Source organism: Notolepis coatsorum (genome assembly GCF_963971535.1).
Source record: "Notolepis coatsorum genome assembly, chromosome: 14".
In the NCBI taxonomy this organism is placed as follows: Eukaryota; Metazoa; Chordata; class Actinopteri; order Aulopiformes; family Paralepididae; genus Notolepis; species Notolepis coatsorum.
The window spans coordinates 64,032,411-64,252,594 of NC_140178.1; the positions used below are offsets into that span (position 1 = coordinate 64,032,411).

Genomic DNA, 220,184 nt, shown 5'->3' on the forward strand with positions numbered 1-220,184 from the left:
TTCTGAGTACAATCCAAGTAAAGATATTGATACAAGCCTGTGTATAACGTTCGCCGATTACAGTATACCGAATACGGATACAGTAACAACCATGCAAAATAGGAAACTTTTCCCCAACCAACGGCCTTGGTTACATTAAATGCTATCATGTATCACGCAGTGTGACTGTGAACAATGGTAAACAGCGCTGCTCGAAAGTCACATGTTGTTTGCTGTCTCTGATAGCAGCACCAATCTTGTCTACTGATTGGCTGTGTGTGTGAGTAAACGAATATTTGCCACTTTGATTGGCCTTCGAGCGATGTCAGTCATCATCGTCCATACCCTCTCATAATGCAGCATGGGCGAAAGAGCAAGATGAAGGAGCTAAGGGCTGTTATTTTCGCCAACAGACAGTGATTTCGGATGATTGGACGAAAGGTGATCATCTCTATTATTTTATTTGTTATTTGTACACATGTCTAAAGATGTGATATAATGCTTTTTCCTATATATGTTGTTCGTTGAACACAATCGACCAGATGGAGATGCTGCTGGTAATTTCAAGCTAACTCTTAGTTAGCATGCTAAACCACATTGCAGCATTGGGGGAAGGCTTTCGCCACGTTAGCTCTAGCTAACGTTACTAGTTGCTTTGCCTGCTGCTAACCTAAAAAATGGACGTTGCGACAGGTCGTGAACATGATTGACACCACTGTTGTCACACATTGAGTAGGGTTTGTATTTATCTTCTAATCAATGGTACTGTTACTTGACGTTTTCCCTATTTGCTTTGGTATTTGTCAACGTTAACGTGTGGAGGCTAGTGATAACTGGCCTGCGTGAGTCGAGTCCACACTCGTGCAAATACCGCATGGGGTTAACGTTACGTTAGACAGGGAGAACTTTCTTGACCAAGAGATCGAGCTTCCATTGTGCAACGGTAGCTAGTTAACGTTACATCGACGTTACAGTAACGTTAGAGTTTGTATGGCAAGAAGGAGATGAATGTTGCTGAATGATCACGATGCTATCACTGGTGCCTGACGTAAGATGTTTGATATTTACACACCTGGTGGGCTTTTGAGTTTCCCAATATGATTAAGTGGTATACTTTACATAATTACATTGAGTAGGCTATACACCTTAGTTATCTGTAACATGTAACGTTAGCTACCTAGATAGCCAAGGACACAGGCTGTACATGGGCTAAAAGGCATCACAACACATTTGCCACGTGGCTTCGTTCTGTGGTTATGTTGCTTGTGAAGTATTGTTTCTTTATTTCATTCGCATGAATGTAAAACGAGAGCCAGAGACAGAGTCCATGCCGATGCTCACTCGCAAAAGTCAAACCCAACCTCTATAGTCCAAACCCTAAAGTAATCCAATAGCTGTAATCCAAAAATACAGTTGAGTTCATTTGGAATTTATCTGAATAATTCAAATTAAGAAATGTAACTTGAAAGAGAAACGTGTTAAAATGTAACTAGTAATATTGATGACACATTCCTGAACTCTGTTATGAAGATGTTTTATGTCTAAATAGGTGGAAATAGTTTAGGTGTGGGTCATCAGCAGTTAATCTTACACTTATTTGGAATTCAAATCATTTACACATTTATTGTCTGAATGTCTATGTGATTGTAGCCTCAGCAGGTTTGTTCAACTAATTAGTGTGTGTGTACAGTGTGTGAGTAATGAAAGAAAGCTGCGGAAGCTTTTATTCAAGCCCAAGCCAAACGCCAACATGTAAATTCTTTACATCTAATTGTGGTTTTGTTTGTGGCTGCATGATGGCATTGCCTATTCAAACGTCTCTGACTACCTGTCATGTGTGCTGGCTTTTAATTTGTTGAGCTGCTGCTGGCCTTTTTAAGAGAGGCACTGGTGACTAATATATAGAGATGTTCCGATACCATTTTTTTCCTTTCCGATCCGATTCCGATACCTAAGCTTTGGGTATCGGCTGATACCGATACTGATCCGATAACAGTGCATACATAAAAAAAAAATAAAAATATATATATTTATATATATACTGTTTTTTTTAGTAATAACTAGAAAGTAATGGTATTTATTCAACAACAGGTGATTGTATAGATTCGTATTGGTATCATTAATCAATTAGTATGGGGCTGCAGCACTGCAGATATACCCTACTCCAATGATCCGCACGGACGTTAGACTGTGTTGCACTCGCTACCCAGTCTGTAAGTTAGTAGCAGATAGAACGTTCATGTTGTGATTTTCGATGCAAAATAAATATTCAACATTCTCTTTTGAGACTCCGCCTCAGAGACTCTTATCCTTTGGCACTTGGAACTTGCTGTACTTTGCTTGCAGGTCTGCAGCCATTATTGCTGGGTTATGAATAGCACCAACTTTAGCCACGGGACCGTTGTCAAGCTAAGCTAGCTGACCTAGCTTGTCTTCCCCGCAAGGTTTTCACATTGACATTTGATAACGTTAGTCAGCTAACGCTAGTCAGTAGCTACTTGACTTAAATACGATTCACCGTGGGTGCATTATTGTTGATAGACGGACAGAGTGTCAGGTCCTGGAGAAAGGACAGGCCATCATCTGATTTGATGTAACGTAGCTAACGCTAGCTTTTCAGCTAATGCTATAATAACACCAAGCAAAACACATCCCGTCCGAGCTCCCCGTCACACGCTCTGTCGGGGACAATGGAATTTAAGAAAGTGTATCTGCTGTTAAAATGACAAACAGCATCACACTTTAAAACACGTTCATTTTATAATCCTCACTCCGCAGGAGATAAATTACGTCATGGGATCGGAGGCTAGAATTGATGTGTATTGATTGATTGATTGATTGAAAACTGTATTAACAGATTGCAGAATGGGTACAATACAGTACAGCTCAATACACACAATTGTTAAGGGGATGCAGACCAGAGAAAGACTTTCGTCTTGTTTACATCAGGGTCCCCCATTTTCAATTCATCAGGACATATATGACATACAGATACCAAGTCCTCACTCAGTGGCAAGAAGCCATTATCTCTCTCTGATGCATACATAATAAAATAATGTATGACTGAAGTGATGGAGGCCATGTTTGAAGGCAAACAAAAGCAAATCCCCCTCAGATCGCACAGCAACCAGAATAAACAGCTTTGTGATAGAATAAAAAAAATGCACAGTGCATTTCCATAGCTGTGGATGAGTCCACTGACACCACTGAGAAGCCTATGTTCTGAAGAACCGTTCATGTTCTGAAGAACTGTTCATGTTCTGAATTGTTATTGCTAAAGATTGAGACGATTGGATCAGTTGTACTTTTTTTTGGAATACTTGAAACCCTTTTTTTGTGGAATATTTGATGCGGCCCAGCCTCACCCAGACTCTACCTCCAGCGGCCCCCAGGTAAATTGAGTTTGAGACCCCTGATCTAGCCTAATCTCAAACCCGGCCATCTTTTATTGATCCTCCAATTATTACAACTCTTGCTTTCCTTGGACTGTTTCTCTGAGATATGCATAGAGCCATATGAAATCCGTTTTATTATTTTCCAAATTCCATTTTATTTTTTCCCAAATTCCATTTTTTCCGTTTTAATATTTCAGAATTCTGTATTTTGCTTTTTATGCTCATTTTACCATCAGAAATAGTGTCTAATAAGTGGGAATGAATAAATGTCCACAATTGAATAAGATATAACAGTCCATTTAATGTTTTTAAGTGCTGCAACTCAGAAATACAGTTCAATTTTACACAATATTTTTCAATTAATATTGTGACAAAATAAAAATACATATTTCAAGTGTAAACAATAGATACAGCTAGCTACTACTGACATTATCACAATGACAATGTCAGTAACCTAGCTATATCTATTATATTGTGATGAAATATAGTAATGCATAATTTAGGCACCTTTAGTTTATTTCGTTTATAAAGGACAGTGTATAATGACAATCGTTTGCATTAAACAAATGGATGGGTGCACTAGATTTAGCAAGAAGCTATCATTTCCATCTATAGTCCTATGTACTGTAACGTTTCATAGCTATTTAAGTTTATTTAGATTATAAAGGGCAGTGTATAATGACAATCGTTTGCATTAAACAAATTGATGGGTGCACCAGATTTAGCTAGAACTTCTAGAAGCTATCATTTCCATCTATAGTCCTATAACGTTACATAGCTATTTAAGTGTATTTAGTTTATAAAGGGCAGTGTATAATGACAATCGTTTGCATTAAACAAATGGATGGGTGCACTAGATTTAGCTAGAAGCTATCATGACCTAACGTTATAGCTATTTCACAATAGTGTCGCAAGTGTTTTTGCGGGTCCAGTCCACGGAACGTTGACAGAATTAGCAAAACACCTTATCACCGGAGGCATAAAAGTCATTAGGATACTGCTCTGCTCTGAATTTAGGGTTTAGTGTGGTATTTCGTAGCTTTTTGGATGCTGTTAATACCGGAGCAGCTACACGCTTGGACATTGCTGTGTTGTTGTGAAGCAGTGTGGAAGTGACGCGCGCGGTGTAACACGCTTTAGCGTCCCGGTCATGTTTGCTTTGCACCAAACGTTCCACCGTTATCCCGAAAACGGAATTACAGTCCAAATTATGGCAAATTCTGCAATATTCCACGTTTTACAGGTAATTCCATTTTTATTGCTCAATTCCGCGATTCCGTCCGCGATTCCGTGATCGCGGATTTCATATGGCTCTAGATATGCACACAATAAATGAGGCCATGCACACGTGTTTCCAATCCCATCCACACAAATGTGTGTTTTATTAAACATAAACGTGTCTGTCCTCACAACAATACAACGGCACTAAAATGAAATTACCTGATTATCTCAAACTCAGTTTTACACGATTGTTGTGTGGATGGAGGTGCAAAAACGTAGAGAAAATATTAGGTTTTCAAAAATATCAGTATACGCATGGCCATTAGTTATGATGTTGGTGTTTTCCATACGCTCCGGTTTAAAAAAGGTATATTTTCAGTGACCTAAGATGTGATTTGCATTTGGACAAAAGGCATTTTTCTTGTGGAAAGTATTAAAGCTAGACAAAGGTACCAATTTACTGTCAACAGTCCTAAGATATTATATGGTTATTATAATTTTCATCTTTACCTATAAAATGTGCATTTTCCTCACTCGAGGAGTGTGGCTTTTACAAACGTAGCTAAGCCTTTGTTGGTCTGATGCTGAACAGTGTTCACCTAAAGGCCCCAACACACCAAGCCAGTTGTCACGTCAAAACTGTCGGCCACCGATATACACAGTTTTTGCTGTGTCTCGCACCAACTGCGGTAGTCTGTGCCAGTGTAACCGGTGTCGTATTGCTCTGCGTTGTGTTTCGATTCGACCCCTGTTAACACTTTGGCGTCCGCACTCTTGCGGCGATTTATGCCTCAAAGGACAGGTTTGTTTACAAACCGATGTACTTTCTAAGAGCTATATATATCATTTATAGTATTGCTATCTGTCAATTCTCATTGTCACTTGAGTGCATAAACCGTGCCTTCATAATGGCTTAAATAAAATAAAAATCCATCGGTTGGTTGTCATTTTATAGCGTCGTGAATATAAGGTTTATCGCGCTTTTTGTCTCCTTTTTTTCAGGAAGCTAGATAATAGGCTAAACGTTGGCGCTGTTATATCAAACGCCATTTCTGCTGTATATATACGAATGAAATAAAACAAACTGCGTAGCATCCGGACTATTACAGAGCATCTATGGATGAAATGGGGGGGGGGGGGGGGCGGGGAACGCCGATTAGTATTATTGATTAGCAATAGAGTGTGCGTTCAGGTAGCCAATGTCAGTGATCTATCACGTTGGGTTTTAAAACAATGTCCAATCCAGCTGTAATTTGGGGGAATAGTATCCTACCGTCAGGCCATGTGATCGCCGGCAGCATTTCTTCATTAGTCATCGGATTCTGGTAGATCGATATGTCCATTGGCTAATCATAAATCCCATTATTCCAGGCTGAAAAATGCGTTCGGTAACGTGATCAAAGATGGAGGGTCAATCGAGGCTCATATGATCCGCCCACAGACTGTAAAAGATTTTTTTTTTTTAAATCCCCTCAATGATACTGCAGTGGAGCGATGGCGCCCCTAAGCGCATCTGGCCGGTATTGCATGTTTAGAAAATCAAATATGTGGGTAGGTCATGGATCTCGATCACGGACGTTAATGGCGTTATAAATATGGAATAAAACAATTACAACTTGCCACGAGTATATACGTGGCTCTGGTCCACAACGCATGGCACCGAAACACGTATATACTCGTGGACGGACGGCATAGTGTTGGGATCGCCCTGAGTGGGAGTTGAACCCCTGTCTCCCGCGCCACGGGCGGTGTAACGGCAATTTCTCCTTTCCAATGTCCTGCTTTCTCTTGCCCGTTACTTCACAGGATTGATAGGGAGTGATCTTACGCAGTAGACACAGCAATGATGGATGTCCAGTCGTGATTCCAGGTTTAGGGGTGTTTATTGTGCTGAAGTTGCAGTTGTACATTAAATGTATTGCCAGAGTGGGTTCTGTAGGAATTATATGGTATTCTATATTTATTTGGTATTTCTTGGCTTCTGGCTGCTGAGCTTCTGTTAGGGCGCGGATCCACCTGCCTCATATTTATGACCGCACACGTCTTTTTTCAATGTATCCCAATGGGGAGAGAGCATATGCGGCCGCATGCGCCGCCTATAGGAAATGCGCTGCAGTCGGCTTCTTTTTTCAGCTTTTTTGTGCGGCCGAAAGTTGAAACTTTCTGAACTTTCAGAGCGATGCGCTGAGCTCATTTTCAGACAATCAATCACAGCCAGTCATATCTACCACTCTGTTTGTAACCTGACACCGGAGCTGCCTGCCTGTCTTGGCTGTCTCCCACAAGAGACGGGCCATTGAGATTCGCGACAAAACACAAATACACTAATAATAATAACTACACGAATACACTACTAAAAAGCAAAGGGCGAACTGTGGTGTCAGGCAATAACTATTAGGGATGTCCCGATCACCTTTTTTTGCTCCCGATCCGATCCCGATCATGTGATTTTGAGTATCTACCGATCCCGATCATTCCCGATCCGATCAAAAAAAATAAAAAAAAAATAAAAAAAAAATAATTTTTTTTTTTTTTTTTTTTTTTTTTTTTTTTTTATCTTAATTTCTCACATTACATTCACCCTGAATGTTGACGTTATCCAGGTAAGTTAACTTCATTCAAGCGAGGCATTTGCATTTGCAATCCTTGACATAAATCATTTGATGTATAATTAAATCAAAGGAAATGCGTTTGGGTCTGAGTGTGGCTGGTCTGCCGTTCTACAGCTGGATACTATTAGTTTGTTTTGGCAAAATTCTTCTGCTCTGTGACTGTGAGTCTGTGACAATAAATAAATGAATGGTGATATGCAATTTAAAACCAAAACTAAGGCCTCAGTATGAGTTTACCTACCTCCCAGCACAATGTGCTCCAGCCTGTTGCTTCATGAGATGGCAATAACATACATAGAGCAATGGCGCCATCGTCTGTAAAAACCAGGTGACTGCACGTCAGCTAAAGAAAATGGAATCAATGTTTTTGTTATTTTTTTATTTAACAGTATCCAACAGGATTCACTTATTGCAGCACAAACAAAATAAATATAAAGCGTATAGTTATATATCAGTGGTGCACCACAAAATAAAATAACCATGTAAAACAAATAGTGCAGAATTAAGAATAGTGCAGCAATAACAAATGTACTGGTCTGGTAGTGCAAGTAACAGAGGTAGCTTGACTTTACATTCAGTCATACTCAATGACTCATAAATAATAAAATAAAATATAAAAATTGTCTTAGTGCAGAATAATTCTAGTCTAGACTATGAACTAGTCTAGTTTTAAAATTAAATTAACAGCAGCAGCTCAATGAAACGTGACAAACAACATGTATATATTCAAATATAAATTGTAAACAATGGGATATAAAATTGCAACACACTTTTAAATTAACCCTTGAAATTTGAATGTACTCTAGACTATGACCTAGTCTAGTTTAAGCAGCAGCTCAATGCAATGTGAAAAACAACGTATTTCACAATTCAAATATAAAATGTAAACATGAGATTTTTTTTAAGGGAAGCCTAACCCCTTGAAATTTGAATGTACTCTAGACTATGACCTAGTCTAGTTTAAGCAGCAGCTCAATGCAATGTGAAAAACAACATGTATATATTCAAATATAAATGGTAAACAATGGGATATAAAATTGCAACACACTTTTAAATTTTTTTAAGGGAAGCCTAACCCCTTGAAATGTGAATGTACTCTAGACTATGACCTAGTCTAGTTTAAGCAGCAGCTCAATGCAATGTGAAAAACAACGTATTTCACAATTCAAATATAAAATGTAAACATGAGATTTTTTTTAAGGGAAGCCTAACCCCTTGAAATTTGAATGTACTCTAGACTATGACCTAGTCTAGTTTAAGCAGCAGCTCAATGCAATGTGAAAAACAACATGTATATATTCAAATATAAATTGTAAACAATGGGATATAAAATTGCAACACACTTTTAAATTTTTTTAAGGGAAGCCTAACCCCTTGAAATGTGAATGTACTCTAGACTATGACCTAGTCTAGTTTAAGCAGCAGCTCAATGCAATGTGAAAAACTACGTATTTCACAATTCAAATATAAAATGTAAACATGGGATATAAAATATTAATTTAAACATGGGATATAAAATTGCAACCAACACGCTTTTTTTTTCTTTTTTTCTGCACTCTATTCTTACTCACTGTCTGGCATCACAATTAAGTGGAGATTTTTTTTTAAGAAAACCAGCATCTCTACCCTCTCAGCTGAGAGCCGATTCCTTTTCTCATCCAGGACGTTGGACACTGCACTAAAGAGTCTCTCACTGTCCACAGAGGTGCAGGGGGCACCGAGAAACTTGGTTGCAACAGCAGCCAGTGAGGGGAAACGTGAGACATTAAGTTTCCAGTAGTGCAGAGGATTGCTTTTCCTAGGGTGGGTTTGCTCTGAGAGATAGGTCTGTACCTGGACTTCAGCTGATGTACTGCTCACAGACCGGGCCTCGAGCGGATTCTCTCCCAAAATCTCATCCATGACCCTGCCCAGGCAGCTGCTTGTGCTTGCTTCTTCTTCTAGACGTGGTGTCTTGCTTCTAGGCTCTGCGCTGGCGTCTGCGGCCTCTGGCTCTCTGGCAGCCCTCTCGTCCTCCATCTTCACCACCTCCTGGATGAGCTTCTCCTTGGCAAGCCTCAGGTTGTCTGACTTTGTGAAGAATCTGAAAGTAGATAAATGTATCAATTACCCACAAGTTCACAACTAAGTCAGTCAAACATATGGCAAGACAACACACAGCATTTTATTTAGATAAGATTATTTAGCATTAATTTTTTTTTTAGATTATTCTTGCCTGTCTTTGTATCTTGGATCCAAGATAGTGGCGATGGTGTATAGTGGCTCCACCTCTATCTCAGCAAAGCGGGTCTCCACTGCAGCTAGGAGCATGCTCTTCATGGTTTTGACCCCCTGGTCAGTGGTCATCTCTCGAGAGAGTACACGTCTGAGGGCTGTTTGGATGAATGAAATGGATGAATGGTTTATTATTTAGAATATAAAATACATTTATTTTATAGTAAAATTAAATTATTAAAATATAGCAAATTATGAATTAATTTAATTATATAATAATAACCTGTTATTGCAGGGATTACATCAGCTGCAGATGCAGTGGGGTTGCTCACATCCCTTGTGAGTTCCTCAAATGGAACCAACACCTCAGCTGTCTTCTCCATCAGGGTCCACTGGCTGGCTGTCAGGGTGGTTGGGAGGGTGTAGTCGGCTGCATACACACAGAGAGCCCGCTTCTGCTCCAAGATGCTCTGCAACATGTAGAGGCTGCTGTTCCACCTCACAGCAACGTCCTGCTGTAGACGCTTGATGTCCATATTCAGGTCGTTCTGGATATCTTCCAGACGCGAATAGGCCAACGGCGAATGTTTGAAATGGCCAATGATTTTCCTTGCGGTGGCCAGTGTGTCTGTGACGCTGCGCTGAGACAGTAGACCCTCATGCACGGCAAGTTGGAGCGTGTGCGCGAGACAGCCCACACTTGTTACTTCCATGTCATCCATGGCCTTCTTCATGTTTCGCGCGTTGTCCCGCAAAATAACATGGACCCGTGACTTCTCAATTCCCCAACTGTTAAGCATGCCCAGGAGCGCCTCTCTAACACGATCTGCCGTGTGAGATCCTCGGAAGTTCTGCGTATGCAATGTAGCATGATGCAACTCAAACTCGGAGTCAATCCACTGAACGGTGAAACTAATGAGTGACATTGGACTCACTGAAGAACTCCATATGTCTGTGGTAAATGATAAAGCAGGCACACCTCTTAACATGGCTTGCAGGTGGTCACGGAGCTTGGTGTGAAGCGCAGGCAGAGCTTTGTCGGTGAAGTAGTGCCGAGAAGGCAGCTGATAACGTGGCTCCAAGTGCTCTATGAGACGGCGAAACCCCACGTTCTCCATCACAGATAACGGCTGGTCATCCAACGCGATGAATTCAGCTATCTTGGCTGTTATTTTCTTCGCCCTGTCACCCTGCTCTGGCAGTTTATCTTTCCGTTTAAAAGTCTCTGAAAGTGTCGGTTGTACAACGTGTCGGAGTGTAGTTGCAGCGATGTACTCGCCATGTTGTTGTTTGTGGCTTTTTTTCAGGTGACGAATTAGATTCGTGGTGTTGAACGCGGCTCTGTTTTTTCCTCCACGCGGAATCTCCTCCTTGCAAACATTGCAAGTTGCAAATGGATTGGCTTGACTTTGTACTTTAAAGTGCTTCCAAACCTCTGACATTTTTCTACTCCGTGGATAACGTGTTTCGGGAGCGACGTGTTGTTGTTGTGAGCGTGTAGGTATCTTGAGGGATTCGGCATACGTCACTCTTGCAACGGTGTAAATTAAAGGGAAGGTGTTTGTGGACATTTCTTCTGCTGTGTGTGACAATAAATAAATGAATGATGATATATTATGTAATTTAAAACCTAAACTAAGGCCTCAGTATGAGTTTAAGACGTGAACATGGTCATGTTTGTTGAATAATAATAATAAAAAAAAAAAAAAATTATAATACCCCCTTTTTTTTTGACGGCCGATTTTTTTTATTTTTCCCCTCCGATCCCCGATCCTCTGAAAAGCACGTGATCGGCGCCGATCCCGATCACGTGATCGGATCGGGACATCCCTAATAACTATATATATATAATTAATATACAATAAAGTGTATTAAAATATGCTATAATATGTGCAAAACCGCGGCAGGAAAAAATGATAAAAAGATGGCTGTAGATTTCTTTCTGTCATCTACAAGATGCGCTTCATGCCAGCACTACCGGCGCACTGCCAGCGTTTTTGTGAGATAGGTGGACGCGGGCCCTTACTGAGCTACTGTTAAGAACGGTGTGCCCCTCACTACCTGTGTCCTAGTTGATTCCTGCACCTGTGTGACCATAAATACCTAACCAGTGCTGTCGAATCTAAAACCCGCCACCAGGTGTCCAATAATAATATTACTAATAATAAAATAATATGCCACCATCATAAGGGCTCCTACTACTAAAATCATATTCAGGGAGCCATATTCAAAATTTACAATTTTCACATATTTTTCTTTTACTTTTTTTTTTCAATTTCATTGACAATTTCTGAAGAAAATACATAAAATAAAAAATCTTCTTCAAACTTAGGTACTAAAAGCCTGTTCCTGTAGGCATGTTGTACGTACTGAAAGCCTGTTCCTGTAGGCATGTTGTACGTGCTGAAAGCCTGTTCCTATAGGCATGTTGAAAGCCTGTTCCTGTAGGCATACTGTACATGCCGAAAGCCTGTTCCTATAGGCATGTTGAAAGCCTGTTCCTGTAGGCGTATTGTACATGTTGAAAGCCTGTTCCTGTAGGCCTTACTCCACTTCTTTACACTTCAGTCCAGGGTTAGAAATTAACTTTTTTTCAAGGGCTTTTTTTGCCCCCCTTAATTGATTTTCGGGGGCTTTTTTTTGTATTTCGGGGGCACTGCATTTTTATGATAAACGGTAGGGGTGGGACGGTTCACAAAATGGACGGTTTGGTTCGTATCACGATTTTGGGGTCACGGTTTTCAGTTCGATATACGTTAATTTTTATTAAAAAAAATGTAACACTCAAATCTAAACATGCTTCTCATTTATTAAAAATAGAATAAAAGGTTTACAGTGTTTACAGCCTTAAATAATGTTTGGCACACAAAGACCGAACTGACTGAAAAATATAGGCTACATTTGTCAAAGTATTAACTTAGTGCAAACAAACAATATGCTCAGCCAGCACTAGACTTTCCTTTCTTTAATATAAACACACAAAAACAATGTCAACCATGTTTAAATTCCCTGATTGTCAGTTCTTAATGGAAAGATTCGTTTTCTGCTTGAAATTATTATGTTTCTGTCTACATTTATTTAGACTAACATTATTTAAATATTGAGTGCAACTGTGGTGGATTACGTAATTCGGTGAGTTGGAACTATCTATGGGTTGGCGCGGGTCCCCACGGACATTTTAGCGTGTGGCACCTTCAGCTCCGGTAACGTTAGGAGGAGTTCATAACATCAACATGCAGTGGGACAGCGGTAATAGTCCCGGTTGGAGTTAGTAAAACACAGTTGTATGTTAGCCTTCTTGGATGTTGAATAAACGCCTATCATTGTCTTTAAACACCCCGCCTCTCAGACTCCCATTTCCTCCTCTGCTACAGTAGCTAGTAGTAGCTACGGTGACATTTCATTGACTGTACAGTATTAGCTTGCGGGCTGCGTCGGGCTACCATAGTTAAAACGTGCGTTGTTTTGTACAAACTGCTAACGCTATGGCAAGATGTGTGTATGCCTATGTAATGTTAATGGCTATGTTTTTAAAGTCGTAATGAAGATTGATTTATATTGTGCGTGCCATTTTTACACAAACTGACTAGCACCTGGACCCTATTGGGCTGCAGTGCTGCTGCTGCTGCTGCCTGCAGCCAGTGCAGAACACCGGCTCCGCCAAATGATTTTTTTTTATTTGCGCGTCATCTGAACCGTACGATACACAGACGCTCCATTACCGGATAAATGTATATAATTAGTAAACTGTCGGGGGCATTAAGTGCCCCCCTTAACTGATTTTCGAGGGCATTTTGTCCATTTTCAAGGGCATTATGCCCCAAGCCCCCGTTAATTTCGAACCCTGGTTCCAGTGCTGTCTTCCTGATGATTTTAATCCAAACATCCATTCAAAACTTGTATTATGAAATAATTCTGGGATGTCTGACTATTTCCCTATGCATTGGTGCGAGTTCAGCTGACAGTCCATAGAGTCCATGACATAATAAGTTCATGAGATGCTCTGTTCTTTTGTTGTGTTTGAGGTGGATGTTGTTGCGTGTGTGGGGTTTTTCATGTATCAATTTGAAACAAGCCTCTTGACTGTTGGAATTAGGGATGTTAAAAATAAAATAGCTAATATTATTCAATATTAGACATTCATTGATCCAGAGGCAACCGGCTATTCGTCTGCTATTTGTAGATATATCAAGACAACAACACAACTTGCCCTCAGGGACAATCATATTTAATCTATTTAGATAAGAGTATGTATGTATTATTTACAGATAATTGAAGGTACCTCAAAACATGAAACCAAGCCATGTCTCACACTGTGTGTGTGTTACTTGAACAATTGTCACTGTGCTCCTAAATTTCTTTGTGTGCTCCTAAATTTGTATTTAGATTTTATTTATTAACATTTTATTTAGGAGCACATGTGCTCCTTGGGAAAAAGGTTAGCGTAGAGCCCTATATATGGAGACATTAACACTTTGACTGCCATGAAACGTGTTTTGACGTCATTGCTGGCCATGCTCAAGTTGCCGGGGGACGCTGTACAGCGTCCTTATATCAATATTTCAAAAATCTGCGATCGGATTCATATGTCCCCTCCGCTGGCCTGAGATCCACCAGCAGGACCCACTGAGCTCTCTGGCGGTTCAGGAGCGCCATCTGGTGGCCGATCGGCGCAATCGCTTTAACAGGAAGTGGCATAGAGGTTGTGCTACGTCCGTAGTACTTCCGGGCGCTCGCTATAGGTCCCGCGACTCTGGCTCGTCACGCTACACAGTGATCGATTGCCAATAACTCGATAAACAACATGATTTGGACGTATATACCATTATACAAGCTGGAGATGGACCGGGTAAATTTACATCCCATAATGATAAGATTTCAACTCTACGATGATCGGCCAACGGCGCGCGGAGACTGGGGTGAGTTTCAGCGTGTAACGTTACCGTCTTCGATACTAACTGCTATTATCAACATTTGACCCACATTAGATGATTGGTATAACGCTGCCCACGGAATTATAAACGGCCCCTAGCCCATCCGGTCAACATCAGATGACGTGTAGTAACTTCTAGAAGTACGTCTAGTTGTAATTTTTTATATCGCGCTGATTGCCATAAAACTGTATTGCATCATCAATATAATGTATTTGGGGCTATAGATCACGTTCTGGAGAAAGCTGCAGAAAGAGATGAAAACATACTTATACATTAGACCATACTTTACTATGAATATGTGAATGAAAAAGTTTAACGTTGCTACACAATGAACAATACATATAGGACTTTGAATGGGCCCTAATAATGGCAATGTAGCAATAGAATTTAAAAAGTTATAGCCCTGCAAAGAAGGGGACTTTCTCCATAGACAAATAGCGCTGGCAATCTATGGTATATCATGAATTTAACCTTAGGCAACCAAAGTGTTAACATTATGTTATCAAACATAGGGACGAAGACTGTAAAAAAAAAAGTGTCAACAATGTTTTATAATCTTTATGTTAATTTTCATTATAAAAATGTTGTGCCCCCGAAATACAAAAAAAAGCCCCCGAAAATCAATTAAGGGGGGGTAAAAAAAAGCCCTCTACCCCATATCTCGGTATGGCTTAAGAGCGGGACGCGATGCAAGTACGAAATATAATGACAGGTTATGTATATAACCTAGTTATATGAGTACTGGCTAAGCGTCCCGCTCTTAGCGTGCCCCGAGTTCCCTTGGGGAAACTTTTCTTGGAAACGATTTTTTCCGAGGAAGAGTGAGTGGTGGCCATGCCCAGTACTATGTAGCACGCCACTAGGGGCGGGGCCTGGCAGGTGAGGGGTGTATTTTGGTTTTATTCGTTGATGGAGTACAATAGGTACATGAGATGAGGTATATCTCGGTATGGCTTAATATAACTCGTCGTTACCTGTGTTGAACTGGTTTATTTTTTAGAAAATAAAAAAAATATAGTGGATTACTATTACGACTACTACCACTGCCAATACTACTGATACATCCCTATTGGCAAACTTTATATAAAAAATTATTGTAAAAAAAAAAAAAAATAATTTATTTTGTAGTTTTTTTAAAACATGTTTATTATACAACTGTGGCCACAGTCTAGGAGGTAATTAATGGGAAACCCTGCTATTTTTTTATTTTAATTATCCATTCTATTAAAAAGAATAACTGAATTTAAACTGAAACAGAAAGTAACAATATATTTTTAATATAATTTAAAGAAAATAAAAAATGTGGGGGGTGGTTGGATATTCGAATATTCGGTCTTAACACATTCAGAGCCACGCCCGTTTGACCATAATAGGGCTACCGTGCCAATAAGGAAGTCAATGGGAGGTCGGGGAAATTTGCGAAGGCTTAAACTATATCTTAATTTATGGCTATGGGTAGGGGTGGACGGTATGGTCTAAAATTTATATCACGGTATAATTTGAAGCATAGACGGTAACGGTATATATCACGGTATCATCGTTTTTGATTAAATTTTTTTTTTAATTTTATATAATTTTTTTTTTTTTATATATAAAATATATATATTATATAATTAGACTTGTACTTGTATTATCTGCGAGACATCGCCACCACGCAACAAGCTCCACTGTCTGTGTGTACATTAGTAGCCTCTAGCTACGGCCAGGATTCTCCGGAGCTGCAGCTGGACCTATACTCGAGTAGCCTCGAGCTACGGCCAGGATTCACCGGCGCTGCAGCTGGGCCCTAGTATTGGTATAACGTTAAATCACATTCACAAGCCCTCAGCTCGAATACGCATCGAATCAGTGTTATAAGACATTGATATCAGGAGCTATCTGTAGCTACTGCTAGCCGGATATATAACGTTAATACAACGCCTCAGTGAATTATTTAGTTCAATGGGACATTTCGTTTTGAACGGTGAACTAACTTGTGTTAACGTGAGCTAACGGCTAACGGAGCTATCATACACGTCTACTCTCTACTAGACTTGATGGAGCGTTTGTTGATGTCAGGAGCTATCGGTAGCTGGCCGACTAGATACCGTTCGGTTAGACAATGCCTCATCATGTATTAAACTAAAAGTGAATAGTTGACTGGGTCATTTTGTAACGGTAGCTAAGCTAACGTTAGCTCAGGGAGACGTCCCGTCCCACTAGTAGACCCGTGTTTACATGCGTGCGGGAGGGGCTGGCACGCCCACTGCGCGAAGCCTCCTAAATAACTTTTTCCAGTTCGCACATATCTATTATCTATGACTAATTCTATCTATTTTTAGGGGCAAATGCGAGTGAAATAGTCGCGCTGTGGTTACATGACGTCATTGCTATTTTAGAGCTGCACTACCGGTTACACGGTATAGGCAAAATCCATACCGTAGAGCAAATTCATACCGTTTATACCGTATACCGTTTATACCGTCCACCCCTAGCTATGGGTCTAAAACACCCCTCGCTTATCAATGACTTGCTTGCAGTCAACATGTACGAAACGGATAGTTTTTATATTGGTACATTTCCGTTTGATACCGTTTTGAATAAGAGTATAGTTTTGGAGAGTTCTAGTAATTCCAGAGAAATTCCACGATAATGGCTCTAGTGCAATACACAAAACACGTTGTAATTTTTCGGCTAATTTATGAATAGTTTTCAAATAAACGCTAGATTATCGATAGTATGTGTACTTATGCACGCTAGAGAAGCGGGCTGAAAAATCGATTATCCATTCCGTGCTTAGCGCTGTGAAAAAAAACATCTGATTAACATAAAACTGGTAAAATGGAGATCTTACCTCACATCAGATGTTCTGCAAAAAGATTAATCCAATTCCTGATCGCCATTCCAAATATTGATCGCGTTTATTGATCGAACGTTATGGTCCAAAACACATAATCGAAAGCTGCTCCCAGCCTCCCCAGTGAATGTGGTAACAGATACTGCTTGCCAGAGAAGGGAAAACCCCGGACCGGAAATCTTTTCTGATGCACATGCCCACCCAATCCAATCCAATGATGTGCAATACCATCCGGGAGGCGATAGGTGGCGGTATTTGCCCTTTTCGAGCTCAGACCCATTCCCAATGATAACGTCAGGCTGGATGGATGAAAAATTCATGGATATTGCTAATAAAAGAAATTTAATTAAAAAAAACGAGTTTTCTCGGGCCTTGGCACTAGGGATGCCCCCCGGACCCCGGTTTTAAACGGGAACCGGTACTATATTAGAAAATACCGGAGTATTTATAAGCTCCGACGTCCTCGGTACTGCTATCGATACTCTAGAGAAATTATTATTATTATTATTATTATTATTATTATTTAAAAGTTGCGAACGATCTCTCCTCTCTCTGTCTCTGCACGAGAAGCAGCGAGTCATTATTACACACACTCCTCGCGAGTCGCGCTACACATACATACGGGTACTCCTTAATGAAAGCGCTGTCAATAGTATGCAGCTGCAGCACGTCAGACAGCAGCGCTTACAAGCCCCGCACATACAAGCCCCGCACACCTGATGTGCTGCAGCTGGAAGCATCTCAGCGCTGTCTCCGTGCCGACGCGCGCTGCACACAGACACAGACAGCTCTGCATGGACTGAGTCGTGATGGCGGATAGAGCGAAGCGTTCACAAGTGCAACAAAACATTTGCCAGTAAGGGTGGCAATACGAGCAATCTATCAAAACATTTGTTTGCAAAACACTATATTAGTGTGCAGAAATGCGCCGTATTCGACTGCCTTGCGCGCAGTGGTCCATCTGCATCCACGTCCACTGCAGCCGGTAAGCCAAGATACGGAGTTTCCTAGGCTAATAACGAATTATTACAAATAGGCTAATAAACAAAATAATTGTTTAGCTACAAATACTACAATCTAAAAACTTTTTATAGATAGTCAAGCTGAGGTCAGCCACCAATGTGTCCCAGGCCAGTGAGCCCACCACACATCCTCCCTCTACCTCCCTCCACCACCCAAAGTCCTTTCTCCCTAGCAGCTAGAGGAAAGATGACAGAGGATAGGGTGAACGAGTGTCACAGGGCTGTGACAAAGTTTGTTGTCAAAGGCCTGCACCCGTTCTCTACAGTGGAGTCCAAGGACTTTAGGTAACAACTAATCATTCAGTGTATATCGTTTTTTTTGTATACATAGTTGTCTAACTTGTCTGTTGTTGTTATAAGTTATTATTGAAGCAGCTATTCCCACCACTCCACACATATTTACAATAATTCAATCATTTCTAATCTTTACTGTAGGGAGATGACCAATGCTCTCAACTGCAAATATAAAAATCATAAAAAAATTATCAAAAAGAACCGATAAGAGTATCGATAAAGTACCGAACCGTTAAGCAGTATCGATAGGAGTAGTAGTATCGATAAAATCCTAACGATACCCATCCCTACTTGGCACTCAACGCATGGCGAGTTAAGCCGACTAATCTCGTCGTTGGCACTAGGGCTGTCTTAAATGCTTCGAAGCTTCGTTCAATGGCACAAGCTTCGAACATTTAAAAAAAAAAAACTGAAGTTCTTAAAAAAATAAATAAAATCCAAAATCTTCCGCCTCCATTTCATGAAACGAAAGTAAGCGGTGCCTCGACTCCACCTCTCTACAACAAGCATGTGGAGATTATCTGTGTTGAAAACAACAAGTACATGTGCGGCAGACATGTCGACGAAGAAGTAATCAGACGTGTGGTTACACTTTAAAATATGCAAAGACAATGCCCAAAAAGCAGAGTGCCAGATATGCCAGAAGAAATTGGCATATCGCACCTCTACAACAACTTTGTCAAATCACCTAAAAAACATAAATATCCTTGTTAATTAATTAATAAGGCTATGCCTATGCTGCTATGACTAATGTGTTACCAAGTTGGCTAATTTAATTGTAATCTGCTTTTGTAGGTGCATTGTCTGAAAAAAAAAAACGGTTGCTTCGACGTCAGGCTCAGCCGACACCTCACGACAAACAACAATTGGTGATATGCTGATTAAGAATCTTACAGAAAGCAGAAAGCAAGCCATAAGCAATGCTTTAGTTTAGTTTATTGCAGAAAACATGAGACTTATAAATATCGTGGCAGGGAAAGGGTTTAAACGCCTAATTTACATGCTATACTATGTTATTTGATACTTATCTTGTCTAGCACAGTCTCTGGAGCGTAACAGTAAGAAGCATTTTGTATAAAAGTATTCTGTACTTCTGTATGACCACTATTGAAGAAACTTGAAACTAATCAAAATACTGGAGCCAGCATATACTTTGCCGACACGAGAGGCTATCTCCTATGCGCTTACAGACCAGCACAGACTCATACGGGATGCAGTGCGCAGCGACATTGAGAAGTGCTCTGCCATTAGTTTCACAACGGATATATGGACCAGTCTACAGATGGAAGCGTACATGACGGTGACGGCTCATATGATAAACAATGACTGGGGAATGCAGAACTGTGTGTTAGAGACCAAGTCAATGGAGGAGAGTCACACAGCTCGAAATATTGCACAGAGACTGGGAGAGGCGGTCGATGCATATGCTATACCTGCAGAGAAAAGAGTTGCGGTTGTGCACGACAATGCTGCTAATATGATTCTGTGCACTGATATGCTGGAGGAGGATGAGGCGTGGGGGACTGTCAGCGGAGTGTGCTGTGCTGGACACACAATTCAGCTTTGCATTAATGCAGCGCTAAAACACGACCCAGTACACCGTGCCGTGGCTGCTGGAAGGCGACTTGTGGGGCACTTTAAGAAAAGTGTGAAAGCAACTGCAGCGTTAAAAGAAAAACAGAACATACAACAAGTCCCAGGCCACAAACTCATTCAAGACGTCGCAACACGCTGGAACTCGACGTGTTTTATGCTGGAGCGTCTACTTGAACAACGGTGGCCCATTTCAGCTGTCCTGTCTGACCCAATCGTCACCAAAAGAGCTGACCGAACACTGGACCTGACAACAGCCCAGTGGGTCATCGCAGAGGAAACTGTTGCCATGCTTAAGCCCTTCATCACTTTGACTGAACTATTGTCAAAAGAAGAAAATGTGTCCTTGTCTGCAGTAGCGCCCAATGCTGACAAATTTGAAAAGACACCTGCAAGATGACGACCGTGACAGTCCCACCACAAAAGCTCTGAAAGGCAGTCTGGTGTACGAAATTGATAGGAGGTGGAAACTTTCAGCCGCGACTGAAGCTACTGTCCTCAGCGCAGTCACTGACCCCCGCTTCAAGCAACTAAGCTGGCTATCCGACGAGGAAAAGGAACATGTGTACGCGGAGGTGATTACGTTGGCTGAGCGCCTGGCACCGCCACCACCACCACCAACTGACGATGACTGGGATGAAGGAGGCAGTGAGTCGCCTCCAGCGGAAAAGAGGCATAGAACGGACAGAGAGAGAGAATGCGACCTCCTTCTGTCTATGGATGAAGATGCAGCACCCCGTGGAGAAGTGATCACTGCAAAGAGTGAACCGGATGACTTTTTAAAAAACAGAACCAAAACGGATAAAGGTGGACCGCTGGGCTGGTGGAGAATCAAAATCAAATCAAATCAAATTTATTTATAGGGCCCGACAACACACGTTAATGTCCCCATGGGCCGTACAGGTCTTCTTTAAACAAGTCAAGAAGACAACATAACAATAAGTCAAGAAAAGAACACCATAGGGTCCAAACATTTTTTAGATGAATGCAAATAAATGAAAGAATGCAAGCACTCCCAGACATACCCCACGCGAAGGTAAGGAAAAACTCACTAAAACCTAACAATAGGGAAAAAAAGCTCCACAGGCAATGTGGAGAAGAGAAACCTTAGAAGGGCCGTTCAAGGGGGGATCTCCCTTCTTAGATGTCGGTGATAGTAGTGTTGCAGACGGACAGTTGGTAAGCATGCACTCATGTGTGTGGTGAAACACAGATGAGTGCATGCAATAGCAACTGTACATTTTGAAAAATTAAAGATAGAGCTAATAGCGATAGCAACTGAACATTTTGAAAGATTAAAGAGAGTTGATAGCGGATCTATTTGAGGCACAGGGGCGGCGCAAGAGGGTCACGTCCTCCCCGTCTTAGTCACGGGACATTCAACACTCCGGTCGTTGCTCAGGGACAGCCGGAGACAGGGGGAAGGGGGGTGGCGCAGAGAGGGTCGCGAACTCCCCGACATCATCGCGGGACATCCGGCACTCCGGTCACCACTACGAGACCTCCGAAGACAGGGGGGCACGCAGAGGGGGTCGCAATCTCCCGGCCTTCGTCACGGGACGTCCAACACTCCGGTCAACACTCCAGGACAGCAAGTCATAGGAAGACAGGGAGACGGGACAGGCGTTAGACAGCTCATGAGATTGTAGTAGGCGGACATAGCAATAGATACAAGTGGTAGGCATATATGTGAATGGAGTAGATATATGAAGTAAGCGTATTATGTGAATAGAATAGAAGTACTTAACCCAGCAATGAAACCGCGTTGACTGTTAATCAGTTGACAGGACCACGGACAGACGGCGGTGAATAACTGATCCAATGCCTCGGAGGTGCATGTAGAGCAGTCACTACAAGCTTGGCCAAGACCCCGAGGCATCCAACACCTTGGTCAGCGCCAGGAGACGGGTACTCAGAGAGAAGGGGGAGGGAGGGGGGGGGGGGGGGAGAGCGGGGGGGGGGGGGGGGAAGAGTTAGAGAGTTCCCATGTTTGTGGTGCTGCAAAGGAGCAGACATGTAGTACCCTGTAGTGCCATGTAGTACCCCGTAGTGCCATGTAGTACCCTATAGTACCCCATAGTGCCATGTAGTACCCCGTAGTATCCTGTAGTACCCTGTAGTGCCATGTAGTACCCTGTGGTGCCTTGTAGTTCCATGTAGTGCCATGTAGAGCTATGTAAGCCGTGTAGTACCCTGTAATGCCATGCAGTACCAAGTAGTACTCTGTGGTACCATGTAGTACCCTGTACCATAACTAAACTACCCTATAGTAAACTACCCAGTGGTACCATGTAGTACCCTGTACCATAACTAAACTACACAGATATCTATCTAGAATAAATGCGCACTGTAACTGAGGGGTACAATTCCCTGACTGTATTACTAGATATGATACTTACTACCACTACCTTTGTACTTAATATTCGGCCACCCAGTACTCGGCATAAATATATTATGATGAACACTGTCACGTAGATGAAACGGATCCAACACAAATGTACGAATTAGAAATAGGTCTTTATTTCTACACAGCGATGGTGTGTAGAGCAAGCACTTAATCAAATCAATCACATTTATGAATGGGAATTAGTATGCACTTTTATGGCAAGAGTATTCGTCGGTATATCAATAGAGAATGTCCAATCTCTGAAGGCGCAGGTGGTACATATACGACCTGGAATAATTAAGGAATAAAAGCAATGATACTTTAATGATTATATACTGGATACACTAGGGGGGGTTAATCCGGTCGCTTGTAAGCCGACAGGAGTAGGAAGGGGGGGGGGGGTAGAATCCGGCTGCCTCATCCGGCCAAGGGTATCCCAGGTGAACCCACTGTAGTGCCGTTCAATGCGCCGGCGATCCTTGGACCACAGATGAAAGCAGATGGACTCTTTGTGGGCCGGCGTCCTCCGGTCCACGGAGGAGAGACGTGAAGCGACCTCGTCTTGCAGAGCGTCTCCTCACCTTGCGTCCTCTCCAGGGGGGGGGGGGTTCCAACACACGGCAGTGTCGGGGGTCTTTATCCATGGAATAATCAACGTATACAAAGCATAATCCGTGCCTGGGAAGGCGGGCTGTCGTCGGTAGAATAATCCGGTATACAGGTCCACTCGCTCGTCGGCTCTGGGGCTCCTCGGGTGCAGCTTCACGTGGGGTCAACCACCCTGGATAAGCAGCCAGTTTTCTGCCCGAAACGATGGGGTGCTGACTACGGTAGTATTCTCACCGCACGAAGCACTATATATTAACAGACTATTATTAGCTTAATAGACTACGTCCAACTCGACGATATAGTGCCAAATATGACTATTCAAATATTAATATACACGATGTCTCAATACCGATGGTAGGCGAACTTGGCCTTACTCCCACACGTGGCGTCGCGGGGAGGCTTTACGTCTGTGACTCTATTGGAGGGTAAGAAACTGGACTGAAAAGGAAGTCCTACTTTAGTAGCGCAGTATATATACGCACTATGAACAAATAGTCCCATTAGTGGTGCGGTAGCTAGATTCCTACGCGGAACTAGGACTTGTTCGTACATGTTGAGCGGTACGTTTGAACTGGGTCTGGGGGTATGGCAGCCTGGCACCAAGGTCTCGACCAATAGTAGAATGGAGACTATTATGGGATGTTCAGTAGGCTAGAATGGATATTCAATGCATATTGTACAAGGAATATACAAGGGATATCAAGGAATATTAGAGAATATACAAATACAATTAAATATATATATATAAATAAATATATATATTCGGTTTAATCTGGCCCTTCACAACACGCACTGTTATCCTAAGTTGGCAACTGTAGCCAAGCGTTTTCTTTCCATCCCTGCCACTTCAACCCCTTCAGAGCGCATCTTTTCGAAAGCTGGATTTATTGTAAACAAATCAAGAAGTTCTCTGTTGCCAAAGAATGTGGACACATTGGTATTTTTGGCACACAACCTAAATTTTCAGGTTGAGGATAAACCGTGAGTAGCAGCACTATCCTTTATAGGCCAATCAAAGCTCAGGTATTGTAGGCTTCAATTCATTGTTTGTTTTTGTTAAACCTCAAATGACGGCTTAGAATTTATTTTTGTTCAATTTAACTAAGTTGCTGTTCGTTTAAGATATTTTCATATTCGTCTACACTGACAGATTGTGTGTAGTAGCCTAATTGTGTGTGTAATAATTTTTCTTCGCCAGGCTTATGTACATCATTATACCCCTCTCTGCCAGCTCTATTTGTCTATGGAGAAGTTCCCCTTTGCAGGGCTATAACTTTTTTAATTGTATTGCTAAATTGACATTACTATGGCCCATTCAACGTCAATTATCTATCGTTCAGGACGTAGGAACGTTATACTTTTCATTCACATATTCATAAAAAAATACGGTCTAAAGTATAAATATGTTTTTATCGTTTTCTGCAGCTTTCTCCAGAACGTGATTTATAGCCCTAAATGCATTATATTGATGATCAAATACAGTTTGATAGCGATCTGCGCAAGATAAAAAATTTCAAATGGACGTGCTTCTAGACGTTACTACTTATCATCTGATGTTGACCGGATGGGGGGGGGGGGTCGTTTATAATTCCGTGGCCAACGTTAGATGATTCATCTAGTGTGGGTGATATGATCATTAGAGCAGTTTATATCGAACACGGTAAAAAAACCGCTGAAACTCACCATAGCTTCCTCGTAGCGTTGGGCGATGAGCGTGGAGCAAAAATATTCCTATTATGGGATGTTGAAATATGCGACCCATCTCCAGGTTGTATAATAGTATATACGTCCAAATCATGTTTATCGAGTTATTGGTAACGGATTGCTATCCATTGTGTCTAGCTCGAGTCCCGGGACTATTAGCGAGTGACCGGACCGAATTGGGATGAGCACCAGCTTCCGTTTCCGGTTTGGGCGATCCGCCGATCGGCCACCAGATGCCGCTATTGAACCGTTGGAGAGTTGAGAGGGAATCAACAGTAGATCTCAAGTCTCCGGGGGAGAAATATGATTGCGATCACAGATTTTTGAAATATTGATCTCAATGACGTGTTACGGCGTCATTGGCAGAATTAGCATGGCGGGGAATGAAGAGTTTAGGCGTCTCTGGCAGAGAAAGTGTTAAGCCTCAAATGAAGGCATAGGCCTACAATTTAATTTATTTTAAGGAAAGCGAAGCAATGCCATTTTGTTTAAGACGAGGTCGGACTCGGCCGTGTAGTAGCCTAATTGTGTGTAATACTTTGTTTTTATTCAGCCTCAAATAATAATAATAATAATAATAACTTCGTTTTATATATCGCCTTTCAGAGGACCCACGGTCGCTTTACATAGGGGGGGGGGGGAGATGACAAATTAACAAACATAGTGGACAGACTAGGGCTGGGCGATATATCAAGTATACTCTATGTATCGCGGATTGTTCTACCCGAGATGTAGTACTGTACTATATCGCGAACATCGAGTATTTAGTTTATATGGTGCCGCCCGCGGCCGAGAGACACTCTCAGTGCTTTCCTCGAGAAGGGACGGCGGAGCTATAGGCTAACGTTAGTGTAGTCAGGGCTGTACAGTGCGATATAATGTTGCGGTTGTAATTTCATTAGACAGACCAGCGCGGACCTTTAATAACATGTAATTTAATTGCACAAGCAATGAGCTAACGGTAGCTGCTAACCAAGGTATCCATTAGGATTATGCTAAGCTAACTAGCGATAGCTGCTGCTAACCCTGGACAACGGTCAAAGCGGACTCCACAAGACTAGTTCCATTCGTGAGGAAAGGGGGTGGGTTATATTGACAACGCTTGACAACAGAAGCATAACTTCATATTTATTGGTTATTCGTTTCTGTATATCATTCAATTTCCATCTCTGTGTCTCCATCTCTTCCTGTTTACATTCGAGTGTGACGTCATCACCTACGGAAGCTTAGACGATCAAAAACGCGAACCTAGAACAAAACCCGAGGGGGGGGGGGCGGGGCTGGCTCTCTTGTTCATTCTCGCCCCCTCTCTCTCTCTCTCTCGCTCTCTCTACATTCAATGATTTAAAGTAGCCAAACGTTACAGACTGGATAGTTGATGATATAAACATTTAATTTCATTATCTGAAATATTCTAAAATCATTAAGTCTGCTATAAGCCATTATACCTTTGTGTGTGATTATTATTTTCTCACAGTAGGGTGTGTATATATATACATATATATATGTGTGTGTGTGTTTGGCTAAAGTGGATAGAAAACACAGTACTGTGTAAAAGTCTTAGGCACCCAAGAGTTTTTATATAAATTGTCTTAAATTGACTTTTTTTATTAGTGTGTCAGTAGACTACTCTTAGTACATTTTCATTAAATTATTTTTTAAAGCATCTTCATGGTTTAATAATGCAAACATATGTTGCAGGGACTTATTATAATCATCATATTGGTGTGACTGTATGCATCAAAGGGTTAAATCAAGCATTTTTAAGTGATTTAGAGGAAATGTCAAAATATCGCGATATATATCGCGATATGGCCAAAAAAGTTAGAGCGTTCCCATGTTTGTGGTGCTGCAAAAAAGCAGACATGGGGGAAAATAAACTTCCTAACTAAACTAGACAGATTAATCTAGTGATGCACCGATGTGAAAATTGTGGCCGATACCGATAACCGATATTAATATTGCTGTTCTGGCCGATACCGATATTTACCGATGTCGATATCTCTGTATAGAAAACACTTTTTTATGATAATCAAATAAAGAGCTATTTTCCAAAACGCATAATTTCTTTACTTTTGTAACTTATTTTCAGAAATGACTGATATTTTGAAACTATTTAAGGCCAAAACATGTAAAAAAAAAAAAAAAAAAAAGTTTTTTTTTTTTTTTTTTTTTTATTATATATATCGGCCCTATCTTGATATCGGACCGATACCGATGTGTAAAAAAACGGCCATATCGGCCGATATTATATCGGCGGCCGATATATCGTGCATCACTAGATTAATCTAAAGGTCAGTCCCCGACCAGGTGAGATCAGGGTAGGTTGAAGGAGAGCGAGAAAAGATGGGTCTTAAGTAGGGATTTAAAAGCTTCGACAGAGCAGGCGCCCCTGATGACGGCAGGTAATTTGTTCCACAGGTAGGCAGCGCGGTAGACAAAGGCTCTGTGGCCGGCGGATTTCTTTTTAACCCTAGGAATCGATAGAAGCCCCGCATTTTGTGAGCGCAGAGCACGAGCGGGCAAGTATCGGGAGATGAGATCGGATAGATAGAGCGGTGCAAGCCCATTAAACATTTTGTAGGTGAGGAGTAGCACTTTAAAGTCAGATCGGGCTTGAATAGGAAGCCAGTGTAGGGCGGACAAAACTGGTGTGATGTGATCAAATTTTCTAGTTCTAGTTAGTATTCGTGCAGCCGCATTTTGCACGAGTTGAAGATTTTTGATGCTTGAATTAGGTAGGCCTGAAAAAAGTGCATTACAGTAGTCCAGACGTGATGAGACAAAAGCATGAATCAGGGTTTCAGCATCAGCCAGAGTTAAAATGGGGCGAATTTTTGCGATATTACGAAGATGGAAGAATGCAATTTTGGTGAATTTTTTTATATAGTAGCCTATAGTATATATAGTAGCCTAATTGTGTGTGTAATACTTTTTATTAAGCCTCAAATGCAGGCATAGGCCTACAATTTAATTTATTTTATTTTATTTGTTTATGTTAAGGAAAGCGAAGCAATGCCGTTTGTTATTTAAGACTATGTCGGACAGATGTGTGTTCATTGTGCTTTTAAAGTGTCCCGACCCATATAAAAATATGTCTTAATAAAACGTGCTTAATTAAGTCGAATTCTGTCTTTGTCTCTATCAACTACATATAAATATTTATATAATTATTTGCTTGATAGACGAAGGTTGCAACATAATTATGTTTATATATAAAAAAAATATATATATATATTATAATGAATTTTTTTATTTTTATTTTTATTTTTCTGTCGAAGCTTCGAATTAAAATCGAAGCTCGGCCCCGAAGCTTCGATTGCCAAAAAAAGCTTCGAAGGTCAGCCCTAGTTGGCACTGAATGTGTTAAGAACAGTAGACTGTTCGAAAATGATTAGTCAGTCATGCACATCCCTACTACTAAGTATTGAAACAACTTCAGCTGCTCTGATGCCTGTCCAATCTTCTCCGCAGTGATGCTTTAACAATGCCGATAGTAGATAAACTCAAGGAGGCCTTGAAACCAGGTCGGAAGGACACAGGCGATGAGGGTGACCTCAACAAACTGTTGGCCTCCTCTGCTAAGAAGGTCCTCTTGCAGAAGATTGAGTTTGAGCCTGCAAGCAAGAGCTTCTCCTACCAGCTAGACAGCCTCAAGACCAAGTATGTGATCCTCAACCCCAGGAACGAGGGAGCCTCAGGCCAGAAGACCACAGAGCCTGCCCAGATAAAGAGGCAAGGTAGGGTCTTTTATTTTTATTTCTTTTCTCACTGAAAAGCTTTGTGGAGAGACTAGAGGGAGTGGAATGTTGACATTTTGCCTGCGTTTTATCTTTTGGGTTGATGACAATATTGTTGCTACTTTTGCTTTGTCTTGGTCATATTCTTCAGTGAATATACAGGTATATTCTAGGGCTGGGAGATATACCGAATATGAAGGTATACCATCATGGATCCATGCAAGGGTATGGATTTTTACTATACTGTCATACATGATATATACATAGGGGTGTAACGGTTAGGGATGCACCAATCTGATATCGGCCCCGATATCACTAAAATAGCTGGATCGGGTATCGGTAAAAAAAATATATCGGATTTTTATTTTAATTTTTATATATATATATATATATATATATATATAATAAGAAATAAAATAAGAAATAACAATTCAGTACATTTATATCTGTTAATTTGTTATGTTTAGTTTCACTAAGTTAGCAAAGTAATGTTTAACCTGCAATGGCCATTTTAGTTTTCGTTTTTGAGGACTGCATACTTTTTTTGCAAACCAAAACATCATACTTTATACTTATAGCACATGCATGAGTCTGGTGTCTTTTGAAAGATGACATTCTGAAGTTTCTGAGTTCAGAAAGAAAATTCACTTTTAGTGCTAATGTAATAGAGTAACATAGGTCTGAACTTTTTGAGTCGTAGAAAAACTTGTTACTCAAGTCTTTCTGTAGTAGTTAGTAGTCCAGAGGCTTACAAATCCAGACGGAGCCATAGCCTGAAGCCTTATGTAGTACATATCCAAATTTCATAAATATCTATTCAGAAATTAGTGATTGGGAGTGATTTTGGTAAACTGTACAAAGAAAAACTCAGTTTTCTCATAGACTTTAATTAATTTGGCTTCCTGTTAAAGAATTTCGTTTTTCACCTCGATCCCTGATTCACACATCCCCAACATGGGGTATCATTGGAAGCCACACTCATTGGCTACAACGATCCACATCATTTTCAAGATTGGATCTAGATTGACGGAACTACTGCAGCCTGAGTCGGGAGTGGTATTTTGTGCAATACCGTGTACTTTGCACAAGCCTCAAATACCGGCATGTAACTCGAGAACCGCTCAATAGATTTTGTCACCTGAAAGGGCTATCTAGAGCCATATGAAATCCGTTGAATTTTTTTCCAAATTCCATTTGATTTTTTTCCAAATTCCGTTTTTTCCGTTTTAATATTTCAGAATTCTGTATTTTGCTTTGTACGCTCATTTTACCATCAGAAATAGTGGCTAATAAGTGGGAATGAATAAATGTCCACAATTTTATAAGATATAACAGTCCATTTAATAGGGCTGTCTTAAATACTTCGAAGCTTCGTTCGATGGGCATGGGATTCGAATATGAAAATAAAATGTGATTATTAAAAAAAAATATATATAAATGATATATTTTTATTTTATTTTGCTAAATCAACTCTGCCTCTCTTTGTTAACTACAACAAGCAATGCTGTTTGTTATTTAAAATGAGGTTGGACTCGGCACTGACAGATTTGTGTTCATTGTGCTGCTTTTATAAAGCCTCAAATGACGGCTTACAATATTTCATGAAAGCAAAGTGTTTTGTTTGTCTAAGATTTAAACTTTACAGCACTGACAAAGTTGAACAAAGTGCTGTACAAGTCCCACAACATAAAAAAAAAATATATATATATACTTTTTTTTAATTTATTTTTATTCCATTTTTATTGCTCAATTCCGCGATTCCGTCCGCGATTCCGTGAACGTGGATTTCATATGGCTCTAGGGCTATCCACAGGCAACAAATGGGGCTTTAATTCGATATAATACAATATATATATATGTATTATATATTACTATACTATTACTATATTATATTATGTATTATATTATATTGTATATGCACACCCGAGCCACTAGGGGTCGCCAAAGTGCCAGTGGGCAAATCGTCCTAAAAAGGTCCCGGATATGGGCTGTCGCAGGCTAAGAGGATAAGTCAAGCCTGATGTTGCCTTGCACAAAAGAATTATCCCAGTCTCTTCCACACAGTGAGGCATACAGTTTATTAATTGAACAATGGCGATTTACATTTAGTCATTTAGCTGACTCTTTTATCCAAAGCGACAAGTTCTGTACGACAAGTCATCAGAAAGGGCACAACTCTTATCAGCTGAGTAACAATGTTCATCAAAGTGTTGAGTGCTACAGTGTAGGTTAGTATGTTAGTATGTGTGTATACATATATATATATATATATAAGTGCATGACAGTAAGGTTAGTTAGGGTTAGATTTTTTTTCCTTTTTCAGATAATGGTATGGGTATCAGATTGGTACTCTGTATCGGCCGATATCGGTATCGGGACAGAAAAAGTTGGATCGGTGCATCCCTAGTAACGGTACACATATTCATACCGAACGGTTTCGGTACGGGACCTTCGGTTCGGTTTCTTTTGCGTGCAGAACTTAATTCAAAACTCTCAAGTTCACCCCCAAAATATCTTGTTGGTTCAGCCCACACACCACTGAGAGATTACCTGTAATTTAGCATATCCTCATAGTATGGCGAACGCAAATGACAAGCCAGAGCTAGAAGACCTACCTACCACATCACCTCCCCACCCACCACACGCTTCTTCTTCAAAGAACAAGCTGGCTTTTGAAGTGGTAGGTCTACGGCAGACCAGGTGACCCTCTTGTGCCAAGACATAGAGGACAGCTTCCAAGGCCGGCGCTGTATTCCTGGATCTCACAGCTGCATATGACACTGTATGGCTGCGTGGTCTCCACATGAAGCTTCTGGAAACCATCCCAGACAAGCACATGGTGAGCTTCATCATGGAGATGCTGAGCAACCGCAGTTTCCGGCTACACACCAGCAACGGCCAATGTAGCAGATTGAGGAAACTTAGGAATGGCGTCCCACAGGGCTCAGTGCTGGCACCGATGCTGTTTAACATCTACATATACGACCTGCCTGCAACTCAATCAAAGCAGTATGGCTATGCAGACGACCTAGCCATCCTACTCAGCAAGCCAACTTGGGAAGCAGCCGAAGAGTGCCTCACTGAAGATATGAACATCCTGTCTTCATACCTGAGGAACTGGTGTCTCAAGCTCAGCATGGGAAAGACGATGTCTACAATGTTCCACCTCAACAACAGGGAAGCGACCCATGAGATGAGCGTCATGGTGGATAACGTCCGGCTACAGTACCAACATACCCCCACATACCTCGGTGTGAAGCTTGACGGAACACTGTCATTCAAACAACACCTGGAAGGTGCCAGGGGAAAAACGACTGGCCGTGCCGTGCTGATACGACGACTAGCCGGCACCACATGGGGCGCCTCAACAACAGCCTCAAGACACTGCGCATCTCCTCACTGGCCCTGGTGTTCTCTGCCGCCGAGTACTGCGCCCCGGTCTGGTGCCGTAGCACCCACGTGAAGAAGCTGGATGTTGTTCTCAACAGCGATCTGCGGACAGTCTCTGGTTGCCTACAAGCCACACCGGTAAACCAACTGCCCGTACTCGCTGGTATTGCCCCGGCTACCATCAGACGAGAAGCAGCCACACTGGCCCTTTCCCGCAAGGCACAGATCAGTGCATCCCACCTCCTTCACAATACCACCACAGAGACACCACGACGTGTGCGCCTAAAGTCACGGCGCCCCTTTTCCACGCAAGCCTACAGGCTACTCCACACAACACCATCTGACACTTCCAAGGCCTCCTGGGTGCGTCCATGCTTTCTACAACGGAGTTCGGCGATTTGCTAATCTGACTTGCCCATTTCCGCGTCGAACATCCTGCAAAGCACCTGGCGTTCTATTGCCATGCTCTAAGACAAACTCTAACCTTAACCAACTTCGAAAGAGCGCCTAAGCTTAACCAGTGTAGACACTTGCGGTCCCACGATTGGGCGTACATGTCACATGACCAGAAATGAATCGCCGAACTCCGTTGTAGAAAGCATACAAGCCTCCTGGGTCAGGACGAGATGGAGGGACCAGTGGAGGTCAGCAGAACCATCCAGGCTGCACCTCTTCATCAATGACCCTCTGGGTCAGGACGAGATGGAGGGACCAGTGGAGGTCAGCAGAACCATCCAGGCTGCACCTCTTCATCAATGACCCTCTGGACGTCCCTGGTCAGGACTTGCCCCAGAAGCAGTGGACAACCCTCAACCGCCTAAGGAATGGCGTCGGACGCTACGGCGCCTCAATGAAGAGGTGGGGCCTCAAGGACAGTGCCTCATGAGAGTGTGGAGCCCCTGCACAGACTGTAACATATCATCACCAGTGGCCCCAAACACCGGCCACCGTATGGAGAACGTGGTCTGATGGAACTGGACGATGAAACGTTGGCCTGGCTTGCCTCAACGGAGCTGCAGGTCTAAAGACACACGCCAGAAGAAGGTGCTAGATTGAGAAGAAGGGGCTGTCTCTCTGAGATCAAATTAATGAAAGTGTACAGCATATTGAATAGGGGTGCACCGATATATCGGTCGGGTATCGGTATCGGCCGATAAGCTCAAATGTGCCGATGGCAGTAGCCGATAAATATCAATTTGTGTTGCATCGATCTGGTCCACACGTTCAAACTTTGAAAAGTTTCAGTCAAGCGACCTGCCCACACAAGCTACTGCATCAAAGTTACTACTTATGATTAACAAAGGCATTCGTTTTGTGGCATTAACGTTATATAGTTACACGTTCAATAACATCAGTGTATTTACCCGACCATAGCAAGCATTACTCATTCATATCTCTCACTTCCTTCCTTTGCTCAGAGAGCCCGTACTGAATTGTACCCATTCTGCAATCTGTTAATAAAGTTTTCAATCAGACAAATTTATAGAAAAGCTTTTATTATAACATTCGTTGCAGTAAAATCATTATGCCTCGTTTAGTACTCCTGCGGAGCGCTGGTAGTATACTCATGGGCCGCGGGGAGCTAACGTTATTAGCTTTGGTGTTGATCTAAAATTAATGGCGGACTTCCCGGAAGTAAAGAACGAATAAGCGCTTGCTGATTGGTGGTAAGAACAGCAGAGGCGGGTGCAAGCGGTGTGACGTAATTGGCAGAATCGACTGTCAATCAAAATTGTTCTGTTGCCATCTACATGCATTGCTTTGGTTGAGAGAGATAGTGCTCTCTTATTAAAACTAATAAACAAGTCTTGAGCAAGACAAGTTAGTCTGTTATGAAAGTCAGTGAGTATTGTATGACTCAGACTTCAGCAATAATCATGACTCATGAGTATTATAAAATAAAAACACGCATGGCATGGTGGAATTAATACCATAAACATATTTCTTGATGTTTCCTTTCCTTTTTTTTTTTTTTTTCTTTTTTGATCTCTTTCCCCCCTCCTTTTTTCCGATTTTTCTCCCATCCCACTGTTAGTCGTTATGCCAATTCCCAACCCCCTTCCTGGTTGTTGCACGCACCCCCCTACTGTTGGTCCGGGAGGCCGGAGACTGTCGCATGCTTTCCTCCGACACATGTGCAGCCAGCCTGGCAGCGCAGGCTCTCACTGGGAGAGTAACGTGTGGAAGGTCACACTACCTCCCTCCAGATCCTTCCCTCGCTGACCGAGCTGTAGGAGTCGCTGTCCACAACGCCCAGGACCCACCCACCAGTTTTCTACCCCTAACACTGCCAATTGTGTTAGTATGAGCGACCAGCCAAGCTGGTAGCGACGCCGAGAGCTGGGCTCGAACCCAGCGTTTCCAGCGTTGGTGGCGAGCGCCTTGCCCACTACACCACCTAGCCGCCCATGTTTCCTTTTTTTAAGTAAGTAAAGAGGTCTATGTTCATATCGGTGAGCACAATTTGTAACACAAAAAGAGAGACCTGTAGCCTATTTATTTAATATTTTATTTATTCATTTTATTATTATTATTTTATTTGTTGCCATGCCTAAAATAATCAAGCATAGGGCTAAAACATTTTCATAAACAATAATATAATTTTTTGTTATATGGTTATAATAAAAGCTTTTCTATACATTTGTCTGATTGATTGATTGAAAACTTTATTAACAGATTGCAGAATGGGTACAGTACAGCTCAGTGGACTGGAGGATGAAGACCAGAAAAAGACTTTCGGGTCCTCTATTTTCAATTCATCAAAACATTTAGAGACATACAAATATACAGTAGTTTCATAAACAAATTTAAATAAATGTATCTAAGAAATGTTGCCACAAATATCGGTATCGGCCGATTGTGTTAGTTGAACAATCGCTATCGGTGGCCAATTTTCATATCGGTGCATCCCTAATATTGAATGTTTACGGCATATAATGGAACGTAACACATTCTTACACAGCAACTCACCTTCGGACAAGGTGTGATAAACATGAAACGATATCCTATTTCCTTGGCATGAAACGGGAAATGGTAATAAAAGGGCAAGTAAAGGGACCTGCATGACTCTTCTTTCTCTATTGTAAATCACCCATCAGGGTAAAACTTTATTGAATAAAGTGCTAAAAACTGAAAAGTAGGCTACTTAGCATAAAAGAAGGTAGGCCAGCTGTAGCTTCCATACAACTTTGTCTTGAGGTTCCACACAAAGTATTTCCAATTGGGGCTTGGAATATGCTCAGTGTCTTCGCCACCTATGGTCGAGGTGGTTGTTGTCCATTTGTTACTACTGGCAGCTCAATGAAAGTGGCGTTGCGTGTCTCCTATCCGTCATAGCGCATTCAGGCCCACGCCCATAAAATCTTTTTATTTTACAAGTCTAAAGTCTATTATTAATTTGAATATAGAATACTTGTTGACAGCCCTACTTAACACATTGACCGCCACAGCAGGGGGTGCTAATACCCCATTTATTGCCAAGTCTTTTTTCAATGGATATAGTTTTAGACTGTGGCATTTGCGAGTGCTTAAATTATATCTTATATTATATCTATGGGTATAATAACGCCGTCGGGTCTCAGTGAGCTGCTTCTAGTCAACATTGCCGAGACAGATTGTTTTTTCATTCGTACATTTCCGTTTTATACCGTTTTGAATAGAGTATGGTTTGGGTGTTTTTCAGTAATTCCAGGAAAAGGTGAGCGAAATGCATTTTACTGTAATCCAGTCATCACTAGGGATGGGTACCGTTCACATTTGAACCGATACGGTACCGGTACCTGTGAATCGATACCGGTACCCAACGGTACCTTTTTTCGGTACTTTAGTCTCTAAAAGTTTTATCTACTTACCCCTGCCATTGCCCCGACTGCTTTGTTGTTGAATCAAGTCAAATCCTAGGTCTTGCGTATATTGTGCGTATGAATGTTGACATATATTTATTAGTGCTGTCAAACGATTAAAATATTTAACTCTATTAATCGCATGATTGTCCATAGTTAACTTGCGATTAATCGCAAATTAATCGCATTTTTATTTTAAATTTTTTTTTACCTTAAACAGATCTTTTTCAAGTTCCAAGTTTTAATACTCTTATCAACATGCGAGTCAACAAATGCTTGCTTTGTGCAGCCATTTAACACAAAAGGATGACCCTCATGCATTGCAAATTTGCATCAAATTCAAAACAGAGTGATGCACAAAATAACTTAAAAGAAAATAATAATTTAAAACAATGAATAAAGTGTGCATGAAATAATAGGGGAAAGAAAATGTTAGGAACTTGTTACATTCACACACACAAGGGCTGATTAATCACACACCCCCACTCTCATCTCTCTCACCCCCCTCTCTCTCTATATCTCACACACACACACACACACACACACACACACACACACACACACACACACACACACACACACACACACACACACACACACACACACACACACACTTCAGAAACAAACATAGTATCAATGAGAGCATCAATAATACACCTGAGTGAAGTCTAGTAAAAAAAAAAAAAAAAAAATTTGTAGTTAATCTTGAGTTAAAAAAATTAGTGGCATTAATATAATCGGGAGTTAACGCGATATTAACGCGATATATTTGACAGCCTTAATATTTATATATTTTTTTCAGTACCGACAACGGTATCTCACGTGAATCGATACTCGGTAGTACCGACGTGTTTCGGTAAGTACCGAATTCGGTACCCATCCCTAGTCATCACGTTGTAATTTTTCGGCTGATTATCTAATCATCCTGAAATCAACGCTAGATTATCACTGTCTCCTCGTCCATACATGAAATGACCGTCGTAGCGGGGCGCCCCCCCCCCCCCCCCCCACCGCAGCCAACGGTAATAAGCACATATACCTACACACAGATCGCTTTGATCGCGGTAGAAATAAATGTCAGATCAACGATCAAATTCATATATGATGTTCTTACCTTGTATCCAGTAGGGATGCCCCGATCACGTTTTTTGCCACTGATACCGATCACCGATCGTCGTGAGCCATATCGGCCGATACCGATCCGATACCGATTGTTTTTGATTAAAAAGAAATTAAAAATTATTTTATATAATTTTTTTTTTTTTTTATATAAAATATATATATTATATAATTAGACTTGTACTTGTATTATCTGCGAGACATCGCCACCACGCAACAAGTCAAAATGCTCGCTATCTGCAAACAGCTCCACTGTCTGTGTGTACTCTAGTAGCCTCCAGCTCCAAAAAGGATTCTCCGGCACTGCAGCGGGACCCTATTGGTAACGTTATGCTTTGGTCATTTCACATTCAGCAAGCCCTCAGCTCGAATACGCATTAAATCAATGTTATAAGACATTGATATCAAGAGCTATCTGTAGCTACTGCTAGCCGGCTAGATGACGTTAAGACAGAACTTTAGTTCAATGGGACATTTCGTTTTGAACAGTAAACTAACGCAAGCTAACGGAGGTATGAACATGGACTACTAGACTTTCTGGATCATTTGTTGATATCAGGAGCTATCGGTAGCTAGCCGGCTAAATACCGTTAGACAATGCCTACTAAACGTGAATAGTTGACTGGGTAATTTTGTTTAAACAGTAACGATAGCTAGGTAGCTAATGTTAGCGCAGGTCGAATGCACTACAGACTCGAGCAGAGGAGCCGCACCTCTTTGTTTACAAACTCTACACAGGGGCGGGCGGAGCTAGGGAGGAGGAGCAGCGGCAGTTTGCAGGTCGTGTGTGTCTGAGACAGACAGCGAGTGAGAGCTTCGCTTGATCGGTTTCCGCGATCTGCGAATATGACTCATTATCGGAATTCACAGATTGCATATTTATACTGAGTATCGGCCGATAACGATCGGTGGCCGATCGATCGGGGCATCCCTAGTATCCAGGGTTTGACGTTAACTTTTTGGCTCACTAGCCACTGTGTCTAGTGGTTTTCCAGTCACTAGCCAGCCACTCAGCATTTTCACCAGCCTAAAATCCCAGCACTCGCGCCCCCACCCAAAAAGTAATAAATATAGGTCATTGGACAATGTAACTGCAAGCATTTGTTTGGACATATGATTTTATTTGAACAGAAACATCTAAAATAACATCTAATCCAAAATGTCAGTAGTGTGGTGTGTGCTAAAATAATATCTAATCCAAAGTGTCGGTAGTGTGGTGTGATAAAATAAGAGGGGCATTTGGCTACCTTAAGAGTCATAGTTACTCCCGCCGTTTACCCGCGCTTCATTGAATTTCTTCACTTTGACATTCAGAGCACTGGGCAGAAATCACATTGCGTCAACACCCACCTCGGGCCTTCGCGATGCTTTGTTTTAATTAAACAGTCGGATTCCCCTGGTAGATTAGCAGAGAGATCTTGTCATATCCTAGCCACTCGCGACCTGAGCGCCACTTTTCAATGAACACCGCTTTCTTTTATTCGCCTCCTCTACTTTGTTCGTATTTTCGGACTCTGTCTCATTATCTTTTCTATTTTTTGTTTGTTGGTGGTTTGGTTCACCAGGCCTTTTCACACCCACAAAGCCACAATATGCCGCCACATTGTAACGTTAGCTAACTGTCTGTATTGTAACCAGTTGAGCTATTAATGTTAACAGCGTTCGTTCAGCTGCCAGACACAACACGGAAGCAACACGACGCGCGCGATAGGGGCCGGGCGAAGTGGATGGGCCAATGAATGAGCACACTGTGCGCACCCAGTCCTGTGGGAGTTGTAGTATTTATATAGTATGAGCTGGATTGACTTCATTATTCCAGATGCCTACAATATATTTTTTTCATAGAAAAAAAAACCACCCGCCCGCATCTACCCGCCAATGATGAATTCTACCCGCAGTGGGCAGGTGTCAACGTCAAGCCCTGCTTGTATCTGATGTAATGCAAAAGATTATCCAAATATCTTATCGCAATTCCAAATAATGCTTCTGGAGGTCCGCACCACACTACCAACCGTTTCACAATGACGGGCGGGCGGGCAGAGTTACTGATGCCATCGTTGTATAGAAGAGGCTCGCCTGAATATTTAAACCCTGCCCGCCCGGCTCAGATCGCCTCCTAAAAGACACAAGCTCATTTTCAATGAGATGCAATAGCTCCGCCTGGCAGTAGAGGGCGGTGTTGACAGTCTGCCAGCTCAGACAGGGTCTGAAGACTATACCAGAGGCTGCGGCTATGAATTATGAATAGATATAACGAGTAAACTCGTTGTTGGCGCTATTCGATTGGCGGCCAATAATGAGTTGACTCGTTTATGCCGCAGAATGTGTTAACAGTAACTACACTATACATCACCCCCTGAGTGGAACATGGAAAGCCAAACTTTCTCCCACTGTACCGAAAACCTGTACTCGACCGTGATTTCAAAACCGAGGTACGTACCGAACAGTGGTTTTTGGGTATCGTTACACCCCTAATATATATAAAAAAGTATACATGCTGTATATCTTTCAGGTCATCAAAAAAAAAGGTTATTTGCAGCTGTATTAAAAATAAATAAAGTACTAAAATGGACCATTTTGAATTCAACTACACCATGACTATTGTATCGCTACGCTAGATACAAATAAAAATATACAGTATATCCCATTGTAATTTTGACTGGAGAATGAAATACTGTTATACCGTCAAACTATGAGAAATATAAGATATTTTGGCCATATCACCCAGCCCTATTATATTCTACACATTACTGCACGGAGGCAATAGCTTTAAATCGTCTGCGATCCTTCCGCAGTCTCGGAGAATGTGGTTGGGGGCCAGATCGATGGGATCCCCGGCCCGCAGAAGATGCTCTTTCCCATGAACAAGCTCACCCTGAAATGGGAGCGTGTGTACAGGGTGGGAGCCGGCCTCCACAACTTGGGCAACACCTGCTTCCTCAACTCAACCGTGCAGTGTCTCACCTACACCCCGCCGCTTGCCAACTACCTACTCTCCAAGGAGCACAGTCGTGCATGTGAGTACCTCGCCCAACCCCGATTGTTTTTTTTAATGCTGCTGAACTCTGGATTGAACAGCATATTTTAATTGATCGGTATTGGTCAGTATTGGGTATATTAACCCATCAAATTCAGATCCTTTTTTGTTAAATTATTTTTATGAAAACCATTTTCTTACTTCAATTGCCTATATTGAAATGCTTTTACTAACTTAAATATACTTGAAGTGTGTACTGCGCTGCTATACTGTGTGTAATGTGAGCGTTAAGATGATGAAGGAATTCCACATACTGGCTACAAAAACAGAAGCATGTGGAGTAGAGGCTTACTGATGGGAACACGGAAGAAATATATCTATACAAGGTGCTGCAATTCAGAATAATGTCCTAAAAGAAAAGTGCACATACACCTGTAACATATTGAGTAATATGTAGGCTGTACTGACCAGGTAGGGGTCGAATGTTGCAGACAATTAGATCCAATTGACTACACAACAAAATGAGTACACTTAATAAAGTGTATCAAATACTGGTTTCTGACATGGTGCCAACATCCGGCTAAACTAGGCTAATGGAGAATCTTCCTGTAATGACAATCCAATACAAAGAGCTATATCAATTGGGTCAGATATGAACCTGTTAAGCCCTAGCCATATTTTCAGAAAATTCGCATATTATTATCCTCGCCTAGTTTTATTTTTTTACTGTGAATAACACCCTGCTATCAATGATCAAAAGCTAAACGATGCCACTGAGCTCATCCAGCAACTTCTTGAGAACACGTATAGTAAATATCTAAACAAATGAACAAATGGAAGATAATTTACATGGGTTTTTGTAGATACAGTACAGAATTTTGCCATCCGGACACATGCAATATGAATATAGAATATTAGGCCTATAAATGGCTTCATAATTTATAAGGCCAAGATCTCTGTTGGATTCCAGTGTTAAATCTGGATGTAGTACCACCAGGTGCCCGATAGAGGGCAGCACACGCAGTGAATGAAATCTACTGTAAGTACAGTTACTTTTGTATAATGGCGACAGCTGCGTCAAATCACCGGAATTTAAACACTTTTTTCCCCTACGTTCACAGAAAGTTAAAGAAATGATATACGTTGTATTTTATGGCAATAATGTTGAGGTTTGTTCAACCCGTGATGAACATTCCAGTCTATTTGTAAGGGAAAAAATGGTTGGCCTTCCTTTGTCTGGCTGTTGTGAGCTGGGTAGCGTAGTTTTATGAAATATAGACGTCCATCAAAAGTCCTAGGTCTCCTTCTTAGGACTACAACGATTTCATGACTGCTTCCTGTCCTCACGTCTAAATCATCCGATGCAATGTGCAGAGATTTCTATAAGCTCATATTTGGCTAATAACACTTAAAATCATTGCTAAACAAACATAGTGCTGAAAATATACACTTTGACTGCTGTTTTGATAGGGTTAGGGTCTTTACTCATGGCTGCATTTGAAAAAGAAACGCATCACTTAACACATTGGGCGCCAGACCCGAGATTTCTCGGGTTATCTCGTCAGCGGTTGACTGCCAAAACCCGCAATTTCTCGGGTTTTCATTGTGTTTTTCTTTTCGATTTTTTTATTCTATGCAGTGTCACGGACCACTGTTAACCATAGGAACACCCTTTGAAACCTTATTTCACACTGTGTCACATCTAATTTCGTCAGAGTGGAGAATTTAGACCAAGCCAAGTAAATCGCTTCATCCGATCACTTAGAAAAGCGTTGAGCACACTTGAGGCATATCTTGTGCCACTTCATGTCAGGGACCCGATCGACATCAATACTGGAAATCGCGATCAGACAATTGGAATATTCTTTTTGGAATAACCCCGATCAAAGGTAAGGACTATCTTACGTCAATTCCACCTTGATCCTACAATGATTTCATATAGATCCGGCCAATCAACGTATGTAGTATTCAAAACGAATGCCTTTACTGGCGATCAAAGCATCAAAAATGCACCATTTGCATTCGCATTCAACGCATCATGCATTCATGATGAAACATAATACCTATTATATACCTTTTGATTTGGAAATAGTAGCGTGTCCAGGCGAGCAACGCGAACGCTTTTAGCAAAATTCACACATCGCTCCGTAACACGGTTACCAGGAATTAGCCAGGATCACTCTGAAACTATACAATATTCACCTCGGTATAACACGCGAACGTATACATGAAAAGATTTATTCTTTTTCACATGTTGAACGAGGAATAGTTACTGTAGCTATAATATAGATATAGCCCTGCAAACACTGCAACGCACAGTGAAAATCCCTACTTTACAGCGGTGGCACAATGAGTACAAGGATGGCTGGCGCTGAAAGTGTTAATATGGACTGTATTGATCTCTTTGTGACGTGAAATAAATCTTGGCGATCGGGCTGAAGAGGTTAAAGTGACTTGCTTTTTGGTATTTTTAGACTCATTTTAGATCTCTAATAGAAGAAAATTGATAAGGCAGTGTCAACCATTTTTGGTCCAAATTAATGGTCCAAGTCTACAACTGAAGTAAACGTAGAATCAGATCTGTACTCGTTATCGGTATCTGCTCTGAAAAGGCATTATTGGTGGGTTGCTACTAAATATGCTTTACCTGATCATTCGGTCTGACCTGTCTCCTAACTGCATTGTGATTAACCGTTTTTCAGGTCACCAGTCGGGCTTCTGTATGATCTGTGTGATGCAGAACCATATAATCCAAGCCTTTGCCAACACAGGCAACGCTATCAAGCCCGTCTCCTTCATCAGAGACCTGAAAAGTAAGACCACCAACTTAACCTGATGATGACCATCCATATATTTACTTTAATTACTGCAGAGTGCCAGGAATAATTTTCAAGGTTTTTGTTGCTTCTACTCTATAGATACTTTATTCATCCCGTTGTGGAAATTCAGTAGCTCTCACAGTACAGTTGAAACACAAATGTTAAAATACAGACATAAAATGGACATACAATAACAGAGTTAGGGGCAGGGCTCAGTCCGCAAGCGCAGAAATATGAGCCGTCTGCTGCGGCTGCTCCTCTGTCCTCCTTGTGTGTCTCTCCACCACAACCCCTAGTGAGACCAAGCACTGAACCAGCCTTTGACCAGCTTGTCCAGCCACCTAGTGTTCTTGTCTGCCATGTTGCCTCCACAGCAGACTGCAGCATACAAAAGGACACTTGCCACTGGTAGAACACGTACAGCATTTCACTGCAGACGTCTTGAGTTTCCTGAGAAATAATAGCCAGCTCTGTCCTTTGCCATAGAGGGCATCTGTTCAGGGACCAGTCCAGTTTGTTGTCCAGATGCACACCTAGGTATTTATAGGTTTCTACCACCTCTATGTCCTTCCCACGGATGTTACCTGGGTGAAGGGGGGGCTTGGATCGTCGGAAGTCCACAACCATCTCCTTGGTCTTTGTGGTTCCTCTCACTCTTGTCACCGTAGGCTCTCACCAGGTCCCTGTTCTCCCCTTCCTGTCCACTCCACACACATGCCCTATCATCAGAGCATTTATGGGTGTGGCAGGACTCAGTGTTGTAATTGAAGTCTGATGTGTACTACAGAGTGAACATGAACGGAACAGGAACAGTCCCCTGTGCTGCTCACCACCATCCTAGAGACTAACCTCCCCAGCTTGACTAACTGTGGTCAGAAAGCATGCGTTTGTTTACGTTGAGGTTTACATTGCACTACTTGCATGTTTTTATATTTTGACGTATCTTTTTCCACAAACTAGTTTATTATATTTTAATGCTTGCACATTAGTAGTGATGCTAGTAGTTAGGGCTGTCTTAAATACTCTGAAGCTTTGTTCGATGGGCATGGGATTCAAATATGAAAATAAAATTCGATTATTAAAAAAAAATATATATATATATGAATTTATTTTGTGCAAAATCAACTCTGCCTCTCTTTGTTAACTACAACAAGCAATGCTGTTTGTTATTTAAGATGAGGTCGGACTCGGCACTGACAGATTTGTGTTCATTATGCTGCTTTTATAAAGCCTCAAATGACGGCTTACAATATTCATGAAGGCAAAGTGTTTTGTTTGTCTAAGATTTAAAAAGGTTTAAACTTTACAGCACTGACAAAGTTGAACAAAGTGCTGTACAAGTCCCACAACATAAAAAAAAAATAATAATAATAATATATATTTTTTTATCTCGAAGCTTCGAATTAAAATCGAATCTCTGCCCCCGAAGCTTCGAATTCCAAAACAAAATTCGAAGGTCAGCCCTACTAGTAGTAGCCTTCTACCGGTACATCCGGTAGAGTAAAATCTGTATCTTGGCACAGATATTTACTGGGATAACTGTTCAACCGTTAACTAGCTTTATGCTCCAGTGACGCTAGAGATGGGGATCAGGGCTCCAGACTAACTTTTTTCACCACCGTCCCAGAACCGTCCCGAAATACAATTTTAACCGTCCCAAAGTGAATGTAACCGTCCCAAAAATGCTGTTTCTTTACTTTGGTTTTGTCGTCTATAGTTGTTATTGCCATAAGAAACACCATTCAGAGAAGGGGAGAATAAATTGATTTAGTCAAAAGGCTCCCAGGTGGAAAGATTTCACAAGAATAATTATGATTAAAAATAAATATATATATATATATGTGTTTAACAAGGTGCTAGTATAGGGATATTTGGTCACGGTGCTGTTATAGTCAACCAATTGGAGCCATGTTGATTATTCCTTCCATAGGAAAATATATTTAAATGTATTTGTATTTTATTTCGTTTTCGTTTTTTTTGTTATTACAAATGTGTGTTTATGGTTGAAAATGTTAGAGATAAATAAAGATCAAATCAAATCTAACTGAATAAGTTATCCCTCTTCTAACAAGAAAGAAAAACGTAGTTTAGCTTTAAACTATATAATGTCATTTCGTCCAGAGATTCCACCTTTGATAACTAAAGTAATGACACTTGACTAGTAATGAAACATGTCCCTTAGATCGCGCTGTCCTCCTGGTCGATATTGATAACTGCTGCTAAAATAAAATAAAATAAGTCCAGAGTCGAAACTCTGTGCTGCTCCCAACGAATCCCAATAGTATGCAACTGCAGAGCCACAGAGCAGGGGTCCGGTCACAGGTCACAGGCTTTCAGGTCCGGTCACAGGCCCGCTCAACAGCGCCCCCCACCCAACGGCTGAATTGCCAATGGCTGAATTGGAGTATTGCACTGTGCAGGCACAGCGGACCCGCTCTGCGGCTCTGCAGCTGCATGCTTATCGCAAAATCCAGCATCCAGCTCCCGCTGCCCAGCCGTCGTTATCGGAACACTACACATATCATAATGTTCACAGCAAACTGTAGTTGATCACCAGGTATGTTTTATTAACGTAGAATAATTCATATATATATATGCGCTCACTGACAGTCGGCGAATTGACATTTCCTGTGAAAAAAATAAAATCCTCTCCGTCCCGTTTGCGTCCCAAAAAAGATTTCTGTTCGTCCCAAATCAATATTTGATTGTCCCCGGGACGACGGGACATCGTTAGTCTCGAGCCCTGATGGGGATGGGCAAGAAACTCTAGCCGAGTTGACACTGTCTGTAACACAACAGCACTGATGGGAGGTGTCCCAAGTGATGGCAGCTAGTGACTGCAGTGCATTAGTGGACCTGTGAGACTGCAGCCATTTGAAGTAACACTATAAAGAGAGCCGAGGAAGTATGTGTGTGTGAGAGCTGCTGACTCTGAGAGGGGTACAGTAATATGCGCTTGTCTCATGGGAACAGCTGCCTCTCCCCTCGCTTACCTGCTTCCTACCTCTGCTTATGAACTGCTGCAGTCGTCTCTCCCACTCTCTCTCTCTTGGTCTTTTTTCCCCCACCCCTCCCCCCTAGTGCCCTCTCGGTCTCCTTGTGACTGCGGGCTGAGAGTAGCAGCATTAGCACAAAACCAGCTAAACATTAATAATGTACAGTCTACCTCCAAAGTCATTTTATTTTACTAGCTACTAGGACCTACATCTATAGGTACACACTTTCCTCTACACTTTATACAGTAGTTTCCATCTGTTCGTGTGATCTCTTTCCTAGAGTGGAACTACAACAAATTTAAGGGTGATGTCTATAAAGTCTGGAGTGCTCCATAGACTATTGGGAAAGATGGTAAAGGTGACACTGAGAGTATAACAATACATTTTCTGTGTCTCATTCATTGTCTATGGATCAGCTCCAGACTTTATTCCTGATGACATCACAAGTTTGATTCTTATTTTTCTGGCTTTGGGAGAGAGTAGCTCATGTTCACAAATGTTGATTGAACTTTCCTAGGCCATGGAAATAGCATATCGTTAGCCTCATACGATAATTACCGAAGTAATTTTTTGGCCAAATTGAGATTTCTGCCTAACTGTAATCTCCTCACACTGCTGCATCGCCAAAAATTCCCATCTGCCTAACTCACTCGTGTGACTTGTGCATATTAACGTTACATACACAGATGGCGATCGCATGACTTAGGCAAGTATAACAACTGCCTTAGTGTATGACATGTATGTACAAGGAAAAAATACCTACATATTTAGTTTAAAAGTCACCTTATTTTATTACGCAATGGTTGTTGTGTTTTTGTATTTTTGCAAACTTGTTGATGCACCTTGTGGAACTTATTTTCAAAATATTAATTAAAAACGTGTACACATTTGCTGGAATATTTTTTTTCTTTTCCAAAAATCTTGAAAAATTACTTAGACAATTATCGTATGAGGCTAATGATATTTTAATTCTTAATTCGGGTGATGTTCCTCTTTAAGCAGGGCATCAGTGTGATGTGGTGCCTAATCTTCTTTCCTGCTCAGGCCTGGTGAATCATCTGATTAATATTCTACCCATCACAGGAGTGTTGTGCAGTGGATGATAATGGTGATCACATAACATTTCTGCCAGCTCACAGTTTTCCATTAGGAGATGGGAGTCGAGGGTTTTAAGGCCACTTGAGGTCTAATGTGGGACCTATTTTTCTCTCTCAGAAATCGCCAGACATTTTCGCTTCGGGAGCCAAGAGGATGCCCACGAGTTTTTGCGATACACCATTGACGCCATGCAGAAAGCCTGTCTGAATGGTTACCCCAAGTAAGATGCAAATTAGCACAAGACCACATTATAACTGCTCCATGGCTGCTCTGATGGCTGCCTTTCTGATCGCTCCGACGAGACTGTGCTTTATTTTGTTAATTTTTATAGTATTAGGAGTTTTATTTGCACCTGTTGGTGCATTATATGTGTATGACCGTCAGTCAATCATTGACATTGGATTAAGAAAAACTTACCGTTTGGATTGCTCTCTGGATCGGATCGCTGAACAGCAGAAATGGCCCGCCGAGATCCTTTGTTATGCCGGCCATGGCCAAGACCAGAAACCGCCGCGAAGACGAGGAAAGAGAGCCGGGGTCCGGAACAGACTGAGGTCCAAACGACACAGAACCACATTGCCCAGCATATTGTTGGCCAATGTGCAATCGATAGGAAACAAATTGGACGACATCAGAGCACGGATCCAATTCCAGAGGGACATTCGGGATTGTAACGTCCTCTGTTTCACAGAAACTTGGCTGAGTCCAGATGTCCCGAATCACGCAATAGAACCGGCAGACCACTTCTTCGTTCTCCGCAAAGACCGGACGGCAGAAGAGTCACTAAAGACGAGAGGAGGCGGCATTGCCTTCATGATAAACAAGGAGTGGTGCGATTTAGGCAACACAAAGGAACTGTCTAACCACTGCTCCCCAGACCTGGAGTTTATCACGATAAAATGTCGACCCTTCTTCCTCCCAAGAGAGTTAACGTCCATCATCCTCATCGGAGTGTACATTCCACCACACGCGAACACTGGGGTCGCACTTTCAAAACTTCACGACGAGGTAAACAAACTCCAGGCAGCTAATGTTGACGCTGCCATTTTGGTCTTGGGGGATTTCAACAGCGCGCGTCTTAAAAAGGTGCTGCCGAATTTCTATCAGCATGTGACCTGTCCCACCAGAGGCGAGAACATATTAGACCATGTATACTCGCAATTTAAGAATGGGTAAAAGTCACAGGCTCTTAGTCCATTCGGTAAAAGCGATCACGCCGCCATATTCCTTTTGCCAAAGTACAAACAGAGTCTCAAGCGAACGCCGGTGGTCTCGCGAGAGGTTAAGCGTTGGGCCGTGACGTCAGTGGAGTCACTCCAAGCAGTGCTGGGAAGCACAGAATGGAGTGTATTCCGTGATAACACAGCCAATATTAACGAATACACCGAAACGGTGATTGACTATGTCTGTACTCAGGTAGAAGTAATAATCCCCTCCACCAAAATTAATATCTACCCAAATCAAAAGCCCTGGGTAGACAAATCCGTCCGTGAGGCTCTGAAAGTGCGCACATCAGCATACAACACCGGGCTGGTGACAGGCAACATGGAAGAACACAAGATGGCAAGATACAACGTCAGGAGAGCAGTAATAGAGGCAAAACGGCGTTACAGGGATAAAGTTGAACTTCAGTTTGAACAGGCTGACTCTAGAGGCATGTGGCAGGGCCTCAGAACAATGACAGACTACAAAGGAACCCCCCTCAAACTGAACAGTGACATCTCCTTAGCAAATGATCTCAACTCCTTCTATGCGAGGTTTGAGGCTGTGAATAACAACACCAGCCTACAAACCACGGCAATGGGGGGGGGGGGGTCTGCTGATGGAGACTCAGTGTTCAGGGTAACAGAGCATGAGGTGAGACGGATCTTTAAAAAAGTGGATATCAGGAAGGCAGCAGGACCGGACGGCATCCCCGGCCGCGTCCTAAAAGTCTGTGCCGACCAACTGGCCCCGGTATTCACTGACATCTTCAACCTGTCCTTGGAACAGGCTGTCATCCCCACCTGTCTGAAGAAGTCCACCATCATCCCTGTACCCAAAAAATCTACGCCCGCTTGCCTCAACGACTACCGCCCTGTAGCCCTCACCTCCATAGCCATGAAGTGCTTTGAGAAGCTAGTGAAGGGCTAGATCTGTTCCTCCCTCCCCATCAACCTGGACCCTCTGCAATTTGCATATCGCCCCAACAGGTCCACGGAGGACGCCATAGCCCATGTGCTGCACACAGCAGCATCACATCTGGACAAGAGGCAGGGGAACTATGTGAGAATGCTGTTCATCGACTACAGCTCAGCATTCAATACCATAGTCCCCTCCAAACTCATAGCCAAGCTCAGGGACCTGGGCTTGAACTATGACCTGTGCCAGTGGGTCTTGGACTTCCTGACGGGCAGACCCCAGGTGGTAAGAGCCGGCAACTGCACCTCCTCATCCATCACGCTCAACATAGGGGCCCCCCAGGGCTGTGTTCTGAGCCCCCTCCTCTACTCCCTGTACACACATGACTGCGTAGCACAGCGGAACAACAACACCATCATCAAATTTGCTGATGACACAGTAGTGGTGGGCCTGATCTCTGCCAACGACGAAAGGGCCTACCTGGAAGAGGTAGAGAACCTGTCACAGTGGTGCCAGGAGAACTGCCTCTCCCTGAACGTCAGCAAAACAAAAGAGATGATTGTGGACTTCAGGAGGTCGGGGGTCAAGGACTACAGCCCCCTCAGCATCGACGGGGCACCGGTTGAGAGAGTGAACAGTTTCAAGTACCTCGGAGCCCACATATCCGAGGACTTGACATGGACCACACACATTGACAGTGTTGTGAAGAAGGCACGACAACGCCTCTACTTCCTCAGGCGCCTAAGGAAGTTCCAAGTCAGTCAGAAGATCCTTAGGAACTTCTACTCATGTACAATAGAGAGCATCCTGACCGGCAACATCACCTCCTGGTTTGGGAATAGCACTGCACAAGACCGTAGCAGACTACAAAGAGTGACACGTTCAGCCGAACGCACAATTGAAGGGGGGCTTCCCACCCTCCAGAACATTTACAACAAGCGGTGCAAGGGGAAGGCTAAGAGAATTATTAAGGACTCGAGCCACCCGAACAACTGCCTCTTTGAACTGCTGCCGTCAGGCAAGCGATACCGAAGTCTTAAGGCGAGCACAGAAAGACTCAGAAGGAGCTTCTATCCCCAGGCCATCAGGCTGCTAAACGAACAACGAACAATAATCGCTAAACGAACAATAATCACTATGCAACAACCATCAAATGCACACAGCACACACACCCACACGCACACACTCACTCAAACAAACAACACACTGCAGCACCCACTCTCCACACTTTAGATCACACAAACACACTTACACTTTATATTTATTGATAAAGGATTTGCACTACAACTCGTACACCTACTGTGAATTGTACCTAAACTGCACCTCGTCCATTTATGCCTTGCACTATATAGTATTGTATATTAGTACACTGCACAGTATTGTATATTGTATGGTAACTACGTCTACGAACATTGTACATATGTCTAAACTGAACACTGTGACCTCTTTTTTTACTTCTAATCTTTACTATGTTTTTATTTCATACTTATCTTGTCATGCACAGTCTCTGGAGCGCAACAGTAAGAAGCATTTTGTACAAAAGTATTCTGTACCTCTGTATGACAACTATTAAAGAAACTTGAAACTTGAAACTTGAACCCCCCCCCCTTTCTTTCAAAGTAGGTGATGACCCAATTGTCCTTCCTGTTTTGTAGACTCGACAGGCAGACTCAGGCCACCACACTGGTTCATCAGATCTTTGGAGGTTACCTCAGGTCACGAGGTACAGACGTTTTTCGTTCACACATAAAATAATTGGTTCTAGATCTGTATACACTGATAACAATACATCAGTTACATGAGATAGTTCTGTTGTTTCTGTAGGTGGTTTCAAGTCCTTTTAGTAATCACTCCTTACACTCAGTTGATTATGTCTCTTGAAAATAAATGTTAACCTCTTAACACATTGTGCGCCAAAAACGAGTATACTCGTTATTAAGGTTGCCCCGATCGATCGGCCAGCGATCGGTATCGGCCGATATTCAGTATAAATGAGATCGGTGAATTCCGATAATGCTTTATTTTCGCCGATCGTGAAAACCGATCGAAAAACATGATCCAATTCTTAGCGGAGATCTCACTCGCTCTCAGACACACAGAGCTGCAAACTGCCGCTCCTCCTCCTCCTGTACCTCCCGCACCCGTGTAAACACAGAGGAGGCTCCTCTGCTCTAGTCTATTGTGCATGGGACCGTGAGCTAACGTTAGCTACCTAGCTATCGTTACTGTTTAAACAAAATAACCCAGTCAACTATTCACTTTTAGTGTAATACATGAGGCATTGTCTAACGGTATCTAGCCGGCTAGCTACTGATAGCTCCTGATATCAACAAATGCTCCAGCAATAGTCTAGTAGTGCATGTTGATACCTCCGTTAGCTCACGTTAGCTCACTGTTCAAAACGAAATGTCCCATTAAACTAAATAGTTCACTGAGGCGTTGTCTTAACGTTATCTAGCCGGCTAGCAGTAGCTACAGATAGCTCCTGATATCAATGTCTTATAACATTGATTCGATGCATATTCGAGCCCCTGGCTTCCATCGCATGAGGGCAGAGTATAGGGCCCAGCTGCAGCGCCGGAGAATCCTTGCTGGAGCTGGAGGCTACTCGAGAATATACAAAGCAGAGTATACACGCAGACAGTGGAGATAGCGAGCATTTTGACTTGTTGCATGGTGGCTATGTCTCGCAGATAATACAACTACAAGTGTAATTATATAATATATATATTTTATATAATAAAAAAAAAAAAAAAAGTATATATATTTTTTTTTTATTTTTTTTTTATATAAAACCAAAAACGATCGGTATCGGCCGATATGGCTCAAGACGATCAGTGATCGGTATCGGTGGCAAAAAACGTGATCGGGGCATCCCTACTCGTTATTGCCCGCCATGCGTTGTGCGCCAGAAATGAGTTAACTCGTTTTTGGGATCAATATTAATTTTTTTTGCCATGGCATTCATAATTCATCCAGCCTCCCTCTGCTGCTGCAGCTGGACCCTGTTCTGATATTGCAACGCCTCAATACCGCCGCCAGGTGGATGTCGGGCGAGTTACACTCCAAGCCAAACCGGAAGTGGCGCTCGGTGCATCTGGGAGAATCCTCCGGCAGTAATATCTTGTAGCGTGGATCTAGATACACACTTGAGTGCATTGGGATCGCTTTCGAAACGCAATAATCAATATGATTTCGGCGTTTATTGCGTCATACAAACGGGAAATGGATCTAGCAGATCGATGTCAAATAATTGGAATATTTTTCCTCCAGTCTCATCGGCGAACGGTAAGAGGAATCTAACGTTATTTTCAGCCCGATTGTTTATTCATTTCACGGCAATCCATCTGATCAATGTATCAACCCATAGTAAAAAAAGACGCTACTGACCATCAAGGAATTATAAACGACCCCCCCCCCCCTTTCCTTCACGCATGATGAAGCATAATGTATACCGATCATATACATTTGAATTTTTTTATATAGCGTGTATAGGAAAGAAACGCCAATCTATCATATGCGTCGGGCCTATAACTCGCGTTTTAGGAATTACTGCAGAAAACCTTAAAAACGTACTTATATTCACGACGGTATTGACACGACAATGTATGAATGAAAAAATATAACGTTCCCACATCCGGAACGATAAGTTACCCGATGTTGAATGGGCCATAGTAATGTCGATATAGCTATAATATTTAAAAAGTTATAGCCCTGCAAAGAAGGTAAACATCTCCATAGGGTTACAGCACTGGCAGACTGGGCCCAAGGATGGGTACAATGCATGGCGGACAATGTGTTAACGGGTGCCCCCAAAAGTGGCCATTTGTTTTACTTGAACTTGAGGACTGCATACTTTTTCTTCAAACCAAAATACTATACTTTATACTTATAGCACATGCATGAGCCTGGTCTCTTTTGAAAGATAACATTCTGAAGTTTCTGATGCAATCAAATTCACTTTTAGTGCTAATGAAATAGAGTAACATAGGTCTGAACATTGAGTTGTAGAAAAACTTGTTACTCACGTTTTTCTGTAGTAGTTGCAATATCCAGAAGTAGTATATCCAAAAATGGTATTAGCTGGAAAACACCCTGGGTCCATAGCCTGAAGTATTGTATAGTAGATGTCCAAATTTGATTAGAATCCGTTCAGAAATGAGTGATTAGGAGCGATTTTGGTAAACTGTGAAGAAGAAAAAAAAGGTCTGCAGGCTTCCATTTTCAGCTAACACTGATCAGAGCCATCTACACATGGTAGTCTTTTTTCAAAGTAGACTACTTTTTATTTTATAAATGTTCCACAAATAAGGGAAGGACTCAAATATACCGGAATAGTTCAGGGTTTTATTTCAAAGTCGGTCTACAGACACCAGTGTTTTGTCTCCTCTTCTGTGTTTTATTTAAAAATAGGTCTACACAGCCAGTATTTTTTTTCTCCTTTTCATAAGAGTTTGAGGTTTTCCTTTTGTTATAACAGGTAAAAACAGCAATAAAAAGTGATTTTTTTTCTTTTTGTTGCTTTATAATTCCATTAATGCAACAAACTGCTATAAGTATAAAGTATAATAAATCGCAAATTACTTTGGGTATGCAATTGTCAGGAGTTTTATGCTAAATGTGGGGTATGCTTGGTGATATATAAAACGTTATACACTGTTATCTTCATTTTAAGGAAATGGGTTGTGCGGCTCCCTGAGCATTTTATTTTGTGGAGGGGGGAAAAGTGGCTCTTTTGATAGTAAAGGTTGCTGACCCCTGGTCTAGACTCACGGTAGCGGCAAAATGGGTGTATCATATGGAACTAGAGATGGCACGGAATGCATAGATACCAACGGTTTCCAGCTAGTTTTTGTGGGGGGAAAGGCTAAATATTGGTCCAAGTGGAAAAAGTCATATTTTATATCCAAACAATAGCAACAGTTTAAGACTAGAGCGCAAGTATAGGTTCATATGACATTTACATGTCATATGAGACTAGAGATGGCAAGCAATTTGTACATGTCAATCATGTCATGCTAACTGGAAAAAGGGCTCAATATTGCGCCAATATTTAGCAAAATGAATGAATGAATGAATGAATTAATGAATTTATTCACACTCACACACACGATACATTTACATGCGAGTATCCTCATGTGATATCAATGTCGCAAATTGTGTGCATGTGCCAGGTCTCCCAAGAAGCTATTTAAAGCTTTTGGAGGGAGCCTGATCACAGATACAAACAGAATATAAACAACAAAACAAAACAATACAACGTGGGTAGGTTTACACACCTACCTACTAACTGACATATAACAGAGATACATAATACAGACAATTTTATTCCTAAGTTATAATTTTAATTAGAGATATGATTTTAGCAGTTCCTCTTTCAGTGATTTTTTTAAAGGTTTTAAAGGTATTAGTCATTTTTAGATTTTCGTCAAGCTTGTTCCAGATCTGTGGACCCCTGCATGCTATGTTTAGGCTAGCACAATTGAGCCTTCTCCTCTTGCCAGATATAAGATGCTTATTTCTTGTGTTGTGACGGAAGACACATTGGTAACACTTTAGAATAACTATCCTTCTATTTCACAAACTGACTTTTATAAATAGTTAATAGATCATTTCCTGCCTTTCCTCTTTCTTCCCAATTTTTTATCTTGTATATATATATATCACTTCACACCTTTTTTTCTCCTATTTTTCTCCCATCCCAATTTAGTCGTTATGCCAATTCCCCCCTCCCCTTCCTGGTTGTTGCGCGCATTTGCCCCCCACTTGCCGGTCTAGGGAGCCCTGAAGTCTATCACATGCATTAGTGCTCCAAAAATAACTTGAGGAAACTCATTTAATTTTGTCTCATTTTTCTTTCAGTCAAGTGTGCCATTTGTAAAAGTGTGTCAGACACGTATGACCCTTACCTGGACATTGCCGTTGAGATTCGGGTATGTTTCATGAGATCGAATATACTGGTAGTAATAGTTATTTCTGCCAATCAAATAAATCTTGACTGAGGTTACTTTCGGTCTGTCCCTCTCCCTCAGCAAGCAGCAAATATTGTCCGAGCCCTGGACCTATTTGTCAAGCCAGACCTTTTAAGCGGAGAGAACGCTTACATGTGTGCCAAGTAAGTACAACCTACATTGTCCGACTTAAGATTTTCAAGAAAATCAATGGGCCTTGAATAATTGTTTCTACAGTAAGGGTTATTAATCTCCTGACTAAACACAAATTGTAATGACTATGCATTCGGGAGAGAAATTATTAATGTGGCACACCTCTATTCCGGTAACCGTTTCTTAGGTGTAAAAAGAAAGTACCAGCAACCAAACGCTTCACGATCCATCGAACATCTAATGTACTGACTGTGTCGCTGAAGAGATTTGCCAACTTCAGTGGAGGGAAAATAACAAAGGTAAATAAAAACATCACGCCATTGGCTGTTCAATAGGCTCATCGTCTCATCTGTCAGTGTGTCTCATAGTCTAACTTCTTTTGTCTTCCAGGATGTTGGCTATCCAGAAATCCTTAACATTCGCCCCTACATGTCTCAGAGCTCAGGTGATCCTATTATGTACGGCCTCTACGCGGTCCTAGTGCACTCTGGCTACAGTTGTCATGCTGGCCACTACTACTGCTATGTCAAGGTAAGGAGAAACGCACATGCAGTACTCTGGGGTTGTTTTGAAATGATTGTCGGGATCTTTAACCTCTTAGGCCCGAGCCTTTCTGAAAATCCGCCTAAAATACATACCTAAGTAAATGGAAGATTGCTCCACTTCTACAAGGTCCATTTGCATGTTCTTGGTATCTAGGGACATCTATGGATCTCATGGAATGTATTCCCAGTGTCAGAAATATTGTGTCTATTACTAGGCTTGCTTAAATTGTGATGAAACATAGGAGAATATGAATTATGATTTTTCTTTGCATCTTTGACAGTGAATATCACCATGCTAAAAATGACCAGACATGACGAACTGCCACTGAGCTTGTTCAGTACCTTCTTGAGATCATGTGTACAAAAAATCTCAGGAAATGAATAAAGGGAAGATGATTAAACAGAAGGTTTTGTAGATACAGTACTGAATTCTGCCATCCGGACCCATGCAATTTGAAATATTATTATAGAATATGAATTACCTATAAATTACCTTATTATAGCCATGTTGCACATCTATGGATCAGGCCAAATCTATTCGTTCCAATGACAGAGTTCAATTTGGATTTAGTATCACCAGGCATGCATGAACAACCGAGAATGAAATCTACTGTATGTACAGTCGGCTTTTTATTCTTGCGACAGGTCCGCCATTATTTAAACTGATTTCAACACGGATGGTTGCTAAATGTTCACAGAAGGTAGACACACTAACTGCGCTCCAATCTATGCCAATAACGTTCAGTTTTGTGGTATATAATCCAGAGAAATAAAAAATAATGATCAGGAAGTCATTTGCTTGCAAAAAGCTGGAGATCTCTGAGATGTAGTTTTTCGAAATTTCAACGCTCATTGAAAGCCCTGTCTTTCTGTCATCATAATGACTACAGCAAAATGGCCGCTCGGATTTATTTCCGGTCGAAATTCGCTAGCTATTGAATACAATTCCTAAACTGATATGTCATTAATAACACTTTAACCTATTGGTAAACAAACGTATTGCTGAAAATATACACTATGACTGCTGTTGTGACATGTACTATTAGATACATTTGGAAAAAAATTCAACATTATGTCATACAGTCTAGAGAGAATGATTTATGACGTGATGTCATTTGCGGTCTGCCGATGGACGGAAGAGGTTAAAAAATAAATAAATAAAATTTTATTTATTTTTACAAAGCACTATTTTCATGGTTATAAAAAGACCACCCTAAAAGAAAATACTAGGGATAACTTTTTTTGCCACCGATACGATCACAGATTGTCTATGAGCCATATTGGCCGATACACTGTCGATACCGATCGTTTTTGGTTTTGTTATACTGTAAAAACTGGGATTTGTATGCATTAATATTTATTAAATAATTATTAGTAACCTATACATAGGGCTGGGCGATTAATGATTTAGGACGATTTTCACTTTTTTTTTTTTTTTTTTAAGAGTCACCTTTTTATTTTTACAAAAAGTGGTGTTTGGTGAAAGTTCGATTTGCACTTTATTAATCCCAATATGGAAATTCATTCTTGTTTGATGATCAAGAGGCACCTTTTATTTGATGATCAAGAGGCACCTTTTATTTGTTTTAAGTGAAGTATGGTGAAAAAGCTAGTTATTGCACTATTAATCCCAATAGGGACATTCATCTTGGTTTGATACTTTTTTTGTCAAATAAAAACAACGTTTTTTTTATTTTTTTATTTTTTGCTCAAGAGAAAGAAAATCGATGTAAATCGGATTTAAAAAAAAATTATCGGATTTTATTTTTAGGCCATATCGCCCAGCCCTACCTATACATAATAAAAAAGACTTCCGTTTGAAATTGAATTGAGCTGAATTCCCCTATCGTCTATCCCTGTGTAACTGCAGGTCAATCGATTAGACTGACCTGGGATCTGTAGATCTGTAGAGGTGGAGCCAACTGGCTCCATTGTGCTGGCGAGCCGTCTGATGATGAGGGATCTGATCGCGAGTTGGAATGCATCCTGGAATATATATTTACAGCAGCCAATAATCAATCAATAAGCGTGATCGATATTTGGAATGGCGATCAGGAATTGGAATAATCTTTTTGGAGAACATCTGATCTAAGGTAAGGAGTCTATGTTACCAGTCTTGGGGTAATCGGAGCTGTATTCACTGAGATAACAGCGTGTCCCTAATATATGTGTGTGTGATCTTGAGGAAATGGATAATAGATTTTTCAGCCTGCCTCTATAGCGTGCATAAGTACACATATACTATCGATAATCTAGCGTTTATTTGAAAACGATTCATAAATAGGCAGACAAATGACAACGTGTCTAGTGTATTCGAGAATATTCCAATAAATGCCGTTTATGGGGGAATCTTTATATTTTCCCGAAAATTTTAGAGAGAACGATAGCTTTTCGCAATGCTATAAAAATGTTACGAACCGCTTATATATTAAAAAAAAATCCGTTTCGACAATGTTGACTGCAAACAAGTCATTGATAAGCGACGGGCGTTTTTAACGCTAACATTGAAGTGGATGATGGCATTCAACCGGGTAAAAAGGTAAACGAGGTCGGCACTGATGGTGTTAATGTAAAATACTGACCTGAGGAAAAGGCTGCAGGGAGAAAGCACTGCAGTCTAGTCGATTTTGTGTTTTGAGCACAAAGTTCATCATAGATCTAGCATCTTTATTTTGCTCTCAAAGTGCACCAGATTGATGCATTTAACTTTAAAATGTAAAAAAAAAAAAAAACACTGCAATGGGAGGACGGGGATATTTGCGAGTGCTTAAAATATATCTTAAATTATGGCTATGGGTCTAATACACCCGTCGCTTATCAATGACTTGCTTGCAGTAAACATGTAAGAAACGGATTGTTTTTTCATCTGTACATTTCCGTTTTATACCGTTTTGAATAAGAGTATAGTTTTGGAGATTTCTAGTAATTCCAGAGAAAGACGCGATAATAGCCCTTTAGTGGAATACACAAAACACGTTGTAATTTTTCGGCTGATTTATCAATCGTTTTCAAATAAATGCTAGATTATCGATAGTATACTGTATGTGTCCTTATGCACGATACAAAAGCGGGCTGAAAAATTGCTTATCCGTGCTTTGCTCAGCGCCAACACACACACACACACACACACGTTGTGATCGCTGTGAAAAAATATCTGATTAACCCAAGACTGGTAACATAGATTCCTTACCTCACATCTGATGTTCTGCAAAAAGATTAATCCAATTCCTGATCGCCATTCCAAATATTGATCGCGTTTATTGATCCAATGTTATATCTCCAAAACACATAATCCATGCTGCTCTGAGTGTCCCCAGTCCATCTGTTATCTGATACTGCATGTCCGAGAAGGAAAACCTGGACCGGAGTTATTTTTTTTTATGCACATCCCCAGCCAATCCAATCCAATGATGTGCAATACCACCCGGGAGACGATAGGCGGCCGTATTTGCCCTTTTGCGAGCTCAGACCCATTCCCAACGATAACATCAGGTTGGATGGATGAAAATGAATGGATATCGCTAATAAAAGAAATGACGATTAAAACCCCACTATACTCGTGATTGTCGCTCAAGCGATGGCGAGTTAACCCGACTATCATCGTGATTGGCGTTCAATGAGTTAATGGCTGGTCCTCCAGCCTTCTGCATTTCATGACTTTTCTTGTGATCGCCTAGCCTTCTGACTATCACGGTTATACGCACGGATGCTCTCTAAAGTGGTTTGCTTAAACTCTTAACCTGTTCCACCGTGGAATATTTTCGCCTAAAATATATACCTAGGTAAATGGAATATTGCTCCACTTCTACAAGTCCCATTTGCATATTCTTGGTATCTAGGGACATCTATGGACCTCAGGGAATGTATTCAGTGTCAGAAATATTGTGTCTATTACTAGGCTTGCTTAACCTGTTCCACCTGACGGGACCGCATCCGGTCCCAAAACGGCATCTGGTCATAAATCAATATTGTGTTGCAAAAAAAAATAAAATCGATTTTAAAATCAAACATATTCAAGTATTAACATCACTAACATGTCATAAAAGCATGTAGAATGTATATTATCATCAATACGTTAGTTTAGCAATAGGTTAAAAGTGCCATTAGATCGTTTGACCTTCTCGATTTGCTGAAGTCTATTGCAAGACGGTGACCATTTAGAACATTTTGAACCATGGGAATTGTAGTTTTTTGCTGCCATTTTGTCGAGGGCATGCATAGCTGTCAGATTTTGTGGGGGTTCAAAGTTCAGCGTTCTGAATGAATTATGTCAATAACTGTTATTATTCGGGATAATAAGCCACAAAAGGTAACGTTTTTGACTAATATTGAAACGCAGTTAGTTCCTCCTCCCTATTGTTAGCATGTAGCAACAATTATATCTGAAATTTGTTTCAAAATGGTTGCACTGTGGTGAAAATAAAAAAATGCAGTAAATTACAGTAGATATCATTATCTGTTCTTATGCACGCCTGGTGATACTAAATCCAAATTGAACTTGGGCATTTGAAAGATAATATATGTATATATATATATATATATAAATGTGCGAATTGGCTATAATAAGGTAATTTATAAGCATCATACTATATTCTATAATAATATTTCAAATTGCATTGGTCCGGATGGGAGAATTCAGTACTGTATCTACAGAACCTTCGGTTTAATCATCTTGCCTTTATTAATTTCCTTCGATTTTTTTCAAGAGGGTACTGAATGAGATCAGTGGCAGTTTTTTAAGTTTGGTCATTATTATCATGGTGTTATTCACTGTCAAAGATGCAAAGAAAAATCATAATTCATATTCTCCTTTGTTTCATAACAATTTAACCTGTTCCACCTGTGGAATATTTTATAAAAAAAAATTATATAAAAAAATATTGATTTATGACCAGATGCCATCCCGTCGGGTGGAACAGGTTAATGCTCCTCTGGGGGACTTCAAGTGTCTTATTCAATTTGTTGTGTTGAAACATTTTACATTGCTTCCCCCACGAGGTATTTTATCCTGGCATACATTGCAGATCTGTCTGAGACACTTTGTAATAGTTCCACACCGCCGACATCATCTTTTAGGTTACTTAACATGCGACAATAACACAAACTCCTCTGAGAATTGGTCGAGTCATCGATCGGTTTTCGCAATCGACGAAAAGAAAGCATTATCGCAATTCCCCAATCTCATATTTATACTGAATATCGGCCGATACCGATAGCTGGCCGATCGATCGGGGCATCCCTAGAAAATATGACTGTAATATGACCTATTTTTTATACATTTTTTTTGATCTACTTTTTCTCCCATTTTCAATTTTTCTCCCATCCCAATTTCGTATCGTCCAATTCTACCCTCCCCTGTCTCAAACGCTGTTAGGCCATGCCTCCCACAAGCCGGCTGCAATGTGGACTAAGCCTTACATCACGTGTCCCCTCCGGTACTCGAGGAAGCAGCCGTCGCATCTTTTCACCTGCATAGCACGATCTCTCAGCGTCGGGGGTCTGCGTGGGAGGGACACGCCGCCCCCGTCGCTTCCTGATTCTGCTGCGCAGGCGCACCAACCGACCTGTAGGAGTCGCTGTCCACAACGTCTGATCCCCACCCATCAGCTTCCCACCCCCTAATACTGCCAATTGTATTAGTATGAACGACCAGCCAAGCTGATAGCAATGCGGAGAGCTGGGCTCGAACCCAGCGTCTCCTGCATTGGTGGCGAGCGCCTTGCCCACTACACCACCTAGCCGCCAACCTATTTTTTATTTAATAAAAAAATTAAATACAATGTCTTAATCCTTCTATCTTCAAAGGCAAGCAATGGCCAGTGGTACCAGATGAATGACTCCATGGTGCATGCTAGTAACATCAAAGTGGTGCTCAATCAGCAGGCCTATGTCCTTTTCTACCTGAGGTAAGACATGACCGTACTATTGGAAGGTCAAAAGAGGCTCTGTGGGTCTGAAGGTTACTATATTCTTCCTGGGTAGTTAATTGAATAAACAATTATTTGCCTTCTAAAGGATCCCTGATAGCAAGAAGAATGTAGACGGGCAGATCACCAAGCAGGGAATGGTGCATCCTGGGAAGAACAGCATGTCATCTGAGCAGATAAAGAAGACCAACCTGATCGGGCCTCTCTCCTCCCCACAAGTCACAAAGGTAAACATACCAGGGCTGTCTTCTGCGGTTCCTTAACACTTTGAGTGCCACGCCGGGTTTTCCTTTTTACCCCCTTGATGCCACCATCCACTTCAATGTTAACGTTAATATCGCCTAATCTATGTTTTAAATTATGGTTATGTGTCTAATCTGCCCGTCACTTATCAAAGACTATTTTCCAGTCAGTGCTGTCAAGGCATATTGGTTTTTTATCGCTTCATTTCCGTTTTAGAGCATTTAGAAAAGCACCCGTTTTGAGATAAAAAACAGTTCATTCTGGACCATTCTATGAAAATCGTCTTTTACTGGAATATTCCACAACGTTGATATTCGTCGGCCTATTTATGAATCGTTTTCAAATAAACGCTAGATGATCAATATTATACGTGCACGCAAGCACATTCTGGCCGCGCACGGATAATCGCTGCGTTGATTTCCTCTTGGACTTTTACAGTGAAACCGAAAGAGCCCATTTCACAAAACAGCTTATAACTTCATCAAAATTAGTCTGATTATCCTAACACTGATAACATAGATTCCTTACCTGACATCAGATGGTATCCAACTGGTATATTCCAATTCCTGATCACCATTCGAAAAAATCGATAAGTGTATAGATCCACCGTGTGTACAGTGCAGTACATGATTCCTCGGGGCTCAGAGGCTCCAGAATGAACTGTGATAACCCCGGCTGGATCAGTGGACTGGAAAATGTGGAGTACTGGCTTTTTTCCCCCATCCATTTTCATTGAGTCCATTCCAAAATCCCTTATGTCATCTGGGAGACGATAGGGGGCGCTTTTTTCCACATATGATCGCCGGCGGTGCTCGGGTATACTCGGGTTGGCTCGCGTGATGCAATATGATTTCAGATCGCTAAAAAAATAAAAAAAAATCAGAGAAATCTCGTGAATGGCTTTCAACCACATATTAATAAACCCGAGATAGCTCGTGTGTGGCAGTTAAAGTGTTAAAAGGTCTTTAAAATCATGAAAATTAAGGTCATAATTAGTCTTAGATTTGCTATAGGTATTACAGTTTAAGGCTGATGATCACACACAGTAGCCTACCGTAAAATAGGACTTTAGTGTGTATTTGTTTGAATAAGTTGTTATTGGACAATGAGAGACTCCGCCATTAACACATTGAGGACCGGCCGTCGCCGTCTAATATTATGTGGCTGGAGGACAAAGCTTTGTAAACAAACCAATGTACTTTTGGAGAGCTATATCTATACTTTATAGTATTGCTATCTGTCCATTCTCATTGTCACTTGAGTGCATAAACCGTGCCTTCATAATGGCTTAAAGAAAAAGAAATACATTGGTTGGTTGTCATTTTATAGCGTCGTGAATATAAGGTTTATCGCACTTTTCGTCTCAAATATTTTCTGGGAAGCTAGATATAGGGCTAAAGGCTACTAACGTTATATCGAACGGCATTTCTGTTGTACATGTATATATTCGAATGAAATAAAACAAACTGCTCATCATCCGGACTATTACAGAGCATCTATGGATGAAATGGGGGCGGCGGGGGACGCCGATTAGTATTATTGATTAGCAATAGAGTGTCCGTGCAAGTAGCCACATTCACTGATCGATTGCTTGCGTTTTACAACAATGTCTGATCCGGCTGTAATTTGGGTGAAGAGGGTCCTACCGTCAGCCCATGTGATCGCTGGCAGCATTTCCCCATTATTCATCGGCATCTGGTAGATCGATATGTCCATTGGCTGATCATAAATGCCATTATTCCAGACTGAAATCTGCGCTTCGAAACGTGATCAACGGTGCATGCTGTTCGCTTGGGATCAGGCTAAAATGAAACGCCCATAGACTGTAAAAATTAATTATCCACTCGCCCACAATGATACTGCAGTGGAGCGATGGCGCCCCTAAGAGGATCTGGCCGGTATTGCATGTCGCCGATTTGACAGAGGCGGGTAAATCTGCAGAGTCGATCGGGGATCTTGATCCGTTTATTAATATGGAATAAAACAATAACAACTTGCCACGAGTTAACTCAACGCATGGCACCGAAACCCGAGTTAACTCGTGGTTGCGCGGCAAAGTGTTAAGATAAGATATTCCTTTATTGATCCCCTTGGGGAAATTCAGGCGCCATAGCAGCATGGGGGAGCGGGGGAGGTATGGGCATGGTACAGTAGAATACATAAATATAGGCAATAAAATGATCGTAAAGATAAAAACAAGCAGTGTAAACAGTAAAATTAACTCTGAATTAGGGCTGCAACCATTAGTCGACATAATCGACGACGTTGATCATAAAAACTCGTCGATGCAGATTTCTTTGCGTCGATTAGTCATAAAAAAATTATTATTATTTATATATATATATATATATATATATATATATATATATATATATATATATAAAATAATAATAATAATTTTTTTATGACTAATCGACGTACCTATCTTTGAAAGTGGCTTCTCAGCTCTGGTCCAGCTGAAGACAAAGCAGAGGAACAGATTGGACATTGAGCATGACCTCAGAGTTGCTTTGTCTACCATCACCCCAGACTTTGAGACTCTTGTCAGGAGCAAACAACATCCCCAGTTATCCCATTAGTTCCCTGGGATGTTAAGCTAAGAAGTCTGCTATATATTTTTTTTAGTTATTTAAACACTTCCACTTTAATTTGTATTATTTAATTTATTTATCTTGTTATGAGTGATTGTTGTATTGTTCAAATACATTTTGATTTAAAGTTGCTTAAGATCCAAATTCCAATGTTTCATGAGTCATTATTTTAATTTGCTATGAGATCATCATGTTATGTTAAGTTAACTGTTAAGGCAGAGGGACTGGACAACAGGGTGACATTCACAGGTGTGCAGACTTGAGCATGTGAGGTAAAACATGCATTGGAGAAGGAGCCATGCCCACAGGAAGCAGAGATTGAGGGTGTGACAAAAATAATCGTTAGATTAGTCGACTAATTGAATGACAAAAATAATCGTTAGATTAGTCGACTAATCGAAAAAATAATCGACAGATTAGTAGATTACCAAAATAATCGTTAGTTGCAGCCCTACTCTGAATATAAGCATATGAGCAAGTAAGCAGTGTAATCAAAGGTGCAGATGAGAGTCTGTATGCCCTATCGGTTATATTATACGTTACAATAAATATGGTCAATAACACTTAATATAAGAATAGCACCGCACACGACCGCAGCAGACTACAGAGAGTAGCCCGATCAGCCGAACGCACAATTGGAGGTGGGCTTCCCACGCTCCAGGACATCTATACCAAGCGTTGCAGGGCCAAGGCTAAGGGAATAACTAAAGACTAGTCACCCAAACAACTGCCTCTTTGCACTGCTGTGGTCAAGCAAGCGCTACCAGAGTCTCATGGCCAGTACAGAGAGACTCAGAAGGAGATTCTATCCCCAGGCCATCAGGATGCTCAATGACTCTATGTAACATCATCAACCCATCCATCTACACTCATTGCACACACATCCACATGCACACACTCACTTTAGACACTTTAACACTACATTATATTTATCTATTATTAAAAGATTTGCAGTACTACATTCATTCCTCATTTGCATTGGCACCTTGCCTTAAAGGTTTTGTACCTCATTAAGTCTGCATTTGTCTTTCACTGTACTTAAGATTGTACTTAGGTTGTACTTTAGTTTGTATATTGTATAGTGTTATTCCTCCTTAACTTTTTTTATTGTATGAAGCACATTCTCATGGGCTCATACTAGGGCTGGGCAATATATATCGAGTATACTCGATCTATCGTGGCTTGTTTTACATGAGATGTATAAATTACTATATCGTGAACATCGAGTATATGTTGTCACGTCAGTTAGCCGCCGCCGCTGAGATGAGACTTGCTTTAGCGCAGCGCTTTCCTCTCATTTCATTATAGACCCAGACCTGCACTGGACCTTCAATGACGAGCAATTGTCATTTCATTAGACACGGACCAGCTCGGACCTTCAATGACATGCAATTGAATTGACGCGACCAACTGGCTAACGTTAGCCGCTAACAAAGATAACTTCACATTTATTGGCAATTCGTTTCTTTATCGCTTTATGCAGCTTCCTCCAGGTTCCAACTGTGTTGACAATGCCATCCTCGTGTGACATCATCAACTACGGCAACTTGGGACGCTCAAACTCAAACCCAATACATCACACTCTCTATGTTCAATGATTTAAAGTGGCCAAACGTTACAATATAAATACTAACTGGATAGTTGATGATAAACATTTAATTTCATTATCTGAAATATTATAAAATCATTAAGTCTGCTATAATCCATTATCCCTTTGTGTGTGATTATTATTGTCTCACAGTAGTGTGTATATATAGTGTGTTTTTAGCTACTGTAAAGTGGATAGTGGATATACCGGTATATATACCGGTATATATCTTTTTCCCCCTCAAATTTTATTTATCTTTTTCAACTGCAAAGTAAAACGTTGTCAACATGTTTTATCTAATAAAATAAAGTTCAGTCTGTTCATCTCACTTCAATAATTTTTATTGCAGAACATGGTATTTTCTCAGATGTAAACACTGTAATCTGTGTTGCATGTACCTGACAAACTGAACTGTTTGTATTAGTCATATTCCAACTTAACTGAATGCACATGTGTGTGTGGACTACTGTACTATTACAGGTATTGAAATGAACAATGCAACTTCCTTATATTTTTTTTGTATTTTTTTTATGAATAATTAAATATCGATACTTGGCGTCCCTGTATCGATACAGTATCGCCACGCAAAGTATCGCGATACTACTAATCGATTTCCCCCCCCACCCCTAATGTTTACGTAGGGCTGGGCGATAAAACGATAATGATAATTATCGCGATCTATTTTAATAATCGATGTCGATCATTTTTAACATTATCATATCGTTATCGTGATAACATTTTTGGCCATATCGCCCAGCCCTACGTTTACGTTGTTGGTGTCAGGCTGTGTGTCATCAAAGAGGGTCAAGGTTGCTAGCTAGCTAACAAGCTAAGGGATAAGGCAAGATGGGGAAATGCAAGTTTGCTAATGCCTGCATTGTTTACACGTTATAACCAGAAGGTTGTTGAAGAAAGCCTGATATCCAATGCCAATGGGTCCAATACGTCTTAACATGCTTTGCATCCTTGCCATCCCTGTATTCCCAAGTCACGGTAAAAACCTAAACTAACATTAGCTGCTAACATAAACTATGCTGGCCCCAAAACGGTAAACTAACTGGAGGCTCTCACAGTAGTCCTACACTTACAATAATTTGATTAATTTGTTTGAGGAGTCAGGCGAGCCTCTTTGGAATAGTTTGCTCTCCAGCTCTAACAGTGAGGAATGAGAGGGGCTGAGCCTGAGACATCCCCCCCCTCTATTTTCATAGTAATTTCCTTAACACTTTGAGTGCCACGCCGGGTTTTCCTTTTTACCCCCTTGATGCCACCATCCACTCCCAATGTTAACGTTAATATCGCCTAATCTATGTTTTAAATTATGGCTATGTGTCTAATCTGCCCGTCGCTTATCAAAGACTCATTTTCCAGTCAACATTGGCAAGGCAGATTGTATTTTTATCGCTTCATTTCCGTTTGATAGCATTTTGAAAATCACCCGTTTTCCGGGGAAAAACAACACATTCTATGATAATCGCCTTTTACTGGAATATTCCAGAACGTTGTCATTTGTCGGCCTATTTATGAATCGTTTTCAAATAAACGCTAGATGATCGATAGTATGTGTGCGCACGCACGCTCGTGCCGTGCGCTGATAATTGCTGCTGTTATTTCCTCATGGCTTTTACAGTCAAAACAGCTATATCACATATAGTGGAAACGCTTATATCTCCGTGAAAACGAGTCTGATTATCCTAACACTGATAACATGGCTTCCTTACCTGAGGTCAGATGGTATCCAAATGGTTTATTCCAATTTCCGATCGCCATTCGAAAAAAATCGATAAATGTATATTGATCAACCGTGTATACAGTAGAACACATGATCCGCTCGGCTCAGAGGCTCCAGAATGAACTCTGGAGAACTCCGTTGAACTCCGTTCTCCCATTCACTTTCATTGAGTCCATTCCAAAAGGGTGATTTACCATCTGGGAGACGATAGGGGGCGCTTTTTTCAGATCTGAGCGCCGGCGGTCCCTGGATCTCCAACGGTAGGCTTGCGTGATGCAATATGATTTCAGATCACTAAAAAATAAAAATAAAAAAATAACCCGAATATTCTCGGGCGTGGCATTCAAAGTGTTAATACTTTTTTGCCAGTATGGCCCTGACATACAGTAGATATAAAATTATATTCAAAGTAGTCTTAAAACGTCTTAAATTGAATGACTTAACCTGCAGGAACCCTGTTGACTAATAGTCAAGAGTTTTGTTGGCTAGCCCAATAATACATTTAATCAACAAATGTACGTCTATGCCTACAATATTTTTGTCCCTCGGCAAACGGAATACAATAATGCAGAAATATCCCATTTAATGTTCCCATTAGTGCCATCTAGTGCCAAAGCATATTGTGGTTATTGTTTGGGATGCCAAATATGTAAGTCTAATTTTTCAGTAGTGAATAATGACAACAATATTTATGTATATACAGTATATATATATATATATATATATAATTGACAAATGTCTTTTTAAATCCCTACAAATAATTTACTAACTAAAGTGGGGCGCCCCTACTACGACGTGCCCGTCAGTGTACCCAATGGACAGCTGGTAAATATTTTGATTGCCACGATCTTTAATATAGGCTCATCTCCCCTTCACAGAGACTCGAGCCAGCTCAGCTGCGAAAGATCCAATCCATGGATGGCGGTTTGGGCATGCCTGTCTCCAGGAATGGCGTGAGCTCTCAGCCACAGCCCAAACTATTGAACGGGACCTCCCATTGCCCTTCCAAGTTGCCGGGGGGGCCCACGCTTATTGAGGAACCTTTCAAGAAGCTGAAGAAGCCCTCTCCCCAAGGCCAGTGGCGCAGCGGCACTCCAGCGCCCTCCAACGGCACCGGCCGCTCGGAAGGAGACGAGAGGCCCGGCGGTGAGGGCCGGGGCATGGCAGCATCTACCTCAATCAAGTCTCTGTCCGACTCGTCCTCGGCCGACACCACCGACTCAAAGGTATTGTCTGGATGGACGTGTGCTCCCTCCAAGTCATGTGAGATACAGTATATTGTAATTATGAGTTGAGTGCATGTGACAAAAGTGGGAAAAGACGGAATTTTCTATAGTGCCAGTCAGATAGGGATGGGTATCGTTAGGATTTTATCGATACTACTTGTAACTGAGGGGTACAATTCCCTGACTGTATTGAGAGTATGGTATCATTAAACCACTACTGAGTTATGTACTTTAATTACTGGCCATACAGTACACAGGTATATGTGATGAACACCCACACAATAACACGGCTTAACAAAGAAAGTCCTGTTTGGAATATTTATTAGAAGAGCAGCAATATTAGATTACAGTATTGAGAATTAGGGTCGCGCTTGTATGGCGAAGAATGTGCATGAATAGGTCAAGAGCGTAAGTCCATGAGCATATTACGATGGGGATAATTAATACCACCTGTAGCATAAGAATTATATAAGGCACACTTGTAGGTCAGCTGGAGATACTAAGGGGGTTCCCTCCGGTTGTAAGCCAGCAGGGGGAGAGGAATGTTCGGATGCAAAAGTCTGGATCAACGAGGAATCAATAAGCTCCAGCTACGGGAGTCGGTACATATACTCCCCTCGATCGGCAGACAAAAGCAGCAGCTATAATCCAAGTATGCGGGACAGCATGGATGAAAGCCAGCCAGCCTCTTCCTAGAGACAGGCTCAAGTGATGCTCCTCACGGGTAGATCCCACACAGCAGCGGGGTAGACGGTTCTCTGCTCCAGCCGCCATAGTACCAAAAGCAGTATAATCCAGCCGGAAAAGGCTCTGCATTTGCCGGTGTAGATTCTCCTGTGCACGGTACTTCACATTTAATTAGGTCGAACTTGACGTTATTTCACTAAGCTCTGACACTTTTACTATCCTATTCGCACGCGGTTCTAAGTGCTCTATTTAGACGCAAAGTTGCTCACTTCACTTGGTCGTTGACTCGTGGTGAAGGCTTCAACTTGTTGGGTTAACTAACTGCTGTATCCACCTGTGCCGTATTTATACGTAAGGTGAATAATCTAGTGCCAACCTTATTTCTGTCTCGTATTACTGCGCAAACCTGGGCATGTTGAGACATGTCTTAGCGGTGGCTTTGAACTAGACATTGGGGGTATGGCCGTTGGCGCCTAGGGGGTCGCTGTCCAATAGGAGAACGAATATTATGGTCTGGCCTGTACCTAGGTAAAGGGATATTCCGTGTATATGTACAAAGAATATACAAGGGATATCAGACGATATACAAATATTATACAATATATCTCAAGTAATAAATATATATATTCGGTTTAATCTGACCCTTTGTAACAGCCGCCTCCTAATTAGTCCGCACCTAATTAGATAAGCAGAGACAGATTAACCGTCTTGTCCACTACTCAATGTCCGTTGTGAGGAGTAGGGCAATTCACAAAGTCAGTGGGTCATGGTCGTCATTAAGGGAGTCGGGTAGCCTTGGCAACTCTATCAGCCTCGCCACGGGTCGGGTGTGTGTCCGTCCCTGGACGAGCACTTCTGCCGCTCTGACCTTTCCGTCGGCCCCAGTGATCACTTTGCTTACACGGCCGGCCGGCCACGCAGCTCGGGGTAGTGACTGGTCTATGATCACGACGACTGTGTCCACTTTTAAGTTGTCCCCGTCCTTGACCCGCTTCTGACGGGATGGTAGGGGGGTTAGGAGGAAGCGGGCCTGAGACTGCTTTGATCTGTGCTTGGCTGCGCCTCCACATCCTCCGTCTGTTCCTCTTGTTTGGTCTGTACCCCGTCTGAGGAGGGGCCGGTTCCCGCCGCCCCATCAAGGAGTCGCTTGGGGTGCTGGGTTCGAGGTCAGCTACGTCTGGAGCGCAGCTGAGGGGGGTGGAGTTCGGAACTCCCTCTTGTGCCCACGGTTCTCTCACAGGCCTCTCGCCTAATGTCAATAGCCTCAACGGGCTGTACGAGAGAGTGGCCGGTGTCGCTCACCTTTGTGTGCAGGCAGCGTGTAGGCGTGGGTGGACTGTCAAGTCCGTAGAGGGGGCCCTGGAGCGTCCCGCTATGCTGGTCTATATGGAGTACTCCTGTTGGTGGGTTGCCTTGGATCTTCTGGGGTGGTGCCGACTCGCGGTCGTCCGAGTAGCACCGTGACTCCCAGTGTCTGCTGTAGCAGTCGGGACACCAGGGGGCGGTCTGGTGGATCTTCGGTACTGGTGCCACCGCCTCGGCCTGGTACATTACCGTGACGGGCCCACTTTGTTGTCCTGGCGGACGCCTGTTGATGTCATGCAGGACCTCCAAGTGGGCGCCGCCGCACCTGCTGCACTTCTTCTTCAAGCGGCACTCAGCTGCCATATGGCTGCGCGCGCAGCGGAAGCAGCAGCGGTGGTCTTTGATCCACTGACTCACCTCGTCCGTGGTCAGCTTCTTGAAATCGTCACATTGATACAGCCGATGTTCCCCTTCACAGTACTGGCATTCAATCTTCCACTCCTCTTTCGTCGAGGGGGTGTTGTGGTTCTTGTGCTGCGGTACTGATTCGGCTTGGTGCATAACGGTCACCGACCGGCGGTTATCATTTGATCCCCGAGGTCCTGGTCTTGGGCTTGGTCCACTCCACACGAACGTGTCCAGTCGTAGGCTGCTGACCTCCCTGGCGAGGAACTCAGATAGGTCTAGTAGGGATGCCTCTGGGCCGTTGGGGTCGCGGTGGTCTCTCTGCCGCCTGAAGCGCTCTTGTCGGGCGGGAGGGAGCTTCTCTAATATCCTTTCTACATTAGAGTTAGCGTACAGTTCATATATCCCTTTTTCCTTTTGGGACCCCAGCATCCCTACCAGGGACTGTACCTTGATAGAGAGGTCATCCAATGCTCTGTTGTCTCTGGCTGGGGGGAGGCGGTCGATATCTCTTATTTCCTGTATCACGTAGTCCCATATGCGTCCATAACGCTGGTCGAGGGCTACTAGAGCCGCGGTGTATGGGGTACTTGAGTTGGAATATGCCAGCGCTATATTGTGCGCTCTGGGCACCTTCAGGTGCTTGAGGAGGATAGCATATTTGTACGTCTCATCGGGGACGTCGGACATAATAGTCTCTAAGCACATCCGTAGTTCCGTGTACTAGGGATGCCCCCCGGACCCCGGTTTTGAACGGGAACCGGTACTATATTAGAAAATACCGGAGTATTTATAAGCTCCGACGTCCTCGGTACTGCTATCGATACTCTAGAGAAATTATTATTATTATTTAAAAGTTGCGAACGATCCTCTCTCTGTCTCTGCACGAGAAGCGAGCCGCAGCAAGCCATTACACACACTTGTCGCGAGCCACTCACACATACACGGGTAGGGACTGGAGGTGCCTGTCCGTGGCTAGCTACGTTAGCTACGGAGCTAGTAGTCAGTTTCAGTGTTGCTGGATGGTACACTCTAACGTTAACGTTATGCCGAGTTCATACTACACTACACTTATGAACTCGACATAGCGATAACGTTAATCCGTTTCCATGAAGTGTTTAATTAGCAGCAATCTGTTCTGTTGTTGAACATTTAACGTTAACGTGGCTAGCTACGTTAGCTACGGAGCTAATAGAGTATACCATCCAGCAACACTGAAACTGACTAACGTTAACGTTATGCCGACTCGCCGAGTTCATACTACACTACACATATGAACTCGACATAGCGTTAACGTTACTCCGTTTCCATGAAGTGTTTAATTAGCAACAATCTGTTCCGTTGTTGAAAATGTAACGTTAAGGTAGGTATCCGATGCACTTCCGGCGTGGACAGGAAAACGTCGTGAAATCGTTGTAGTCATTTTGTAGTCTTATTAACTAAAAGATTTTAACAAAATAAAAAGCAGCAGCACTATTGCATAACTGAGTCATGTTTGCTATGTATTTCTTTCTTTAGGGGAGTAGGACATTTGTTTCACAGTTTTAGCATGATGTTTTATAGATGGCCAGGTTAAACACAGGTTTTTGTTTTTTAAGAGGGGGCCGGGGGTTTGATTTGATTGAAGTTTATTTCAAATATGCAACACAACAAACAAATATCAAGTACAGATATAGCCTTAAGCCGTTCAAATAATAATTTATAATTTTTTTTAAAAATTTAAATATATTTAAATAATAATCTAAAAGAACCGATAAGAGTATCGATAAACTACCGAACCGTTAAGCAGTATCGATAAGAGTAGTAGTATCGATAAAATCCTAACGATACCCATCCCTACCGTGTACTGTGCTCTGTCCTCGTGTGTAAAATCCGGGAACGTCGGTGTGCCAAGGTACGATGCCATGGATGGCTGGCACATCGGTGAGCGTTGGGGGAGAGGCCTCCTGGGCGAGTCTCCCCGTACGTGTCGTCGTGGGCTGGTACTTGGTGGGTCCCAAAGCCCGAGTACCCAGGTGCTGTTCCTCGGGGCTGGCGGTGCGTCAAACTCACCCTTGAGTTGAGTCGGGGGTCTGTAGCGCAGTGACTCGGGGCTGACGTCTGGGCTGTACTGGGCCTCCTGGTCCAGAGTACGTTGCTGCTGGTCGGCTTGACATTCCTCCTCTTCCTCTTCCTCTTCCTCTGCTAGGTCCTGGAGTCTTCTAGTCAGTCTCTCGGCGACGTGGGCCGGTTCTTCCCGGTTGCTGGGTCTCGTATGGACCGGCCGGGGAGGGGGTTCGGGGACGTGGACAGGATCCTCCTGTTGGCGGGGTCGCTTGGTCGGGTAGGGGAATGTGCCCTAGACCCTTGTCGTGATGATCTCCGGGAGCTCCGTGCGGAGAGAGGGGGTGTCGCCATGGCGATCAATTGTTCTACCATCTGCAGCCGGTCGCGCTCTGCTTCGCGCTGGGCATGGGCGGCGTCGCGCTGTGCTTCGCGGTGGGCATTGGCGGCGTCACGCTGTGCATTGGCGCTGGCATGGGCGGCGTGGAGCTGTGCATTGGCGGCGTCGCGCTGTGCATTGGCGGCGGCGTGCTGCGCTTCAGCGCGGCCTCTTTCAATGTTCTCTTCCGTCTGAAGGCCTCTGGTCTCCAGTCTTATGCGGTCGTCTTCACTCCTTTGTTGCGCCTGGAAGCGCTCTCGCTCGGTTGCAGAATGTTCGCCTTCACTGAGGGCTTGCGCTTGGAGTTGCGCGTGAAGGCGCTCTCGTTGGTCTGCAGCTTGTTCGCGCTCGCTCGTCTGTTGCGCTTGAAGTCGATCGCGTTCACCCTGAAGTCGATCGCGTTCGGTGGAGGCTGCCAGGGTGGCGATGAATGCCTGCGCCAGCATCTTGTCCGCTTCGCTGGGGGAAGACACCGACGGAGGTGATCGGCTTCTGGCAGTGCTCGTTGGAGATCTGTTCTCTGGGCGCGCCTCGAGGTCCGTCTCCTGGGCGCGCTTCTCTTCTGGTAGTGGGTCGGGTTCTGTCCCTGGAGCGCTTTCTTTATCCTGGAGCTCTCCGGGGACCGTCCCGTTGACGTTGTCTGGGGGTATAGTCATGTCATGTCCCTCCTGGTCCCCCCCGTGAGCTTGGTCAGTTACGTTAGAACCCACTAGGGTCTCTACTGGCAGGGTCGCCTGGTCGGTAGGGTTTGACATGCTTTTACTATCCGCTTTTTCCGCATTTAACGTCTGTATAAAGCTAGGTAGTAGACTGGCAGCGTAGTCCTCTAAGTAAGGAGGTGGCTGCCGTCTACGCTGCAGGCGTTCTAGCTTAGGAGAGCCGTTTGTGGAGTGTTCACCGCTGGCCATGGTTAATATCTATTATATTTAGATATTACACTGATTACCCTCCGGCTCGAAGGACCAATTGTAACTGAGGGGTACAATTCCCTGACTGTATTGAGAGTATGGTATCATTAAACCACTACTGAGTTATGTACTTTAATTACTGGCCATACAGTACACAGGTATATGTGATGAACACCCACACAATAACACGGCTTAACAAAAAGTCCTGTTTGGAATATTTATTAGAAGAGCAGCAATATTAGATTACAGTATTGAGAATTAGGGTCGCGCTTGTATGGCGAAGAATGTGCATGAATAGGTCAAGAGCGTAAGTCCATGAGCATATTACGATGGGGATAATTAATACCACCTGTAGCATAAGAATTATATAAGGCACACTCGTAGGTCAGCTGGAGATACTAAGGGGGTTCCCTCCGGTTGTAAGCCAGCAGGGGGAGAGGAATGTTCGGATGCAAAAGTCTGGATCAACGAGGAATCAATAAGCTCCAGCTACGGGAGTCGGTACATATACTCCCCTCGATCGGCAGACAAAAGCAGCAGCTATAATCCAAGTATGCGGGACAGCATGGATGAAAGCCAGCCAGCCTCTTCCTAGAGACGGGCTCGAGTGATGCTCCTCACGGGTAGATCCCACACAGCAGCGGGGTAGACGGTTCTCTGCTCCAGCCGCCATAGTACCAAAAGCAGTATAATCCAGCCGGAAAAGGCTCTGCATTTGCCGGTGTAGATTCTCCTGTGCACGGTACTTCACATTTAATTAGGTCGAACTTGACGTTATTTCACTAAACTCTGACACTTTTACTATCCTATTCGCACGCGGTTCTAAGTGCTCTATTTAGACGCAAAGTTGCTCACTTCACTTGGTCGTTGACTCGTGGTGAAGGCTTCAACTTGTTGGGTTAACTAACTGCTGTATCCACCTGCGCCGTATTTATACGTAAGGTGAATAATCTAGTGCCAACCTTATTTCTGTCTCGTATTACTGCGCAAACCTGGGCATGTCGAGACATGTCTTAGCGGTGGCTTTGAACTAGACATTGGGGGTATGGCCGTTGGCGCCTAGGGGGTCGCTGTCCAATAGGAGAACGAATATTATGGTCTGGCCTGTACCTAGGTAAAGGGATATTCCGTGTATATGTACAAAGAATATACAAGGGATATCAGACGATATACAAATATTATACAATATATCTCAAGTAATAAATATATATATTCGGTTTAATCTGACCCTTTGTAACACTACTACTCTTATCGATACTGCTTAACGGTTCGGTACTTTATCGGTTCTTTTAGATTATTATTATTTAAAATAAAATTGTATACGGTACATTTATTATTTGAACGGCTTAAGGCCATATCTGTACTTTATGTTTGTTTGTTGTGTTGCATATTTGAAATAAACTGCAATCAAATCAAACCCCCCCCCTCTTTTTTTTTTTTTATCCACTTTTTCTCCCATTTTTTCTATATTTTTCTCCCATCCCAATTTCGTATCATCCAATTCAACCCTCCCCTGTCACGGACGCTGTTTCTTGCCTCCCACAAGCCGGCTGCAATGTGGACTAAGTCATACATAGCACAAGTCCCCTCCGGTACTTGAGGTAACAGCAGTCGCATCTTTTCACCTGCGCAGCTCGATCTCTCAGTGGCGAGGAGTAACGCGTGGGAGGCTCACGCTGCCCCCGACACTTCCTGATTCTATTGAGCAGGCGCACCAACTGACCTGTAGGAGTCGCTGTCCACAACGCCCAATCCCCACCCATCAGTTTCCCACCCCCTAATACGGCCAATGTGTATGTACGGACAACCAGCTAAACTGAAAGCAAATGTGGAGAGCTGGGCTCGAACTGACGAGCCCAGCGTCTCCAGCATTTCGTGGCGAGCACCTTGACCACTACGCCACGTAGCCGCCCCATCAACCCCCCCCCTCTTAAAAACAAAAACCTGTGTTTAACCTAGCCATCTATAAAACATCATGCTAAAACTGTGAAACAAATGTCCTACTCCCCTAAAGAAAGAAATGCATAGCAAACATGACTCAGTTATTAATAGTGCTGCTGCTTTTTATTTTGTTAAAATCTTTTAGTTAATAAGACTACAATATGACTACAATGATTTCATGACGGCTTCCTGTCCTCGCGTTTCCGGTTTCCGGTGCTACGCACGGAGATTTTAACATCACATTTTCAACAACAGATTGCTGCTAATTAAACACTTCATCGAAACGGAGTAACGCTAACGTTATGTCGAGTTCATACTAGGGCTGGGCGATATATCGAGTATACTCGATGTATCGCGGGCGGCTTGTTCTACATGAGATGTAGTAAATTACTATATCGTGAACATCGAGTATATGTTGTCACATTGCGGCTGAGATGAGACTTGCTATTGCGCAGAGCTGTCCTCATTTCATTATAGACACATGGCCAACGCTGACCTTAAAGTGCCACTTGCAGGTTAAACCCTACTCTTCAATTATGGGTAGTTTACATCATTGGTATCTAATTTCATTATTTATTTTTTCCCATTTGATGCCGGAAATGCCACTCAGAAAGGGTTAAAAAGGTCCATGCACGAATAACATGTACGGAGCAAATGAAAAAGCTTATCAGACGCTAGCAGGGCCGTGACGTCACTTCCAGCAACTTATGCCTTATGCCCGTCCGGGTCATAGTACTACTGGCTATATGGCTCTGGCTAACGTTACCCCGCTAACGTTAGCATTATGTCTACTGTCGTGAACCATTTTAAATCGGGGCATGTAAAAGTTTTGGGAACGCGTAAAATGTGCAGGTCCTCTTCTCAGACCTGTGGGGCAAAGCACTGCACGCATCATGCCGGCTAGCAAGCTACACGTCACGGCATGTTGATACGATAGTAGCCCCCTAGTAGCCCCACTCGGTGCATCACAGTCACGAAACGGGCTACCACGATAGCTATTAGCTAACTAACGTTAACGTTACAAGCTCAAACACCTTATAACTACTACTATTGTCGTGTCCATAAGTTCCCTGGCAGAATACTTGTGAGGACAAAGGTATACAAAGAGGAGAGAACCATTTTAAATCGGGGCATGTTAGGAGTTTAGAGAATGCTGGCTACCAAGCTAGCTAACTTAGCTACTAACGTTATATACACACAATATGTACAACGACACAATGATTTACATTATTACAAATATGGTAACGTGGTTGTGGCTTTTACAAATAGTGGTTAGCTTTAGAGATGAATGGCTATGATCAATGTTCCCCCTAAGGTGCGCCCGTGCGCGCGCGCGCACATGGCAAAACGCTCCCGCGCACATCTGAAACCGGTCGCACAAAATCTTTTATTTTTTTCCCCTTATAAACAATTTTTTTACTATTTTTTTTTATTCAACAAACATGACCATGTTCACGTCTTAAACTCATACTGAGGCCTTAGTTTTGGTTTTAAATTGCATATCATTCATTTATTTATTGTCACACAGAGCAGAATAATTTTGCCAAAACAAACCAATTCTCCACTTGCACAACCTAAAAGTAGGCACTTCCGGCTGACTTCCGGTTGCCAATGGTACTTCCTGTCCCATCCAAATACATTGGTTTTAGCTACTTCTCTCCCCTTATTTAAACAACTTTGTCGTCACAGAGAGGCAATGAAACGTTTGTATTATTATAGTATAGAATGTATTTAATAAGCAAACGTTTGTCAGCAGGGTTTTTGGGCTGTATTTCATGTAAAAACGTTCACTGTTAGTTTACTTGCTCACGCTAATTAAGGCTAATACTGGCTAACAGAAGCTAGCGCAAGAAACGACGCCGCAAAGTATTGTTTATAGTGCATTTCTTGCCACCTTATAGCATTTGTACATTTGTATGACCGTCTATAATGCTCCTGTGAGGTTTTTCCGGACGTTTTGGTAATGATTTTCACTATAAAATCATATTTCTAAATGACAGGAAGTTGATAAACTGTCCGGAATAGCTTTGAGCTAACTATCTTTGCCGATGCATTGCAAGAAACGACGCCTCAAAGTATTGTTTATAGTGCATTTCTTGCCACCTTATAGCATTTGTACATTTGTATGACAGTCTATAATGCTCCCGTGAGGTTTTTCCGGACGTTTTGGTAATGATTTTCACTATAAAATCATATTTCTAAATGACAGGAAGTTGATAAACTGTCCGGAATAGCTTTGAGCTAACTATCTTTGCCGATGCATTGTAAGAAACGACGCAACGTTAGTTGTTCAAAACATTACCCGTCTATATAATTTGTTCCTCAACATTAGCTTCTAACTGTAGCAGGCTGCAGCTTGCTGCCTAACGTTAGCTTCTAACTGTAGCAGGCTGCAGCTTGCTGGCTAACGTTAGCTTCTAACTGTAGCAGGCTGCAGCTTGCTGGCTAACGTTAGCTTCTAACTGTAGCAAGCTGCAGCTTGCTGGCTAACGTTAGCTTCTAACTGTAGCAGGCTGCAGTTAGTTTACAAAACATTACCCGTCTATATAACGTTGAGGAACAAATTATATAGACTGGTAATGTTTTGAACAACTAACGTTACGTTTAGAATGGAATGTATCGGCAAAGATCGTTAGCTCAAAGCTATTCCGGACAGTTTTCATCAACTTCCTGTCATTTAGAAATATGATTTTATAGTGAAAATCATTACCAAAACGTCCGGAAAAACCTCACGGGAGCATTATAGACTGTCATACAAATGTACAAATGCTATAAGGTGGCAAGAAATGCACTATAAACAATACTTTGCGGCGTCGTTTCTTGCAATGCATCGGCAAAGATAGTTAGCTCAAAGCTATTCCGGACAGTTTATCAACTTCCTGTCATTTAGAAATATGATTTTATAGTGAAAATCATTACCAAAACGTCCGGAAAAACCTCACGGGAGCATTATAGACTGTCATACAAATGTACAAATGCTATAAGGTGGCAAGAAATGCACTATAAACAATACTTTGCGGCGTCGTTTCTTGCGCTAGCTTCTGTTAGCCAGTATTAGCCTTAATTAGCGTGAGCAAGTAAACTAACAGTGAACGTTTTTACATGAAATACAGCCCAAAAACCCTGCTGACAAACGTTTGCTTATTAAATACATTCTATACTATAATAATACAAACGTTTCATTGCCTCTCTGTGACGACAAAGTTGCTTAAATAAGGGGAGAAAAGTAGCTAAAACCAATGTATTTGGATGGGACAGGAAGTACCATTGGCAACCGGAAGTCAGCCGGAAGTGCCGACTTTCAGGTTGTGCAAGTGGAGAATAGTATCCAGCTGCAGAACGGCAGACCAGCCACACTCTCAGACCCAAACGCATTTCCTTTGATTTAATTATACATCAAATGATTTATGTCAAGGATTGCAATGCCTCGCTTGAATGAAGTTAACTTTTCACCTGGATAACATTAAAGGGGAACTATCTTATAAATGGCCTTTTTGAGTGTTTAGCATTGTTTCCTAGCTATGTGAACTTATATTAATATGATCTATGTCTCAAAATTCTCATATTGGCGCATTCTTCCAATTCTCCTCTCACAATATTCACCCTCACTGAACTGAGTCATTTGAAAATGTGATGATTTGTGATGTCAGAAAGACACCGCTGCATGTTAATGTTGAGATACAAGATGAGCTGCACACAGTTCTGCTGCCCAGGCTCAAAACGGCTCGAGATCTTGAGGTAGAAAAATGCTGTTTTTGAGGACTTGATTAGAAATACAAAACAATGAATAAAAAAAAATATATATATTACAGAGGTGTTCCATAGACTCACAGGAATTGTGTAAAAGTGCCCAAATAGTGAAAGAAATAGTAAAATAGTTCCCCTTTAACATTCAGGGTGAATGTAATGTGAGAAATTGGGATAAAAAAGAAATATATATATATATATGGTCGGACAGATCCGACCAGCATTGCTGGCTCCTCACAATGCAAACGCGAAAATGTACATTACAGATGAACTGCAGAGAAAATTTCCAATTTATCATCCCGGTCGAGACTAATTGGAAGCGGAGTGCAACGCATGCAAAGCTTGACCATATGTTTATGTGTCTAATAAAGGTGCTGGCGATCTCAAAGCTCACATGGACACAGCAAAACATTACAAACAAAGCAGTGCGAGGCGAGAGTTTGATGGCAAAGTTGACCAAATTGATTGAAGAATGCAGCTATACAGAGAGAGAAAGAAAATAATTGAAAACCATTTTGATGCCTCAAAATGATGTTTTGGTTTGATAAGATGCTTATGATACAATCATAAGGATTATGTGTGTAATAAATTAGTTTAGTACACTAATTGCAACAAATCTGAAACTGCATAGTGCACTTTTAAATTAGTATCTTTGTGAGGTTACTGTTTTATAATTTACATTACATTGAAAAGATAAAGATATATTTTTTAAAGCTGGATTTTCTAATACAGAAGAGGTATTATTTAGAACATTACATCATATTTTTCTTGTTATTTATTTTGTCCAGTAAGACTTGAAAATATATATTATTTTGTCATAGGTTGATTTAGTTATTTTCTTGAGATTTGTCAGATAGATTACTTTAGGCATAATACAGCATGTTGAGTAACTTTGGTTATAGAGAGATATTATTTTGTTATATAAAACAATATAAACAATAATTTTATATCCATACAGAGGAGGTATACTTTAAATATATTATAATGATAAGGCATCTTTGAGTAAACTTTGATTAAGTATCTTGAGGCTGAAGGCAGAGTGTCCTCTTTAAAAAAAATCACTATGGTCACCCTTGAAGTCGCATTATAATTCACTTAATAAAATAATGACTAGAGTCAGCCTCCTAAAAAGACAAAAGTTAGTGACACGACTCACACCGCCGCCACCAAAGTAAGGACTATGCTCTGTATCGTCAATCAATGGTCAAATAAATATTTGATTAAGGAATATAATATGCCTTTTTGTATTATTTCTCTGTGTATCAGTAAAATGTATATATTTTTATGTTAGACATTAAGGGAAATTAAGATTCTCAGATTTTTTACAAACCACTGCTTATCAACTAACCGGTTAATCGGCAGGTGACGTATGTTGCTCAGTAGTTGCTGATGTCTGCTCAGGAGGTTTGAGTGTTTGCTCAGACCGAAAAATAATTAGAGGGAACATTGGCTATGATCACGGAGCAATAGTGTTAGGTGAAACGGATACATTTTCATTCATTCACTCCTCGGCTAGTAGTAGCAAGGCGGCTCTCTGCTTCCTGCCACTACCTGCCTGTGACTCTCAGCCCCTCGCTGCCCTGCACCTGATGTGACGTCATCATTAACACATTGCCCGCCGGGCATTGTACCCATCATTGTACCCAGTCTGCCAGTGCTATAAGTCTATGGAGTGGCTCACCTTCTTTGCAGGGCTATAACTTTTTAAATTGTATTGCTATATTGACATTACTATTACCCATTCAACATCAATTATCTATCGTTCAGGATGTGGGAACGTTATACTTTTTCATTCATACATTCATACAAAAATACCTTCTAGAATATAAGTATGTTATCGTTTTCTGCAGTAATTCCTAGAACGTGAGTTATAGTCCTAAACGCATATATAGATTATCGATTGCCGTTTTCCCCCTATAAACGCTATATTAAAGAATTAAACTATATGATCGGTATACGTTATGCTTCATCATGCTTGGAGGAAAGGGGGTTGGGGGGGTCATTTATAATTCCCCGATCATCAGTAACAGGGTGTCCGTGGATCCTTAAATTTGTTTATCAATAATTAAGGCCTTAGTTTGTCTTAAAATGTCTTAAATCCATTTTCAGAGGTCTTAAAAATGCCATAGAAAGGAAAGATAAAATGCTAAATGTTTTATTATGAAATCTGGGGAAAAACGGTTAACGGGAGATAAAGTCGGGACTTTTTATTGACCGTGTTGTAGCATCACGCAGACCGGAAAGGGGCGGAACCAACACGGGTCCTTATGTTGGCCGGGAACTATTTCAGCAACGGAGTCTAGTTAACGTTAGCAAGGCGAAGCGGAAGCGATAACGTTACGTTTAGTTTAGTTTAGCATTTGCACTTGTTAATATGGGAAAGTGCCAATTTAACGAGAACTGGCTCGACAATCCACTGTTTGCGCCATGGTTGGTCCCAGTCAAAGACCATTACGATGCCCGCTGCAACAACAAAAAAAGCAGTCGAGTCGCACATGCTGAGCGCTAAGCGTACCTCTGCAAAAACCCGCCTGCAAACTACTATTTCGCATTTCTTTTCTGCCCCTGCCTCCACACCAGCTGCGCCATCTCAGGTAGGACTATAACATCTGCACCAACAGAAGTCTGGATAACATTCGGCTCCACGCCAACGCTTGAAGCTGAGGTCTTGACTTGAAAATAATCTATTCATGGATGTAAACAAGGACACGTTTGTGTTTATGTTCGATGAGAGCTTCACCCACTATGTATTTTTTCCTCCCACCCACCCCCTCCTAATGTACAGTATCCTCCCATCATATGTATATATATATATATGTTAGGATCTATGGGTAACAGTACTGTATATTTGCACATCGTATATGTCACAAATGTAACAGTACAGTACTATATACCTGTATGTCATGTATGTCCCTATGCCATAAATGTCATGTATGTTGTGTATGTCATAAATGTCACTATGAATTGAAAATGGGGGACCCATTTTCCCAGGTCTGCATCCCCTTAACAATTGTGTGTATTGAGCCGTACTGTATTGTACCCATTCTGCAATCTGTTAAACAAAGTTTTCATTCATTCATTCAACCAAACCACAAAAACAAAACAACTGGATGAATGAATGAAAAACTTTATTTAACAGATTGCAGAATGGGTACAATACAGTACGGCTCAATACACACAATTGTTAAGGGGATGCAGACCAGAGAAATACTTTCGTCTTGTTTACATCAGGGTCCCCGATTTTCAATTCATAGTGACATTTATGACATACACAACATACATGACATCATGACATTTATGGCATAGAGACATACATGACATACAGGTATATAGTACTGTTACATTTGTGACATATATGATATGCAAATATACAGTACTGTTACCCAGAGATCCTAACAGAAAATATATACATATGACGGGGAGGAGACTGTACATTAGGGGGGGGGGGGTTTGGACATTTACAGTGCCGTTTCTAATTGCAGCCTCCCGTAGGTGCTCTTTAAGAGCGGTTTTGAATGTGGGCAGGGGTAAAGTGGGTTTTAGGAATGAGGTTAAGCAGTAGTCTGACCAGTTTGTTTTGTGATGTTTGTAATCTTGTTTTTAGTGCCTTTGAGGTGCTTTGGTACCATGAGGTGCAAGCATAGTCGTAGTACCCTTGAATGAGTCCTCCTGCCAGAGTCTTCAGGGTATTCTTGTTTACCAGAGAGGAGATCCGGTACAAGAATCTTGTTTGTTGGTTGACTTTTTTGATACCCTGGGGAGGGTGGTAATAGTTATGTGTTCTGACGGGTATCAGTCCTATGGTAATAGTCATGTGTTCTGACAGGTATCAGTCCTATGGTAATAGTTATGTGTTCCGACAGGTATCAGCAGTGATGGGCAAGCTACTTGGAAAATGTAGTAAGCTACACTACAAGTTACTCTCGATTAAATATAGCTCGACTACAATGGAAGCTATCCCCAGAGAAATGTAGCAAGCTACACTACAAGAACATGGCAAAAATAGCTAACTACATCGGCACTACTTTTTTTTTTTTTTTTTTTTATATTATAATAAACTTCATGATCAGGTTTCCACCAAACAAATAGGCAGGCAAAAAAAATTTCAGTTTCATTGTTTATTATAAAACTGAAACAAGCCCTCCAACTATGCTAATATGTCTATACTACTACAGTATACATGTACTCAGAGTATAACACTCAAGCTTGACACTGCTAGACAAACAATACTTACTTATCCTTGGCTGCTAGATATGTACCACGCCTGCTTACTTGTTGTACACAATTTGTAAGTTGCTTTGAATGAAAGCTTCAGCTAAATGACCAAATGTATTTAAATATGTAACTCACAAAACATTCCATGGCCCCAAAATCATGTGGGGACCCCCCCTGGAAACATGATAGCAGCTATCTATTAGTTAAAGCTGTTGACAGAAAGTGCACTGACTTGTGTGCTGTTTGGGAACAGTTGACAATGTTTAATGTAAAGATTTTCATCAGCTCACCTGAATATGTGTTCTCAAGTTAGTGCTGGACGTGTGGGAAGTTGAGATCAGCTTCGTTTTTGGCTGACACAATAAACACCTAAACATTATGTTTTAGGCGTTTTTTCAGTCAAACTCATAAATGTTTCCAGATAGGGCCATGGAGAGGCATTGTTGTTATTGACATCATCATCTTCATCAATGCCATCAGCCCTGGAAACATCGAATCCCTCTGCCATTTCGCGCGGACTGGTTCATGTAATATGTTAAGTTGCATTCATTCATGCAGCGGTCTGTTTTGATTTGCACTTCCTGGTTTGCGGAGCTGGAGTCCCGCCCTATCCTGCCTCTGATTGGCCTACCCGTAATGTTTTGGCCTAACCTTACCCAATCGTGAGTCATCATACTCGTATCTAAACCAACCAATCATAGTGTGTTTTCTGCTGGGAGTTTTTTTTTTTCACAAATCTTTGTCTGTTTCTCCGGATAGTAGCGTGTAGCGTTTCCACACGCTACGTCACTACTTCGTAGGGCTGGGCGATATGGCCTAAATATGATATCACGATATTTTCTGACCTTTCGGCGATACACGATACACATCACGATGTTTTTCTTTTTTTCCCCAAACAATTCATTATGAGGCTTACCAAGACAGTATTTGAGTTTGCAAGCTAACATTAAAGACTAAATAAAATACCCATGCATTTAGCATTTTTATATTATATATTAGATTTAGATTATTGGATTATTAGATTATATATTGCATATATTTAGCAATGAGATATTATATGATTTAGATATGAAATATGATTAATTGAAAATGGGGGACCCTGATGTAAACAAGACGAAAGACTTTCTCTGGTCTGCATCCCCTTAACAATTGTATGTATTGAGCTGTACTGTACCCATTCTGCAATATGTTAATAAAGTTTTAAATCAATCAATCAATCAATAAATAGCATTTTAGCATTTTTATGAAACTACTGTATATTTGTATGTCTCTAAATGTTTTGATGAATTGAAAATGGAGGACCCTTATGTAAAAAAGCCGAAAGTCTTTTTCTGGTCTTCATCCCCCAGTCCACTGTTGTTGTATTGAGCTGTACTGTATTGTACCCATTCTGCAATCGTTAATAACGTTTTCATTCATTCGATCATTCAGCCGGCAACAGAATATTTTTGATTGACAGTCGAGTCTGCCAATTACGTCACACCGATTGAACCCACCCTGCTGTTCTTAGCACCAATCGGCAAGCTCTATGCGTTTTTTACTTCCGCAATTGATTTTGACGAGAGCTGAGCTCAGCTCAACGACAACAACAGCTCCCTGCGGCAGACGAGTGATTACCAGCGCACCGCAGCATGACTAAACAAGCCATAATGATTTTATTGCAACGAATGTTATAATAAAAGCCTTTCCATACATCTGTCTGATTGAAAACTTTATTAACAGACCGCAGAATGGGCATGCACAACTCCGCACGGGCTGAGATATGAACAGTAACGCTTGCTATCTATGTCGTCATCGGACATTGCTATGTTTGGGTAAATACGCTAATGTTATTGAACGTGTAACTATATAACGTTAATGCCACAAAACGAATGCCTTTGTTAATAATAATTAGTAACTTTGATGCAGTAGTGTGTGTGGGGGCGGCGTTGTTTGAACGGGTGTGGACCAGATTGACGCGACACAATCCTCTTGGGCAAAACATCACGATATCCACAATACGTTAAAAAAGTGTATCGTTAATGAACTGTACCCGATATTTATATAATATCGTCATATCGCCCAGCCCTACTACTTCGTTCTAAAAATAGCTGCACTACAGAGAACGCTACTTGGTTCAAAAGTAGCGACGCTACCATCACGCTACTGAGAATTGTAGTTAAGCTATGTAGCGTCGCTACTTATAGCTAGCTACTGCCCATCACTGGGTATCAGTCCTATGGTGATAGTCATGTGTTCTGACAGGTATGTGTTCTGACAGGTATCAGTCCTATGGTGATAGTCATGTGTTCTGACAGGTATCAGTCCTATGGTGATAGTCATGTGTTCTTACAGGTATAAGTCCTATGGTAGGTAGGTAGTATGTGTTCTGACGGAAATGTGGCTGTTGCACTTGCTGCTTGGCCCCTGGTATATTAGTCACCCCTTTGTTGAAATTCATCCAATCCAGTTACTCCTTTAAGTTCACGATTTTTAAGTTTCCAAGTTATGTTTTAATAAACATCTTTGGACCAATGTGTCCCTAAACTTAATTGGTGTCGTTGCATGATTTTTGTTATTGTGAAATTGGTATTAAATTTAATTCTGAGTGGCATTAAAAAGTCTTAAAAAGCCTTAAATCTGACTCCTGCAGATACCCTGAGTAAATGCTTTATGTAGGTTGGGTGGATATATTGATCAGATGGTTTGCAAACAAGGAAACTCACAATTGGGTTGAAAATAACGTTGGTGTCCTCTTACCGTGCGCCAATGAGACTGGCGGTGAAAGATCCCAGGTATACGACGCAGATCGCCTAGGTCCATTTCCGGTTTGTATGTCGCAATAAACGCCGAAATCATATCGATTATTAAGTTTAGAAAGCGATCCATTATGTACATTGTGTCTGTCGGGAGTCATGCAACTATATCTGACGGCCGGATGAATTTAATCGACGCACAGCCCCCATATCCTGTTGGCGAGTGTAACTCGCCCGACCATCCACCAGGCGGCGGTATTGAGCCGTCATTGCCGTCACCTATAGGGTCCAGCTAGAGCGTCGCGGCTGTATGTATGAATTATGAATGCCATGGCTAAAAAATGAAATATTGATCTCAATAACGCTGTACAGCGAGGTCTGGCGGTCAACGCATGGCGGGCAATAACGCTCTAAAGCGTTTCCGGTGGTGGATGTGTTAAGATGACACACGCATGTTATGAACCATGGATTAAAATTAGGGATGCTCGATATTGGCTTTTTTACCGATACCGATATACCGATATTGTCCAACTCTTAATTTCCGATACCGATATCAACCGATACCGATATATGCAGGGTCCCCCCCCCCCCCCCCCCCCAAAAATGGAACATTTCAGGTAATTAACATTACATATCTCTTGTTGTGGAATTAACACACTATGCATACTTTTGACAATAAATAAAATCTGAATTTTTTCTTACTTGCTTGCCTGGGTAAATAAAGGTTATAGAAATGTAAATTTTTTTTTTTTATTTTTTTTTGAAAACCGATACCGATATTTTCCGATATCACATTTTAATGCCGATACCGGCCGATAATATCGGTATGCAGATAATGTCGACAAAATGTTTGATAAAAACGCTAAAACTGGGTCAATTTCGAAAAAATGTCCCCCCTCTTCATGAAAGTCACCGTTGGCCTAGTCACATTGTTTATTGAACAAAAATACAACCTGCAAGTTGGCCTTTAAATGACATGCAATTGTAATTTCATTAGACGGACCAGCGCGGACCTTTAATGACATGCAATTTAATTTAAGCTATGGGCTAACGTTAGCTGCTAACCAAGTTATCCATGATGACTAGGCTAAGCTAACTAGCGTTAGATGCTAACCCTGGAAAACACTCAAAGCGGACTCCACAACACTAGTTCCATTCGTGAGGAAAGGGGGTGGGTTATATTGACCACGCTTGACAACAGAAGTTTAAACATAACTTCATATTTATTGGTTATTAGTTTCTTTATATCCAGTTTCCATCTGGGAAGGGAGGGGGTGGGTTATATTGACGACGCTTGACAACAGAAGTTTAAACATAACTTAATATTTATTGGTTATTCGTTTCTTTATATCATCCAGTTTCCATCTCCGTGTGTTAAACTCTTCCTGTTTACATTCGAGTGTGACATCATCACCTACGGCAGCTTAGACGATCAAAACGCAAACCTAGAACAAAACCCGAGGGGGGGGGGGGTGGGGGCTGGCTCTCTTGTGCGTTCTCGCCCTCTCTCGCTCTCTCTCTCTCTCTCGCTCTCTCTACATTCAATGATTTAAAGTAGCCAAACGTTACAGTATAAATACTAACTGGATAGTTGATGATATAAACATTTAATTTCATTATCTGAAATATTCTAATCATTAAGTCTGCTTTAAGCCATTATCCCTTTGTGTGTGATTATTATTTTCTCACAGTAGTGTCTATATATATATATATGTGTGTATATATATGTGTGTGTGTTTGGCTAAAGTGGATAGAAAACACAGTACCGTGCAAAAGTCTTAGGCACCCAAGAGTTTTTATATAAATTGGTGTCAGTAGACTACTCTTAGTACATTTTCATTTAATAATTTTTTAAAGCATCTTCATGGTTTAATAATGCAAACATATGTTGCAGGGACTTATTATAATCATCATATTGGCGTGACTGTATGCATCAAAGGGTTGAATCAAGCATTTTTAAGTGATTTAGAGGAAATGTCAAAATATTGCGATATGTATCGTGATATGGCCAAAAAATATCACGATATCATTTAGAGGCCATATCGCCCAGCCCTAGTTCATACGTGTAGTGTAGTATGAACTCGGCATAACGTTAACATTAGTCCGTTTCCAGTGTTGCTGCCACCGTTGCATCGCAGATGGATGGTACACTGTTAGCTCCGTAGCTAATCCGCTCCTAGACTACCGATAGCAGTACCGATAACGTCGGAGCTTATCAATACTCAGTTTTTTTCTAATTTAGTACCCGTTCCCATTTAGAACCGGGTTTCGGGGGGCATCCATAGTGCCAGAGTCGTTACACACACACGTCATGCAGACACGAAGTTGGGCAGAGATAATTTAGTGTAGATATTATTATTACTATTGTTATTGGCAAAAAAAACTTGTTTAACCTCTTAACACATTCGGGGCCATGCGATTTCCCTATCTAGCTATAGCACGGCCAGATTTTCATTACATAGTTTCATTGCGAGTCATGTTGTTTGTAGAGCTAAATCTATATTTTATATTATAGCTATGGATACAATACCATGGTCATTTGACAGTAACTATCTTCTGTTCAAGATGCAAAAAAGAAGAAAAAATCATGAATACGTTCAGGCATTATCCCGTGGTGAATATGAGTATAATTTCGGAATGATCCGGGCTAATTCCTGGGAGGCTGGCTATAGGGCGCAACATGAATTCTACTAAAACCATTGGCGTTTCGTCCCTGGACACGCTATTATTTTCACATCAAATGCATATGATGGGTATTATGTTTAATCATGAATGCATGAAAGGGGGGGCGGGGGGTCGTTTCTGATTAACCCTTTAATCGCCAATGACGTGTTAAGACGTCATTCCTCGCCATGCGTAATCTGCCAATGACGTTTTACAGCGTCTTTGAGATCAATATTTCAAAAATCTGTCATGGTAATCATATTTCACCGACGGATCCTTGACTGGTGCTGGGGATCTCCACTCAACTCTCCAACGGTTCAATATCCGATATTCAATATTCAGTGGCCGATCGCCAAACCGCAAGTGGGTACGTGGGGCCGGAAGTGCTTGGTGTCCCCCCCCCCCTATTCCGTCCGCCACTCGCGATCGCTCCCGGGACTCCATCTTGACACACTGGATAATCGATCGGTTGCCATAATTCAATAAACAACGTTATTTGGACGTATATATTATTATACAACCCGGAAATGGTTCATCTAGATCAGTGGTGCCCTACCAGTCGATCGCGATCGACGGGTAGATCGCGGGCTGATTTCAAGTAGATCTTGATTAATAAAATTTGATTCTAATTTTTTTTTTTTTTTTTTTTTGCTAAATCAACTCTTCCTCTCGTTGTTAACTACAACAAGCAATGCTGTTTGTTATTTAAGATGAGGTCGGACTCGGCACTGACAGATTTGTGTTCATTATGCTGCTTTTATAAAGCCTCAAATGACGGCTTACAATATAAAATTTTGGCTGGTAGCTCTCGGGCTAGGTGGTAAATAAAAAAATAGATCTTGGTTCAAAAAAGGTTGGCCACCCCTGATCTATATCAACATCCCATAATAGCGAACTTTTTGCTCCACGCTCATCACCCAACGGTAAGAGGAGACTGGGGTGAGTTTCAGCGTTTTTGATTATTATTATCCATACAAACTGCTATGATCAATATATCACCCATACTACATGATTCATTTAACGTCGGTCATTGCATTATGAACGACCCCCCCCCTCCGGTCAACATCAGATGATGAGTCATGACGTTTAGGACCTTGTACAATTGAAATTTTAAATCTGACGTCAATCGCTACCAAACTGCATTTGATGATGTAATATATGCATAAATGGCTATATCTCATGTTCTAGGAATTACTGCAGAAAACGATAAAAACATATTTATACTCTAGACAGTATTTTCGTATAAATATATGAATAAAAAAGTAAAACGTTCCTACACCCTGAACAATAGCTAATCGATGTTGAATGGGCCATAGTAATGTCAATTTAGCAATACAATTTAAAAAGTTATAGCCCTGCAAAGTAGGTGAACATCTCCATAGACAAATAGAGCTGGCAGTGATCAAACATTGATGGATATAAGCGTGGCAGAGAAAGGGTTAATTGATTGCCAATAACGCCATTCGTTATTACGACAACACACGCCGATCAGGGGGGTAGGTATGAGATGGGCTGGCGTGAGCTGGGAAGTGTAGTTTTATGAAATTCGAAAGGCCTGGGTCTCAAAAGACTACACTCAAGTTAGGTTGCGCCAATGTCCTTGCGTCAATGTTCACCTTTTTCGATGTGCTGAGATGTCTATAAACTCGTATTTCACTATAGTAATAACGCATCAAATCATTGGTAAACAAACGTAGTGCTGAAAATATACACTTTGACTGCTGTTTTGACAGGGTTAGGGGTCTTTACTCTTGGCAATTTTTTTTAAAGAAACTCAACATTAATTATTCTGTATTCAATTATACTGTATTGATCGATTTATGGCGTGATATCACTCGCACCGCTCTGGCTTAAGGTGTTAAACCATCAATTGCATACCATATGTGTACAATAGTTTTGTGCTGCTGGATATCTGAGATAAAACAAGAACCATAAATGTTATTTTAAAACGTCCATATTGTTATTTCTGACCCAAAACACTTTGGGTCACAAGTTATATGTACGACTTATAAACTAGGAAGTATGTACTTCTTCATCTTGCAGACGACCATAACGCCTACTTACTGAGTCAACTTTCCTTTCATGGAAAACTCTTTGCTGTACCTTTTACACTTGTTCACATTTTATGATCCAAGTTGTTGACATTGAAAATAACAAATTTCATCGCCGTCGTATCCCCTCCAGGATTCTGTGGGCCCTAAAAGTGCTCCAGTAGGCGAGACTCCCTCCACCCCTCAGAAAGGCTCTTGTAGCCTGGCCTCACCGGCCAAGAGCATGGAGCGCCTCCAAGGCACGGAGGATCAGAAGACGGTCAAACTAAAACCACCGGCCCTCAACAACATTTTATCTGAGCCCACCAGCACCACGTCACCCCCGCCCGCCAAGAAACTGGCCCTGTCTGCCAAGAAGGTGAAGCCTTATTCCCATACAGAGCACTGCACTTCCTCCTTGTCTCCCTGCTCATACTGTCCTGGTTGCCTGTTGCCCCCCCCTTCCTCCACCCCCACTCTACCACAGTATGACCATTGAATTCTGTATACATGATATCACGACGGCAGACAATTCACTCATTAATAGTCGAGTCTGCTAAGTAGAACTGTAATGCCATTTCTCCTGTCCTCCTACCTAATCAACCACACGATCGCTCGCTGTTTAGAATTTCTTTGTCTTTCGTTTCAGTTTGTCTTTCTTTCTAACCATTTCTAATTCTTCTCTGCCATACCCTCCCCTCTTTTTTGTTCTCCTCCCTCCATCTTCTCCTGACATCTTTTGAACGACCCCCCCCATCCCATCCTTATTTGATTCCTTTCCTTATTTTTGTCACGTTCATGGCTATTTTCTTTTTTAGACCACCAAGTTTTTATTTATGTCAATAACTACAGGACAATCGCAGCCGGAGTCCGAGCAGCACTGATGCTCCGCCCCCCCTACCACGTCAGCCGTCCTGTGACCCCACACATCAAAGTCACCTTCACCTTCACCCCTCTGCCTCCACCCCAACCACTCATGTTCACAGGTAGGATGTTATGCCTTGGAATTAATGGCCTTTCAATTTGCTTCGGGCACTTCATAAGGATTTAATAAAACTGATTTATTATATCTATAATCTCACCAAAAAAGAATAAATAATATACATTATATTTAGTGCTGTCAATTAGGGCTGCAACGATTAGTCGACATAATCGACGACATCGATCATAAAACTCGTCGACGCAGACTTCCTGTGTCGATTAGTCGTTAAAAAAAATATTTTTATTTTTATTTTTTTGCACTACCTATCTTTGTGAAAGTGGCTTCTCGGCTCTGGTCCAGCTGAAGACTTTTTAGCTTAACATAACAGACCGACAGTAAGTTTGGGGGAACTAATGGGATAACTGGGGATGTTGTTTGGTCCTGACAAGAGTCTCAAAGTCTGGGGTGATGGTAGACAAAGCAACTCTGAGATCATGCTCAATGTCCAATCTGTTCCTCTGCTCTGTCTTCAGCTGGACCAGAGCTGAGAAGCCACTTTCACAAAGATAGGTAGTGCAAAAAAAAATAACCATTTAAAAAAAATATATATATATACCGTACTTTTCGGACTATAAGCCGCGGCTTTTCCCCCCATTTTTCGACCCTGCGGCTTATATAACGGTGCGGCTAATCTATGGATTTTTACAGCTAACTGGGCGCCCTCCCTCAGCTCTGTGACCGTCAGATCAGACTCCTAAATCTGCTGCAGCAGTGCACGCCTTGCCCCTCCTCCTCCCCCCTCACGTCCCAAACCATTACGGCAAGAGTCTAGTGTATGAGCAGCTCAGGGCTCCTCTTTCAACATGCTGCCTACCTACTGTACCCCGGCGCTGCTAACTGGCTAACGTTATGAGAGCTAACGTTGCTACCTACTGTACCCGGAGCTGCAAACTGGGAGTTGCTAACTGGCTAACATTATGAGAGCTAACGTTGCTACCTACTGTACCCGGAGCTGCTAACTGGGAGCTGCTAACTGGCTAACGTTATGAGAGCTAACGTTGCTACCTACTGTACCCGGAGCTGCAAACTGGCTATCGTTCCTGTTAATAAAAATGTTAATAAATGGGAGTTTCCTCAAACAGCCATCTCTTTCCCGACAATCCCCTCTGTGCACGAACCCTTACATATGGTAATTAAACATTAAAACACCTGCAGCTTATAGTCCAGTGCGGCTTATATATGTACACATCATTCAATTTAGCTGCTGCGTCTTATATTCAGGTGCGGCTTATAGTGCGAAAAGTACGGTAGCTAGCTTTTCAGCTAATGCTATAATAACACCAGCAAGCAAAACGCATCCCGTCCGAGCTCCCTGTCACACCGCTCTGTCGGGGACAATGGGATTTAAGAAAGTATCTGCTGTTAAAATGACAAACAGAATCACACTTTAAAACACATTCATTTAGGGCGGCTACGTGGTGTAGTGGGCAAGGCGCTCACCACGAATACTGGAGACGCTCCACATTGCTTTCAGTTTAGCTGGTCGTCCATACTAATACACATTGGCAGTATTAGGGGGTGGGAAACTGATGGGTGGGGATCGGGCGTTGTGGACAGCGACTCCTACAGGTCAGTTGGTGCGCCTGCGCAGTAGAATCAGGAAGCGATGGGGGCGGCGCCCCTCCAAGATTGCGCAGGTGAAAAGATGCGACTGCTGTTTTGGTAAACCAAAAAAGTTCCAAAATCCACTTCTGCCATCCACCTGCCATCGTTGTGATGTCTCGAGTTACAACTCATGTTCGCTCGTCAACTTTCACATACTTCCTATATTCGCGCCCCCCCCCCCCCCACGCGGGGTATCGTTGGAAGCGGAAACTCGTTGGCTAAAATTAAGATATTTTTTTTTAATATAAATATCTGGTACAGTTCATTAACAATACACTTTTTAAACGTATCGAGAGCTAAACTAACTAACATTAGCCGTTAGCATCTAACCCTGGAAACGCTCACAGCCGAGCTGTCTCACTAACCATTCGGGGTCGAATCACAGCCCGATCGCACCCAAATAGGGTGTGATCGTCCTACTGAGACCGCTCCCCCCCCCCCCCCCCCCCCCTGTCACCGGGGACGCTGATTCGCTCCAAACCTGGACCGCTGGAATAGGTGGTTCCGGGTGCGTGCCAGTGGGAGCGGGGGGCGTGGTGTACAAGCTTGTACCAAAACACGGAAGAGGCTTGCTGCATCAACTTGCTGACACACACAACGTCATTACTGTAATGCTTTCATGCTTGCTTGAATTTTGGGCAGATAAAAACATACAGCAACAACTGGACAATACCCACAAAAACTATATTTATGGGCAATTTGGCGAGTTCAGAGAACTTCAGACCTCAAACAAACAAGCATGTTGAGCCTCACGGCTCAGTGGATGAAAACATGAAGCCACGTTACAAGCACAAGACTTCCCTGGCTCGCATTAGGCCTGGCAATTTTTTTGCCATTGCTATGTCTACTATACATTGGTTTCTTGTTTGAATGCATTTATTTATATAGACCAGTGGTGCCCAACCAGTCGGCCGTGATCGACCGGTAGATCAATGACATGCAATATAATTGACGCGAGCAATGAGCTAATGTTAGCTGCTAACTAGTAATACCGTAATTCCTCTAATAGTAACCGGGTCTCAAATACAAGCCGGGTCTCTATTAATGGCCGGGTGCGCTCTTGAGCTAAGCAATTATAAGCCGGCCTCCTAATACAAGCCGGGTTACTAATATACTGAGCTGCATACTGAGCTAGTTACTTGATTTCACTTTGAAAACGTTGAAATGACCAGTGACCACCTGTAATTGCACTGTTTACTATTTCATACAGTACTTGGTTTCAATAAATGAACCCAGTACATTTTACTGGGTTCAAACTGACACAAAATGTTGATTTATTCATTATGATCCGTTTGAAAATTTGAAATATAGGCCTCCCTCTTATACAGGCCTCCTCCTAATACAAGCCTGGTACCCGCTACAGTTGAAACAAATGCAAGCCGGGGTTACTATTAGAGGAATTACGGTAAATAGGCTAAGCTAACTAGCGTTAGCTTAGCGTTAACCCTGGAAAACGCTCAAAGCGGACTCCACAACACCAGTTCCATTTGAGAAAAGGGGGTGGGTTATATTGACAAGGCTTGACAACAGAGGTTCAAATATAACTTCATATTTATTGGTTATTTGTTTCTTTATATCAGCATCCAGTTTCCACCACCGTATGTTAAACTCTTCCTGTGTTGACGTTAGAGCGTGACATCAACGCTACGGCAGCTTACACGCTCAAAACGCAAACTGTAAACAAAACCCAGAGCGCACCAATACTGCAGTGTGTACGCAAACTAGAGGGGGAGAGGGAGGGGGGAAGTGCGCACCCAAGGACGGAGCAGAGCTGATTCGACCCCGAATGGCTAGTGAGAAAGCACCCTCCGTGACACCAGTTCCATAAGGGGGGGGTTAGATGGTTAAGGTTAGAGTTTGTCTTAGAGCGTGACGGCAAGTTCTTTCGACGGTTAAGCTTAGGCACTCTTTCGAAGTTGGTTAAGGTTAGAGTTTGTCTTAGAGCATGGCGATAGAACGGCAGGTAGTTTGCAGGCTGTTTGACGTGGAAATGGGCAAAGACACAGCTCGTCACGCGATTGGGCAAACGCGTCAGTGGCCAATCAGAGAGCGTCAGTCAGTGCCAATCAGAGAGCGTCTGCCAGAAATGCGGCTAGGTTTAGAAATAACGCGGCTTATCCAGGTTCCAACTCTGTGTTGACTGTTGACTTCCTCATGTGACGTCACTTCAACTACGGCTACCAAGACGCTCAAACTGAAACCTAATGCATCACAGGGGGGAGGCGGGGGCTGTATCTCTCTTTACTACATGCAGTGGAAAACTAACAAAAGCGGCATAGTAGGTACCATGCAGTGGAAAAGCGGCATAAGAGAATACTTCATAATGTTTCATGCAATTAAAAAGTTAATATATATATATTTAGTACACATGATGCACACACACCTTTACAGTGTTATGTTTACCAGTAGGATGTTATAACATTGCTGATAATAAAAAATATAATTTTCTCACAGTAGTGTGTATTTTTGGCTAAAGTGGATAGAAAACACAGTACTGTGCAAAAGTCTTAGGCACCCAAGAGTTTTTATATAAATTGTCTTGGATGTCAATCTTTTTTTTCTGTATTAGTGTGTCAGTAGACTACTTTGATTTTTAGAAACTTTTCATTTAATAATTTTTGAAAGCATCTTCATGGTTTAATGTAGGGCTGACCTTCGAATTTTCTTTGGAATTCGAAGCTTCTGGGCCAAGATTAGATTTTAATTCGAAGCTTCGAGATTAAAAAAGAAAAAAGAAAAGAAAATATTAAATTTATTTTGTATTTATTTTATATATATATATTTTTTTTTATGTTGTGGGACTTGTACAGCACTTTGTTCAACTTTGTCAGTGCTGTAAAGTTTAAACCTTTTTAAATCTTAGACAAACAAAACACTTTGCTTTGATGAAATATTGTAAGCCGCAGGCATTAAAGCGTTCCGTCTTGAGACGGATATCCGTCCATTTGATTTGGAGTTCAGTCATTTGATTCGGAGTCGTGACAGATTTTAACCTGAGCCAATCGCAGGCGTCAAATATCATGAAAAAGGGAATTTTTTTTCCCCTACCGCGGCCGCGCCAAGCAGTCATTGGCGAGCAATCGGCAGGATGCAGCGACGTGAGAGACCGGATTGCGCTAATAGTTTGTCGTCGGAAATGTATAATAATCGCAAGATACATTCAGACAGTGTTGGATGAGATCGTAAGGTTATGTCTATAACCAAGTTCTATGAATTATGGTGACGCTCAGCATCATTCTGCACGCACTTCACTTCGTGCACGAGCACTGAATAAAAATTCCACAATGTACCTTTACATCCCAACATTCGTCTGGCCACACCCCTATCCGCTTACCTTCATAAACAGGTGTGTGGTCACCTACTCGCCTCCTTCCCAAACTTTCACCACAAGGCGAGATCAAGGGCCGCAGCGGCGTCCTGATGCTGAGCGTCACCATAATTCATAGAACTTGGTTATATACATAACCTTGCGTTCTATTTCATTATGGCTTCCGCTCAGCATCATTCTGCACAAGAGGAGCTGAGCGGGAGCCAAAGCTCGACAAATGTACCCCGCTGAGGCCCCCCACAACCATCAGACCGGGGAGGACCGAGCCCCCCGACCCTCCCTAATGGAGGATACCCTCCCTATTGGAGGCTTAGGGGAGGGAGACGGATCCGACCGTGCGAAGAGGAACTCAAGCAACTCAACGCACAGGGTGAGCAGACCGTGGCTTGACCCCACGACTACGCACACGCACAACCCGCATGCCACCAGGGAACGAACGGAAGGAACAACCCTAGTTACTGCCCCCAAAATCACGGGGTCAAGAGCAAACCCAACCCCGTGGCAAGGCCGTAGCAGCGGAGCGCGAAGGAAGACTCAGACCCACTGAAGGGACTGGATCCCCTGGAAAAAGGGGGTCCCGGAGAGGTCAATGATGCCAGGCATCAAGACCCCACCAGGCGGTCACTTAGTGACACGCCCCCCACATCGCCAGCGTATTCGGATAGGGCCCCTCCAAGAGCGGGCCCTTTCCCCCCAATAGTACACCGCCTGGCACACTGACCCTGTAACACAGGCAGTCAGCATGGCCGTAAGCACTCAAAAAAGGTTAACAAACGGAAGCAGGCAGCGCACCGGGGAAACCAGGCAGCAGGCTGTAGACCTGAGCCTGGAGCACTGCGGACGAGACAGGCGCCAAAAGGAGTCAACTGAAAACAGCCCCCTCGGCGGAAGGGGCGTATGCTGGCGTTGTTGAGCACCATGACAAAGCCTCCATCAAAAAAAACCCACCCAGAGGGGTCGAGGCAGAGAAGGCTGACACGATTGGCAGATGTCATGAACGTGCAGGGGCACACTCAACCGGGTAACCCGGGAGTTGACTCTGCTCCAACACACCAGGGAATCAACCACCCTCTCGGTACACAGACGGTGGTCGTTCCTATAACCCCTCAAGAAAAACTCCAAAACACACCTGCGGGTATACACCAGCTATACCGCAGTACAAGTGTTTCAGTTTCCAAAAAAGGGTTATTCCAGGCCTACGGTTACAACGAAACATTACTTCGGACTGGGCCCGGCGGCTCGAGAAGCACACAGGGTTACCAGAGGAGGTCCAGAAGACCACCCCAACAGCCCCCTCTTCGCCATGCGTGAGAGAGGAGCGAAAGAAAGGAGAACCAGTCCCTTAGGATAGTGCCAGGTACAACGTGTACCCAACAAAGGGTCTCCATAACGCCTAACCCTGTGACACCCGGGCCGACCCGGCATTTTTCCCCCTGAAAAAAGCACAAGTCCCTCAGGGTACCAGAACAGCAGATCCGCATCCCCGGCGGACAACGGGTTAACTGACCTGGACCAGCGTGACCAGAACCAGTCCCGTGCCCTAACCACGCCGACATGCCCACTCCAGAATACCAAGGCGCACTTAGCCCTTGCGTGATTCTTAACAGAACACCCCGAGCCAGCACTATGTACGCATCGAGACCCAAACACATCAATGGAAAGTCTAGCAAGACACCAGACATTGTTCCTCCAAGTCGTCTGGGAGAACGACACGGAGCCATCGTGCTTTATGTTCCTTCCTCTTTTTATTTAAAAAAGAAAGAAACTCAGACTGACATGAATCCCACGTGACGCAGCTGAGGGTAATTTTTTTTTACATTTTTACATCCCGCCACCCTCGCCACAGGGAGGAGACGGAAATCCCCAGAGAGACTTCCCACGCGAGCTGTACAGATTGAAAAGAATATATTGCAACATTGAGCTATGTAACACTTGGGTTAGGGCTCTCCGAGGAGGAGGCACTGAACCAATACACACTCAATAATCGAATTGAATCGAATACACACACAATAGAGCAGAACTATCTACTCACCTTGACAATCTGAGGAGGAGGCTCTGAACTCTGAGGAGGCTCCCTCACTGGGAAGGAGAGTCCAAACTCACAGAAGGCACTTCTCTCTGAGGAGGAGCTTCGTGAGGAGGAGCTCTGACAACTCCCTGAAACAGATCCATAACATGGACCTGAACAACCCACGGAAGCCTTACCACTAGAGACGCGCTCAGTGACATACTCTATGGCGGGGGAATTTCCGCGGTGCACACGCCCAATCTTCCAGGGCGTGGGACCAGGAAACTCCCCCCCCCCCCCCCCCCTTACCCTGTAACGTGCCGAACAGCAACGTGACAGGAACCTTGAAGGACAGGTGGTTTTAACCCCTGACCAACAGAAAAAGGGGAGGAAAGGATTACCAGTTCACCCCTTTACGACCCCTCACCCATGATACGATGTAATGACAAATAGAGCATGACACAGTCATAGCCTGCTACATGAAGCATCTAACAGCCTCACATAGCTCATGCGCTAACCTGCTACCTGAGGAAAAAACACAGAACAGAGAGGGCCCCTTTAAGAGCCCCGGTCCAGACTTACACATGTGCTTCTGTGGGCCAAACCTAACCCAGTTGTAGATCACAAAGACACACACAACCCTTCATCACAACAAAAAATGGCACAGTACACTCCTACTACAGAGGAACGCCGTTTTTCATAACGAGAGAAGACAGAAGTCCTCTTATGTATTGGCCACAGGCCTTGCTAAGCACGCATGATAAGTGACCAAACAATCTTTTCTTTAGGAAAAAATAGTTTCTCAAGCGGAAAACACAACCCCAGCAATTAAGCTGAGGGTTACATCGTATCCCCACAAACACAGTGAGGAGACCGGGGGGGTCACCCCTCCTATCTTTACCCTTGATACGACCAAGGCGAACAGGCACCTCTGTTAATGTGTGAACATACTGTTCATTGTCATCACAGGCTGAGAAAAAGATTCATTCCTCAATCGCATGTCACTAAGCATAGCTTTACAGGTTTAATTAGCCCTCTTAGTTGTGAGTTCACCCACGGTACAAGTACAACGTTACATGAACACACATGTTCTCATCACAACCAACCAGTTCATTTTTACACACGTAAAAAAACAACGCCGATTTACTACAGAGAGGAGCTATACCAGTGACGAGACAATTCACACACAACACGCGTCGTATCCTCAATGTATTGCAACACATGTTTTGGAAACATCGTTATTACAAAACATTTAGAAGGGAAGAAAAGAAGAAGTGTTTAAAGTCCGAAGGACTCCTACCTTCACCCAGAACGCAGGCCGAAAGAACCGCAACACTGGTTAACGGGACACCGAGTTGAACCCAGCGTCTCCTGCGCCGGTGACGAGGGTATGTCCGCAACGCCACCCAGCCGCCGTTCTCCATGTTGACAAAGTCCTCGCTGGCACTGGCAACCGGGTGTAGGGTCGACTAACATCCTCTGTCAAAGATGACGTCATAGTCAGAGTGTTTTAAGGCATGTTATAGTCACAGTATCGTTTCAACAGTGTAGCATTAAGCTAACAGCCGTCCGTCTGATAGCAACAAGCTAACGTTTACTAGCCTGGTAAACACAGCGAGCTAGCGCCGCAGCTAACAGCTGACTGGCTAACACAGTAGGCCACAAACTAGCACGCCAGCTAAGCAGCTAACACCTGAACTGTACACAACGACATAACAAGCCACACTTCAGACAGGCCGCTGTCCAAGTCCCTCCCCATCCTAAGAGGGAAGAGAAAAAGAATGTCAAACAGTTTTCAACAGTGATTTACCAGACATACAGCGGAGCCAGCACAATTCCCATCCAGGCTGCAGCCGACTTTGAGCATGGAACTCCCGATAAAGAAGATCCTATGCCCACATTTCCTCGTTAGTGTGTACTTTCACTTTTATGTGAAAGATGGGGCCTGCACGGGACAGAAGCATCCGCTCGTCCAGAGAATCCTGGGTTCACCAGGTCCTGGTCGCGGCCCACTAGGTTGATCATCATGGGCGTCAGACCAAGAACCTCCGACCGCCGTTTAAGAAGCCGAGCAGAGGACCCCAGTCTGGAGTCAGCGTTTCGTAAAATTGTCAGCTAACCCCCACAGCATCAACAACAACCAGAGCTTGCAAGCAAAACAGTACTTACCCCACCCTGGAAGCCACCGCTTTCTCACAACAGTCGGTGCTTCCCACAGTCCAGCTGTATGGCCGGAGGGCCAAACCCATCCAGCCGCAGCAAGGAGGACTGTAGTTGGGGAGCATGTCAGCGGCGTGAGCTCCTAATACGAAAAAGCTGTTGAAGGTCAGAATGATCATCATCTTCCAGACACTCCAGTGACGAAGACAATATCGCCGTATTTTCTCGAAAATAGTGAGAGAAAATAAAGATATGATGTCAACGTATCTTCCTGTTCTTTTGTTTTCCAACTTTCTTCTACTAACAACCTCGTCAAGTGGGGATCTACCGAAGGCACTTCCTTGTGGTGAAAGTGAAGAAGGAGGCGAGTAGGTGACCACACACCTGCTTATGAAGGTAAGCGGATAGGGGTGTGGCCAGACGAATGTTGGGATGTAAAGGTACATTGTGGAATTTTTATTCAGTGCTCGTGCACGAAGTGAAGTGCGTGCAGAATGATGCTGAGCGGAAGCCATAATGAAATAGAACTAACTAAATGGATTTATGGACACAAAGCTTATCGAAGGGTTAGCGGCGGCACGACGGCTCTACCGGTGAGTCTCAGCCTGTTGTTATGATATGAAAATGTAATTGTAGTGCTGTCAGACCCTGATATGGGTTGTCTTTTCCTTTTAGCTAACGCTATTAAATAAAAATATACAGTGGAGGTTAAAATAAGAATGACTTTGCCTGAAAAAAAAGTCAGGAGATGTTTTGACGGAGATGACTCATCCCCGCGGGAATAGACTTTACCATAAATCATAGGCTGATATACGCTACATTCTCTTTAAACATATAAATGCTACATGACACAAGTAATAGATTTAATGACTTTTATTCTTTTAAACTTGGTCTGACCGACCTTCAGCATACATAGACCATGAACAGGCAGTAGATCCAGTAGAAACGCATGTCAGAAAACACGAGTCTTATGCCTTGCGCGTCAAATCTCTCCTTGTTTACCGACGTCACATCCACCACCTGCTTATGTACCTGCTTGCACTTAACGTTACGCACGCCTGCTATACCGATTAGCTAACGTTGGCATAATAACGTTAATGGAAGGAGTAAGCCGGCCACTAAAAAGAGAACCCACGCGGTGTTCTCAGACGAAAAGGATAAGCGGCACCACCTAATAAAAGAGAGTTTCGAGAGGACGTTTGAAGAGACTGGCTAGGGCCTAGGCTACTGGGGGCTGTCTGTAGTGGTGAGTTGTTAACTTGTTCCGTGTGCCGCAACTATGTCAAAAAGAAAAACAGAAACAACACATTTGTCATTGTCGTGTTACTTCACAGTACCCCCTCCTAATGTACAGTCTCCTCCCCATATGTATATAATCTCTGTTAGGATCTATGGGTAACAGTATTGTATTTTCTCCCACCCGCCCACCCCCTCCTAATGTACAGTCTCCTCCCCATCATATGTATAATCTCTGTTAGGATCTATGGGTAACAGTACTGTATATTTGCATATCGTATATGTCACAAATGTAACATTACTATATACCTGTAGTATATCATGTATGTCCCTATATCATAAATGTCACTATGAATTGAAAATGGGGGACCCTGATGTAAACAAGACGAACGTATTTCTCTGGTCTGCATCCCCTTAACAATTGTGTGTATTGAGCTGTACTGTATTGTACCCATTCTGCAATCTGTTAAAGATTGATTGATTGATTGTTATTAACAGATTGCAGAATGGGTACAATACAGTACAGCTCAATACACACAATTGTCAAGGGGATGCAGACCAGAGAGAGACTTTCGTCTTGTTTACATCAGGGTCCCCCATTTTCAATTCATCATAACATATGACATACAGATAGACAATACTGCTACTAGGGATGCCCCGATCGATCGGCCAGCGATCGGTATCGGCCGATATTCAGTATAAATATGAGATTGGTGAATTCCGATAATGCTTTATTTTCACAGATCGTGAAAACCGATCGAAAAACATGATCCAATTCTTAGCGGAGATCTCACTCGCTGACTCTCTCAGGCACACAGAGCTACACACAGAGCTGCGGTGTCTCTCCTCCGCCAGCCCCTCCCGCACCCGTGTAAACATGGGTCTAGTCTAGTGGGACCTCCTTGAGCTAACGTTAGCTACCGTTACAAAATGACCCAGTCAACTATTAACTTTTAGTTTAATACATGATGAGGCATTGTCTAACGGTATCTAGCCGGCTAGCTACTGATAGCTCCTGATATCAACAAATGCTCCAGCAATAGTCTAGTACTAGTGTATGATACCTCCGTTAGCTCACGTTGGCTCACGTTAGCTCATGTTAGCTCACTACGAAATGTCCCAGTAAAGTAACTAAATAGTTCACTGAGGCGTTGTCTCTTTTTTTTTTAAACTTCATTTTTTAGCGTTTATCGCTTTTTCTGGTCAAGCAGTGACCGACAGAAACAGGTTGAATAGGATGTAGAGTAGGGGAAGACACTCTGAGAAAATACGGCGAGTCCGGGAGTCGAACTCGTGTACCCCAGATCCGTGACGAGCACGGTTGTCCCCGACGCCTAAATAGCGCCGAGATACGCGGTGAGCTACGGGAGCTCGCCACTGAGGCGTTGTCTTAACGTTATCTAGCCGGCTAGCAGTAGCTACAGATAGCTCCTGATATCAATGTCTTATAACATTGATTCGATGCATATTCGAGCCCCTGGCTTCCATCGCATGAGGGCATGCTGAATATGATTTGACCAGAGTATAGGGTCCAGCTGCAGCGCCGGAGAATCCTGGCTGGAGCTGGAGGCTACTCGAGTATACACACAGACAGTGGAGCTGTTTGCAGATAGCGAGCATTTTGACTTGTTGTGTGGTGGCGATGTCTCGCAGATAATACAACTACAAGTATGATTATATAATATATATATTTTATATATAAAAAAATAAATATATAAATGTATTTTTTATCAAAAACAATCGATCGGATCGGTATCGGCCGATATGGCTCAAGGCGATTGGTGGCAAAAAACGTGATCGGGGCATCCCTAACTGCTACATCTATACATCTATACATTTATGACATACCAGATTTACAAATACAGTATTGTTTGCGATTACTGCTGTCAATCGATTAAAATATTTAACTCGATTAATCGCATGATTGTCCATAGTTAACTCGCGATTAATCGCAATTTAATCGCATTTTCTTTTCTTTTTTTTACCATAAACTGATATTGTTCAAGTTTTAATACTCTTATCAACATGAGAGTCAACAAATGCTTGCTTTATGCAGCCATTTAACACAAAAGGATGACCCTCATGCATTGCAAATTTGCATCAAATTCAAAACAGAGTGATGCACAAAATAACTTGAAAGAAAATAATAATTTAAAACAATGAATAAAGTGCATGAAATAATAGGGGAAAGAAAACGTTAGGAACTTGTTACATTAACCCACAAGGGCTGAGAACTCTCCCAGCTCTCTTTCTCTCTTGCCACTTTCCTCATCTCTCTCACCCCCCCTCTCTCTCTCTCGCTCTCGCTCTCGCTCTCGCTCTCGCTCGCTCTCTCTCTCGCTCTCTCTCTCTCTCTCTCTCTCACACACACACACTTTGAGTCAGAAACAAACATAGTATCAATGAGAGTTTCATACACCTGAGTGTTGAAAAAGTTAATCTTGAGTTAAAAAAAAAATAGTGGCGTTAATAGAATCGGACGATAATGCGTTAATACCGCGTTAACTTTGACAGCCTTATTTGTGATACAATAAGAGTCTAAAAAAGAGTATATACATTTGACGAAGAAACTGTACATTGGAGGAGGTTGGGTGGAGGGGGGGGGACTGTACATTGGAGGTGGTTGGGTGGGGGGGGGGGCGGTGTTGGGTGGGAGGGGGGGTTAACTGTACATTGGATTATCGACAAAACCGAAACAAGTAGGCTCCCTTAAAACGCTAACACTATAAAAAAAAAAAACAGTGGAGGTTAAAATAAGAATGACTTGGCCTGAAAAAAAGTTCAGTCAGGAGATTTTTTTTTGCTTTAATCCCTGAAGCAGTCATTTGAGGCTTTATAAAAGCAGCACAATGAACACATCTGTCAGTGCCGAGTCCGACCTCGTCTTAAATAACAAACGGCATTGCTTGTTGTAGTTAACAAAGAGGCAGAGTTGATTTTGCACCCAAAAACTATATAAAAAATAAATCTAAAAAATTTAAATTAAATTCGAATCTAATTTTATTTTCATATTCTAATCCCATGCCCATCGAACGAAACTTCGAAGTATTTAAGACAGCCCTAGTTTAATGCAGACATATGTTGCAGGGACTATTATAATCATCATATTGGCGTGACTGTATCCATCAAAGGGTTAAATAACGCATTTTTAAGTGCTTTAGAGGAAATATATCGCGATATGTATCGTGATAGAGACTAAACATTTTGTGATATCATTTAGAAGCCATATCGCCCAGCCCTAGTTTATGAATGTGTTCTCAATAATTGGTATTTTAGAACAATAAGTATGAAGCCTTTACTTACATTTTGCGAGCGCACCAAGATATTGCTAACAACTTACATTTGCGAGCTTTCGCTGCAGCTGCCCCCAGACTGGAACTCCCTCTCCCCCCTCATCCGAGGCTCTGACACCATCAACCTCTTCAAAACCAAGCTAAAAACCCACCTGTTCACACTTGCCTTCACGCAACACGGCCCCGCTCCCAAGTAGCCCACCCCTGACTTTTTTTGTTTGTTTGTTTGTTAATTTCAACCACTTCATCCAATTGGACAGAACTTTCCTCCTTTTTTATTTTTATTTTTTTATCTCTTATCTTATTTGTTTTTTCTTGTTGTTACTATACACAGATCTTTTATGTATTTTATTATATTTTTTTCAATTTTATTTCTTATTTTTTCCATCCTTTCCTTGTACAGTGTCCTTGAGTCTGAGAAAGGCGCTTCTCTCTTAAAATCCAATCTATTATTATTATTATTATTATTAACTTGGCAGTGCAATTAAGTATTGCATCTTGAAATACACCAGCCCTGTGGGGCAAGAAATGCACTGGATGTTCTGATTTAGTAGGGTTGCCACAACTAATCCATTATAAAAATAGTTGGCAATTGATTAGTTGGGTCTGTGTTATGCTGCACCTCCATCGCCTGTTGTTGAAGCCATTTGATGTATAGCAAAGCCTGTTAACCTGTTCCACCCCAGGTGAAAATCTGCATAAAATGTATACCTAGGTAAATGGAATATTGCTCCACTTCTACAAGGGCTATTTGCATATTCTTGGTATCTAGGAACATCTATGGACCTCAATGAATGTATTCTCAGTGTCAGAAATATTGTGTCTATTACTAGGCTTGCTTAAATTGTGATGAAACAAAGGAAAATATGAATTATGATTTTTCTTTTCATCTTTGACAGTGAATAAAACCATGATAATAATGACCAAACTTAAAAAATCATTCAGTACCCTCTTGAGATCATGTGTACAAAAGATCTAAGGAAATTAATAAAGGGAAGATGATCAAATTGAAGGTTTTGTATTCTCCCATCCGGACCAATGCAATTTGAAATATTATTATAGAATATAGAATATATGCTTATACATTACCTTATTATAGCCAATTTGCACATTTATATATATATATACATATAGTATCTTTCAAATGGCCGAGTTCAATTTGGATATAGTATCACCAGGCTTGCATAATAACAGATACTGATATTTACTGTAAACGACTGTACTATTTTATTTCCCCCACAGTATAACCATTTTGTAACTAATTTCAGATCTAATTCTTCCTACATGATTACAATAGTGTGGAGAAACTGACTGCGTTTCAATATTTGTCAAAAACGTTACCTTTTGTAGTTTATTATCGCGAATCATAACAATTATTGATATGATTCATTCAGAACGCTGAACTTTGAACCACCATAGTGGACCACAGGAAGTGTAGAACGGAGAAATTCCAACACTGAACGATAGCTAGCGATGTCCTCTTCAAAATGGCCGCAAAAAGATTCCAATTCCCATGGTTCAACATTTCCATTTCCGTTTCCGGGTCAAAAAACGATTGGAACATCTATGGACCTCAATGAATGTATTCTCAGTGTCAGAAATATTGTGTCTATTACTAGGCTTGCTTAAATTGTGATGAAACAAAGGAAAATATGAATTATGATTTTTCTTTTCATCTTTGACAGTGAATAAAACCATGATAATAATGACCAAACTTAAAAAATCATTCAGTACCCTCTTGAGATCATGTGTACAAAAGATCTAAGGAAATTAATAAAGGGAAGATGATCAAATTGAAGGTTTTGTATATACAGTACTGAATTCTCCCATCCGGACCAATGCAATTTGAAATATTATTATAGAATATAGAATATATGCTTATACATTACCTTATTATAGCCAATTTGCACATTTATATATATATATACATATAGTATCTTTCAAATGGCCGAGTTCAATTTGGATATAGTATCACCAGGCTTGCATAATAACAGATACTGATATTTACTGTAAACGACTGTACTATTTTATTTCCCCCACAGTATAACCATTTTGTAACTAATTTCAGATCTAATTCTTCCTACATGATTACAATAGTGTGGAGAAACTGACTGCGTTTCAATATTTGTCAAAAACGTTACCTTTTGTAGCTTATTATCGCGAATCATAACAATTATTGATATTATTCATTCAGAACGCTGAACTTTGAACCACCATAGTGGACCACAGGAAGTGTAGAACGGAGAAATTCCAACACTGAACGATAGCTAGCGATGTCCTCTTCAAAATGGCCACAAAAAGATTCCAATTCCCATGGTTCAACATTTCCATTTCCGTTTCCGGGTCAAAAAACGATTGGAAAATAAAAACTTAAAATGATATAAATACACTTTTAACCTATTGCTAAACTATTGCCAACCTAACGTTTTACATTCTACATGTATTTGTGACATAGTAGTGATAATAATACTTGAAAACGGTTGATTTTAAAATCACAAATTATTTTGCATCTTTATAAAAATATTAATATATGATAATAATGTCAAAAGGGGTCGGTACCGTCCCCGTGGGGTGGAACAGGTTTTTATGTTAATCTTGTACAAGACGAGGAATTGTTTTTTCTATAAAATGTAGGTTCTTTAAAAAAAGAAATTTGATTAATCGCGTTAATCTACCGGTACTATCAAAATAGCCATTTTGCAGCCCCGTTTAGCCACTGTTTAGCTAAGAATTAATACTGAAAGGGTCTTACTCTTGTTTGGCAGACAATTCGACACATTCTTATGTTTTGCTGTTGTATTCTCTTGATCTTTTCCCCCAGAGCTGGTCCATTCCATTCGCAATATACACCTGCAGCCCATGTCCACCTAGGCCGACCCTTCAAACAGCAGAGTCCTCAGAAGCCAAACTTGAGCCCCTCTCTCAAAACCAACGGACTGCACAGTCCTTCTCCAAAGAACCCCAGGTCTTCCAGCGATCCCAGTCTCCCAGAGCTGGGTCCCAACAGCCCTCGAACGCACATACCAGACAACCAAAATAAGAAGAAGAAGAAGAAGAACAAAAAGCGCCGTTATTCTGACATGGAAGGTGACACGGAGCCCGTCGCAATCCCTGTTACTCCCACACAGCTGGTCAACGTGGTTGAATCGGCCAGTGAGAAGAAGCGGAAGAGGAGGAAGAAGAAGAGGAAGAGGGATGATAAGGAGTTGACAAAGGAAAGGGAATGTGTCCAATCTCATCTGGAGGCCCCACCCCAGGAAGAGGACTGGTGTCAGGGCGGGCTCTGGAATCTGACGTCCCCCTCTAAACCGGCTCCGGAGCAGTCTCAACCAAGGTCCCAACAACAGCCCCAGCTGGTCCAGTCCAAACCCCAGGCTGTGCAGCCACAGGTGCCCAAGCCCGTTCCGATGCAGAACGATTCAAATGGGAAGAAGCGGGGAGTAGAATCTGTTTTGCTGCCGTTAAAAAAGAAGAAGAGGAAAAAGATGAAGCTGGGGACGAGTCTGGACGATGTACCTTCAGTATCTGCAAGGTGGGTTGAGTCCATTAACCGGTTTCACTATTGACCATGCTTAGCCTTTTAAAGGAACACACCAACTTTTTGGGAAATTAGCTTATTTGCCATCTTATCTACCCTGGAGTTAGACAATCAGATGTATACCCTTTTCTTCTGTGCATGCATTAGGCTTAAGGAACCGCCACGCCGTTAGCCTAGCTTAGCGTCATTCACTGGAAGTAGGTGTGCCAGTGTAGCCTACGGTCAAGGAATACACTCCAAATACAACTCAAACTTTCCTGTAAATATGTTGTGACCTGTGTATTTACCATGTGGAGAATACAAAAATTTACATTTTCGTTTTCTAAGCAGATATATACTCTGAATTTTCTTCTTGCCAAACCACTGCTGCCTGGGCGCAGTGATTTCATCATCTCAAAAGCCCTGTTTTTCAAAAAGCAACAGGGCTTTTGTGGTGACGAAAACACGGTCATTTCATGTATGCACGACGAGATATAATAATGATAATCTAGCGTTGATTTCAGGATGATTCGATAATCAGCCGAAAAATTACAAGGTGATGACTGGATTAAAGTCAAATGCCTTTTTCTCGTCTTTTTCCTGGAATTACTCAAAAGCACCCAAACCATACTCTATTCAAAACGGTATAAAATGGAAATGTACGGAATAAAAAACAATCTGTTTTGGGCATGTTGACTGGAAGCAACTCACTGACAGTCGATGGCGTTATTAGACCCATAGATATAATATAAGATATATTTTAAGCACTCGCAAATGTTGCAGTCTAAAACTATATCCATTGAATAAAGACCTGGCGCTGAAGGCGGATCAGCGCCCCCTCCTGCTGACACATTAATTGCCAAAAACGAGAATTCTCGTTTCTGTGCACCCCACCGGTCAGTGCCAAAAAACGAAGATGCTTGATCCGTATGTTATGGTCATTTATAACATTGAGCAAATGGGGATTGGATCTACCAGATGGCGATCAAGAAATTGGAATATTCTTTTTGGATTACTTTCGGCCAAAGCTAAGAGCGATTTGACGTCAATTCTAGCTTGATCCTGCAATGCTTTCATAGCGATCGGGCTGGTAACCGTTATTAGTGTTCAATGCGAATGTCGTTACTGACACTTGAATAATCAGAAACGACCCCCCCCCCCCCCCCACCTTTCATCAGGGAGCGAAATTAACTTTTTGACTCACCTGCCAGTGTCGGGTAGATGGGAAGAGTCTACCCGCCAAGCATATTTCTTACCTGCCAAAAAAAATTTGATTAAAAAAAATATATATATATATTTTATATAAATTTTTTTTTTAAATAAAATATATATTATATAATCATACTTGTAGTTGTATTATCTGCGAGACATCGCCACCACGCAATAAGTCAAAATGCTTGCTATCTGCAAACAGCTCCACTGTCTGTGTGTATACTTGAGTAGCCTCCAGCTCCAGCAAGGATTCTCCGGCCCTGCAGCTAGACCCTATATTCAGCTAGACCCTACATTCAGCATGCAAGGATTCTCCGGCGATGCAGCTGGACCCTATTTATAACGTTACGGTTCATTTGTCAAATCACATTCAACATGCCCTCAGCTAGAATACGCATTCAATCAATGTTATAAGACATTGATATCAGGAGCTATCTGTAGCTACTGCTAGCCCGGTAGATAACGTTAAGACAATTTAGTTTACTGGGACAGATCGATCTAACGTGAGCTAGCTAACGCGAGCTAGCTAACGAGGGAACGGAGGTATTATGCACTCGAGTAGACTATTGCTGGAGCATTTGTTGATATCAGTAGCTAGCCAGCTAGATACCGTTAGACAATGCCTCGTCATGTATTAAACTAAAAGTGAATAGTTGACTGGGTCATTGTTTAAACAGTAACGGTAGCTCATGGAGGTCCGGTCTAGACTAGAGCAGACTGCCTGTGTTGACATGAGCACTGCGAGCAGAAGCCCTTAGCCAATAGTATCCCGCTGCAGGGCTGGGCGGATATGACTCGTTGCCACGTTTTTTTTTCAAAATAAGAGTATCATACGAACCTAATTGTTGCTAACTGACGGAGCCATCGATATTATGACTGGAGATGCGCTTGGGGCGGAAATGAGACCCGCACAGATTTTCAAAATAAGAGTATCGTTATGAACTTGATTGATTACACGCCACACGGCGGGCAGCCCTCTAAGTGTCAAGCGCCAAATGTAAAAACTGATCGCCCCTGGCGGGCGGCGGGCTTTAGTTTCGGTCCCTGCCTTTCATGCATTCATGATGGAACATAATACCGATAATGTGGATTTGAATCCGGAACAATAGCGGGTTCAGGCGAGGAACGCTAGCGTTTACAATGTAATCGACGTGTAGGACTATAACTCAGCATTTCATGGATTACGATAGACCGCTCTAAAACCATACTTATATTCACCACGGTATAACACGGGAACGTATGGATGGACATTTTTAATTTTTTTTGCATTTTGACTGGAAGAAACTCAAATGACTATACTACTGTATCCATAGCTATAATATAGAATATGGTTATAGCCAGGGAACAAACTTAACTTTTTGACTTACCAGCCATTTGGCTGGTAGATTTTAAAAACTACCAGCCAGGCAGAATTTTTACCAGCCAAAAATTATAAATAGCTTTTTAGTATATCGCTGTAACTGAGGGGTACAATTCCCTGACTGTATTAAAGATTGTGATATATTAAACCACTACTAGTTATGTACTTTAATTACTGGCCATACAGTACATGAATATATATGGTGAACACCCACACAAGAATACGGCAATGACACATAAAGTACTATTTAGAGGGTATTTATTATTATCAAGCAACATTAGGTTACAGATTGAGAATTATGCTCGCGCTTGTATGGCGAAGAACACACGTAAAGTAAGTCAAGAGCGTAAGTCAATGAGAATAGTATGAATACTAGGATGGGTCTAAACTGACGCCACCTGTGGTATAGCAATTACATAGGGCACACTAGTACCAGCTGGAGACACTGGGGGGTTCCCTCCGGGTGTAAGGCCGGCAGGGGTAGAGGAATGTTCGGGTACAAAGTCTGGGTCAACGAGGAACAACGAGGTTCCAGATACAGTAGCCAGTGCATGTACTCCCTTGATCAGTAGACAAAGCAACAGCTATAATCCAGTATGCTCGACAGCATGGAAGACAGCTAGCCAGCCTCTTCCTAGAGGCGGGCTCGAGTGATGATCCTCACGGGGGGTAGATCCCAAACGACAGTGGGGTCGACGGTTCTCTGCTCCAGCAGTCACGGTACCAAAGCAATATAATCCAACCAGAAATGGTTCTGCAGTCGCCGGTGTAGGTTCTCCGGTGTACATATCCAACGGTTCTCGTCTAGGACTCCTCGGGTGGGGGCACGAGTTTAGGCCGCCCAGCCTGGATAAGTGCACTAGCTATATACACGACGAACCAGTGGTAATGCTGGTCACTGAAGAACGGTAGCCGCACGATACACTATAAATGATAGACTATTACTTCACATTAGAATAAGTCGAACTCAACGGTACTGCGTTAAACTCTGACACTTTAGCAATCTATTCGCACGCGGTTCTCAAGGCTCTATTTAGAGGCAAAGTTGCTCACTTCACTGCACGTTGACTCGTGGTGAAGGCTTGGACACTGAACTTGAACTAAGTGAACTACTGCTGTTTACACCTGCGCCGTATTTATACGTAAGTGACAATCTAGTTCCAACCTGGTCACTCTGGTCCTGAATCACTACACTGCCAAAGGCATGTTGTAACATGCCCCAAACTCGCCCACTGCACCTGTCTGAGTACGAGACTGCCTGGAGCCTGGGGGGGGGGGTGTCCAATAGGAGAGCGCATATTACTCTGGTTTGTACGCAGGTAAAGGGATATTCCGTGTATATATACAAATAATATACAAGGGATATCAAACGATAAATATATATATTCGGTTTAATCTGACCCTTTGTAACAATCGCAATGTGTTATTATTATTACTATAATACTCTCATATGCTATTTTCAATTACTATCATAAACAACATAAGGAATATTAGCATAATTTTGAGTGGACTGAAGGAATGAGTCAGTGTTAATAGTTTTAAATGCAAATAATTTATTGAAACATAGAAGTGGGGTCGGGACACATCATATTATGTTATGATGAATTGAAAATGGGGGACCCTGATGTAAACAAGACAAGTCTTTCTCTGGTCTGCATCCCCTTAACAATTGTATGTATTGAGCTGTACTGTACCCATTCTGCAATCTGTTAATAAACTTTTCAATCAATCACACACACTGTTTCAACTCACCACCCCCGCATCATATTGTAGTCTAGTCTGTCTTCAAACTTCCACTCCTCTCGAAACTTTTTTATATTTGAATAAATTATCAACATTATCTGTCCATCCTCAGTAATCCTCAGTTTACTATACTCCTGACTGACTTCATCGTCTTTCCAAACGCACGCACCCCCCCCCCCCCCCCCCCCATTTCCCTTTCCTCAGTCCACACTGTTCTCTATGGCTCTGCTCTGCCTCTGATAACGTAACCTTCATTTCGGGCGATGTGGGCATAAAGGAATGGCGACGGTGCAAAGCATGTTAGATGCACTTGACCCGTTGTGAGAAAAAAGTTGAAGTCTGTTGAAGTCCGAACATTTAAATGTCTCCGGTCATAATGTCCGGTGAAAATAATTCCCTCTAAGCACAATTTGATTATTTGAATTGTATTAAAATAGGCTAAAATTAAATAGCCTATGCGATGAACGAAACAATCATTACATTTGTTTCATCGTTGCTTCACCAAGCAGGAATGACAACGATGTTGTCAGCGGGAGCTTGGTGCTGGATTCTGCGAGAAGCATCCAGCTGCAGAGCCACAGAACCCACCAGCGGTGCCCGCACGGTGCAGTACTCTAATTCAGCCATTGGCAATTCAGCTGTTGGGTGGGGGGCGCTGCTGAGCGGTCCCCAGACCGGAGCTGAAAACACTGCTGCTCTGTGGCTCTGCAGCTGCATGCTTCTCGCACAATCCAGCACCAAGCTCCCGCTGATGCAGTGGATTTTGTTAGCCGCCAGGTGGCGGGCAGATCTTAATTTCTAGTCGCCAAACATTAAATCTACAAGCCAATGGCGTGTGCTTATTTTGTTCCCTGGTTATAGCTCTACAAACAAGGTGATCGATTACATGGGTCTTGTGATGTATGTGGCTGTTGGTGTGTTACGACCTCACCATTCCTATTCCTGCCCTCTAGGGGGAGGGCGAGCACTTCTTAAGGTGACAGCTCAGCCCGCTTCCGGGTTCGTTGTTATGGCAATAAAGACAGCTACAGCCATAGTCTGTAGTCCCTGTAAACAGCGTATCCAGTGTGATTAATATGCTACCATTGTACCGGGTCACATATATAATTGGTCTAATGGTTGGCATGAGGCGATAACTTCTCGGAAGAGGCGTGGCACAGGGTTTCCGTTGTCCGGTAATTACCGGTTTTTGACCGGCAAAATCTGTTGAAGTCCGACATATTTAATCTCTCCGTCTCCGGTCATAATGTCCAAATAATTCCCTCTTAAGCACAATTAGATAATTTGAATTGTATTAAAATAGGCTAAAATTAAATAGCCTATGAGATGAACGAAACAATCATTACATTTGTTTCATCGTTGCTTCACCAAGCAGGTCTGATAATGACAACGATGTGTCAGCGGGAGCTTGGTGCTGGTTTTGCGAGAGCATGCAGCTGCAGAGCCGCAGAGCCCACAGAGCTATGCCCGCACAGTGCAATACTCCAATTCAGCCATTGGCAATTCAGCTGTTGGGTGGGGGGCGCTGCTGAGAGGTCCCCAGACCGGACCTGAAAACACCGCTGGCTCTGCGGCTCTGCAGCTGCATGCTCTCGCGAATCCAGCACCAAGTCGTTGGGAGGTGGAGATAGTCATCACGCAAACCCACGATAATGTTGCCGTCTCTCTCTGCCAAATTTCTCAGTTCTTCGCTTGATATAATTAATACAAATGTCCAATATAACGGAATTTGTTAGCTCATAAAAATGTGATTATAACAGACTGCTGTTTATTAATGTCGGGCAGACTGCCCACCGACACCTCAAGTCGGCAGCAGCACGGAGTCTTGAGGGATTTATTTTATTTGGAATATATTAATGACTGTATATACGCAAAAGTAGCCTAGTTTTAAGTTAAAATATTATAAATCTACATGCCTTGAGGATGTCATTCTTTATATAGCCTGCCTATCAATTGTTTTTAAGCTCAATAAACTCTGACCGGAATTGATCCCATTTGTCCGGTAGATTGAAATCTACCGGACACTGAGACCGGCAACAATTTTTTCTAACGGAAACCTTGGCGTGGCACCCAAAGTGTTAACACATTGACTGCCAGCTATTGGCCTCATCCTGTTCTAGCTAGGCCACGCTTTAAAAGATAGGAGTGCGTCACCTTGTTTGTAGAGCTATATCTATATTATAGCTATGGATACAATACTATGGTCATTTGACAGTAACTATCTTCTGTCCAAGATGCAAAAAAGAATGAATTTTTTCATGAATACGTTTGCGTGTTATCCCGTGGTGAATATAAGTATAGTTTCAGAATGATCTGTGCTAATTCCTGGGAGGCTGAGATAAAGGGCGCAACGTGAATTCTACTAAAAGCATTGGCGTTTCATCCCTGGACACGCTACTATTTCCAAATCAACTGTATATAATAGGTATTATGTTTCATCATGAATGCATGAAAGGGACGGGGGGGGTCGTTTCTGATACTTTGATTGCCAGTAACGGCATTCGTTATGAACACCACACACGCCGATCAGCTGGATCGGAATGAAAACTTTGCAGGATCAAGCTGGAATTGACGTCAGATAGTCCTTACCTGAGGTCGGGGGTAATCCAAAAAGAATATTCCAATTGTTTGATCGCCATCTGGTCCATCTGATATTCATCTGGTCCATGACATAATACGGCACAACACATGCATCGAGGGGCCCGGACCCGTTTTCAATGCGACCAAGTGAATCTCTATGCTTCCCTGTACTAAAAAACTGCGCCCGGAGCAGTTTAAACGTAACACCCGGTCTGTAACAGGGTTTACTGCACTCTCGATACTGCCACCTGGCAGGATCTGGCCGGTACTGCACCCTCGGCGTCCCAGTATGCCTTTTAACGGCAACATACAGGTCTGTGACATTAATATTATTATTAAAATCAGGGGAAAAGGAAAACGGACCAAATAACGTATATATATGTGGTTGGCGTTCAATGGTTGTCAGCCAATCACGTATATAAATGTTGTTGTCGGGGAATGAGTTAAGTGGTTAACACACACGCATGCGAGATGGGCGACACACAGGAACACATGCACTGGGTCACAGATGAAATGTCTCTGCACTTGACCCATTCCGTCGTCCTTCACCCCCAAGGGCAGCTGGGATCAGACACGGGCTGCGGCGTGTCTCCTGTCCGTCTTCGTCAGGGGGGGCGTTAGCGATCTGTTCTGCATGTTTTTCCATTTATCTTATTGGGAGGGAAAACCCTTGCAAGCACGGGGAGAACATTCAAACTCTACACAGAAAGGCCCGGGAGATACCTCACCTTGGTACCTGGCAAAGCGGCAACCTGGTCCTCAAGCGGGAATAAAACCTAGGACCTTCTAGCTGTGAGGCAACAGTGTTAACCACTACACCACTGTGCCATATCTATTCTATGTCTATGTAACGGAGGTACCGCAGTATATCCACAGTCACGGGTACAAGTAGTGGCGTGGCTGTGGATGGTAAGCGGTACTGCAAGTAAACTCACTCCCCAGAGGCATCCAGACCCGGAAGCAAGAAGTGAATTCACTTCTTGCTTAGTGGTCTGTGATGCCGCCCGCGACGCCAGCGTCCGGGGTTCAACTCCCACTCAGGGCGATCCCTTAACAGGGGTCGAATCGACTTTAAACACAACGCAGACAAGATCACACCGGCCACATGTGGTGCCGTTAGACCCGGATGCCCTGGGTGGAGTGAGTTTAGGGGGGTGAGTGTAACGGAGGTACCGCAGTATATCCACAGTCACGGGTACAAGTAGTGACGTGGCTGTGGATGGTAAGCGGTACTGCAAGTAAACTCACTCCCCAGAGGCATCCAGACCCGGAAGCAAGAAGTGAATTCACTTCTTGCTTAGTGGTCTGTGATGCCGCCCGCGACGCCGGCGTCCGGGGTTCAACTCCCACTCAGGGCGATCCCTTAACAGGGGTCGAATCGACTTTAAACACAACATCACACCGGCCACATCTACAACTGTATCCTGCTTTTAGCCAAACTCTACTTTTGAATTTAGCCTTTATGTTCTCATTGGCATTGCGCCCATCAACACCTATCAACACAGCATTTTCTGGTTATGATGGTTAAAAACACATTAGCTGGTTATGATTATATAGTTTAGATAATCAGTTCATTAGCTACCATCGGAATGCTATAAAACTATTTAAACTGCTATACTTGGTGTCAAAAGTTCATTTTGACAAAGTCAGTGTTCTCACGGGGAGACTTATCGGATAAATCAGAATTTTAGGCTACTTCTATGTTGCAATAACTTCTGTATTACGTTTAACCTCTTAAGCCCAAGCGATATGGTACCGGACCGACAATGACATCACGCCATAAATCCATCTCTACAGAATGTATGAAATCTAGTCGATAAAGGCGAGGATTGACGTGAGGAAATGGTGCCGCCATTTTGTTTGTAGTCCTATGAGGAGAGGAGAACCAGGACTTTCGATGGGCTTTCAAATAAATAGAAAAAAACGACACTTCCTAGCTCACACCAGCCCCCGTCAATCATCTTACTTCTAGATTGACTTTTTTATTTTTCGGGATCATATCCCACAAACCTGAACGTTATTGCCATAAAACAACACAGTTCGTGTATCTACCTTTCTGTGAACGTCTAGCAAAAACAGCATTGCAATCTGATGAAAATGGCGGAGAAATTTACATTATAAAAAAGTAACTGTACTTTAAGTAGATTTCATTCACGCCTGGTGATACTAAATCCAGATTTAAAATTGCATGTGTCCAGATGGCAGAATTCAGTACTGTATCTACAACATCTCCTGTTTAATTATCTGCCCGTTATTAATTTGCTTAAATTTTTGTACATGTGATCTCAAGAAGGTGCTGAATGAGCTCAGTGGCAATTTTTCATGTCCGGTCATTTTTAGCATGGTGTTATTCACCGTCAAAGATGAGAAAATTTTATTGATATTCTTCTTTGGTTCATCACAATTTCATGGCTGTACACTGCGATGATATGGTCGCAAATTGCCCCTTAATTTGGCCGTTGCGAGTTGGAAATATTATTTGGGAGCAACGTTGTGCGAGTTGTGATTTCAACCCTTCATTCGCATTTCACTCCTAAATTAATCCATACAAATTGGATACATAAAAAAAAAAAAAAAAAAAAACATTAGCCTACAACCAAGGCTGTACAGTGCGACACAATGTCGTGGTGCTATGAAAGAATCTGTCGGCAATGAATGAACTTACTGCGATCACCGATAGCCTGAGTGAAAAAAAAAGATTTGCATGTGGAGTGAATCTGGGTCACGCTATATACTTGGTACTTGTAGTCTATCGTGCGATTAAAGACCATGTCCCTATCTGCGTAGTCTATACATCCAACACCAAATCCCATAATTCCTAGCAAAACTAAACTGAATGTGGCCTCTCTTCCTTTCAATATGGGCTATTGCATCGCCAAAGAAGCACCTCCTTTCAATACATTTAATACGCTAATTTTGCTCTGCAAGAACAACGGAGTGGATATCAGTCCATCTTATGACAACCACGTCCGATGTGGAGAGATGATAAGATGATGATGATTGACGTGATGATGTGATGATTGATTGACGGGGACACGGACACTTCTAACGTTCAGGTTCATTAGGTGAGTAGTAGTAGCCCACTATTAAGACGTGAAATACTGTCTACTTAAATTTATAAAATATCAACCTATCTATCTATCTAATAATGAGACAATATGTAAATAAGATAATACTAATAATTGTCACGGTTCACCGTATATGAAATGAAAGTGGCTTGCAACTTTACTGCTGGTAAAATCACTGTTTATTTCTCGTTTAGCATAGTATTACATTCCACTTCTATAAACAATCAAAGTCCTACCGTAAGAGCTTCATACGGGTCAATTAAACCTTTTTGATTAGTCTTTCCTTCGAGCTAAGTTGGACTGAACATTTCACTGTCAAAAGCGCAAATGTAAATAAGGTTGCGTCGCAACATGGTTTTCAAAATAAAGGTCACATATACAAATACCTCTCAATTCTTATTAAAAAAAGTCCCGGATATACATAAACATTAATTGGCATAGATCTCTATAAACGGCCCAACACATTGATCACTTTAGGCACACACTGAAACCAGTAACATCACAAATATGAAGCAGGTAATTACCCATACAAATAATAAACCTTTCATGGGGTTATTTACAATAATAATTCATTTGATTTCTAAAGCACTTTTCATTGTGAAACAAATGAATGCAGAGTTTCTTGTCCTCCTGATTAATGCAATGGTGTGTGTGTTGTGGTGATCTCATTCAAGGAGCACTACACAAGCGCGCGCACACACACACACACACTAGTGCGCTGCAACCTTGCCCAAGCCCGACGGGGCCCTACCCGACCCGACGGGTTCGGGCTGGGTAGGGCTTTGTTTTTAAATAAATAATTCGGGCTCGGCCGGGCCGGGCAGTGCCCTCTTTTAAATTTTTTTTTTTTTATTGCGTCTTTTTTTTTTTTTTTTTTTTTGCTCGCTATACTCATATAACTAGGGTTATAGGATAACCTTAAGTTTCTGTTTCATTTTCGCGTAACGTAGTGCTGTCATCAGAGCGTGAAAGCCTCGTGTCTGAGGAGTCAAGATGTATAGGTTAACAGATAAAATAGTCAAGGGAAAGTTGCATTTTTGGAAACATTTGGATGTCTCCCTCCGCAGCCTGCAGGGATAACTCGAGGGGAGCGCGCGGCTCAGGTGGATGATGAACAAATTAACCAGACCGAAGCGGCATAGGTTGAAGTTGGAATATAGCCAGTTGGCGAATGTTTTAATTTGTTCTTGGGTGTTAACGTTGTTAACGTTGTTCAACGCCTTGCTGACATCAACACAGCGAAGTGGTGAGTTTGATTATTATTATTTGCTGGTGTGTGGGGTGACGTCGCTGCTGCCCTGTTCTGTTGCGCTTTCATTATATAAATGTTGCTCTGCTCGAAATCTGATTTATGTTTTCTGTTTGTTTGTACAGTGACTGAGTAGGCTATTGCCTCGTGTGTGTGTGTGTGTGTGTGTGTGTGTGTGTGTGTGTGTGTCAAAGAAGATTCCATATAGCCTTCAAATTACGAGTTTTACGAGGCTGACTCGCTGGGAAATAGAATTTGCGAAAAAAGGCTATATAATGGTTGTTAGTTTTCAGCATATGTGTTATTTAGTTAGACCTATTGAACATTTTCGTGTTTGTTTATTTATTAAGTTAATATATAAACAGTGTTTAGAATATTTAAAACAAAAAAATTAAATAATTTTTGGCTATATGTTATAATATATATATTAATGTTTCTTTCGTTTTCACTATCTGTTATTTAGGTAGACCTATTGAACATTTTTGTTTTTGTTTATTTATTAAGTTCATATAAAACCGTGTTTCGAATATTTAAAAAAAAAAAAAAATAATAATAATAAAAATAAAAATCTGGTTTTCACGCGGGCTAGGGCCTAAAATATTATTTACAGTCGGGCTTATTTTCGGGCAGGGCCTGAAGTTCACGGGCTCGGGCTGGGTACGGGCTTCATTTCAAGGCCCTTGCAGACCACTAACACACACACACAGTTTGTTGTTTTTGTTCTATTAGTGATTTACACACTCAGTTGGTTCATTATAAAAGATACAAACCTGAAAACAAACTCACTTAAATGTTAAATAAAAGGACCACAGTAATGAGGCAGGAGGAACATATTTTTTTAATAATGGTAAAATAGTTATTTAAAAATGTGCCCCTAAAAAATATTTTTTGTGTGCCCCTAGTGAAAAAGCTTAGCGTACAGCCCTGAATTTACTCAAGCCCTAGTAACTGACACAATATTTATGACACTGGGAATACATTCCCTGAGATCCATGGATGTCCCTAGATGCCAAGAACATGCAAATGGGCCTTGTAGAAGTGGAGCAATCTTCCATTTACTTAGGTATGTATTTTTAGGCGGATTCTCAGAAAATAGGGCTAGGGCTTAAGAGGTTAAATGTGTTTGGGGGGTAATGTCCAGGCTAGAAATGAAGAGGTACCGTAATAGCTAGGGGTGGAACGGTACGCATTCGAACCGTGTACCGAACAATACACACATGCCCCGAACCGTGGAGGTCGTACCGAACGGTACGCATTCAGGGCATGTGTGTATTGTTCGGTTATATAACGTTACGTTAGCTACGAGCTAACTAACTTTAGCTGCAAGCTTACTAATGTTAGCCGCAAGCTAACCGTGGAAACGCTCAGAGAAGTGACTCCACGACACCAGTTCGATTAGTGGGGAAGGCGGGCGTATATTGACGAGTTAATACTTTGACCAATGTTGCCTATATTTCGGTGTTTGTTCGGTGTTTGTGTGCCAAACATTATTAAAGGTAAACCTTTTTTTTTACCAAATAAATGAGAAGCATGTTTAAATCAGCAATGCCTCCCCTCTTGCTGTACCAAAATCTCTCCTAGCTCTAACAGTCACTGTCAAAATAATGTCCCTGATGTCAAATGGCCCACAACATAAGATAAAATAAAAAATTATAATTTTTTTATTTATTTATTTTTTCTCGAAGCTTCGAATTATAACCGAATCTCGGCTCCGAAGCTTTTACGGCCAAAAAAAGCTTCGAACGTCAGCCCTAGACACCAGTTCCATTAGTGGGGGGGGGGGGGGTATATTGACGAGGCTTGACAACAGAGGTTCAAACATAACTTCACATTTATTTGCTGTTCATTTATATTATATCAGGGCTTCTCCAGGTTCCAACGCTGTGTTACTGTTGACTATTTACTTCCTCGTGTGACGTCACTTCAAATACGGCTACCAAGACGCTCAAAAACAGGGTGTCCGCGGATCCTTAAAAAGTCTTAAAAAGTCTTAAATTGGTTTATCAATAATTAAGGCCTTAGTTTGTCTTAAAATGTCTTAAATCCGGGCGGCTAGGTGGTGTAGTGGGCAAGGCACTCGCCACCAGTGTGGAGACGCTAGGATTCGCGTGTTCGAATCCAGCTCTCCACATTGTTTTCAGTTTAGCTGGTCGTCCGCAGTAATACACATTGGCCGTATTACGGGGAGGGAAAACTGAAGGGTGGGGATCGAACGTTGTGAACAAGCGACTCCTACAAGTCGGTTGGTGCGCCTGCGCAGTAGAATCAGGAAGTGTCGGGGGCAGCGTGAGCCTCCCACGCGTTACTCCTCGACACTGAGAGATCGAGCTGCGCAGGTGAAAAGATGCGACTGCTGTTACCTCAAGTACCGGAGGGGACTTGTGCTATGTATGACTTAGTCCACATTGCAGCCGGCTTGTGGGAGGCAAGAAACAGCGTTCGTGACAGGGGAGGGTTGAATTGGATGATACGAAATTGGGATGGGAGAAAATATAGAAAAATGGGAGAAAAAGTGGATAAAAAAAAAAATTTCTTAAATCCATTTTCAAAGGTCTTAAAAATGCCATAGAAAGGAAAGATAAAATGCCATGTCATGTTTTATTATGAAATCTGGGGAAGAACGGTTAACGGGAGATAAAGTCGGGAGTTTTTATTGGCCGCGTTGTAGCATCACGCAGACCGGAATGGGGCGGAACCAACACGGGTCCTTATGTTGGCCGGGAACAATTTCAGTGGAGTCTAGCTAACGTTAGCAAGGCGAAGCGGAAGCGATAATGTTACGTTTAGTTTAGCATTTGCACTCGTTAATATGGGAAAGTGCCAATTTAACGAGAACTGGCTCGACAATCCACTGTTTGCGCCATGGTTGGTCCCAGTCAAAGACCATTACGAGGCCCGCTGCAACAACAAAAAAAGAGCAGTCGAGTCGCACATGCTGAGCAGCGCTAAGCGTACCTCTGCTCTGCAAAAACGGCGCCTGCAAACTATTTCGAATTTCTTTTCGGCCCCGCCATCTCAGGTAGGACTATAACATCTGCACCAACAGAAGTCTGGATAACATGCGGCTCCACGCCAACACTTGAAGCTGAGGTCTTAACTTGAAAATAATCTATTCACAGATGTAAACAAGGACACGTTTGTGTTTATGTTCGATGTCACCCACTATGTATTTTTTGTATTTTTTCCTCCCACCCACCCCCTCCTAATGTACAGTATCCTCCCATCATATGTATGTTAGGATCTATGGGTAACAGTACTGTATATTTGCATATCGTATATGTCACAAATGTAACAGTACTATATACCTGTATGTCCCTATGCCATAAATGTCACTATGAATTGAAAATGGGGGACCCTGATGTAAACAAGACAAACGTCTTTCTCTGGTCTGCATCCCCTTAACAATTGTGTGTATTGAGCCGTACTGTATTGTACCCATTCTGCAATCTGTTAAACAAAGTTTTCATTCATTCAACCAAACCACAAAAACAAAACGACTGGATGAATAAATGAAAAACTTTATTAACAGATTGCAGAATGGGTACAATACAGTACGGCTCAATACACACAATTGTTAAGGGGATGCAGACCAGAGAGACTTTCGTCTTGTTTACATCAGGGTCCCCCATTTTCAATTCATAGTAACTGTACTGTTACATTTGTGACATATTCAAATATACAGTACTGTTACCCAGAGATCCTAACAGAAAATATATACATATGATGGGGAGGAGACTGTACATTAGGAGGGGGGGGGGGGGGGGTTGGACATTTACGGTGCCCAGTTTCTAATTGCAGCCTCCCGTAGGTGCTCTTTAAGAGCGGTTTTGAATGTGGGCAGGGGTAAAGTGGGTTTTAGGAGTGAGGTTAAGCAGTAGTCTGACCAGTTTGTTTTGTGATGTTTGTAATCTTGTTTTTAGGGCCTTTGAGGTGCTTAGGTACCATGAGGTGCAAGCATAGTTGTAGTACCCTTGAATGAGTGCTCCTGCCAGAGTCTTCAGGGTATTCTTGTTTACCAGAGAGGAGATCCGGCACAAGAATCTTGTTTGTTGGTTGACTTTTTTGATACCCTGGGGAGGGTGGTAATAGTTATGTGTTCTGACAGGTATCAGTCCTATGGTGATAATCATGTGTTCGTACAGGTATCAGTCCTATGGTAGTATGTGTTCTGACGGAAATGTGGCTGTTGCACTTGCTGCTTGGCCCCTGGTATATTTTGTATAGCTATATTTGCTATTTATGTTTGGTCACCCCTTTGTTGAAATTCATCCAATCCAGTTACTCCTTTAAGTTCAAGATTTTTAAGTTTCCAAGTTATGTTTTAATAAACATCTTTGGACCAACGTGTCCCTAAACTTAAACTAATTGGTGTCGTTGCATGATTTTTGCCATTTTGTTATTGTGAAATTGGTATTAAATTTAATTCTGAGTGGCATTAAAAAGTCTTAAAAAGCCTTAAATCTGACTGGGCTAAACCTGCAGATACCCTGAAAAAGCAAAAGTGAGTAGTCTATTAGGTACCATGCAGTGAAAAGCGGCATAAGAGAATACTTCATAATGTTTCACTGCAATTAAAAAGTTAATATATATTTACAGTACACATGATTTATTTATTTTAAATAACAGTGACTTTTCCTTTTTGATAACGTCTAGTGCTGGTTGAGCATATGCATACTTTATGTTGATGGCCTTTGTCTATAATGTGGCCACAAAAATAGAAAGGTTTAATTATTTTGTTTGTTTGCACTAAGTTAATACTTTGACAAATGTTGCCTATATTTTTCAGTCAGTTCGGTCTTTGTGTGTCAAACATTATTTAAGGCAAACTGCTGTACACTTTTCTTTTTAACAAATAAATGAGAAACATGTTTAAATGCCTCCCCTCTTGCTGTACCAAAATCTCTCCTAGCTCTAACCGGTCACTGTCAAAATAATGTGCCTGATGTAAAACTGCCTCATTCTTTCAGTTTTTTCATGACTACGTCCTTGAGAATAACTGAAAAGTTGGATTATTTTTAGACTATATATCTTATGCTGATGTATGGTATTTTTGGAGTGTACATTTAAAAAAAAATAAAAAACAAACATATACCGAAGCGAAAACCGTGACCCCAAAACCTTGATACGAACGGAACCGTGGATTTTGTGAACCGTTCCACCCCTAGTAATAGCCCATCAGTTTCCAACCAACAATTTGTATGGAAATAAATCCACATGGAACCAATAATCGTTTTGCAGCCCCCGGAGAACATATCAGAACACCCAGCTAGAAACTGCACCTAGCAACCAAGTCAGTCAGAGCCTGAGGTAAAGCTTGAGCTAGTGTCAGTCAGAGCCTGAGGTGAAGCTTGAGCTAGTGTCAGTCAGAGGCTGAGGTGAAGCTTGAGCTAGTGTCAGTCAGAGCCTGAGGTAAAGAGACATTCTGTTGGCGTGTCATAACCATACCTCTAGCTTTGATGGGGAAGTAATATTTATAATTCTGGGACTTCTTCTTTTCAAACAGTTTGTAGGGATGCACGATATGAAAATGTGCCACCGATACCGATTGTTCAACTAACACAATCGGCCAATACCGATTCCGATATTTGTGGCAACATTTTTTTTTTTTTAATATTTTTTTTTGTTGTTTTTTTTTTGTAATAATTTGTTTTTTATGAAACTACTGTATATTTGTGTTACAAATTGTGCTCACCGATATGAACATAGGCCTCTTTACTTACTTAAAAAAAGGAAACATCAAGAAATAGCACTATCTCTCTCCCAGTATGTTCTGCAGGGCTGCAGCTAGATACTAGTTCTCCCAGCATGGTCTACCTGCTGGGCTGCAGCTAGATACTATTGTCTCAACCAATTCAATTTTGATTGACAGTCGATTCTGCCAATTACGTCACACACCGCTTGCACCCGCCTCTGCTGTTACCACCAATCGGCAAGCGCGTATACATTTTTTACTTCGGCTTTTGTCCGCCATTGATTTTGAGTTGACGAGAGCTTTTCTACAACAACAACAATGGCGGCGCGGCTGACGTTTAGCTTTTAGCTCCGCAGGATGACTTAAATGAGGCATAATGATTTTACTGCAACTAATGTTATAATAAAACGTCACTCGCCACTTAAAGAAATCAAAAGCGTGTATTTAACAACCTCAAAAACGTTTAGTTTAACGAAAATGTCCAGTAGGCCTAACTAAATAACATCTCTGTTACACGCAAGCAACGTCTGATGGCCGAATCTGTCAGATGGCACTGGAGTAGATATATACAGTACTGTTACATCCAGACATTTATGATACAAGATATACAAATATACAGTACTGCTTAACACATTCCCGCCCGGCCACGGACATGTCCGTGTTTCGAATCCAGCGGTAGAGGGCCAACCACGGACATGTCCGTGGCAAGGTTGTTTTGGCTTTTATTCCATTTTAATAACCTACTCAATGTCACCGAGCGGCACTGCAGATTTACCCCACTCTTGGAATTCTGAAAAGTGCATTACCGGCCAGATCCTCGTAGGGGCGCTGTCTCGATAATGCAGTGTTCCCTGTGGCAGAACGGTGCCTTCTTTTTTTCTTTTTACTTTGAATGGAGTTTACTGTTAGCTGGAATCTATACATGTAGCTTGGAATACCTTTTGCGACGCCGAATTCACTATGCAGTAAAGGAATATATCATCAGCCAATGGACATATCGATCTACCAGATGGCGATCGATAACTGGGAAATTTTTTTTGTGATCCAACCGGCCCACGGTAAAATCTTTTTCACGTAAATTACATGTTGATCGGGCCTTGCTTTGATAGCCAACCTGGCGATCAGCGAATGTGGCTACTGAGGCTAACGCAGTTATTGATAATCAGAAATGACGTCCCCCGCCCCCCCCCCTTTCATGCATTCATGGTGGACCATGAATACCGACAATGTGCATTTTTAGCTCTAGCTTCTGTAGTGCCGAAACGCCGTTCGATTTAATGTTATTAGCTTAGCGCCCTGTATCTCGCCTTCCAGGAAATATACTAGTCCAAATCCCATATAACGCTTATATTCACGAGGCTATAAAATGAGAACGTATTGATGAGAAAATTATTTCTTTAAGCCATTTTGAAGGGACGGTTTATGGTCTCAATTGACAATGAGAATGGACAGATAGCAAAAACAGCCTCACGCACAATGCAAGTCTGTTTTGAAATGCTGGCCGTTTAGCGTGAGATTAGACGGCCCCCAATGGCCGGTAGGGGTGTAACGGTACGTGTATTCGTCCCGCGAATTTACGGTACAGCCGTCACGGTGCGGTACGCGCACCCATACGACGAATACGCTCCACAGCGCGCACACACCCACAATCAGGCACTCGCGAGGTCCGTGTGAGAACCGCAAGTGGCCGGGCACACCGAGCTCAGACTTGAATGAATGAATGAATTATTTTATTTCGAATGTTTACAAACAAACAAACAAACAAACAAATAATCTTTCAAACATTTTCACAAATAAACAAACGAAAAGGATAGATTTGAAGCCGAAGGCTTATAGAGCAACCTACCCCTAATTCAAAACAAATAAAAAAAAAGTTCGTTTTCAAAATATAACAAAAAATTTATAAAAAATCAAAAATCACCAAAAAACTATCTAGAAAAGAACAAAAAGTTTGCAAGATAAAACAAACAAACAAACAAACAATCAACAACAAAAAACGTTCCTGAAAAAAACATAAGCCAACATAGGAAAAATTAAAAATTCATCTGCAATACCAGAGTTTCATGGTAGAAAAAAAAGAAAAGAAAAAAAGATTGTAGGTTAAATTTTACTATAAGATTCTAGAACCCTTTTTTTAAACATCTTTTTAAACTTAAAAATACTCCTGCTGTTTTTTATTTCATCCGGTATATTGTTCCAGACAGGGTTCGAAATTAACGGGGGCTCGGGGCAAAATGCCCTTGAAAATGGACAAAATGCCCTCAAATCAGTTAAGGGGGGCAGAAAATGCCCCTGACAGTTTACTAATTATATATATAATTATATATATGATCTACAGTGCGAGCATTTCCCTTGTATTTGCCCATAATAATGTGTGTGTGCGACCCGAAAAAATCATTTACTCGAGACGAGTAACGATTACAAAACAGCTGCGCTGTTAATAGTCCCACATTACATAAGGCGCTAGTGTTGTCAAAAATATCGAAGTATCGATACATATCGATACTGAATATTTAAAACTGCTTCGATGCTCATTTCCCGAAATACCGATACTTTCTGCAGTATCGGTACCAGCTGGCGAGTGTTCTACAGCAAGTTGTTGACGCGCTGTTCCGCCTGCTCCGAGTCCAGCCCTCCCCCTCACAGAGCAGTCTTCAGTTTGTATTTGTAAACAAGAGCTTTTAGCTGAAAATGATGGCAAATGCAGAGCCTCCGCAACTTGTGCTTGTGGATAAAGAAAACAGCAGAAGTGCTGTTTGGAGGTACTTCGGGTTTGAAGTAAACAACGAAGGACAAGCTAAAGCTTCCCCAATGCTATTTACAAGCGGTGTTACAGAGCAGTGCCAGCGCGGATCTCCATAAAGAAATTAAAGAGGTTCGTGACAGCTGCTCTTTCAACGTCACTGTGACTGAAGCATTAAACCATTAACTCTAGTTTAATACATGATACGTTGTCTACTGATGGCGCATAATATCAACAGCTGATTCGTTGTAACGTTACAGCTACCAGCTAACGTTAGCTACTGCTAGCAGTTAGCTCCCTTAGCTTAGCTGGCCACCGTTATAAATACTGCATGGAAACGGAGTAACGTTAACGTGTAAACGTTATGTCGAGGTCATACAATACTACAGTCGGCATAAGGTTAACGTTACCCCGTTTCCACCAAGTGTTTAAATAGCAGCAATCTTGTTGAAAATGTAACATTACTAAAATGCTCCGAGCATAGCCTCTCTCTCTCTCTCTCTCTCTCTCTCTCCATCTACCGCTACCTCTCTCTCTCTCTCTCTCTCTCTCTCTATCTATCTACCGCTACCTCTCTCTCTCTCTCTATCTACCGATACCTCTCTCTCTCTCTCGCTTGCTCTCGTTATCTTTAAATAAAAACTGTTACTAACTGTTCAGTTTGTGAGGTACATGCAACACAGATTACAGTGTTTACATCTGTCTGCTTGAGAAAATACCATGTTCTGCATTTGCAATAAAAATTATTGAAGTGAGATGAACAGTTATTTTTAAATGTGTGATCTAAAGATAAACAAAGGGTTTTAAAAGTGTTATATTTATCTTCTCTTATAGTACCAGACTCGAAGCTGAGGAGAATCAACCAGCAACAAAAGCTAAATTTGTTAAAAAAAAATATATATATATATATATATATATTTATTTATTTTTGTATCGAAATATCGATACTTTTCAAGGTATCGTATCGAAGTCGAAATTCCAGTATCGTGACAACACTATAAGGCGCATAAACGTCCAATCACAGTAGCGCCCGAAAACAAAGTCACGGTACCGGCTTAGGCAAGTTATACATTCAGAATCAGACAACGCAAAAAAATCAGCCAGCCATGAAGCCCATTCATTTTTATTTTGAGCAAAAGAGAGAGAGGAATCCGGCTGACATGGTTTTTTGAAGTGATATTCGCACGTGTTTTTGCGGGTCCAGTCCCCACGGTATGTTGACAGAATTCGCAAAACACCTTATCGACTGAAGCATAAAAGTCATTAGGATACTGCTCTGCTCTGAATTTAGGGCTTAGTGGGGAATTTCTTCCGACGTTAACGACGCACCGAAGCAGCTAGACGCTTGGACATTTCTCCGTGTTGTGTGTAACACGCAGCGGTCCCCGCCTCCCTAGCTCCTTGCAACAAACGTTCCACCCAAAAACGCAATTTCTATTTCATAATGAATTAAATAATTGTATAAAGAATTTTCAATGTTCTGTCATCTAATAATATATTCCATTACCTTTCCTATCTGTATCAAAGTCAAAATGTTGGTATCATAACAACACTACAACATACAAAAGCAGCTTGACAACCGATATCCTTTGCGTTTGATTGATTGAAAACTTTATTAACAGATTGCAGAATGGGTACAATACAGTACAGCTCAATACACACAATTGTTAAGGGGATGCAGACCAGAGAATGACTTTCGTCTTGTTTACATCAGGGTCCCCCATTTTCAATTCATAGTGTGCACACGCACAGTATAATATGCATGTGATAAATAGTTAATAAACTCTGTTACTTGAACAATTTTCACTGTGCTCCTAAATTTCTTTGTGCTCCTAAATTTTTATTTAGATTTTATTTATTAACATTTTATTTATGAGCACATGTGCTCCTTGGGAAAAAGGTTAGCGTAGAGCCCTATATATGGAGACATTAACATTACATTATCAAACAGGGATGAAGACTGTAAAAAAAAGTGTCAACAATGTTTTATAATCCTTATGTTAATTTTCATCATAAAAATTCAGTGCCCCCGAAATACAAAAAAAAGCCCCCGAAAATCAATTAAGGGGGGCAAAAAAAGCCCTTGATTTTTTTTTTTTTATTTCTAACCCTGGTTCCAGAGTTTCACTCCTTTAAAGGAAAACTCCAACATTGTGGGAAATTAGCTTATTTGACATCTTCCCTGGAGTTAGACAAGAAGATACATACCTTTTTTGTCTCTGTGCGTGCATTTAGCTTTGGGAACAGTCGCTCCGTTAGCGTAGCTTAGCTTCATCACTGGAAGTGGGGGTGGACAATAGCCTGACGTTCCCTTACAGTGTATACAGCAGCGTTTCCGTTAGCCGGTAATTACCGGTATTTGACCGGCAAAATCTGTTGAAGTCCGACATATTTAATCTCTCCGGTCTTAATGTCCGGTGAAAATAATTCCCTGAGTCTAAGCACAATTTGATTATTTGAATTGTATTAAAATAGGCTAAAATTAAATAGCCTATGCGATGAACGAAACGATCATTACATTTGTTTCCTCGTTGCTTCTAATAATGACAACGACGTTGTCAGCGAGAGCTTAGTGCTGGGTGTGCGAACTTTTGTGAAGCTGCAGAGCCGGAGCAGCAGCAGCACAATGCAGTATTCCAGCAGTACTCCAATTCAGCCATTTTCAATTCAATGTTGGGTGGGGGGCGCTGCTGTGCGGTTCCCAGAAAAGAGCCAATAACAGCTGAATCAGCTGCTCTGCAGCGCCATACTCTTTGCAAATAAGTCGTTGCGAGGTGGAGAGAGTCGTCACGCAAACCACGATAATGTTGCCGTCTCTCTGCTTTCTCAGTTCTTCGCTTGATATAATTAATACAAGTTTAGTGTCGGACCGACTGCCCACATACGCGGTCTATTTTATTTCAAGTCAGCAGCAGCACGGAGTATCGAGGGACTTATTTTATTTGGAATATATTAATGACTGTATACGCAAAAGTAGCCTAGTTTTAAGTAATACTATTATAAATCTACATGCCTTGAGGATGACATTCTTTATATAGCCTGCCTATCAATTGTTTTAAAGCTCAATAAACTATGACCGGAATTAATCTCATTTGTCCGGTAGATTGAAATCTTGCAGGTCACGGAGACCGGCAACAATTTTTTCTAACGGAAACCCTGGTATACAGTCACCAAATACACTCCAAATACAACTCCAAAACGTTCATGTAAACATGTTGTGACCTGTGTATTTACCACATGGAGAAATAAAAAATAATTGAATTAGACAATTACGTTTTCTAAGCAAATATACTCTGAACTATTTTTTGCCTAAGCACTCGTCTCTGCGCGCAGTCTTGTGATTTCTACGTGAAGCCGTGTTTGTGGACATTCTCATTAATTCAAAGGATCCGAACCGATTGAAGTTTATGGATACCATGACTTAAAATCATCTTGCCTTGACGATTAAAAGCCTCCCCAATTTAGAAAACAGTAATCCAATGGCTGGTATTGATAATATAATACTAACTACTGCACGTAGCTAACCGGAGCTAACACAGAACCGGATGGTCACTAAAGCAGATATAATGACTTCCTTTCTGGGGTTTTCAAAATAAAAGTGCGACATTTATAGCAGCGGAAAATGTTTATTTTGTACATTATCTAACGTTAACACGAACCTAAACTAACGTTACAACTAACCTTTACTGTTTTCTAAATTGGGGAGGCTTTTAATCGTCAAGGTAAGAGGATTTTAAGTCATGGTATCCATAAACTTCAATCGGTTCGGATCCTTTGAATTAATGAGAATGTCCACAAACACGGCTTCACGTAGAAATCACAAGACTGCGCGCAGAGACGAGTGCTTAGGCAAAAAATTGTTCTGAGTATATTTGCTTAGAAAACGTAATTGTCTAATTCAATTATTTTTTATTTCTCCACGTGGGAAATACACAGGTCACAACATGTTTACATGAACGTTTTGGAGTTGTATTTGGAGTGTATTTGGTGACTGTATGCACTGTAAGGGAACGTCAGGCTATTGTCCCCCCCCACTTCCAGTGATGAAGCTAAGCTACGCTAACGGAGCGACTGTTCCCAAAGCTAAATGCACGCACAGAGATAAAAAAGGTATGTATCTTCTTGTCTAACTCCAGGGAAGATATTAAATAAGCTAATTTCCCAAAATGTTGGAGTTTTCCTTTAACTGACACAGACATACTTTTAAGTGTGGTTCGAGCTCTAGGCTGTTTCAAATAGAGTGTTCTTCTTAAATTATACGTCACCTCTCGTTCTTTAAACAAAATTTGTAAGTTACATGGCAGTTGATGACTTCTAGCTTTAAAAACTGTCTCTGCTGTTTTAAGGTCAACTAAGTCGAGGAACTGTAATGCCCTTAGTTCAAAAAACAGTGTTTGTAGGATGGAGATAACTAACATTGTTCACAACCCTTATTGCCTTTTTCTGTAAGATAATAGGATTCAGATTAGTTTTGTATGTGTTTTCCCAAGTTTCTATACAGTAAGTTAGATATGGTAATAAAAGAGTACAATAAATTGTGTATAATGATCTCAAATTTAATGTGTCTGGTTTTTCTTAAGATACCTAAGCTACGCCCTGTTTCTTTTCTTTACATAGTTAATGAGTTTTCCAGCTGAGGTTTTGGTCTATCACGACCCCCAAAAAAGTATATTAATTTACTCTTTCAAGATGAACATTATCTATGCATATCTCTACTTGAGTGTCCGGATGTATTTTTTTATTACCAAACAAAATCAGACTTACTTATATTTAACTCTTTCAGTGCCACTCACGAGATTTCTCTTGTTTTTTTATAGGTGGTTGCGTGCCACTCACGAGATTTCTCGGAATTATTATTATTTTATTTTATTTTGCGATCTGAAAAATTATTGCATCACCCGAGCCTACCCGAGTATAGCCGAGCTGCGCCGGTGATCACTGTGGAAAAAAGCACCCCCTGTCGTCTCCCAGATGACATAAGTGATTTTGGAATGGACTCAATGAAAATGAATGGGGAAAAAAATCCGGTACTCCACATTTTCCAGTTCACTGATCCAGCCGGGGTTACCACAGTTCATTCTGGAGCCTCAGATACCCACGGATCATGGAGATCTACAGTGTCGCGTTGGATCCATACACGTATCGATTTTTTCGAATGGTGATCAGGAATTGGAATATACCAGTTGGATACCATCTGATGTCAGGTAAGGACTCTATGTTATCAGTGGTAGGATAATCGGAGTAAGTTTGATGAAGTTATAAGCTGTTTTGTGAAATGTCTTCTTTCGGTTTCACTGTAAAAGTCTGTGGAAATCAACGGAGCGATTATCAGTGCGCGGCCGTAATGTGCTTGCGTGCACGTATAATATTGATCATCTAGCGTTTATTTGAAAACGATTCATAAAAAGGCCGACGAATATCAACGTTGTGGAATATTCCACTAAAAGACGATTTTCATAGAATGCTCCAGAATGAGCTGTTTTTTATATCAAAACGGGGGCTTTTCTAACTGCTCTGAAACGGAAACGACGCGATAAAAAAACAATCTGCCTTCACAGCACTGACTGGAAAATAGTCTTTGATAATGCGATGGGCAGATTAGACACATAGCCATAATTTAAAACATAGATTAGGCGATATTAACGTTAACATTGGCGCCGATGGTGGCATTCAAGCGGTAAAACGGAAAACCAGGCGTGGCACTGAAAGAGTTAAGGAGAGTTTGTTATTATCAAGCCAACATTTCAGCTTCCCCAGTTCACCTGTAATATTTTTTAGCAACTGTTGTAGGTCTGCACCTGAACAAAAAAATTACAAATTTCGGTCCTAAAATGGATCCTTGCGGTACCCCACATGTTATCACTTTGCAGGATGATCTGGTCTCCCCCATCTGCACACATTGTTTCCTATTTTCTATGTAACTTTTTATCCAACTGAGCCCTATCCCTCTAATTCCATACTTTTCAAGTTTTCTGAGTAAAATATCATGGTCAATGGTATCGAAATCTTTTTTCAGATCAATAAAAACTCCAACTGCATACTGTTTATTATCGATTGAATTTGTTAACTCTTCTGCTACCTGCATGAGAGCCATTGATGTGGATCTGTTAGTTCTGAATCCATACTGGCTATCAATCAATATCTCATTCTTATCAATAAAACTGTCCAGACGTGCAACAAAAAGTTTTTCCAGAATTTTAGAAAATTGAGGAAGTAAAGAAACAGGCCTATAATTTGTAAAAACACAGACTCCAGAGCGGCGAAAGTGCACGGAGGAGAAGCCAGGCACATTTACATTGGAACAGCTGCAGGGTCATCATTACAGTTTTCTTTCGTTTTCTTGTGCGCCCAATAACGTTAACCAAATGAAACCAATGAAAAGAAACACACACACGCGTCGCCGACACACACATCAACATTCTCCCCCGCCGGACAGCCACAGGCACAGCTCATCAAATAAAAAGAAGAACCTACTTTTCCCGACAGATCATCTGAGCTCCACTGTGTTTAAATCCAAATAATCCTCTGCCATTGTTGTAATATGTCATCTGTTCTCTAGTATTCAGTCTCGTGAAGTTAAATTATCTCTGGAAGTGAAACTGAAACTTAGCAAGGATAAGTTTAAAGGGGCAGTAAGCAAGTGGAGGCCTGAACACAGAATGACACCAGTATCACTAATTACCACGGCAAGCCTATAGAAAATTATTGTATTTAATAATAATAATTATCATAAATATAATATATACATTTAAATATATATATTTTTTAAATAAAAAAAATTATATTAATAATTATTATAAATATTTTTTTCCTGTTGTACCGAACCGTGACCCCAATACCGAGGTACGCACCGAACCGTGGCTTCTGTGTACCGTTACACCCCTGAATGTGTTAAGAGGCAGAGATCAATAAAAGAAAATATATACATTCGACGGGTAAGAAACTGTATACTTCTGTCTGCCATTTCAGCACCAGGCGCTGTCTATTGTTATTACCTTCATGCGCTTCAAGGCTACCGGCGCCTATTGCCATAGAACAACAGTCTGAGCATGCGTAGTGAGCTGTGACGTCATCGTTTATCTAGACTATGCGTTTACAGTTGCTACACGGATCCACTGAACCGATATTTTGGAAAATCTTCACTTTAAAATGCGTTTTTGAAAATCTCCGTTTATGTTTCTGAAAACACCGTTTACGTGTGGGTGAAAGGCCCAAACGTGGAAGAAAATGTGCGTTTTGCAAAAGATCTGGATTCGTGAGGACATGGCCTTAGTGCTCCAACATACACAATACTCTGCACCTGTGTCAATTAACCCTCCCCTACCTCCATTTTGGTTGAGACTCTCCTGACTAGGGATGACCCCCGGACCCCGGTTCTAAACGGGAACCGGTACTATATTAGAAAAGACCGGAGTATTTATAAGCTCTGACGTCATCGGTACTGCTATCGGTACTCGAGAAATTATAGTTATTTTTTTTTAGGAATTTAAACGTCTCAAACTAATCTTGTTGGCCGTTTTCTATATCTCTCCTGCCTCGGTCTCTCTGCCTGCGCGAGGAGCGGGCTGTGCTGTGCTCACACACACACTCACTCACACACACACACACACACACACGGGTGCTGTTGTAGGCTACAGAGTACAGACAGCTCTGCTCTCATCATGGCGGACAGAACGAAACATTCAAAAGTCTGGGTCTATTTTACTAAAGTCGATGCTGACAACGCTCGTTGCCACAAGTGCAACAAGATTTGCCAGTAATGTATAAGCGCTGGTACTTGTCAATGTGGCTGGCGGGGAGCTAACGTTATTAGCCTGATCTCCGAGTAGAATAATGGCTGACAATCCGGAAGTAAATAAACGTATGAGAGCTTCCGATTGGTGGTAAGAAGAAGAGGTGGGTGAAAGCGGTGTGACGTAATTGGCAGATCGACTGTCAATCAAAATAGTATTGTATGACTCCAACTTTTTTTTATCTTACATTTGTTGTTAATTATAAAAAGTCTATAATTCAGACACATTTAAAACATTGCTGTTGCTGCTGAAGAAATAATATTTATTTATATTTATATAGTTATATAAAAGAATAATAAAGCAATGTCGATTCTGTTCTTAATTAATTGTTTTGTTTTCTTGCAAAATAAGCAAAAAGAACCGATAAGAGTATCGATAAAGTACCAAACCATTAACGATACCCATCCCTACTCCTGACTCTCCATCTGAGGCGACACCAAAGTCACTCTCCTCCCACACATTACTTTTTCTGAACAGTATTGACGCAGACCAATCGTTGGGGGTCACTGGGCAAAAGTTATTGACAGATCATTTTACATTCTTCTCCATTTAGAGAGTGTTATGTGGGGTCTGTGTGTGCCTTGATCAGGCGTTCCCAGTGTGATGTGTTATGTCTAGCTGTAGTTCCCTGTCCTGATCTTGTAGTCCTTATCGTTTCCCTCCCAGGTGTACCCATTTGTAATCAACCCAGGTGTGTCTCGTCTTGTCACTCCCTCATGTATTGTTCCGTCTTTCCCTGTGTCTGATGCTGATCCTGTCTGTGCAGTTCTGTGTTTTTGTTTATTATTTTATATTCCTTTGTTCACAAACCATGGTAATTATCAATTAAATATCTTTTGTTGGTTACTTTGGCTACCGTCTCCTTATTATATTACATTGACCAGACAACGAGCCTTCTTTCAGTCAATGGTAACGTAATGGAGAGATTCTTTATTTTCCACAAACTTTGCTTATATTTTGTCATACTACACATTGCACTTGGTATCGATATTGGTGCATCCCTAGTTACCCCCATAGAAATGTGTCATAGCTGTATTTCACTTCTCTCCAATAGCAACTCTCGGACGAAGGACACAGTCGTTCAAAAAGACACTGGAGATGTGAAGATGTTGCAAAAGAAATCGAAGAAGAAAAAGAAGAGGCTAAAAGGAGAGGCTAGACGGAAGGAGAACGGACGCCGTGGCGACACAGAACAGAATGACCCTGAACAACCTGAGCCCCTTCCTGAGATAAACACTGTGGAGAAAGACGAGAGCAGCAGACATGATACAGGTTGGTGAGCATCCACAAGAACACACACACGCACTAGTCTTGCCGCGGTGAATTTCCCATGAATAATAAACTCATGTTGACACCGGTATTACTTTTTACAAAATGACGCTCAATATCTGTAGAGCACTTACTTTGATCTCTAACGTTATGTGACTACTAGGGATGGGTACCTTTCACATTTGAACCGATGCCGGTACCGGTACCTGTGAATCGATACCGGTACCCAACGGTACCTTTTTTCGGTACTTTAGTCTCAAGAAATTTTATTTACCTACCTCAGTCGTAAAAAAAAAATCCAAACTTCAAATAACTACAATTTCGACAGTTTTCGGCTTGTCATTGCTCCGACTGCTTTGTTGTTGAATCAAGTCAAATCCTAGGTAAGCATATATTGTGCGTGTGAACGTTGACATGAAAAGAAAAAAGTTAAAAAAAAAATAATAATAATAATAATAAAAAAACTTTTTTTTAAATTTTTTTATTTTTTTTTTCGGTTTCTCACTTGATTCGATACTCTGTAGTACCGACGTGTTTCGGTTCGGTACCTCAAAAGTACCGAATTCGGTACCCATCCCTAGTGGCTACATTGATCCCCAGTGTCTGTCCATCTGCATCCATTTTGAATACATTTTCAATGACTAGTATACTATGTAGTATCCATTTGTTGGACAGACGTTACGTTCAAATTTTTTAATAAACCAGCGGACAATAATACCTTCCGTCGCTTTTCTATCTGTCATTAACACTTTCCCCGCCAATCACGTTGTATGACGTGTTTCAAGTTCATGCGAATTCTGCCAATCCACGGCGTACAACGTTATTTTGATCACATTTCATTTTTTTTTTTGGATATCTGTGCTTCTCCTAAATTCGTCCGGCCACTCTCATATCGTTGCAGGACTCTAGCCACACGCCGTGGATATGGATCGCTGCCATAACTCAATAATCGACATGATTTGGGCTGTTATTATTATTATACAAACCGGAAATGGATCGACTCGATCCCCATCAAATAACTGGGATCTTTTTGTTCCAGTATCATCGCCCAACGGTAAGAGGAGGCTGACGTTACTTTCAGCCTGTTTGTTTATTATTATCCATACAAACTGCTCTGATCTATATATCACCCATACTACATAAAGCATTTAACGACGATCACTGAATTATAAATGACCCCCCCCCCCCTCCATTCACCCGTGCATGATCAGTCATAACGTTTAGGACCATGTACAGTTGAAATTTTTTATATAGCGTGGATCGGCAACAAACGGCATTTGATAATCTATATGCATTTATGCCTATCTCACGTTCTAGGAATTACTGCAGAAAACGATAAAAACATATTTATATTCTAGACGGTATTTTCGTATGAATGTGTGAATGAAAAAGTAAAACGTTCCTACATCCTGAACGATAGATAATCGATGTTGAATGGGCCATAGTAATGTCAATTTAGCAATAAAATTAAAAAAGTTATAGCCCTGCAAAGAAGGTGAACATCTCCATAGACTTACAGTGCTGGCAGAGAATGGTATAAGATGATCAAACTCCGTGGCAGTTAATGTGTTAAACGGAATGGAGCACATTGATCACATGCTGCGCAAACATACTGTTGCTGGTCTGGACTGGTCCTCTGAGCTCCTCAAGTCGAGCTTTTGCTGCTGCTGGGTTTAATCCGAAGATTTCCAAATCCTCCGCCATTGTGTCATCTCTAGAGCCTTCTTTCTCTCCTTCACGTGAAGTTAAACCTACCTTGTAAGTCGAAGTGAAACCTAGTAGAAATAGCTGCTGTCTGCGCAGACACTTTCTGACTGACTTACATGCTTGATAACATGCTTAGTATTTTACAAAAAATAATTTGTAGGCACTGATATGCAAAAATGGGTTTTATTCCTATTAAAAAAAGAAGAAAAAAACATACACCGATGGGGGTGGTGGGAAAGAAATGTACTGTGTTCAGGGAGCCTGAACACCAATTAACGCCAACTACCGTGGCAAGCCTAACACACACACACACACACACTACAGGTTGGTGAGCATCCGCAAGAACACACACGCACTACAGATTGGTGAGCATCCACAAGAACACACACGTGCGCACACACTAGGGATGGATGTGAGTAATCGATTACCGTAATTTTCTGACTATAAGCCGCGCCTTTTCCCCCATTTTTCGACCCTGCGGCTTATATAACGGTGCAGCTTATATGTGACTCGACGTGACCAAACCCGAAAATGTAAAAATCGAAATATTGCTTTTTTGACTGCATTGAAATGTTATTTATCTGTTCCCTTATTTGCTAAACTTAATACAACTTGTAAATTAGTTAATTCTTGTTATTTGTCCGACAGTATTGTGTCCCAATGCTAATTACATATGGTAATTAAACATTAAAACACCTGCGGCTTATAGTCCAGTGCGGCTTATATATGTACACATCATTCAATTTAGCTGCTGCGGCTTATATTCAGGTGCGGCTTATAGTGCGAAAATTACGGTACTCAAGTACTCACTGTTTCAACTGAACTCGATGGTTTTTGAGGGTGCTTGGATTTCTTTCAAAGTGGTAGTTTGTGCTACTGAAACAAATCGAGCTCTGAAATCCTGCAGTGAGCCAATAATAATATTGGTAGCATGTGTGTGCAATATCTCATTATTGCTACTGCCATGTGTTCTAAGATGCATTCTAAAAATGCGACACTACTCGAGTAATTCATGCAAGTACTCGATCTGGGAAAAAGTTACTTGTTCCCATCATTAACACACACACACACTACTGGTTGGTGAGCATCCACAAGAACAAACGCACACTCCCAAACTGCAGTGTATGTAAGGCGCTATCCTGTTGCCATGCCAACACAGAACATCCAGTCAACTCTCATATTGATCAAAACTAGGGATGCTCGATATTGGCTTTTTTACCTATACCGATATTGTCCAACTCTTAATTTCTGATACCGATATCATATGCAGGGTCCCCCCCCCCCCCCCCAAAACTGAATAATTTCAGGTAATTAACATTACATATCTCTTGTCGTGTAATTAACACAACATTATGCATACTTTGACAATAAATAAAATAATAATTTGTTCTTACTTGCTTGCCTGGGTAAATAAAGGTTAAATAAATGTAAAGAAATTTATAAAAAATGTAATACAGATATTTTCCGATATCACATTTTTATGCCAATATCGGACATCCCTAATCGGAACCATTTGCTAAAACTCTGGAACAACCACCATCAGTCCACATCCTAATCTTAATTGATCACTCTTAACACTTTAACTGCCGGGAAACGCTTTACAGCGTCATTCCCGGCCATGCTCAAGTTGCCGAAGGACGCTTTACAGCGTCTTTAATATCAATATTTCAAAAATCTGTGATCGGATTCATATTTCCCCTCCGCTGGCCTGAGAACCACCAGAAGGACCCACTGAGCTCTCTGGCGGTTCAGGAGCGCCATCTGGTGGCCGATCGGCGCAATCGCCAAACAGGAAGTGCTGTGGAGGTTGTGCTGGTCGGCCATATTACTTCCGGGCATTCGGTTTGGCTGCCGGCACTCTGGCTCGTCACAATATATAGCGATCCATTGCCAATAACTCGATAAACAACATGATTTGGACGTATATAGTATTATACAAGCTGGAAATGGTTCATCAGGATAAACATCCCATAATCGAAAACGGTCTACACCACGCTGATCGTCCAACGGCGCGAGGAAGATCCGGTAAGATTCAGCGTTATTTTTGAACGTGTTCCATATAAACTGTTATGATGAACATATGACCCACACTAGATGAATGATATAACGCTGCCCACGGAATTATAAACGATCCCCCGCCCATCCGGTCATCATCAGATCATACGTAGATCATTCTAGAAGTACGTCCAATTGAAATATTTTATATCGCCCCGATTGCCATCAAACTGTATTTCATCATCAATATAATGCATTTGGGGCTATAGATCATGTTCTGGAGAAAGCTGCAGAAAGAGATGAAAACATACTTATACATTAGACCATACTTTACTATCAATATGTGAATGAAAAAGTTTAACGTTGCTACACAATGAACAATACATATAGGACTTTGAATGGGCCCTAATAATGGCAATGTAGCAATAGAATTTAAAAAGTTATAGCCATGCAAAGAAGGGGTACTTCTCCATAGACAAATAGAGCTGGCAATCTATGGTATCATGAATTTAACCCATGGCACCCAAAGTGTTAATGATTATATAGACAAATTGTGAGTTTTTATTTGATTTGATTGTTTATCTCTTATCTTGCTGTCTTTCCCTTCCGCCAGCCTCGGTAGTAGTGTGGGACAGCCAGGTGAAGGATGGCTACAAGCGCTGCCAGGCACCTGCGGCTACTGCCCCCCAGCCTGCTGCCCCCCAGCCTACAGCTCTGGCTTGGGATGGGAAGAGGACTGTCGGCGTGGTGCAGGAACTCCTCAAGAATTCAACAGACAAGGCCTACGGAGCGAATGGTGAGAACCGACACACCAGGATACACCACGATAATGAAGCTTGTCTTTAACAGTTTCAGTGCCGGCCAGTTAACATTGAAAACCACGTTGAGTGCCATCATCCACTTCAATGTTAGCGTTAAAAACGCCTAATCTATGTTTTAAATTATGGCTATGTGTCTAATCTGCCCGTCGCTTATCAATGACTTGTTTGCAGTCAACATTGTCGAAACTGATTGTTTTTTAATCGGTTCATATCCTTTTTATAGCATTTCGAAAAGCTATCGTTCTCGCGAAATTTTTTGGAAAATTGAAAAATTCCCCCATAAACGGCATTTATTGGAATATTCTCGAATACACTAGACACGTTGTCATTTGTCTGCCTATTTATGAATCGTTTTCAAATAAACGCTAGATTATCGATAGTATATGTGTACTTATGCACGCTATAGACGCGAGCTGAAAAATCTATTCTCTCGTTTCCTCAAGATCACACACAGCCACACACACATACACACATAGGGACATGCTGTTATCTCAGTGAATACAGCTCTGATTACCCCAAGACTGGTAACATAGACTCCTTACCTTAGATCAGATGTTCTCCAAAAAGATTATTCCAATTCCTGATCGCCATTCCAAATATCAATCACGCTTATTGATTGATTATTGGCTGCTGTAAATATATATTCCAGGCTGCTTTCCGTCTCGCGATCAGATCCCTCTTGATCAGACACCTCGCCAGCACAATGCATGCATTAAAGCATTCCGTCTCCAGACGGATTTCCGTCAATTTGATTGGGGAGATCCGTCCATTTGATTCGCGGTCTGACGGAATTGGCTACCTGGTATAATATGATTTGTAGATGCATACACATTTAAACAAAATTGAGCCAATCAGAGGCGCCAAATATGAAGAAAAAAAATCGCGCCGCGCCAAGCAGAGTCATCACTCAGCGACTCGAGAGACAGGACGCTGCTCGCTCCGGAGGCTCGCTCCGCGGTTGCAGCTGCAGTCTATTGGGCGAGTTACACATTTGCGACGTCTGAGAAGTCTGTCCACCACATGGCAGGGTAACAAGATAGTCATGTAAAATAATTAAAAACTGCGTGTTTTGGTTTAACAAGTCGCCTTTTTTGCAGCCTTGCGCGTCAAGTCAACTGCTTGTTGACCTAGTTTGTTTGTTTGTTTGTTTATTTGTTTGTTTATACCACGCTGCTTGCACTCGCTGCTATACCGATTAGCTAACGTTAGCTTAATAGCGTCGGTTAAATGGAAGGAGTAAGCCGGCCACTAAAAAGAGAACCCACCGCAGGGTTCTCAGATGAAAAGGATGAGCGGCACCACCTAACAAAAGAAAGTTTAGAGAGGAGAGGACGTTTGAAGAGACTGGCTAGGCAGCGCTACTGGGGGCTGTAGTGGTGAGTTGTTAACTTGTTCCGTGTGCCGCAACTATGTCAAAAACAGAAACAACACTTTTGTCATTGTCGTGTTACTTCACAGTACAATACGTGAGTCCCCTGCTGTGGTTGTGAGTATAAGTTTATTAGCTTAACTCCGTAGCAACATCACACAGGTGTATCTGTAGACAGTCTCCTCCCCACCATATATTCTCTCCCCACCGTATATCTTTTTTCTACCATCCCCTCCTAATGTACGGTCTCCTCCCCATCATATGTATATAATCTGTTGGGATCTATGGGTAACTACTGTATATTTCTCTCCCACCCCCTCCTAATGTACAGTATCCTCCCCATCATATCATGTATGTAATCTCTGTTAGGATCTATGGGTAACAGTACTGTATATTTTCCCCACCCACCCACCCCCTCCTAATGTACAGTCTCCTCCCCATCATATGTATAATCTCTTGTCAGGATATATGGGTAACATTACTGTATATTTGCATATCGTATATGTCACAAATGTAACAGTACTATATACCTGTAGACTGTAGTATGTCCCTATGCCATAAATGTCACTATGAATTGAAAATGGGGGACCCTGATGATGTAAACAAGACAAACTTCTTTCTCTGGTCTGCATCCCCTTAACAATTGTGTGTATTGAGCCATACTGTATTGTACCCATTCTGCAATCTGTTAAATATTGATTGATTGATTGAACATTTTATTAACAGAATTGCAGAATGGGTACAATAGAGTACGGCTCAATACACACAATTGTTAACACTTTCAGCGCCACGCCTGGTTTTCCGTTTTACCGCTTGAATGCCGCCATCGGCGCCAATGTTAACGTTAATATCGCCTAATCTATGTTATAAATTATGGCTATATGTCTAATCTGCCCATTGCATTATCAAAGACTATTTTCCAGTCAGTGCTGTGAAGGCAGATTGTTTTTTTATCGCGTCGTTGCCGTTTCAGAGCAGTTAGAAAAGCCCCCGTTTTGATATAAAAAACAGCTCATTCTGGAGCATTCTATGAAAATCGTCTTTTAGTGGAATATTCCACAACGTTGATATTCGTCAGCCTTTTTATGAATCGTTTTCAAATAAACGCTAGATGATCAATATTATACGTGCACGCACGCACATTACGTCCGCGCACTGATAATCGCTCCGTTGATTTCCTCACAGACTTTTACAGTGAAACCGAAAGAAGACATTTCACAAAACAGCTTATAACTTCATCAAACTTACTCTGATTATCCTACCACTGATAACATAGAGTCCTTACCTGACATCAGATGGTATCCAACTGGTATATTCCAATTCCTGATCACCATTCGAAAAAATCGATACGTGTATGGATACAACGCGATACAGTAGAACTCCATGATCCGCGGGGATCTGAGGCTCCAGAATGAACTCTAGTAACCCCGGCTGGATCAGTGAACTGGAAAATGTGGAGTACCGGATTTTTTTCCCCATTAATTTTCATTGAGTCCATTCCAAAATCACTTATGTCATCTGGGAGACGACAGGGGGCGCTTTTTTCCACAGTGATCGCCGGCGCCCCTCGGCTATACTCGGGTAGGCTCGGGTGATGCAATAATTTTTCAGATCGCAAAATAAAATTAAAAATCCGAGAAATCTCGTGAGTGGCATGCAACCACCTATAAAAAAAACCGAGAAATCTCGTGAGTGGCACTCAAAGTGTTAAGGGGATGCAGACCAGAGAAATACTTTTGTCTTGTTTACATCAGGGTCCCCCATTTTCAATTCATCATAACATATATGACACACATGACATACAGATAGACAATACTGCTACATCTATACATTTATGACATACCAGATTTACAAATACAGTATTGTTTGTGATACAAAAATAGTCTAAAAAAGAGAGTATATACATTGGAGGAGGTTGGGTGGGTGGGGTGGTACATTGGAGGTGGTTGGGTAAGCGGGGTGGGGTAACTGTACATTGGATTATCGACAACCTTACTTGGTCCCAAGAAGAGGGTCTTGTGTATTAACTAAAGTTTTCATTCATTCACTCTGGATCTGGTAAATCCAGTAGCAATACACACAATTGTTAAGGGGATGCAGACCAGAGAAAGATGTTTGTCTTGTTTACATAATCAGGGTCCGCCATTTTCAATTCATAGTGACATTTATGACATACACAACATACATGACATCATGACATTTATGACATGGGGACATACTTGACTTACAGGTATAGTACTGTTACATTTGTCACATATATGATAATCAAATATACAGTACTGTTACCCAGAGATCCTAACCAGGCCTGTACGCTGCGACGAGATCGTCGCAAATTGCCCCCTAATTTGGCCGGTGCGAATGAAAAATTATATCTACTCGCAAGCTTGCGAATAGTGATTTCACCCCTTCATTCGCATTTCACTACACTAACATTAGCCTACAACCAGGGCTGTACAGGCGACATAATGTTGCGGTTGTAATTTCATTAGACAGACCAGCGCGGACATTTAATAACATGCAATTTAATTGACACGAGCAATGGGCTAACGTTAGTTGGTGGTCCCGAGTGAAGCAGGGACGGCGGAGCTATAGGCTAACGTTAGCTGGTGGTCCCGAGTGAAGCAGGGACGGTGGAAAAGTGAGGAAAGGGGGTGGGTTATATTGACAAGTGACAACGCTTGACAACAGAAGTTTAAACATAACTTCATATTTATTAGTTATTCGTTTCTGTATATCATCCACTGTGACTTTCCATCTCCGTGTTAGACTCTTCCTGTTTACATTCGAGTGTGACGTCATCACCTACGGCAGCTTAGACGATCAAAACGCGAACCTAGAACAAAACCCGGGGGGGGGGGGGGGGGGGGGGGCTGGCTCTTGTGCGTTCTCGCCCCCTCTCTCTCTCTCGCTCTCTCTCTACATTCAATGATTTAAAGTAGCCAAACGTTACAGACGGTATAAATACTAACTGGATAGTTGATGATAAACATTTAATTTCATTATCTGAAATATTCTAAAATCATTAAGTCTGCTATAAGCCATTATCCCTTTGTGTGTAATTATTATTTTCTCACAGTAGTATATATATATATATATATGTGTGTGTGTGTGTTTGGCTAAAGTGGATAGAAAACACAGTACTGTGCAAAAAAAGGGCACCCAAGAGTTTTTATATAAATAGTCTTAGATGTAAATAATTTTTTTTATTAGTGTCAGTAGACTACTCTTAGTACATTTTCATTAAATTATTTTTTAAAGCATCTTCATGGTTTAATAATGCAAACATATGTTGCAGGGACTTATTATAATCATCATATTGGCGTGACTGTATGCATCAAAGGGTTAAATCAAGCATTTTTAAGTGCTTTAGGAAATGTCAAAATATTGCGATATATATTGTGTATCGTGATATGGCCAAAAAATATCGCAATATCATTTAGAGGCCATATCGCCCAGCCCTACTATAATGGTAAAATAGTTATTTAAAAATTTGCCCCTAAAAAATATTATTTGCCCCTAAATTTCTCATTTAGGGGCAAGTGTGCCCCTAGTGAAAAAGCTTAGCGTACAGCCCTGCTAACAGTAAATATGTGACTGGGCATGGGGGCGCGGGACTTGTTGAGGTAAGGTCCAATTTTTTTTTTTTTACATATTGTGAAAGTACAGATTCATACCTTAAAAATAAGCCATCACTTGAACATTTTGGTGGGATATTTTGCAAGCTACATCCTATGAATCATGGAGATATCAGTAAAGGCATTCAGAGATGAATGGTCTTCGAACTTGTGGAGAGGTTCACACCTGTGATTTAATCAACTACAACCCTACCCAGAATGCATTGTATTCCATGGCCCCCCTCTCTCTGGGGACATTAACACCTTGCATCAGGCTCTTTTGTTATGGCAATGACTCTGTCTTGTGGCAAGTTGTTGTGGCAGTTGAAGTATTTGCCTTGTAAGTCTAAAAGCTAAATGACTAAATGTAAATGTATTATAAGGAAAGGTTAACCTTCTGTAGTGTGGTAGTGAAAGGGTTAACCGTCTGTAGTGTGGTAGTGAAAGGTTTGTTGGAAGCCTCACATAAGCCATGTAATGTTGGGGGTCAAGGTATTGGCTGAAGGAAATGAATGAATGAATGAATGAAAACTTTATTTAACAGATTGCAGAATGGGTACAATACAGTACGGCTCAATACATACAATTGTTAAGGGGATGCAGACCTGAGAAAGACGTTTGTCTTGTTTCCATCAGGGTCCCCCATTTTCAATTCATATAGACATATATGACATACATGACATACAGATAGTCAGTACTGCTACATCTATACATTTATGACATACCAGATTTGCAAATACAGTACTGTTTGTGATACAGAAGGAGTCAAGAAAAGGGAGTATATACATTTGACGTAGAAACTGTACATTGGAGGTTGGGTGGGGGGGGTTGGGTACATTGGGATATTGACAACCATACTGGGTAATTTACATTGGAGGTGGTTGGGGGGGGGGGGGGGCGGGGGGCACACTGTATAAACAAGTAACACTGTACATTGAGGGGGGGGGGGGAGGAGACACTGTACAAACAAACACAATTGTACATTGAACTATTGACACACTACACACTACATCAATAAGCATTTAGATGTTTAGATTTAAAGGTTAACCTTCTGTAGTGTGGCAGTGAAAGTGTTAACCTTCTGTAGCTGTGAGAGAATTGTTGAATAGATACACAAATGTTCTAGAATGTTTGATTATGACATCATACTGTGACATCACAAATGTTTTCGGGCATTCATAACATTATTTTCTATGATGAATTGAAAATGGGGGATCCTGATGTAAACAAGATGAAAGTCTTTCTCTGGTCTGCATCCCCTTAACAATTGTGTGTATTGAGCTGTACTGTATTGTACCCATTCTGCAATCTGTTAATAAAGTTTTCAATCAATCAATCAAGTTAACCTTCTGTAGTGTGGCAGTGAAAGGGTTAACCTTCTGTAGTGTGGTAGTGAAAGGTTAACCTTCTGTAGTGTGGCAGTGAAAGGGTTAACCTTCTGTAGTGTGGCAGTGAAAGGGTTAACCTTCTGTAGTGTGGTAGTTAGGGATGCCCCGATCACGTTTTTTGCCACCGATACCGATTACCGATCGTCGTGAGCCATATCCGCCGATACCGATCCGATCGTTTTTGATTAAAAAGAAATTAAAAATTATTTTATATAAAAAGTTTTTTTTTTTTTTTTTTAATAAAATATATATATTATATAATTAGACTTGTAGTTGTATTATCTGCGAGACATCGCCACCACGCAACAAGTCAAAATGCTCGCTATCTGCAAACAGCTCCACTGTCTGTGTGTACTCTAGTAGCCCTAGCTCCAAAAAGGATTCTCCGGCGCTGCAGCGGGACCCTATTGGTAACGTTATGCTTTGGTCATTTCACATTCAGCAAGCCCTCAGCTCGAATACGCATTCAATCAATGTTATAAGACATTGATATCAGGAGCTATCTGTAGCTACTGCTAGCCGGCTAGATGACGTTAAGACAACTATTTAGTTCAATCGGACATTTCGTTTTGAACCGTGAACTAACGTCAGCTAACGCAAGCTAACGCACGCTAACGGAGATATCAACATGCGCTACTGGACTTCCTGGGGCATTTGTTGATATCCGGAGCTATCAGTAGCTAGCCGGCTAAATACCGTTAGACAATGCCTACTAAAAGTGAATAGTTGACTGGGTAATTTTGTTTAAACAGTAACGATAGCTAGGTAGCTAACGTTAGCTCAGGTCGAATGCACTATCTAGACTCAGCAGAGGAGGTCCGCCTCCGTGTTTACAAACTCTACACGGGTACGGGCGGGGCTAGGGAGGAGGAGCAGTTTGCAGGTCCTGTGCGTCTGAGACAAGCGAGTGAGATATCCACTTGATCAGTTTCCGTGATCGGCGAATATGACTAATTATCGGAATTCCCCGATCGCATATTTATACTGATTATCGGCCGATAACGATCGGGGGCCGATCGATCGGGGCATCCCTAGTGGTAGTGAAAGGTTAACCTTCTGTTAACTCACTAAACCAAAGAGGCTGCATCAAAATAACTGTTTTGTTTCGTAGCTGCGTTTCTGCCACTCTTCACAAGCAAAGAGACTGTTTCCATTCCGTGAAAACCCGCCCTACTCTGCTCTGATTCGCAGACTGTGGGTGGGGGGGGAGAAACGCTGAATGTGATTGGATCAGAGTAGCCAGACAGACAGGCAGAGCAGCCAGCCGGACAGTGGAGCACTGAGAGAGAGGAAACAGCGGAGGATTTAACGAGGCGCGTTAATAAAATTTTGTTTATCTGGCTTATTGCTGCGGATTCAAGCCAAGTTGCAATAATACAGTACAGCTCAATACACACAATTGTTAAGGGGATGCAGACCCCTTGACGTTTGTCTTGTCATCAAATGAATTGCCAGCGCGCGTTCGTCTACAACAACAACCAACGCGTCCTATAATGATAATAAGTTGTTTGTTATTTTCTTTGAGTTTCCCTATTGAATGAATTTACTTCTTATACCATTAGGTTGCAATAAATTCACTCGAATGAAATTCGTTCGCTCATCAAATTCGTGACATTCTAAATGTGTTTTAATGTTGTTTAATCTTTTTTATATGGACAGGACACTGCGTTTGTTGCGTTGCTATAACTTATAACATTAAGATAAAGTGTATAAACATTGTTCTTCTCCCTGCTAAGAAAGGAGAGCGTTTGGCTGTGTGTTTCAACACCTCTTAAGTACCTGTTAAGCTGACAGACCCACACCGTAAATGCCCTCACCTGTAGTTTTTCCACAGTATTGAGAGACAATACTGTCAAGTCAAGTCAAGAGTTTTAATTGTCACGGCATACAGGTATACAATGAAATGCGGGTGGTCTTGCCCGCAACGATGTGCAATACAGTGGTACATATAATAGAATCAAAAGAAGTAAACAACATTGTGCAGTAACAGGTAGCAGGTAACATGGAGTGACATCTCGGTATCTGTACATAGTTATTTACAGAGCATATGGGACATGCTAGTTAGCTTTGGTAGTGCAATACACTGTTCCTGTCGAACTATATAACAATAATTACCTCATTTACAAGTTGTATTTAAGTTTGCAAATAAGGGCAAATAAGAGAACACATTATTGACATTTCAAAGATGTAAAAAAAAAACAGATTTCGATTTTTTCGATTTTCTGAAGAGCAAGACAATTGTTCCTTTTCTGGCACTTGTTTCTCACCGGATCAAATCGGGTTTGGTCACGTCGAGTCACATATATACATATGATGAGGAGGAGACTGTACATTAGGAGGGGGTGGGTGGGTGGTAAAAAATATATACAAACGGTGGGGAGGAGACTGTCCATTGTTGTTGTGGCATAATTGATAAACGTGTTTAGTCCCTTGTTTGTATGATAACAAGCCGCTTAGTTCATGGTTCAAAGTAATGGGAAAGGGGTGCTAGCTCGCCATCAATCAGAAGCTAGCCACAAGACTTGCATTCACGCTCTCCAGCACACAGCCTCCCTGCCTGGCACAACAACCACAACAGTAGGGTATATAGTCACAGTCAGGACAGTAGGCTCTACAAGTAGGCTCCCTTAAAACGCTAACGCTATTAAAAAAAATAGTGGAGATTAAAATAAGAATATGACTTGGCCTGAAAAAAAGTTCAGTCAGGAGATTTTTTTTTGCTTTAATCCCTGCACAATGGAGCCAGTTGGCTCCACCTCTACAGATCTACAGATCCCAGGTCAGTCTAATCGACTGACCTGCAGTTACACAGGGATAGACGATAGGGGGCGCTTTTTTCCCATCTGAGATCCTGGAGGGGCTGCTGTACCAACGGGAGACTCGGTTGATGAAATATGAATTCAGATAGCTAATAAATAAATATAAAACGACATTTGTCGTCGTCTGCACTCACCAGGGGGGCTGATAAAACGACATATGTCGTCGCTGGCACTCAATGTGTTAAGGTAGTGTTGTCACGATACCAACATTTTTACTTCGATGCCAATACCATCACGATACTGATTCTAAAGCGATACCACAGCAAAAACCTAAAATATTAGAAAAAGTTATGGAATATATTATTAGATCACGGAACATGTAAAATTATTTATGAAATTCTTTCATTAATTATAATGAATATTTTGATGCTGTTGAAACGTAAATAATAAAATGAATCTGTTACAGCTGCTGAGCTATATACTATAGCTAATGTCCATTTGTTATTATGTGTCATCTCTCCACACCACACCGTTAGTGTTTGTGCCAGCACAGGAGATAGGATTGTATTAAAAAAGAATATATACACATGTAAATCAATATCTTCCTTTTGAATAAAATCTTAACGTTGGCAAGCTAAGCATGCATAGCACGACCTGTGTAACGTTAATTTGTGTTCCGCTGGGAAAGAGCGTTCATCTCTGCATACAACTTGGTTTAATCCAAATGTCCATTCAGAAACGTTGTATTAAGACATTTGGCGATATCTGTGACTATTTTCCTTTCTTTGTGTGTGTTCAGCTGACACTGTTGACGGGCATCCACTCAACTCATAGAAAATACAGCATCAGGCTATTCTAAAAGTATCGATACTAATACTGATTATTGAACCATTTTTAACAGCTGGGTATCTCAATACTTTTCTAGTATCAGTGTATCATGCAACACTACTTTAAGGTTGAACCTATGTGATGTTTTAATGAGGTTAATGAAGCCGTATCAGGGTTCTGAGTGGCACAACTCTGGACCCACATACACAAAGCTTGCTAGAGTAAGAGTGCTGATCTGGGGTAAGGGACCAGGCACACGTGACTTGTGTTCATGACATGACTGTATTTATAACGGATTGAAGCTCACTCTAGATCAGTACTTGTGTGTTTTGTGAATATGAACCCTGGTTTCTATGAAGAAATGCCATGATTGTGGAGTCAAGTGATGTATGGCGTGCACCCAGTCCTTATGTGGCTGTTTTGATCTGCGCATGTGCTTTCTAGTCCTCAGTTGGGATGGAGAAGCCTCTGCCATCAGCAGAGATGCCATTGAGGATGTCCACCATGGCAAACACGACACAGTGATTGACGAGTGGGATGAAGAATTTGACTGTGGAAAGGTAAGAGTAAGGCTAAAAGATACAGTGGGTTAGTTAATGCTATGGGGAAAACCCTATTAGACAATGCCCCAGATTTCTCACTTCTCATTCTTTTCCTCTACGAACAGGTGAAGAAAATGAAAAACTTTAAAAGAGAGAAATGGAGGAGTGGTAGTAACCTCTTCCAGAAGTTCCAGGACAGGCGGAACAAGTGGTCGGTTACACCTGGGAAGAGGGTTTTTGGGATCCGCCGCTAATGGCCCAGGCAACTGTGGAAGATGCTGAATGGAGATTTTAAGACAACAGATAATTGCCCAACTTTTGTACCTTTTCGTCTGCCCAGTTCATACCCCGAATAACGGTAATACAGGCCAAACTCAAGGGAGACGGACTGCTCAGTGTTTGTTTCACACTCGTCTCTTCAATGAATGACGTGTCTGAACTGACGGACGTGAGAGGGTGTCTTCAGGCTTCAGTGCCAGTGGGCTGAGGGAACCCACCACTCATAACCCCCTTTGTAATCTGAATATATTACATCTAGTAGCTCCAGCTGCTCTCTGCATATTATCTCTGCATAAACCTTTATTGTGCCACGAATTCCTATGTTTGCAACTTGTATGGGCCTTAGTGATGGCTCTGAAAGTCCTGAGCTTGTATCACATTATTTGCACCATACAGTATAGCAAATGTGTAAAATGATGCCAAAATTTGAGTATAAATAATAGCATAACTTGGAACACTTGGCCATCTTGGCATATACACAAAGTTAATACACAAAGTTAATATACAGTACAAAAAATGTGCTGCCTTGGCAGACTTGAGGGTTCAGTAAGTTTGGCCCTTTTACAAGTGGGCCTTTTTATTCCCATCCACCATTTCCATCAATTACTTTTTTACCAAAATATGGAGAAGATACCAAATAGTTTAGCCAGTCAAGCTTATTCACCCTATTTTATATATATATATTTTTTAGCCCTGCTTGCGATGGCAATGTCGGTGGGTTTATACCACTTTGGTCCGGTTGGCCTCTAGTGGGGCTTTTAGACTCTTTGTCTTGTTAATTTTCAGATTTAGTTATTTTCAGATTTTATTCTTTTATGTTCATACAACAAGGTTAATATAGTTAACTAAAATTATGATTTAAAATTGGGCATTAAAACCTTTTTAGTAAATCAAACCTACGCTTAACGATGAAACAAATATTTCTGCTGAAAATTTAAATAAATCCGACTTCTCTTTAGTTTGAAATATTTTTGACCACCCCCAAAAAAACACTCCTTTAGCAATGTTGAACTCTCACTCCTACGCAGCGCTGTCTCTACATCTGTACGTCACAGCCTGCTGAACACCTCTGCCCAACAGAGCACAAATGTCTACCAAATCTGGACATCTGTGACCAAATTAGTTTGAAAGAAAATGTGGCTATAACTTTGAATGGAGTCAATTCAACTAAACATTAAGCTTATAGACTATAGTTCTGTATTCTCTGCGTAAGGAAATCATACATTGTATGGCTGCGTTCATTGTCGCTTCCATGGACAAAGTGAATAAACAAGGCTGCACAGATGCTGTGAAATTTTATTTTTCAACATATCTTTCATTTGTAGACAAATAAATACTGTATGGGGTGAACAATAATATAATATTTATTCAATATGTTAAGGGAAAATTATACGAATAAGACCGGTTAGTTTCATTCCTGTTTTGGCAGAGATATTTGACAGTGGAATGCCAGTGGAACATCGTCCAACTCTGAACTACCGTAAGTCGAATGCTGAACTAAGTCGGGCTGCTCTACTAATGATTTGACGGAAGCGTCTGACTGGTTGTATAATGTGATGATACTGTTGCTAGAAATGACAAGACATCTACCTAAAGACAACCATGGTACATCACTTAAAACCATTCTATATATTACTACCGGAAGATTAACTGTTTAGTTAACACAATTTGTATATATTTAACTTTATTTTTATTTTATTTTATTCAACTTTTTTTTTTTTTTTTTTTTTATATAATAATTCTTTTTTTGATTGCAAATATTGGACTGGATTTAGTTAATAGAATTACACATGACAAAATGTTAAAAGATAAAAGAATGGTCCAACAGGCTGTATTGATCTTAGCTGGTTATGACATTTATGCTGAATACATTGGGCATAAAGTCTGACAAAGACATAATCTGCTCCCGTATCCACTGGCTTTGTTCACGTACTAATTGTTCAATTCTGTCGGCGATGAGTCCAATTGACCCTTCTCAAACCCAGCCCTCTTTTCTTGATTCTCCAATCACAACTGTTGCTTCTCTCTTGTCCGAGGGAAGCAACAGTTGTGATTGGAGGATCAAGAAAAGAGGGATGGGCTTTGAAAGGTCAGTTTGTATGTGAAGTGAGTGTGGTGGGGGTGTTGAAATGTGAACATTTAAAAAAGTTGATTAATGACTTTGGGCAGAATTCAGTCTCCTGTCCAGGCTCACCTGTTCTGCAATTCAAAGCTCAACACTGGGGATTTAGATTTGTTGTGTTTCCTGTTCTATTTTTATATACATTATGGTGTTCTCCTTCATTCACAGGCCTTAACACAGAACTGTTCTTGAAAATGATTGAAATGAAAATGAAGAAGAAAAAAAAAGATTGGGTTATATACTCCTGGCTTTGTCTTAGAATGAGGCTGTCATATGCTAGTAATTTATTTCCCCTATCTTTATATCTCTATGCAATTTTGACATCAAGCTGGTCACTTGGAACTGGGCTTTGCCCTGTCATCTACTCTCAGAACATATCCTCTATAACGCCTCCTGTCCCACCGTGTCAGATCATGTCATTCTCCCTGGACCACCTCACGCCATATACAGTTTTATCCTGTTGAAATGGTTTTATATGAGCACTTTGGGGGGGGGGGGGGGTGGAAGACACAGGATCACCTTCCATCCGGGCACAGATACCGTATGTAGATGCCGTATTACTGTCATTATACCAGACGCTTTGCCAGTGTAGAAGATTTGTACAATTCCACCTTGTGCTTCCGGTGTTCTATTCCATCGCTGTAAAGATTTGCCCAGCCATTTACTTTCACTATAGAGATCTTGCCTTAAATTGGCTATTAAAAAAGGAAGTATAGGATTTAATGTTAAAGTACATAATTTAAAGAAGCGAAAAAACATCTTTTAATGTGCTACTAATACTCAAATCAGTTGGTTTGTAAACTTGAGAATGTATCTGCAAATGTGTTTGTTCATTCGTGTTTACGGTATGAGAGTTATGTTTTGCAAGACCTTCCAGATGTCACTAGCGTGTACAGTTGCAAGACCTTCCCTATGTCACTAGCGTGTACAGTTGCAAGACCTTCCGGATGTCACTAGTGTGTACAGTTGCAAGATCTTCCGGATGTCACTAGCCTGTACAGTTGCAAGACCTTCCTAATGTCACTGTAGCATGTACAGTTACAAGACAAGGTTTTGACAGTTGAGTTTCGTAAAATGTGTTGTGACAGTTGACTTAGGACTCTCAAAGAAACTTGACGAACATTTATTGGTGTGAATGAATGATCCACGTTGGCATTGATTGTTCTATAATTTGCACCGCCTTTTCTGACCAGGGAGAGACATTTCATAATGAAGGTGGCTCTTACCAAAAGATATGATAGCTAGCTATACAGGTGCAATAAAGTTGTGACTTTTGTGACAATAGTCTATTTGTTTTTCTTATGTGTCCGCTGATGCATTCTACTCTTTTTTTTGCCTCTTAATTTAAGACAATGTTTCTGTTTTATAGTTGGAACATACATAATAATAATAATCATTTATATAGCACCTTTCATACACGGGAGTGCAACTCAAAGTGCTTAACAGAGACACGTCTTCTTTAAACAAGTCAAGAAGAAAAAACAGTAAGTCAAGAAAAAACAAGAATACCATAAGGTCCATAAACTCAAAATAAATAATAAATGCATGCAACACTCCCAGACGTACCTCACACGAAGGTAAGGAAAAACTCACTAAAACCTAACCATAGGAAAAAATGCACCACAGGCAATGTGGAGGAGAGAAACCTTAGAAGGGCCAATTCAAGGGGGGATCTCCTATCTTAAATGTCGGTGATATTAGTGTTGCATTAAAAACAGGCGAACAGCTGGTAAGCATGCACCCATGTGTGTAGTGAAACACAGATGAGTGCATGCGATAGCAACTGAACATTTTTAAAAATTAAACATAGAGCTGATAGCGGCTCTAGTTGAGGCACAGGGGTGCGTCCTCCCGGGACGTTCTACACTCTGTCTTCGGCTGTCTCGGAGTGATGACCAGAGACAGGAGGCGACGCAGAGGGTCACATCCTCCCGGTCATCACGGGACGTCGAACATTCCGGTCATCACTACGAGACAGCCGGAGACGGGGGCACGCAGAGGGGGGTCGCATCCTGGGTTGGTGTCATCATGGGACGTCCAGCACTCCGGCCGGAGATAGGGGGGCACGCAGAGGGGGATCGCATCCTGGGTGGGTGTCATCACGGGACGTCCAGCACTCCGGTCATCACTCCAGGACAGCCACTCACAGGGAGACTGGCATCAATATCATTGTTTATTCATCTAAACTACAGTTTAGCCTAAAAACACCCTTAACCTGTTAAGCCTTAAGGTCCCCCTATAGGATTTTGTCACCTGAAAGGGCAATCGACAGGCAACAAATAGGGCTTTAATTCTATCTATATAAAAGAAATGCACACCCGAGCCACTAGAGGTCGGCAAAGTGGCATCGTGAATCATCCACATGTGGGCCCTTGGATGTTAACACATTGGGCGCCGGGGGTTGTGCCCATCATTGTACCCAGTCTGCCACCGTTGAAAGCCTATGGAGATGTTTACCTTCTTTGCAGGGCTATAACTTTTTAAATTGTATTGCTATATTGACATTACTATGGCCCATTCAACGTCGATTATCGTTCAGGATGTGGGAACGTTATTTTTTTTCATTCATACATTGTTGTGTTAATACCGTCTAGAATATAAGTGTGTTTTTAAGCTTTTCTGCTGTAATTCCAAAAACGAGAGTTATAGGCCCTGATGCATATGATAGATTATCGATTGGCGTTTCTTTCCTATACACGCTATATTAAAAAATTCAAATGTATATGATCGGTATACATTATGCTTCATCATGCGTGAAGGAAAGGGGGGGGGTCGTTTATAATTCCTTGATCGTCAGTAACGGCTTTATTTAGTATGGGTTGATATATTGATCAGATGGTTTGCAGTGAAATGAATAAACAATCGGGCTGAAACTAACGTTACTGTCCTCTTACTGTTCGCCGATGAGACTGGAGGAAAAAGATCCCAATTATTTGACGCCGATCTACTAGATCCATTTCCGGTTTGTATGGCGCAATAAACGCTGAAATCATATCGATTACGCTTAGAAAGCGATCCAAATGCACTATAGTGTTTGTCTGGATCCACGTAACAAGATGTGACTGCCGGAGGGATTTCCTCGACGCACCAATCACCACTTCCGGTTTTGGCAAGAGTGTAACTCGCCTGACCATCCACCAGGCGGCGGTATTGAGGCGTTGCAATCTCATTCAGGGTCCCGCTGCAGTCCGGAGGTTGGCTGGATGAATTATGAATGCCATGGCAAAAAAATTAAATATTGATCCCAAAAACGGCGCAAGTCGTTCTTGCAACGCATGGCGGGCAAAAACAGCGTAACTCGTTCTTGGCGACCAATGTGTTAACACTTTGACTGCCGGGAGCCGTCTTTAGACGTCTTTGCTGGCCATGCCAAAGTTGCCGGGGGACGCTGTACGTCGTCTTTATATCAATATTTCAAAAATCTGCGATCGGATTCATAATGTCCCTCCGCTGGCCTGAGATCCACCAGCAGGACCCACTGAGCTCTCTGGCGGTTCAGGAGCGCCATCTGGTGGCCGATCGGCGCAAGCGCTTAACAGGAAGCGCATTAGAGGTTTTGCTAGACGTCCGTATTGCTTCCGGCCACTCGGTACATGTCCCGTGACTCTAGCTCGTCACTCTACATAGCGATCGATTGCCAATAACTCGATAAACAACATGATTTGGACGTATATACCATTATACAAGCTGGAGATGGACCGGGTAATAATATATCCCATAATGATAAAATTTCTACTCGACGATGATCGCCCAACGGCGCGCGGAGACTGGGGTGAGTTTCAGCGTGTAACGTTACCGTCTTCGATAATAACTGATATTATCAACATTTGACCCACATTAGATGATTGGTATAACGCTGCCCACGGAATTATAAACGCCCCCTCGCCCATCCGGTCAACATCAGATGACGTGTAGTAACTTCTAGAAGTACGTCTAGTTGGAATTTTTTATATCGCGCTGATTGCCATCAAACTGTATTTCATCATCAATATAATGCATTTGGGGCTATATATCACGTTCTGGAGAAAGCTGCAGAAAGAGATGAAAACATACTTATACATTAGACCATACTTTACTATGAATATGTGAATGAAAAAGTTTAACGTTGCTACACAATGAACAATACATATAGGACTTTGAATGGGCCCTAATAATGGCAATGTAGCAATAGAATTTAAAAAGTTATAGCCCTGCAAAGAAGGGGACTTTCTCCATAGACAAATAGCGCTGGCAATCTATGGTATATCATTAATTTAACCTTAGGCAACCAAAGTGTTAAGAGGTTAATGTGTTTTTTATTTATTTTTTGTAGCCTAGAGTAAAGACTATAACCCTATAAAAAATAGCAGTCAAAGTGTATATTTTCATTTTTACCGATGTTTTATACGATTTATCGGAAATACTAATTTATCGAAAAAATGCTAATTATCGTAAAACCGCAAGGAAATGACTAAATCCAGATTCAACCATTGGAAAGAGGAGCATTTTCCCTATCCATAGATGTATGATTTGACCATAAGTTCAAGGTCAAATATGAATTCATAATTAAAATCGATTATCATTTATTACTATCTACAAATCCTTCTGTTTAATCATCTTCCCTTTATTCATTTGCTTAGATTTTTTTTACACTTGATCTCAATAAGGTGGTGAATGAGCTCAGTGAGCGACCTCGGTTACGGCACAATTGTAACATGGTGTTATTCACCGGCACAGATGCAAAAATAAATTATAATTTATATTCTCCTTTTCTTCATTACAATTTACTCAAGCCTAGTAACAGACACAATATTTCTGACACTGGAAATACATACCCTCAGGTCCCTAGATGTTCCTAGATACCAAGAACATGCTAATTGACCTTGCAGAAGTGGAGCAATCTTCCATTTACTTAGGCATGTACCTTTAGGCGAAATAGGGCTATAGCTTAAAAGGTTAAACTGAATTTGCATTGTGCTTTCCAATGATCAACCAAAGCCAACATCTGTAAACATAAAACAACTTAGATTAGATTCAAATGTATTGTCATTATATAGCAGAAGTACAGTACAACGAAAAGCTGACATCCATCCAGAGTGCAATGGTAATATGCAATGTACAAGTGATTAAACTGGGTATAAATTAGTACTACGGAGTATAGTGCTTATCAGATGTATGTACAGAGTTGTAATATTAATATGTATAAAGACATGGTAGTAAAGGGATATTTAGATATATACACATGTAATAGGAACACAGACTGATGTGGATATATATACACAGTAACGTGTCTCCCTATGTTGGAAATCAAGAGCATCAAGACTTGAATTTGTGATGTCATCAAATTACATTTAGTCCATTGACAATTAATTTGTGACCAACTTTGTGTGGGCTCAGAAGTTTTCTTTGAGCTATTCAATCCCAATGACTTGTATTTAAATGCATGGCTTACAGCCCTGAATCAGAATATACCCATATCCCAGTAAAATCACCATGGGTATTGTCTGCAAGATTCCCCTTTTCACAATCTACGAAAAAGCTCCAGGATTCTTCTCTTGATGACATCGCCAGTCTTGTCTCAGGTTTTCACAAATATTCATGGTTTAGCTGTATAGTATTATAGAAATATTCTGAATTGAACTCTGGGTCTAAATTGACATTTAAAATGAATGTACTTGTAGAGAAATATGTCGCATATTACTGTACCAGGTCACAATATACAGTAGCAGACCAACAGACCACTCCACCCCAGGGGTTTGAAAGTCCCAGTCCCGCTGACCCCCCCCCCCCCGCTGATAGTTAAATAAAAATTCAACTAAGATTACTGTAATAAGATCTTACCTTTGGAGTGTGTTGAAAGCCATTCAGCTTGTCTATAATACTTGTCATTAACCAGCAGCCTAATTATACTTTTACAGCGATAAGAAATACTAATAAGCTTCAAAGAGTCACTGGATTTTAGGTACACCTACCGAAGGTGTGTGGGAACGAACCCTTGTAATAGACAGTATAGCATAGAAGTATACAGCTTCACCTGTTTACTGTTTATGCAAATTGGAGTAAATTACGGCGTGTGACATCATATTCGATGGGCGGGGCCGGTAATGTATGAAGTCTTGTTTCTGTGGATGAGTATGTATGTATTATGCTCAGCAGTCAGCCCAGTCCGAGTCAACGACACAATTAAAATAAATACAATACAGGAAATATGCAAAGCGTTTGAGAGGGTAGGCCTTTGCTTTCTGACAAGTTGACAACCGCGGTGAAGTCGAAACGTGGGTGTGTGCAGCTGCAGCACCGGGAAGGGATCGCAGCGGGTGCTTGGCGAGTGCAACCCAGCATCAGCACCAGGATGGAAGGGGAGAATTACGGTGAGTCTCTCTACTCTTTCTGGTTGTTCTAATCTCCATGCATTCAGTGCGTGCGTGCGCACGTCGCCTCGCTAATGTTTGTTTGGTGGAATCTCGTCAAATCAAAAGGAACGTCAATCTGACATCGATATGCCAAATCGGAAATCCGAAGTCACTCAATGGTGTTTTGCACTAAGTTACGTTGAATACTGTGAAGTCATCTCTGTTCTTATAAACCAGTTGATAATCGGGTAATCTCCGAGAGATTAATATAGGATATTATAAACATATCTCTATTATTAATTACAGGGCATCAGGCATCATGCTGTAGCGGGGGCAACATTATGAATATGGAATTGTACAGCTTGTGAAAATGTATGCTAAAAGTATTTTGTTATTGTTAAAGTATTATCCCGCTCCTAATTGATTGGGTCCTGTCAGTTTACTAGTCCTGGAATAGACTTGTAGTTGTTGTATGATGCATAACCATAGTAGAACCACCCTTTATCTGAGAATAAACATGAACACCCTTGACAGGAAATTCGATTACTTGAAATCACGTGTGGTCACCCCTTGATGCCAGGCCACCATCACTGCATGACAGGCCCTGATTATGATATAGGCATCATCTAAATTATTTATTGGTTAGGTTTGAGCATCTCAAAATAGAACCAGCACCAACATGGCCTTATTGCAATGTTTCATGCGCTGCACTGGCGCTGCTGCCTGATTACAGTGGAACGGGGTAAATGGGTGTCCTGCGTCCTCCAAAGATAAGTCTTATAGGCAAGACGAGGAGAAAGGAAAAGTGTTAGACAGTAGGTCCAATTTAAAGGTTGCAATACTTAGTTGCATAGTTTATACCTCTTTGTTCAGTTGGTTGGATTATATAATGGCCTGCTACTAGTGGGAAGAGAGGTAACATACTGATGCTCTCTTGACTGCGGAGAGAGAGAGAGACTTTGTACTATGTTTAGCTTGGAGTGCATCTATTTTCTCTTCTTTTTCTCACTCTGTAGAAGGGATGTTGCTACTTGCTGGACACCGGTATCGGTATCATACGGTACACCAGCTGTCATGGGAGTCTTTTGGGTGTGGCTTGGTTGCCAGACTAGCATTAAAGCCTTTTGAGATGCATAGGTGTCAACTGCCTTTGTGTTTGATATATTTCCCTTACAGTCTTCCATCAGTGTCATTGCAGTTCAGTCTCTCTTTGCTCTGTGCATGAAGTACACACACACACACACACAGGAAGTACAGTCTTGTATTCGCAGGTGTGGTGCGTTAGTGTCAGCAGACCTAGAACATTTGGCGCCTATAGGCAAGCTTCACCACTGCGCCCCCCCCCCCCCCCCCCCCCCCAAATCAAAACATCTTAACAGTTATACAGTAAAGTACTCAGTGGCGGCCGCTGGGTACTTCGCCACTAGGGGCGCTATACCAAATATTTTGCGAACATGTACAGTACAGTACTGTACCACGCAAGACTCATGGCAAGACGTGAGCGATTCGACTCACGCTCACGGCAATGAATCGGCTCTTATGAACGAGTCGCTCAGCTGTTACTACAACAACACACAACCAGTCAAATAAAGTATAGTCTAGACTCTAATTCACAACTTGAAACACAATATAAATAGAAAAGTTAGAAACAAAACTCGCCCGTCTCCAAACACAGGCAGATCTCTCCCTCTCTCCTTCTCTCTCTCACACACAGCGCGACGTGGAATCGATTCGTTACACAATCAGACCTATTATATACCAAGAATAACTTCAGTATGAGTACAGGGCTGTACACATATTTTGCATATTGTTAAACGAGCCAAGGCTAGCTATTAAACTATCGATATGAATCGAAAATCTGGGACCCTGATGTAAACAAGACAAACGTCTTTCTCTGGTCTGCATCCCCTTAACAATTGTGTGTATTGAGCCGTACTGTATTGTACCCATTCTGCAATCTGTTAATAAAGTTCTCATTCATTCATTCATTCAAACATAGACGATATTGAACAAGCCATAATCCACGTATTTTCAATCCGAGAGAGCTGCAGTAGTTAAATCAATGAGCCATCGATAAATAAACAATCAGCAATGTCTCGCTTCATGAATGGCCAGCAGTAGTACTGCTCCTAAAAAAACTATTTACAACCGTTAACGTTAAGAAGAGAGAGAGAGAGAGAGAGAGAGAGAGAGATTTCTTCAACCTCGAACCTAAATTCCTTAGCAACCCGTGTTACCAAGTAAACAAATCACAGAACGATAGCCAGTTAGCCCGCACCAGCCTAGTAGTACTACTAACGTTAGCTTCCAGAACGATAGCCAGTTAGCCCGCACCAGCCTAGTACTAGTACTAACGTTAGCTGCCAGAACGATAGCCAGTTAGCCCGCACCAGCCTAGTACTAGTACTAACGTTAGCTCCCAGAACGAAAGCCAGTTAGCCCGCACCAGCCTAGTACTAGTACTAACGTTAGCTGCCAGAACGATAGCCAGTTAGCCCGCACCAGCCTAGTACTAGTACTAACATTAGCTCCCAGAACGATAGCCAGTTAGCCCGCACCAGCCTAGTACTAGTACTAACGTTAGAGAGAGAGAGAGAGAGAGACTCACTGTTTAGTTGAAACGTCCAGGGCAGGAGAGCTTGATATCCGCCATATAGCTTGTTAGCCAAGTGTTAGCTCAGCTGAGCTTGTCGACGTTAGCACAACACTCAACAAGTACATTCCTTTGTCCATTTCCGCTCGAACAGACTGCAAACTACCTGGCGTTCTATCGCCATGCTCTAAGACAAACTCTAACCTTAACCAACTTTGAAAGAGTGCCTAAGCTTAACAGTCTAAAGAAAGAACTTGCAGTCACGGCACGGCACGCTCTAAGACAAACAACAGTCCTAGTACCAGGAACCAAGCTAGAAGTTAGAATTGGAACATTAGAAATTGATTCGGCCAATCAGAGATCGTCTCTGTGAAATTCTGCCATGGAAAAAAATACTGGCGTCGGCCAATCAGAGAGCGTCTCCGCGAAATGCGGCTATGGAAATTCTCACGGAAGTTCACGCTGCTTTCTAGACCGCTTCAAATCGCGCTCGGATTCCAACATAATAGTCATATTTCAACGCACAACGCCGTATGCACTGATTGGCTGTGACGGAGACAGCGATCAAACTGTGACGCGCAGTCAGAGCGCTATCGCTTCTTGCCCGGGCGAGAAATACAAAAAAAAAAAAAAAACGTGATGTCACTTCCTGCTCTGGAAAACGCTGTTTTTTTTATTTAGATAATAACGTTATATTGTGCATTGGAAATACAAACATACTTAAAATGAGTAAATATTATTCATTTTAAACATGTTTATATTATTTATAGGGCTATAAAACAAAAAACAAACGTTTTTTTTTCTTCTTCTCTCATTTAACAGGTGGGTCGGCGCCCTAGCGCCACCAGTGGCGAGCCGCCACTGAAAGTACTGCACCTTTATTTATTACAAACAAGAACAAGAGCTAAGAATAAATGTAAAGTGCACACTAAAGAATTAAAACAAATAAACAACGTAGCTAACAAACAATAATAATTATAATATTAATAATAATAATAACAATAAAAAACAAAGTTCAGCAAAAAAAAAAAAAAAATACAGTAATTGTTTTATATTTTTGCTTTTTTTTTGCTTTTTTGCAACCGCCTACGTCATAAGGATCCGCCCCTTCCTGACAAAAGAAGCCACCCAACTCCTCGTCCAATCAACAGTCATCTCCCGCCTCTACTACTGCAACGCACTGCTTGCTGGCCTTCCGACCACTGCCACCAAGCCTCTTCAACTCATTTAGAAGTTCAGAACGCAGCGGCCTGCCTGATCTCAAACCTACCGAAGTCAGCCCATGTCACCCCACTTCTCAGGGACCTGCACTGGCTCCCCATTGCCGCATGAATCTGCTTCAAGGGCCTCGACCTGGCATATTGTGCGGCGATGGGAACGGCTCCCACCTACCTCCGGTCAATGGTCTCTAACTACACACCCTCAAGACCCCTATGCTCTGCATCTTCTGGCCGCCTCAGACCTACTCCTATCCGAGCTCCGGGAGGGTCATCAAAGAGAAGTCGTCTATTCTCGGTCCTTGCCCCACAATGGTAGAACGAACTTCCCACCACAGTTAGGACAGCCGAAACCCGTCCAATATTTCGCCGTCGACTAAAGACACACTTTTTCAATCATTATCTAAAAAAAAATTTAAGTCTAACCCTAACTATACTTACTGTCATGCACTTTGTGCAAAGGCACTAAAAACAAGATTACAAACATCACAAAACAAACTGGTCCGTGCTTGACCTTACTCCTAAAACACACCTCACCCCAGCCCATTTTGACAACCTAGGATGGCTTAGAGTAGACGACAGAGTACAGCAACTTGCAATGGGCTTGGTCTACAAGATACACTACACCACCAAGGTACCCATGTAAATGTCGGGGTACTTCCCAAAGGTCAGTGAATACCACGACCATAACACCAGAGGGAGTTCCACAAATCATGTGCAACCCAGATTCGGCTCAAACAAGGGACTAAACACGTTTCGCAATTATGCCACATCAATGTGGAACGCCCTACCCACAGCCGTAAAAAAAATTTGAATCCCTACCCACCTTCAAAACCGCTCTCAAAGAGCACCTTTGGGAGGCTGCAATTCGAAACTGGCCCCCGTAAATGTCCGAACACCCTCCCACCCACCCACCGCCTCCTAATGTACATTTCCCTCCCCCTCGTATGTATATATTTACTGTTAGGATCTCTGTTAACAGTACTGTATATCTGTATGTCATGTATGTCATAAATGTCATGGTTAGATTAGATGACTAGATTAGATTTTTATATCTGTATTTTGTGTATGTCATAAATGTCATTATGAATTGAAAATGGGAGACCCTGATGTAAACAAGACGAAAGTATTTCTCTGGTATGCATCCCCTTAACAATTGTGTCTATTAAGTTGTACTGTAATGTCCCCATTCTGAAATCTGTTAATTAAAGTTTTCAATCAGTCATTCAATCTCACTTGTCCTAATATACTAACCTACACTTACAACACTTTGATGAACATTGTTACTCAGCTGATAGAGTTGTACCCTTTCTGCTGTCTTGTTGTACAAAACTTGTAAGTCGCTTTGGATGGTCATTCTGAACACATGTGATAAGACAAGTTGAAGCCAGGTCTTCAAAAAACAACCACAGAAAAAAATGAATCTCTTGTTGGCTTCTAGACACCTGCCATGGGTCTGACATTGCCTGAGAGACTTTGAATTTTAAATACATTTATAGAAAACAGGAGGTGGATATCTGCCCCTTCTGAGTGGATGTGAATCACAGTAAACCTGTAGTTGCTCCTCACTCTATATATTCCCTTTTGTGAACTTTTTCAGTTGAGTCATAGCCGCAGAAGTTTGATTGTTATCTTACCCACTAGTTAGTTAGTCATTAGAGATGTGTTGTCGCTGCATTGGAAGCTGTGTGTGTGGGAGTTCCACCTCCAACACACAGTCAAAGTTCTCTATGGGAGGCGCCATGTCTAGCTGGGGGAAGATATCCCACAGAGAACATCTCAACCTGCCCGACCATTTCTGCTCAAAAACAGTACTGTATGAAATTAAATCGTAATTTCTGAGTTTCTGCATTGAATCAGTTTATTTAGTATTTGATTTGTTTTCCTGCTTGCTTGATGGTTCACTGAGGGAAGATGCTTGAAGACCTCATCCACTTGAGATGTTTTTGTTCACGTTTTATATTCAGTATTTTCATTGCTGGATTTATGCCATAGCTGACATTTGACATTGGTTAGGTTTTTAGTAGTACAGTCTATGTGAGAAACAAACAGAAAAGTGCTGTTACCTGCTTTGTCCACCGGGTGGCATGTGTGTAATAGCTGCTAAAGCAAAGTGTTTTGTAGGATGATGGCCCACATCTCAACACATCTCCTCGACTGATGGTGCCCCAGTCATCCTTTTAATGAGCAGGCTGATTATAGCTGTAACTACAGTACAGCTAAATAACCGGGTGTAGGTTTAATTAGACAGGCTATACACACTAGGGTTGGGTACCGAACTCGGTACTATTAAGGGTACCAACCGAATTACATCGGTACTACCGAGTACCTTTACATGTAATATGCTAGACAAGAGGGAGCATTTTCCACAAATATATATATTATCTCTTGGGTATTATATTATCTCTTGGGTCTTTGGAAAGACCAGGCAACACTGTAAAACCCAATAAGTTTCCAGAACTTAAAAAAATGTACGTAACCCCCTGCCTCAAATTCTTTAAGTTGATCAACTCAAATGTTTTCAGTTGGCTAAGACTTACAATTCTCAGTTAAGGCAACTCAAATATGGTCTGTTACTGTGACTTAAGGTTCTCAGTTAAGTCGAATCAAATATGGTCAGTTACTGTGACTTACAGTTCTCAGTTAAGGAAGGCAATTCAAATATGTTCAGTTACTGTGACTTAAGGTTCTCAAGTGGAGGCAACTCAAATATATTCAGTTACTGTGACTTACAGTTCTCAGTTAAGGCTATTCAAATATGTTCAGTTACTGTGACTTAAGGTTCTCAAGTGGAGTCAACTCAAATATGGTCAGTTACTGTGACTTGAGGGTCAACCTTAAATCCATGTGATTAAGTTAACAGAACTCAAAGAAATTGAGTCATTCTTATGCCTCATTTCTTTTAAGTTAATCAACTCAAATATTTGCAGTTACTATAACTTAAGGTTCAGTTTTAAAATCCATGTGATTAAGTTAACAGAAAAATAACTACACAAGCACATTATATCAACTTCAAACTCTTATTTATTTCTATTCAGAGTATACATCTATTTAACACTTTAATCGCCATGGGTTAAATTAATAATTTACCATCCCTCGCCAGCTCTATTTGTCTATGGAGAAGTTCCCCTTCTTTGCAGGGCTATAACTTTTTAAATTCTATTGCTAAATTGCCATTATTATGGCCCATTCAATGTCCTATATGTATTGTTCAGGGTGTAGCAACGTAAACTTTTTCATTCACATATTCATACTAAAATATGGTCTAAAGTATAAGTATGTTTTTATCGTTTTCTGCAGCTTTCTTCAGAACGTGATTTATAGCCCTAAATGCATTATATTGATGATCAAATACAGTTTGGTAGGAATCTGTGCGAGATAAAAAGTTTCAACTGGACGTACTTCTAGAAGTTTCTACGCATCATCTGATGTTTACCGGATGGGCGGGGGATCGTTTATAATTCTGTGGGCAGCGTTAGATGATTCATCCAGAGTGGGTCATATGTTCATCAGATCAGTTAGTATAGAATACGTTAGAAAATAACGCTGAATCTTACCGTGGCTTCCTCGCGCCGCTGGCAGATGAGCGTGGAACAGATTTTTTTCTATTATGGGAAAAACGTAGTCAGTTTATACCCCAGCATTCCACATGCTGACGCGCTGGACGCACTGAGTTTTTATCTAAACTCGAGAGAGGAATTACTCCCCTCCACAGAAGCGCTAGTTAATCTAGCCGACCTAGTACTAACTCGGAATTATTTTAGATTCCAAGATAAATACTACTTGCAGAACAGAGGCCTCAGCATGGGCTCCCCAGCCGCTGTGAACCTAGCCAATCTGTACATGTCCAAGTATGAGTCTGACCACATTTTTAATAATAACCCGTTTGAGAAATTCGTCAAATCCTATATGAGATATATCGATGATATGTTCTTTATTTGGTCTGGTACATCGTCTGATCTTGATGCCTTCCTTGAGTACTTGAACACCTGCAGAGAAACTATAAAGTTTACATTAAAGTCTGATATACATACTTTACCTTTCCTAGATGTTTTGATCAAGAAAGCCCCGGATGGTATTTCTTTACATACAGAGGTCTTCAAAAAGGAGACAGACCGTAACTCATTCTTACATTATTCCAGTTACCACACTCCTGCCTTGAAAAATAGTCTACCTTTCAGCCAAATACTCCGTTATAGGAGAATTTGCGACACTGAAGATAGATTTACTGCACAAGCAGAAGTTCTAAGAAGCAGTTTTCATGACAGAGGCTATAGTGTCGATTTGACACGTAAAGCCCTGAATAAAACCAAGCTGATTGATAGGGCCTCGTTGTTTATCCCCAAAAAGAAAAAAGAAAACACAGACAAAGTATCTTTCGTGTCCACTTTTAGCCCCATTACGAAAGGCATACGGAGCATTGTCAATAAATATTGGCATATTCTACAGTCGGATCCAATAATAGGGACAGCGTTTCAACATTCGCCTAATTACTTTTATAAAAGACAAGCGAATTTATCCAACCTATTAGTTAAAACCGACTTGCCCGTAAGGAAACCTACACATTTTTTGTCTAATATCCCTGATGGAAATTTTCCATGTCAAGCCTGTGTACAGTGTCAAGGCATGATTAAAGAGAAATTTTACACGCACCCGAAAACGAACAAAAAAATACCTGTTAAAGGGCGTATCACGTGTAATTCAGCCAATCTGGTGTATCTACTAAAATGCCCGTGTGATTTTTCTTATGTGGGGAAGACAACCAGAGCCTTTAAAACAAGAATCAGTGAACATAAGTGTTCAGTGAGAAATTCAGATATAAAGTCGTCAGTAGCTAGACACTTTTCCAGGTGTAAACATACCGTTAACGATCTCAGATATATGGGACTTGAGTTAGTCCACAGGCCCGCGAGAGGGGGAGACCGACATAAGTTACTGTTACAACGGGAATGTTATTATATCCACCTGTTTGATTGCATAGAACCTAGAGGAATGAATGAAGAGAACGTTTTAACCTGTTTCCTTTAAGTACCTTTTATCTATATGGTTTAATCCAAGTGGTTGTTTCCTCCAAGAGGTATGTTTATCCTTTGATGCTTAAAAGAAAGAAAAAAGTATAGGGGCTAAATTAGCCCTATAAACTATGGGCATGTTACATAGCAAGTTTCTGGTATGGTAATGTAATGCAATTTTTGCTTTTGCTTTTGTGTTTTTTATGTCTTTTTATATGTCTTTTATACATGGTATATTTGTATAATTTGTATTTACTAACAGACTCTATTTTGATAGGTCTTTTCTTTTGTCATTAAGGACCAATAGACTCAGGCACACCTGCGCTGTGATGTCATTTCCTGCCAAATCATTAACCACCTGTGTGTAATTAACCATGTGTGTATATAACCATTATCTTGACTGCAAGTCCATTGCAAGCTATAACACTGAAGAAGGAATACATATTTCCGAAACATGTTTGTTTCAGGCTGCCATTAAATTTTGAACCTGAGAGTGCTGGTCTGGCTTCACTGCTTCTTTTATATTATGGGATGTAGAAATGCCCGATCCATTTCCAGGTTGTATAATAGTATATACGTCCAAATAACGTTGTTTATTGAGTTAGGGCGAGCAATCTATTATCCAGTGTTTCAAGATGGAGTCTCGGGAGCTATAGCGAGTGGCCGGACCACATATGGATGAGTACTACCGGTTCAAAGGTTAATATCCGGTTGGCGATCTGCCGATCGGCCACCAGATGGCGCTCTTGAACCGCTAGAGAGTTGAGAGGAGATCAGCAGTGTGTCTCAGGGCTCCGGAAAGGAAATATGATTTCGATGACAGATTTTTGAAATATTGACATCAAAGACGTGTTACGGCGTCTTCGGCAGAATGAGCATGGCTCGGAATGACGTGAAAACTCGTCCGCGGCGATCATAGTGTTAACTTACAAAAACATTGTGTTGCCCTCTCCAACATTATGGCAATGTTAAAATTGAAGAAATATATATAGAAAATATATATATAAATACATGCATGTTATAACATGTACATAAAATGTAATGTATATTACACATTTAATCCCACTGGTCACAATAGTGTAATAATGTTTGTTATAAGGCTCTTAAAATGTTACTGAATGATGTATCAATGTATTTCCAGCAAATATTGAAATAATAAAGGGTCTCAATATGTGCAGTGCACATGACCAGAGCTGTTTACATCCTGGCTGAATTACTCAAATTTGTATAGTGTGGTCATAGAATGAGCAAACATGTTGACGGCAACTATTGTGACCGTTGGGATAACAGTGTATCTATGTACAGTACAGAATAAAATGTATAGATTATCTGAAAATATATATAGAAAATAAATACATGCATGTTATAACATGTACATAAAATGTAATGTATATTACACATTTAATCCCACTGGTCACAATAGTGTAATAATGTTTGTTATAAGGCTCTGAAAATGTTACTGAATGATGCATCAATGCATTTCCAGCAAATATTGAAATAATAAAGGGTCTCAATATGTGCAGTGCACATGACCAGAGCTGTTTACATCCTGGCTGAATTACTCAAATTTGTATAGTGTGGTCATAGAATGAGCAAACATGTTGACGGCAACTATTGTGACCGTTGGGATAACAGTGTATCTATGTACAGTACAGAATAAAATGTATAGATTATCTGAAAATATACATAGAAAATATATATCGAAAATAAATACATGCATGTTATATAGGGATGCCCCGATCGATCGGCCACCGATCGTTATCGGCCGATAATCAGTATAAATATGCGATCGGTGATCGGTGATAATGCTTTATTTTCGCCGATCGTCAAACCCGATCTCACTCGCTGTCGCTGAGTTCTGTCTCAGACACCGGGGGCTGCGACGTCTGCTCATCCCTCCAGCCCCTCCCGCACGCATGTAAACACGGGTCTACTCTAGTGAGACGGGACACAAGAGGACGGCGTCTCCCTGAGCTAACGTTAGCTTAGCTACCGTTACAAAATGACCCAGTCAACTATTCACTTTTAGTTTAATACATGATGAGGCATTGTTTAACAGAACGGTATCTAGCCGGCCAGCTACCGATAGCTCCTGACATCAACAAACGCTCCAGCAAGTATAGTAGAGATGTGTATGATACCTGTTAGAGCAAGTTAGTTCACTGTTCAAAACGAAATGTCCCATTGAACTAAATAATTCACTGAGGCGTTGTATTAACGTTATATATCCGGCTAGCAGTAGCTACAGATAGCTCCTGATATCAATGTCTTATAACACTGATTCGATGCATATTCGAGCTGAGGGCTTGCTGAGCACAGTTAAGTAACGTTATACCAATAGGGTCCAGGTGCAGGGCCGGAGAATCCTGGCCGTAGCTCGAGGCTACTCGAGTATAGGTCCAGCTGCAGCTCCGGAGAATCCTGGCCGTAGCTGGAGGCTACTAGAGTACACACAGACAGTGGAGCTTGTTGCGTGGTGGCGATGTCTCGCAGATAATACAAGTACAAGTCTAATTATATAATATATATATTTTATAAAAAAAGAAAAATTATATAAAATAAAATTTTATTTCTTTTAATCAAAAACGATCGGTATCGGATCGGTATCGGCCGATATGGCTCACGACGATCGGTGATCGGTATCGGTGGCAAAAAACGTGATCGGGGCATCCCTAATGTTATAACATGTACATCAAATGTAATGTATATTACACATTTAATCCCACTGGTCACAATAGTGTAATAATGTTTGTTATAAGGCTCTGAAAATGTTACTGAATGATGCATCAATGCATTTCCAGCAAATATTGAAATAATAAAGGGTCTCAATTATGTGCAGTGCACATGACCAGAGCTGTTTACATCCTGGCTGAATTACTCAAATTTGTATAGTGTGGTCATAGAATGAGCAAACATGTTGACAGCAACTATTGTGACCGTTGGGATAACACAGTGTATCTATGTACAGTACAGAATAAAATTTATAGATTATCTGAAAATTGTCAATCCGCTTGGCACATGTAAAATTCACAAACTTTGTGCTGTATATTGGGTCCTGCCAATGTGGAACCAAAATACCAATCCACATTACACACTATACAGCTGGCAATACTGTTAATAGTGACATACCTACATATAGGTATGGAAATGCAGCTGTACTTGCTCCATGATGTTCTATATCATGGAACAAGATGGTGTTTTCATTGAAAGAGTTGGTCAGAATGTCAGAGGCACCATCGGTCATTTAGAGCAGGCTATGTTTGCAGAATGATAACTATAGAACACTACAGTACTCTGTACTGAGAACACAGTACTCGGTACCAGGGGTGTAAAGTACTTGAGTAATTGTACTTCGTTACAATACTTAAGTACTGTTTTGGGGGATTTGTACTTTACTCAAGTATTATTAGGTTTGTATACTTTGTACTTTTACTCCATTACATTTCAGAGAAAAAAAACACACTTTTTACTCCTTACATTTATATAGTCAAGTTAGACCGCGCTCACAAGTTCTCACACTGGGTGCTGTAATCCCATAAAGTTCAGTATATCAAAAAGCAGGGTAGCCGGACCAGCACTCACAGGTTCAATGTTTTTTAATGGCAGCCCGAATAAAAAGCAGACATGTTTCGGACAATGTCCTTCTTCAGTGATATGGCTAGCACTGGAAATACAATCAAGGTCCTTCCAAGGTTCCAATCAAGATTTCATTCCAGCCTTGCCTAAACACCAGCTGATGATTTCACTAATTGGTTCACCTCTTCAACTAACTCACCTGGTGCAATGTATAGTTAAAATGAAAACTTGGCCCACGATGGAATGAGTTTGAGACCCTTGGTCTATCCCTTTAAAAAAAAATTACTTTGACTTTTTAGTACTTAAGTACATTTAAAAGTAGGACTTTTTTACTTTTACTCAAGTGTGTTTTTAGCCAGATACTTTGACTTTTACTTGAGTCAGATTTTGAGACGGTACCCATACTTCCACTTAAGTATAATTTCTGGGTACTTTTTACACCCCTGCTCGGTACTGAGAACACTATACAGTACACTCTACCACTGCTTACAAGCAATGGAAGCAGTCAGAGCAGAGTGGCATTTATGCCCATTGCCTCCTATTGTTCCTCGAGAAACAAACGTTTTGGGACTTGGATGTTGCCTTTGAGATTCTGATAAACTCTTTCAACTCTAAAACTTACTTGGATGAAATTACAATAATGCTATAGACGGTTAAGAAAATTCTAACTGTAAAACTCTCAAATGTAAACATATTACATGAAAAAAAAACAAGGTACATTGAGTAGTTTGGACCTATTGGCTGAACATCTGCAAAGTAGTACAGCAACTTTTGAAGGTATTATTTTGACATGACAAGACATTTCAGATGAGTTTCTATAGACACACTTTTTCCTTGTCATGTCAAAATAATACCTTCAAAAGTTTAATGCATCATCAAGTCATTCTTGAGAGTCTGCAACCTGGGAGACAGTTCCCCAGCTTCTAGACCTAGTAAAATCTTCTGAATGAATTCAAACATGTTGGTAAGTCCCTTGGGGTAGCTGAGGTGTAGTGCATAGATTAGTCCAAACATTACCAGGAAGGAATCACCAAATCTGGGGAGGCTGATCATGATGTGACTTTCAATGACAACAGATTGTCACAGGCTGGTAGTGAACTGGACTTGTGTCATGGTCACTGATGACAGTAAGGAGGTCCACTGCAACACCCTGAAGCTCTGGCTCATCAGTCGTGTCCTGAAGGAATGAAAGAGACATAATAATCACAAATAAATCCATGGTTTCTACAAAGTGCAGCACAAAGCTAAGTATATGGAGTTGTGTTTTTTTTTTACTAAACTTCTGATCACTTTGAACAGAACACCAAGCCAATTCATTTGTAACAAGGTGAAAGAAAACAGGCCATACTTCTCCAAATCAACTGTATGGATAGACTAAACAAGGGTAAGTCCTAAAACATGTTAGCATTTTGATGAACTGCACTTGTCTACTCCACCATCAGTGGCTATGTGTCAGCCACTGTAAAAGCTTCAGAGTCCCTATGCAGATAGGAGAATCTGTCTGAACGACAAAGAACTCGAACAAAACTCTCCCTCCCTCGGCCGTTATTGGCGCAACGGTTTAACCTCATTCCTATATGGGTAGATAGGTAGACGGCTATGAGCCCAGATGCAACGAGTAAATGTCTACTCAGTATCAAGTAAGCGTCATGATTACGTCATTACAAACTGGGACTTGATGGGAGAGCAGGAAAGATCCAATGACTTCAGTCACAAATCCGCCGTCAATGCAAAGGTAAACATACCTCTTTATATAGAGAAGTTTTATATAAGAATAATCTATTGTGTATAACATTCAACTCATGATTCTGCATGGGCTTCAGGTGGTGGTCTGCGTCTTCTCAGCGGTGGTGACTAAGTTCCCGCAACTGGTGAAGAATCTCTGAAATATTGGATTGACAGTGACACACAACAGAATATTATTTTACGCCTGAATTTCCCCAAAATTGCTAATTGGCTAATTGGACAGCACTTCTCCACCATCAGTGGCTACGTGTCAGATAGTTGCAGATAGGAGAATCTGTCTGAATGACAAAGAACTCGCGAAACTCTCCCTCCCTCGGCCGCTATTGGCACGACGGTGTAGCGGTCATTCCTATATGGTAAGATAGGTAGACGACTATGAGCCCAGATGCAACGAGTAATTGTCTACTCAGAATCAACTAAGTGTCATGATTACGTCATTACAACCTGGGACTTGAATGGGACAGCAGGCAAGATCCAATGTCTTCAGTCACAAATCCGCCAATCAATGCAAAGGTAAACATACCTCTTTATTTATATAGAGAAGTTTTATATAAGAATAACGTGTCAGATAGGTGCAGATAGGAGAATCTGTCTGAACGAAAAAGAACTTGCGAAACTCTCCCTCCCTCGGCCGCTATTGGCACGACGGTGTAGTGGTCATTCCTATATGGTAAGATAGGTAGACGACTATGAGCCCAGATGCAACGAGTAATTGTCTACTCAGAATCAACTAAGTGTCATGATTACGTCATTACAACCTGGGACTTGAATGGGACAGCAGGCAAGATCCAATGTCTTCAGTCACAAATCCGCCAATCAATGCAAAGGTAAACATACCTCTTTAGAGAAGTTTTATATAAGAATAAACACTAGTGAACTTGTGTATAAAATTCAACTCACGCTACAGGCAGTCTCGGCCTGCGTGCAACTGCTGGTCTCTGGTGGTAATTCGGGAATGGCTTCAAGTTCCTCTGGCGAAGAAATATTGAATACGACAATAAATGTTTTATGCCAGAGAGAGAGACAGACATAGCACTGCTGTGTCTTCAAATGACAAAGGCTTTGGCAATGTAGGTGTTGTGTGAAGTGGAGGGGGTCGGGGTGAGAGAGACAGAAAGACAGAGATGAAAACACAGAGAAAGGTGTGAAGTTCAAAGTGGGGTGGGGGGTGAGAGAGACGGACAATATTGAATTGAAAGATAATACTTACTGAGCTGAGACAATGGCAGTGTGGTAGGGGCTGGAGTTATACATTGGCATTCCTACAGAAAGAGCGACATAATTAACAAAATAAGGAAAATAAGCACCATCAAAGTAGTTATCAATGAGCACCATATACAGTAGCAAGTGTACCTAGTTATACCTAGAGCCAGTGGCGGCCGCTGTGAACTACATTTGGGTGGGCGCGAGTTCATTCATACTACACTAGTACACGTATGATCATCAATCCAATATTGAACACATATATATCTTGTCATTTTAAACGAGAGAGAGAGAGAGAGAGAGAGAGAGTATATTAACGAACTCACTTTGTTTAATTGAAACGTGGTCTAGCCGGAGGGCTTGATAGAGTGTATGTCCACTGACTGTCCCACAGTCCCAGACTGTTGTCGATGTATATCCACTGCCCACTGTCCAGACTGCATCACAACAGCGTCGAACAGCCTGCAAACTACCTGGCGTTCTATCGCCATGCTCTAAGACAAACTCTAACCTTAACCAACTTTGAAAGAGTGCCTAAGCTTAACCGTCGAAAGAACTTGCCGTCAGCCCGTCACTGACCTGTCCAGACTGCATCCGACCAACAGCTGCAAAGTGCAAACTACCTGGCATTCTATCGCCCTGCTATAAGCCAAACCGAGAAATGCGGCTACGGAAAAGTACTGGCGTCGCCGCGTCGGCCAATCAGAGAGCGTCTCCGAGAAATGCAGCTACGGAAAATACTGCCGCTGCTTGCTTAGATGATAATAGATCGCTTTAAAACGCGCCCGGCTTCCATCATAATACATCATATTTCAACGCACAGCGCGTTACGCACTGATTGGCTGCGACGGATACAGCGATGAAACCAGTACACGCCCACTGTAAGCGCTATTGCGTCTAGCCCGAGAGAAATGCGGCTACGGCTATCCCGAGAGAAATGCGGCTACGGAACGTATTCTCTATCAGACAGTCACTTCCTGTTAACTGAAAACAATTATTTATATTTGATATATTAACGTTATATTGTGCATTGGAAACACAAACATACTTAAAATGAGTAAATATTATTCATTTTAAACATCTTTATTTTATTTATAGGGCTCTAAAAATGTAAAAAAAAATTCTTCTTCTTCTCTCTTTTAACCAGGGAACGCGGCGCTCTAGCGCCCCTATTGACCAGCCGCCACTGCCTAGAGCATGTCTGGTGGTAAAAACAAAACATGATTTGAGAATGTGTTAGTTAACTCACCTTGATAGCCTTGGGGGTGGTGATGATTGCCAGCGAATTCTAAAAAGAAGACGATCAAAATATTCAAAAAAACTTGTATGCAATTTATCAAGCCTGTGTATATTATATATATGTTTAGAGTAGCAGGAGCTAGAAGTTCAAATATGTCAGTCTTTCAAAGCCCCATTTTTTATATATAACAAAAGGCAGAATGAACATCACTGCCGCCCTGCTGGATTAAATGCTGAATTGCAGGTAGGCTTGAATAAGTATTTACTGTGCAAAATAACCAAAACCAGATAAACAATATCTGTTTTTATGAAGCACAGATCATGTTAATTAAGTATTCTGAGTCTGAGCAGACAGAAAACCATCTTACCCTCAGCAAGGGATTCCTTTGTGCTGAAGACCCACAATGCAACACAACAACTTCAAGATGAAGACCCACAATGCAACACAACAACTTCAAGCTAAAATGCCTCACATACAAAACGAAATAAAATATAGAGCCATGGCTGTGTCCCAAGTTTAACACAATTGAACTATAATAAAGTATTTGTTAACACTGGTTACAACAATGCTTATGCAACTATTAAAAATGTACATTTTAATCACGAAACAAAATGGCGGACTAACGTTAGCTAGCATGCTAGCTACTGTAATAATATGCAATACTATTTGCTAAAACAAGCTCCAAACTATTTGCCACGGCACAGAGATAACATTTAGTCAAACGATAACAGCCCGGTGATGGTATCTGAATGGGATCATACTATTCCCATAAGAACTCACTTACCAGTTAACTAGTATCTAGCATGCTAGCTAATAATGCTAACAAGCTCATTCTGCACTGTACTAGTTGCCACCACGGTAATAATTCACAAAGTAGCATGTAGTCAAACGATGACAGCAAGATTATGGTATGTGAATGGCACAATACATTATATTGTCAAGGACTTACCTTACCAAGGAGTTTGGCTCACACTAGGACTATTTGTCAAGCCAGTGAAGACACCATCGCGCCAAGTTTACTTAGTCCCGTGAGATCTTCTAGGTCTCGCGAGTTGTTTAGGACTACCCTCTCGAAGGGGAGGGGGAGGAGGGGAGGGGGAATCTATACTAAATTGATTCAACAACAGTTTTTCAAATGTTGAAATGGTATCTGTAATTAAATATTGAATCAACATAGCTTTTTCAACCTCAACCAAAAATAACCAATCTGACCAAAATCCAACATTTAATTAATGTTTTTTGCTATCTGGGAAACATGCAGGTTGCATGTTTTCATGCACACATCATCACACTAATGTTACTGCATCAGACAGTAATGTTGAAACATAGAAATTAGTGGAAAATATATTTTTTATAAGATAAGATATTCCTTTATTGAATTCATGGGTACAGTGACCGTGACAGGTCCGGATTGATTGATTGATTGAAAACTTTATTAACAGATTGCAGAATGGGTACAGTGACGTCACAGGCCCGGATTGATTGATTGATTGAAAACTTTATTAACAGATTGCAGAATGGGTATAGAGGTGTGATAGGTGTGAGAGGTGTGATAGGTGTGAGAGGTGTGAGAGGTGTGAGAGGTGTGATAGGTGTGAGAGGTGTGATAGGTGTGACCTCTCACACCTCTCACACCTCTCACACCTATCACACCTCTCACACCTCTCACACCTCTCACACCTATCACACCTATCCCACCTATCACACCTATCACACCTATCACACCTCTATACCCATTCTGCAATCTGTTAATAAAGTTTTCAATCAATCAATCAATCAATCAATCCGGGCCTGTGACGTCACTGTACCCATTCTGCAATCTGTTAATAAAGTTTTCAATCAATCAATCAATCAATCAATCAATCAATCAATCCGGGCCTGTCACAGTCACTGTACCCATTCTGCAATCTGTTAATAAAGTTTTCAATCAATCAATCCCGCAGTGCAACGTGACCCAAATCATTCAATGCCCGCAGTGCAACACTCCAATTCAGCCATTGGGTGGGACGGTCACGTGACCCAAATCAGCCAATGGAAGCGTGAGGGGCCTCAGCCTCCAGGCCTCAGCCTGCGGGACCCCAGCCTGCGGGTGGCTGTGGTTCTGCATCCAGTGCTCACAAAAACATGCAGGTTGCATGTTCTCATGCACAAATCATCACACTAATGTTACTGCATCAGACAGTAATGTTGAAACATAGAAATTAGTGGAAAATATATATTTTTATAAGATAAGATAAGATATTCCTTTATTGAATTCTACCACTGAACCGCAATACTCTGTATTTACTTAATTCTTTTAAGTTGTACTTAAGGTATGCTTTTACATTATACTTACTTAATACGTGAATAGTTCCAAGGCAATCAAAAATGATGAGTTTAATTTAATCAAAACAAGTCACACAAACTCAACATATGTAAGTTAGGTCAAGTCAAGTCAAGTCAAGAGTTTTATTTGTCACGGCATACGGATATACAATGAAATGCGGGTGGTCTTGCCCGCAACGATGTGCAATTGGTATATTATATAACATATAATAGAATCCAATACAAAAAATTTGTGCAATAAAATTGTGCAATAACAGGTAGCAGGTAACAATAAATTTGTGCAATAACGGGTAACAGTTAGCAGTTAACAGTAGTAGTAATAGTAGTGCAATACACTGTTACTGTTGCTAATACTAATTTAAAGTGGCCTTTCCTTTTGGCAATAAGTGAGGGTGCGTGCGGCCTGAGTGTGTGCCCGCTCATGCTAAAGTGTTACAGTGGTACTCAATGTTCATTGTTCAGGACTCTGATGGCCTGGGGGAAGAAGCTGAGCCTAAGCCTCTCTGTCCTAGTAGCTGGGGTTCGCAGGCGTCTGCCTGACCTCAGCAGCTGAAACAGGCTGTTATTGGGGTGGTGGGGGTCTTTCATTATTCTGCAGGCTCTGGATTTGCACCTCTTGTTGTATAGAACCTGCAGGGGAGGTAGTGCAATACCCGTGGTACGCTCGGCTGAGCGCACCACTCTCTGTAGGGCCTTCTTGTCCTGTGCCGTGCTGTTTCCATACCAGGCAGTGATGTTTCCGGTCAGGATGCTCTCTACAGCTCCTGAGTAGAAGGACTGGAGTATCTTCCCCGATACTCTGAACTTCCTTAACTGTCTCAGGTGGTAGAGGCGCTGTTTCGCCTTCTTTACTACTGTGTCTATGTGTGTTGACCATGTCAGGTCCTCTGAGATGTGGACCCCCAGGTACTTAAAGCTGCTCACCCTGTCCACGGTAGCCCCGTTAATCATCAGTGGTGTGTGCGTCTCCTGCTGTCCTCTCCTGTAATCCACGATCAGCTCCTTGGTTTTACCAATGTTCAGGAGCAGGCTGTTGTCCTGGCACCAGCGTTCCAGTACCTCAACCTCCTCCCGGTAGGCCTTCTCGTCGTTGTCCGAGATCAGCCCCACCACCACCGTGTCGTCTGCGAACTTCACTATGGAGTTGGAGCTGAACTTGGCCACACAATCGTGTGTGTAGAGTGAGTACAACAGGGGGCTCAGAACACAGCCCTGGGGTGACCCGATGCTCAGGGTGATGGTGTTGGAGGTCTGACCCCCCACCCTGACCGCCTGGGGTCTTTCGCTCAGAAAGTCCAGTACCCAGGTGCTCAGGGCGGAGCTCAGACCTAGCTCGATCAGCTTGTCCACCAGTCTGGTGGGGACTATGGTGTTGAACGCTGAGCTGTAGTCAATGAACAACAGTCTCACATAGCCCCCCTTCTGACGGTCAAGGTGCGAGAGGGTGCTGTGCAGTACCTGGGAGACCGCGTCGTCGGTGGACCTGTTTGTCCTGTATGCAAATTGCATAGGGTCCATATCACTGGGGAGGGAGGCACAAATGTGGTCCTTGACCAGCCTCTCGAAACATTTCATGACCACAGAGGTGAGTGCCACCGGTCTGTAGTCATTTGGACATGTTGGGGAGGGTTTCTTCGGTACAGGGATGATGGTAGACATCTTGAAGCAGGCAGGGACCACTGACTCCGCCAGGGATTGATTAAATATGGCGGTGAACACTGGGGCCAGCTGGTTGGCACAGGACTTGAGTATGCGTCCTGTTATGCCATCTGGGCCAGCAGCCTTCCTGGTGTTCACCTGCATAAATGCTCTTCTCACACTGTGTTCCGACAACGAGAGAGCGTCCCCGCCCCCCCGCGGTTGCCCCCCTCCCTCCACAACAGCCGGCGCGCCAGTGACGTCACTAGCCGGAGAGCCAGCAGCGCCACTGTCTACACCAAACCGAGCGTAAAAGGTGTTGAGCTTGTCCGCGAGGGAGGCGTCGTCGCTCCCCATTGAGGGGGCGCTGACTTTATAGTCAGTTATTGTCTTCAGTCCCTGCCATAATCCTCTTGTGTCGTTTTGTGCCATTTGTGTCTCCAGTTTGTCAGCATATGTCCTCTTAGCAAGTTTAACAGCCTTGCGTAGAGTATAGACTGAAGCCTTATACTCCTCCATGTTTCCTGACTCTCTACCCAGGTTGTAGGCGGTGGTGCGAGAGTTCAGAGCTGCTCTAATAGTGCTGTCCACCCACGGTTTCTGGTTTGGGAAAACCCGCACCATTTTCCTGGGGACAATACCATCAGCTATTGTTGTTATGTAGCTCACCACTGTGTCTGCGAGCTCGCTGACGTCACTGGCACTTCCTTTGAACATATCCCAATCCGTGTCTGTAAACACGTCCTGGAGCGTGGCCTCTGATTCGTCGGTCCACTTCTTTGTCTCACGTGACACGACGGCGTCACGTGATCTTTGTTGATATGCCGGAAATAGCAAGATGGAGTCGTGGTCGCTCGAGCTTGAGGACCCCGTTAATGGCGGAGCGGCTACTGCCTTGTAGCCGGCTCTGAACGGGGAATAACAGTGGTCGAGTGTGTTCTTCCCTCTGGTGGAGCAAGCGATGTGCTGAAAAAAGGACGGCATCACTTTCTTCAGGTTTGCCAACATATGTAAGTTAGGTGAACTTCCATAGAATATTGAGTATATCCTACTCAAACTAATTGATTATTTTGAACATGCGGTTTACAGTCTGTATCTACTTAATTATCTTAAGTTGTACTTAAGTTATGCTTTTACATTATACTTACTTAATAAGTGAATAGTTCCAAGTCAATCAAAAACTATGAGTTTTATTTACTCAAAACATAAGAACATGTCACACGAACTCAAGACATTCAAGTTAGTAGAACTTTCATAGAATATTGAGTATACCCTACTCAAACGAATTGATTATTTTGAACATGCGGGTTTACAGTGAAGGTCAGAGGAGTTTGATATTACTGAGGATGTTGATATTTAAACATTTTAAAACATAATACAGGATCATGCAATTTATTTTATGTGGTGTGTTACAACAATAAATAACAATGTTCTAAACAAATAACAATGTTGAAATTGAGAAGTTTGGACTTTTTTACAACTGAAATAAAAAAAGGTGTTTTATTATAGATAATTACCAAAAAAAGGTACTGTTTGGTACCAATACCGAATTACAGGAACTGGTGCTGGTATCAGTTCAAATGTGAATGACATTCAGCTTTATAAAATATTACTCAACAGTAGAACATTTAGTTAATGGGACAACATCACAATTGACATACTGGTTTAAATGCAACTTACATTATCTGTGCCTATACTGCATCAGGTCAGGATATTTGTATAATAATTGGGGCTGAAATGAAAGACACTTTCCATTCTAAAAGTGTAATAACACATTGACCGCCAGCAGCAGGGGGCGCTGATCCCCCTTCAGCGCCAGGTGTTTATTCAATGGATATAGTTTTAGAATGCGAAACTTGCGAGTCCTAAAACTATATTTTATATTATAACTATGGATCTAATAACACCGTCGACTGTCAGTGAGTTGGTCAACATGCAAAAAACAGATTGTTTTTTCATCCGTACATTTCTGTTTTATACCGTTTTGAATATGAGTATGGTTTGGGTGATTCTGAGTAATTCCAGGAAAAGACGAGAAAAAGGCATTTTAGTGTAATCCAGTCATCACGTTGTAATTTTTTGGCTGATTATCTAATCATCCTGAAATCAACGCTAGATTATCATTATTATATCTCCTTGTGCATACATGAAATCGTAGCGGGGCGCCCCCCACCGCAGCCAACGGTAGAAAGCACAACACGGTCCACACAGATAGCTTTGATCGTGGGAGAAAGAAATAATCAGATCAACGCAAGGTTTTATATATAGTGTTCTTACCTTGTGTCTGATGTAATGTAAAAAAAAAATCCAATTATCTGATCGCCCTTCCAGTTATCCACAGCGATCCTGTCCCCGATATTACAGAGCGTTACACATGAACGGGCGGGCGGGGTTAGTGTTCCATGCCATCGCTGTAAAGGCCTGCCTCGCCTGAGTATTTAAACCCTGCCCCCACGGCTCAGATCGGCTCAGAAAACACACCAGCCCATTTCCAATGGAGTGCAATAGCTCCGCAAGGCAGTAGAGGGCGGTGTTGACCGTCTGCCAGCTCAGACAGGGTCTGAAGGGTCTGCAGAGGCTGCAGGCATGAATTATGAATAGATATAGCGAATAAATGAAATAACGATGAGTTAACTAGTTTTTGGCGATATTCGCATGGCGTGCCGGGCAATAACGACTTAACTAGTTTTTGGCAATTAATATGTTAATTCTAAGTGGAACACAGTGATGTGAGAAGATCGTAGTGGTTTTCTCTCAAGGTCCATCACCACCTTCCCCCGTGGCTCACCGCGGGCACTCCCCTGGCCACACACCTTTTGACTTGCCTAGCTAGTTGTGAAGTGTGTGTCTACCAGTGATGTTTGTGTTTATGAAAGGAATACTATCTCTCCACCATGAAGAAGCCTATCAGATTTGTCACAAACGAGAGTATAGAATGAACACCTGCAGTATTGTTTTGGCTTTTGAGATAGCTGAAATAATTAATATTTATTAGCGTTGCTAGTGGAAGTCAACAAACCGTGTCTCTGGAAAATCATGTTTATGTGCAACAGGTACCTGGAAATGTTTGCTACAACCAGCACAACAGCTGGGAAAGGATATTATTATTATTATTATTATTATTATTATTATTATTATTATTATTATTATTATTATTATTATTATTATTATTATTATTATTATTATTATTATTAAAATGCAAATAGGTGTGAGATGGTACATAATAGATATATTACATTTGGCACAATGCTAGATATTGATGTGCAAATGCATAAAAAAAATATTATTACACCAACCCGGCAGATGGTGGAGCTATAATCAAATGTCAAAACCTTTAAATGCCACAACTCCTATACTATACTGTGAATCTGATTCATATGGAAGTTGCTTCACATATTGACTGCCCTTGGAAACTAGAACTGCCTCTTATTATCATTTCCTGATACATTGTTAACACACTGGTGCCAAGTATCAATACTTTAATCAATACGTAAGCATAGAGTCATACAGAATTGCCTTACTTCTAAAATCTTGTTGGTTGTGCATGTGCATGTTAAAACTTGGTGGTTGTTGTTGTTGTTGTTGTTGTTGTTGTTGTTGTTGTTGTTGTTGTTGTTGTTGTTGTTACCCCTTGTCCAAAATGACTGTTGTGACAAATCAGATAGGCTTGTGAAAGTGAGTGGAATATCTCTTTAGCCATGCAGATACACTAAATGTGAGGATGAGGGGTGGTGGTCCTGCCTTGTGACATAAACAGCAGTGTTATAATTAGCTCCTCCGTACTGAAATTAATCATCGTGACATTATGGGCATAAATGTGGGTAATAATGAGAAGAGACCGTGTCAGTTTGTGGCCACTCAGTATTATCTGGGACAAAACGTTATTGTTATTTCCCTCCTTAGGCAGTGATGTGAAAATGAGAATATAAGTGGCCGTTCTGTTATGGCCCCTGTGGGCCCCCTGCTTAGACTTGGAACCACTGGCCTGGTTCCTCTGCCATGACAACAGCTTTGTAGGGGAGAACGGGGGACGTTGTCACATGGGTAGGTTGTCACATTCATTATATTTCACCACCAGAGGGTCCTGTCTCCCATACTTTGGTATTTAAATGTCCAGAATTGGGGTCAGAGTTCACCTACTGTACATTGTCATCTTTGGAGTGAAACAGCTGAATTTGAGGTGAGAGGGCTTTTTGTGTTTTTCATGTCCATTTGTAAATATTCCGCTCCTAGGCTTTTACACAATTGGTTTATAATGAAACAATTATTAACCTTAAAACGTGTGAAGGGATAGCTATAGTTTAGATTGTTGTTAGCTAGCTAACTAGTTGTTAGATGGCTGTTAGCCTTGATGCTATCAAGACATTCCAATTGGGGTTGGTCGTCACATTTTCTTTGGGGTTGGTTGTCACATGGAGTGCCCAGACCCTACATTTGCCATCACTGTAACAAGTGAATGAGTGTTCTTATTTTCTTTATATAGGATGGCCTAAAGATGTGTTCCTGTTTATGTTCATGTTAAGATGCATTAAGTTATGTATTTGTCAACTTGTCAATGCAATTAAACCTTCGAATTTAGTTCTGCCTTCTTGTCTTTTCAACATCTTTCAACAGCATAATATGCAAAGTCCAAGATTTGTTTTTTTCTTTTTCGTATTGACATATAAAACATACAAAAGACTTATACAGACATACCAAAAACAGACATGGAAATTAAAAAAGTACTTACAAAAAAAACAAAAAAACATTACTATATGTGCATATATAACCAAGATGCATATACGTTAATGCATATACATACATAATACAATATAAAGTATAGGTACCATCAGGTCAGATCCCATTTTTCACCTTCATCATTGATAATACTGTAGCGTTCTGTCGTACCCGTATTGTTAGGAAGAATGAGGAGTGGTTCATGTTTCTTTTGGGTTATTTAATTCCACTTCAATGAGTACATACAGGTCAATACTTCACTCGGTAGGAACACACACAGCTTCCTAGCTTCACGTATTTTCACGAACACAACGTAACTTCCGGTGCCACCTCCTATCTCTCCCGGGGGGAAACACACCCCCCGGGTACAGTGACACACAAGACCCCAGATCATTACACTATCCCCCCCCTTCTGAGCTCTCGCCCCGAGAGACACATCAACAATAGCACATTCACAATAACATTTTCCATTTCAAGCAGAACACATTTTTTTTTTTTTTTTTTACACAAAGTCCTTGAAACGACCTGGCGGCAGCCTCCGCCTCTGCGGACGCGTTGTCCCTGCCCGAAGGACTGAATCGACCTGCTGCTGCTGAACAGGAACCGTCCGGGGATTGCCATGTCTGTCCCGCACCGGGGACACAGTCTGTGATTCTGAGGGGCCCCCCGTATGGGAAAAGGGGACACCCCCCGCTGGTGGACCACGGTGCACTCCCCTCGAACGGCGGTTACATCCGGCCCCAGTGGTGGTCGGAACACTGTCTCTAGGTGAGGCCGCTGGGAGGGCTGGGTCTTGCAGTGGGAGGCAATCCCCTCTGTACGGGGCCAGTCTGTCTCTGTGAAGAGCAACTTTCCTTCCCCTGAGCGGCAATTGTACCCTGTATACCACCTCCCCCACCCTCTCTAGCACCCTACATGGCCCTTGCCAGTGACAGTCCAGTTTAGGGCACCGCCCCCTCTTCCTCCAAGGGCTATACACCCAGACCAGTTCCCCGGCCTGGAAATGCCTCCCCTTAGCCCGCACATCATAGTTCCTTTTTTGTCTCATGCCCGCCTTTTCCAGCTGACCCCGGGCAAAGTTGTGGGCGGGCTCCATTCGATCCTGGAGTCTCCTGGCATACTCCCTCCCCGGGGGAACGGGGGGAGTGTCGGGGGGCTTGCCAAACGCCACCTCCGTCGGCGTCCGGAGCTCCCGGCCAGAGCATGAGCAGTGCTGGCGTGCAGGAGGTGGACTCCTGTACAGCGGATCGGTATGCCATGAGAACGAGGGGGAGGTGCGTGTCCCAGTCTCGCTGGTGCTCTGCTGTGAGAATGGCTAGCTGCTTGCCTAGAGTCCTATTGAACTGTGGGATATTTGTGGATATCCTGATGAAGAATGTTCTCAGTCAACCGAGGTTTGGATAATAACAAGGTTTATTAACCAAACAGATAGATTACATAGAGAGAATGGCTGAGGGCTTCCCCCAGGTGATCAGCTGAAATGACCCAGGTGAGAAGACCCCGATTGTGGTCGGGAGGAGCCCTATATAGTTCAACAAGGGGGGGTGTGTGGTCCCATTTGATAGGTCAAATGGGGGGGGGGGGGGGGGGGGTACAGGTTTGGGGAGAAAGGGGAGGGGAATGTCTTATTCCACAGAGAGGGGGGGGGGCACAGGTAAGGGGGACACAGGGGAGGGGAGTATATTTACATGAGGACATTATATTATACCACAATACTCACTTTTCTCTGTTATAATGTGGGTGAGATTAATGTATAATATACCAGGGTTGTTTGGAACAGGTAAAAGTGGGTAAAAACAGGTAAAAGTGTAATCCATCGGTTATCAGATAATGAATAAAATAGAAAATACTTAAAATAATGAAAATGTTGGCCAATGTGTTGGTTGGCATAACAGTTTAAAATAGTATTATTTATATACATGATTCATGACATGATCGACTGGACTGCGGTCTGTGTTATTTTGATATCAGAGATGTGGGAATAGATATCACCCTTTCTTTTATTAATCGCTCAAAATACCTATATCAATGAGTGGTCCTCAACTCTGATATCAAACAACAATTAACATAATCATTAGAAGCTATAGCTGTGCAAATATCTTGGCATACCTTCAGTCGTTCATGTCGTGACTCAGGGGAGCTAATGTGATGGTTGTACATACAGGCATCGTAATAAACCAATTAAATACATGCACTGTCTCTGTGTGGTCAGAGTGCACAGGGTGAAAAAACAAAATTGTGTGCATAATTATTAGGAATAGGATTTACACATAAGGCTAATGCGTACAAAAACATTTTAACAACCGTTAACCTGGTGGTTAATAAAACTAACATGATTGATTATGGGAAACTGTTCAAAAATATATATATGCACATTTTATAATGATTCTTGATGAAATTACTTAGGATCCAGTTGTATTTAACCTGAGTTTGAGTGTCACTTTCATCTGTGATTGAAAGATTGATCTTTACTTAGAATCAGGCAATTTTGTAACCTAAGTAATTCAAATGTGATGTAATGTGATCATGTGACCACTTCTTCCTTCAGCAATACATTTTAGCTCATTATTACTAACCATTGTTAATGCTTTCTCATTGATTTCTTTTCATCACATCCCTAGTTCATCGTTTTGCAGATACATACAATTGTGTGAAAAGTTTCCTTCTTGTGAAGGTATTAATCTGAATGATGTTGCGTCGTTGTTGACAAGGTGTTCTCTGTCGGTCGTGTGGCAGGGTCACACAGTAAAAATTAAATACATAAATAACAATGTGGACAATGTGTGTTCAGAAGTATCTTGTTCCACAGGTCTCTGATGATGTCTCTTCTTGACGATGCAGTCGGGAACATTCACTGGTCGCCGTTCATTCCCTGTCAAGGGTCACCTGTAGCAGTGTGGCGGTCAACTATAGTGGCCTTCCAGACTCTTTTCCTGGAGCCTATGTTGTTCTCCACCACCATCACATGTCTGCCACTGTGCTCACGCTTGACCTTTATCAGGCCTTGAGACATGGCGGTAGGGTGGTCTTGAACGTGCTGTGTGGTGGTTGGTCCCCCGCTCCCCGTCATCGCGGTACCAGAGGGGCGAGGGTTTGCTGGTGTAGTGGCCTGTCTGTAGGACAGGCTTTGGTTCCCATCTGCAGGTGATGGGTTTGGTCTGCCGTGGTCTGCAGTGCCGGGGTGGAGGCCGTCAAAGGTTGATCTCCTTCAGGTCGCAGTCTCCTCTTCGTCAGTGTCTCCTTGGTCAGTCTCCTTCGTGGTCCCCTGCTCCACTTTCTTGGGGATGTCTGTGGGCTGGGTTGGATGGCGGCTCTCCCACGGTTGCTGTCGTCGTCCTGGTTGTGTCCGCAGCTCCTTGGCGGCGTCCCTGGTGGTAGTATGCTGTCGTGGGTCGCTCAGGTCGCTGGGTTGTGTTCCTCCTTGCCTGGTCGCGCCGTCGTTCGTGGTTCAGGTCACGTGTCGTCTCACTCGTCCTGTCCTCTCACCAATTTATGATCTGAGGATGATAAAAAACTGCCTTAGAAAACCTCCTCACATAAATGATTCAACGCCTTTCTGCTAAAGAGGAAAATCATTTAGGGTTAATTCAATTCATTGTGTAATACCATCATGCATTTGATATCGTTTGGATCCGATCTTTGCATGGAATCAGAAAATTTCTTTTTATCTTTATAATCTGTGATGTCAAATTGAAGTTGATCTTACCTCAGGATGCGTGCGATGGGTGTACCTCAGGATACTTACCTCGTCACGACTTCTCTGGCTTTCCTCACACCTCTAGTGTGCTCATCATAATTTAGCATGGGGGAAAAAACATAAATTCTAGGCAACCAGTTAATTTTGCATGAAAAACAATCATTCGTTTTCTCATTTACTCTTAAATAGCATTAATTTAATTACCTCTAATACACCTTGTGCATTTTGATAATCATTGTGTAAATGATTATCCTGCTTTCAACTGATACAAATAAATCTAACCCTAGCTAACCTTACTGTCATGCATTTGTCCTAATAAACTAACCTACACTGTAGCATTCAACACTTTGATGACCATTGTTACTCAGCTGATAGTGTTGTGCCCTTTTTGATGTCCTGTCATACAGAACCTGTGAGTCGCTTTTGGATAAAAGTGTCAGCTAAATGATCAATGTATGTGTATACCTTGTACATTTAGATAATTGTGCTTCAATTTTGGTGGTTGATATTTTGCAGTCATGGAAATGTATTAGTTTGTTAAAAGAATCATGCATGTTATTGGTTATAAGCAGAGAATAGAAGGAGGGGATAGCATGCAAGTTATGTTATTTTGTTAGTATGGGAAATATGGTGTCTTTCATGACTGCAAATTCTTCACCCGTGTCTGATTCATGTTAACTAAGTGGTTCTCTGTTGGTCCACCAAGTCTGTGGTCAGATGCAGGCATTTGCATTGCTTTGTTTCTCTTCTCCATCACCTGTGGGTTTTAAGTGCCCATCCTGAATAGTGTTTGCTATCGTCTCACAATTGATTTCCCTTTAGCTCCAAACTGCTTTGTTCTAATGTAGATTAACTCAGTCCCTTTCTGTCTCTTGATTGTCTGTTTGCTTCCTGTAAACACAATTTACATGTGGGTGTTTGGATGCAGATTTGTTTTAACTGGTCAATCGATTGTCTTTCAGCTCCACACATGTTGACATGCAAATTGTTGGAGGTTCAGTCTTTTGTGATACAATTTGGGTGTAGGTCTCTGCATCTCGCCTCAGAGCCTGACTGAAAATAAAAACACATGTTAATTTTCCACTCCTAAGACCATTTGAGTGGGTTCTTTGTTGATTGTCTGTGAGTTTAACAAAAACATCAGCTAGTTCTCATCCATCCCATCCTAGGATGTAATGATAGTGTTATCATTTATCAATCATATCGCATATGTACACAAGCATCATATGAATGTGGAACCACACATTTTGAATCATGTTTAAAATGTCTTACGATGGAAAGGGCTAGTTATCTTTCATTGGTTCTTTAGATAAACACATTAACTTCAGTGAATATAACCTACTTGTTAACCTAAACATCTTACTTTTAAACATAATCTATGTTGTTTGTGTCCAAGTTTTCAACATTAAAAGCTTATAAAGTCTAATCTAACGCTGTTTATGTGGACTACAATTCCTGTACTGCCATATACTGGAAACCGGAAGTGTTTGTTTAGCTCCCCGTATTGGTCAGTATGACCGGTACGCCCACAGATGTATTATAATTCTGAAACAGACATTGTAATTAGCTTTATGTGACTTATAATGTGTAAATTAAAGCAACATAAACACTCAAGTGATCTGAGATAGTTGTAATTTACTGTAACTGAGATGATAGTTGTGTATGTACAGTTTCTACGTCAAATGTATATACTCCCTTTTTTTGACTCCTTTTGTATCACAAACAGTACTGAATTTGCAAATCTGGTATGTCATAAATGTATAGATGTAGCAGTACTGACTATCTGTATGTCATGTATGTCATATATGTCCTGATGAATTGAAAATGGGGGACCCTGATGTAAACAAGACAAAAGTCTTTCTCTGGTCTGCATCCCCTTAACAATTGTGTGTATTGAGCTGTACTGTATTGTACCCATTCTGCAATCTGTTAATAAAGTTTTCAATCAATCAATCAAAGCATCTATATTATGATTTTCATACTCACCGGGGAAAGCTGTTGTGTTCACGTTGGATCCTCACAGTTCAGTTCAGTTATTGAATAACCATATTAACTTACCCCCTTTTGTGCCCATGTGTATCTTTAATCGAATAGTGGTTCCTGAGGCTGTAGCACGTTACGTGTCGTCAATGCAATGTTCGGTTCGTTTCTCCGGTGGTCTGGGATAATGCACCCCTGGAAACACACTTCTGCATCTCGCCACCGCAACTCAACATTTTCCAATAGCAGCGCGCACATACATATACAAATAAAACATATACTACACGTGGATTTCACGCACCCTCGGCCTTGGGCACATTAAACTTTACGTTCGCCTATGGATAGTTTCATATAAAATCATAACTCCACGGCGCGCATAGCGTGACGTCATCGCTCCATGCGACGTTCGTGCGTTCTCATTCGCCTCGGAAATAACGCTTTGCAATCCATACAGTATTTTTCCCACGAGCTCTCAATAGCCTGGAATTCCTAAACCAGCGTTTTGTTACCGAATGAACGCGCCTGTGCATATGTGAAACGTAAACAAACTGAAACGATAAAACTATACTTCCCCAAATGGTCGTTCCCGTGGGCCGGTTTTGTTGATTCCGGAAATTACTATCCTAGTTTGTCCCGTGAGTTGCACCTCAATGTTATCCTCTGTATAACGGTACTCGTCTCCCTATGCTCGTCGCGCTATCCGTCGGTTTCTTTACTCAATACAGCACCGCGGCGGGTTCTATACTGTGCACATACAAACGAGACTTTAAACAGACAAACAAACATTAATACATATAAGTTAACGTGTGTGTATATCTGACTGTATTGGATCGCTGTTCGTTTAGTCGACCAGCATCTGCTGCGACAAGGCATTTATCCCTTGATAACCTATACATCGTTATTAAAGTCATAACGACCGAACCTGACTTCGAAATTTACCAGCGATATATTAGATTATATATACCTTTTAATCATACTCTCGGTCCCTTCAACCCGCGACTAATGTCTCGTTAAATGTACATTCACGTACTGCCGAGGCATCGCCGGTCACCTTCCCGCTATCTGTATAATCAATTGGTTAATTCAATCCGAAATACATCGTTTTCAGGAATGGAAGAGATTGTGGGTTTAGTTTGAGGTTGAAACAATGAATATTATGACGCTACTCTGGTAATTAATAGGTTCCAACAGAGTAGCGTTTTCCAAGGATATCACATCATAATAAGCCCACGTTTCTTGCCTTGTTGCCTATATTTTAGTCTGCATTAGCTAGACTTGGGTTAGCAATCCAACAACCTGTATTGTGTGCCTTAGCTTTTGGTCGGCTCCAACTCGACCTGGAATAGCACTTCAACCTTTGTGCCTAAACTTTTGGGAATAGCACATATAACCCATCCTCTCAGAACCGCCTGATAAGGACCCAGGTGCACGCGCGCCCTGGTAACGATTCTCAATACAGATCAGATATATTAATGCACATTATTCTTACTCAGCCATGATCTCAATATTTGACAACATTCTGTAATATTCACCTGGCACAGAGAAAAGCGGGAAGGTTTTAATTCCTTGCCATACATTTTTGGTCGACCAGTCTATTATACTCACTTTTCTCTGTATAGCTGAAACAATACAGCACGCCGGTAGGACGCAAGAGTCCGTCACAAGTTCGTAGACGCCAATTGTGGGATATTTGTGGATATCCTGAAGAATGTTCTCAGTCAACCGAGGTTTGGATAATAACAAGGTTTATTAACCAAACAGATAGATTACATAGAGAGAATGGCTGAGGGCTTCCCCCAGGTGATCAGCTGAAATGACCCAGGTGAGAAGACCCCGATTGTGGTCGGGAGGAGCCCTATATAGTTCAACAAGGGGGGGTGTGTGGTCCCATTTGATAGGTCAAATGGGGGGGGGGGGGGTACAGGTTTGGGGAGAAAGGGGAGGGGAATGTCTTATTCCACAGAGAGGGGGGGGGGGCACAGGTAAGGGGGACACAGGGGAGGGGAGTATATTTACATGAGGACATTATATTATACCACAGAACCTTTCCACTAACTTGTCACTTTGTGGGTGCAGAGCAGTGGTTCGGGTCTTCTTGGTGCCTAGCTGCTCGCACATGGTGGCAAAGACATGTGACTCAAAATTTCTCCCTTGATCGCTGTGGAGGGTTTCCGCTGCGCCGAACCGACTGAACATGCCCTCCACCAGCGCGTCAACCACAGTCTTGGCCTCTGATCCGGCAACGCATATGCTTCCGGCCATTTGGTAAAATAGTCCATGGCGACCAGCACGTAGCGATTGCCATTGTCCGTGCACGGAAACGGCCCCATAACATCCACCGTCACTCTCTCCATGGGGGCTCCCACCCCCAGCTGTTGGAGTAGTGCGTGGGACTGATCAGGTGGGCCCTTGTATGCTGCGCAGAGGTCGCAGCGGCGACAGAAATCCTCTACGTCCCTTTTAATCCGTCCCCAGTAGAACCCCTGACGGAGGCGGCGGAGAGTCTTTGTGATGCCAAAGTGCCCAGCCCCCACGGTGCCATGGGAACTTTTTAACACGGTCTCTCTCATTGCTTTGGGGACCACCACCCGCCACCTGTTCTCTCCCGTAGCCGGCTCCCTCCACGCTCTCTGTAGAACCCCGTCCCACACCCGCAGAGCCGCAAAGTCTGCCCACAGTCCCTTTGTAGCAGTGGTGCCCCCTGCCACCTCCGCCCAGGGTGGCTTCTGACCTGACTCTACCCATTGCAAAACAGGTTTTAAATCAGGGTCCTGCTCTTGCTGCGTTCGCCACTCCGCTTCTCCGATCACCTGCAGCTCCCTGCAGACGGGCCCGTCGCCCTCGTGCTCGGGGCATATTGTTACCTCCTCCCGGAGCTCTCTCTCTCTTGCCTCCCTCTTCTCACAGTATCGACACCCCTCCGGAGCACAGGGCCGTCGGGACAGGGCGTCAGCGTTGGTGTGGCGGACGCCGGCCCTGTGCTCAACGGTGAAGTTGAAGTCTGCCAGCCTCTCCAGCCAGCGGCACACTTGCCCCTCCGGCTCTCGAAAGGACGTCAGCCACTGGAGAGTGGAGTGGTCAGTTCTGATTGTAAACGGCGGCCCACAGAGGTAGTACCTGAAGTGTTTAACTGCCTCAACGACAGCCAGAAGCTCCCGGCGGGTGATGCAGTAATTCCGCTCCGCTTTGTTGAATGTGTGGCTGAAGTAAGCCACCGCTCTTTCTCCGTCCGGCCCCACCTGAGACAGCACGGCCCCCATACCCACGTTGCTGGCATCCGTGTCCAGGACAAACGGCAGGGAGGGGTCTGGGGGTCGAAGCACAGGTGCTTCCGTTAGTCCTTTTTTTAGGAGGTCAAACGCCTGCTGACACTCAGGCGTCCAGGTGAAGTCAGCGCCTTTCTCCTTCAGTCGAAATAGGGGCTCAGCGATGCAGGAGAACCCCCTCACAAACCTCCTGTAGTATGAGGCGAGCCCCACAAAGCTCTCGAGCTGCTCTTTGTTTGCGGGGGTGGGCCACTCTTTGACCACCTTTATCTTCCCCTCCTGCGTGCTGATACCCTGTCCCGTCAGTTTGTGTCCCAAGAACTCCACTTCTCTCCTCATGAAGTGGCACTTGTCGGGGTGAAGTTTCAGTCCTGCCTCAGCTATCCTCCCCAGGACCCGTCTCAGCGTCTGCAGGGCCGCCTGGAAGGAGCTGCCGTGGGCCAGTATGTCGTCCAGGTACACCACGCACTCCTCTGGAGGAATGCCAGCCAACACGCTCTCCATTAGCCTTTCAAACGTGGCTGGGGCGTTACACAGCCCGAAGCTGAGGACACGGAATTGCCACAGCCCCCGCGGTGTGCAGAAGGCTGTCTTAGGTTTAGACTCTGGGTCGAGGGGCACCTGCCAGTAGCCAGCCCGTAAGTCTAGTGAGGAGAACCAGGACGACCCAGCCACTGTGTCCAGCGCCTCATCAACATGGGGCATCGGGTAAGAGTCTTTCTTTGTCACCTTGTTCAGTGGTCTGTAGTCGACGCAGAATCTCATTTTGGGAGTGTTCTTCTTCTTTACCATCACCACTCCCAAAGCCCAGGGACTGGCAGAGGGCTCTATGATCCCCGCCCGCTGCATCTCATCAATGGCGCACTCTGCAGCTTCTCTGTACGCCATGGGAAGGCGGCGGGCTGGTGATCTGATAGGCCGGGCGTCCCCTGTGTCTATTTGGTGATGCACCAAGTGAGTGCAGCCAATTTCAGCATCTGTCAAAAATGTCCTTGAACTCATTTAGCAACTGCCACAGCTCCTCTCGCTGTTCCGGCTCCAAGTGGGCACCGTTGCGTTCCCATATGCCCCTCACAACTGCTAGCCTGTCAGCTTCTTCCTCCATGTTAGGCTGCGCCAGGGGGAGGGGGCCCCCGGGTGTAAATGGGGCTGCTGATGGGGACAGGGGCGTACTGCCAGCAGGTGCAGGGAGCTGCCTGTCAGGGGCAATGGGCATGGGCATGGGCATGGGGGGTGTGCGTTCAGCCGTCGAGTGGGCAGGGGAATATCTCAGGCGGGTATTCCGGGAGCGGGAGCTACCGTGACTGTCCAGGGGGCTCGCAGAATGAAACTGTGTCTCTGCTGCCCTCACTGCCAGTGGCGCTGGCCTCGGAGGAAGTGGGGGTGATATCATCTCAACAGTGGGGCCCCCAGGGAAACTCAATGTGTTCTCCCCCAGGTCCAGCAGGCATCGGGCAAACTTCAAAAAGTCTAGCCCCAATATGCAGGGGTCCTGCACCTCTGCCACCCACACCCGGAACTCCACCGACAGGCCCCCCACTGTTATGACCACCCTTCCCTTCCCCAACATGGGGGCTAGCTCACCAGTCACTGTCCTCAGCTGCACCGACGTCTGCTCCAGCTGTGTCCCCACCGGGACCACGTCGGGCCTCATCAGCGTCGCAGTCGAACCCGTGTCCACCAGGGCCGAACACGGCGCCCCAGCCAGGGTGACGGGAACATAGCAAAAATTGCCTGCATGCGTCCAGCCCACTACCATGACTGACTCAGTGTCAACGTCTGCTTCTGGGGGGAGTAGAGCCCCACCCCCCCGGCTGTGCTGATTGGCTCCCTCCGCTGGAGGCAGAGCAGCATGGGACATGGCGCCAGGGATCCGCTCCGCCCCATCTACACGGACCCCCTGCCGTTTCCCTGCCTCTCCTGGCGATTGCGGCAGTCCCTGCGGAGATGCCCGGGTTGGCCACACCCCCAGCAGCGCATGGGCCCCGGTGAATGAGCCGCACCTCCTTGTGGTTGCAATGTTACGGCACGCACCAGCTCTGTCATCCGCTCCATCATTGCGCCCACCCACTCCGGTTCCCTTGGGCCGCTCTCCCTCGCAACCCTCACCGTGGGAGGGGCCTCCCTCACGCCCTCCTGTGTGGTCTCGCCCCGCAGGTCTTCTCTCTCCAGCGCCAGCTCCAAGGCCCCCTGCAGCGTGCTCGGGTGCCGCAGCGGAACCCGCTCACGCAGGTCTCGCAGCTCGATGGCGCGGACAAACTGATCCCTGGCGTACTCACTCAACACCGCGGGGGGCATGTGGCCGTATGCCCGTCTCGTGAGTGTCTCAATGTCAGTTGCCAGTGCACGAAGGGACTCACCGGGCCGTCTGTGCTGGTTACATAGCTCTGTGACCACGATGCTTTTATTGTCACATCGACCGAAACGCCTCTGCAGCGCCCCCACCACAGCTCCATAGTCTCTCAGCTCTTCCGGTCCCAGTGCACTCAAACATGCCAGGGCATCATCCGTGAGGGACAAAACGAGACGGGCAGCCTTTTTTTTATTGTCCATCGGCCAGCCATTCAGTTCGGCTGCCAGCTCAAATTGCATAAAAAACGCCTCCAGACTGCCTTTACCCGAATATTTCAGCGCCTGGTCTGCTCTCCATCCGCCGTGTGCACCTCCACATGGTGCCACGCTCTGCATGTCATTCCTACCGGACGCCGCCGGTTGGAGTACCAGCGCCGCCGTCGCGTGGCCGTCACTCTCCCGTCCTCCGAGATTGCCAACCCCGACCTGCATTCTTTCCAGGTCTGGAAGTCCACTTGACAGACCTTCATCCTCCCTCTCCTGTTTAATCTCGTGGCGTGGCTCTTCTTTTGCCGTCATTGCTAAGCTAACGTGACGTAGCTAGCCAAACAGCGGAGCTCCACAGGGTACACAGTGCGCGTCAATCCGAGTTCACTGATCCCGCTTCAGACACCAAATGTAGCGTTCTGTCGTACCCGTATTAGTTAGGAAGAATGAGGAGTGGTTCATGTTTCTTTTGGGTTATTTAATTCCACTTCAATGAGTACATACAGGTCAATACTTCACTCGGTAGGAACACACACAGCTTCCTAGCTTCACGTATTTTCACGAACACAACGTAACTTCCGGTGCCACCTCCTATCTCTCCCGGGGGGAAACACACCCCCCGGGTACAGTGACACACAAGACCCCAGATCATTACAATACTGAAACCCCACCTTAATCATTCATCCCCAGACCGTTCAGTCAGGTGTAGAAAACTGTCCCATACCTCAGCAAAGATATCCTCTCTCCCTGCGACTCTATATGTTACCCTTTCATATGATGCTGTCCGGAACATTAGTTCCATCCATTCTTTAAAAGTAATATCAATGGGTGATTTCCAATGTCGTAAGGCAATTCTACATCCTGATATCATGGCCATTCTATACCACATTCCCTGGTATTTAGGCAGTTTAATCTCTTTCGGTACTATACCCAAAACACATGCCATTGGGGAGTTATTCACCTTTACATTCAAAACTTTACTTAGGAATATCACAATTTGATCCCACATTTTCCGGACTTTCTCACATTCGTATAACATATCTAGTAAAGTGCCTGTCTCCTTCTCACATCTCCAGCAGATGTCCCTGTCCCTTAACTTTAGTCTGGCCAGTTTACTAGGCGTCCAATAGCTTCTGTTTAAAACTTTGTAAAAGATAAGTTGTGATTGTGCCTCCCGCGAGAATTTACCCCATTTGGATACCAGCTTCTCCCATATTTCCTCAGTAATATCCTCACGTACATCGTTCTCCCAGCTCAACCTCAGACCCGCCAACTTGGGTGCATTGTGTTCCCTTATAACATCATAGAATATTGACGCACCGCCTTTCCTACGCCATCCTTTATAAAATATTTCTTGAATTGCAGTAATCGGGCCACATTTTGGCCCTCCCATTGATGATGATATACAATGTCTAATCTGTAGGAATTTATAGAAGTTTTTATTATCTATACCAAAGTCCTCTCTAATATCCTCAAAAGGTAATACCCCATCTTCCCTGGCTATATCACCTAGTACATGTATCCCCATTTTAATCCAGTCGTCCCATATGACTGATTTCTTACCAATCTTTAGTTTTTTATTATACCATATAGAGGCTCTTGTAGTCAGATATGGGCTATCACCAGTCAGCCTGTGCGACTGATTCCAAGTTTCCCTGGCAAACGCCATTAGAGGGTTCTTAAAAGGTATAGGTCTGTCTGATTGTGTCAGGAAGGATTCCAGAGATGAGTGATATACCATTTCCTCCTCTATCTTGACCCAAGCAGGTGCCTCCTCAGTTGAGTTTCTTGTCTTCTTTTTAATATTTTTCCCATTAAAACACATGGTGACAACCAACCCCATAGTGTGTGACAACCATCCCCATGATGGGGTTGGTTGTCACAATGTGTCAGAGTGTCTTGGATAGGTGATTAACTCTTTGTTACAATACGTTGGAAAATGAGTGGGATACACATTTCAAGCCAACATCTTAAGCTTCAATTTAATGTAGGAATGACTATTGAAAGATGTTTTGATAATGAGCAATTCACACTAGAGTAAAAAGTGTGACAACGTCCCCCGTTCTCCCCTACAGTAGACTTAAAAGGTTCAGTACAATGAAAAGTGTGTTTTTTTTAACAGAAGGCATGTCGATGTAAAATTACCCAAAATGTTAGAACTGCTGTTGTTGTTGTTGTGAAAATAATGACTAAAGCCCTTTGATCTCTATCTCCCTGGATATCAACAGAATCGAACCATTTCAGGGACCCTAATGTAAATAAGACAAAAACGTCTTTCTCTGGTCTGCATCCCCTTAATAATTGTGTGTATCGAGCCATACTGTATTGTACCCATTCTGCAATCTGTTAAATAAAGTTTTCATTCATTCATTCATTCATTCATTCATGTATTTCTGTATGTTTTCTTATTGTTCCTGTCTTTCTGTTTAAAAATTTTCCCGGGCTGTGCCCCGGGCCGATGTAACTATTAGGGGCGCAATATAAATAAATGTATCATATCATATCATGTTAACTTTTCAAATGAACATTGGACCTCATGATCGAAAGTGTACGTAACTATCTTCGTAAGTAGTTTGTAAGAACAAATTTACGAAAGATCTCCTCTCGATGCCTGAATGTGTGAAAAGGTGTTCGTAAATGGACAAAGTGTTCTCAGCTGCACTCCCCTGAATGAAGAACGTTCTTAAACTTCTTCTCGTTCTTAAACTGAAAGCGTGTTCTTGTACACCGGAATTTGCATACAGAAACGTCCCGCCAGCTCCTTATAAGGTGTAACCACAGCACAGTGTGAAAAACATATTCAATGGGTAGTGCAAAATACATTTGCCACTGATCAAAATGAGATTAGATTAGATTAAAATGGGGGCGGCTAAGTGGCGCAGTGGGCAAGGAGCTTGCCACTAATGCAGGAGATGCTGGGTTTGAGCCCAGCTCTCGGCATTGCTACCAGCTTGGCTGGTCGTTCATACTAACGCAATTGGCAGTGTTAGGGGTGGGAAGCTGGTGGGTGGGGATCGGACGTTGTGGACAGCGACTCCTACAGGTCGGTTGGTGCGCCTGCGCAGCAGAATCAGGAAGCAACGGGGGCGGCGTGACCCTCCCACGCAGACCCTCGCCGCTGAGAGATCGCGCTGTGCAGGTGAAAAGATGCGACGGCTGCCCCTTTGTGTACCGGAGGGGACACGTGATGGAAGGCTTCGTCCACATTGCAGCCGGCCAGTGGGAGGCATGGCCTAACAGCGTTCGAGACAGGGGAGGGTAGAATCGGACAATACGAAAATTGGGATGGGAGAAAAATTGAAAATGGGAGAAAAAAGTAGATAAAAAAAAAAGATTTGATTAAAATGTATTGTTATTATACAGCACAAGTACATTACAACGGAAATTAATTTGGCATCTAACCAGAGTACAAATGTAACAGTAAAGTGCAATAGTAACATACAATGCACAGGTGATTAAACTAGTGAAGTATCTTTCACTCCATTTATATCTAAGTTCTGTGATCGTATAGTCTACTCTTCTCCTCTGCATTGTTTTGTATTTCTGGTGTTCGGTTCTATTAAGGAAAAACGCAGACGAGGTGGTCTAATCAAACAAACTGCGGTGTTTATTTCCATTTCTTAATAAACCACAGCTATGAATCAAACAAGTACAAGATCTTTACTGTAATCTAATCGTCTCTTTGATGTGGCAGTTTTGTCCCTGATCTGATCAGCTGGGGCCGATCAGAGCTTTCTTCTCCGGTGGTGGTGTTGTTGTCTCTCGGGTTCCATGACAACACGCGGCTTCTCTTGTGGTTGGTGGTCGCCAGGGCAACCTTGCTTTCGGGTCCTCAGCGGGTTGGGAGCGCTTGGTTTCGTCTACGCTCGGTGGAGTCTGGCTCCCCTGCTGCGAGGCGATCATCTATCATCGTCTGTGTCCATCGCTCTGTGTGTCTCCGGCTCGGCTCTCGAGTCTCAGGTTGGTGAGTCTCCAGCGCTCCAGTCTCCAGGTTCCTTCTGTCAGCCGGTGTGTGTCGCTCCAGGTCTGTGTCTCAGTCCATCTCCAGGTCTCTCTGTGTCTCCTCGCCTGCCCTTTTAATGAGATAGAAAAGACCTTTCCCCTGCCTGTCAGGTGACGTCACCCCGCAATCGGGCTTCCCCATTGGCCAAATTCCTTCTAGTAGGAACTCGTCTGTGAGTGACACGTCCTCCTGTTCTGTTGACACAACGTTACACAGTAGACTCCGCCTCCCTGTTAGCAGTTTGCCATTCTATTATATTACCTTATTTGGGGATCCTTATCTTTTCTCTCCGTGGCACAAAGAATAGAACATGAGCTGTTTCCATCTACAAACACTTTACCATACTTTAATTGCTTTTAGAATAATATGATTATTTCTTTATTGTCTAAACAGTGACTAACAGTCTTTTCTTCAGTTTTGTCCACATTTTACTTTATTTGATTTTCACAGTGTAGGACAATTTTCTAGTCTCCTTGAAACACCACATTTTGCAAATGGTATAACCCTTAACCTTTGATATTTACCAATTAAATGCATTCTTATTGTTTTACTGTTATCCTTGGTCGTTTTGAACCAGTTTTTAATATCCAGTTACTCAAATTATTAACAGAACACAGCTTTCACAGTTCTGAGTTAGTTTGGTGCTAATCTCAGCTTGTTGTTTCACCTAATTTAATTCCTTCTTTGCCCCTGCTAGGCAGGGCTTAATTTCTAAATCTTGATGCACTGAACACCTGGTCTCACTTGGGTGCAAACTGAGTCATCTATCTTCAGGCTGGAGGGCTCTGTTTACAGTCCGTTTACTCGGTTTCCTGACCGCCGTGTCGTAACCTGAAATTGCTTAGCTAGTGTAAATAAGACCTTTTGACCCCAACTGTATTTTCAGTTTGGTTCCTGTTCTTCAAAGATAATTATCTCCTTCCTCTTTAGTCTCTTACCAAATAGGTTCGCCCGGTGGGGGAAATGGGTCCTTTTAAGTAAGCTTTTGTTCTTCTTTTGCTAAAAGTAAATACCACTCCTTCCTGCCCTATCTTAATATAGTCTTGAGAGGTCAGTTTATGACCTTAATGGTACTGGCCACCTGGTCGGGGGGAGTCACTGTCTCTCAACCTCTTTAGCCTGGTGCCACAGAGGATACCAACATGGGATTTCCAAGTGGCCCTTCTGTCAAATCAGCATTTCCGTCTTATCATTTTGTACAGTTCAGTTGCTATTTTCATGTTTCATTTAGATAAATTCACGACAATCCACCCTTAGTGGGTTTTATAACCCACTATATAGCACCAATGTTCTAAATTAAACATGTTAAAACCATAATTTACCATTTTTGCTAATATTTTCTAAAATTTCAAAAAAATCCAAAATTTACACAAATCGAACTACCAAACCCATTTCCATCTGTACAGTTACAAAATTCATCATTTCACCTACCTTTTTCTCCTTGCACAGTTATACACATTATCATTTATTAATACGACATCCAGTCTAGGTCCGTTTCTTTATACAAAAAGAACATCGTACCATCTTATCAGCTTTTCTAATTATGACTATACATTATCCATGTAATTAGCTTCAATGTGTCTGTTTTGTGTAATTGACTCTGCAAGAAAAGATTAATACATCATACCAATAAAAGATTAACTAAACATTGAGGGAAATTCAAACAAGCAAACAAAAATCATCTCTTCTCCTTGAAAAGACCACTGAGGCCTCAATTATTCTTCGCTTTCATCCCTGTCAGTTATCCCTGTTTAAACCTCCTGAGGTCTTTACGGCTAACTCGTTTTGACTGTTTTCTTCTTGTTGTATTTTGTGCTAACCACAGCATCTTCTTTGTTGTGGGCAGTTTTTGGTACTGCTTCGATTTTCCACAGAAGGAAACGATTTTCCCTTTGTCCTTTTTTGCATTTTGGATTGTTATTTACAAACACACAATGGATTGGAAGGTCTCATTTTTCTCACAGATACATATTTACTGTTCTGCATTTGACAATAAATTTTTCTCCAAATTAGTTATGTTGACATTCAATCAAATCACCTTTGTCTCATTTGTTTTTGTGCTGTACTATTTTACTAGATCAAATATCTCAAGTTCAACACAACTACTACTTCCACCATTGAAAGTGGAATAACCATTTTATTTCACTATCAATACCTTGTTTCCAGACAGCCTCCTCGGTCCGGACAGCCAGCTCTAGACGAGGCCAATCACCAACAGAACCTACGTGCATGGCAACAAACCACAGTCCCTTTAAACACACATCCCACACACTCCGCCAGCCTTCAACAAGCCGGTGCAGAGTCTCCCATAAGTCAATTATCAAATTCACATGTCTGCACCCTACATGAAAACTATTTGGCCAATTGCGACCAAAAACCTACAGAGCTTACCTATAGACAGAGAAACACGTTTCCCCAACACTTACCATATCCCAAAACGTGACACAACCCCCCAGATTCTACATCTGGACTCTCAATGAGCGGAAAACAAACCATGAACCAGCTCCCATCCACTCTTAGTTCCAGCCCATTATATCAGACTTCCTACCAGTCTCGCTGTGTCACCACCACCTGCTATCCCTGACCGGCGAGAGATCCCTCCCAGCCAGCCAGTTCCTAAACAAAACAGAGTGTCAAAACAAAAACAAAGAAAATTTCAAACAAACTAAAAATTGTGAGTGTCTTCATGCAACACACCCATCCAACAGAATTAAACTATCATCTAGAGGCACAATTACCCCCGTAAAAACTAAGACAGAAAAATTTAAAATCCAAAAAGAAATAAAATAAGTAATGAAATAATAACGTTTTTTTTTTTTTTTTTTAAGTCTCCTTGACCACCCTTGGATCAAGTATGTAATCACTACTATAAATAGTCCTTTGTTTTTAACTCTGTCTAATATTAAATGTTCCATTGTTCCTGTTTAAAACCATCATTTTTGTTAGTACTATTAGCCCATGCAATTTCCAGTTACTTCATCCCTCTATAGCCCCAACTTACCCTTGTTAGTCTTCCAAACCGTTTTAGTAACTTGCACACCTAATCAAACCTTTTAACCTATCTATGTATCTTCATTTCTATTTTTATTCTAATCAATCGCATTTTCCACTTTAATTTATTAATAACTTTTCCCGAGCACTTTCAGCTTTATTTGTGCATTCCCGCTTCGCTCTTAATCTATGACCTTTGCAGACACAACCTCTTTACACTCCTTCTGAGAATGACCCAACATTCTGCAAGTCCAGCAGGTCTATTTTCTGATGAACTCATGCTGTCCGTTGGACTCTCGCCGTCTATTGGACCCTTGCCGAGCCCGCCACCCTTTGTCACATGACCGAGCGAGATGGCCGATCTCTCCACAATGCCAGCACTCAGCCGATGCCGGCCATCCAGGCGGTCCCAGTTTACCACGACTCCAGCAGTCTCCCGGCTGGCATCCCACAGCTCCCGCCAGGTCTACCCTTTTCCGGTCCTCTGGTTGCCTGTCCTGTTGCCTGGAGGAGAGAGGGGCATACCTGTCCTTTTTTGCTGCCTCACCTCGGGCCTTTTCTTGTTGGGAGGGGCCTGGAAACTCACCCCTCCTGCGGTTCTGTTCACCCTGTCGCGGCCCAGTTCCCTGTCCGGGCAACGGAGCACAGGGCACTCCTTGATCACGGCAGCCTAGGTCTGACGCCCGAAGCATGACATCACGAACTGTACCACTCAACATTTCATTCTTTTTAGCCAGTTCTTGCTCCAGTCTCTGCATCTCGTGTGCGGCTTGACCAAACGCCCGCTCTGTCTTCCTCAAGTCTCGATGAACCGCCTCATGTCGTTCGAACGCTTCTATAAACGCTCTCTGTCTTTCTGGAGAGAGGCACGTCATCCTCTCCTCTTCCTCCACCCTGGCCCCCGCTGGCTGGCTCCCCGTCACCGGCCCACGCCTCTCATCCCGGCTTTGGTCTCGAGGGACGACTGGACATGGGAAACGGGTGGGCTGTAGAAACTGTTCGTGTATAGTTCCATACCTGCTGTCGGTCTCTGTACCAGCCGTACGGCCAGAGTAGACTTCGTGGGACTGCTGTAACAACGCCGCTCTTCTCAGTCTCTTTCTCTGTCCCTTGGTTAAACTGCAGTCGCCTGCAATGAACACTCCAGCATGGATCGGTTCTGGTTGGAGTAATACCGTTGTCTCTGGTTCTTTCTCCTGTAAGACCTCCTGTATTGAAGTCAAAGACAACATTTCAAGTCCTTCTATAGTACTGGTCACATGAGAGAAGTCCATCCTATTCCAATCAATCAGATTATCATCACTGGTAAAGTCTATCTGGGAAATGTCTGCAGAGGTTCTCGGCTTTCTCCCACCAACGGCCTGACTACTGTGGGCCATTTCTATATTTAAAAAAAAAAATTTTATACTACAGGTTTTTGAAACAGACTGATTGTTTACTCTCGTTTTTGTTATTCCATTGTTACTGCTTCTAACGCTTCAGTTGTTCCTATCAATGTTCCACTAAGGTGAACTTCCTGTGTAACCGTCATTCTCTCCACTTTCAAACACTCCTGCAATAACCGTTTGAAAAAACAAGTTTCTCCGTCTCTAAAACTATTTCTACTTACTTGAGTTAAAACACTCACACTGTCAAATTTTTACTGTGCAGACAAGGATTGATAACTGGCTTATCATTCATACTTATACCAAGGCTTATATAGCCGTTTCCCCAGTTGGTTATCGAAATCGTTAGAGCCCCATCTGTCCAGCCGAGCACCTGTGCAGAAAGAAAGCAAAAACACCCATACTTAACATCAGTGGCATTTCCCTTGTCATTTCCACTATTTTGTTATGCATTGGAAATGTCGGGCAACACTATACTAATATTTTCAGAGAGATTTGGTGTGATCTGTTTGAATACAACGATACAGCTTAGCTTGTTTTTGTCCGTTCCTCCAACAGGAAAAACTGGAGGTTCCAATCCCTTGTGTGTTCTCTTCACCTGATTCTCTGGGGAACATAATCATTAGTCCCACACCGCCTATCAATTGTCTAATAATCTTGGTAAACCTGATTAGCCATCTGTTCCAATTTCTTTTTGCTTTGATGAATCCGTTCATTCTGATCTTATTTCATACTTTAAATGCGCTTTGACCCTTTTAACCTCCTTCCAGTTAAGAGTACCCTCCTCCCGTTCGGATGCACTCCTTCCCCTACTTAGATGCACCTCTCCCCGTAAGGTTTAGGTAGTCCGCTACGACGGAACAACCAGCTCCTTTCTTAGGGCTGCCTTGTCCGACGCCGGCCCCTCTCCCCCAACAGAGATGCAGGTCTCCACTTCCGGCGGTAAGGTCTCCTCTCATGAACGGAAAAAGTCCCCTTATTTTACCTTCAGGTGCAGTTTAAGGCTGGGTCCCTTTCCAATCTTAGGAGTGACAGTCCAGATTCCTCTGAATTGACACCCCTTACCCTTCTGCTTCCCAGTGGTTCTTTTCAAAAACACTGATCACAGAAGCACAACTCGCCTACTAACCCTGTATCGGCTAGTAAGGTTACTGTGGCCTGACTGTACATTGAGCCAGGTGCATTTATGGTCTCTGCCATAACGCTCTCCCAACCGGCTGGCGACCCAGTCGATAGCGACCTCATAGTCCGTCATCAAGTCAGGACCCCAAGCGGCTGACTGTCCGTAGTACCCATCAGCCACTCAGTTTAGAAACCGACGGTCTTGTCCCCACCCGCTTGCTCTGGGCATGGAAATATTGACCGTTTTCGCCAGCCTTGCCTGTTCACGGCAGGAGCTGTGCCCCCTCCGGTGCACCGCCCTGCTCCTAGGTGTGGACTGTCGTCCACGTACCACCCAGTGCCCACACCAACTTACGTGCGACGTTTCCTGGGCCGACTAGGCGGTTCCACAGTGGTATGTTAATTCATACCTCGTTACGCACGGAGGCCTTCAGTAACTCCCCAGCACTATAATACGTGTTTAACGTGCGCCCAGACTCTTGCGAGCCCACTGCCGCCTGCTAGCGGCTAGAGGTTCGGGATGCCTAATCCCCTCCCTAACCGCTTAGCGTATTGACTAAATATAAATGTAATTTTAACTTTGCCTTACACCTTTCATACCACATCAATTTCATTTATACATTCACACACTTCGCTTACACTCCTACACACTTCCACTTCCCCCTCACAACACTAAAAAAAAAATCCTTTAGTGTTGTCACTGCTTCCAACTACCATCAAGGGAAAAAAATCATTTTTAGTAATTTAGATCACTAAACCCCCGACCGTCATATAGCCCAGTTGTTCATGTTATTAAACTCATGGACACCAGCACTATATCCACAGCAATATCCTCCCAGATCTCTGAATTCACAGAGACCCGTCATCTCACAGCCCAAAGCGTTTTCCCTTCAGTTTCGAACCTGAACAGAAACACCCCAAGCTCCTTTTCTCAAAGAATATCACAACTCATCCTACCATCACCCGCACCTAGACAGGCCAGCGCTCCTCCGGTACGCACCCCACATACACAATAACAACGCAGTTCAAATAAACCTCCAACCCAATAACACACAACATGCCGCAATGCTAACCCTGCTTCCAAGGACCCCAACTGACGGGTCCACCACCCAACCCAGCAATGGCCTGCAGCCTACCCACAAACCATTCTCAGGCAAGCCATTGAGGGGGGGCACACGTGGAGAAAGGAAGGGAGGGAAGGAGAATCACAGGGAGAAATACAAGGAGAGACAGAGGGGGGGGCGGAGGGAAGAGAAAAGGGAGGGAGGGGGAGAGGGATACAGGGACGGAGGAAAGGGGGGGGGGGTTTGGGGGCTCTCAATTCAACACTAACTTTAACAAAAACCTTCTATACTTAATTAGCAGACTTTACCGTATTGCCTGGTCCAGCCAACCCACAGGACTTCAAACACTATCTACATCATCTGCTGCCAACTTTAACTTAAATCAAACCCTACTTTAATCAGACTAATAGAGTCTGCATGGAGTTCCTAATATCTATCACTATACTCTAAATCTCACTGCCGGGGCACTACAACCTGAATAAAAACACCTTTGCAAACCTGGCAGCCCAACAGTACCAAGCAGGGAGCTAGGGATATGGGAGGGGGAGAAACCGGGAGGGAGAGAGAGATAGAGGGAGAGAGAGGGAGAGGGAAAGACAGACAGAAGGAATTAGACAGCGGGAGGGAGGAGGGGGGGAAGACACAGGGGAGAGAGAGTGGGAAGAAGGGAGAGAGAGCGGGAGGGAGGAGGGGGAGAGACACAGGGGAGAGAGAGAGGGAAGAAGGGAGAGAGAGCGGAGGGAGGAGGGGGAGAGACACAGGGGAGAGAGAGAGGGAAGAAGGGAGAGAGAGTGGGAGGGAGGAGGGGGAGAGACATACAGAAGGAAGAGAGGGGGGGGGCTCCAAAATGACCATGAATTTATTTATCCTTATGTAATCCTAATTTAGAAAGTAAACACTACAGTAATATAACCAATGCTCCAAGCCTCACCATAAAGGCAATCTACCTTGAACAAAACTCCTTTCGTGAACCTGTTATCTCAACAAAGTCAAGCTGGGAGAGAGGGATAGAGAAGAGAGAGGCTGGGAAGGAGGGAGGGAGGGAGGGAGGGAGGAAGGCAGGGAGGGAGGGAGGGAGAGAGGGAGGGAGGGAGGGAGGGAGGGAGGGAGAGAGGGATGAAGGGAGAGTGAGAGGCAGGGAAGGAGGGAGGGAGGGAGGGAGGGAGGGAGGGAGGGAGGGAGGGAGAGAGGGAGGGGAGAGTGAGAGAGGCAGGGAGGGAGGGAGGGAGGGTGGGAGGGAGAGAGGGATGAAGGGAGAGCGAGAGGCAGGGAAGGAGGGAGGGAGGGAGGGAGGGAGGAAGGCAGGGAGGGAGAGAGGGAGGGGAGAGTGAGAGAGGGAGGAAGAGACACGGAGGAATAAGGGGGGGGGGGGGTTCACGCAAGTCCCGTCACAGCACACCACGTCGCTGTTATCACTCCAACTAGTCTTGACCAACATCGCCCCCTATAGCCCTTCACTGTCCACTGCCTTAATATAAGCTCATAGTCCATCCCCCTTGCGCCGACAGACCGCGGCGCGCATGCGCAGACTGACACATACCGTCTACATGTCCCAACCACCAGACACCTCATCAGCCACCTAACATTGGAATAATACAACTAGAAAAGCCACAAAACAAACCCACACATCCATCACATTTCTACCCCACCAGCGCCATCATATTGGGCCCACAACAAATATAGATCGATAACTAAACAAGTATATACATTCGTCATCAAAAACTGGAAAAACCGATAAAAAGAACTACAAAATTCCAAGATGGTCGCTACTCAAAAACCAAAAAAACTATAAAAACTACAAAATGCCCGCTACGGCTCCCCGTTTACATGTGAAGGAGAGGTGTATCAATCAAAGAGGCAACGCTGCCCCCTGCTGTAATGTTTAGTACACCACCACTATCGTACTACAGTACTCACAACGTCCTGCAGGAGGCGCCCTCACCCTCCCCCACAAGTGCGTCATCACGCAGCACAACACCACACGACGTCACTCGACGTCTCACCTCAATTACAAACCACAATCCCCAGAACCCCTCTATACCGGAAGTTCCTGTCCGCGCCTCCCTAAAGTCCTGTGCCAGCCACCAAGAGTAGCAACACGTGATACTCCCCGAGAGTTCAACCATGCTACATTGTTAGCCCAGGTAGCTTAGCATTTTAGCTTCGTTCCTCAGTACTGCTAGCTCCATTAGCTTAGCTTAGCATCCACCATAACTTCCCCTATACGGCCCATTATCCTGTTGATTCGAGCGGCACAACACATCGCGACGTCTGCACAACCCTGTTATACCCCGCAACATAACTTTAATCCTATTTAGCCCCAGTTTACAGAACATATATCATTATCTTTATTCTAGTTCGCTCGCCTGTTGGGCCCCGCCTGGCCGAAATACACAGTATTTTAAATCCAACGCTCCCAATGTTCAGACGTTCCTAGTGACGTCATCAGCTCCCAAAACTCAGTTTATTTTGATACCACTACATTAAATTTAGACCTCAATACCACGATTCAAAAAAATTCAACGAACTTCACACATCATTTTGGTTCCATCACTCTTGCCATTCACTCAATCCACTCGATATCGCAACACAGCGTCCATACGTTACTGCTGCCGTCCCGCGGCTAACGGAGCCAGCTAAATAAATGCCCCGTCCCACGACAGTGTTATGGTTTCTCCGCTGCCGTTTTGGTCACTAGAGCTTTATAATAATTCAAAAAATACATTGGCATTCCCTCATAGCTTCTAACATACATCCATCCCAACATATATACTTAGCAAAACAATGTCCTATTCATAAGCATACTATTCATTTGGCCACATTCATTCTAAGCGCATTTCCTACCTCGCCCATTTCACATAATTCTTTCCTATGTTCTAATCACAAGCGCAGTTCCTTCTTTCAAAGTGCTTCATACATCTACCGAGTTCTAGTAAATCCGCCTTGCTATACCCAGAGAAACCCGCTCCATTCATGTATAGTAGCTCGTGGAGAGTTTTAGTAGCGCCTCTTGACGGCTTGAATCGGAGGTTTATATGGTCAAATCGTCCTTAACCATAATTTCCATATTTCCTACTTGTAGAGCCACCTGTCGGCTTGAATCGGAGGTTTAGATGGTCAAATTGTTTGTTTAACCCTCATTTCCATATTTCCTACTTTCCTCATTCCTCCACGAGTTCGATGTTCTTCAGATCTGGACCATAGCCAATCTGAGCCTAAATGACGTTGGATTTGTCTCGGCAATTCGCTTATGGAACGTCTTCCAAAGTCCATTGCTCAGTCGTACCGATTCTAAGAGAGTTCCTTAATCCCGCTAAGCAAACTGGCGCGAATCCCTAACCCTCGGCTGTGCGCGATCTGAACTAAATACAGACATCTATATCCTCTCTTTACTGGTAGTCACAATACTGTTCGATGAAGGGCTTGAAAATCCACAATGGTACCCTTGTTCCTCCGTCAGCCGTTTCCCAGAGCGGGCCCGGTTCTGACGAGTGAAAACAGCGCTCCATTTAACCCGTTCATCAACCAAAAACGTCACTTATCCCCAGACCTTCAATTGTTTCCCTGAACAATTCCTTATTTATAGCTCCATAGTTGCTTATAAACACTTCCCCTTTCGCCTCACTACTGTACCGTTCACTCGGATTGCGCCCCTTTTCTTCATTACATTAGTATCAATCCTACCTAGACTAGTCCTACCACATCTGGCATTGTACCAATCTTACGCATTCTAACCGAACACCCCTCAATACCCTAACCTTAAGTGCTGCGTTGGTGTGCGGCCGAAACCAGAGACAATAGGTCGTGAATCCTGGTCTCCGGTGCCTACCGACACCAACATTTTCCTGGTCCATTACATCATTCACTTTTACCTATAGCAACACCCCAATTTGAGACCGCTCGACCTCTACCAATTTTTAAATGCATCTTTATTACTTACCTTCAAACTCGCTGTCCTCGGCTGAAGAGGTGAAGGGTCAATCCGTCGCAGAGGCGTCGATGAGGGCGAGAATCTCTCGGTCCATTTTCCAGAAGTAGTTTTTCGTCGTCTTTAACCGGCTTTGGTCGAACACAGCACGGGTCACGGACCAACTGAAGTATCTTTCACTCCATTTATATCTAAGTTCTGTGATCATATAGTCTACTCTTCTCCTCTGCATTGTTTTGTATTTCTGGTGTTCGGTTCTATTAAGGAAAAACGCAGACGAGGTGGTCTAATCAAACAAACTGCGGTGTTTATTTCCATTTCTTAATAAACCACAGCTATGAATCAAACAAGTACAAGATCTTTACTGTAATCTAATCGTCTCTTTGATGTGGCAGTTTTGTCCCTGATCTGATCAGCTGGGGCCGATCAGAGCTTTCTTCTCCGGTGGTGGTGTTGTTGTCTCTCGGGTTCCATGACAACACGCGGCTTCTCTTGTGGTCGGTGGTCGCCAGGGCAACCTTGCTTTCGGGTCCTCAGCGGGTTGGGAGCGCTTGGTTTCGTCTACGCTCGGTGGAGTCTGGCTCCCCTGCTGCGAGGCGATCGTCTATCATCGTCTGTGTCCATCGCTCTGTGTGTCTCCAGCTCGGCTCTCGAGTCTCAGGTTGGTGAGTCTCCAGCGCTCCAGTCTCCAGGTTCCTTCTGTCAGCCGGTGTGTGTGTCGCTCCAGGTCTGTGTCTCAGTCCATCTCCAGGTCTCTCTGTGTCTCCTCGCCTGCCCTTTTAATGAGATAGAAAATACCTTTCCCCTGCCTGTCAGGTGACGTCACCCCGCAATCGGGCTTCCCCATTGGCCAAATTCCTTCTAGTAGGAACTCGTCTGTGAGTGACATGTCCTCCTGTTCTGTTGACACAACGTTACACAGTAGACTCCGCCTCCCTGTTAGCAGTTTGCCATTCTATTATATTACCTTATTTGGGGATCCTTATCTCTTCTCTCCGTGGCACAAAGAATAGAACATGAGCTGTTTCCATCTACAAACACTTTACCATACTTTAATTGCTTTTAGAATAATATGATTATTTCTTTATTGTCTAAACAGTGACTAACAGTCTTTTCTTCAGTTTTGTCCACATTTTACTTTATTTGATTTTCACAGTGTAGGACAATTTTCTAGTCTCCTTGAAACACCACATTTAGCAAATGGTCTAACCCTTAACCTCTGATATTTACCAATTAAATGCATTCTTATTGTTTTACTGTTATCCTTGGTCGTTTTGAACCAGTTTTTAATATCCAGTTACTCAAATTATTAACAGAACACAGCTTTCACAGTTCTGAGTTAGTTTGGTGCTAATCTCAGCTTGTTGTTTCACCTAATTTAATTCCTTCTTTGCCCCTGCTAGGCAGGGCTTAATTTCTAAATCTTGATGCACTGAACACCTGGTCTCACTTGGGTGCAAACTGAGTCATCTATCTTCAGGCTGGAGGGCTCTGTTTACAGTCCGTTTACTCTGTTTCCTGACCGCCGTGTCGTAACCTGAAATTGCTTAGCTAGTGTAAATAAGACCTTTTGACCCCAACTGTATTTTCAGTTTGGTTCCTGTTCTTCAAAGATAATTATCTCCTTCCTCTTTAGTCTCTTACCAAATAGGTTCGCCCGGTGGGGGAAATGGGTCCTTTTAAGTAAGCTTTTGTTCTTCTTTTGCTAAAAGTAAATACCACTCCTTCCTGCCCTATCTTAATATAGTCTTGAGAGGTCAGTTTATGACCTTAATGGTACTGGCCACCTGGTCGGGGGGAGTCACTGTCTCTCAACCTCTTTAGCCTGGTGCCACAGAGGATACCAACATGGGATTTCCAAGTGGCCCTTCTGTCAAATCAGCATTTCCGTCTTATCATTTTGTACAGTTCAGTTGCTATTTTCATGTTTCATTTAGATAAATTCACGACACTAGGTATAGGCTACAATATATAAATACTACTGAGCAATAGTGCTCATGAATATGTACAGTGATACAGGTATAAAGACCCTATAGTAGTAAGTCATACAGTAGAACATGACATATTAGCATGACATCTTATTTAGTAGTGTCAATACGGGTACAAGGCCACCCAAAAAAAGCGGCATGGGACGAGTTAACAGGTGAGGTTAACGTGGTGTCAGGAGAGGAGCGCACAGTGGCTGAAGTGAAAAAGAAATGGGCTCTCTCAGACTTTCTCTTAAGTCTGTTCGATTATGAGGTCCATTGTTTTCAAACTTGATTATATAGACGATAAGTTGGAGTGTTTCTAGTTAAAGACAGTAGAGGTTAAGTACTTTCAAATGATCAATCACATTCACACTTTGTGTGATTCAGATTGACCTTACAACTACTAATACGTGGCTCTCATTGTAGGCCATCTCCTGCTCCGTCTGGAGGTTGGTGAGTGTGGTCCTGAACCAGGGAGCCAGCGCAATCTCTTAATAAAATAAGTCATTAGAATAATAGAACATACTATTGGTGGAACGATTCATTACGCACATAATACAGTACGTACCAATTAGCCTCCAATGTTTCCTTGCTCGAGGTGCACACCCACAGATCTGTTCTGTAAGATGTAGGAGTCATGTACAACTCTTGGGAAGTGGGAGACCACGTAGACCAGGTGGTTCTGTACGTCGCAGATTATTTGAATGTAGATGGAGTGGTATTGCTTTCTGTTGAGATATGGAAATGCATCTGGGGAGGGTGCCTTGATGCGCACGTGCCCAAGTTGGACAGTACCTGGATGTGTGGTGGCACAGGGTTTGAGCATCTGGTCCGGCTCCTCAGTGCTGGCTCCAGGGTATTGCACATGTCTTGGTAGCCTGAACTAGATACCGTCCCACTAGATACTCTCTGTGAATAGGTCCGCATGGTCACAGTACTGGCGACCATGTGGACGCTCTCCTCTGTGCACGATCAGCGATATCTTCCAGCAGCAGTAGATATGCCATATTGTGTGTGTGTAGGCCTAGCGCTGAGCACAGCTGCCCAGGAGCATGCGGCTCCTTGTGCATCATCCCCAAGCTGCCTGCATCAGGCTGTCGCCTCGTTGCTAATGAAAATCGATTTCTATGGAATCTGTTAAACGTATCCTTTGTGTCTGTTGTCATTTCAACTCATGAACAGTGGAATGTTTCTCCACTGGATCTTACAATGTGCACACTAAGCAATGTAAAAAATAAATAAAACCAACAATAAATAATAACAATAGAGAACAAGACGGTATATGGAATATTAATACAGTCTCTTCCATTATAGCTATATCCGTACTTTGAGTTGATTTGAGTTCTTATGTATTTATTTATTCACTGTCATTTGCAGTGTTTGTGTCGTGCTTTTATTTATTTTCGGACATCACAATGCCTTGTTGAGTCATGACTATAAATGTAAAACGTAATTGATACAAATATTTTTGTATTTATTATTATTATAAATAATTATTTAATTCCGAGGATGTCTGTAGAATCGATGTGAACCCAATCACCAATGATTTCTCCCAAATGAAGCCCTTAAGACAGCATACCAGTCTGTCCTATCTACAACTGCCTATTCGCATTCGTAAAATCCTGTTCTCCGAAAAAAAAATGTTCGATCATGCCAAAATCACCCCCAGAAGTTCTTAATGGAGTTACGAAGAAATGAGTTTGTAACTTTCTCTTAAGTCTGTTCGATCATGAGGTCCATTGTTTTCAAACTTGATTATATAGACGATAAGTTGGAGTGTTTCTAGTTAAAGACAGTAGAGGTTAAGTACTTTCAAATGATCAATCACATTCACACTTTGTGTGATTCAGATTGACCTTACAACTGCTAATACATGAGCTGTCCAAAAAAAATAAAGGGACTTCATGGTTCCTCTTCTCTGAGGTTGAATTGTCAGTGTGCTCAGTTGTGGTCCCACTGCCTTCCGATGCCCTGCTGCATGGCCTGATTGACAGACAGAAAAGGTTCCATGATAAATTATGAGAATGAGTGGTTGTGGTTAAGGAGTGACTGACTGTAGTTGGCAGGTGGGCATGATGAGTGATGTGTGAGGAGCTGAATAGCGCCTGTGCGTAGGTGGTGGTGATGATGATCATTCCCCAAACGGGGAAGTTAAAATCAGAAGTGAAATCAAGAGGTTGTTGATGAAGTCTGTCTCTGGTGTCAGCATACTGATTTGTTTAGTGTTCGTGTGTGTGTTTATGCATACATAGTTGTGTGTGTAAGTGTGTGTCCACACACGCAGGCATGCTTGTGTGTGTGTGTGTGTGTGTTTACTGTATGTGTCTGTAGCACTTTGAGTTCCTTATTTATTATTCATGAATTTCAGGTTGTTATTTACCTTGAAGTACGGTTGGAACGTCCACAATGCTCAGGTGGTCTGTGATCGTGATTGTGTAAATGAGAGAGAAGGAAAGATGGAGAGATAAGTGAAAAAGAGTCCGAGACAAAGGAGGAAGTGAGCGTTAGGTGGGTTGATCAGCATTCTTACACACCCAGTTGTGTGTGTGTGAGAGTGTGTGTGCAGTCCAGTGGCGGACTGGCCATCGGGACGTTCGGGACGAATCCCGATGGGCCGGGACCAAAGTGGGCTGGTCCAAAAAAAAAAAAAAAAAAAAAAAAACGTTTTTTTTTTTTTTTTTTTTTTTTAACTTTTTAACTTTTTTTTTTGGGCCAGTGTGTGGGCCACTAATGTGGGCCGATGTGTGGGCCAGTGTGTGGGCCAGTGTGTGGGCCAGTGTGTGAGTCGGTGTGTGGGCCACTAATGTGGGCCAGTGTGTGGGCCGGTGTGTGGGCCAGTGTGTGAGTCGGTGTGTGGGCCACTAATGTGGGCCAGTGTGTGGGCCAGTGTGTGGGCCGGTGTGTGGGCCAGTATGTGGGCCGGTGTGTGGGCCGGTGTGTGGGCCAGTCTGTGGGCCGGTGTGTGGGCCAGTGTGTGAGTCGGTATGTGGGCCACTAATGTGGGCCAGTGTGTGGGCCGGTGTGTGGGCCAGTATGTGGGCCGGTGTGTGGGCCGGTGTGTGGGCCAGTATGTGGGCCAGTGTGTGGGCCGGTGTGTGGGCCAGTGTGTGGGCCAGTGTGTGGGCCACTAATGTGGGCCGGTGTGTGGGCCGGTGTAGTGTGTGGGCCGGTGTAGTGTGTGGGCCATATGTGGGCCGGTGTGTGGGCCATTATGTGGGCCGGTGTGTGGGCCAGTGTGTGGGCCGGCAATAAAACAATAAACAAGTTGCATAAACTAAATCAGATTAAAAATTATCACAGTTCTGGTTTGCCTTAAGATGCAGTTTAAGATGGGTCTTGAACATGGAGTATGTAGGGCACTCTATAATCACAACTGGAAGGCTATTCCAGTAGTTACCACTTTTAACAGAGAACACAGTTTTTGCAATGGTAGTATACCGAAAAGGCACCTTACAGTCCCCTCTACTGATGGCCCTGGTGGTAATGCCAGTGTCTGCTTTCTGTTGGATGAACTCATTCAATGGGGGAGGGGCAAGTCCATGCAGAACCTTGTACATGAAGCAAGTATATTTGAAAACTTGGAAATTCTCGAAACTTAGCATGTTATGTTTTTCTAAAACATTACAGTGATGAAATGAAATTGGTTTCCTATCAAATACTTTTATGGCTTTTTTGTAGAGTAATTATATTGGTGTAAGAGTAGTGACATATAAAAGAGACCAGTTGATAAAACAGTAGGCCTACTCGATGTGTGATAAAATCATTGAATGCAGAAACATCCTTGCAGCATTAACTGGCAGGCAGGGCCTGATCTGCCTGAAGTTTTCGATGTTAAACTTGACTGTTTGTCACTTTCTTCACATGACTTTTTGAAGGTCAATGTAGAGTCCAATGTGACCCCAAGATACTTGAATTAATGTACAATGTCCAGCTCCGCCTCTCCCAGAAACACATTAGAGTGAGTGACCTCTACTGGTGACTTTGTGAACATCATACACACTGTTTTCTTGGTGTTAAGTGAAAGACATGCTTTTGTTAGCCAGTCTTGAATGAGACATGAGACATCAGTGAATGAGATTCACGTTTCCTCCCAACCGCGAGTAGGCCTAGAAGCGCAGAAATGGAGAATGCAAAAAAAGAAAGGGTGGAGCTGAAAAAGCTAGAATTAAAAAACTAAAATTGCTAGTAAAAGACGCAGAACAATGTTCTAAAATTACAGACATGTTTACCCGCTGCTGCTGCTAATGATGATGAAGTTCAAGTGGAAGGAACCAACAGTAACATGACAGGTGCATGCAGTAGCCTAGTGCATATTCGACTGTTGTTGTCTGCCGGTTCATGAGGGCTAGCTAGCCTATACTAGCTCTTGCAGTGATTTCAGTCATTCTATTACAAGACAATGTGCTTTCCGTATTCCTGATTCCTTACAGCACGTGGACGTAA

General features: G+C 42.3%; 1 protein-coding gene across 2 annotated transcripts; it reads left to right on the forward strand.

Moving 5' to 3' along the window:
- Positions 1-332: 332 nt before the first annotated feature.
- On the forward strand, positions 333-157,428 carry usp36 (ubiquitin specific peptidase 36). 2 transcript variants are annotated; one of them, XM_084328388.1, is made up of 20 exons: positions 333-420; positions 28,274-28,539; positions 39,686-39,907; positions 42,570-42,680; positions 46,898-47,000; positions 50,557-50,624; positions 54,764-54,834; positions 54,934-55,016; positions 55,193-55,304; positions 55,396-55,536; positions 61,356-61,456; positions 61,566-61,704; positions 68,510-68,857; positions 92,071-92,295; positions 92,769-92,902; positions 109,350-110,060; positions 138,540-138,757; positions 143,070-143,252; positions 153,680-153,795; positions 153,903-157,428. In XM_084328388.1, exons 2-20 carry the CDS (start codon positions 28,287-28,289, stop codon positions 154,029-154,031), a joined length of 3,468 nt encoding a protein of 1,155 aa, XP_084184514.1. In that variant the 5' UTR covers positions 333-420; positions 28,274-28,286; the 3' UTR covers positions 154,032-157,428. The 2 variants fall into 2 exon arrangements, with proteins under 2 accessions (XP_084184514.1, XP_084184513.1); XM_084328387.1 differs by lacking the exon at positions 333-420 and having other exon boundaries at positions 28,458-28,539; positions 39,789-39,907.
- The last annotated feature ends 62,756 nt before the right edge of the window (positions 157,429-220,184 follow it).

Bases quoted from the DNA above. Each gene is read 5' to 3' on its own strand.
- usp36 (XM_084328388.1), top strand. From the start codon at position 28,287: ATGCCGATAGTAGATAAACTCAAGGAGGCCTTGAAACCAGGTCGGAAG. The intron at 47,001-50,556 runs GTAAGATGCAAA...CCTGTTTTGTAG, and splicing joins TGTCTGAATGGTTACCCCAA to ACTCGACAGGCAGACTCAGG. The intron at 55,017-55,192 runs GTAAGTACAACC...ACCGTTTCTTAG, and splicing joins AACGCTTACATGTGTGCCAA to GTGTAAAAAGAAAGTACCAG.